General features: G+C 43.4%; 4 protein-coding genes across 10 annotated transcripts; 3 read left to right on the top strand and 1 right to left on the bottom strand.

Moving 5' to 3' along the window:
* The first annotated feature begins 64,034 nt into the window (after nt 1-64,034).
* LOC138802928 (homeobox protein CHOX-CAD-like) lies at nt 64,035-71,229 on the top strand. Its single transcript, XM_069986694.1, has 3 exons — nt 64,035-64,482; nt 69,664-69,809; nt 70,249-71,229. Exons 1-3 carry the CDS (start codon nt 64,035-64,037, stop codon nt 70,486-70,488), a joined length of 834 nt encoding a protein of 277 aa, XP_069842795.1. The 3' UTR covers nt 70,489-71,229.
* A 29,023-nt stretch (nt 71,230-100,252) lies between these two features.
* On the top strand, nt 100,253-119,363 carry LOC138802852 (cysteine-rich hydrophobic domain-containing protein 2-like). Of its 3 annotated transcripts, XM_069986558.1 has the most exons (8): nt 100,253-100,438; nt 103,382-103,436; nt 107,640-107,795; nt 109,612-109,668; nt 109,748-109,807; nt 111,959-113,024; nt 115,471-118,343; nt 118,975-119,363. In XM_069986558.1, exons 1-6 carry the CDS (start codon nt 100,263-100,265, stop codon nt 112,007-112,009), a joined length of 555 nt encoding a protein of 184 aa, XP_069842659.1. In that variant the 5' UTR covers nt 100,253-100,262; the 3' UTR covers nt 112,010-113,024; nt 115,471-118,343; nt 118,975-119,363. The 3 variants fall into 3 exon arrangements, with proteins under 3 accessions (XP_069842659.1, XP_069842658.1, XP_069842660.1); XM_069986557.1 differs by having other exon boundaries at nt 115,471-119,363; XM_069986559.1 differs by lacking the exon at nt 109,612-109,668 and having other exon boundaries at nt 115,471-119,363.
* Nucleotides 119,364-122,929: 3,566 nt separating this feature from the next.
* LOC138802583 (pre-mRNA 3'-end-processing factor FIP1-like) lies at nt 122,930-152,848 on the top strand. 4 transcript variants are annotated; one of them, XM_069986049.1, is made up of 16 exons: nt 122,930-123,099; nt 132,710-132,758; nt 134,019-134,091; nt 135,534-135,631; nt 136,133-136,179; nt 136,922-137,032; nt 137,255-137,385; nt 141,283-141,395; nt 144,725-144,830; nt 145,626-145,809; nt 146,089-146,146; nt 146,239-146,294; nt 146,849-147,014; nt 148,003-148,164; nt 150,870-151,015; nt 152,226-152,848. In XM_069986049.1, exons 1-16 carry the CDS (start codon nt 123,000-123,002, stop codon nt 152,228-152,230), a joined length of 1,605 nt encoding a protein of 534 aa, XP_069842150.1. In that variant the 5' UTR covers nt 122,930-122,999; the 3' UTR covers nt 152,231-152,848. The 4 variants fall into 4 exon arrangements, with proteins under 4 accessions (XP_069842150.1, XP_069842152.1, XP_069842151.1 ...); XM_069986051.1 differs by lacking the exon at nt 122,930-123,099 and adding an exon at nt 126,612-126,637; XM_069986050.1 differs by lacking the exon at nt 122,930-123,099 and adding an exon at nt 128,112-128,195.
* A 3,331-nt stretch (nt 152,849-156,179) lies between these two features.
* On the bottom strand, nt 156,180-224,340 carry LOC138802846 (ligand of Numb protein X 2-like). Of its 2 annotated transcripts, none has more exons than XM_069986546.1 (10): nt 224,273-224,340; nt 188,884-189,335; nt 181,806-181,999; nt 181,514-181,710; nt 173,129-173,503; nt 171,033-171,209; nt 168,310-168,484; nt 161,876-162,110; nt 160,612-160,770; nt 156,180-157,935 (listed from the first exon to the last, which is right to left on the bottom strand). In XM_069986546.1, exons 2-10 carry the CDS (start codon nt 189,264-189,266, stop codon nt 157,800-157,802), a joined length of 2,031 nt encoding a protein of 676 aa, XP_069842647.1. In that variant the 5' UTR covers nt 189,267-189,335; nt 224,273-224,340; the 3' UTR covers nt 156,180-157,799. The 2 variants fall into 2 exon arrangements, with proteins under 2 accessions (XP_069842647.1, XP_069842649.1); XM_069986548.1 differs by lacking the exon at nt 224,273-224,340 and adding an exon at nt 206,496-206,518.
* Nucleotides 224,341-288,358: the final 64,018 nt, after the last annotated feature.

Here is a 288,358-nt window from a genome sequence, read left to right as displayed (position 1 = left end):
CAGCCCCCCTACAGGAATCCCTGCAGTAGTCCAAGAGAGAGAGAACCCAGGGAAGCGCCAGAGAGTCCCCCTGTACCTGCAGAAGCCCTTGTGCCCACCTGTGACCGTGACGAGATCCAGCCATCCTGCAGGTATAGCACACTCTCACTCTGAAGCCCTCAGTGCATCCCCTCACAGAGGAGCTCAGCGCCACACTCAGGAGAGACTACTACCACCATCATCCTCTCATTCCCCTCACTCTCTTCCAAGTACCCCGGCTCGCTGCAAAAGGACAACTCCGGCCAAAATCTTTTTTAACATGTTATTTCATAAGCAATTATGGAAAATGCACATGCTATTTCCCTGAATTTAGTACATCAAGCAGGCTTCAAATTCTCTAAAAAAAAAATGCGATGTCACGACCTGGTCTATACCTGAAGGGTCCAGCATGGCATTACATGTAAACTATGATAACAGGGCCCTTCCTGCTGCACGGCCAGGAGCGGTAGTGCAATCATCCCTCCCCCATCCAAGGCGGCCCGTTTACACCTAAGCCAGCAGCCCTGTCCCGTGCAATGGGGTGAACGCTCCTTACCTACCATCCTCTATCGCCACCCCTGCCACCTCTCTCCCACTGCAGTAATGATGACCTGATCACAATGACACTGCACATACGCAGTACAGCACAGAATTGGACTCGCTGTACTGCGCATGTGCAGCATGATGAAAATTCTGGCGCGTTACTGCAAGGGAAGGCGCACCTCTGGATGATGTCACGGCTCTGCTGCTGTTTGATTAACGCCCCTCACGCCCAGACTGTTGTGATTACATTGCAGGACTGCCCAGGGGGCAGTGAATACTTGCAAACAGCCCACCGCCCAGCTGACTAGTTGGGGTAATTTACATACAGCTTTGCAAATTTACTTTGCAGGGACACAGGGGAAACTAACGTGTATGGAAAGTGTCCTCAGTGATGTATCACATTTTCCTAGATAAATAGACATTTTTTTATTTGATTGGTTCCCTTTAAAGGGGTTGGCCACCCATAAAAGAATATTTTCAACTGTTTAATAAATCAATATATATATGTAAGAAAGACTATTTTACCATCTTTCTGAGGACTTTCATTCTTTTCTTCTGCCTTTGATGCATACTGCCTGCTCTTTTGTCCTCAGTCCTATAGCAGACTTCCTGTTCCTGTGTACAAGACACTAGCAAGTAATTCAGCCAACTCTAAGGGCCCTATTCCAGATTATCGTTAAATCGTTCGAATCTAAACGATAATCGTTCGTTTAAATAGCAGTTAACAATTAACGACTGAACGAGAAATCATTGATCGTTTAATAAGACCTGGACCTATTTTTATCTTTGCTCGTTCGCAAATTGTTCACATTGAAAAAGATGTCGTTCGGTCGTTCGCAGTAGTGACACCTCTAGTGATGGTGTCCTTCAATGCTACCAAACATGGGTGACTGCTCCAAGATGGCGCCGACTTCTCTATATATGTATAGTGACTGCCATATTCATGTCTGGTTACTTTTACCTCTAGTGACAATGTCTTCCAATGCTACTGCACATGCGTGACTACTCCAAAATGGCGTCGGCTTCTCTATTCATATGTAGGGGTTGCCATATTCTTGTAGTCTGGTTACTTTTACCTCTAGTGACAATGTCTTCCAATGCTACTAAACATGTGTGACTACTCCAAGATGGCGCCGACTTCTCTATATATGTATAGTGACTGCCATATTCATGTCTGGTTACTTTTACCTTTAGTGACAATGCCTTCCAATGCTACTGCACATGCGTGACTACTCCAAAATGGCGTCGGCTTCTCTATTCATATGTAGGGGTTGCCATATTCTTGTAGTCTGGTTACTTTTACCTCTAGTGACAATGTCTTCCAATGCTACTAAACATGTGTGACTACTCCAAGATGGCGCCGACTTCTCTATATATGTATAGTGACTGCCATAATTATGTCTGGTTACCTTTACCTCTAGTGACAATGTCTTCCAATGCTACTGCACATGCGTGACTACTCCAAAATGGTGCCGGCTTCTCAGTCGCTTTTATATTCATATATGTGGCTGCCATAATCTTGAAGCCCATACACTTCTGCCTCTAGTGGCAGCTTCTTGATGCTACTGCACATGTGCAGCTCTTCCAAGATGGCGCCGGACATGTTTGAGATGTTTGATTCTCCTGCACATGGTATGATATTTTTTCAATCTAATCTGTAATTGCTTTCACATGTTGTATAGGTATATATACTATGCCCCTCACTCTACTGCCCACATCCCTGAGGAAGCTGCTAGACGGCGGAACGTGTGGGGTGGGTTCTTATCCCATCTGGCTCTCATTCTGTTGGACTGTATATGGTGATCTTTTCCAATTTTCTTTTTTTCCTATGCTCCATTATTTGTGGTTATATTTTGTTTTACTGGGTCTCTGTCTAGGTAGAGATGTTGGATTTTTGTTATTGTACATACGGTCCAGAGTCAGAGTGGTAGATTAGCCCTGGCTGGAACACCAGCAGGACTTATGGTGACATTTTAGTGTTTTTAATGTAGAGCAGTATTTGGGGTGTTGTCTCTCTCATTTTACTACTCCTGTACATTCATATATTTATGTGGTACTTTGTATCCATGTCAGTGTTATAATAAAGATTTTTGTGATGTGCTACCATTTTTTGTGCATATGCTTTTTTTTCTTTTGAGAGGATGATGTACTACTTATATGCATTGGTTTAGCATTCCATGATTTTTAGTGGTGCCCACTAGCTTTATATATATATAACAAACGCAATAGCGACGACAAGACGACCGCAAGAACGATCATAAGTAACGATTATCGTTCCATGTAAATGGGTGAACGATTTCAGGTCTTTCGCAATGGCGGTTGTTTGGATCTTTTACTGATCCAAAGTGGTAAAGGTCAAGAAAGTTCTGGTTTAAAAGCTCTAGTAAAATGAAACCTGATCTGATTGGTTTTTATGGGCAAGATTGATAATCCTGGACCAATGGGTCAACTCCTGACTAAGGGCCAGTTCACAATAAGCAAGATCTGCGGAATCCCGCCGTGCTCAGTGTGCTGCTGTAAGTGAATGAGAAGGCGCGCGTTCATCCGCTGCCGCCGCTCTCCGCTTTAAAGAACTAACATGTTAGTTCTTTGAGCGGAGAGGAGAGGGAACGGACGAGCGAGTGCCCTCTCCATTCACTTACAGCAGCACACTGAGCAGACGGGATTCCGCGGCGGAAATCTCCGCTGTGGAATTCTGACGATCTTGCTCAGTGTGAACTGGCCCTAAAGGTACCCATGGTCCCAGGGGCTGATTTAAATATGTGTATAGGAGAACTCTGTGGGCACAGGGATGGGTAAGTATAGCTTCTTTTTTAGCCCTGGATTTGTATATTATGTATAGTTCTCCTTTAAATAATCATTATTACTCTAGAAACTTACTGAAGGTGTCTGAATTGACTGACAGACAAGTGGTGGCCTTTATAGCTGATCCTTGTGAGAGATATATTTCAGGGGTCACTTGTGTTGGAATACAAGGCGTATCACAGGCTAACTGCTAATGCAGCTCTAATTGTTCTTGACATGTTTCAGCTTTGTGTCATAACTTATTAAATGTGTTTTTCTGCTTCTTTTCAGTCGGAAATCACTGGGAATGGCTCATCAGAACTGAAGCTGGAAAACACGTCCAGGAACGCTATTCATGCTGCAATGGTTTCATGTACGGTAGACAAAATACATGCTGAATTCTGGGTAATCAATAAGTATGCAACTTCGGTACACACTTTGTCAGTGAATAAGTACTTGTAGCCGGAGAAAACTCTTGACTAAGGTTCACCGCTATTTTATTCTAAGGAGCAATGGAGACAAATAACTTGAGGATATATTTCAGGATGCAGAGAGCCTTCTAGATTAAACCAGAACAAGAATCTCCGTTTAGCCTCAAGATGTTTGCCCCTTTTTGTTTTAAGTATTAAACCACAATTCTATGAAACTTAGAAAAGGGGTAACCATGACTATGGAAAGTGGTCTCTTATTCATTACATCTTAGTGCGCCATATTTTTTTTTTTTCTTTTCAGTCCTACGTTTGAGATGGGACAATAGAAAAGAACAAGATACACAAAATTCACGAAAGTGAAAACGATGTCAAGACATGATTAGTGGTCCATGTGTTCAGTGTGAAACAAAGAGCAAAATGAAACTAATCTGTGAATAATTAGAAATGAGTCTAAGCTGTCTGTGCCTGTGATCTAATGCTTTTATAACCTTATGAACGGTGGTTTGGATGCTTAACCTCTTAAGGTCACAGCCAATTTTTTGTGGGATCAATTGTACTTTGAGGGACATTTATTAAGGCTGGCATACACCGGTCTTAAGTTAGGCCCCGTTGCCATTCACCCGACAGATTTACTGAGAGGCTCTTAACTTAATCCAGCAGGACCGGAGCAGGTGTAGATTTCTGCCTTAATTTACACCTGTTACTAAGAGTAAATCATGGTAAATCAGGCCTTGACTCCTTCTTGCCTTGCCGCCTTGCCCATCAGGCGGCGGGCTGTATACCATAGAAAAGGCTCAAAATAGATGATTTGAGTAAAAATCTGAGCCTTTTCTGTGGTGTACACACAAGGCAGCAGACACCCACTGTGTATGGAGTGGGCCCAGCTCATCCTGATCCATACACCCCTTTCCCTGCCAAGCTCATTAATTAACATGGGGTAGTTAGTCTTAAAGGGGGTTAAACAAGAGGTTCAACAAGAAAGGGAGCTGGATGGGCCACTGGCAAAAACTGTCCAAAATGTATCACTGTATTTTATGTACACCTTCACTCTTTATGTACATGTTTTTATGGATCTGAAATTGCTGTGTACATCTGCCTATCCTGCAGTCTCTCCTCCCTAGGGTGAACCGGTGTAAGAGCTGTGAGACATTGAAGGGGTTAATCCTGGATGGTCGCTATGTTTCACCTATTACATCTACTCGGACTGAGGGAAGTTCATGTCTAACTATCTGAGACATGGAAAAACCAGGAATGTGTTGTGATTAGGGATGGTCCGGACCGAGTTTGGTTCGGGTTCATACGAACCCGAATTCTCGGTAATGATTCCCGCTGTCTGCCCGCTCCGTGCAGTGGGCGGATCCAGCGGGAGGACCGCCTGGAAAACTGGGATACAGCCATAGCCATAGGCTGTATCCCAGTTTTCCATGCGGTCCTCCCGCTGTATCCGCCTACCCCACGGAGTGGGCAGACAGCCGGAATCTGATGCAGAGTGTTCGGGTTCATACGAACCCGAACTTTGGAGGGTTCGGACCATCCCTAGTTGTGATCTCCAGCAAAAGTAGTTGCTGGGGATGTATTGATAAAGTGTGTTTGGGCCTGGTTTTTAGGAATGGATGGCAGGCTTGGTAGTGGGGCTGTCCATTCCACTTCCTCCACTCCAGATATTGTTTGGCATCAGACGCCACAGGTGCTGAGTCTGGATCATCAGCAGCTTCATAAAGTTTTGCAGAGCCATGGACAGAGTGAGGCTGGGTGCAGCTGAGTGTGCTGGAAGGCTGCAGCCTCAGGAGAAACCATACACCTGACCAAGGTAAAACACTGGCCTGTATATAATAGGTTATGTTCGTGCGACTGCAGCTAGTCGTTGTGTATAGACAGGGCCGTCTTCTGTTAGTCTTAGTCCGTCTTAGTGCTGGACAAGCAGAGTTTATTTTGTGTTATGCCTAAAGCCAAGGCTGTTTATTTGTTTTCTTGTATTGGATAATAAACGCAGGCAAAGCCTGTACTTGGACTTCATTCGTTTGAGCCTGTTGACTGCTGTTCACACTGCAATCCTGAACTCTACTGAGCAAATCTTTCCACAGAGCATACATCTCTAGGCCTTTGGAGTGAAAACCCTTAATTCTTTTTTGTTTCTGTGTTCCCTAATAGTTTTTATGTATTGCAGCGGATGTTTCTAAGGTGCATGCCTCCTTCCTCTGAGCAGAGGCGTCTCTGGGTGTTTGGATGTGGGACTTCAGCCTTGAGCCAGTTATTTTATATACCGTTGTGAGTTTGAATAAATGAAAAACTTTTATGAAGACATCAAACTGTGAGCACAGCCTCATGGTTGTAGAGGTTGTGGAAAAGTGGAAACAAGTCACACAATTTATTCTTTCCATACTATTGTTAAAGTGATACAGTCACCCTCTTACTGCATGAGGACTTCTCTACAAAGCTTTAAAGCCTAAATTCTGCAGTTTTCATACCTTACTTTATAATCGATTTCTTGGTGCTTGGTCCTGTAAAAAAGGCTTTTTATCATTGGTGGTTTGTGCTACGTGGGTGGGGCTTCACACCTGCAGTACCACTTAGCCCTGCCCACATCAGCACTGTCATCGACGTCTAGGCCCCGCCTCCTCAGTGGCCATTGGAATGGACCGACCTAGAGGGGTGGGGCCTCGACTTCCAGGCTGGCCCTTTTCAATGGCGGACGAGGGTGCGGAGCCTAGATTACAATGACATCACGGGGGGCGGGCCCATGGTGCCGTTGTGGGCACAATCCACCAAGGATAAAAAGCATTTTTCACTGGACCAAGCACCAAGAAATCTATAATATAGTAAGGTATGAAAACTGCAGAATTTAGGGTTTACAGCTGTGTAGAGAAGTCCTCATACAGAAAGGGGGTTACAGTAACACTTTAAATAAGTGCCTAGGAGACTGAATATGATGGTGTTTTTTGTACTGATATGCCACAGGAGTGCTGGTTTTAGTTAAATTATTCAAAATAATTCTGCAATAAAGAAAGTGTGGAATCCCAGTCCTGTTCTATGAGAAACCATATGGAGTGAACAAAAGTGTTAAACAATTCTGAATATATTTTAGATTGTTTAAAGTAGCCTCCTTTTGCTTTGATGATAGCCTTTCACTCTCTTGGCATTCACTCAATTATCTTTATAAAGTAGTTACCTGAAATGGTTTTCAGTTTACAGGTATGTCTTGTCACAAGTTAAAGGGACTAGAGATGAGCGAACCGAACCAGAGCGTTTGGTATTTGATTAGCTGGGGCTGCTGAACTTGGATAAAGCTCTAAGGTTGTCTGGAAAACATGGATACAGCCAATGACTATATCCATGTTTTCCAGATAGCCTTAGGGCTTTATCCAACTTCAGCAGCCACCGCTAATCAAATGCTAAAAGTTCGGGTCGACTAGAGCATGCTCGAGGTTCGCTCATCTCTAAAAGGGACATGTCATCTGAGACACTGATGGTATATCCACAGGAGAGATGTGCAGCAGGCAGTGGATTATTTTTTTTGACCTGTTGAAAGGGGTTGGCCACCTATGCTGAACGCCAACCTGTCCATAAATTGGCTAGGCATGGATGATCATATGACCATACCCCTCCCTCTGTGTCCTCCACTGAGCCTGTATATGTCTATAGAGGACAAAGAGGAAAGGGCATGGACACGTGAGTACATGCAGTGATTACACTAAGGCAGGTGTTGGTGAAGATCATCCTGGCTGGTACTGCACGTGTGCGCCCACATCCCAATTCACCATAGCCGCACTCTCCATTGTGTAACCTGTCAAGCTTGTGCGGCCATAATTCAAAAAATAGCGCCCACACCAAACTGATATCAGTTTTACTTGTGGCTGCTAGGGATCCTATATAGAGCCCTGCAGTGCTTGCCAGAGGTAGCCTGACTACCATTAGGTACCGAGATGAGATCCTCAGAGCCCTTGTGAGACCATATGCTGGTGCGGTTGGCCCTGGGTTCCTCCTAATTCAGGACAATGCTAGATCTCATGTGGCTGGAGTGTGTCAGCAGTTTCTGCAAGATTAAGGCATTGAAGCTATAGACTGGCCCTTCTGTTCCTCAGACCTGAATCCGATTGAGCACAGCTGGGACATCATGTCTCGCTCCATCCACCAACATCACATTGCACCAGAGACTGTCCAGGAGTTGGCGGATGCTTTTGTCCAGGTCTGAGAGGAGATCCCTCAGGAGACCATCCGTAACCTCATCAGGAGCATGCCCAGGCATTGCAGGGAGGTCATACAGGCACATAGAGGCCACACACAATACTCAGCCTCATTTTCACTTGTTTTAAGGACATTACATCAAATTGGATGAGCCTGGACTGTGTTTTTCCACTTTAATTTTGTGTGACTCCAAATGCAGGCCTCCAATGGTTAATAAATTTGACTTCTATTGATGATTTTTGTGTGATTTTTGTTGTCACATATACACTGTATATCTCTGTGCATCTACATTATAACTACATATACACCAGCCCCAGAACACTGCTTTTAGAGTGGTGGTCAAGTAACCTACATAACAAGCTATCAACAACAGGAGGAAAAAAAGAGCAGCACAAGGAGAAAAGTTTGGTAAATGAATAAATATACTTACTTTGAGCCTTGCAATTTTTATTATGTTAGTTGAGATGGGAATAGCCATTTAAATGGCCCAGATTTATAAGAGCTTTTTATTTGCATATGTTAGGAATATGACTTTGCACCCCTTGGTCTGTGACGGGCAACCGAGAAAGTGCAGAGTTTTGTCTGTGTTTTTTGCATCTGTCTGTCTGAATTGTGTCTTTGCCAGTAAGACTTCTGGCAGTGCAGGGGTTACTGTACTGCTGGATCTGCTCAGCTGAGCTTGGTACTGGGATCAAGGCTGGTCCAATAAGCCAGCGGACCCAGTCTCTGTGTAAATAGCAACAGGCTCCTCACTTTCCTGCTGACTATTAGAGTTTACTCGCCTGCTCATTGCCCTGTCGCTTCTCTCTCTGCTCTGTATTCCTGACCTTTATCGACATCCTCGACTTTGCTTATTGCCGCTAGCCCAGACCTCTTGCTAATGACCCTGTCTATTCTCCTGCTTACTGTTTTGTACTACGCCACCCGACTGTTTCTGACCTGGTTTGTCTGGCATCTCTTATTGTGTTTGTTTGTCTGTCAGTGTTCTGTGTTCCACATATAGAGAGTAGGGAACGTCTTTGTGGTTGTCTGCAGTCGCCTAGGACTGTCTTGTGGCAAGTAGGCAGGGATAGTGGGCCAGGTCAGCTTAGGGCTCACTGTCCGTGTGACAGAGAAGCTGAAAAGAATGATGTATCACTTATATTGTTCTGTGCATCTGATTCAGCAATATCCTCCTGAATAACATGGACCATAAGTAGTCCTCTCCATTATGTGCATGAGCCCAGTAGTCCTCATTATTCATGAGAAGCATAAAGCAGATGTGGGGGGAGGGGTGTGGCAACAATCCCATTCTCCTGCATATTAGGAGAGCGGCTGAACAAAATTATGTAGGTAACACACCAATCTGTGCATGATTTATATCACTAATTTATGCTGCCCTCATAAAAGGCAGCATAAACCTAGTGACAGACTCTCTTTAAAATAACTTGCCCCCTATCCACAGGATAGGGGACAGGTAAGAGTTAGGGGGGGGGGGGGCTCTGATCTCCATAGTCCCCACTGATCTCCAAAACAGCCCCCTTGCTTTTTTGTTATGAACATATGTGCCGTACTCTATTTATTCCTATGGAGCCGCCATAAAGACCCGAGTACAACACTCGGCTGTTTCTGGCGACTCTATAGGAATGAATAGAGCCACAGGTCACGTGCCATACCTGTGGCTGTATTCATAAAAAAGGATCAAAGGGGCCATTCTGGAGATCAGTGGGGGGTAGGGAGGTCAGACTCCATCTTTTACTTGTCCCCTATGCTGTGGATAGGGGGTAAGTTACTTAAAGGTGGACAACCTCTTTAATGTACGGAATTCAGAGCCAAATTTGAGAGGTGGGTACAATCTAGTCAAAGGCAAACCTCTGTGAGCTAAATCTCAGCAGCAGAAATCTCTCCTGTCCTTATAGTCAAAGGGGGAGATTTATGAAAGGGTGTAAATATACACCTGGTGTAAACTGCCCACAGCAACCAATCACAGCTCGCCTTATATTTTACCAGAGCTGCAAGCTGAGCTGTGATTGGTTGCTGTGGGCAGTTTACACCAGATGTATATTTACACCCTTTCATAAATCTCCCCCAAAGTCTTACAGCTATTTATTGTGAAGTGACTGCCCCACCCTTCTGCTGCACCAAAAATTGCATGTCAAGCTAAAAAAATCTATATTGTATTGTTGTGTGGAATGTCCTGTCTTACAGGATGAGAGTAGTAACAGAGACAAGAATGTAGCTTTACTTTCTTTATTGACGGTACTCAGAATAAAGATCATTACATGGTCTCGGTGAGACGTGACAGTCAGCATGTAACTATGATTTTGCCAATAAGGAAGTAAAAATCTTAAAAACAGTTCCAGCACACCTACATCTGAGAAGTGGTGCTTGTAAGCCTCCGCAGGCAAATGAGATATAAAACTGTGGTCAGCATTTTCTGAACATTCATCGTGAATAATAATCAAGTTTTATACAAACAGTCACAACCACCAGCTGCAATTACAAGATATAGCATGCAGCATCATGCTTCACCCAGGTATCTCTTGTGATTTCAGGAGTTCATTAAAAAAAATAATTATTCTAATTCTACTTAGAGCACATCTTGCATGACAAATGTCACTAGGGGCTGGAGCTATGTAATATGGGTGAAAATATATGACCTAGCTTCCTTGGCAACAAGTCCCCAGAGCAGTTCCTAGCCCCTTGGCAATGAGCATAAGACCCCCAGAGGATGACCTAGCCCCCTTGTGTGGGCGTACATGTATAATTACTAGGGGGCTCGTATCAGGAGAAGCCTATCTATTCGCTAAAGAGCAGCTGTGACTTCACAGCAATACAGCCTATTCATCCACTAGAGCATCCAGGAGAAGTCCAGGAAAATTTTTTATTAAGGTATTGTCCCCAAAAGTTATACAAATCCCCAATATACACTTATTACGGGAAATGCTTATAAAGTGCTTTTTTCTCTGCACTTACTACTGCATCAAGGCTTCACTTCCTGGATAAAATGGTGATGTCACGACCCGACTCCCAGAGCTGTCGTGTGATTACAATGGCCCTTTTTTGACTCTTATAGCGTTTCTATTTCTTCACGTACGCGGCTGTTTGGGGTGTAATTTTTTTACACCATGATCTTTAGTTTTTATTTATACCATATGTGTGGAGATGAGACATAATGGATAATTTTTTATTATTTTATTTAAAAAAATGTAATAATCAATCCTGGTGTTTTTTAACAGCTTTTTTTATGCTGTTCACCGTGAGGGAACAATATTGATTTTTATGTGTTTTATTTATAAAATGGGAAAGGGGGGTGATTTAAACTTTTATTGGGGGAGGGGCTATGGTGTTTTTTTTTTTTACTTTTAATTTTTTTTTTTAACACATTTTATGTCCCCTCAGGGGACTTTAACATTTTTACATTGGATTTTTAACACTGATCATTGCTATCTGTGCAGGCTCTATACAGCGATCGCTGATCTGACTTCCAGGAGGAAGGTAACGATTTTAACCCCCGGCAGTCACGCTGCGGGGGTCCCAATCGGTCAGTGACCGGAGCACAGCTCCTGCCACTGATGTAAGTGCCATGACACTGAGGGGGTTAATGGCAGGCGGGCGCACGATCGCGGCGGCTCGTCATTAACAGTGAGGTCCTGGCTGCGTATAGCAGCCGGCCCCCACAAGCTTTGAAGTGAGCTCAGCTCCTGAGCTCACTTCAAAGCACCGATGGACTACATGCCCTATGGATACGGCATGGGTCATTAAGTGACAGGATTCCATGCCGTACCCTTACAGCATGGGTCCTTAAGAGGTTAAAGGGAATCTGTCGCTAGGTTTATGCTGCCTTATATGAGGGCAGCATAAACCAGTGACAGAAATTCTGAACAGATCAGTGTATTACTTACATCATTTTGTTCAGCCATTCTCCTAATATGAAGAAAAACAGGATTCTTGCTACACCCCCCACCCACCAGCTGCTAATTGACAGGTGACTGCCTATACACAGCATTGATAGATAACTGCCACTCAGCAGCTAGTGGGTGGAGTTTTTTCCTTCTCATGAATAATGAGGACTACTAGGCTCATGCACATAATGGAGAGGACTACTTATGGTCCATGTTATTTAGGAGGATATCTCTGCAGGAGCTGCACAGAACAATGTAAGTGATACATCATTCTATGTAAGTGATACAGATGTAGCCACTTTCAACTTGATCCCTGACGCAATAAACTTTTCTTTTAATGCGTTAGGATGTTGGTACAGCAATTTCGTTAAAAATGATCTAACTGTAATTCAAGACATGGCCAGTAGGTGGCAGTATAACAGCTATAATGAATTACAATGGGATTTCACTCAGACAAATCCCTAATGCCGCGAAATACCTCCCAGTGCGGTCTGACTCTACCGCTCACTCTAACGGTTTATATTTCATCAAAAGAGCAAATTTTTCGTTGTAATCATGTTGTTTTTAGTTTACAATAGCCAGGCTGAAACTAAACGTGCTGTTTTAAGTAAATATATAGTTAATACATTTCCTGCTGCAGGACATTTTTTTTTTTTTTTATTTAATTTTTATTCACATTTAAAAGTAATATAACAACATATCACACAAATCCCCCCCCACCATCCCCTCCCACCCAAGGGCATGGCGGTGAAATACCAATAAAAGGACGGTAAAGAAAAAGAGAATCATAAACTAAAATCCCCTTCCAATTCCCCCAAACTCTTCCATACCGGCGGGAAGCCTTGATTGAGGAGCGCGATGCTATGCGCTCATAGCTTTTAACTTTCTCAACTAGGTTTACCCATTCTTTCAGGTGTGGCGTACTAACATCAATCCAGTGTCTGACAATCAAGACTCTTGCACAGCCAAAGACCTTCAATAATAGGGTACCATTCTCACCATCATCATTTATTCCCCCCAACACAACTTCCACAGCCGTAAGTTGAAGGGTTCTTTTAAAACATTTTCCCATATACGCTATCACATCCCTCCAGAACTCTCTTATCTTCAGGCAGTCCCATACCAAATGTACCATATCTGCCCTTTCCATCCCACATTTTTTACAACATATAGTGTCTCCCCTAAGCCTTGACAAAGATCTCGGCGTATAGTAAAGCCAATAAATCCACTTAAAAAAAATTATCCTATGTGACATGCAAATGGATCCCCTACTCCTAACGCACAATTTCCAAGTGTCATCAGAGAATTGTCCCAACGCATATTCCCATCTCCCTCTTGCTCTGTCTATCTGCGGAGTCTTGGCCTCTAGAATCAATAGTCTATATAGTCTGGACAAAAATTTCCGTTTATCCCCACCCTCTAGACACTCTAGCACCTCATGTGAACTAACTTCTACTTTACTTTTATCCTTCATTGTGTTAAACGCATGTGCGATTTGCATATACTGGTATTTATGGTGATCTTTAAGTGCATATTGACCCTTTAGAACTTCAAAAGCCACAAGTTTCCCTTCATTAAATAATTGTCCAACCCGTGTAACCCCCCTTAGTTCCCAAAATTTCGCAATTTCCTCATTAAAGAACTCTTTAAACTCTATATTCCCCCAAATTGGTGTATATGTCAAACTACCTTCGATTCCACATATTTTTTTGACCCTATTCCAAATTTTTAAAAAAAGAACTGTGAAAGGAAAAGAACCCATTCTCTCCTCAATAACCCTCCCCACTTCTAATAACTCAAACATATTTCTACCTGACCCAATCTGACTAACTATATAGTTTAGAACGGGGGCGGAGGTCCCCCTCGCCAGCCTCCGGGCTCCAGAAGCAATGAAGTAGAGACCGAAGTCTGGCAAGGACAGAACCCCCCCCCCCCCCCCCCGCCCTCTTGCCCAGTCAGCACCTGATATTTTATTCTAACCCTCTTCCTTCCCCAGAGCAATTTATTCAAAAGGGCCTCAATCCTCCTAAACCACAAGTCCGGAATCCATCCTGGGGATGACTGAATAAAATATAAAATCTGTGGGAGTAGGATCATTTTAATCATTGCGGCTTTATCGGCCATTGAGAGAGGTAACTTAAGCCAGATATCTATTTTCCGTTCAACTTTCTTCAATAATGGTCTAAGGTTCAAGTCCACATATTTCCCTACATCTGCGGAGATCTTAATACCAAGGTACTCTATGACCTCAACCTGTGCCAAACGCAAATCCCCCCGCCCCATCCCCTCCGCCCCCGATACTATGGGGAGAACTGCGGATTTAGACCAATTTATTTTCAAACCCGCCATTTGTCCAAACTCAGAAATAGATTTAACTATATTGGGTATACTCACCATAGGATTTTTAAGAAACAACAATATGTCGTCCGCATAGAGTAAGATTTTGTCTTTATCTCCCTCAATCCCAAATCCTTCTATATTATGGTCTGATCTAATTTTTTCTGCTAGGGGTTCAATATATAAATCATACAGGAATGGGGAAAGGGGGCACCCTTGCCGAGTACCACGAGTTAATTCAAATTTCTCGGTTTCCCCATCATTTACCATAACTCTGGCCATTGGACTTGAGTATAGTAGTTTCACCCAGTCCACAAACTTAGGACCCAATCCAAAGGCTTCTAGTGCCTTCCAGAGGAAGCCCCACTCCACCCTATCAAAGGCTTTCATAGCATCCAAGGACAGGATGGAGTGGGGCGCCTCTGTTCCAATCTGAATATTTGCATATGCTCTCTCGATGTTATCAAAGATAATGCGGCCTGGGATGAACCCGACCTGATCCCTCCCCACCAAATCCGGTATCACCCTGGCCAATCTCCCCGCCAATACCTTTGCAATGATCTTAAAAATCAGTATTCAGAAGGGAGATTGGCCTATAGGACTCCACCAACCTCGGGTCCTTATCCTTTTTAAGTATGAGGACAATATTAGCCTCCCTCATAGAGCACGGCAATACCCCCCCCCCCCCCCCCCCGGCAGGATTCATTGAACACATCTAATAATTTGGGTAGGAGGGAGTCGCCGTATTCCCTATAGAAGTCAAAGGGGAGGCCATCTGAACCCGGAGTCGAAGATCTCGGGCAGTTTGCCAACGGCATCCTAAGGTCCTCTATCTCTATTGGCTGATTTAAGGCAGTCTGTTGTTCTTGTGAGAGGGATGGCAGGCAGATACCCTCAAAAAAGGAGTCAACGCATTCGTCCCCCACCCCTCCTTCAGATGCATAAAGAGAGGAGTAGAAATCCACTATCACCCTCTCTATCCCATCTTTATCCTGGACCAGTTTCCCCTGTGTGTCCAGAATTACAGAAATACGATTTTTCTCCCTTTGGGCTTTCAATATACCCGCCAATAATTTCCCCGGTTTCCCCGACTCTACAAATCTTCTCTGGTCCCTAAAAACATTTTATGCTGCGCCTTTTCCCTCAGGAAACTGGCGTATTGATCCTGCAATTGCTGTAGGGTGTCAATATTATATCCCGAATCCTCCCCCAAATTCCTCTCCGCCTCCCTAATGGACTCCCTTAGTCCCTCTTCCTGGGCTCTGAAAGATTTCTTTTTAACAGAGATTTCTTTCAAAAGGATCCCCCTCAAAAAGGCCTTCAACCCATCCCACACATAATGAATGTGAGCAGTACCTTTATTAATCTTCCAAAAATACTCAGTCTCCTCTATTATATACTCTTTATTATTCATTATGGTGAACCAGTGTGGGTTGAGACGAAAACCTCTTCTAGGTTGGAGTGTACCTTGAGTATAGTCTATTTTTACGATCATGGGGGAATGGTCAGATATAGAGCGAGCCTCATAAACCATTCTCCTAACTGACCCCAGCGCCAAATCATTACAAAAAAAGAGGTCTATACGGGAGGCGGATTTATGATATGTGTTAAAACACGAAAAGGCCACTTTTTCCCCGTATAAGACCCTCCACACGTCAGACCATCCCATTTCCTGAAAAAATCTGGACAAAGGAGTAGATGCCCCCCTAGCTCCAGATCTCCCTCCGCTCCTGTCCAGCCCTGGGTTCATCACACAATTGAAGTCGCCACAGGCAACTAAGGGAAGGTGCTCCTTACCCTGTGTAAAGCAAACCAGATCTACCAAAGGCTGGAGAGAGAAAGGGGGAGGGACATATATAAAAGCAAGTATCATCTCTATTGAAAAAAACACACTGGAGAAAAATATATCTTCCCCTATTATCACATTTGCATTCTATAATCTTGAATGGGATCTGGTTGTGTACTAAAATCAAAACTCCCGAAGAAAAATTCGAGAAACTAGCATGAACATCAACCACACTCCATTTCTTTTTTAGTCTATCTATTGTCTCAATAGTACAATGAGTCTCCAAGAGACAGACTATGGCTGGCAAATGCTGTTGTATAATATAAAAAATCGCGATCCTTTTCAGTCGATCTCCCGTCCCTCTGACATTCCAACAGAAGATGTTAAAGCTCATTCAAAAAAAAAAAAAAAAAAAAAAGCAAAACGAAAAGGATAAAGAAGGAGAAAAAAAGAAACAAAACAGATACAAAACAAAAAAACACCTGGAAATTCTCCGCCATGCCAAAATCCCACCCTCAAACACCCTCTCCCATTCCCTCCCCCCACCCCTCCCCCCTCCATGGCCCTCAGATGAAGACATACATCAGCCATCCAAGCGACCCCTCCACCTAGTCGCATAACTCGCCCCCCTCCCCCCCCCCCCAAGAGCCCCCCCCCCCCCCCTCGGAACCGAACATAATACAAGCCCCAGATTACTCATCCCTCAGTGAGCCAAAAGTACATTAACCATATCCTTGTTACAGTCTCTCAGAATCCAACCACTCTGCTGCCTCCTGCGCATTAGAGAAAAACCTCACAGATTCCTTATAGACCACTCGCAGTCTAGCGGGAAACAGCAGGGAGAAGGGGATCCTGGCAGCGAAAAGTCTCCTCTTCACCTCTCTATAGGACATTCTTTTGATTTGTGTCTCTCTGGCAAAATCTGGAAATACGGCTATCTTAGAACCATTAAAGAGAATGACCTCTTTTTGCCTTGCCATTTTTAGTATCATATCCCGATCCCTGGAGCACATGATCTTAATTAACATAGTCCTTGGCCGAGAACCAGGTGGTGGCTTCTTCCCAGGGACTCTGTGAGCCCTCTCTATGGAAAAAAATGGTGATAGGTCCTGTAATCCAAATGTATCCACAATCCATTTATGACTAAATTTAACAGGATCGCCCTCTTCCACCCCCTCTGGCAGTCCCACGACACGAATATTAGATCGTCTTGAGCGATCCTCCAGATCATTCACTTTTGCCTGAGTGGCCACCAATTGTCCATCCATTTCCTTAACCTTGCCCCTAAGCTCATTCAAAGATTTTTCAATTGAGGGAACAGATTTTTCCATAGCGGCTGTTCTATCACGGATTTTGTTCACCTCATCTCTAATAATCATTATTTATGAAGACATCGTGCCCACTTAGGTAGAGAGATCTGAAAGAGATTTATTGCAATTCTGTACCTCTTTAAGTATGGTAAGCAACATATTAGGATCTTGAGCCACCCCCTCCTCCTCCAAGCCCTGCTCGGTCAGTAAGAGTGTAGAACGAGGGTCAGCAGCCTTTGTACGCCCCTTCTCCGGAGAGGGGGTTCTTAAATTTGAGGAATTCCCCAGTGAAGCTGGTGATTTTAGGTAACTGTCCAATCTTTGGCCCTTTGGGAGGTCTTTTGGGGAGGCTGCCACAGGGGGTTTTTTAGATGTATTTTTCAAGGGCATCCTGAACAACTTTACACAGACCGGATCTTATCAAACAGTATAGCCGTGCCGCTCGATCCCACTGCGCCAATTTACAACTGGAAAATCAGGAAATCCACTCTAAACTGCTGGAAGTAAAAAAGGGAGAGAAAAAAAAAAAAAGAAGAAAACAGGGCCCCAGTTACAGATAGTGCATTATGGCCCCTTGAACTTACAAATAACATCCGAGCCGAGTGGTTAACCATATCACTTCCAAAAAGTGCTGCCCATTTATGGCATATGTTCATTTGCAGCTGCTAATAGATCATCTCTCCCCCTTATAATCTAGTCTGGATCTTCTGTGGCAATTTTCAACAAAGGAGGCATCGCTGATTTCACCTACTCAATTTTCTGGCTAACTAGAATTGAAACCAACACAGTACAGTACAGTTGCAGAGCACGTTGTAGCCCTTTTCCCCTGCAGGTAGCATCTTTCATCTGGCTTTCAACTTTAGCTCAGCTCATTTCAAACGCCAGCAGCAATTCAGGCCAAGAGGAGGCTCACTACCAGCCAAGGACCGCGTGTAATCCAAGGGCCTCACATCACGTATCCCCCACCCACCACCACAACAACCAAACCCCCCCCCCCCCCCGCACACCCCGCCGACCCCCACCACCCCACCCCGAAGAAAACGGGGGGGGGGGGGGGGAACCCCGGGAGGAGCGAGGGGGAGGGCAAAGCAGGGGTGGGGGGGAAAGACACCGGGCCATCTCCAGAATGCTCTGCAGATGTACATACGCATGGCTCAAACAGTTCAGGAGAAGGCTTCAGTAGCCCAAGTGCATTCTTACTGAGTCCTGTAGATCGCTATTTTCCACTGAAGCCGGGGGACGTTACCACCTTCTCCACCGGTCCCGGAAGAACGCCAGACCCTTGTAGTCCGCCGGCTTTAATTATCCCCTGGCTGAATCTCCAAGGCCGCAGGTGCAGACGCGAGCAGGCACGGCACCGATCCCGTCTGCTGCTTCGGGAGACGAGGAGCCGATAACCCAGGAGCGGGACATGCAGGACGCCATTTCGGCGTGGGGAGAGGCAGGGCTCCAGCGGGAGGAGGAGGTAGGCGGGGCAAGCGCGTCTACGTCATGACGCTACGACTCCCGTATTGATCTGGTATTCTTGCTGCTGCAGTACATTTATTAACAATATATCTACTTAAAACTGCATTTTTTCCATTTCAGCCTGGCTATTGTAAACGAAAAATAACATGATTAGAACGAAAATTTACTGTTTTAATGAAATATAAACTATTACAGGGTCGTGACAGGGGTGGAATGTGGACCGGGAGATGTGGCAGTCCCGGCGTCCAGGGCCACCAAGTAGAAGCAGCAGCGGCAGCCGGTGGACGCCGGGGCTGCCACATCTCCCGGTCCACATTTCACCCCTGTCACAGCCCGAGGCGGGGGAGCCCCGCGCACCACGACTCATCACCAGCCGGTTCAGCTGGCAGCTGTCCGGACCCCTCTCACGTCGGAATTGGACCCTCCCGCCCCGATTGTATCCCCAATGTTTAATCTACCCCCTCGCCTGCTCTGTGCCCCCATCGCCTGCTCTGTGCCCCCATCGCCTCCTCTCTCCTCAGATGGCTACATCTGTACATCATCAATTACAAAGAGAGATTTATCTGACAGATTTTTGAAGCCAAAGCCAGGAATGGATTTGAGAAGAGGATAAATCTCAGTCTTTCCTTTATGACCTGTTCCCTGTTAATAGCCTGTTCCTGGTTTTGGCTGCAAAAATCTGTCAGATAACTGTTGGTGTAATAGGGCTCTTAGGACTTACTGACTGAGTCTCTTTAACGAGAATACAGCCAATACATTCACTACAGTGAAGAACAGTGGTGACAATACTGAAATTGCAGCCTATCCAAAATTGGACAATTAAAAAAAAAAAAAGCCATAGTTGGAATGAGCTGCAATTCTGAAAGTAATCACTAGAGGGTAGCAAATGCCAAGAAAACAACACATGGGCACAGCCTTTCATATTTCCCTACCAATAAAAAGACCCTTTTAACCAATTTTTTTTTATTACTGAAATCCCATGTCTGTTTCATGTACCGCATTCATAGTGGATTTTACACTGCAAGTTTCTCACTGTGAAATCCACTGTGATACTGACTACTATCAAAGTCTGTGGCAAAAAAATGACAGATCATGCTTATCTGTGCGCAATCCCCAATGCCTTCCGGCAGTGTCTCAGTCTGCTGCGAGAATGGAGTGCCTGCAATAGAAATCAGTATTGCAGCGGATTTTACTGAACATCTATACAAAGCTAAAAAAAGCTATGTCAAAAAGACATCATAGCACACCAGGAAGATTAGTATACCAATAAAAGTACTTTATTACAGCAGGTACAATATTACAAATGAATGATTTCAAGGCTAAAAACATTTTTAAAAAAGCAACATGGAGGTTCCCGGGATGGTACCACCCGCAATAACACCCCTACATAAATATATCATTCACCCTGTACAAGTAAAGTGCTAGTGCAATCTCCACCAAGCGAAATACAAAACCTGGACCATATAAATCAATACAGGATACAAAAACCGTGATGATATATATTATATTGCAAAGAGAAAATTTCTGTGCTATAAAGCAATAAAGTATCTAACAAAAAAATGATCAAGTATCACCACAAATAATAAGGCAAAAGGATGAAGATGGGGTGTCATGGAAGAGAGCCCCGCGCGTTCCATCCACCCAACCGGACTTCCTCAGGGTTAATGTATGCAGGTTGGGACTGTTATTTATACATAAATATAATGAGAGAATATGAACAACATGAATTGAAATGAATGTCATCTGCCACAGTATACGCCAGCATCCCGTTCTCATCAGGATGCCAACGTGAAGGACACACACATGAGGGAGAATGGGGACATGCCTATAGGGTAGACATGGCAAGTAATAGGGAAACCACAAGTCTCAGCATGTCATGGTGGAATAATGTAACAGGGCCAGAGCATTATATTACTGTAATGGGTGTTAAGAGCCCCCACCCCCACAGTGAGGAAAACACTGCAAGAAAATCCACACTAGTTTTCTACAGTATGGACAGTCTTGAGTCCCTCTGTGTGCAGGTGTAGTGTCCCAGTACAGGTGTGCCACTAAGTTTTGTATTCCACCTGTATAAAGGTAATTCTGTCAGGTGTCACACTCTGGGATGATAGGTGCCTTCCTACACTATCACCACTTGGTGTCCCACTCTCCCCTATCTTGTGCACAGCTGAAGGTAAAAGGGTTAACTTGTGTGTTTGCTATGTTCTGTGTTAGCCAATCACTGGTGCAGGTATCAGCACATCATCCACCTATTATACTTCTTCCTTTTCCCCTTTCTAGCATGTTCCCCATCAATGGGACAATAGACCCAGTCACCCCTATATAAGCTAGTTATTTTCTGGTGGGAGGGTCTATTTTCCAGTCAACAGACGTGAAGGAGACACAGAGAGAGAGAGTTCCTGCTGCAGTCTTCAGCCAGGCATGGCTTATGCCAGGGCCCTGGGTCTTTTGTCTTCTGTAGTGGAGCTGGTCTGAGACAAAGAGGCACAGTTTTTCAGAGACTATGAGAAAACTACTATGCAGTGCAGTGGGGAGAGAATTTCTTAACCTCCTGCTGAATTATTTTCTGGGACAGTTTGTGGAGGAGCCGACTAGAAGTGATGCCTTGTTGGATCTGGTTATTTCTAACAACGCTGAGCTGGTTGGGTATGTCACTGTCCGTGAACACCTGGGTAATAGTGACCACAATATAGTGACTTTTAGCTTAAAGTGTAGAAAACAGAAACATGTTGGGAGGGCAAAAACATTTAATTTTAAAAGGGCCAATTTTCCTGGGTTAAGGGCTGAACTTCAGGGCATAGACTGGGAGCGGCTGCTGTCACATATTAATACAGCTAATAAATGGGAAATCTTCAAATCCACATTAAATAACTGTACTGCTGCATTTATTCCTATGGGTAACAAATATAAACGGTTAAAATTAAATCCTTCATGGCTTACAACCGAGGTTAGAAAGGCTATAAATGACAAAAAAGGGGCATTCAAAAATACAAATCAGAGGGGTCAGATGTAGTCTTTAAACATTATAAAGAGCTTAATAAAATATGTATGGATTACACCCCAGAGTTCTTAGGGAACTCAGTTCTGTAATTTCTTTACCCTTGTACAAAATATTTCGTCATTTTTTTTGGAGACTAGTATTGTGCCAAGGAAAACCTGGTGGAAATCTTCCTTTTAAAAGGGTTGTCCAGGCTTAGAAAAACATGGCTGCTTTCTTACAGAAACAGCACCACTCTTATACTCAGGTTGGGTAGGGGTTTTGCAGATCAGTTCCATTGACATGAATAAAGCCTAACTGTAATACCACACCTAAGGGTGCCTTTACACCAGTGGGTGACTGGTCGGGGTGATCAGGGATGGGGGTCCCAGCTAGGGGTTCCTGTACAGTAAGTGGCTGAGTGTCTGCAGCTTTTTCCCGTCATTTCAATGTAATTTTCCATCACGTTTGGCTATATCCAAATGCAATTAATAAAAATGCATATTATTTTAACTGTGATTTGGGAAAATTGCTGCAAAAATGTGGTAAAAATGCAATGTGTGAACAAGGCCTACAGATTTCAGATCTCCATAAAATACCCCAGCTGTGATTATAGATCAAATAACTCGCAAAAACACCTTTTTTACCCAAGGTGGTAGGAATGAAACCTTCATATTACTCTAAAATACTAAAAAAAAAAACATCAAAACTGTATGTAATGTGAACAGACACTAACCACATATGAGTATTATCTCCAGACTCTACCAGCCAGGCAGGGGATTAGATCTTCAGGGATCTTACTAGGAAGTGCTGTGATAAGACCCCCCCCCCCCCCCTCTTTTATCACAGAGGCTTCATGGGAAATGTAGGCAGCATTAGAAAATCATTTCATTGTTGAAATAGGAATCAGTATGGCTGAAAGATGACAAAAAAGCTCTGTACAGAAGAATGGAGGTGCATAACGTACATGTAAGTGATACTGTGCATAATACAATCTGTTATTGATTGACAAGTCAATTGTATTCTTAATTGAATGGCAATAAGCAGCATTATAATGATATATTACTGGCCTTAAATAAATAAATGATCACAGTGACTCTGATCTCAGCCTTGGGTAGACCCCCAAACCTGAGAACAGTCCACCATTGTCCTGAATAACAAGATTAAACCTAAGCTGTTAAATCTTTGTGCTACTGTACTGACATGGTTGTGTCAGGACAGTAACTTGAAGAGTTAACTCTTTCAGAGCTTACAGCATCAGGCTAGGCTCACACTACGTAAATGTACAGCCGTTGTTGCCATCGGCAACAACGGCCGTACTTTGTGCAGTGTGTAACATAGCCTATCTTCTATGGGATCCCGGCTGGAGTGTATACACGTCGTATACGCTCCAGACAGAATCCCGTGCTGCGCTGCAAATAACTGACATGTCAGTGTTCTGCGGCCGCAATTCAATAAATTGCGGCCGTAGGAAACCCTGTCAGTTCACACAATGAAGCGAGGGGCTCCGGCCGCTTTCTTCATTATGTGCTGTGGGAGGTTTTGATGAGCCCACATCAGAACCCTGCGGCCAGAAAGATCACCCGGCCGTTACTTAAGTACTGGCCGGGATGATCCGGGCAGAGACCGGCCGTTCCGTGACCTGGCTGGGGTCACGGAACGGCCGGTTGTTCACGTTGTGGGAACATAGCCTCATCATGAATAATGATGCTGTGATTTCCCAGTTCCAGTCTGTAGCACATGGTCCGTGCATGGTGAGGATAATTGTAGTAGACTACCAGGACCATTAGCAATTAGCATAATATTGTACCCCAGGACAAGTATTATTCACTCAAGAGAATAAAACACAGTAATAAATGCCGGTATCACAGCAATAGCAACCAAAAGAGAAATGTGCAGAAGTCATTATTTCCAGGACTGATGTTTATTTGGATCAAGATCAGGGTCCTGGTGGCAGGCAGGGTTCAGGGTGGTCAGAAGGTCTCTCTGTGGCATTGTTGGCAGGCCGGCATGGTGTTACAATTTGGTGTAACAGCACAGCCTCATACGGGCCCTTCTCTTCAGTTTTATTTTCTGGTTTGTCCTCTTTCTTCTCTTGAACCAGGAGCGGATTTTTATTGCTCTTGATCCCTTTTTCCCGGTGACCTCCTCCTGCCTGGTTGCCCATGGCTCACAGTCAAATCTGTTTGTGATGTCTTCTATAAGGCTCTCATCCTCCTCCATCTTCTTATGCTGGACTGTGGTAATCTCTGTATTTTTGGAGGGTTTAATGATGTTCATCTCCTCCTCTGATGTTAAACACAAGCCCATCCTCACGTTCTTTCTTCACTGCTGGAACCTCTGTAATGTAAAAGAGAAGACATCAGAATCATCCTGTGTTATGAGCCTCCACCTGCTGCCCCATACCACCATGAACAGCACCCAGTATAACACTAACAGAAGGTTAAGAGTGGGGACCCTCCATTGTCCTATTCTTTCTAATCAACTGGTTTCAGATAGTTATATAGATTTATAATTTACTTCTATTTAGAAATATCCAGTCTTACATTACTTATCAGCTGCTGTATGTCCTGCAAAGAGTGGTGACTTCTTTCCAGTCTGACACAGTGCTCTCTGCTGCCACCTCTGTCCATGTCAGAAACTGTGCAGAGCAGAAGAGGTTTTCTATGGGGATTTGCTGCTGCTCTGGACAGTTCCTGACATGGACAGAGGTGGCAGCAGAGAGCACTGTGTCACACTGCAAATACACTATTTGACATACAGCAGCTGATAAGTACTGGAAGCCTGGAGATTATTTTAGGAGACATAATTTACAAATCTGTATAACTTTCTGAAGCCGGTTGATTTAATAGATGAAGAAATTGCCAGAGTACACCTTTAAGACACATCCTCCTCCTTTAAGATATAGTAATTATTACCTGTTTTATGGACAACCACTTCTTTTAATTCTGTAGTTTCCAGGATCTGGTGACGACAATGGCGAAACCAATATAAAGCACTGTGAAAAAAAGTAAAGTCCTTAGATAAACTTATATAGATGACACAATTCATTTACTTATTCATTATCAGCCTTCCCCTTATTATCTGTATATAGCTTGGCTGCAATAATTACTGCACCCCCTATAGTTCTGGTAGAAAACTACAGCTCTGTTACCTAGATAATAGCACCGAATCTATATTAAAGGGGTTTTCTGGCAATTTTTTTTTCTTTTGAATCAACTGGTGTCATAAAGTTATATAGATTTGTAATTTACTTTTATTTAACAACCAGTACCATGTCAGACTGGAAAGAATACACCACTTTCTGCAGAACATACAGCAGCTGATAAGTACTGGAAGACTACAGATTATTAAATAGAAGTTCATTACAAATCTATAGAACTTTCTGACACCAGTTGATCTAAAATAATTTTTTTAAAAATTGCAGGAGTTCCCCTTTAAGCTGAATTACTAAAAATTCATATATTTTTTTCCTTTCCCATCCCCATCAAGACTTAGGCTGCATTCCCACGTTCCGTGATCCTGACAGATCACGGACGTGGAATGCATGTACCGGAGTCCCCCCGCGCCCGGACAGCATCTGTAATTAGATGGTTGGAGCGGGGGAGACTGTATTCATAAGCGCCGCGCTGTAGTAACAGCACCGCACGGCTGATTCATTACAGCGCGGCACTTATGAATACAGTCTCCCCCGCTCCCAGCATCTAATTGCAGATGCTGTCCGGGCGCGGGGGGACTCCGGTACATGCATTCCACGTCCGTGATCCGTCAGGATCACGGAACGTGGGAATGCAGCCTTAATGTCTGGCTTTGTAGCAGAGATCCCATAACCAGGGCCGTATTTGCCACTAGCAAATAGGAAACAGAAAAAAACGCAAGGCAGAGCGCCTCATAGCATGACACTGTGTGTACAGGGGGCAATCGGGTTAAGACAGGAACGTATAGGTTTAAGCTCACCTGGTGTGGTTGTGATAAGCCACAACCACTATGAAGCACATCAATGAAAAGGTAGAATGAGCGCTGCATGGGACTCTCAACCGCAGACTCTGAGGTGTGCGTTACAAATTGCAAAATCCAAGAAAAAAGGAGATCCTGTCCACGCGCAGACCATATGTAGAATAGCTAATTTATTGATACATATATATCCATAGGTAACGCGTTTCGAGAGTACATTGCTCTCTTTATCAAACCTCCAGGATAATTAAAACAATACACAAAAAGGAGGTCCATATATACCCCAACACATATACAAGGCCTGCCCACATTCATATCAAAATGGAAGTCCAAATCTAATCAAATAGTGCTATCTAATCATAGTTCAATCAAATAGCATCGCAGTATTACATTTAACACAGCTATAACATCTAGTATATAGCATAACTCAGGATCCATATGATCTTACCATGCGCTCTCTCATGGCGTCTCTCCGGATCTCCGCGTCGGTCTACGACCTTCGCGCATGCGTACTTTGATCCTAAGTTCCTAGGCAACCGGAGACGCTACAGGTCCTGTGTGTGATGGTCGGAGGAGAGGAGGGGAGGCATTGTTAACCCCTATCATTCTCCTCCTATATTAACACCATACTAGGTCTATATAGAGATGTATTCCTATTATATAATGGTCTAAAAAATACTAAAAGTAATACCAGCGGTGCTGCAATGGATGTGTATTTATATACGCGCACACGCTAGTAGATACTATATCGATATAAATTACTAAGTAAATAAATCAATATATATCTAAGCATAAATATAAATATATAAATATAAATAGGAATATATGAAAATGCCTATGCATATCTGGCTAAAATTCTAATTCATAATACCACTATAAAAAAAGTCATAAAAGTGAGGTAACTTAATTCTCTACATTCTCGCCTAATTTTATATGTTGCTCTCAATAGCCTCATTCAATCCCCAGGGTATAAGTGACGAGATCTTATAGTAATTTATATCGATATAGTATCTACTAGCGTGTGCGCGTATATAAATACACATCCATTGCAGCACCGCTGGTATTACTTTTAGTATTTTTTAGACCATTATATAATAGGAATACATCTCTATATAGACCTAGTATGGTGTTAATATAGGAGGAGAATGATAGGGGTTAACAATGCCTCCCCTCCTCTCCTCCGACCATCACACACAGGACCTGTAGCGTCTCCGGTTGCCTAGGAACTTAGGATCAAAGTACGCATGCGCGAAGGTCCTAGACCGACGCGGAGATCCGGAGAGACGCCATGAGAGAGCGCATGGTAAGATCATATGGATCCTGAGTTATGCTATATACTAGATGTTATAGCTGTGTTATATGTAATACTGCGATGCTATTTGATTGAAGTATGATTAGATAGCACTATTTGATTAGATTTGGACATGAATGTGGGCAGGCCTTGTATATGTGTTGGGGTATATATGGACGATCGTATTTGCCACTAGGCACCCGTGGTCCGGTGCCTAGGGCGGCGCCCTGCGGGGGGTGGCACCCGCAGGGAACACATTTTTTAAATTTTATTTATTATTTATTTTTTATTTTTTTTACCCCCTCTGCCGCCCACCGGTACCTAGTCCGCGCCCTGGGGGGTTGGGGGGGGGTTGAGGATTGATCGCAGGGGTCGGATCTGGGGTGCAGCTGCTTCCGGCACAGACACAGGCCGGAAGCTTACAGCTGCAGCCCCGCGGCTCCGGACTTCTCCCCATGCTCGGCGATGACGTCATATGTGAGCGCCGCCGAGCAGGGAGGAAGTCCGGGACCGCTGGGCTGCAGCTTCCAGCTTCCAGCCTGTGTCTGTGCCGGAGGCAGCTGCACCCCGGCCCCGAAGCTGCATTGTGGTGTGCCAGTCCAGCCTAGCCCAGCCTGCCTCTGCTTCCCCCCTGCCCCCCAGCCTCTCTTCCTGCACCCTTACTGCTCCCCCTGCCCCCCCAGCTTCTCCATTGCCCTCCTACTGCCCCCAGCTACTTCCCTGCCCCAAGCTACTCCCCCTGCCCCCCAGCTTCTCCTCTGCTTTCCCAGCAGCTCTCCTTGCCCTCCTGCTGCTCCCCTGCACCCTCAAGCTTCCCCCCTGCCCCCATACTGCCCCCAGCTACTCACCTGCCCCCAAGCTGCTCCCCTACTGCTCCCCCTGCCCCCCAGCTTCTCCTGTTGTCCCCCAGCGGCTCCCCTTGCCCCCTGCTGCTCCCCTGCACCCCCAGCTTCTTCCCTGCACCCGCAGCTTCTCCCCTGCACCCCCAGCTTCTCCCCCTGCAACTCCAGCTTCTCCCCCTGCAACCCCAGCCTCTCCCCCTGCACCCCCAGCTTCTCCCTTGCCCCCCAGCTGCTCGCCCTGCCCCCAGCTTCTCCCCTGTCACTCTAGCTGCTCCCCCCCTGTCACCCCAGCTGCCCCCCATCTTCTCCCCCTGCCACCCTAGCTGCCCCCCTGCCCCCTATCTGTTCTCCCTGCCTCCTATCTGTTCTCCCTGCCTGTCACCCCTTCTGCCCCCATCTTATGCCCCGTCACCCCAGCTGCCCCCCATCTTCTCCCCTGCCACCCTAGATGCCCCACCCTGCTGCTTCCCTCCCCCCATGTGCTCCCCCTGTCCCCCTATATTCTCCCCTGCCCCCCATACGGCCCCCAGCTACTCACCTGCCCCCAAGCTGCTCCCCTACTGCTCCCCCTGCCCCCCAGCTTCTCCTGTTCTCCCCCAGCGGCTCCCCTTGCCCCCTGCTTCTCCCCTGCTCCCCCAGCTTCTTCCCCTGCAACCCCAGCTTCTCCCCCTGCAACCCCAGCCTCTCCCCCTGCACCCCCAGCTTCTCCCCTGCACCCCCAGCTTCTCCCCTGCACCCCCAGCTTCTCCCTTGCCCCCCAGCTGCTCGCCCTGCCCCCAGCTTCTCCCCTGTCACTCTAGCTGCTCCCCCCTGTCACCCCAGCTGCCCCCCATCTTCTCCCCCTGCCACCCTAGCTGCCCCCCTGCCCCCTATCTGTTCTCCCTGCCTGTCACCCCAGCTGCCCCCCATCTTCTCCCCTGCCACCCTAGATGCCCCTCCCTGCTGCTTCCCCCATCTTCTCCCTCTGCCCCCCATCTTATTCCCTGCCACTCCAGCTGCTCTTTCTGTCCCCCTGCCCCCCCATCTTCTCCCTCTGCCCCACAGCTTCTCCCACTGCCCCTGTCACCCAAGCTGCTCCCTCTGCCCCCCAGCTGCTCCTTCTGCCCCTCAGCTGCTCCCCAACTTCTCCCCCTGCCCCAGCTTCTCCCCTAACACCCCCAGCTGCTTCCCCTGCCTCCCCAGATTCTCCCCCTGCCACCCGTAGCTGCTCCCCCTCCCACCCCTAGCTGCTCCCCCTGTCCCTGTGACCTCAGCTGCTCCCCCTGTCACCCCCAGCTGCCTCCTTTCCCCAGTCACCCCCAGTTGCCCCTCTGCAGACAAGTTATGGTCGGAGAAGTCTTCATGATGGCTGCGCCAGATGGAAAAGAAAGCAACAAGTGAGCAACGACAATTGGAGAAGACGTCACCTGTGAGTCATTAGTAACTGCACTGTAATCACTTCTATAGTGTGCAGAGCCTGTGTACCGTTGGGATCTAAATGGGTCAGTGTATTGTTTACGGTAGTGTACTGACACAGCCCCGCAGTCACTACAGTAGACTAGCGCAAACTTTTAACCTAGAACCCAATTACAACTCTCAGCATATCCTGAGGGCTGCAGACTGTCAGTACATGCTGGGAGTTGTAGTGCCTGCAGCTGTTGTAGTTGGGTCCTATACATTGGATGCTTTGTGGGAGATCAGAATACATAGATCTGTGGGGGCTCAGTGTAGGGAAGTGACCCTAGAACATCACTAATAGGAGATGGAACAAAAACATCTCCCCCTATCCCCTATTAGTGCTGTTCTGGGGTCACTTCCCTGCACTGAGCCCCCACAGATCTATGTATTCTTATATGTCACAAAGCATCCAGTGTATAATGCACCTAGGACCAAACTACAACAGCTGCAGGCACTACAACTCCCAGCATGTACTGACAGTCTGCAACCCTCAGGATATGCTGGGAGTTGTAGTACAGTGTAGACAGATGTATTGCTGGACCTTCAGGGCTGTTGGTTGTCACCCACAGATTGCAGCCACCAGGAGACTCTGCACACAGTGATTTATTAAATCCACTCAGAAACTACAACTCACAGCATACCCTCCATTTATAAATGGAGTGTATTCTGAGAGTTTTAGTTCGAAAATGTTGTTCACAAGAGATTTGTCACAGATACAGAATAATCCAGGATAGGACGGGTCCAGCATGTCGTGTCTCACTGGTTCTATATTGGTGGGCCCAAAGAATCATTTTCTCTGGTGGGCCCCAGGTATCCCGGTCTGACACTGGACAGAAGTGGTCCCTGAACTAAGACGTTCTCAGCCTCCTTCCTTCCTCCATCACGTCTGTTTGATGGGAACAGCAGGCATCAAGCAGAGCGGCACCCAAGTGCCAGGGTATATATCATGCATGAAACCTGCCAGTGTCGGGAAGAGAGGAGGGGGCGCCTCAGCATGCAAAGTGCCTAGGGCAGCATGAACTCTAAATACAGGCCTGCCCATAACCTCAGAGCAGTCTGTAGTAAGAGAATATAAGCAGCAGGAACTTACCAGAAGATGATGAAAAGTAAAGTCAGAAGTAAAGCAGCTAGCAGTCCGATAAGGACTCCGTCTGTTCATAAAAAAAAAAGACAGATATTATGGATTATTATTATTATTATTATTATTATTATTATTATTATTATTATTATTATTATTATTATTATTATTTTTGTATAAAAACTTAATTGTGGAAGTGACTACTCACTGTTATGGCCGCTAGTCTGTTGGGTGGGATTCCCTGAGGTTACTGTCCAGAAACCCAGACATTAAATACATAAATGTAATTTGTATTTAGAAGAATAAAGTTCATCCAGTAAGAAGCCATTACCTGATGTCTCCGTGACCATCTCTTTACCATAAGACATTGAACATTGTAGTAGTAGTAGCAGATAAATGCTGAGGAGCTCCATCCTCTACAATAGCAGAATCTGGAGTGACTCCGGTGCAGCCCAGACACATAGAACACTTCACCTAGCAGTGTGATGTCATAGAGCACTGCACATTCCATTGTGATGTCATCAATCATCAGAGCCACATAGTGGGAAGGATGAGCAGTGTATGTAGGGAGGAGATTGTTTTCCATCTACACAGCAGTATGATGGATTTTTCTTAATATCATAAAACTAAACCATCCACAATGTTACTAACACTTCAGCATAATAAACAGTCATGTTGAGGAGATTTTCTCTGTGCGGCCAATTGTATTTGTAATAACCTTCATTGCAATAAATGTATTCTGTTTCACCATACCTAGCTATGTATATTGGGTGCCCATGTAATTCTATGATGAAACAGAATATGTTAAATATTTTGTGTACATATCATCCACTTATACCAGAGTGTTGGGAGAAATATATTTAGTGACAAGTGTTACTTATAGTTCCCTTATTTCTGAAGGTGAAATCAATACATGTAGTTCACCAATTGCATTGTATATATGTATAATGCATAGACAACTTGCTAGAATTCCACATAGTTAGTGGTGGCCCAGGATTGAGATACATTATTTTCAGCGCAGCAATGACATGTTGTACCTTTATATCCTAGATTACATATGTTTTTTGTATTTTTGCAACACTTAGGGGGAGATTTATCAAACTGGTGTAAAAATAAAATTGTCTTAGTTGCCCCTAGCAACCAATCAGATTCCACCTTTCATTTTCCAAAGGACCTGTGATGAATGAAAGGTGGAATCTGATTGGTTGCTAGGGGCGACTAAGACAATTCTATTTTACACCAGTTTGATAAATCTCCCCCTTAGTATTTCTCTGTCCTAAAAGGTTGAACTAGAATACTTTGTGCTATGTTGATGAAGAGAGTTGGGATAGAAGTAGATAATACAATTTATACTACAAATCTTATCATCACTGGTATAAATACACAATATTTGATTTGCCCGTATTTAGATTAGCCCTGGGATCCAGCGCTTTGATAGCGTTCGGATGATGGATTGATTTCAGGGCTTTACAAGACCTTAACCCTATAATGGGCGCCGTAATCCTCCAGTGTGAACATGCATCGGCCGATCTGTATGTATTTTCGGAGATTTTGTTTTATGTCCAGGTAGATGAGAGTATAAATATGCATGATTTATTATATACTTGATTTATTATTTATTTGATCTAATTACTTGACTTATCATTTATTTATATATTTAGATTAGTGTCTGTAGTCCGTAGATGAGGTCCTATATGTAACCTCTTGTTTTAGGTCTAGGTAGATGAGAGTATAAATATGCATGATCTATTATTTATTTGGTTCCAATGGTGGTGCGCCAAGAGCCGGGATTCAGGTACGGGCATCCTACCAAAGCGGTCTCAAGATGCGCAGTGCGCATGTCCGTATGCGTTCCACGCGGCGGATGTGCGTTCCAGCGCTGAGTGCCGGAAGCGGAAATGATGCGATACCCGCACGACCCGGCGCTTGGCGCCGACGTCATCAGCGGCACCATATAAATAATGGGGTTAGACGGGGGTTAAGCTACACCCTCCTGAGGAAGCAAACCAATGCGAAACGTCGTTGAGGGGCAGATACACAGCAACAGACATGGGTGAGTGTTTAGGATCATATGATTCCAATTTACTTTGGGGTTAGTTAGCCGGTACTATTAGTCCCAGCGTGGATGACGGTGACAATATTTATACTAGCCTATGTATAGGGAGTTTGTAGAATATATAGCACTACCCTAGATGTTATAAGAATAAGAATCTCTACAATTTTACCTGTTTGCTTGTACACTGCCATCTGCTGGTCTATTCTATTATTGCAAATCTTTTTTGTGTGTTGTTATTTTATAATAAAGTATTCGGTTTTAAAATGTAAACTAGCCTCAATATGGTTCTTTTTTGTATAAAATAAATTATAAAGGTGTTGATGTTAAAAGGTAGACTGGATATAACCTGTGTTGAGACAGGGGTAATTTGGTGACTTCTTTATTATCCAGGTGGAATTAGTGGTATAATTTTCTGAGATGCAGTAGTGTATTTAGGGTCGTCTGTCCTAAATAAAATGTCCTTTATTGTAAGTACATTGCCACATTTGCACAGCCAGTCTTGGTGCGTGTCTGGTATAACGGGATGTCTGCTTCTATTTGCTGCATTTGTAATTGCGATATCTGTGGCTGCGGACCTGCAGACCACTCATATTGTGATACTATTGGCGTAGTCCTATACTCAAATGAGGTGACACATGTGCTGGGATTCCGTTTGTGTTTTGAGCATAGTATCGAATCTGAGTTGCGCATGCGCTGATATGTTGCTGGGCTCCATTAGCGATGTGTGCCTGTGCTCCTATGAGAAAGTATGTACGAATTGGCTGCACATGCTTGGAACGCTTGCTGCCCGCTGCCGACGCCATCTTGGCAGCCTTCACACATACACACGCTCTTTACTAGGCCACACAGGTGCTACCTATGTATTTATAAAGATATATATAGGGTCACTCATCCTCTCTCTCAACCCCTGACAAAGCTCCAGTAGGCAACATGTAGGGTGTGCATGGACTTCCACAGCCCCAATCCTACCCCCTCCAGGCCATAGTAATACTGTGTTTTCATGTTGTTTTGTTAAAGTGATTGTTTCACTTAGTTAGCACTTTGGAGTATATTGTATGGTTCTTGATTTACACAGCTCTATAGCACTTTTTGTATTGGTATTCTCCATGCTGCTATATTGACTTCACATGATTTGGTTATTAGGGGAACATTAAGAGTTAGTACATATTGGTGTTGTGGGTCCTTGGAAATCTATGTATCAGGTAGTTCCTTATGCGGGGATTTTTTAAATGTTTTTAACTTGATATAAGATTTGTGTTTGTTTCTCATGTAACAATAAAGACTTTTTGATAAAAAATTATCTTTTGGTGTGATTTATTTGGTGACATACCTGTGTTTTTTTTTTTTTTTTAGGTAAATAAATTGTGTCATTTGTGAGTTTTATCTGGCCTCAGAAAGTTATACAGATTTGTAAATTACTTCTCCTAAAATAATCACCAGTCTTCCAGTACTTATCAGATGCTGTATGTCCTGCAGGAAATGGTGTATTCTTTTCAGAAGGTTCACGAGGTTCCACTTCTGGATTCAACTACAACAAGAGAAATCCCTGACCAGGAGCCAGAAGAGAAAGGAAAGTGCAGACATGTGATCCTGTGGTTAGAAAGGAGGAGGAAAAAAAGACCAAAATCCAGGAAATAAAACCCAAAAAGATCAGGAAGTCATTGTGGATCTGCTGTTACTGAGGGTACCCGCTGGCCATGGGCCCAGCCTTACCTAGCCTTGTCAGGATAGAAGAAAGATCTCTTTCTAAATAAAACCTATTATAGAGTTTCTTCTAATCACTTGTAATTGATTTCTGCAAGTTGTTTGAAATGACACCTTTACTTTTAGCTGCGATGAAAATACCCCTTAACGGGTGCATTCACACCTACAGGATCCACAGCAGATCTGCAACAGATCCACAGCAGATTTGATGGTGCAGATGTGATGCTGTGTTCAGTTATTTAAATGAAATCTGCTGCGGATCTGCTGCAGATCCGCAGCAGAAAATCAGCTGCGGATCAGGTAAGTGTGAACGTACCCTAAGGGTACAAACACACGCAGCAGATCTGCAGCAGACTTGGAGGTTCAGATTTGATGCTGTGTTCAGTTATTTAGATCTAATCTGCTGCGTATCTGCTGCGTATCGCAGCAGTAAATAAGCAGCGTATACGGTGTGTGTGTTTGTACCCTCAGGCTGGGTTCACACTACGTATATTTCAGTCAGTATTGTGGTCCTCATATTGCAACCAAAACCAGGAGTGGATTAAAAACACAGAAAGGCTATGATCACACAATGTTGAAATTGAGTGGATGGCCGCCATTTAATGGCAAATATTTGCTGTTATTTTAGAACAACGTCTATTATATTGAAATAATGGCAGTAATTTACTGTTATATGGCGGCCATCCACTCAATTTCACCATTGTGTGAACAGAGCCTTTCTGTGTTTTTAATCCACTCCTGGTTTTGGTTGCAATATGAGGACCACAATACTGACTGAAATATACATAGTGTGAACCCAGCCTTAGGGTGCGTTCACACCTACAGGATCCGCAGCAGATTTGATGGTGCAAATTTGATGCTGTGTTCAGTTATTTAAATGAAATCTGCTGCGGATCCGCTGCGGATCCGCAGCAGAAAGTAAGCGGCGGATCCGGTAAGTGTGAACGTACCCTTAAACTAAAAATTAATACTTTGTTGAAGTACCCTTTGAAATGATGACAGCATTCAGTGGGACTCGGCCTGGCACATCTAGACTTTCTTTGCCCACACTTCCTTGCAATAGGGCTCTAAATCAGTCATATTGCGATGGCCTCTCCTGTGTGCAGCCCTATTCAAGTAAATTCCGTTCTGGGTTGTGGCTGGGCTGTTTGGTCTCCTGCTGATCTTTGATGTTGGGGTATGCTTTAGGTAGTTGTACTGAAAGGTGACATTCATCTTAAGCTTTATAGCAGAGGCCTGAAGGTTTTATGACTGATATTTGGAACTATTCACAATTCCCTCCACCTTGAGTGAAGACTGCAGAAAAACTGCCTCAAAGCATAACGCAGCCTCCGCCATGCTTCACTGGGGTATTCTTTTGTTGATGTTTTCGATTATGTCATCAGAGGTGTCAACGATAGTGTCATCATTGATGTCAACGATGATGTCATTAGTTGCATTATTGAAGATGTTATCGTTGACTTTGATCATATAACTGATTTTGCTGATTTTCATCAGTGATGTCATCTATGCTGTCAATGATGATGTTGTCAATGATGTCATCATTGATGTTGACTAAGATTTCGTCAATAATGTCATCAGTGATGTTGTTGTTAATGTCTTTAATTATGTGGTTGATGATGTCATCAGTGATGTCGTTGTGGATGATTTCTTCAGTGATTTCGTTGATGATGTCGTCAATGATGCCATCAATAATGTCATCAGTGACGTTGTCTGTGATATCAATGATTTAGTTGATAATGTCATCAGTGATGTCGTAGATGTCATCAATTATGTCGTCAATGATGTCATAAGTGATATCGTCGATTATGTAATTGGTGATGTCGTCAATGATATCATCACTATTGTTGATAATGTTGTTGATGATGTTATCAGTAATGGCGTTAGTTGTCAATGTTTCCATTGGTGATGTCAATTATGTCATCAGTGATGTTGATGATGTTGTTGACGTCAGCAGTGATGTTGTGGATGATGTCGATGATGTTGTCAATTATATCATCGATGATGTCTTCAGTGATGCCGTCATTGATGTCACCAGTGATGTCTGTGATGATGTCAGCGCAGGTAAAATCAATATCAATGTTGTTTCAGTAATTTCCCATGACTCATCTCTTCTAATTTGCATATTAGACGCGCAGAAGAGCTGGCGGCACGATCTCCGCGGTGGGACCAGCATTGGTAGCGGAGCCTGCAGGAGGGGATAAGTATGGGGGTCTCCATCGAAGTTCGGGTGGATTCTGCCCCGAGTGCGGGGGTGGCAGTTTCCCTTTAATTTCATTTACACAGCAAAGTTTTAAAAAGCTATTTCCAATGTTGTTGGATTGAGTTATTTTGGCCACTAGATGGTGCCAATCTGCAACATATAACCCAACCTCGGAGGCAAGATTTTTGAGATTTATGATTTCTTTTAATTGGTATTACATCTAATATATAATATCATTGGCTTTATGTAAGTGTCCCAAAAAAATTTATTGCTGAAACTTTTTATTCTTTTAATGACAAATTTGTTTCCAAGTGGCGAAGTAGGCTAAGTTCCCAATGCGTAATGTCGGAAGAAGGCAGCCATCTTGTAACATAGATGGCTGCTAATAATGATCATGAGATCATTATTAGCAGCCGTCTATTTAACATTGGTATAATCGTCAATTATGTCATCAGTGATGTCATCGATTATGTCATCAATGATTTCATCACTGATTTAGTTGATGATGTCTATTATGTCATCAGTGATGTAGTCGATTATGTTGTTGGTGATGTCATCAGTGACATCATTGATGATGTCATCAGTGGTGTAAGCGACGTCGGTGTCAGCGTCGTTCCAGTAATTTCCTTTGGACATCGGACTCTTCTCTTCTAATTTGCACAGATGCTCTGTGGTGCGAGTGGGACCGGCAGGCGGAGATAAGTATGGGGGCTCTAGCGGGGTTAAATGGGTTTTGCCCTAAGTGCAGGGGTGACAGGTTCCTTTTTAATTTCATTTACACAGCAAAGTCTCTAAAAGTATTTTCCAATGTTGTTGGAAAATATTTAATTTGGCCACTAGATGGTGCCATTCTACAAAATATAACCCAACCCTTGCGGCAAGATTACAATTGGATGGTTTTCAAGATTTATATCAATATCTAATATCAAACAATAATTTGTTTCCAAATGACAAAGTGGGCTATGTTCCCACAAGCGTAATATTATCGTCTAAAGGCAGCTGTCATAGCTCACAATCATTATTAGCGGCTGTCTATTTAACGAGACGGCCACCTTCAGCCGATATTATTACGCTTGTGGGAACATACCCATATAGAGATGAGTATAACTCAAGCATGCTCGAATTCAATTGTTCAGCATTTGAATACTGGTGGCTGAAAAATTAGGATGCAGCCTTAGGGAGTCCTGGAAAACACAGATCAGTCTTTTGAGTGGGTTTAAACCACAGAGGCTGTGCAAATCTTTGCATTATTATTTTGCCCTGTCAGTTCCACTCCTGCTTTAAAAAAAGACTGATGGAAATACTATGTGTGAACATAACCCAACTCCCTAGGGCTGCCTCCAACTTCTTCAGCCACTGGTATTCAAATGTCAAACCATCAGACTCGAGCATGTTTGAGCTGCGCTCATCTTCCGGAATCTATATCAATAGTTTATTTCCCCTTGAGTTTAGTATCATACTAATAATTCTTAAAGTGTTATAGCCTGGCCATAACCTAGTAATATAAATGCGCTGAAATGACAAAACAAGAGTACTTTACAGCTGACCAATTACAAAAAATTAAATATAAAACATATACAAAGAAACCAATGAAACTACACTGGATGTCTCATGTATTATTTCTAGCTTTAGCGGGAAAGCCTGTGCTCTGGGAACAGAAAGGAATGTAAAGGAAGTACAAAAGAAAAGAAGGGTCAAAGGTTGCACAATTGGGGTCTATATAAAGGCATAAATCACTTGTTTCAGTCTGGAAGGGGTGAATTAGAGTGATCACAGTTATATTTGGTATGAAGGAACCTCACACCTCCTATCAGCCTGTATAAGCAGTCACAATCTAGTGTATTAGACTGTTATTTAACCCCTTTATGTTGTGTCATTGGATTAGGCCTTGTGAGGCAAGTCTCCGGTTATCTATTGACTCTACAAAAATATTTTTCTGAAATTGGTTGAACACATATTATAAATAATAATAGTGATGAGGGTACAGTCATATATGGTATTTGCTTCAGAAAGTCCACATAGTTTATAGTCTAAGAAAAGCAAATGAGCTCAAAGCACATTCACATGAACCATGTTTGCTGTGGATTTCACACAACAGATTTAGGCTATGTTCACACATAGTATTTCCGTCAGTCTTTTTTCAACCAAAATCAGGAATGTAAGGGTATGTGCACACTACGGAATCCCGGTGGATCACCCGCTGCAGATTCCGCAGCTTGCGGCCGGGTGCATCTCCGCTGCTCCCATAAACTTCATTCTATGGTTTGCCAGATTTCACCATCCGCCTGCAAACATGTTTATTTCTTTCTTTCTTTATTTTTATAAAATGGTAAACTTTAATTGTGGAATGGAATTTTTTATTAATTAACCTCTTGAAGACGTATGCCGTAAGGGTACGTCATATGTCCGCAAGAGGAGTTCAGAGGGGCGCTGCGCCGCGACCCTGCTCTGAACTGCCGCGGTCCCGTGCTGCAGATAGTTGTCAGGATCGCTGCAGTTCAGAGCAGGGTTGCGGCGCTATTGCCGCTCCCAATAATTAAGAGCGTTAGATGCAGCTGTCAAACATGACAGCTGCATCTAACTGTCAACCAAACAAAAAATTGCAAGACTAGTAAATGAATAAAGCATATATTTCTTTATTTAAATCAATAATAAATTACATAATTATCACCATGAGCTAAAAAGATACACAGAAGTACAAAACTGGAGAGGGGAATGGATGTCAGTGGGGTATATGTGACTAAGGATAAATAATATAAGTAAACAATCTAAAGGGGAACACCCCGTGTAAAGCACAGCTATATATGTATAGATTAGATGACCTCCTGTACGTGCAGGGCCAACACACAGGGCAGAAAAAACAAGTCTATATAGTGGAACAAAGTAAACCCACACATTTTCCCAGCAAATAATAAGTACAAGCCCAAATTTAAACAGAAGGAATGAAAAATGAAAAAGCCAAACGCAGAAAGGAAGGGGGTGAGCACTAGCTACCACACTGACATCTTACCACCCTCCAGCACAGACAGCCCGACGTACGTTTTGCTCACTTCATCAGGATTTTATTGCATTGGTCTGCAGCAGGCCAAAGCAATAGAGAACCAATCCATGAGATTCTGTGTAATACAGCTACACTGATCACTATGGGAGATCAGTCTAGTTGTATCAGAAGTCCCCTAGGGGGGCTTATAATTACTGTAAAAGTGAAAAAAAAGTAAAAAGCCCCCTCCCCTAATAAAAGTTAGAATCGCCAACCTTTTCCCATTTTATAAATAAAAATAAATAGATAAACATGTTTGGCATCGCCGCGTGCGTAACTGCGTGACCTATTAATTTATCACATTCCTGATCTCTCACAGTAAATGGAGTAAGCACAAAGACCCGCCAAAGTGCAAAAATTGTGCATTTTTGGTCGCATCAAATCCAGAAAAATTGTAATGAAAAGCGATCAAAAAGTCGCATATATGCAATCAAGGTACCGTTAGAAAGAACACATCATGGCGCAAAAAATGACACCTCAATCAGCCCCATAAACCAAAGGATAAAAGCATGGGAATATGGAAATTTTAAGGAATGTTTTTTTTTTCTGTAAAAGGTTTTATTTTTTTAAAAAGCCATCAAATAATATAAAAGTTATGCAATATGCATATCCATTAATTGTATCGACTTGAGGAACATATATAACATGTCAGTTTTTCCCTAGGATGAAAGGCGTAAAAACTAAGCGCCCCCCCCCCCCCTCCAAAGAAAAAGAATAGCTTTTTTCTTTCAATTAACTTTTTTTCTGGTTTCGCAGCATACTTAGTACATAAGTATAAGTATAAGTACAAAAATAAGGGCTCATGTGGGTTTCTAGGTGAAAAAAGGCAAATGCTATGGCCTTTTAAACACAAGGAGGAAAAAACGAAAACGCAAAAATGAAAATTGGCTCCGTCCTTAAGAGGTTAAACTTTTATTTTCTGTAATTTTTTATCCCCCTGGGTGACTTCTATGTTAACTACACTGATCTCTCAAAGATCAATGCAGTACACATGTACTACATTTATCTATGAAATCAGTGCTCGACTACTATGGGCTGCTGGAGCCCATAACAATCAAGTGTTGAGCTGGAATGAGCCTTAATGCGGCACTGAGGCCCAGTCCAGGCAGAAGCAGGGATTGTCCTTCTGTGTTCGCATCATGGGGAGACAATCTCGCCACTAGACACTCGGGAAGACTTCTTTATAGCAATTTAAATGCAGCTGTCAATTTTGCAATTATTTTGCTCCTACATTGTTCACTTTGCAATAATACTGATGTTATCTTTATTCTGTAGGTTAGTACAATAATGGTCCTATTACACCAACAAATTTTTTCAGCCAAAGCCAGGAATGCATTTGTAAAGAGGAGAAATCCAGTCTTTATAACCTGTTCTCTGTTTATAGTCCATTCCTGGATTTGGCTGCAAAAATCTGTCAGGTAATCTGTCAGATATCTGTTGGTATAATAGGGTCTCAAGGGCCCGTTCACACTAAGCAATAGGCAAAGAATTGAAGAGCAAAGATTTCTGCTTGAAATTCCTTGTCTATTCAGCTCTGACAGAATAGGAGCAGAATTCAAACTAAATTCAAGCAGAACTCTGACTTCTATAAGATTCCTCTAGCGGAATCCACCCAAACAGATCCACAAGGAACATTCAGGGTGCGTTCACACGTACAGTATTTGCAGCAGATCTGCAGCAGATTTGATGGCGCAGATTTGAATCTTCAGCAGATTTGATGGCCCAGAATTGATTTGCTTTGAATCTGCAGCTTCAAATCTGCACCATCAAATCTGCTGCAGATCCTGTATGTGTGAACGCACCCTCAGTGTGGAAATTTCGCAGTGTGAACAGCAGAGCGGAAATCCAATTGAACACAAAGAGACATTGCTCTATTCAAATTTTACACCTGAAATTCCTTGACTATTACTCAGTGTGAACGGGCCCTTAAAGTGATAGCCAATTTATATAATATTTAATCTATTTTAAAAAAAAATAAAAAATAAAAAAACATGGTTTTCAATTGCCATGTTCTAACTTCTATAACTTTGTCATCTTTTTCTATAACCTTTCTATAACCCATCTATGGACAAGTATGGTGGCTTATTTTTTGCACTGTGATTAGAGATGAGCGAACCGGGTTCGGGTTCGAGTCCATCCGATTAGCAGTGGCTGCTGAAATTGGATAAAGCTCTAAGGTTGTCTGGAAAACATGGATACAGCCAATGACTATATCCATGTTTTCCACATAGCCTTAGGGCTTTATCCAAGTTCAGCAGCCACCGCTAATCAAATGCTGAAAGTTCGGGTTCGGCTGGACTCGAGCATGCTCAAGGTTCGCTCATCTCTAACTGTAATCTGTAGTGCTTTTATCAGCATCAGACTGGGGTGGTTGGGACATTTTGTTTGCTTTATCCCATTTTATCTGATAGATGATATGACCAAAAATTAGCAATTCTGGCATTTGGTATTAATTTTCGTTTTCAGCGAACATCGTGCAGGGTCAGGGGGTTATTTTAGCATGTTTTTCTGTGTGATCGCATTTTTGAAAAATGAAAAATGATAAAGGGGCGTGATTTAACCCCTTAAGGACACAGTGGATTTTAAACTTTTAAGACTAGGCCAATTTAAATTTTTGCATTTTCGCTCTTTCCTTCTCGCCTTCTAAGAGCCATAAGGCTTTGATTTTATCACTGACAGGGCTGGTTGGGGCATTTTTAAAATATTATTCTGATAGCAGCCAGGTCCTCACTCTCCTGAGCTCGCTTTATACTTCTATACTATGGGGATGCATACATTTACAACCGATTGCGTTAAAGCCAAGACTGCAAGGGCATAAATGTAAGCCCTCGGTCATTAAGGATTTAAACTTTTCAACTTTTATTACAAAAGTTTTTTTTGTACCTTTGAAACTTTTTCTCACATTTTAAGTGTCCTAGTCTGTGTCCTGGGCCGGCTCCAGCGCTGTAATCACGCCCCTCTGGGCGCCTGTAAAAAGCGCCGCATGGTGACGTCATTAGGGGGGGCTGGCATTGCACGTTGGCCCGGCCGATGTCTTTACTAAGCTGCGCATGCGCAGTACTGTGCGTGAAGCCACTGCTGTACTACGCCACGCAGGCGCAGCACCGTAGCGTCTTCTCCGGCTGCACTACGCATGCGCAGCTTAGTAAAGACGTCGGCCAGGCCGACGTGCAATGCCGGCCCCCCTAATGACGTCACCATGCGGCGCTTTCTACACACGCCCAGAGGGGCGTGATTACAGCGCTGGAGCCGGCCCAGGACACGGACTACTTCAAGAAGACACCCGCCCACCGTGACTACTTGAAGAAGCCGCCCGGCCACCGTGACTACTTACATGGTAATTTGCATAGAGCCCGGGAGACTAATAAACTAACTTTGCGGGCTCTATGTACAGGGGACGAAGGGGACAGGGGGATGGTTAGGAAGCGTGCTGGCTGATCTCCCAGCAGGTTTCCTTAGCTTTATAGCCAATTTTTACGTGATTGGTTCCCTTTTAAGTCCCCCAGTCCCCCTAGAAGACTATAGTAAGCAATCATTAGATTGCTTATACAGATCAATGGTATGCTTCTGCTGGACTGCCCTCCCATCCAGTCAGTGACTGGGGTGGGATGCTGCTCCAGTCACTGATTGGATGAGCGGGATGTCCATCATCTGGGACAAGCATTCCCAAAATCCCCCATCCCCCCCCTACCCAGTCATGGTGTCATCAAACCTCAGGGAATAATGCCTTCCAGCGGGGGTCCCAGGGCCAGTCACGTGACAAATTGTGGGCACAGGTAGATGTAAGCAAGGCTTGCTTGTTATTTTCTCCCCTGCCTCTGTTTCCTGTCACATTTTTTAATTGGCCAAACTTCTCCTTTAAATGACAAGACGAGCGACATGTGTGGACAGTTCTGCTGTGTCATACCTGCTATCTTTCTAAATGCCTGTAATGTGGATGATTTACTTGAAGATTACCTTGTTGACATGTAAGGCAGTTCATTATTGGGTTCATAGTGATCGGAAGGGAGGTTATCCACATGGACTTTCACCTGGCCTTGATTTCCTGCTAATCTGCAGACACTTAGCTACCAGAGGAAGACTATTATTTATCTGCAATGCCAAGGGATGTGAGAGCGTGCTGAGGGTATGATCACACACATTGGCGTTTAATCCCATTAAGGCAGTAAGGATGACTGCACGGCAATTAGATGATTAATTACTGCAATTAAATGATGCATTCACGTTAAATTTTCATTGCATTACTGCATGAAAGAACACAGCCTGATGCTGTGTTTACATGGAATGGAACGGCACAATAACGATCAAACAATAATCGTACTTGTTAACGCTGCGAATGATCAAGCGACGAGCGAGAAATCGTTCATTTTGATCTTTCAACAAGTTCTCAAATCGTCGTTGATCGTTCGCAAAAAATTCACAGATCGTTCCGTGTGAACAGTCGTTCGCCGATTTAACCAATGTGTAAGATAGGCTTAAGCGATTGCAAAACGAATTTCCGTACGATATATCGTACCGTCTAAACGCTGATAGTTATGAAAAAAATTGTTACTCCGACATCGTTAACCCCTTGCCGCATATGGACGTACCTGCACGTCCAAATCTGCAGCCTGTTCCTGCAGATGGATGTGCCGGTACATCCTTGGGATGACAGGGGCGCAGGAGCCGTGCTCCTGTCATCCCCAGCGGGACCCGGCGGTCAGTGATAGCCAGGCACCCGCCGCAACTGCCAAGATCCGGGCCGAGCCCGGATCTCTGCGTTTAACCCCTTAGTGACCTAATGGGCCAGCGCCACAGTGCCTTTCATCTCCCCCCATCAGACCCCAGATCTGCCCCCCTAGTAGGCTGGTCACTAACCCTCTCCCTCCCCCGGCGGCCATCAGATCCAAGATGGCCGCCGCCATCACTGTGAACAGACTGTCTGTCTACAGCGATGGAAAATAAATAATCAAAGCCCCATGCTCTCTGCCACCGGAGGTAGCAGAGAGCATGGGGCAGTGATTGGGGACCCCCCTGTGGGTACAAGCGATCAGCGGTATATACTATATACCACTGATCGCTTGTACCATATGCTGATCAGGACTTTTTATCTCCTGTCACCATAAATGATTGGTGACAGGGGATAAAAAGTGATAGTGTCCCCCCCCCCCCCAGTCACCCCTCACCCCTTCCCATTATACTCACCTGATCCTGGGAGGTGTTTCCTTCTCGGCGTCCATGATGCTTCTGAAGTGCACATGCGCTCCAACTCTGAAAATTTAAAGTGACAGAGACCAATTTGGTCTCTGTCACTGAACTATGATTACTGTGATAGAAAATATCACAGTAATCATAGTAATATAGTGAAAATTAATGTGTAAAGTAAAAAAAAGTGACAAACATACAAAAGGATAAAACACACACTTTTTATTATAGTAATAATTGCAGTTTACTCCCAAATTACCCCTAACCCCCCAGATTACCCGTAACCACCGCAGGTTGCCCGTAACCACCCCAGGTTGTCCGTAATCACGCCAGATTGCACGTAACACCCCAGATTGCCCGTAACCACCGCACATTGCCTCTAACCACCGCACATTGCTTCTAACCACCGCACGTTGCCAGTGACCCCCTCCAGATTGTCCATAATCACCCCAGATTGCCTGTAACCACCCCAAATTACATGTACCCACCCCAGATTACCTATAAGCACTTCAGTTTATCCATAACAATCCCAGATTGTCTGTAATCCCCCCAGGTTGCCCGTAACCGCCCCAGGTTGCCCGTAATCATGTCAGGTTGCCCGTGACCACCCCATGTTGACCGTATCCAACCTAGATTACCTGTCAGGTAGGGTACTGGGAAACAAAAGACAAGTGCAATCCTGCAACTCGCACCCACCCCAGCTTTCCCTACCTGCTTGCCTCAGACAGTACTAGGGACACTGCGGACAACTTGTCGACGTTCCTTACACTGACGCAAGTGAGACACAGGACGAGACAAGACAAACAACACAAAGGAGAATAGTCAGGAAAGCTAAGTCGGCAACAACCGGGCAACTACAGTACAAAATCAAAATAGTCCAAAAAGAATAGTCGAAGTCTAAAAGTCAGAAGTCAGGAAAACAGGATAAACAGGTAAGAGGAATGCTAGCTCAAGATACACTAGGGTTACTAGGCTCTTTCTCAGGCAGTGGACTGAGGCCTAGGGCTGGATTATATAGTGGATAGGAAACTAGGTGCTGACAGCTAACTGGCCAGGTCAGCTGTCAATCAGAACACAGACAGAAACAATCAGTGAGTTAGCCACAGCAAGGAAGGTGCAGGGAAAAATGAAAAACATGGACCGGATCACAGAAGATACAAACAAAGAACGCAACAAAACCAGGAACGGACTAAGGTAAAAAAGCGTTGCAGTGCACAAACAGCAGGCTGGCTGCTAAGGACGCCGTCGGCGCGCCCTTAGCAACCGGCCCTGCCCGTAACCAGGGACTCCATCGCCAGAGGCAGGGGTTGAGCGTGCGGCTCGGTTCCTGACATTACCAGTAACCACCCCAGGTTGTCCGTATCCACCCCAGATTACCCGTAACCACCCCAGGTTGCCTGTAACCACCTCCAGATTACCGGAACCACCCCAGACTGTCCGTAACCACCCCACATTACCTGTAATCTAATTTTTTTTTTATTTTAGTAACTGCGCTATTCTTATAACTATTACTAGCTGCGGTTTTGCTCCAGCAAATTGGCACTCCTTCCCTTCTGAGCCCTGCTGTGTGCCCATACAGTGGTTTATGCCCACTAAAATAACATATTATTGGAAAAATTCGAGTTTTTCATTTTTTACTGGCCAATTTTGAATACTTTCCTCTAATACCTGTGGGGTCAAAATGCTCACCACACCCCAAAATGAATTCTCTGAGGGGTGCATTTTCCAAAATGGGGTGACTTATGGCGAGATTTTACTCCGCTGGCACTACAGGGGCTCTGCAAACGCACCTGGTGCTCAGAAACTTCCTCAGCAAAATCTGCATTGGAAAGGCTAATTGGCGCTCCCTTCCTTCTGAGCCCGGCTGTGTGCCCATGCAGCGGTTTATACCCACATATGGGGTACCGTTGCACTCAAGAGAATCTGCGTTACAAATTTAGGGGTACTTTTTTTTCTTGTTCCTTGTGAAATTGAGAAATTTCAAACTAAACGAACATATTATTGGAAAAATTTGAGTTTTTCATTTTTACTGTCTAATTTTGAATACTTTCCTCTAATACCTGTGGGGTCAAAATGCTCACTACACCCCAAGACGTATTCTTTGAGGGGTGTACTTTGCAAAATGGGGTGACTTATGTTTTTTTTTCTCTCTGCTGACACTACAGGGGCTCTGCAAACGCACCTGGCGCTCAGAAACTTCTTCAGCAAAATCTGCATTGGAAAAGCTAATTGCCGCTCCTTCCCTTCTGAGCCCCGCTGTGTGCCCAAAAAGTGGTTTACGCCCACATATGGGGTACCGTTGTACTCAAGAGAACCTGTGTTACAAATTTTGGGGTGCTTTTTCTCTCATGTTCCTTTTGAAAATGAGAAACTTTAATCTAAACGTATACATTATTGTAAAATTTTAATTTTCCATTTTTTTTACGGCCTAAGGCTATGTTCACACGTTGTATGAGACCGGCCGTTCCATGACCCCGGCCGCTCGCTTCACTGTGTGAACTGACAGGTCTTTCTGCGGCCGTAATTCACTGAATTCCGGCTGCAGAAAACTGACCTGTCAGTTATTTGCGGGGTTGCACAGATCCCGGCCGGAGCGTATACGATGTGTGTACGCTCCGGCCAGGATCCCATTGCTTAATCCGCTGAGCAAAAACTACGGCCGTTGTTGCCATCGGCAACAATGGCCGTAGTTTTACGTAGTGTGAACATAGCCTAATGGTGAATACTTACCTCCAGCCCCTGTAGAGTTAAAATGCTCATTATACCCCAAGATTAATTCTTTAAGGTGTGTAGTGTCCAAAATGGGGTCACTTATGGGGGTTTCCAGTATACAAGCCTTCTAAATCAACTTAAAAAAGAACTGGTCCCTAAAAAAAAAATCAGTTTTGGAAATTTTCACAAAAATGTGATAATTTGCTGATAAATTTCTAAGCCTTGTAACACCCTAAAAAAGTAAAATATGTTTATGAAATGAAGCCAGAATAAAGAGAACATATCGGTAATGTGACTTAGTAACTAATTTATGTGATACAACTTTCTTTTTTTAGAAGCAGAGAATTTCAAATTTCATAAAATGCTATTTTTTTTAATTTTTCATGATATTTTGATGTTTTTCACAAAAAACACACAAAGTAGTGGCCAAATTTTGCCACTAATATAAAGTGCCATATGTGACGAAAAAAACAATCTTATAATCGCTAGCATACGTTAAAGCATCACTGAGCTATAAGCGCATAAAGTGAGACAGGTCAGATTTTTAAAAATGAGCCTGGTCATTAAAGGGGTTATCCAGTGCTACAAAAACATGGCCACTTTTCCCCCTACTGTTGTCTCCAGTTCAGGTGCGGTTTGCAATTAAGCTCCATTTACTTCAATGGAACTGAGTTTCAAAACCCCACCCAAACTGGAGACAACAGTAGGGGGAAAGTGGCCATGTTTTTGTAGCGCTGGATAACCCCTAAGCCCAAATAGGCTTAGTCTTGAAGGGGTTAAACTTACGATCGGGCAAATTATCGTTCCATGTAAACGTAGCATAACACGCTTTAAGGTTAAGTAAAAACTACCTTTTGATAAGGCATTTACGACAGTGAACTGGTTACCCTGAGTAATTATGTGATATGCTATAAGCTATCTTTATAGTATGACACTTTATCAGGTTTGTTTATAAAATCAGGATGCATGGAACAATCAACTACTGACCGGAGACATGTACACGTGTAATTGTATCCGTCTCCTGAAAGATATTGCTATCACTTAAAATTAATAAAAGCCATAAAATGTCATCTCTCAACAGGAAATGTCATGTGCAGTATGCCAAAAGACAAATGTTCTAATTGTGCGAAGTCCAGTTCTGCAGGGTCAAAAGTAGTAGATACTTGGAACAGACTTCCAGGAGATGGGGTAAATCTAAAGTAAAGTAAATTTAAAGGTGTATTCCTAGATCAAACCAGGACCACAGGCTAGGGGAAAAGTAAGAGATAGTTTGTCGATCTCCATATTGGTCTGCAAAACAAAGAATGGCCTCAAACTCATTGCCAGACTCATAAAGCATGATAATCTGTCTGAGTCCTGTAACCCACCCATTCCCTTAATGACCTTGGTAAGCTCCTCTGCACCCGCTCCAGTTCAGCAGTGTCCTTCTTATATACTGTCCTTACACAGGAGAATGAATCTGTAGTTATACTATACTGTCCTTACATAGGAGAGAGGACCTGTCTCCATACTATGCTGTCCTTACAGACGCATCCCAAAACACGGAAATAGCCCAATATCCCTCCTGGGACCAATGGCGGATTATAATGTGGGCGGTTTGGGCGGCCGCCCGGGGCCCAAGGCTCCGGGGGGGCCCGCGCCGCCCACATTAAGATCTTGCATAGCAGCGCCAGCAGCACATCACTTTCGGGGCCCAATGGGCCCCCGAGTGATGTTCTGCTGTGGCACGCTGTCGTCGGAGTCCGCCGCGGCACCGCCCCCTCTCTCCTTGCCGTCTTTGCGGTGCCCGTACTTCTCTCCTGGCGGCGTGATGACTTCACATCCTGCGCGCCGCCAAGCAGAGAAGTTCGGGCACCGCGGGGCTGCACTGTGAGCTTCCGGCCTGCTCTCTCTGCCGGAAGCTCACCCTGGCTCCCTGCCGCCCGAATATACCCCCTGCCACCCGGCTGTACCCCTTGCCCCTTAGCTGCTCTCCATGCCGCCCCATCTTCTCCCCCTGCTGCTACCCCCATCATCTTCTCCCCCTGCTGCTACCCCCATCATCTTCTCCCCCTGCTGCTACCCCCATCATCTTCTCCCCCTGCTGCTACCCCCATCATCTTCTCCCCCTGCTGATACCCCCATCATCTTCTCCCCCTGCTGCTACCCCATCATCTTCTCTCCCTGCTGATACCCCCATCATCTTCTCTCCCTGCTGATACCCCCATCATCTTCTCCCCCTGCTGCCACCCCCATCATCTTCTCCCCCTGCTGCCACCCCCATCATCTTCTCCCCCTGCTGCTACCCCCATCATCTTCTCCCCCTGCTGCCACCCCCATCATCTTCTCCCCCTGCTGCTACCCCCATCATCTTCTCCCCCTTCTGCCACCCCCATCATCTTCTCCCCCTGCTGATACCCCCATCATCTTCTCCCCCTGCTGATACCCCCATCATCTTCTCCCCCTGCTGCTACCCCATCATCTTCTCCCCCTGCTGATACCCCCATCATCTTCTCCCTCTGCTGCTACCCCCATCATCTTCTCCCCCTGCTGATACCCCCATCATCTTCTCCCCCTGCTGCTACCCCCATCATCTTCTCCCCCTGCTGCTACCCCCATCATCTTCTCCCCCTGCTGATACCCCCATTATCTCCCCCTGCTGCCACCCCCATCATCTTCTCCCCCTGCTGCTACCCCCCATCATCTCCCCCTGCTGCCACCCCCATCATCTTCTCCCCCTGCTGCTACCCCCATCATCTTCTCCCCCTGCTGATACCCCCATCATCTCCTCCTGCTGCCACCCCCATCATATTCTCCCCCTGCTGCCACCCCCATCATCTTCTCCCCCTGCTGATACCCCCATCATCTTCTCCCCCTGCTGATACCCCCATCATCTTCTCCCCCTGCTGCCACCCCCATCATCTTCTCCCCCTGCTGCCACCCCCATCATCTTCTCCCCCTGCTGCTACCCCCATCATCTTCTCCCCCTGCTGCTACCCCCATCATCTTCTCCCCCTGCTGCTACCCCCATCATCTTCTCCCCCTGCTGCTACCCCCATCATCTTTTCCCCCTGCTGCTAACCCCATCATCTTCTCCCCCTGCTGCCACCCCCATCATCTACTCCCCCTGCTGCCACCCCCATCATCTTCTCCCCCTGCTGCCACCCCCATCATCTTCTACTCCTGCTGCTACCCCATCATCTTCTCCCCCTGCTGCCACCCCATCATCTTCTCCCCCTGCTGCCACCCACATCATCTTCTCCCCCTGCTGATACCCCCATTATCTCCCCCTGCTGCCACCCCATCATCTTCTCCCCCTGCTGCTACCCCCATCATCTTCTCCCCCTGCTGATACCCCCATCATCTTCTCCCCCTGCTGCTACCCCCATCATCTTCTCCCCCTGCTGCCACCCACATCATCTTCTCCCCCTGCTGATACCCCCATTATCTCCCCCTGCTGCCACCCCCATCATCTTCTCCCCTGCTGCTACCCCCATCATCTCCCCCTGCTGCCACCCCCATCATCTTCTCCCCCTGCTGCCACCCCCATCATCTTCTACTCCTGCTGCTACCCCCATCATCTTCTCCCCCTGCTGCCACCCCCATAATCTTCTCCCCCTGCTGCCACCCCCATCATCTTCTCCCCCTGCTGATACCCCCATCATCTTCTCCCCCTGCTGCCACCCCCATCATCTTCTCCCCCTGCTGCTACCCCCATCATCTTCTCCCCCTGCTGCTACCCTCATCATCTTCTCTCCCTGCTGCTACCCCCATCATCTTCTCCCCCTGCTGCTAACCCCATCATCTTCTCCCCCTGCTGCCACCCCCATCATCTTCTCCCCCTGCTGCCACCCCCATCATCTTCTCCCCCTGCTGCCACCCCCATCATCTTCTCCCCCTGCTGCCACCCCCATCATCTTCTCCCCCTGCTGCCACCCCATCATCTTCTCCCCCTGCTGCCACCCCCATCATCTTCTCCCCCTGCTGCCACCCCCATCATCTTCTCCCCCTGCTGCTACCCTTCATCATCTGCTGCCACCCCCATCATCTTCTCCCCCTGCTGCTACCCTTCATCATCTTCTCCCCCTGCTGCTACCCTTCATCATCTTCTCCTCCTGCTGCCACCCCCATCATCTTCTCCCCCTGCTGCTACCCCCATCATCTTTTCCCCCTGCTGCTACCCTTCATCATCTTCTCCTCCTGCTGCTACCCTTCATCATCTTCTCCTCCCGCTGCCACCCCCATCATCTTTTCCCCCTGCTGCTACCCCCATCATCTTCTCCCCCTGCTGCTACCCCCATCATGTTCACCCCCTGCTGCTTCCCTGCCTTCCCAGCTTCCCCCCCCCCCCCCTCCCCGGCCTCATTTGCCCCAGCTTCTCCCCCTGTCGCCCCAGCTGCCTCCCTTCCCCAGTCACCCCCAGCTCCCCGCCTGCAGTTGAGTTGGGGCCGGAGAAGTCTTCATGATGCTGCGCCAAATAGAGAGGAAAGGAAAAAGTGAGCGACGGCAATCGGAGAAGACGTCACCTGTGAGTCATTAGTAACTGCACTGTAATCACTTATAGGCTGGGTTCACACACAGTATATTTCAGTCAGTATTGTGGTCCTCATAGCAACCAAAACCAGGAGTGGATAGAAAACACAGAAAGGCTCTGTTCACACAATGTTGTAATTGAGTGGATGGCCGCCATTTAATGGCAAATATTTGCTGTTATTTTAAAACAATGGCTGTTATATTGAAATAATGGACGTTATTTACTGTTATATGACGGCCATCCACTCAATTACAACATTGTGTCAACAGATCCTTTCTGTGTTTTCCATCCACTCCTGGTTTTGGTTGCTATGAGGACCTGACATGAGGACCAAATACTGCCTGAAATATACATAGTGTGAACCCAGCCCTATAGTGTGCAGAGCCTGTGTACCATTGGGGTCTAAATGGGTCAGTGTTTTGTTTGCGGTAGTGTACTGACACAGCCCCGGGGTCACTACAGTACACTAGCGAAAACTTTTAAACTAGAACCCAACTACAACTGCAGGCACTACAACTCCCAGCATATTATGAGGGCTGCAGACTGTCAGTACATGCTGGGAGTTGTAGTGCATGTAGCTGTTGTAGTTTGGTCCTAGGTGCATTATACACTGGATTCTTTGTGGCATATAAGAATACATAGATCTGTGGGGGCTCAGTGCAGGGAAGTGACCCCAGAACATCACTAATAGGGGATAGAACAAAAACATCCCCCCTATCCCCTATTAGTGATGTTCTGGGGTCACTTCTATATACTGATCCCCCTCAGACCTCTGTATTCTTATATACCCCACACAGCCTGCTGGGGTGGCTGGGGGGGGGGGGCCCAGGTTGGGTGGACAGCCCGGGGCCCAGGGTACATTTAATCCGCCACTGCCTGGGACAGAAACCCATCCCTATACCTTTTCCTGTACTGCCCAGCAGTTGCTTGGTTGTGTGTCCCTGGAAAAGCTGAGTGACAACCAAAATGGCTAGTTTTACACAGTTGTGCGTTTAGGGCAAATGTATATTTGCAGCAACAAGTTACAACTACAATACTGTCATCTAGTGGCTGTAAAATAGATAACACATACAGATTAGATCTTATTAGACTACTTTCCCAACCTGCAGCCATCTAGCTGTTTGTGCAGGGTTGGGAATGTCACACTACCAGAACTTTGACTTCCATAGTGATGAATGTGTCATCAGAAAATTACCTATTGTTAAAATCTAGTTTTTATATTTAACATGTTATTTAAGAAGCCTTGGTGATGCGTTTTTAATTTCCTTTTTTTATCTGTATTATAAAATACTCATGAAATCTTGTAGCTTTAATTTTGGCCATTAGGCTTTAAACTAACTATCCCATTTACACTATAAGGCTATGTTCACATGTCGTATGAGACCAGCCGTTCCGTGACCCCACTGGTTGGCTGGGCAGCAGAGCAGGACCCCGGGACCCCGTGCAGCCAGAGCCAGGTAATGTATGGAGACAGCGGTGCTAGAGCGGTGCGGGAGCTGAAGGGGTTAAGGGGGCGGCTGCATTACATACACGCAGCGGTCTTTCAGACCACTGCTTGTATGTAGTGATAGGGGCCTTTCAGGACCTCGGCTCGTAGCAGAAACTCGCAGGGAGTTTTCTGCTGCGAGTCGGTATGTGTGAAGGCACCCATAATGGCAAATATTTGCTGTTATTTTAAAACAACAGCCGTTGTATTGAAATAATGGCAGTTATTTACCGTAATATATGGCGGCCATCCACTCAATTTCAACAGTGTGTGAACATAGCCTTTCTGTGTTTTTAATCCACTCCTTGTTTTGGTTGCTATGAGGACCTGACATGAGGACCAAATACTGCCTGAAATATACTGTGTGTGAACCCAGCCTGAGGGTATAAACACACTGGGCGGATCTGCAATGGATTTCTCGTTGCGAATTCGCAGCAAGACCCATCCACATCCTGCTGTGAGTATGCTGTGGGATGCACATCCTGCTGTGAGTATGTCCGCAGCCCGCCTTGTTAACCCCCCGGCTGCCGGAGCCAATACATCACCTGGTCCCCGCTTCGACTTGCTTCAGTGCTCCCGGTGTCTTCCTGTCCTGCTCAGCCAGTCAGTGTGCTGTGGCAGGCCAGCGTACTGATTGGCCAAGCGGGACCTGCCGGGAACCCCCGAAGCAAGCCGGAGCGGGGACCAAATGATGTATACGCTCCGGCGGCGGGGGGTTAACGTGGAAGGTTGCGGATATGGATATCCCGCCGCGGATCCGCAAAACCCGCCGCGGATCCTCCCAGTGTGATTGTACCCGTAGGCCATGTTCACATGGCGTAAGAGACCGGCCGTTCAGATTATATTTACCGCCGCTGTATTCGGATGCCGGCGCATCCGTGCGCGCCTACATCCTAATTCCCTGCTGCTCACAATGGAATGCTCCATTGTGTGAACTGACAGGGTTTTCTGCGGCCACTATTCATTGAATAGCGGCCGCAGAAAACTGACATGTCAGTTTCTTGCGGCGCCGCTAGGGATCCCGACGGGAGTGTATACTATGGGGGACATGTATCATCTGGTGTACGGATGATTTTCGGCGGAAAGTGGCGATTTGCGCATTATTTTATTTGCAAATGGCCGATTTGCGAATAAAATATTTGCAAATCGGCACTTTCCGATTTGCGAATAAATATTTGCAAATCGGCACTTTCCGCCGAGTACGCTGGAGGGCGGGGAGGGGGTGTGAAGGGGGCAGAACGGAGGGCGCGGACTCAGAGTCCGCACGATTCACCATCCGTTCCGCCAAAAGATACGCCGAAAACCTACTCCAGTCCTCAGCTGGCTTAGGTTTTCGGCGGTGCGCACCAGAGCACACGGGATTTATGTAGAGGCAGTCCGCCTCTACATAAATCCCCGTAGCGCCAGAGATGCGGGGACATTTATAAGTCAGGCGTAAAAAACGCCAGACTTAATAAATGTCCCCCTATGTGTATACACTCTGGCCGGGATTCCCTCAGCGGCAGCACTTCGTAAATACCGTAGTAATCACGTCCGTGATCAACAAATGCCGTGATCACTACGGTACTTGTGTAATGTGTACATAGCCTAAGGGTATGTTCACAACAGGTGGAATTCCACAGCGGGGCCTGCCTTAGTGTGTTGATGGGATGGCTCCGCTTTTGTCGCTCCCCGCTCAAAGAATTGACATGTCAATGCCATCCCCATTGACACACCGAGGCAGGCGGGATTCCTCTGCGGGATTCTACCTGTTTTACTAAGATTTTCAGCTGTCTGAGGCCACAAATCAGTGCTGATCAGCAGGATCAGCACTTGTTTGCAGTGGTTTCAGATGGCAAGATGAATCGAGCAGTCGGGCCACACGAATGATCAGTATATCTTTTTTGTGGCTGATCGCTGTCACTTTTATATAAGCCAATTCTCAGCCACAGGAGCTTCACTTACAATCAGGCCTTTAGCTGAGACTTCCTGTTCTGTACAGATCATTCCCCAGCAGTGCCCTCCTTATCATCGCTGACAGGAGCACAGCATCAAGTGACACCAGTATATAGATAACAGAGGTTCACACAACAGTTGTTGTAGACAACTGAGCTTCCCTCTCCTGTTTAATGAGCCCACTGAGCATTCTCACAAATGTTTCCTATACAATAAGATGTCGGGAGATGTTCATGAGGTCTAACATAAAGTATGCTACTAAATGCTGTTAAACAACTTAGGCAAGACTGCAGTCCCCTTAATAATTTAAAACAAATTAAATAGAATATTTAATATTCTAATATAAAATATATAGAAAATAGAAACATTACAAAAAAATAAATCTGTAAAAACAAATCTAGGCAATACATTCTATTTAAAAGGTGATGTTAGTGAGAAAAAAATACACAATATACCAATGAATTTTTTTTATAGAAATAAAAGCATCCACAACCCCCCTGTTACTGCAGAGATGGCTTCAGGAGCTTCAGCAGCAGCTGCGGTCAGCGGGAAACTCGGGGCAGGAAACAGGGAGAGCCTGGACAGGTAAGTATTATTTTTATTATTTTCTTTACACTTTACTTAGCCTTCAACAACCTATCACTATTACACACTTTGTGTAATTTGGCCCTGTGGGCTGGGTACTCTGCACCAGACCTATGAAGCAGAAAAGTTCAGCTTTGCTCTGGAGCTCATGACATACTTCCTCACCTGACTCATACCATATCAGTACCTCATGAGCCGGGCACTAGAGTATAGTTTTTTTTACAATGTGTGAGCAGGGCCCTCATTCCTCATGTTTGTCTTGGTGGTTACATGTGTATCTCTGTATCACCTGATTTTGTCTATGTATGCACAACAGTTAAGTTCTGCAGAATATGTATAAATACAATTATATAGAATCATATAAATACAATTATATAAAATTATTAATATTTTTATTATGGTGGCTTTTCAGCCATATGCTAATTAATGATCATTAAAGCGAATGTATAATCAGGTACATAGCTGCTTTTTTTTACCTTAACCCCTAGGCGACCTAGGACGTACCGGTATGTCCTGGAAGTCTGTCTCTAGACGACCCTGGACGTACCGATACGTCCTGAGCTATGAAGCGCGCTTCGGAGCGGAGCACGCTTCATAGCAGATGGGGGCGGCTGCAATCAGCAGCCGGGACCTCCCCGGTAATGACACGCTGCAGCGATCGCGCTGCCGCGTGTCATCAACCCCTTAAACGCCACGATCGCGGCGCGCCCGCGGCGTTTAAGTGTTAGTGACAGGAGGAGTCCCCTGTCACTTGCCGATCGGGACACCCGCACCGCAGGTCTCTCACATTCCTCCTTGCGGTCCGATCGGCGATCTGCTGCACTGAGCCTGCACAGGCAGGCTCAATGAGCAGATCGCCGATAACACTGATCAATGCTATGCCTATGGCATAGCAATCATCAGTGTAGAAATCCAAGTACTGTATGTACAAGTCCCCCAAAGGGACTTAAAATGTATGAAAAAAAAAAAGTTAAAAACACCAACACACAACCCCAAAACCCCTCCCCCAATAAAAGTTTAAATCACCCCCCATTTCCCATTATACAAATAAAACATATAAAAATAAATAAATAAATAAACATATAATATACCGTAGCGTGCGTAATTGTCCGATCTATTAAACTATAACAAGCGTCATTGCGAACGGCAAACGGCGTACACGAATAGAGGGAAAAAAGTGCGTGGATTACCGATTTTATGTTACATTATATATAAAAAATAATAAAAAGTGATCAAAACGTCTGATCTTCACAAATATGGTATTATTAAAAACTAGAGATCATGGCGGAAAAAATGACACCCCATACAGCCCCATAGGTAAAAAAAATAAAACCGTTATAAGCATCACAATAGGCCCATTTTATTAATATTTAATTGCCATTAAAATTTCATTTCACTGGGTGAAAAATGTTAAATACTTGAGACGGAGTTTGTCTGATCATTCTCCACTAATGGTGGAACTGAACACGGGTGGATCACATGAAGGGCGTAGCTTTAAAATTAATCCTCACTGGTTGAAGTTGTTGACAAATATTGAGAATATTTCACAAGAGATTAAAGTATTATGGGATATAAATTGGGGCACAGCATCCCCTCAAATTGTGTGGGACACTATTAAGGCTTCTATTAGAGGGTTGTATTTGGGTAATATTCACAGGCGAAAAAAGGAATTTATATTGGAGGAGAAGGGGTTAAGAGATAGGATAGAGGGAGTAGAAAAGGAACTAGTAAAATCACCAACTGTAGAAATACAAGAGAAATTATTAGAGTGTCAGGGTAAGTTGGACAGGTATTTAATAAACAAGGCTAAAGAACAGTTAGCCTTTATGGGGGAGAAAAGGTATCGTGGTTCTGGTTTACCTAATAAAGGGCTTATGGCCTAGATAAAAAATCAGGCAGATAAGAAAAGGATTGAGGCTATTAAAACGAAGAAGGGACAAGTATCAAATCAACAATCGAACATTTTGGAGGAGTTTAAAGATTTTTTTGCAAAGCTATACACTTCTGAATTTAATAGTACATATTCAGAGTTGGAGGCTTTTTTTGACAGCTTGAAGGTACCAAGGATAACGGACGAACAGAGAGAAATGCTTGATGCTCCGATAACATTGGAGGAATTGTCATGGGCTGTGGATAACTCTAAGGAAAGTTCTGCACCAGGGGGTGATGGTATCCCGTTAGGAGTATATAAAGCCCATAGAGAGATTTTATTGCCATCCCTGTTGGAGGTGTTGCAGAGTTCATTGTTGTTGGGGCATCTTCCAGAGTCTATGTACCAGGCAGTTATTATTATGTTACATAAAAAAGGGAAAGATGAGCGATTGGTGGAGTCATATAGGCCAATTTCCCTCATAAATGTAGATATCAAGTTGTTTGCCAAAATATTAGCAAAAAGGTTGAGTATAGTGGTTGGGGACATAGTACATGAGGACCAGAATGGGTTCATACCAGGGCGTATGGGGAAATATAACATCAGGAGAGTGTGGGAGAATATTCAGCTGTCTGGGGAGGGGGATCCTATTCCATCCTGTCATTGGATGCTGCAAAGGCGTTCGACAGGGTGGAGTGGGATTACCTATGGGAAACGTTAAGACAGTTTGGGATTGGCGATACTTTTGCAAAAATGGTTAAGTTAATGTATGTTAGGGCCAGTGCTTGTGTTTCTGTTAATGGGATGAGTTCGACACCCTTTCTCCTTGGTAGGGGTACACGTCAGGGGTGCCCCCTCTCCCCTTTGCTCTTCGCCCTCTGTATTGAGCCATTGGCTATTAAGTTGAGATCTGACCCAAGTATTATAGGTTTTGGGGCGAAGGGCGAAGGGGACAGGGTGTCACTCTATGCGGATGATCTTCTGCTTTTTTTGAAAGATCCGGTAGTGGCTGTGCCTCGGGTTAGGGAGGTGATAGGGGAAATGGGTAGGCTATCTGGCTTATCTATTAATTGGGAAAAATCTGTTTTATTGCCATTAAACAATAGACAGGGCTTGCACTTCCCTCCTTTGAAAACACTTGAAATAGGTGAGAGCTTCAAGTATTTGGGAGTGCAGATTTCTAAGAATGTGGTTGAATTTGAGAAGTTAAATATGGATCCGGTAGTGAAAGAACTGGAGCGTAAAGTGGAAGTTTGGCAGAAGTTACACCTAAATCGGGTAGATAGAATTACATTACTTAAGAGTGTTGTCTTTCCAAAGATATTGTTTTTTTGGGGGGTGTCTCCATGCTGGTTAAGTACGCAATATCTTAAGAAAATTAGAGTGATCTTTAATTTTTTGATTTGGGGATGAAAAAGACCGCGCATGAGAATAGAACTACTGTGTGCCCCTAGGGAAGGGGGTGGATTTGGGTTACCAGATGTGTCTTTATATGTGCTGGCTTCACAATTGTTCTGGTTGGCCAATCCAAATCAGAGTAAATTCTTTGCGCATATTGGTAAAAGATATGACTTGCAATGTATGGATATATTCCAGAAGTTGAAAGAGGGAGTATTAAGTGAAGGGAACTGGAAAAGATGGACCTTGGTGAAGGCAGCTAAGAAATCCTGGGATATCTTAAAGAAGTTATTGAGAATAGAAGGAATGTGTGGATTTGCTCCATTGTGGGATAACCCAGTGTTGGGGACAGTGGAGGTTGGTGGTATGAATAGAACCCTGTATGTTCAGGGCCTTCAATGCTTAAGTGATGTTCTATACGTAAATAGGAGTATTAAAAACTGGGCCACTATAAGATCCGAGTTTGATATTTCTGACAAAGCCTGGTTGGAATATGTAAAACTGTCAGCAGTGATTAGATCCAGGATAAACTTAGTAACAGGCAAGAGCTTAGTACCAAATTCTTTTATTGAGAAACTTAGGAGTAAAGATATAAAGAAAAAGAAAAAATTGATTTCTATATTTTATAGGTATTTGATAAACGAGAAGGAATATGAATTTAAAAGCCAACAGAAATGGCAAGAAGAAATGGGCAGCTCTTGTCAGTTAAATTGGAAGATTATATATAGAAAATTAAAAAGGTTGCAATTTCAGGAAGTCATCAGATGGTGCAGTATAATATTACGCATCGTTTGTATTATACCCCGGTGTTCCTGGCAAAAATTAAGAGATGGAGTGGGGATAGATTCGATGCGATTCCTGGAGTCTTGGGAGCTAGGGTGTGGGGTTTAATTGTGTATTAATTTTGTGATCTGTGGGTCGGTCTGGGGGACCCCCTTCTTGGGGATTTTGTCGGATGTTGGGTACAATTATAGCTTATCGTGATTTAGTGGACGGGTGAGGAACTGTTGAGCTCATTGAGAGGTTTCGAGAGGGTGCAATTGGACTGGTTCGTTTACGTTGGGCCCTATTGGGGAGTTGTGACCTTTTCTCTCTTATTTAAATGTACTTTATTATATTTATATATAGGTTTTTTTTTTATTTGTTTATTTTTTGTACAAGGACGATCAGTGGGGTGTCTTATAAGGTCTGAAGTCTCCTTAGGGGGGGGGGACAGAAGCCAATGGACAATCCTTACTAAGTTATTTACATAAATACGCGAACTCACTGTTTAAAAGGGGTCCAGGGGAGTAGTAATGGCTTAAAGGGTAACTAGACAGATCCTGGGTGCTATGCGAAACCCTGGCCTCAGGGACGTGTCCAACAGATGAGACGCGAGGCGGTAACAGCTGGATACTAGAGGTTCATTGTTGTTGAGCTTTGCAATCTCTGTGGAATTTAAGTAACATAAAATGGATTATGGAAATATGGGTTTTGTATTTGTTTTTATTTTCTTTTTTGTTTGTTTGTTTCTGTTCTGTTAAATATTATTTACTCATTACAGATTGGGTCCTCTTTTCCCGGTAGTTTGGATCTCCGTGTCTCGACTGGTCGGTTGGCCATCTTGGGGTTTACGTGGGTTTGCAGTTCGTCGCCGTTGTATAGCTATAGATTAAGGTTTAAGGCCTTTTGGATGTCTTGTAGATATGGATGGGGTCTACCCACATTGGCCCACAGTATACTTAAATGTCTTATATGAAGGGATCTGGGTAGACATATTCTGAGGTGTTAAGTACTTATAGACATCACCCCTGCTCTGATACAATATCTCTTTGACTCCTTTGATAGATTTGTTAATTTCTATTGTGGGTTTTCCTTCAAAGAGTTTTGTTTGAAATATGTTTTTATATTTGGTATTGTAATTATTCTGCTTTAAAAAAAAGTAATAAAAATAAATAAATAAAAAAATTTTCATTAAAAAAAATATATAACATTAGAAAATTTGTGTAAACCTGCATATGGTTGTGTTCGGACTGACCTATAGAGTAATAGTATCATGTCGCTTTTACCATATAGTGCATTACGTAGACACAGGAAGCCCCCAAACGTTACCATATTGCATTCTTTTTTACGATTTCACCAGTTTATATCTTCATAAATAATATATTTGGAATTCCATCATACATGTTATAGTAAAATGAAAGACGCCATTACAAAGTACAACTATTCCTGTAACAAATAAGACATTACATGGCCTTGTAGATAGAAAACTGAAAGTGCTAGAGCTCTTAGAAGGGGGGGGGGAGGAAAAAACGAAAGCGCAAAGATCAAAATTTGCGCGGTCCACTGGGTCATTTTGGGCCTGGTCTTCAAAGGGTTAATTGATCGGTTACGGTGCCTGGACGCCATTTGGGCAGTTTTTTTCGTTTCTTTTAAACGCTACCCATTTCCTGCCCTCAGCTGTGGTCTTTTCCCGAGGGCCAGCCCGCCACCACCCAGGGTTGCCCCCAGTGCTCAAGCACTAAGTGCGGGCAGCATTTCAAAAAAAGGACAGGCGCCGATTGATTAAGGTGGAAAAAAAACAGCAATGTACGATGGTACATTTGCTTTAATGTTAATTATGATGATATTGCAACAAACACATTTTTTTTTAACACAAAAACGTAATCTCATATTCTCTTAGTAACATTTAAGGAACCAATGTATTTTATTTTTATTTTGAAAAAGCCATTTTGTGTGAAACGTAGACTGGGTATGGTAGGGGTAGTCTATGTTGAGCAGATTGTTACTTGTTAAGTGTTCAGGACCTTTTATGTACCAGGTTTGGCAGGTAACTTTTTCACCTAATCGCTCACTGAGGACTGCAATTAAGGGTATGTTCACACCTCGTTTTCGGTCCTATGTCGGGCTGCATGTCAGGAATCAGTGAAAAAAGGATGCGGACATGCAGCCCGACGTGTGGCCGAAGGCCACATTGACTTAAATGAGCAGGACGGAGTCATTATGTGACTGTGTTCTGCTCATTTGCGGGACGTACACGGCTTTTGTGCAGGACTCAAATGCGTAGTCAACCACGCTTTTGACTCCTGCACAAAAGCCGTGTACGTCCCACAAATGAGCAGAACACAGTCACATAATGACTCCGTCCTGCTCATTTAAGTCAATGTGGCCATCATGTGGTGGTCGGCCGCACGTCGGGCTGCACGTCTGCATCCTTTTTTCACTGATTCCTGACGTGCAGCCCGACGTGGGACCGAAAACGAGGTGTGAACATACCCTTACAGGTCTATTATGGACATATGCTTAACAATATATGATGAGTTTTTTGCATGAGTGCACAGTGATTTGTTTCTAGGTACACTGTGTGCCTTGGTTCCAAATAAAGGATTTTTTAGGCTGGGTTTACATATGTCAGATGCATGCGTTTACATTTTTAGGGAAAAACTGACCACAACTGATGTAACAACTGATGCTAAAAAGGCGTCAGATGTCATCAGGTTTTCTATCCTTTTTTCAATAAAAACCATCAATTGGCATCAGATGCAATCAGTTGCCATAAGTTTGTTACATCAGTTGTGATCAGTTATTTCTTTACATACAGGGGCTATCTATTTTTCAGGGGGCAACAGTAGAGGAGTAGATGGCCCCCTGTGAGGTGTACCCCTAAAGTAGATGGTCTACTTTAGGGGTACACCTCACAGGGGGCCATCTACTATAGGGTTAGCTGCTACAGGCAGCATCATAGCAGGTGATTTACTATAGGGGGAGGGGGTGACAACTCGGATCAGAGCCCTCTACTGGGGGCAGCAGGACCCTATAGAATGTGCCCCTCCTGCCAGAGGCCACTGTGCTGCAGGGCTGGAGTCACAGGGGTTAATCGGGGGGCTGGGGACACCCTTACATTAAAGTCCATAGACTTCATGACCGGACTGGCGGTGCGTCAGGACGCTGCAAGATCAGTTCTGCCGCACCGCCGATGCGGCGGGCACTAATTGCACGCCGCATGTTTTGAACTGTCCCATTGAAAACAATTGGTTCAGTTCAAAGATGCGTTTCCCTCCAGCGCTTTTCTCCTGCACCGGAGGGAAATGCCGTTGCACCGCCAGATATATGTAAACCCGGCCTTACTTCTTGCCACACTGAAGTGCCACATGCTATTCTGCTTCTTAACCCTTAAAGTTTTTTTCCTTGTCATCAGGCTACTATTTTTAATGTGATTTTCTTAGATTATTTTTTTTTTATTTGTGACTTTTACGTGTTTTATATGATGTGATTCAATAAAAAAAATTTTTTTATGTTTTCCTATATGTCTTTGGCCATTTTTGGTACAGTTTTAGTTTGGTGTGTTTGGACGTGGGAGTTTTACTGTAATTTATTTTGGGTTACTTTTGGTTTCATTATTTTTATATTATTATTATTATTATTATTATTATTTCTACAAGTGTGCCATACACCTGGGACAAAAATGGCCATATAAAAGGTAGCCCACCAATCTTCTGTTAGTCTGATCATGCCACTTACTGAGAGAATACAACTCGGTTGACTTTCCAAGATCATAAGAGTTCCAGATATTCTACTTTTTAGTAATGCTGGTTATATGAGATAGTGTCTTCTAATATGTAGTCTAGCATTTCCAATGTCCCAAGATGGAAAATCACACAATTAAGAAAACAATACAAAACTGCTTAGACCATTATGGGGTGAAGCAAAAGAGTGAACAGGGGTCAGGACATGTGGGAAAGTTTATATAAAGGCTCCGGATAAAAAGGAAGCACTGAAAGTAGCAACAAGGTGATGATACTAGGATATCCAGCCTTTCATTTGAATGCAAATGTATTTGGGGGCAGGCAGTTATCTGTGACATCAGACAGGGCCTTAGTAAACTCTTACAGCCAGCACCTGGTCACACCATTGTTAGTCATGTGTAGGGAAGAGACTCCAGGGCTTGCAGGGGTCATTTCTAGATAGAGCTAAGAAGTGAGAGAAGCAGGGGTCATTCTAGGAGTCCTTCAGCTAATGATGACAATGGTAGGACTGGTCCAGCTATGAATATTACATGTGGCCATCATCCTGGGTGTAAAGACGTTACCATGTATCCACTTTCTGTAAGATCAGCGAATAGTATTAACAACCATGCAGGACAAAATTATGGGACCAGTCAACCATATTTCAATTATGTGGCATATCACCATGTGCCAGCAATGGATAACCAGGCACAATCTTGTGGAGTTTGGGGATCTCAGTATGGATCACCTCGGGAAGACTGGAATAATTACTCTGCATCACCATCCAACACCAGTACCATACAGCCATCTGACTTATCACCAAGCCAATATCCTTACAGTTCTCCTGGTTATAATTCTCCACATCCTTCTGGAATCCCTGGGATTTTACCTTCAGCAGAGGGAAACCATACTGCTACAATTTCTCCTGGTAGCCAAAGCCAAAATTCTTACGAATGGATGAGAAAAACTGTGCAATCTACATCTACAGGTATGAAATATCTGTGTGTATGTGTGTACTATATATATATATATATATATATATATATATATATATATATATATATATATTTATTTTTATTTTTTTTATTTATTCATATTTTTTTCATTTAATTACATGTACTTTTTGCTATTTGGAAATCATGCATTAATACTTACTAAATTCATTTTTTTTAAATCATACTTTCCAACAGTTCTAATGTTCTGCTTTTCTGTAGGAAGATTTAGTTGTCAGGATATGGGTATGACTAGGTTCACACTGAATTTTTGATTTCCGTTTAAGGGAAATAAGTGGTAAGCCATGTTTTTGTGACTGCTAAAAAACTGCATCCTTTTTTCCATGAGTTTTCTTTTCTATAAAACGGACAGCAAAAATGCAGTGTAAACCTAGCCTAAAATAGACTACATTATTCTGGCATTGAGTATTAACACGGAAAACCATAAATTTCATGTTAATTCCAAATGATAAGCTGTAGAATACAGTTATTTGCCATTAAATGGCGGCCATCCACTAAATTTCAGCAGTGTGTGAACATAGCCTTTCCGTGTTTTCAATCCACTCCTGGTTTTGGTTGCAAAATACTGAGCAACATACTGAGCGTGTGTGTGAACATAGCCTGAAGCTTCATAAATCACACCTTGGCAGTGGGTTACTGACATTACACAAGTAAATATTGTACAAAAACCCATTAACACAAGTCAGGGAAATGGTAGTAAAATGCTATGTTTATTGGAGGGTGCATAATAAATCTCTAAAAACTGTCAATCTAATATGTCTTAGCAACTACTTGCTAGTTTAGAGGAGCCTTTTTACCATCCACATGTGATCGCATTTTACGGGTCAATCCAATATATATTAGTTTAGTTTACTATGATCACTTAGTAACTCATAACCAATCATCTCACCAGTGTATGTGTCTTATAATTCTATATAGACTGATTACAGCAAAACTACAGAATTTCTGTGCAAATATCTACTGTCTGTAGCCACATTTAGAACTGACCCCTATCAAAGACAGTATGTTTGACTCACTAAACATATGTCAGGATATAAAGCCAGTTCTTCTGCATATGTGTAAAATCCCTCTCAGAGATGCATAATATACAGGGCATGTTGTGGTTTGCAACTAATTAACAAATTAGCCCTATTGTACATAGAACATTTTTCTGCCATGTGTGAATGGGTTTTACAACAGCAAATTGACTAACGCTATTTTATACTATACTGGTCCAGAATTCACACTGAAAAGCTACAGGAAATCCACCATGTCTGAATGTGGCTGTAAAATAAATTATGAATCTAGTCCTTGTAATTGACTGGCCTAAGGCTTATTCATACAAAGTAACATTACCAGGAATCTGGTCATCTCTCTATATTCAAATGGAGGGAATTTTATGACAGTTTTTCGTTCAAATTGGATTTAATGGGAACTCCAGCTTTCTTTCTGACAAGACGGCACGTTGAACAGGCAGATACTGTATATTATGTTATGACGTATAATGTGAGGTATTACTTTAAAAGCCAATAAATAAAATGGAAAGTAAATGGGCAAACTACTAAGATCCATATTATTTTATAGGGTATGGAACTTGTGCTGGACCAGAGAGCAGACGGAAAGGCTGCCTCTTCTTTACATGCTAATGACAGGGTTTTGTAAACTCATTGTGAGGTTACTTTGTCCATGGTTAAAACCACTATCTGTCATATTGAGGTAGCAAGCCTTTTTTTCACACTTCTTCCCCTTTCTGCTTTGAAATGCAATTTTGTCTTCCCATATCCTCCTTTCTCCTGAGGTTATACTGCCGGAAAGGGCGCGGATTTTCACAGCAAATAAAAGACACCACAGGCTTTTATTACCCCTGGAAGACTTTTATGGTAGTGGATTATACAAAGGCATTGATTGACATACAGTAGATCTATCTATCTATCTATCTATCTATTTTTGGTGCATATTCTCATTGTTCCCCTTATTTTGTACTATTTCTGAACACATTTAATAGCTTCCCAGCATCCTATGCTACATATAGTTAAATACAGCTGGCAAAGTCATAAAGTTGGGGGTTGAGCATGGGAAGAACTGGACGTAAATACATTGGCCGTTACTCTACAATGGGCACTGCTATTCAATAGTGCACCAAACGTCTTTTTCTTTTTTTGTGAATGATACAAAGGGAAAGTTTGTGAAGGTGCAATCAATAAACATGGAGTAAATGGGCATTCTGTAGCAATAGTGTGTACAGGAAGAAAGCAATAAAAACTGTAGCTGCATTGACTTTACCTGCCAATACTGGGAAATTTGTTTTAATAACAGATATATGGTAAATATACTTTAGAGCTGTTAATTGAAGATACTGGTTTGGTAACAAATTTGATTCATGTTATTGGTTTGACTCATTATTTCTACTGTATTAAGTAGGGATGGTCCGAACCTGCCGAGGTTCGGGTTCGTATGAACCCGAACGCTCGGCAGCAGATTCCCGCTGTCTGCCCGCTCCGTGGAGTGGGCGGATACAGCGGGAGGAACGCCTGGAAAACTGGGATACAGCCTATGGCTATGGCTGTATTCCAGTTTTCCAGGCGGTGCTCCCACTGGATCCGCCCGCTCCACGGAGCGGGCAGACAGCGGGAATCATTACCGAGGGTTCGGGTTCGTACGAAGCCGAACCGAACTCGGTTCGGACCATCCCTAGTATTAAGCCTATAGTCTTATAATGCCATCTTTTTTCATTAAAGAGAAAATTTTTTCATTAAAGAAGACAACTACTTACCATCTGTAGTATTAGGGCATGTAGAGACGCAAGAGGGTAGCCCCTGGATTTGGAGAGGCACTGCAGAAAGAAACAAACCATTACTATCTATGACAAGTTACAGATGTGTTATAAACCATCGGCAAGCAATAACAACTGATGTCACAAGACGTGGCCAATCTAGACAACATCTTTAAAGTCAATGGATGGTTCACTGGTAAAAATATTTAATATTTATGTTTTACCAGCAAATTCATTTACCAACAGTCTATTAGTTATTTGGACTGTGGGACATTAGTTAGTGTTAGACTATTGATAAAGACAATGGGGGAGATTTATCAAAGGGTGTAAAATTTAGACTGGTGCAAACTGGCCACAGCAACCAATTACAGCTCAGCTTCCAGCTCTGGGGAAAAGAAAGAGGAGCTGTGATTGGTTGCTGTGGGTAGTTTGCACCAGTCTAAATTTTACACCCTTTGATAAATCCCCCCAATGACTCAGAAATGACTAAGAAATTATACTTGGGTAAAATAGCTGTCAGCCAAACATAGTCGCCCCCCCCCCCCCCCTTAGTACAGTTAGGCCCTGTTCACACTTCTGTACTGCTGCCCATGGCCCTGGAACTGTGGCTAGGGACCGCACTATGGATGTTCATTTGTAGCTGCACAGACCCATTCAAAGGTGAATGGTGATCTGTTCTGCAACTGCCATCCGTAATGGGGCCTGCCAGCATTTCTTGCAGCATGGACCCATAAAACCTACAGGCATGTGAATGTGTCTGTAGTCTGTCCACAATTGGACAAATGTGTGAACATACCTTTAGATAGAATCTTTTTTTTTTCTATGTGTATGAGAGCCTGAATTGTCCAGCCCCAGCAAAGATTTCTCAATTGGCTCACAGTAACATAAGACAAAAAAAAAAGTCATACTTACCTGTCCCGATCCCCCACAGTTGCCTTCCTGACGCTTCTGGTCCACTGCTATCTCCTATGGGCTCCCTGGATGATCTAAAGATCATCTAGCGAGACCCTCCTGGAGATCCCCGTGGCCCCCACACACTTAGGGTGGTATTACACGGAACGATAATCGGCCGAATTGGCCCGATTCGGCCGATTATCGCTCCGTGTAATAAATGCAACGATCAGCCGATGACAACGATCATCGGCTGATCGTTGATAAAGTTTAGAACCTATTTTCGTCGGGCGCCGACCGCGCACCGCTGCGTGTAATAGCGGTGCGTGGCCGGCGACTAACGATATACATTACCCATCCACGTTCCAGGGCTGCTCCTGCCGTCCGCTTCTCCCTGCGTCCCGCGCGCGCTCTAGCGTCACAGAGGCCTGTCAGCTGATAGGCCGCTCAGCCAATCACAGGCCGCGGCGGTCCCGGCCTGTGATTGGCTGAGCGGCCTACCAGCTGACAGGCTGCTGTGACGCTAGAGAGCGCGCGGGACCCCCGGGAGAAGCGGACGCAGGAGCAGCCCTGGAACGTGGATGGGTAATGTATGCCAGTTTAGCAAGGGCTGCAAGGACATCGGTAACGATGTCCTTGCAGCTCTTGTCAAACGATTATCGGGCCGTGTAATAGGTCCAGTAAACGAGCAACGATCTAGCAGATCGCTGCTCGTTTACAGGTATTATCGGGCCCTGCTCGGCCCATGTAATACCACCCTTACCCACCCTGACAGGTCAGCACTTGCTTGCACCTCCAAATTGGCCCGTGTAATAGGCTTTTAGCTGGAACCAAGAAATCAGCGTTTGGTATCTTTATTTGCATTTGGTGTAGAGATAAAGGTTGTGAATTATCTGATGATGGCTGTGGCCACCTTCAGGTATAGTTCACTTTTTTCTTACTGTACTTTCCCTAACATGAAAGGGAGTCTGACCGCTAGTTTACAGCTGTAGCTTGTCAGAAACGATAAGATCACCTTGTAGCTCCTTTGTCTGCTATCTGCTTAAAATTAGCACCTCAATAGCATTTAGAGAACCAATTTAGGACATCTTTGTTCCTCTGTATGATCCCAAGCTAACTTCAAAGAAAATTTGTAAGGATCAAAGGCAATAGCACACTTAGGCTGTGTTGTATTTGTTTGTTATCTTCACAGTTGTGTTTTGCTTTTGTTTCTTTGCTTTTTTTCCCCTTAAGTTGTTCACATCCTGTCTTAGTAATGTACAACTTACCTGGAGGCAAGTCCCATCCAAGGCTTACTGCTTCCTTACATGCAATGCAGTAGACACCATGCATACAAATCTATTTGCTTTACTGTAGACGGCATCAAGCTGACAATCTGGTTTTACTACTTTTCATTCTTGAAATACCCTGCATAGATAAATATTCACATATTTTCTGGATGCGGCTTAGTTTATGTAAGATTTTTAGATTGTTAGAATATTAATTGATGATTTTGAATTTCATCTCTTTGTAGGAAAGACAAGAACCAAAGAAAAATATCGGGTTGTTTACACTGATCATCAGAGACTGGAGCTTGAGAAAGAGTTTCACTACAGTAGATATATCACGATCAGACGGAAAACGGAACTGGCTGCTAGCTTAAGCCTTTCTGAGAGACAGGTAAATACTTATGAAGTGTTCTATGAATTATCCTATAATTTTTAAGTGATGCAGTGACTACCTGTAATCTGTGCAGGAACCTGGCACTATTCTTGCAGCGCCACCAAAGGGGAAACAAAGAATTACACTGTACTACCCAAAATCAATTAATTGTCTGTGTAATGCCTGGACTTATTGGGCCCCCAAGAGAGATGATCTTTATAGCTCCACATTGACACAACAATTCTATACCATGCTCTTTAATATATTCAACCCCCTGAAGATTTAGATCACTAGAATACATATTGGGAACAATTGCATATTCAACTGAAACACCAATACAGATCTATATCTCTATGTATGCCAGAGAGGTTTATATTGTTTACTTATGAGCAATTAGTTCTTGTTGTTAAAACATTTAGTCCTTTAATGATATTGTTTTTTCTTATGACTCTTCCAGATAAAAATCTGGTTCCAGAACCGCAGAGCCAAGGAGAGGAAACTCTACAAAAAGAAGATGAATAAGTTTGATGGAACAGGCTCTTTGCAAAGTGATTCAAGTTCAGCCAGTCCCAACCCTCTTTGTGACTCTTTGCAACATACAGAAATGCCAAGCTCTTTGTATCAACCACCACAACTTGCACACAACTTGAACAATGGCCTACAGCCCAACAACATAATACAGCAAGTCACTGTATGAATAAATTGAACTTGCACAGCCTCTGGCAACCATCTAGGACTAAGACTTTAGTGGTTCTATTGAGTATTGTCCTGATCTATCATGGAAGCTGCTAACCCACCATTCTTACGTAGTCCCTTAGGTGGACACTGACCAGATAGGAAGAGGATAGCAAGCAGTCCAAAAAAAACACACTTACATGCAAATGGAGGACTGTTATATGGAAGGAACTGTTTATGTTTTACCCCAAAGCACCAAAATGGCCAAAGACTTTCTATAACTTTCCCTGAGTTGGAAATAGTTTGTAAAATGCCATTAAACAAGCTGAAAAGGTACATACACTGGTACAACTATAACTACTACGTTTGGCAAACATGCTATAGCGGATGTCCTAACTTTACTGAAAACATATAAGAAACAGATTACTTATCTCAGGGAGACCAGCCAAAGATAACGCTGCCGGTTAAAGCGCTCAATGCAGGGAAATCCTAGGTGCATTGCGCCTTGGGAAACATGACTTTGCAAAAAAAAATGTAAAACATGAGTCGCAAAACATGAAAACACTGCATATCATAACTTTATTGCCAACATGTTGTGTTGGATAATACAAAACGATCTATATTTTAATATAGGTCAAGTGTGCCAAAGCAAAACCTAAAATTATTATGAAAATATCTGCTTTAATGTTGTGTTCCACAGGTCTAAGTAATCCAGTCTATGTTCTTCTAGAGATCCCAGCAATGGGAATGGAGGACTATTTACATGAACAAACAATGGATGTTGTTATTTCTCTCAAATGTTTGTTGTGTTAATGAAGTCCTCATAATTATTAAAGTTAATTTCATGTGCCAGCTTGTTAAACTGAATTCATAAATAAAAATGAAATCTAATAGATGTGGCCTTAACAAGGTATGACCACAGTGGATAGAAATGGTGAACGGGAAACCTATGGTGTTTCCCAAGGTTAAAGGGGTTATGCAGCGCTACAAAATCATGGCCACTTTCTTCCAGAGACAGCACCGCTCTTGTCTCAAGTTGGGGTGGGGTTTGCCACTTAGTTCCATTGAAGTGAATGGAGCTTTATTGCAAACCACACCTGACCTGGAGACAAGAGTCGTGTTGTCTTTGGAAGCAAGTGACCATGTTTTTGTGGCGCTGGATAACCCCTTTTAACTATAGTGGCAAATCCACACCAAATCTTGCGTATTTTGGTGCAGATTGTGGAGTTGCCCCTGTCAATTTTAGGGCAGAATCTGAAAAGATAAAAAAAGGGCTTGATGCGCTAAAAATCTGCAACAATATATTATATTTAAACCTTAGGGTATAATCACACTAATTCAGGCAGAATCCCACCTGTCTGAGTGTGTCATAAGGTGTGTCTCGCCTGTCTCAGGTGACATGTCACTTCCTCGAGTGGAGAGCAGCGGCAGCAGAGGAGCGCACGCTCCCCCATAGACGGGCTATGACACACTGAGACAGGTGGGATTCCGCAGCGGAAAGTTCCGCCATGGAATTCCGCCTGAATTCCTCAGTGTGAACACACCCTTACTGCACATTGTTACTTGACTGAGGCTGCCCACTAGACTCCTAAACCAAGAACAAGCAGGGATTCAAATAAATAACTACAAGTATACAGAATTATTTCATCCAAAACTACTCTATACATTAATCTGACCAGCATCTTCTGCTGGGACGCATTTTCAAGGTGACAGATTTGCTTTTATTAATGGAGAAGAAAACTCTATTGCCCAGATTTATCAAAGTATGTAAAATAGCAAAGCTGTGTTTGGTTACTTGGTTAACACCAGTGTTACACACTTTCAGGCTATGTTCACACTCAGTATCTTGCTTAATATTTTGGTCAGTGTTTTTTCAACCAAAACCAGGAGTGGGTTGAAAACATAGATACTGCAGATCTTTCCATTATAGTATTTCTCTGTTGGTACTTACAGAAACACTGGCCAAAATACTATGGGGGAGATTCATCAAACTGGTGTAAAGTAGAATTGTCTTAGTTGCCCCTAGCAACCAATCAGATTCCACCTTTCATTTTTCAAAGAATCTGTGAGAAGTGAAAGGTGGAATCTGATTGGTTGCTAGGGGCAACTAAGACAATTCTACTTTACACCATGATTGATAAATCTCCCCCTATGTGTGAACATAGTAAATCTAAGGCTGTATTCACTGTTTCTGCTCTGTGAAACGCAGATGACACAGACAGTGTTCCACGCATGGCATGAAGTATCAATATCATGCCAAGAGCAGGGAAACAGTTTGAATCCCTACAGCACTGTAATGATCTTTTATACATTGAGGCTATGTTCACACTACATAAAACTACGGCCGTAGAACTACTGATGCGGGCGCGCTCTGACGCAGCCGGAAAGATCACCCGGCCGGTACTTAAGTACCGGCCGAGATGATCCGGCCGGAAACCGGCCGTTCCGTGACCCGGCCGGGGTCACAAAATGGCCGGTCTCTTACGTAATGTGAACATAGCCTAATGGTGCGTTTACACAGAGAGATTTATCTGACAGATTTTTAAAGCCAAAGCCAGGAACAGACTATGAACAGGGAACAGGTCATAAAGGAAAGATTGAGATATGTCCTCTTTCCAAATCCATTCCTGGCTTTGGCTTCCAAAATCTGTCAGATAAATCTCTCTGTGTAAACGCACCATTAGAAGCAATAACCATTCTGATGACTGAAACTGAATAAATGGCTTTATCTCCTAAAAGACAATAGGATCAAAGAGATTGTAACCTGTCTAACCACTTTTTTGGACAAAGTCACAGTGTCCAGCCTAAGCAGGTTGCGACTGAAATTAGTATCTGATCTATTAATCTGATAGACTGTTTTATAAATTTAAAAAAAAGGAGGGTGGCGGGCGGTCAGACATGCTGAATGCTCAGAGAACACTTTAAAGGGGTAGTCTTGTCTTTTAAACAGCTTTATATATTGCTGCCCTTAAAAAGAACATAATAAATATCCTATTCTTATGTCACCATTACCCGCCCAAGGGTCCTCCTTTGACATTTTTGGGTCCTCTATGGGGGTTACATATCCGCAATGGAATTTTCATTCCACTGCGGATATGTAACCCGGCCCCTTTAACCCCCTGCCGCCCGCAGCCCCTGGCCCGGAGCATACATTACCTGCACAGTGCCGCCCGCAGCCCCCGGCCTGAAGCATATATTACCTGCACAGCGCCGCAGCGCCAAGCAGGTAACCTATGCTCCGGGCCGGGGGCTGCGGGCGGCGGGGTGGTTAAAAGGGCCGGTTTACATATGCGCAGTGGAATGAAAATTCCGTTGTGGATTTGTAACCAGATACACCTTCACACAGGGCCGGCGTTAGGGGGGGGCAAACTTTCATTAGTGGAGCAGGAAGCAGAGCAGCACAAGCAGCTCCCCTGCTCCACTAATGAACAAAGGAGCTAAACTGTGAGGACCGCAGAAGAAGAGGGAGAAGATGGACCACCCCTCCTGCAGGGCTGACTGTGCTCTAGAGAAGAGGAGGAACGGCAAGCCCAGGTAAAGAAAAGGACGTGGGGGGGGGTGTTTGGGGGGTAGAGGGTCATGGAGGCTGGGGGCGGGACTTGCGACCAAGGGGCGTGGCTTACTGTTGCGGGTGGGCGGAGCCTCCGGGGTCTTTATAAAATAGTAACCCCCTCCCCATATACCTAGCAAACAGTATACAGGAAGAAGGCAGGGGATCTTGTGTGATGCAGTCCCCCCTTCCACCATATGCTGTTCAGGGCCCTCCTCTCTCTGTATCTATGGGCACCAGGCCCTGAGCAGTACGCAGTACATGATGGAGGTGGGTCCTAAATCACACAGGATCCCCTCCCCCATTCAGGGCCTAGTGAACAGTATATGGGGAGGGGATTCTGTATGATACAGTACCCCCATATCTTCTCCTTGTTCTACTACTACCCCCAATACTGCTCTACTACTACCCCCAATACTACCCCTAATACACTACTATCCACAATACTGCTCTACTACTACCCCCAATACTACTCCGAATACTGCTCTACTACTACCCCCAATACTGCTCTACTACTACCCCCAATACTGCTCTACTACTATTACCCACAATACTGCTCTACTACTACCCCCCATACTGCTCTACTACTACCCCAAATACTACTCCTAATACTGCTCTACTCAGTGGCGGAACTACCGCCGTAGCAGCGGTAGCGGCCACTACGGGGCCCCGCCATATCGGGGGCCCGTGGCGCGGGCCCCTGGAGCTCACATAGCCTGTAGCACCCGGCGGCCGAGCTACAGCTGTTTGGGGTCCAGGTGACAGGCTCGGAGTGGCTTGGCGTACGCCGGGGGCCGGGCAAAGTACTTCCGGCGCAGGCGCACTCTAACAAGCGCTCCTGTGTACAGGCTATGGGCGGATGCTGAGCTCACTGGTACCTGTGCTGCCGGGGATGCTGCCCCCCCCCTTGCCACCGTATTGCCGTCCCAGCAGCACAGGTACCAGTGAGCTCAGCGTCCGCTCCCAGCCTGCACTTCTGGCACAGGAGCGCTTATTAGAGATGCACCCTGCGCCGGAAGTACTTGCCCCGGCAGACTCTGAGCCACTCTGAGCCCGTCACCGGTGCTGCCGGGAATCCCCAGGACACCCCCCGGGAGAAGAGGAGAAGACAGCCGACGGGGGAGTTAGGTGAGTTTATTTTTTATCTGCTTTGCAAAGGGGGATAATACAGGGTGGGGCCATCTATGGGGGATAATACAGGGTGGGGCCATCTATGGGGGATATACAGGGGGGACATCTATGGGGGATATACAGGGGGCCAGCTATGGGGGATAATACAGGGTGGGGTCATCTATTGGGGATATACAGGGGGCCCATCTATGGGGGATATACAGGGGGGACATCTATGGGGGATATACAGGGGGCCATCTATGGGGGATAATACAGGGTGGGGTCATCTATGGGGGATATACAGGGGGCCCATCTATGTGGGATATACAGGGGGCCCATCTATGGGGGATAATACAGGGTGGGGTCATCTATGGGGGATATACAGGGGGCCCATCTATGGGGGATATACAGGGGGGCCATATATGGGGGATATACAGGGGGGCCATATATGGGGGATAATACAGGGGACCATCTATGGGGGATATACAGGGGGACATCTATGGGGGATATACAGGGGGCCCATCTATGGGGGATATACAGGGGGCCATCTATGGGGGATATACAGGGGGCCATCTATGGGGGATATACAGGGGGACATCTATGGGGGATATACAGGGGGGACATCTATGGGGGATATACAGGGGAAGCATCTATTGGGAATATACAGGGGACCATCTATGGGGGATATACAGGGGGACATCTATGGGGGATATACAGGGGGCCCATCTATGGGGGATATACAGGGGCCATCTATGGGGGATATACAGGGGGCCATCTATGGGGGATGTACAGGGGGACATCTATGGGGGATATACAGGGGGGCCATCTATGGGGGATATACAGGGGAAGCATCTATTGGGGATATACAGGGGACATCTATGGGGGATATACAGGGGAAGCATCTATTGGGAATATACAGGGAGTCATCTATGGGGGATATACAGGGGGGGACATCTATGGGGGATATACAGGGGGGACATCTATGGGGGATATACAGGGGAAGCATCTATTGGGAATATACAGGGGGCCATCTATGGGGGATATACAGGGGGCCATCTATGGGGGATATACAGGGGGGACATCTATAGGGGATATACAGGGGAAGCATCTATTGGGAATATACAGGGGGCCATCTATGGGGGATATACAGGGGGGACATCTATAGGGGATATACAGGGGAAGCATCTATTGGGAATATACAGGGGGCCATCTATGGGGGATATACAGGGGGGACATCTATTGGGAATATACAGGGGGGCCATCGATGGGGGATATACAGGGGGCCATCTATGGGGGATATACAGGGGAAGCATCTATTGGCAATATACAGGGGGCCATCTATGGGGGATATACAGGGGGGCCATCTATGGGGGATATACAGGGGGAGCATCTATTGGGGATATACAGGGGACATCTATGGGGATATACAGGGGAAGCATCTATTGGGAATATACAGGGGGCCATCTATGGGGGATAAACAGGGGGCCATCTATGGGGGATATACAGGGGAAGCATCTATTGGGAATATACAGGGGGCCATCTATGGGGGATATACAGGGGGGACATCTATGGGGGATATACAGGGGGAGCATCTATTGGGGATATACAGGGGACATCTATGGGGGATATACAGGGGAAGCATCTATTGGGAATATACAGGGGGCCATCTATGGGGGATATACAGGGGGGGACATCTATGGGGATATACGGGGGGACATCTATGGGGGATATACAGGAGGGACATCTATGGGGGATGTACAGGGGAAGCATCTATTGAGAATATACAGGGGGCCATTTATGGGGATATACAGGGGAAGCATCTATTGGGAATATACAGGGGGCCATCTATGGGGGATATACAGGGGGGACATCTATGGGGGATATACAGGGGGCCATCTATGGGGGTTATACAGGGGGCATCTATGGGGGATAATACAGGGGGGCCATCTATGGGGGATATACAGGGGGCCATCTATGGGGGATAATACAGGGGGGCCAATCTATGGGGGATTATACAGGGAGGTATATATAGGGGGATAATACAGGGGGCCATCTATAGGGGATATACAGGGGGGACATTTATGGGGGATATACAGGGGGCCATCTATGGGGGTTATACAGGGGGCATCTATGGGGGATAATACAGGGGGCCATCTATGGGGGATATAAAGGGGGCCATCTATGGGGGATAATACAGGGGGGCCAATCTATGGTGGATTATACAGGGAGGTATATATAGGGGGATAATACAGGGGGCCATCTATAGGGGAAACCATAAGGGGGCATTTATAAGGGGACCAAATGAGAGGGCATCTATAGGGGGACAACATGGGGGACCATCTATAAGGGGGATGGACAACACGGGGGGTAATTTATAAGGGGCCAACAAGGGTGGCATCAGTAAGGGGGAATACACAGAGGGGCATATACTATAAGGGGATCACATAGTGTCAGGGCTATCCACTAAACAAGGGTGTAAAGGGGCCAATACAGATGTGCAGTGTGTATAGAGATAAGGATGGTGCCAGAGTGAGGAGCCTAATATGTTTCTCTGACAGATTCTGTGGATTCATGGCTCGGAGAAGTTCTAATGGCCCAGGAAGGATGAAGAAGAAAAGGAAAAGGAAACAACTCCGATCAGAGAAGACATCCCCTGTGAGTCGCTTAATATAACTGTACTGTTATTTATATGGTGTACAGAACCTGTGTAGAGCTGAGTGTGTTGATGGCGTAGTGGTCGATTGAGGGGGTGGGAGCCCCAATCAAAAGTTTGCTATGGGGCCCAGCCATTTCTAGTTACGCCCCTGGCTCTACTACTACCCCCAATACTGCTCTACTACTATCCCCAATACTACTCCTAATACTGCTCTACTACTACCCCCAATACTGCTCTTCTACTACCCCAATACTGCTCTACTACTATCTCCAATACTACTCCTAATACTGCTCTACTACTACCCCCAATACTGCTCTACTACTACCCCCAATACTACTCCTAGTACTGCTTTACTACTTCCCCAATACTGCTCTACTACTACCCCAATACTGCTCTACTACTACCCCCAACACTACTCCTAATACTGCTCTACTACTACCCCCAATACTGCTCTACTACTACCCCCAACACTACTCCTAATACTGCTCTACTACTACCCCCAATACTGCTCTCACTACAATTGCTACTATTACCCCCACTCCTGATACTACTACTCCCAAAACTGCTACTCCCCTTATCTACTACTACACCCCTCATCTTCTATGCTTTTCCTGTTACTACACCCCTTATCCACTATGCCTATACTACTACAATCTGCTGAGGGGGTAACTATCAGGGGAGATGTTATGTGCTGGGGGGGGGGGGGGTAACAATCAGGGGAGATGCTATCTGCTGGGGAGGTAATTATCTGGGGAGATGCTAACTGCTGGGGGGCAACTATCAGGGGAGATGCTCTGTGCTGGGGAGGTAACTATGAGGGGAAATGCTATGTGCTGGGGGGGGGCTAGCTAACAGGTGTATAACCTACAATGAGATGCCTCCTATATTGGTGGATACTACATACTGGGTGGTGGAGGTAACTACCAGTAGAATTACCTACAGAGGGATACCGACTATATGTACTATGGAGGCACAGAGGGACCTACCTACAATATGGGGCACAGAGGGGTATTATTTAAGGTCACAGAAGATCACCCCACCTCGAGCAGCACGCCAACCGCTGGAAAAAAAAGTAAAGTGTATGGGGACCTTAAATTGCTGCTTCAATGTTTTAGCATTTGGGGCCCCACCTTCAACTTTGCCCAGGGCCACATTTTGTCTAAAACCGGCCCTGCCTTCACACTATATGGATTTGCAGCAGATTTAGCTGCAAACTCGTAGAGTGAAATCTGCTGCGAATCTAGTACGTGTGACTGTACCCTAAAAGTAAGATAGACAGATGCAGTGGCGTAGCTACCATAAAAGCAGGGAAGGCGACTGCTACAGGGTTCGTGCAGTAAAGGGGCCCGGGAAAGCCTACTCTACCTTCATGGTATGTCACTGACATCAAGCCCTCCTTCAAGGGCCAGGAGAGGGAGTGGGACCCACCACTGTACTGTTCAGCCCGCTCACTATAGTGCAGGGTGAGCAGGCTGAACAAAGAGGAACAGGGGAGCAGGTGTATATGTGTGTGTGTGTATATGTCAGTATATGTATGTATGTATGTATCTATCTGTAACAGTGACGTATATGTGTGTTTGTGTATGTCAGCAGTGTCTTAAGTGACTCTCAAAGTTGTTCTGCAGCAGCTTTTACTATTGCTGGGCACTTATAAGAGAACCCACCACTATAAGGAAATGCGTCCCAGCTTAAGCCCCTATTTCACGGGTCGTATAGAGGAGCAAACGAGCGCTCTCAGCGCTCGTTTGCTCCTTGTTCCCCGCTCGCTGCGGCCGCCATTCAACGCAGCAGCAGAGAGCGGGTGAGTGCGGGAGGGGCTCCAGGGAGCTCCGGGGGGGGGCTCCTATTCAACAGAGCGACGGCAGCAGATCGTTGCTGTATCAGTCGCATGTTCTTCAACATGTTGAAAAACAAGCGACTGCAACGATCAGCCGACATGAACGATGTCGGCTGATAGTTGCACTCTATTCCACGGGACGATTATCGTCCGTAGCGCCGATATTGGCCGAATACGGACAATAATCGTTCCGTGGAATAGGGCCTTTATACTGTCTCGCATTCCAACAATCTGGTGACTGACAGATCTGTTTATAAAAATGCTCTGCAGCAAATATTATTTCTGGTTCAATACATCTAATTACACTTGGTAGATGATTTCCCTGTGTACGGTCTATTCATGGTGTATATATCTGCACTGGTGTAATCACATTTCAGTGTACAGTATATGGCTATGTTCACACAATGTCAAAAATAGAGAAAAGGCGGCTGCTTTTGCTATTTAAAAAAAGTCCAATATTACCACAATTTCACTGTCCGCAATGCAAAGCAAACTCAAAGGAAAGACAGACATCCAATGCACACAATTTATTGAATAATAGACGTTATCACTGCAGACATTAACATAATGATCATAAAAAATATTTTTAGACATTTTTTAATAGTTGTTCACACACAGTTTTTCTTTTGTCACCGTTCTTTCTCTGTTTTTACTATTAAATTCAATGAACTTTTCAATTCAGACACATCCAAAGGCCAATTAGTAACCCCAAACTAGAATAATGTACCAACACCAGTCATTGCACAAAGGGAAGGCCAGACAGCTAAATGACGTCCATTAATTTAGACTCAATATGACAGACGTCATTTTAAATGGAGCAGAAAAAACATTGTGTGAACATAGCCTATATGTGTATGTCAGTGGTGTATCTGTATAAATGTTAATGGTGCCTCTGTGTGTGCATATATGTGTGTCATTGTGTATGTTGGCCATGTTTGGTGGGGTAGGGTACAGGATCCATGGACCCCATACAGAGGCTAATCCTCTAAGTAGATAAAAATCCTTCATGGACAGGAAGTGCTGATGGGAGGAAGCACCTGAAGAGAGCTCCGGGACCAGCCAAAGACACGGGGATAGTAAGCCGAGATGTCAGCCCAGCTGAGAACAAACAAGAAGGAGAAGACTGATGAAGCTTCCAGGATCGCAGCGAGAGCCGGCCTGAAAGAATCCAACAAGCAGAAGAGGAGAGAAGACAAAAAAGAGCCCAGCAGCGCCGCTCGTACAGAGACCGCGGCCATCTTGGAGGAGGCAGCGAGAGCTCCGACACCCGGAAGTGGCCCGCCGCTGAGATCCACAGCCCCGCCGAGCGTCGGACACGTAAGCGATCCTTCAGGCAGACCCCGATCTCCCCAACTAGCCCTGCAATCAGCCCCAAAACACAAAGGAGGCGGCAGGGCAGATTGCATTGCGGCGGACCGGGCGGCCATCTTGGAGGTGGAAGAGCGGGACCCGATACCCGGAAGTGGCCCGCAGCAGCATTCCACAGCTCCACAGAACCTCCAAATCGTGAGCGATCCCTCAGTGAGGTCTCGGTCTCCCCCAGCAGCCTTGCAGACAACCCCTAAATCCAAAGGGGACAGCAGGGCAGATTGTATTGGAGCGGGCCGGGCGGCCATATTGGAGGGGGCAGAGCGGCACACAGGCATAGGAAGCAGCCAGCAGCAGGAGCCAGCAGGCAAATACCTTACAGGAGCCTGCACAGATACAGTGCAAGTCCCACCAAAGCACCCATTCCCAATAGATCACCAGACCACACACTCATTAAAAGGTGACACTACCTTTAAGAATATTAATATGAATAGTGTGAGTACATCAAAGGGTGATCTATCATTGCCAGGTCCTGATAGTGAATATGCACAGATCGCAGATCACAAAGCTTTACATTCAAGCTCACAGAGTTTGGTTGAACACCATGTCCAGCCAGTTACAGCAATGCCCCAGGATTTTAGATATGGACAGAAGCTGAAACACAACCCAGTGCATTCCTCACTTAGATTTGATGATGTATCACAGCCAGCCACCCGTAATAAACAGCAACCACAAATGCATACACAAGGGTCCTTTGACCTAATAAATCCCTCAGGTCATGACACTTACTGTCATCACACAGATCATTTCTCCCATCCATCGGATATCAGTTATGCTACCATGGTCAGAGAGGGAAGACAAACAGGCTCAGATCATAAAATCAGTATCACCCTTCGCCAGACCTCCGGCCACTCACAGACCTCCCACCAAACCCATCTACCTTACTCTGAATACCAGGGTACTGATCATCTGAAACCAGTTCAACAAAAGAGGCTGTCGAGAGAATTTGAGAATGAAGAGGGCTCATCCACACCCAATGATTCTGACACTGAAGAGGAACCACCGATTAAGAAGACCCTTAATAAAACTCCGAAGAAAAGGGATCTTAATAAAACCATTCATCCTAATTACTATAGTTCTTCAGACGAATCCTACTCCGCCTCTACCCAGACAGCTATACATAACCAGGCATTTGTCAACAAAGAAGACCCTCTTTCCAAAGAGAACGCTATTAGAACCCTACAGGGCCACCCCGAATTACAGGCTCTACTGGCTTTGATTCCTACGAAACAAGATTTACATGCCTTAGCGCAAGACATGAAAATGCTCTGGCGAAAAGATCTCTCAGAAGTGCAAGAGAAAATCACCGTCCTGGAGAAAAAAGCAAACTCAACAGAAAGTAAACAACAAAAGCAAGATTCCCAAATACAAGAATTACTTTGCACGACTCAGGCTCTCCAAACGTCTCAGAAAATGCTAACATTGCGATTGGATGATGTTGAAAATCGCAATAGGCGAAACAACGTCAGAATAAGAGGCCTACCAGAGGAGGTAAAATCAGTTGATCTGAATAGAGTACTGATATCAATATTTAATAGAATCCTAGATCGGCCAGCTGATTCCCACATTGAATTAGATAGAGCCCACAGAGCTCTAAAACCTAGAGGAAGTGATCCAAGGAGACCACGTGATGTTATTTGCAGGGTCCACTTCTACACGCTGAAGGAAGAAATCATGAAGAAATCTAAAACATTGAATGACATAGAGTTCAACGGCAACAGAATCCAAATCTTCGCAGACCTCTCCCTGTTGACACTACGTCAAAGAACAACCCTAAAACCACTAACTCAAGCCCTGCAAGAAAGAAACTTGCAATACAAGTGGGGGTTCCCATTCTCCTTGACGGTCAGAGCCACCAACGGTTTAGTAACTCTCCGAGAACCGAAAGACATCCCTGGATTTTTGAAAGCCCTCAATCTTCCTAGCCTGAACCTACACGAGTGGGTAGAACTGCATCATACTATGGTTCTCCCGCCCCCGACGTACATCACGCAAGGAAGAAACGTCCGTGAACCCAACTCTTCTAGCAACATGCAAGGGAGATACAATCAAGACCCCAACCCATCGAGCAGCATGCAGGACGCACCGCCACTACCCCAGAGGCAGAAGAGGAAATGATTTCTCAATATACTACAAGTTTCTCTTTTTCTTCCCTGACTGAGCAGCTGATACAGTTATTGATGTTGTTACGAATTTCAATATATTAACACTTCTCTCATTCTACATTGATTAGTTCTAAAAAGTGGTTCAAGCAATTAATAATATGCTTAGGATACTTTTAGCTCACCTCGTCTTTATTATATATTAGTAAGGTGGCTACTTAGTTTTGTTTAGCTGTCAATTTAGGTCGACCCAAAACTTATCTTATTTGGAAACTATCAGATCCAGTCCCCATAGTCACTACATTATATCATCCTTATAACTGGATCAAGTAGTATTGCCTATCCTAATTATAGTAAGTAGACGTTTCCATACAGCCCGATTATCCCTCCTGGGAGCTTCTCATTCTCTCAGATATTACCAAGTTAAAGACAACATCAATTAAGGTCTCTGACTATTCAGAGATAGTTTCCTAATAGAAACCTATCCCCTACACATTGATTAACAGTAGAGACACATACAGGCCTATACTCCATGGTACTATAACAAACCGTTGACACTTCTGTTCATAGACCCAATAGGAACTCTTGTCCTGCAAGACTTAGTGACTTGTTCACAGTTAGTTAAGTGCGTGCATAACACGCTATTTCTTTTTCTTAGAAATTTGTTATTCTTATTGTTGATTGTTATATAATTTCTCTATTTTTTCTCCTTTCCCCACGTTTACCTGACTCTTCACCCCCCCCACCCCGGGATACTTCAGTCATCAGAGGGACCTTGACGCCGCAGAGTCCTAACTACAGACAAGTGCTTCCACTCAAGTAAGTACCTATTACACCGACACAACATGACTGATCTTACTCTCTGCTCGTTGAATGTCAACGGCTTCAACGTACCAGAGAAAAGGTCGAACATACTACATACATTACACAAACAAAGAGCAAAAGTCCTTCTCATACAGGAAACTCACTTCAAGTCTGACAAAACCCCCGACCTCTCAAAAAATAGGTACTATCCGACTTGGTTCCACTCCACTTGTCAGGATAAAAAAATAAAAGGGGTGTCAATTGCATTTCACAAATCCCTTCCCATCACTGTCCTAGATAAAAAAATCGATGTAGATAGCAGATACATCTTCTTAACATGTGTAATAGATGGAGTAACACTTACACTTGCAAACATTTACGCACCCAACTCAGAACAATTACCCTTCATAGTGAAAACACTAAAAGAGCTTCATGAATTCGCCAAAGGACACATAATTTTAGGCGGAGATTTTAATATGCCACTTAACCCTCTCCTTGATACCTCGTCCGGAAAATCATATATCGCGTTCAAAAAAATCAGATTACTACAAAAAACTCTGAGGGAGCTCAAGCTCTTTGATACGTGGAGGATCTTCAACCCAAACATGAAAGACTATACTCATTACTCGGCACCAACGAATAGCTACAGCAGAATTGATATGATCCTCTCCTCTCATGGTGCTCTTAGCTCCCTCAGGAACTCCCACATTGGTAATATTATTCTGACCGATCATGCCCCTGTCTATTCAACCTTTAGCTTCACAGCTAGGAATCCCCATACAAACACTTGGAGATTAAATGAATCATTATTGGATGATTCGATTTGTGTCTCTGCTTTGAAAGACACCGTAGACTTATTCATTAAGACCCATAAAAAAGACCCAACCGCCCCCACAATTAAATGGGAAGCTCTAAAAGCCACAGTGAGGGGGACTCTTATCTCTCAGGGCTCTAGAATCAAAAAAGATAGGACAAGACAAATAAATTCACTCATCGAAAAAATTCAGATCCTGGAAACCTCTCATAAGAGAACATTATTGGAAAGTACATTGCTTGATCTTACTGCCTCCAGAACCAAACTCAAAGATCTTCTCTTTAAACAATATCAAAGAACAGTACAAATTTGTGGAAAAAACTTCTACATCTGGGGCAATAAGCCTAGTAAGATACTTGCCAATGCCCTGAAATCCAAAAGAACACTACTCACGATTCCTTCTATCAAAACATCAAACGGTTCCTTGTCCTATAATTCGGAAGTGATCGCAGACACTTTTCAAAAATATTACACTGATTTATATCAACTTCCAGTCCCTATTAAACATAATTCGCCATCATTCCCCCCATGTAATCTAGATCAATATATAGAGAAAACTAAGCTACCCATCATAAACGAGGAAACTAAACAACATTTAGAAGAAAATTTTACCGCTGAGGAACTAAAAAATATTATCAAAGAACTACCAAATGGGAAAAGCCCGGGCCCAGATGGGTACACTACCAAATTTTATAAACAATATGCAGACTTGATCGCCCCCTTACTAGCAGAATCCTTTAATTTCGCCTCGGAGTTAAATCCATTCCCCCCTGCATTCCTCGATGCATTTATCACAGTCATCCCTAAGGAGGGTAAAGATCACAATATTTGCGCAAATTATAGGCCGATATCTTTACTCAATATCGACACAAAAATATATGCAAAAGCTATAGCCAAAAAGCTAGCCCCTCTTCTTGAATCCCTGGTCCACCCAGATCAAGTAGGCTTCGTTCCTTGTAGGGAAGCAAAAGACAACACATTAAGAGCCTTCACCCTGGCTAGATATATCCACAATTCCAAGAAAAGATCTCTTCTCCTCTCTCTCGACGCCGAAAAGGCATTCGATCGGGTGGACTGGAGATTCATAGAAGCCACATTGCGCCAAATAGGTTTAGGTCCTAAGATTCTCTCCAAGATAATGTCCCTATATACCCTTCCCAGCGCAAAAATCAAAATCAACGGTATCACATCTAACAAATTGGCCATTAGAAATGGAACCAGACAGGGCTGTCCTTTATCCCCGCTGATATTCGCCCTGTGTATGGAACACCTTCTGGTAGCCATCAGAAACAATCCAGACATAACTGGCATCACAGTAGGAACTAGGGAACATCTTTGCTCTGCCTATGCGGATGATCTCCTGCTCTTCCTCACAAAGCCACATATATCACTTCCATCACTAATGGCCACAATAAAAGAATTTGCCCACTTCAGCAACTACAAACTGAACATAACCAAATGTGAGGCATGGGGAATTAATTTCTCGGAAAAGGAACTAAAAGACCTTAAAAACAACTTCCAGTTCAATTGGCGTAACAACTCGCTAAACTATTTAGGTACACGTATCACTATTTCGGATAAAGACATTATAGAAGAAAATTTTGCCCCCCTCTTGAAAAAAATTAAAGAGGACCTACATGGTTGGGAGGAGAAGAGTTTTTCTTGGACAGGAAGAATCAACATAATAAAAATGAATGTCTTACCGAGACTTCTATACCTCTTCCAAGCAGTACCAGCAGTATTACAACAAAATTACCTGACCAAGATAGACTCTCTCCTCTGCAAATTCATCTGGTCCAATAAACCCTCCCGCCTAAAAACTACCGTACTTACTAGACCCAAATCTGAGGGCGGATTAGCGCTCCCCAGTATAAAACACTACTACTTCGCTACAATTCTAGGCAGGGTCTTAGAAGCCTTCCATCTGAGACACAAAAAAATTTGGATTAGTTTAGAAGCATCGGTCACAAATTTTGATCCAAAAGCCATACTCTGGACCCCTAGAGAGATCCTGAAGGATATTGTATCCCTACCACAATCCCCAATCAGTGCTTCTATCTTGTCACTGACTAAATCTCACTCCAAAGACCTTCTTGACTTATTTAAACCTGAAGGACCCTTAATCCCATTAGGAAAAAACCCACGATTTACACCAGCCTTTCACTCCGATTTTTTCATGGGTATCCCTACAGATGAGGGAATCACCTTTAGAGATGTCATGGAGGGAGGCGACGCACGACCGCTGAATAAAATGCCATTTGACTCTAATAGAAACATAATCTCACATATAAAAGACTCCAAACAACACCAACAGCTTTCCGACTTCATTCACAGACAGAACTCAATTCTTCAACTATCTAGGAAACTCCTACCTTTTGAGCAGCTATGTTCCTCAACAAAACAAATCAGTAAAACCGTATCAAAAATTTACACGATACTCTTAGCTAACCAAGATGACGCACGTCCTGATTATTTCCAAAAATGGGAAAAGGACTTAAACGTTATCTTTACTGAAGAAGAAGTTTCAAAAGCTCTTTATGTTACACATAAAACTTCCGTTTCTTGTAATATTCAAGAGAGGAATTATAAAGTCCTATCGAGATGGTACTTAGTACCAACTAAGCTAAAAACTTTATTTCCTAAATACAGTGATGATTGCTGGAGATGCGGTAAAGATAAAGGGAACATGTTGCACATTTGGTGGAGTTGCCCCACTCTACGTCCTTTCTGGGATAACGTCCTGGACATAATCAACAAAATAGTCGACTTCCCAATTAACAACTCCCCGGAACATGCATTGCTGCTGATGATTCCAGTCCCAGTACACCATTGTAAGAACTCTCTGATAGGGTTCCTGTTGGTGGCGGCAAAAGCTATTATAGCAAGGCTCTGGAAAACTTCCACTATGCCTTCAATTACGAAGTGGATGGAGGAAGTAGATAACTATTATAGGCTAGAGGAACTGGTATTTGAAGACAGGAATGCAAGTAACAAAACATTTTATGCAAAGTGGTCACCATGGCTTAAATTCAGAGAACACACCTTGCTAACAGACACACTCCCCAACCCAGAAACTTAAACTGACCTAACAACTTCAGGTACATCAGAATTCGGAACACTTGAGGGCTCTGTGGCGCCAACAATCACTCCTTCTAGGTAAGATTATCTTATCAGCCGATTTGTTCTTTATTGCATCTCTTGTATGAACATGTTATACCCTCTTGTTTATTTAGCCATAATAAAGTATCCATCTCCCTATTCCTTCCCCTATCCCCCTCCTTTCCTGTTATTTCCCCCACATTTTGTTGACTTATTATATGCGTCAAGAATAGTCGATATTCTATTCATATATTGTTAATCTTTTTCCTTTAATAAAAACTAAATTTGTTAGAAAAAAAAAAAAAAAAAAAAAAAAAATCCTTCATATGTGAGTCTCACTTACATGGAACACGTGCAAGACACCCCTTTAATTGCATGATAACCATAACATGTCAGCTGCTGTATGATAAGATTGTAAAAAATGCCATTGCAACTAAAAGGTTAATGAAGCAGTGGTTTGGACTGTGTGTGGACTCTGTAATATGTCCAAAGGTTAGAAAGTAAGAAGACTAGGGATATGATTTATGATTCCCAAGATCTTCTTTATGATAGTTAAGAGCAACAAACTCTGTGACTTTTTACCTTGAGGCTATGTTCACACATCGTACTTTTTATGAAAAAAACGGCTGTTGTTTTTAATTAAACCAACGACCATTCTTTTCATAAAATAATGATTTGCACTGAAATCAATGCAAGCAACGGCTTGTTTCACACAGTGTATTAAACATGGCTGTTGTTTGGATATGGCTGTCGAAATGATGTTCATGTCTTTTATTTCCGGCCATTGTCCATAGACTTCAATGCAATTTTTTATTTAAAACAACGGCCGCTGTTTTGAGTGCCAAGTAACGGCCATTGTTTATACATAGTAGGAAAACAGACTTAAAGGAGAAGTCCGGACAAAATTATTTTTTGATATGTTATTACTTATGGAAAGTTAGACAAATTTCTAATGTACATTAATTATGGGAAATGCACATATAGGGCTATTTCCCTTAATGTAGTAGATTATGGAGTGTTAGAATTCTCTCAGATACAGTGACGTCACGATCCAGGGTGTAATTCCTATGGAGTGTCCAGCAGAGGGAGCTCTATAATATGAGCAGGTGATGGGAGTAGTAGCTGTGTTATCCCTATCCCATGCTTGCCGCCGCTGATGCCGCCGGTTGCAGGGGGAGCCGCTCATCACAGTGCAGTGCAGCCATCATGCCCCCTTTGCTCCCCCCTCCTCCTCCTTCCGGGATCCGGGCAAACTTTCCCCTATCCCATGGGAAGCTTGTTTCTCGCTTACAAGCGTTTTCTCAAGGCATTCTCAATGCCTTGAGAAAGCGCTTGCAAGCGAGAAATGTGCATGAGCAAGAAGTGAGATCCTCTCAGATGTTTCTGCGTTGTACTGTCTGATAGGAAAAAAAAAGCAGGAATCTTTTTAAGGTGATGTGCCGTTCGCTAATTTCTTCTGTATGTAAAATAAAAATAATACAAGTTGCATATCGTTGTAATTGCACTGACTTGAGGAACATATAATACATGTCGGTTTTACCATAGAACAAACGGCGTAAATATGGAACATGAAATATTGTGTGTTTTTTTTTTCAATTTAACGGCGCAAATAATTTTTTCCGGTGTCTTAGCACATTTTATGAAAAATTTAGTTTGTAGTTGCAAAGTACAATTGGTGTCGGAAAAAATCAGGGCTCACGTCTGTCGGTGAAAAATTGCAAGCGCTATGGTCTTTTAAACACGAGGAGGAAAACTTTTTTTTTAAATAAAGTTAGTTTTATTGATTTTATTTGGAAAAAAATATTACATAAATATAAACAACACTATAGAAAGTAAAATTTGGCTAAAAAAAAAACACATAAAAGTGCCAAGTATTATTTTCAGGAAATTGCTGTGTGTAGGGTCCATTTACACAGAAAGATTATCTGACAGATTATCTGCCAAAGATTTGATGCCAAAGCCAGGAATGGTTTAAAAAAAAGAGGAGAAATCTCAGGGTTTCCTTTATGACCCAATCTCTGTTTATAGTCTGTTTCTGGCTTTGGCTTCAAATCTTTGGCAGATAATCTGTCAGATAATCTTTCTGTGTAAATTGACCCTAAAACCAAACCAGCCCCCTCTTACCCACTGGGTCTCACTACACTTTTTAAAATTGATACATTAGATGTAAAAAGTGTCCAAAACATGTAATAATAATAATAATAATACTACTACTACTACTACTACTAATAATAATAATACTATAATAAACACAATGTCTACGTACTGCCCTTGTTTGGTGTATTCCCCCAATCTTTCCCCTATGGATATGAACACTCATTCTGCTCTACTGGAAAAAAAATCTATTTGTGGATAATGTGTCCATGTGTCCATGTGTCCATGTTGCTTTTACTGCAGACCAGGCAGGTTTCACACTGTAAAACCAATTCTAGTACATGGTGACATAGGGCCTTTAGCCATGAGTGTGCTCAGAATGTTTTAAGCAACAGTGGAAAGAAATGCAGTTTTATTGAGGCAGCTTAATGCTTTACCCATTGCTTCTACCCTGCTATAAATTTAATTGCTTTAAGGGTGGAGACTTCAGATGGACTGCTGGGAAAAGGAAGCCCCATAACCTACAGCAAGGTGGAGTTGGTTGCAGGCTTCTTTTTTCATTCCAATGCTAATGGAATTTCAAAGGAGGTGGCTGCAACTTCTACATCAGGAAAGACAACTTGTAAGCTTGGAACTTCACCACCACAAGTGACCGACTGATACTTGGGAGAAACAACAGAAAAATAAGCAAGGAAAAGAGAAAATGAAGAAAATCTGTGATCTGGAATAATAATACCCTAAGGTTTACAAGAGAACAACATAAGAACAATGTATGTTAGTTACTTTGTGGACCAAGAGAACAGCATGTATCCTGAGTGCAGGAAATACACAAATGGCAGTATAGCGGCGCAAAACTTTTCCGTAAATCCCCACTACTCAAATTATATGGGGTACCATAATGTACATAGCGTTGACAATTATGGACATCCATCAAACCTATGGGAAAACAATTATGGTATGGCAGTAGAAGAATACAGTTATCATGGGCCTGGAATCTCAGGGACAAGTTCTCCGGTAATATCTGGATTGTCTAATGGACAAACAAGTCATGACTATAGGGACTATTCTGGATCTGGGGAAGTGCCTGTTACAGGACGGAATATTCATACATCACCCAGTAACCCTAATGAATGGGCAAAGGAAACAAGGCACACAACTCCTTCAGGTAAGTCCTGTATATATGATGGAATCATTGTATCATTATTCTCAGTTATTATTTAATAGTGTGAAATATAGACCTGGTGTAAACTGCCCACAGCAACCAATCACAGCTCCTCTTCCATTTTACCAGAGCTGAGCTGTGACTGGTTGCTGTGGGCAGCTTACACCAGTCTATATTTTACACCCTTTGATAAATCTCTCCCAATATGTACCAATTCATGTTATCAGAATGTCAGCACAATGTCACACAGTGTGGTACTAGATATAGAGGGAAATAGTACTAAGAGATTATGCAACATGTAGCTGAAAGGAAAGAACAAGCATTGAACCAGAATATAAGGTCCCAATTCGACCAATGGCAACCCCCCCCCCCCCCCAAAAAAAAAAAAAAAAAACAATACAATACATATGTACACTGTAAAATACAGATATTAGTCCTTAATACCTCTTAATACCTCTGTAATACATATATACAGTATTCAATATGTGTGTATTAACATCTACAAGAGAATATACAACACAGCAATAAAAGCCTAAAATTATATATATATATATATAATATATATATATATATATATATATATATGAGAAAATAATACATGGTAAACCAATCCGTCTTCAATGTACTTTAAGACCGACTGTGTTCCTACAACCTCTTTTTAGGATATTAGAGATGAGTGAACAGGGTTCGAGTTCTAGTCGATCAGAACCCGAACGTTCGGTATTTAATTAGCTGGGGCTGATGAAGTTGGATAAAGCTCTAAGGTTGTCTGGAAAACATGGATACAGTCAATGACTATATCCATGATTTTCACATAGCCTTTATCCAAGTTCAGCAGCCACCGCTAATCCAATGCAGAAAGTTCGGGTTCGGATGGACTCAAGGTTCGCTCATGTCTATAGGTTATACAATGGCCGTTATTTTATAATGGTATCATGATCATTATTAAGGGCCGTCATTACCTAACAACTGCTGTTTTTTTGCCTAAAAAAGTCGTTGTGGGAGCATAGGCCACATGTAAACCCACTTTAAGGCAAAGGTTGCATTCACACGTTCTGTGTTCCGCACAGAACAAGGATGTGGAATGCCTGTAACGGATTTTACCTTCATCCGGGCAGAATCCATTTTAGGATACTGGGAGCGGGGGAACTGTACAGATATGTGCCGCGCTGTAATGACAGCGCCGTGCAGCTGATCCATTACAGTGTGGCGCATATCTGTACAGTTCCTCCGCTCCCAGCATCTTATCACAGATGTTGCCCGGGTGGGGGGAGAAGTCCGTTACAGGCATTCCACGTCCGTGTTCTGTAGTGGATTGTCAGGGTGAAAATTGGCACCAGACATAAAGTGCAAATCAAAGGCGTTTTAGCATGCCTATAATGGCAATATCCACACTTCAGCATGTTAATAATTGATAGTTTACAGCATATTTTCAGGGTGTAAATCCATTGTTGGGTGTAAATTTGTTATTGATATTAGAATAAAAAAATTCAGTTAACCCAAAAGAGGCTTTTCCATATTAGTGAGGAAGCAAGCAGAAGACTGCCTCTACATAAATCCCATGCGCGCCGATGCGCACGGCAGAAAACCTACGCCAGCTGGGAGCGTATCTTTAACAGAAAATAATAATGAAGCGTGCGGACTCTGGCGTACCCAGCGTAAAGTGCCGATTTGAGCATATTTTATTCGCAAAACGGCCATTTGCGAATAAAATCACTTGCAAAAGGGCAGTTTACACCAAAAAAATTAAATTCGTCCCCCTAAGATGTTATGGAGTTTAACCCCCAAAAGGCTGAAAGTTCAATTCTTTCAGCCTTTTTTGTTTCTAGACCCTCTTACATGGGGTGATTATCAGCCTAAATGGGTTATTTAGCATTAGAAAAAGCACAGCTCCATTTTTTTTCTTCAAAAAGTCAGCTCAATTCACTTCAATGGAACAGGGCTGCACAACTACACCCACACTGAGGACAGGAGTAGGAGTGGTGCTTTTTCTGGAAGGAAGTAATCATGTTTTTCTATGCCTGGACAATCCCTTTAATAGGCCAATTATTGCCTCATGTATAATGGTGTGTTTAAACAGAGAGATTTATCTGACAGATTTTTGAAGCCAAAACCAGGAATGGATTTGAAAAGAGGAGAAATCTTAGGTCGTGTTCTTTATTTATGGTCTGTTCCTGGCTTTGTCTTCAAAAATATGTCCGATAAATGTCTCTGTGTAAACACACCATTAAACACAGAGATGAGGACTACTAACCATAAAATTAATTAACAAATAAGAAGCACATAGTTCACATAATAAAACTCATCAAGTATACACACACAACATATATTTAAAGCCGTAAGGGGGATATTGATTACAAGTACGGACTTACCTCTCCCCGTGCCCGCGGTGAACGGCAGGACCAGCCTCAAGACCCCTGCTAGGCTCCGGGATCTCCAGCGCTGACTCTTCACAACCCAGCTGATGGACTGTCCGATCAGCCAGTGGCCAGTCCATCAGCCGGAACAGGCATTTCAACCCCTCCCCCCCCCCCCCCCCCCCCGAGTCGTGACGTCATCACAACTCAGGGGGAAAATACCTTCTGGCTGGGGTCCCGAGGCCGGTCCTGCTGCTCACCGCGGGCATGGGGAGAGGTAAGTCGTACTTGTAGTCAATTTCCCCCCTGCCCCTTCTGTCTGCCAGATTTTATAAATCACTGGAATTCTCCTTTATTATATGTATATTTAAAGGGGTACTCTTTCAAATCAACTGGTGTCAGAAAGTTATATAGATTTGTAATTTAAATCTTCCATCTTCCAATACTTATCAACTGCTGTATGTCCGGCATGAAGTGGGGTTTTCACGGTGCTCTTTGCTACCACCTCTGTCCATGTCAGGAACTTTCCAGAGCAGGAGAGGTTTTCTATGGGGATTTGCAACTGTTTTGGACAGTTTCTGACATGGACAGTAATTTACAAATCTATATAAGTTTCTGACACCAGTTAATTTGATTTTTTTTTTTTTTCACCTCCTTAAATAACCAAAATAGAATTACAAACAGTTTTAGGATTTTTGCAATTTCATAGACTGTAGGTGTTGAGATAAGATCTATCACACCAGTGAACATTTGTTCAGCCAGCAGCTATCTTCATCAGCTTTCCTATAAACATATAATAAACTTTAGACACTGTAAAGGCCGTATTCCACGGCCCGACTCTGAGGAGCAAAGGAGCGCTGTCAATGCTCATTTGCCCCTCGTTCCCCGCTTACTGCTGCCACTATTCCACGCGGCAGCAGCAAGCGGGTTAGTCCGGGGGAAGCTGTGGGGGGGCTGCCTGGGTAATCGCTGATCGTCCGGGCAGCCCATGGGATATAGCGGCGGTCTGCTGCCGCCACTCCTATTCCGCCGAGTGACGGCAGCAGATTGCTGCTATATAAGTCGTTTGTCTTTCAACATGTTGACAAACGACTTCAACAATCAGCTGACATGAACGATGTGGTTGCCCCCTATTCCACCGGACGATTATTGGCCGTAACGGCAGATATCTGCCAAATACGGCCAGTAATCGTTCCGTAGAATAGGGCCTTAAGACTGTAGAACACCTGGCAAAGCATCAGAGCAGAGTAAAATCTTCGGTCATTTGGAAGTGAATCTTATGCCCATGTCCATCTTTACCCTAATTCCGAAGCCTGTATATGTCTGTGACAAGGTTTGTTACCGCCTTATGCCTCTGATTACTGCTGCTATATACGCCAAGCTGATGGTAGACACATGTATAATTACATAGATTGATTATGCTGAAGTTTAACCTATGGTGTTACTCCAGAGAGTTAAACAACCCTTATGAAGCATTTGCCAATTGCCGCATATGAGGGGGAAATATCTGATTTATATATTATATGCATAATATACATCTGACATTCAACTACACTGTCTAATACAGTTGAGACTGCAGACTCTTGGTATATGCCAAGTGGCTAAGTGATAGAAGCTAGCAGAAACTAACACGCTTATATATATTCTACAGTATAATTGTGATCGGTATTGTCTTTAGCTACAGTAGAAGTCTACTGCAGGGCTGCTGGGGGAAGGGAATAGGAAGTCCCCTGGCCCTCATATGCTCTTACCTAATAGTTGTTTTGCTTGTCTATTGAATCTGTAAAATGTAACACTTGCTGCTCCAATGTGCTGCATCTAAGCAGTTATTAGCTGACAAATGAGGTTTACACATAGTTATGAGAGGTAGAAGAGCAACAGTAACTTTACTGCAACAATGAAACGTATGTTTAGCAACTGTAACCTAAATGGCTGCAAAACACAAGGAAAGTGATACATGTCACCTAATAAAAAAGGTTTATTGTATCCATCCTACAGTGTGTATATTAGGGTCTAGTCTGCTTTATTCTTGACAGGTTTGCTTTATTCTTTCATTGGTACCTCGGGAATATGTACTATATGGGATTGCCTATTATATAGGTATTTAAACTGCATATATAATACAAGAGATGTAGGGCTTAAAGATGTTAAATTGGTCACTAAACAATATCCATTGCTCCCTTCTCTGCATAGTAAGGACAAAGGAGAAATATAGAGTGGTCTACACGGATCATCAGAGATTACAGCTTGAGAAGGAATTTCTCTCCAATAAATATATCACTATTCGAAAAAAGTCTGAAATTGCATCGACTCTGGGTTTGTCTGACAGGCAGGTACGCTGCTTACTAAGTCTTTTGCTACTGTTAATTCCCCAATGACTAGTAAAACTATGCTAAGTGTATTGTTCATTATACAGCACCCATAGCTTACTACAGGCAATAGTGTACCTTTGTGTATGTCTGACTTTTAATGGAGGTACAAAGTTCATATGCGCTCCACCAAAAAACAAGGGGGGGGGGGGATTTATCAAAGGGGGTAAAATATCCACTGCTGCAAACTGCCCACAGCAACCAATCACAGCTCAGCTTTCATTTTACCAGTGTTAAAAGCTGAGCTGTGATTGGTTGCCTTTGGGCAGTTTACACTAGAATATATTTTAGCCCCTTTGATAAATCTGGGCCAAAGAGTCTCCCTCCATCGTATACTTTAATAATTTTAAAGTATTCCTATGAAGGTACCTGCTTATGGGTCCACAATACAGACCTGCTGTACAGGGTCCATGAAAGCTTCTTGTACTTTGTAAACAGGGTCATGTGGCTTTGAAATGTGCATGAGGCATAAGACTAAACTGGGCTTATATGTCTCAGCTGTGATGACAGTGATCTGCATATTTCCTATGCAATTCTGCCCTTTTGTATGGAAGTAATCATAAATCTTTAAAGGGGTATTCTAAGTTAAAACACTTTTAGGGAGGCATTTATTAAGTCCGGCGTTTTTTACGCCGGACGTAAAAATGCTCCGGCGCTACGGAGATTTATGTAGAGGCGGACTGCCTCTACATAAATCCCGTGTGCGCCGTTGCGCACCGCCGAAAACCTACGCTAGCTGAGGACTGGAGTAGGTTTTCGGCGTACATTTTGGCGGAACGGATGATAAATCGCGCGGACTCTGAGTCCGCGCCCTCCGTTCCGCCCACTCTCCGCCCCTTTCCGCCCCCTGGCGTACTCGGCGGAAAGTGCCGATTTGCGAATATTTTATTCGCAAATCCGCCATTTTTGCTTAAAAAAAGACGCAAATCGGCACTTTCCGCCGAAAATCATCCATTCGCCGGATGATACATGTGGCCCTTAGGGTAGCTTCACACGTACCAGATCACAACCGATTTAAATCCGCTGTAATTCCTGTGATTTTGTGTGGGTTTACATACTCACAGCAGAATGAAAAATCTGCTGCTGCTAGTATATAAACCCATAGAAAATCAAGGAACACAGGAATCGCAGTGGATTTGCTGCGAGTATGTAAAGCCTTGTCCCACTTAACTGGGCCCTGCCTGGGTAATACATTACCAGGCCGCGCTTCTGCTTACTGCTCAGGCCCCCCTACAATCTGACACTTATCTCTTGCTCTATGGATAGAGGAGAAAGTCGCAACTCGAGCAAGCTAGATTCCGATCGTTCTGCATTTAATTACCGGTGGCTGAAGAAGTTGGATACAGCCTGAGAAAACGTGGATACAGCCACAGGCTGTATGCATTTTTTTTCCAGGGCTCCCTAGGGCTGCATCCAACTTCTTCAGCCATCGGAGTTCAAATGCCGAACGATCAAACTCGAGCATTTTCTATTAAATAGCGCTTCTAGGAACATTCATTTAGCCGATAATTGGCCTATTTAAAAGGGTCCCAAATGTTTTAGCTCAGAACACCCCCAATACAGTTCCATCTTTATCTGAATGAGCTATGTATGTTTAAATTACAAAACCGCAAAAAAAACTGTATAATGTAGTTTAACATGTTACTATATGTTTATTTTAACCAATGCAGGTAAAAATCTGGTTTCAGAACCGACGAGCCAAGGAAAGGAAACTTATCAAGAAAATAGGACAGCTCGATGGCAATGTGTATTCTGCACGGAGTGACTCTGGATCTGTCAGTCCAGCAGATATGACTGCTATATTATATCCCCAGTCACAGGCAATGGTTAGGCTACAGTCAGTGGACAATATGCCACAGATTCCAGGATCAAATTAACTGTAATAAAAAAAAAAAAAAAAAAAAGGCACAAGCAAACAAGCCAAGCAGCGGACCATAGAACAGTGACTGGTGGAGGCAGCATAAAGGCTGTATACATTAAAGATGACTTAAAATGGACACAAAGATAGAGGCCACTTAAGCGGACATGTCTTGTGAGACTGGCAAGAAACAATGCTAGGTGAATAAAAAATTAAGTGCAAAGAAAAATAGACTACCCAAAATAATGTTTATTTCCTGTGAATGTGCCATGAACAGTGTTTCCATATAGCTATGAGCTCTGGCCTAAGGGGGCATTTACACGTCCGCAAATTTGCGGAGTGGGAAGGGATATAATGGTTTCGTTTCCTGCACACATCATGCCGGCAGCGGGGGAATTCTTTGAATCGCTGCAGCACTGTAGTGAGAGAGCTGCTGCAATCCAAAGAGTTTCCCCGCTGCTGGTATGATATTGGCACATCATACCGGACGGGGAACGAATCTATTATATTCCTTCCCCGTTTGTAAGGTCTGCAACTTGTGGACGTGTGAATGCCATCTAATATATAGGCAGCGTTTACTAGGAAAATAAAAATGATAGGCAAAGACTACAGATGGCAAGCTATGATGACATAGATGATGGCCTAGATTCAGTTTTATTTTTTTGTCTTCTGCCATTCACAGAGTACATTTTATACATATTTTATACATATTTATCATACACTGAACTCAGGGTCTGCACTTTTTTTTGTTAAAAAAAAAAAAAAGCTTATTCAATAAAATTGAAAAATTGTTCAACTCTGTAATAGCATATGTGTTGGCCCTAATAGTATGGATGCATTATACAGTGTAATTTCTGTCTACAGACCTAGCAGAATAAAAGTAAGAGGTGGTTTTCTAATATTTTCTATATTTCTTTATTCATAGTAGCAGAGCCAAACAAAATTGTTTTCATGTTATTCTAATACCTAAACAGGTGCATAGTAAGACCAAACTAAGTACAGAGAGTTTCAAGGAAGCCACTTGCTGATGTGGTAAAGTCAGGGGGGAGCAAGGGGGGCAGCTGCCCCAGGTGCAAGGCTAGGGGGGGGGGGGCCAGTCTTGCTGCACACACCCGCCCCCTCTGCTCTGCCCTGCCTGTTCTTCATCAGCTAGTGCTGTTGTTACAGGTAAGGCAGGAGCAGGGCCGAGGCACTTGGGGAAGGGGGGTGATATGGAGTAACTGCTCCAGACTGCGGTACCTGTCACACATGACTAGAGATGGTCGAACATCTGAAAATCTTAGGTTCCATCGAACTCGAACATTTTTGAGCGTGCAGCATTTGATTCCTGGTCCGTGGGGAAGGAGGAATTCTGGGATACAGCCTATTACCCCCTCGCATATAACATTAAAATATCCTGGCGACAGCATTCCAGTGATGTCACACGAGCGCGGACGTCAGGAGAGTGCGGCCTCTTGTGACCGTAGGAAGCCCTTGTCTGCTCCTCACACAACAGCCTCCAAGATTTCTACTAAGCTTCATAAAAGACCACTGACTTGGCCCATCTAGTCTGTCCTTTTAGTATTCCTGGTTACAATATACCAGGCTCTCACTAGGCTACAACCTACAATAAGGCTGCTGCCACCTCCCTGCACTGTGACCAGCTGCTCCCTCCAGGCCCAGATCACACTGAACAAAAATTCCGTGGCGGAGAGCGTTCCCTCTCATTTACTCACTGCACTGAACCCGGTGGGAGCTCTCCGTTACGGAATTCCGCAGTTTTTGCTCGGTGTGAACTGGGCCATAGATTGTGAGGCCTCATGCATACTGTATATATGACTGCACGGCTGTGTCAGTACAGTTCTAAAAAGATTTTTTTTTGAGTTCCTGGCATCATAATAATACACAATGCCAGGAGTTCTAATAATCCCTTCTGCTGCACACTGTCCATATACATTGGGGGAGATTTATCAAACATGGTGTAATGTAAAACTGGCTCAGTTGCCCTCACAGACTCTTTGGAAAATGAAAGGTGGAATCTGGTTGCTAGGGGCGACTGAGCCAGTTTCACATGACACAGTTTGATAAATCTCCGCCATAGTGTGTGCGTGGACGCGGCAATAAGCCCTTGCAGGTAGGGTCCGCTCTCCCTATGTACCAGTCTGTTACTTTATGTGGTTTGTAACCAGGGACGCTTTAAAAATAAATAGAACATAAGTAACAAGGAGACTCCGTTCAGACCATTGAAATGAATGGCACCTGCTGTTGTACACCACTGTATAGTTTTGCACATATCACATGCGTTCAATGTTATTTTTCTGTTGTTGCAAGCAATGGAGAGAAGCGTATGAGAAGGCCCTTCTCCCCACCTGTGTGTGACAGCAGGGACAGTCAGCTTTTCTATAGGATCCTTTAAAGGGACCGATTCGACTTCTGAAAATCAAATTATAAACAATAAACTTCCCATAAAAAAACGTTTAAATGTGTAAACAAGCGGCGCTCCCGCCGTGTGAACACAACCCTGGTCCCGTCCGATTCATCCCTTCAGCCTCCTCTCCCTCAGCGCCAGCCCCGCCCCCTGGCTGTCTAGGGTCACGTGACGAAGCCGCACTCCCAGCTCCGTGTTGTGGTGACGTCATGAGCGTCTTGCTACCCAACATGGCGGACTTTGATACCATTTACGAGTTAGACGAGGAAGAGGAGGAGGAGGGCGAGGACCGGGAAACGGGCACTGGCCGGGTGGTGGACGAGGAGCACCTAATCAGATACGCGCCGGATCCTGTGGTGGTCAGGGGAGCCGGACACATTACCGTGTAAGAGACGGAGGGAGCTGGAGTCTGCGGGAGGCTCAGTGTGTGTGCAGCGGCCTGGGTGTAAGCACTCGTCTGCTCTGGTCCCCTGCCACATATCGTAGCGGTACCGCCTGCATGCTGCTGCTGCGTGAGAACAGTGTGCGGCTCCAGTCATAACAGAGCTGGCCTGTACTCTGACCTCTGACCTATGCCCTGTGTGCCCTGACCTGACCCAGTCTGTGTGTAACGGGGAGAGGGGCTGATTAGACTGCCGCCACATTGGTTCTCATATAGCCCTATCACTGGGTATGCCAGCCTATGTGTCTCCAAGTACAATGCCCATCCTGCCCTTTATAGGGTAATTACTCTTCACTATATAATGGGGGAAGCAGATGAAGGGTCTTAAAACAGCTGACCAATTGGAAAGCTGTTGCCCATAGCAACCGATAACAGATTTTTATATATATTATTATTTTATTTTTTTTTTTCAGCATATGGCAGCTCCTCAGTGATAGGTTTCTATGGCCAACACTGTTTTCCTGTCAGAAACCCTGGGGGAGATTTATCAAACATGGCATGAAGTGAAACCGGCTCAGTTGCCCCTAGTAACCAATCAGATTCCACCTTTCATTCCTCACAGACTCTTTGGAAAATGACAGGCGGAATCTGATTGGTTGCTAGGGGCAACTGAGCCAGTGTCACTTTACACCATGTTTGATAAATCCCCCTTGTTTGGGGCTTCTTCCATCCTGTGGCTGGAGATGACACAACGCTACACGTATATTATTACGGCTGCACTTTTATTATAACCTGTGTTAACAAGGTGATTACATAGAGATCTGTCAGTAGCCTTAGGAAGTGACTGGGTGTATATATCAGGGTGACACATGTAATCTAAAACTTTTGGCTCACCACTACTCCACTTAATTGTCCCATCCAGCACCCCTAGTTTTTCCACGGGGAAGAACCTATAAATGTTTTCGCCCCAAAAAAAAACTGGTGTAAAAAAAAATTAAAAAATTTGCACGATGTAGAAAAAAAATGGAAGAATCATAAAATTTTGCACAAGAAAATAATTGCTCAAAGGTTTGCCTTTTTTTAATTGATTACCGCCACCCCATGTGGTCTGAACTACTGGTGCAAACTGTTTGCATATAATACTCTGTGAGGAGCCTTAGAATAGTGGCCGGACCGCTAGGACCCCCATACGTGTGCTTCCCAATACTGTTGACCATATAGTGTTCTCGGTAGTACTGCTTCCATAATGACAAACTATAGGCAATGCCACTCACCGCTGACTGTGACATGTCTAGGAGAGAAGACATTTCATGAATTGACTTGACACAAAAAAGTGTTTTCTTGTGCAAAATGCAAAAAACCCACATGTCTGGTATTTCCACAGTCATACCAGCCCGTACAAGGTAATATGCCATCTATATACAATCAAGGCTCACAGAAATGTTTCTTGTCCCCAAAAATTGATCACAGCGGGTCTCATCAGATCAGACGATATAGGCGGGGAAAGATTGCGTAGTCCGTCAGTATTCTCAATGGAAGTCTATGAGAATATATTGACGGAATGAGCGGCTGAATGGGGAGTGGATCACACTGCCACAATCTCTCCCTGGCTATATCTTCTGATCAGAGCGGGTCTCAGCAGTGAGTTATTTTTAGTGACAGTTTCTTTATAAAATTTTCAAGGAGAGTAGAACAATGTGTAAAGATGCTTCAGAGTTTTTCATACAGAACAATTTACTGAAACAAAGCTTTTTTTTTTTTTTTTTTGTAGCACGGATTGCAGCCCCGTACACACACATGAATGTCCAAATGGGGCCATAAGTGTCCCCTAGATGTGGGTACCAGCTTTGGAACCTGCATTGTCAAATCGATGACTCCCCGCCCCCTTTGTAACTCCCAATAAAGGGGTAGTTCTATCGGAGCTTGTTATAATTGCCCATAAGAGAGGGGATAACTAGCTGATCAATGGGGACTGATTGCCGGGACCCCCACTGATCACGAGATTGAGGATGTACTTGTTCAGAGGTGGGATCTGCATTTAGAGATTACTCTAGATCTGCCATAAATACACCAGATGGGTATACACCTATTAATTGCATTTTGATTGCATTTTATTGGCTGTCAGTTCATATTCCAAGAAACCCTACATAAGTACAGTATTTTGCATTGTGCAGATTTTGAGTTACAGCCTCAATTGCTAAAGCTCAGAGCTGAGCTCACAATTCTATTTTATTTTAAATGATCACCTTCTCCTAAAGCTTGGCTGATGGCCTATAATGTAGTACCCTCTGCTGCCTTGTATTCTCCGAGAGCTCAACTATATCAGATTACTGTACTGTGCATTCCCAAAACGCTGGCAGATTTCCTGATCTTCTATGTGCATAGGTCACTGATCTGGATGTGACTAGAATATAAGGCGACTGTCACTCAGGATCTTTATGCAAACTCTTTGATTTACATACTTCATAGTCACTCAGCTCTTTATGGTCATGATATGAGTGTAAACTAGTTAGTTATTGTGTGCTTCCTGCCTCCAAACATTCAAGATCCCTTTACTGGTATCTACTGGGTGGCTGTTACGGTATAAATGAGCAGCACAGTCATGGGCTAAACACTAGTTTGTAAGGGATGGAATAATCCAGTTGCTCCTACCAGTGGTCAGATATGTAGACAGTGTCTGGTCACAAAGCCATTGACTAGATGGAGCAGTCTGAAGACACAGGAAGGGGTATATGTTTTACAGTAAGGTGTATTATCACTAGATGTGCTGTGTGACAGCTTCAGTTCTTACTAAACCAGAAGTCCTGCATCAAGTCAACAACTTTCTATTTTCCAGTTTATTAATACGTTGCTTGTTACATTGAAGACTCTCATACTCCTTTATACCTTTTAACTAATGCTAAACTTTAACCGGTCAAAACTTCTGTATCTTCCTTCTTCTTGTAGATTTGGGTTAAGCAACAAGTTTGATGCAGAATTCCCCTCTATCTTAACAGGAAAGGTAAGCTTGTCCATGTGAATGTTTATATTGGTTTGTGCTTAGTTGATAGATGTTTTCTTTATTGCCAGGAACATGCAATATATTGCACAAGAGAAGACTTTTATCAGCCCTGCTTTGTAACATTTTTGTATAGTATTACGGTGGCTAAACCCCCTTTGATTTTGACAGGACTCAATCATCACCTATGGTGTCCTTTTTTGTCAGGAGAGAACAGAGAATTGCCTCTCACTATTCACAACACATGCATGTTGAGCTGAGTGAGCATGTCTATAGTAGTAATGATCATCATCCTTATATAGCAGTAGTATGTTATGCAGTGCTTTACAAATGAGCTTACCATCTATGCAGAGATATGGATGTTTTGTATGATGTTCCACCAGTCTTTTTTTAAAACAATGTAGCAAACATAAAGACTCGTACAGTATAGGAAGGAGTTGCACTCAGTGATTAGGATCCAAGTGGAAAAGGCCGTTGATGATATCAACAATAATCCACTGAGTTATTGAGAATAAAGACAAGGGGGGAGATTTATGAAAGTGTGTAAAGATACACCTGGTGTAAACTGCCCACAGCAACCAATTACAGCTTTCTACTCTGGTGGAATAAAAGAGGAGCTGTAATTGGTTGCTGTGGGCAGTTTACATCAGGTGTATATTTACACACTTTCATAAATCTCCCCCAAGATGTTTTTAATGCAGGTGCTCTTGTGCATAATTTATTATTAACAAGGGTAATCGCAGACAGAGCATCCAAAATTTCGGTGGTGACACCTTTATCTAGGAGTCTGTGTGGCAGAAGGTAACGGTAGATGCAGGAGTAGATGTGTTGGCAAGACAGGGCCTGCCTGGAGCAACCTAGCCTTACTAGACTGTGCACTCCACGGACCGCCACCCGGTCCTGCCATCCGGTTTCTTATCCCTCCGGAGTCACTGTGGGCTACCTAGCCAAATCCAGATCTGCATCTCCAGACAGGCACTGTCTTGCCAACCTATCTACCCCTGCATCTACCATTACCTTCTGCCAAGCAAACATAAAGACTCCCATACACTTTAGTTGGCTGAACCCACCTCTGTGTAATGTGTATGGTAGCCTCCCAACTTTATCTGAGAAGAATCGGACATGTTAAAGGGGTTATCCAGCGCTACAAAAACATGGCCACTTTTCCCCCTACTGTTGTCTCCAGTTCAGATGGAGTTTGCAATTAAGCTCCATTTACTTCAATGGAACTGAGTTTCAAAACCCCACCCAAACTGGAGACAACAATAGAGGGAAAGTGGCAATGTTTTTGTAGCACTGGATAACCCCTTTAAGTTTTAGCTCCTTTTGTTTTCCCTGGAAAAAAGCTTTCTGCCCTCTCCCCATTGAAAACATTAATGTTCAGCCAAGGCATTGGAACAAATAGTTCTTAGTCGAACGAAAGCTCAGCCAATGGCTATTGAAGTCATATGGCCATCTTAAAACCGCAAGTACAGGAATAAAGTGTATTAGAGTAAGTAGGGTATCATGGATGCAGATTAGCTCATTCAGCGAGGCGAATCGAGGCGAGGCGAATCAACTACTTTATTTTGCAGTTTGTTATATATTTTTGCACCCAGCTGCTTGGTTAGGGTAGGTTCATTTGGGGCAGAATCCGCTCTGATCTTAATATGTATTCTGCCTAATTCAACATGAATTCTTCTGGGAATGTGACTTCCAGAGAATTTCTAAACAGGGAGAAAATTGTCCTGACTTGCCCCTGTGTCATAGGCATAGGGGCATAGGCTGTGGTTCCACACATATGTACTGAATGCATTCCAAATGTTGTGGACCCCACGCCCCTGGTTTTCAGACAACATCGCACAACTATTAGGGGAGAAATGGGTTTCCAAATTGTTCCGAACACTTGTGGTAACACAGCCTTAAGATCACCTTTCTGTAAATATGTTTGACATGAAAATATGCATAGGGTTATAGTGTTGGAAATGCATAGACTACAGCACTTTCTAATGTAGAAAAAAACATGTTATACACCAATCTGTTGCTACCTGTTCTTAGTATGTCTTGTGATCAAGCTGTATGAATACTGCCACCACAACCCAGCAGTACCCCGGCTGCTTGTCTACTGCACCTTCCTATTAGGAGAGAAACAGTAATGAATGCTAATACTGGGCAGTATACTTTTTTAGGGAGGTGTCATTGGATCCTTTTGCAGTTTTCTCCTTGCATAGGCCACCAGCTGGTGTAGGGAGTCTAATGGTACTTTTACACGGTGCGATAATTCGCCCGATCGCACGATTAACGATTTTGAATGAACAATTTTTTTTTTTTATAATGATCAGCGTTTATACGGAACGTTTTGCGATTGTTTAAGCCGAGATAGGCTTAAACACATAGGTGAAATCACTGAAAGAATGTTTACACGGAACGATCTGCGAATTTTTTGCGAACGATCAACGATGATTTAAGAACATGTTGAAAGATCAAACTGAACGATTTTTTGCTGGTCGTTTGATCGTTCGCTGCGTTTACACATACGATTATCGTTCGAATTCGACCGTTATCGTGCAGAAACGAACAATCAATCGTCCCGTGTAAAAGTACCATAAGACGGCCAGTCTCTGCTCCCTTCCTTTTTGAGGAGACTAAATTTGCATGCCTATACAGAGCAACAGAGCTCTACCTGCAAATGTTTAGCTTCATGGCCTGTATATTTTTAAGGTGATGTTGGATTGGGTGCCTAGGCCTTAGGGAAAGACACAGCAGTTTCCTGTTCTAATACCTTCAACAATAACTTATTGTACTGAGAGATAAGCTTGCAGTTCAGAAGTCATAAAGTTCCCTGGTGTTGTCAGCTGAGATGCAGGTGATTGATAGGGTCATAATAGCCACTCTTTGCTTTTCTGAGGCTAGATGAAGCCTGCTGGGTTTTGCTTAGTTTTTCTGTGTTTGCTGCCCTGGTTGTATCCTGTCATAAAATATTATGGCCCCCTTTTAACAGTGTTTAAAAAAAGAAGATGCCTGAAGTAACTAATGCTGCGTTTCATTGTAGACAAGTAAAACCAGAACGAAACCCTTTATCTTCTACTTAACAAAGATGAGGAAAAAAAAGTAGAAACCTTACACTCTATTAATAGACCCTGTGGATTTTTCTCTTACTCCAGTGTCTTATTCTCAGAAGTTTGGCTTGACTCCCTAAGGCTGGGTTCACACTACGTTTTTGCAATACGTTTTTTTTTTCTTCAGTTTTTTTTGCAAAAAACGGAAGTAAAAAAAAAGGATGCATGTGTGTGCATCTGTTTTGATCCATTTTTCCATTGAATTCCATTATAAAAGAAAAGCATCAAAACGGATCCTTTTTTTTTAACATACCAAAGTTTTGTGTCCGTTAAAAAAAAAACAGATCAGTTTTTTCCAAAAAACGGATGAAAAAAAAATGGATTGCAAAGACCTAGTGTGAACCCAGCCTAAGTGAAAGAGTTGTATGCGATTTATTACATTTATTTCACCAAATTGGTTCTTTTGACTGGCTGAAACCTATTCACTTGTACAAGACTTAAAATCTTGCATGGCAGTTGTGGATGGCATATGGGAAAAGAAGCCTGAAATATCATCTATTCTCCATATAAATTTCTTTTTGTTCTTTAGGCTATGTTCGCACACAGTATTTTTGCTCAGTATTTTGGTCAGTATTTTGCGACCAAAACCAGGAGTGGATGGAAAACACAGGCTATTTTCCCACACTGAAATTGAGTGGATGGCTGCAAATAGCAAATAATTACCGTTATTTTAAAACAACGACTGTTTGCCCTTAAATGACGACCATCTACTAAATTTCAACAATGTATGAACATAGCCTTTCTGTGCTTTCAGTCCACTCCTGGTTTTAGTTGCAAAATACTGACCAAAATACTTGTCTTTGCAAAGACAAACGACTTAGATAGCAGCAATCTGCTGTCGCCATGCCGCGGAGCAGGAGTGGCGGCAGCAGACAGCTGCTATGTTCTATAGGCTGCCCGGACGATCCAGCAATCCCCTGGGCAGCCCCCTCTGCACTCACCCGCACTAAAAAATTTTTTGCTTAGAGTTGAAGCATGCATGAATTGTTATAGAAGCCAGATATAGATATTTGCAAAGTTTCTGCCTGTATGACCTACAAAAAAGTGCTATTTGATGTACCATGGATCTCTAGTTATACATTGATGAGAATGGTGTTTATAACTGCAGGTTGCCCCTGAAGAGTTTAAAATCAGTATGGGACGTGTGAATACGTGCTTGAGGAAGAATCTCCCTCTTAATGTGAAGTGGCTGCTATGTGGCTGTATTTGCTGCTGTTGTACATTAGGCTTAAGTTTGTGGCCTGTTATATGCCTGAACAAAAGGGTAAGTAGTGAACACTTTTGGTTAAACACCATTCTGTTTAATAGAAAGAAATGTGCTCTGCATTGTATTTTCTGGTATCTGTCAGAGCTAAGAAGCTTCTGTCATTTCTAAGTAGTTGCAGAAAGTAGCTTTTTACTGTTAAAGGGATATTGCCATCTCAACTTACATAGTTAAACTTGTAGGTCTCTTCAAGGTGCATATTTTTGCAAATACAATCATTAAAGGGGTTATCCAGCGCTACAAAAACATGGCCACTTTCTTCCAGAGACAGCGCCTCTCTTGTCTCCAGCTGGGGCGGAGTTTTGCTGCTCAGTTCCATTAAAGTGAATGGAGCTTAATTGCAAACCGCACCTGAACTGGAGACAAGTCGTGTTGTCTCAGAAAGAAAGTGGCCATGTTTTTGTAGCACTGGATAACCCCTTTAGGGTGCGTTCACACCTACAGGATCCGCAGCAGATTTGATGCTGTGGTCAGTTATTTAAATTAAATCTGCTGCGGATCCGCAGCAGAAAATACGCTGATACCGATAAGTGTGAACGTCCCCTTAAGCAATCTTGCCTCCTCCTTCCCATTGTGAATAGCTTGTTATCTAGGTTACCTTCTGCCATACGGCTCTAAAAACAATAGTGCGGCTGGTGTATATATAGCTGTAGCTCTTTAATGACCAGGGTAATTTTCGTTTTTGCGCTTTCATTTTTTCCTCCTTGTGTTTAAAAGGCCATAGCACTTGCATTTTTCACCTGTAGACCCACATGATCCCTTGTTTTTTTTACTCCAATTGTACTTTGCAATGACAGAATTCATTTTTTATTATAATATATGCTGTGAAACTGGGGATAAAATTATTAGTGTGGTGGAATTGAAGAAAACATTTTGGGTTACAGTGTTCACCCTATAGTAAAACTGGCATATTATATATGTTCATCAAGTCAGTACGATTACAACAATATGTAACTTACTTTATCTGACGGCTTGTAAACCCCTGTAAAAAAAAAAACAAAAACTAAATGTTACTAAAATTGCTCTATTACCAATCTTATAACGCTTTTATTCTTGGGTCTACGTGAGGTGTCATTTTTGGCGCCATAATCTGTACCTATTGCCTTCATTGCATAGATGCAACTTTTGATCACTTTTTATTACAATTTTTCTGTATTTAATATGACTAAAAATCAGCAATTTTGTGCTTAGGGGGTGATTAAAATTTTTTTATTAGGGGAGGGGTTTTTTTTATTAATGAAAAAAAAAATATTTTTTCATTACATTGTAATTTGAATACCCCCAGTAGACTTCTAATTCAACTACACTGATTTCTCAGTGTAGATATCTATACAGTACATATCTACTGCATAGATCCATGAGATAAGGGGGGAATTGATCCCACCACTAGACCACCATGGATGCGGGAACCATTTAAATGCAGCCTTGACAGCTGCATTTGAACAGTTAATTAGCCAGGAGCAGTCATGAGCGAGCCGTGCAGTTCAGAGCGGGATCATGGCGCGACCCCCCTCTGAAGTCACCCACCAGACCCAGAACGTACTGGAGATAGTATACATAGGTGTGTGTATGTATACAGTACATATACGCTATACGTGTATTATATGCAACAATTGGAGGAAAAGAGCAGAATATCAGGAAAAGGAGGCAAGTACTTTAATTGAAACTGTATGCAAAAATATTTACCCTGATGAGCCCTACATCTTATAACGTTATTAGCTGAGAATGGAACACCCCTTTAAGAGCTCCCAGATGTAGAAATGCAGGAGAATTTATTTCTTTTTTTTATCAATAGTTTTTTGTTGTGCTTTGCTAGACAAGAAGATCCATTCATAAATTGTTGGACTGGGAAAACAACCGATTATATCATAAAGTAAGTGATCAATGGAAAATGTAAATGGCGAAATTAAATGAAACCAGCACTAATATTGGTATTTGTTTATCTCTTATAGCTCGGCTTGCACTGGAAATTGAGTCGAAGGAAATGTGAATCAAACAATATGATGGAATATGTGAGTATTACCTTACAGGCCTGTAGAAATAAATTGCGATCTTCATCTCCTCTATTAAAACTTTCAACACCATGGCCCAAATTTATCAAAGGGTGTAAAATAGACACTGGTGTAAACTACCGCTAGCAACCAATCACGGCTCAGCTTTCATTTTACCAGAGCTGAAAGCTGAGCTGTGATTGGTTGCTGTGGGCAGTGTATACACAAATGTCAATTTTATACCTTTTGTTAAATCTAAACCGTGATCTAAGAGCGTATCTTTCAGTGCTGAGACACTGGATGTGATGAGAAAACTAGTAAATAGTTGAAAGGCTGAAGGTAATATCGGTTAACATCTGCCTGATTCCTCTAATACACATGAACACTTTATTGAGTAGGTTAAGATCTTTTTCCCTTACAATGAGGCTAGAATGATTATAAACTTAGTTCAAGAGAAGTGCAGGGTTTAAGACAAACAGCTGACAGTATATGGGCAGCTTTATGGACTACACAATGAACAATTGCTACTTTTACAGTGGTAATTGCAGACTGACTCAGCTTGTTTTACATAGGGCCAGAAAAACTGTCTAGTTAACAGGGTAGTACGGATTGCTGTGCCTGAGCTGTTCTCCTATAAATAAGTAAAGAGGCAAAACATTTCTAGGAGATCCCCCAACATTTGTTTGGCAGAGCCAGAGATCAGCTGGGATGTTGGCTATTGGGCTTTAGAAAGTGCAAAGTTTTTTTTAAAGTTTTGACCGAGCAGTTGCTCAGCTGTAGGAGATCTAGGAGATAAGCGAATCAATCATCTAAACAAAGCAAAATGCTTCGTTTGATTAGCCCTCCGCTCATGAAGCCGCCACCCTTTCAGCACTGCTCTGCTCTCTGTCGCTCCACCCCGGGTGCTAGGGAAAAGCTGGATCCAATCCTGGGAAACTGGGAGAATTGGATCCAGCTTTTCCCAGCATTTTGGGAGGAGCAGTAGGGAGCGGAGCAGCGCTGAAAGGCCGCCAACTTGATGAGTGGAGCGCTGATCAAACAAAGGACATAATATTGTTGCTGTATTTCGTTAAAGGAGAGGTCCAGCGAAAATTTTTTATTAAAGTATTGTATTGCCCCCCAAAAATGTTACAAATCCCCAATATACACTTCTTACGGGAAATGCTTATAAAGTGCTTTTTTCCTGCACTTACTACTGCATCAAGGCTTCACTTCTGGATAAAATGGTGATGTCACGACCCGACTCCCAGAGCTGTGCGGGCTGTGGCTGCTGGAGAGGAGGATGGCAGAGAGATGCTCAGTGTCCCTCTAGTGCCCTGTGTCCCTCTGCCATCATCCTCTCCAGCAGCCACAGCCCGCACAGCTCTGGGAGTCGGGTTGTGACATCACCATTTCATTCAGGAAGTGAAGCCTTGATGCAGTAGTAAGTGCAGGGAAAGAAGTACTTTATGTGTGCATTTCCCGTAATGTATATTGGTGTATATTGGTAATTTGTATAACTTTTGCGGAGCCACACAATAATTTAAAGTGTCACTGTCGTGAATTTTTTTTTTGCAGAAATCAATAGTCCAGGCGATTTTAAGAAACTTTGTAATTGGGTTTATTATCCGAAAAATGCATTTTTATCATGAAAAAGCAGTTTGAAGCTCTCCCCCCTGTCTTCATTGTTCTCCTATGGAGAGAGCTAAAGAAAAGACCAAAACAGGACAACAAAGAGTTAATCTACAAATCCCTCACTCCTTATCTGTTCTGACCATCACCAGTGACCTGTCTGAGCTCGGATTACAGCTGTCACCCAGCTCCGTGCCTGTAATCCTCTGTTATCTGCTTTCTGCTGCCGGCTAACTCCCTCCTTCCTCCTCCCCCCTCCCCTCTCCCTAGAGCAGACTGGGTACGTCTCCTGCAACAAGTCACAATTTTCAGATTTTTCAGAGTGGATGAAAAAGAGGAAGGAGGGGGGGACCTGGGAAAAGGCTTTTTACATGCAGATAATGGCAGATTTGGCTAATAAACCCAATTACAAAGTTTCTTAAAATCGCCTGGACTATTGATTTCTGCAAAAAAAAAAAATACGACAGTGACTCTTTAACAAAGAAATTTGCTGGATTTTTTTAAAAATTTTCTTTCATAGCAGCCATTCTTCTGCTGATGTTGTATACCTTTCTTTTTCAGGTCATATTAATAGAATTTTTACCAAAGTATCCTATCTTTCGACCGGACTGAAGAAAGCCTGCCCCCAGTTCATTTCATGTTTTTGTTACCTGTCATTCCTACCCTTAGTGCCTTTTTAATGGTTTTGGAAAGGAAAGATATACTGTACATCTGTTGTGTTTTAAAAACACAAATAGGGGTCTTTTGTATAGTTGTATGGTAACCTAATAGAGTGGTATTTTTATTATCTCTAGAAAAGAAGAAAATTTGCACACTTATTATTTTTTTATGTTAAGGGAAGCTTTCTGTGTTGCACTTCATTTTACCCCGTGCAGTGAAAACTTGTCAAGCAGCTTGTCACTGTAGCCACCTCACACTGGCAGGGGTTGCGTATATATGTGTGTGTTTACAGATAATGTATATATGTTTATAAACATCCCTGTATATAGTTGAAATTAGGGGTGTACATTAGTGCTGCTTTAAATCTAGCTTGTTGCCTTACTGTTCCTACATCATATTGATTTACTAGTTCTTACCCAGCCCATGGTTTCAATGCATTTCCATTAGAAAACTGCTGCAAGATTGAACCTGTTAGAAATGACACGTTATTCTTCACCTATCGTAGTTAGTCATTCCACATAACCGACTAATACTTGCAGTCATAAATTTCAAGGATTTGTTATAAAGGATTAGCCTTCATGCATATTGGGACGGATCTATCTATACAAGCTATAATTTCTTATATTCTAAGTGATTTAAATTGTCAGTATGTCAAAATGAAGTATACAGATATATAAATATATATACTACAAGCCGCAGCAGATTATTTAACCAAAAACTGTAAATATTGCCTTTTTCAGAACTGCAAGTATTATACCTATGTTTACAGAATGTAATATAGCTATTACAATGTTGCCAATGATCCTGTATCATTTAGAAATGTACACGCAGGCTCACTTGATTGTATCAGCCATTTCTCTCTTATGTTGACAGGAACCATGTTTTGTATTGCGTTGTGCTAGTGGTCTCTTGTCTCCAGGGGCTAACCATCCATTTTTGAAGAAGCCATATCCAATGGTCGTAGGAAGTAAGAATTGAGCTGACTTGCACTTTTAATTATGTGTGTTATTGGACAGATTTCTTGTATACTCTGTAAATGTCTTCTAGAACCTACTTTTGATGGCTAAAGCATGAACGTCAAGGCTAAAGAAATCAACAGTAATAACTGAATACATCTGGTGACCTCCTTAGGGCCCTATTACATGGGACGATTATCGTGCGAAAAATCTTTGAATTTAAACGATCATTGTTCTGTGTAATTGCAGGCAACGATCGAAAAATCGTTTGTATATCGTTGATTTAGATCTGAACGCTGTTCGCTGTAATTCCACATTCGTTCGCTCAAGTTCCGCATTTTTTCACTAATCGTTCAGTGTAATAGCACATTGTTCATTGTTTTTCTGGGATCAGAAGGAATAAAGGATCATAGTAACGATCGTAATAACGATCATAGTAATGATTATCGTTCTGTGTAATATGGTGGACGATTTCAGGTTAACGATAATCAATCTCGTTTGCGATCGTTTATCGTTAATAGTTAAAAATCGCTCAGTGTATTAGGACCCTTAGGCACCTAAGAATCATGTTTCAGTGTTAGGCTGCATTCACACATTCCGTGTTCCGCACGGAACGGGGACGTGGAATGCCTGTAACGGACTTCTTCCCCCTCCCGGGCAGCATCTGTGATAACATGCTGGGAGCAGGGGAACTGTACAGATATGCACCACACTATATTGACAGAGCCGTGCGGCTGATTCATTACAGCGTGGCGCATATCTGTACAGTTCCTCCGCTTCCAGCATCTTACCCCAGATGCTGCCCAGGCGGGGGGAGAAATCAGTTACAGGCATTCCACGTCCGTGTTCCGTACAGAACGTGTGAATGCAGCCTTAGGGATAATACGTGTGTATTCACATCCAGCAAAAAGTTCTTATATTGCAAGTCCCTTTCATGACCCTGATAGGTTTGTGTCTGCAGCATTTAAATGGATTTCTGCAGGCCCTAAGTGAAAGTGGAGGTACATTTTTTCCCCTCCTCTTTGACAGCTTATGTGGTATTTCTTTGGTTGATGTTCTGGAAGTTTTTGATTGTTGATGGGGAACATGCCTGTCTACAGCAGCAGATTATTGATTAAAAAAAAAATTAAAGGCTTATACTTAGCTTCCATCTGGGGTACGTATTGATATATGTGCCATGAGCTTTGCTGGTACGCATGGCAACAAACATTATGTAAAATTATTCTGTGTTTAAAAATTAAAGACTGTAGTAAGGAAGTAGGAAAACATATGGTTTTTTGATCCTTGTTCTAAATAAGTCCTTGATATATACCTCACCTCAAGTTTAAGTCCAAATTAAAGGGGTGTTCCGAGTTACAAGAATGTATGCCTTATCCACAGGATAACAGGGATTCTGACTGACACCCCACAATCTCAAGATCAGAACTAATCAGCGACATGATTATGTACATTGCTGCTCAATTTATTAACTATGGAGCTGCTAAAGATAATCTGGCGGGGTACTCTGCTATCTCTGACAGCTCCATGGACAGTGGCTGGACCCACTATGATCTGACACTATTTCCCCATCTGGCCCTCCTGTGGTTAGAGGATTGATTCTTTTAACTTAAAATATTTTTAAAGGGGAACTCCGGCGCTAACTTTTTTTTTTTCTAATCTGGCACAACATGACAAAGTTACATAACTTTGTCAAGCCATGCTATTACCTATTTTGCCTGCATAGACCTTTTTTCAACCCCTAACCCTCTGCCAGAAGTTCAGTAGTTCCTACCTTTTTCCCAGCGCATCAACCAATTTGTTGGCCATTTTGATGACTATTTTGTGACAATGCGTCACATAATGTATTTAAAGCTTGAGGCTGTCCTTGCAAACGTCCCATCTGCTATTATTGGCCGAGCAAGTGATGAAGCACCTGACGTGGCCTACGCGATATGATCGGAGTTGTAGGACTTCAACAGTCCATGCCGCTGCTGAAACGGGAAGCAATGAAGATTCCTACAGCAGGACCAACACTGTCCAGCCAGCAGTATGGGCGCAATTAGACCTCCAGTCGGAGGTTTTTTTTTGTTTGTTTTTTTTTTTGGAGGGGGTGCCTGAGTTCAAGTCTCCATTCTGCATACCTCTTTTAGAAAGCATTTTCCTTAAAGTACGAAAAATGCTTCTAAACATTTTTAAAGAATACTTCAGGTATAAGTGATTTGGTTATCCCTAATGCAGGAATAATCCTCTGGGGGAAATACATTAAAACAGTGAAAAGCAAAACTAACAGGTTTTACTGTGATTGGTTGCTGTCAGCAAAAGCAGACAGTTTTCACAGTTATTCCCCCCTGTATATCTTTATTTTTTTGCCAAGATTATTTTCCAGTAATCTACTCATTAACCTTATTTTGATTAATATTGTAGATATTGCAGTGCCCATGTGACTTGGCACTAAGTTTTTGTTTTTTTCCTCTCTAGATTTCCATGTATTATCTATGGGAAGCTGGCTGCCATTATTTGTAACAATAACCTGTGGATATTGGCCACAGGATAGACCAGAGTAATGGTTCTGAAAGGCCTGAATTTGCATTGTGTTCTTTATTTTATTTAACATGTACATCTGGATTATTGAACCATGACATTTCAATTATTTCTGTTTTCGAAAGCCAAATAAGCAATGCTTTCAATTGTGCCAATAAAATAAGCAAGAGAAAATGACATTGTGCCAGTAAAATAGTATATCCAAAATCCTGATTCCGATGTCCTCTAAACCAGTGCTTCTCGATTCCAGTCCTCATGGCCACCAACAGGTCATGTTTTGAGGATATCCCTTCAAAGAATACCTGTGATAATACCTGATGCACGGAGTATAATTATATCACCTGTGAGATGCTAATGCTGCGTTTACATTGCGATCATTGTTCGAATTTTCACGATAACGATAGCATTTGAGCAATAAGTGTCTCGTGTAAACACAGCGAGCGATCAAGTGATGAGCAAGAAATCGTTCATTGTGATCTTTCAACGTGTTCTCAAAACGCTGTTGGCCGTGCACTGAAAATTCGCAGATCGCGTCTTTCACAGATTCACCCTATGTGTGAGGTGGGCTTAAGCGATCTTAAAACTATTTTTCTAATGATTTATCTCTCCTAAGCGCTGATCGCTATAAAAATAAAATCGTTGCTTCAAAATTAAGTGGTGATTGGCGAATTATCACTTCGTGTAAATGGACCATACGGAAATCCTCAAAACATGACCTGTTGGTGGGCCATGAGTACTGGAATTGAGAAGCACTGCTCTAAACTGACCTTAATAACCCCTAAATATAAGTATATTCTGGCTGTCCTAGTAGTCCTTCATAGTGCCATGTAACATGAAGCCAATTGTTCTCATTTAGCAGATTTGTTGCAAAAAAAATCCTGATCTTTAAGATGTGTTCCATGCAGCGACAAGCTAATTCTGCAGCAGGGGATTTCTGTAAGCCCTGTTCACATGATTGGGGAAAGTCAAAGTTCTGGCATGCATGAATTTACCATAAAGTGTTTTTTTTGTTTTTTTTAAATGACAGAAACGAACTATTAACATTTTAATGCCATATGCAGAATTTATTTGTGCTTTTAGAAAATGTATCTTCAATGTTCAGCAATGGCCGAGAGAAAAATCATCCCGTTGTAGTTTGTACCCCCCTTTTAGACAGGCATTTTTAAAACTGTCGCATATGAACATGCTTGTCTGTTTGGGCAAGAAATAAAGCAATACTTTCTCTATCCATGATGTATGAACCACTAAACTGAATGTATGAAAATGTACGTAACCAATCCCCTTTATTTGTTCTTTTTTATGCCTAATAGAATAGCAACTGTATATAGACATTTAAGTCTTAATAGCAAATTGAGTGTCTATTAAGGTAATGTATAGTATAAACTATGGAAATATTTGCTGCTGTTAATAAATCTTCATTCTGAGTTATTCAGAACATTTATAGGTGATCTTATTTCTATATACACTACAGAAGCACAGTAGCCCTGAGTAAAATTCTACACTGTTGCTCTACCGATAAATCAGATCTAGCCAGTTGTCACTTTTATCATGCTAAGTGCCTGTTAGGAGACGTCCAGACTTATGAGGGGGAAAAGCTGGAGATTTTTCTATATATGCATGTGTTGTGTGATGTTTGCAGTTAAAAGAGTTTTAAAAAAAAAATATATCACAGCAGCTTGAAAGTCTGCAACTTGCCAGAAAGTGTACTGCGCTTTCTCCTATACTCAGATGTTTTTGGCCCCGTTCACATAGAGCAAAAATTGGTGAGCTTTCCGCCATGGAATCCTGCCGCGCTCAGTGTCCTGCTTTGAGTGAATGAGAGGGTGCGTGCACGTCCGCTTCCTCCCCTCTCCTCTCTAAGAAGTGGCATGTCACTTCGGCGGAAGCGGACGCGCGCACACACCCTCATTTACTCAAAGCAGGACACTGAGCATGGAGAAGAGTTCTGCTGCAGATTTTCAGTGCAGAATCATCTGAGCATGGCCTTCGGGCTTTTTTACACCGCAAAGTTCATTCAGCCGATAATTGGCCCATGTAAAAGCATTGACGACTGGCCAAAAAGTGGGAAACGACGACTTCGGCTGACCGCATCTTTTGTGCAGGGGTAAACAGGTGATTGCTGCCGATAACAATGAATGTTAGTGGTGCTGTTTGTGTGTGCACACGGCCCCATGTCGGCCTGTGTAAAAAGTTGTGAGCTGTTAGTATTTGACAGATTAGGAAATCTAGCTAGCATTGTTAGCCCACTGACTGTCCCAAACCATTTTTCAAGGTCAGTAGCTGGGTCTAAACGTGGCTGTGAATTTCTGTTCTGGATTTCATACAAATTTATGGCAATTCCATAAACATTCCACACCAAAATCTGCATGTTCCATGCAGATACGTTATGGATTTACCATGGAATTCAAACCTGCATCATGCCTTTAAACGTCTGGACATGGCCTTAGTTAGCTGCTGTTTGCTTTACCATATTTTACTTATACAAGCATCTAAAGGTTAGAGAGAAGGCATTAGGGAGAGGTAACATTTGGTATGATATCCAATACTCTCCATCTTAATTGCTTCTATTCTCAGTATTTGTGTCTCAAAGTAGGATTGGCCATTGTAATAACTTTTGATATGTCAAAAGCGGATATCACACTGGGTCTCCTTCCAAAGACCTGCTGCATTTGTAAATATTAGACTCTGGCAGTCCCTCCCTAATCCTGATAGCAGGGGTTGGGCTCTGTAGACTTACAATAAAGCCCGACTCCTTCCATCAGATGGATTACGCAGCCAGGGAGTGAAGTTGTTACAAATGCCAATAACGCGTAAGCTTGCTGGAGATGTTTTATGTTTTATACATTATTTTGTAACTGTACACTACGCTGTAATTTTTGCTGCAAACTATATTTGCATTTTATTCTTTTCCGAAATGTCCAAATGATATATAACCAGGCAACAAAAGTGTTTAACTTTTTGAAGGTTTCTTTTGCCCTTTGTATTCAACCATTTATTGTGTCCAGCATCTGGCTGTCCTTCAGATTGCTGACACCATCTTTAGCTGGCATTATATTGACTTCACATAGGGCATGGTTGCAGCACTTCTGATACAAATTTTCATGTAGATTTAATACATAGGTTGTAAAATAGTATTAAAAAAAGAACATGCACTTAAATGGTAAAAAAAAACCTGTAGCAGAAACCAGAAAATATGCACACATTATAACACCAATGTGATTTATTATTGGGTTTGTTTGATGCAGTCATGAACACTATGCTATTATAGACCTGAGTCCATTCTGCTTTGTCAAACTTTTCCATGAAGGCAAAATCAAAACTGATATTTTATAACCATTTTCTTAAACTTTTTTTTTTTTAAAGCTGTGTTTCAAAAGTCCACTATTTTACACTCTGAAATGCTCATGTCTGGTTACGTTAAAGACTTTTTTTTTTCTGTAGATTACATTATCAGTGTATATGTGTATCATCTACCCATTCACAATACAGCGGACCGTCAGTTACTTCATAGTATCAGTATTAGCAGCAATCATGGAAGTTTGACATGGCAGGAGGAATCTGTTGGACTTTGAGGAGAAAAGACTTGTCAATATATTGCATCTGGAAACAGCTTCTTTTGTCATTGGAACTCACACCGTGACATAACCTGAGCCTCTTTGTTACCAGCCGCGGGATAAACAAATGAAAAGACTGAATAACAGATGTGCCAAAATATATCTACAACTGTATCTAGGAGTGGAATATAAACCCAAGATGTCTGATTTTGGATTTGTTGGTCAAATGAACTGCATTTCATCCAGTAAAATAAAAGTTAACTAATTCATATTTTATCCTGGGTCTTGTTTTTATCATTACTACTATTATTATTATTATTATTATTATTATTATTATTATTATTATTAAGTACCATTAGTTCCACTAAGGGGCAGAGGATGGTAGAATTCTGAAGAGATTTGATTTCAGGTTGTTTTCAAAGGTTTCGAAGGTGGGTGGCGTTGGAATTTGGTATCCCTCAGCAGATTCCCGTTTGAAGATTTGCCTGTCCCATAGGCTCTGGCAGATGCCACTGTGCATGTTAATTCTTTTTTGGGAGATCGGCGGAATCTGCCTGACTAGAATGGAACCTATGGGACGGGCAAATCTTTAAGCGGGGGGGGGGGGGGGGGGGCGAACGGCAGAATCCACTGGAGGTTAACCGTGTGTGAACGCACCCAAACTGCTGATTGGTGGGGTTGCCAAGAGTTCGACCCATGCCAATGTAATATTGATGGTCTAACGATTCTGGCCAACCCATTAACTGATCATGTACCTGTACATCAAGGTGACCTTAAGTAGGGGAGGGCTGAGGAGATGAGCCCTCTATACCTGAAGGATGTTGGCTGCTGTTAATAGTTGGCTATTTAACCCTAGATGCAGTTGGAATAAAGTTGTTTTTTTTTAAATAACCACCAAAAATAAAAATTTAAATCATCCCTATTTATAAATATATATTTTTTTTATGATAGTGAACAGTGTATATAGCCTCTAGATACAATTCTGTGATTATAGCAGAAAGCAGTGTACAAGTGCTGTACACATCTGGCAAGATTTTAAAAAAATTTTTTTTATCCTTCCTGGACACCCAGTGTATCTATGTGACTAATTTTGAGTCAAATGATTCCAGGCATTTAGATGCCTATAAAGGACAGACTCCTAACCGAGCACAATGGTGAGTAAGTGCTGTATACGTCTGCTAAGGTTGATGCTTTTACAAAAGCTTCCCACTCATGCAATGTAGTTATTTGCCAAATTTAGGACCAAACTGTTCAGACATTTGGATGCCTGTACAGGGCAGGCTGTGATAATGACTGATAACAGAACAATAGTTTGCAAAAGCTGTATACATTTGGCAAGGTGAGGATCTTTTTGAAAACCTTCCCAGGTGCCCAACATACATAGGTGCCATATTTGGAGTCAAATGGTCCAGGTGTTGTAACAATGGCTGATAACCGAGAACAATGGTGAGCGTGTGTCATATGTCTGGCATGGTTAGGACTTATAGAAAAAAAAAAAACATAGCCTGAAATATTTGTTTTTTAAACAAGTATGTGCCAGCTCGGCCAATCAGCTGTAGTGGTGTCTTGACCAATGATTGGGCACTTCCTTGCATCAAGACTGAGATTAGGAATAGAGATGAGCGCTCAAGTCTGATTGTTCATCATTTAATTACTGGTGGCTGAAGAAGTTGGTTGCAGCCCTAAGGAGTCTACCAGCGGCTGCCGTTATACTGTTAATAACGGGGATCGCCGGTGCGGGGACGGGCCCCACACTCTGCCCCAGCACCTTAGCTACCTCCAGTAGCTGAGAGGAGGGAGCTGCAGGCCTTACTGGCGCCAATTTTTTTGCATCGCCGTAAAATGCTAAAGGCAGCAGAATAGAGGCCATTAGTGGCCATATCGGTGGTCACTAAGGGGTTAAACTTACTCTATTCAGTGTACAGTAAAATAACATGTATTCTCTGGGTCACTATGGTTACGGCGATACAAAATTTGTATAGGATTTTTTTTTTTTTTTAACTATTACCACTTTGGCACAATAGAAACTATTGTCCCAACAAAAACCTTCAAAAACTCATAGCGTTTTTATCTTTTGTGTGACAAAGCTGGTTTTGGGCCCTTTTTTGCAGTAAGATGTGCAGTTTTTATTGATACCAAGCTTCACACACACACACACACACACACACTGGTACCTTGGTTTAAGAGTAACTTGGATTAAGAGCGTTTTGGTTTAAGAGCTCAGTTTTTTTTTCAAAATTGTGACTTGGTTTAAGAGCATTGCTTTGGTGTAAGACAGAGGTCTCAAATTCACAGCCCTCCAGCTGTTGCTAAACTACAATTCCCATCATGCCTGGACAGCCAAAGCTTTAGCTTTGGCTGTCCAGGCATGATGGGAATTGTAGTTTGGCAACAGCTGGAGGGCCACGAGTTTGAGACCCATGGTGTAAGAGCTCCCTGTGCTGGGTGGGAGGGGGAGTGGAGGAGGGGCATGGTCTGCACAGGGTGGTCTACAGCCCTGTACTCCGACCATGGAAGTCTTCCTCACCTATCAAATCATAGCAGATCCACTTCAGGCTGGGGCTTACATCAGTGGACCGGACTGTGGAGGTAATCTCTCCATAGCTGTAACCCCTCTCTCCCCAGACAGAGTGCTCCATGTATGTGCCCACATCTGCCCTGCTCATTCCTCCATGCCCCCTGCAGTCTCTGTCAGTCCTTGTGTTTCCCATCCTCTCCATTACTGTACAGTAACTTATAATATCACATATTCTGCTGTTTCTGAATGTTTGTTTCATTTGTTTTACATGTTATTCAGAATAATCATTATTTCTGGGGTGTGGAACCAATTGTCTGCATATCAGTGATTTCTTATGGGAAAATTTGCTTTGGTATAAGAGTGGATTTGGATTACAAGCGCCGCCCCGTAACGAATTATGCTCCTAATCCAAGGCACCACTGTATATGATTTTTGATCTTTTATGACGTATTTCTTAAAGCCGATTTTTGGTGCTGTTATATTTTTTTACAGCGTGAGTCGTGCAATATAATATCGTTTTATAGATTGGGTCGTTACGGACATGGCAATAGCAAATATGTATAGGTTTTGTGTTTTTAAAATGGTTTTTTTTGTAATTTATGTAATGGTTTATTGTATGCAGGTAATGTAATGCTTTTTTATTATTGGGGGGTGTTTTGATTATTATTATTTTTTTTTTTTCCTTTTACACTAGTGTATTACTAAACAAGTGATCTTTGATCACTGATACAATACACTGCCCTACTATGGTATATGTCAGCATCATGCTGATAGTCAATCTGCACACCCATCCTCTCCCAGTTTCTCAGGACAGGATCCAGCTTTTCCCAGCCCCCAGGGAGAAGATTACAGGGATAACAAAGCTATTATGGTAAGGTCATCTCTCCTTACAATGTATGAGGGGTGGGGTTGCCCACCACAGCAGCCCTGCAGATGCCCAGGATGCAGCCAGGGAGACTGGGAGCCCCAGTATACAGCTGCCACCATCATATATGCAACTCTGTGTACAGATACAGTCACATGGGGGAAGAATGATACATGTGGCGCAATCCATCCCCCGCTGATCTCCATGACGCAGAGCACGCACCTGCAATCCTAGAAATAAAGAGGATCCCGCGGAAAGCAGCTCATGGCCCATTACTGGCTTTTGTAGGAGATCGGGCAGCTAGGTAGAAGCCTGCGTTTACCACAAGTTTCCATCACAACAAGGTAGAATAGGCAGCTGATGCATAACATGACGCCGATTGGGAAGCGCTATTAGCAGGAGGTGTGGGTGTAGCCTGCGGCGCTAGGACCTGGCGGGACAGAGCAGGCGGTGGGGCCCCTGGAGATGGATGCACCTGGCGCTCTGCTCCGTTGCCTCCGTACCGCTCCACTAGCTGCACTGCTCCGCTATGAGCACGGCGGGGCCCGGGAGCCCTCCGCCGGTACGGGAGTCGGCACCCTGCGAGGACAGCGAGGGTCTGGAGGAGGAGCTGTGGCTGTACGGGGCAGGTAGGTGCTGTGCCAGGTGTGCGTCCTGTATATGGGAGATAGCAGCTGTGCACCTGCCTCACACTGCATGGAGGGGAGGATCCGGATCTCTCCCATTGTCCGCCCCCACACTCCCCTCACTCTGTCCTCAGGTAACCTATTCTTAAAGGGATCGTCCCACAGGATAGGTGATATGTGCGACCAATGGGACCGCCACTACACATAACAGTGGGGGTCCTGACTACCCTGTATGACTGCATGGGCACCATCTCTCCATTCACTAGTAGTGGTAGTGCCAGATATAGTGAATTACTGGCAACCCACATTGTCCAGATTGGTGGAGACCCAAGTGACCAGGCCCCTGGCATGATACAGGTATAGAGATGTTTATGGGGAAATCCCTTTACTAGAAATCAGGGAATTTATTCCTACAGCCTGCACGTGTACATGGTGTCTATCCTTAGAGTAATACGAACTAATGGAAGACTATAGATATGTTAAATGGACACTTGACACTTGGTTGGGGTTTAAACAATCAGCTCCATACGTACAAGAATGACAGCAGATTTGATGCTGTTTCATCATTTAGCCACCACATATCTGCAGCATAAAGTCTGTGACCTCAAATAGGCAGCAGATCCTGTACAGGGGAATAAACCCTTATCCATAGAAAGTTATCCAGGAGAAATCCGTAGTTTGCATATACCCTAAGAATGGAGTCCATAGCTTTGTAATACTTCAGATATGGTGCTGCTGTTATATTGCAGGGATATTGTCACTTCCCACTCTTTGTGGTTTTCCGCACCATCCACAAGCTTGGTGGTGTGTAAGACTTGTTTGTGTCTTTTTGCTCTAAAATCACTTCATTTCACCAGTGGACTGTCTCAGCCAGGAGAGGGGGCCTAACTGCCGTGAAGCCCCAATGAAGTGAAGCAACAGCATCACAAATAAGCCATTCTTACCTGTCCACACTTACCTGACTTCCTCCAGAGCTGTCTCAGCGTCCCCCGCTCAATGACTGCACAGTAATTGGCTGAGCATGTTGTCACTAAGCAGAAGGGGCGGGAGATGGCATCAGGGGAACAGGGACAGGTAAGAATGGCTTCTTAATTTTTTTTTATGTAACAGCAGCACTGTATCTAAGTTTTACAATGCCATGGCACTCCATTCTTACTGTGGAATAAAAATCCACTGCGAGAATGGAGTGCCATAGACTATAATGGTAATCAGACTTGCAGCGGACTTCACAAAAAAACTCACAGCATGACATCTGATGTGGTAAGTGTGAATGTACCCTTTAACAGACAGGAATGTGGTAGGTTCTTATATACTGAGCCAGTCATGTCAGCTGTGAACACCATATGCCCCTTCCCATTAATATACACCCCTATGGGATGTCACCCTGGTACTGTGCTATTACTCATGCTGTGTTATTAAAAGAAGCATTTATCTACTTATTGCCCAGTAGGTAACAGACTAGGCATCATGTCTCTGCTATTCCCTTAGTGTTTGCATCCAAATAAACAGGAATTCCCTTTAGGAAGACTTATCCTAGAAAATAATTAATCCCCGATCCCTTATTAACCCCCCCCAGGAGATTGCGGACAGCAGCTTTAAGTAGAGTTAATTTTACCGGTGCCATCCTTTCCTAGTGTTTCTTCTTATACAGCCCCAGCCTCCCTATTTTTACACTGAAATAACCTATTTATCCGTTTTTGGCATCCTCCGCAATATAGTTTTGGCGTTTAACCCCTTAATGAGTTCTGCTACTACTTTCCCTTAAATTTCTAACACACCATCTTTCTTGTCAGTTGTGTGATGAAGAGAATGTCTACCAAAAAACGTAACCAGATATAAGAGTAGTTGCTACCTGTGTTGTTTATATGTGGCTTCTCAGCAGCTTGGAAAAAATATGGCTGCAATTTTTATCACTTTGATGAAAAAATAAATGAATAAAAATGGCTGGAATCTGGAGAGAACACTGAAAGCCTGGCCTCTGTGTGGTCCCATAATGTGTCTGGTTGACCCCCGTAATGGACGCTTGTCTGGTAGAAACCTATCACCCTCTCTCTCATTGGCTATGTCTTTTACTAGGGAGGAATCAGGAGATGTAACTTAAATTTTTAGTTTATTCTCCAGGACTGACATATACACTTTACCAGTGTTATGCAGGTTACGAGATAAAGCCCATGAGGGGTGGTCTTTATTTCCTAAGGGTCCGTTTACATTACTCGATCTCCGGCTGTGCATGTCTGCGAACGAGCGCCAATCACTGAGACCAGCACTCCATTGCAGTTGCCTTTGGAAGGCACAATTAATCGAGCGGCCAGGCCGCATGAATGATTCCTGTCCCTTTATTTGTGTGGCCATTTAAATGTATTGCTATAGGCCACACATCCCCTGTTTACACAGATGTACGGCTGACAGTGATAGATTTTGAAGTAGCGCAAAAGATGCGATCAGCCGAGGCTGTGGGTATTTGCCGCTCCTCAGGTGATCGCTGCCACTTTTACACAGCAGATTATCGGAAAGGGGCATTGCTAGAAACTCTCCTTTTGGCTGATAATCTGCCTTGACTTGCTTAAAACTTCTTCTTTCCATGTGATGCTCCAGCGTGGAGATAGACGCTTTAGAATTACACATCTTGATTCATAAGAAGCTCTACCATTCACTGCCATTACTGCAGGGCCGTAGCTAGGGGGGGGCCAGGGGGGCAGCTGCCCCGGGCGCCGAGACTAGAGGGGGCGCCATCACAGGGAGCAGAGAGAGGATGGCAGTGGATGAGGCAGCCTGGAAGCCTCCTGCCCTCTGTCAGTGTGGGGAGACAGGGGACGATTTTTACTTAAAGGGGTAGTGCGGCGGTAAACAATTATTCACAGAATAACACACATTACAAAGTTATACAACTTTGTAATGTATGTTATGTCTGTGAATGGCCCCCTTCCCCGTGTCCCGCCACCCCCACCCGTGTACCCGGAAGTGTGGTGCGCTATACATACCTGTCACGTGCTGACTCGTCTCCGATCTTCAGTCTGCGATGTCGTCTTCGGACGGCCCAGCCGAATCCGTCTGAGCGTCCTGAGTGCCGGCCGCCCTCTTCAGCGCCATCGGCTGCTCAGCTGCGATTGGCTGAGCATAACTGTGCTCAGCCAGTCGCGGCTGAGCATCTGATGACGCTGAAGAGGGCGGCTGGCACTCAGGACGGTCGGAGGGTTTGTGACAGGTATGTATAGTGCACCCCACTTCCGGGTACACGGGTGGGGGTGGGGGGGACACGGGGAAGGTGGCCATTCACAGACATAACATACATTACAAAGTTGTATAACTTTGTAATGTGTGTTATTCTGTGAATAATTGTTTACCGCCGCACTACCCCTTTAATCAAAAGAGGTATTTCCCATACTGTATTGTCTCCTGGCTGATGATTAGCTATAATTTGCGCAAAATCGCGGCGCTTGGAGACAGTACAGCAAAGTTACAGGACCTTTACATGTGACTATGATGTCACCGCAGGTCCTGTATGTACACTGCACAATGGAGGAGGAGAAAGAAGATACAGGTGTGTGGGAAGGGGAGGTGGAGAGGGGGGGACAGGAGGGTACAGGGTGACACTTGTCTGGGATGGAAGGGGGGGGGGAGGAAGACACACAAGAGAGTTGGGGTCCAATGTCTATTTAGGGGTCTCTTTTGGTTGTACATTATTCTATACTTAACCCCTTAATAACTGCCCTATCCAAATATATATATCACATTTATATAAACCTTACCTACTATCTGCAGGGCTAGGGAAGCTTAGCTCTCCAGCTGTTGCAGAACTACAACTCCCATCATGTCTGGACAGCCAAAGTTTTAGCTTTGACTGTCCATGTATGATGGGAGTTGTAGTTTTGCAACAGCTGGAGAGCTAAGGTTCCCTACACCGATCTATAAAGCATCTGTATACCGTGACCATGATACAAGAGTTACTTTTTAAAATTATTTCTATATTGAATTTGGTGATGGAATACCTTACTGGAGGTATTGCTGCTGCTGTTGTCTCCTCTGCTGAGTAGAGTTGATGAAACCGCAGGAAATCCTCGGTTCTATAGAACTCGAACATTCACAGACCTGCCGCATTAGATTGCTGATGCCTTCCTGGTCCGTGGGGAAGGAGTAGAGTGCCCAGGTACCAATTGGAATTCCTATTACCTAGGCTGAATTTCAGAATTCCAGTACCCGGGCAGTCTCCTCCTTCCCCACGGACCGGGAAGGCATTGGGAATCTAATGCAGCAGGTTCGTGAGTGTTCGAGTTCAATCGAACCTAGGATTTCCCGAAGTTTGATCAACTCTACACTGAGCGTACCTGTGCATTAGGAGACGGCACCATTGGATCACATTACACTGGGTGTCACACTGGAGATAGATCAGGAAGCTTCGCCTCATAATTCACAGGTACAGACAGCAGGGAGCAGAGACAACGGCGCCTCCTCAGGTACAGACAGCAGGGAGTGGAGGCAACGGCGCCTCCGTTAAGGTATTCAAAAACCAAATTTTAGTTTGGGAACATTCCAGGTACACAGTAAATATGACATTGTGTATCCCATATTGTGAACACCACACTAGTGCTGCCAGTAGAGCTGACCGAATCGCTCATCTAAACTTCATTAAGGCGTATCACTTGGCGTATCCGCAGCGAGTTTTCCGCTGCGTATCCCGGCCCTATACTTTCAATGGCAGACAAACACGCAGCAGGTTGCTTTGGCGGTTCTTGGCACGTCCCGTGTTTGTACCCTAAAAAAAAAAAATATATATATATATCTATATCATAAAAATCAAAGTCTGTCCTTCTGTCTGTCTGTCTGTCCTTCTGTCTGTCTGTCTGTCTGTCCTTCTGTCTGTCTGTCTGTCTGTCCTTCTGTCTGTCTGTCTGTCCTTCTGTCTGTCCTTCTGTCTGTCTGTCCTCTATAGACTTCCAAACGCCTGAACCGTTTGACCCCAAATTTGGCACACAGATACATTGGGTGCCCGGGAAGGTTATTGCGAAGGTCCCGTCCCCGCCAGATGTACAGGAGGGGAGAGGGAGGGGAAAGAGCGCCTCATAGAGATGAATGGGAAAATCTCCTCACTGCAAACACAGGTGATATAATTAGCTGCAGCAGACACGGCAGTTGGAGCCTTAGCAACCAATAGGATTACTGCTTTCATTTTCACAGGGAGCAATGGTTGCTAGGGAAGCTGCCTCACAACATCCACAGTAATAACTGGTAGATCCCCTACTCCATCTATACAGGACATGTATATACAGGACCCCCTGCTCCATCTATACAGTACATGTATATACAGGACCCCCTACTCCATCTATACAGTACATGTATATACAGGACCCCCTACTCAATCTATACAGTACATGTATATACAGGACCCCCTACTCAATCTATACAGTACATGTATATACAGGACCCCCTACTCCATCTATACAGTACATGTATATACAGGACCCCCTACTCAATCTATACAGTACATGTATATACAGGACCCCCTACTCAATCTATACAGTACATGTATATACAGGACCCCCTACTCCATCTATACAGTACATGTATATACAGGACCCCCTACTCCATCCATACAGTACATGTATATACAGGACCCCCTACTCCATCTATACAGTACATGTATATACAGGACCCCCTACTCCATCTATACAGTACAGTGGTAGCTCGGTTTTCGAACATAATTGGTTCTGGAAGGCTGTTCCATAACCGAGCAGTTCAAAAACCGAGCTGTAAGTTCCCATAGGGAACAATGTAAATGTGATTAATTGGTTTTTACACTCCGTGGGTCAGGTACAGAGCACCCGGCCCACAGAGTGCAAAAACACTTCACACCCCCCGCAACAGTGAGAGGCGGGAGCGGGCAGCTATTTAAACTTGCCGCCGTGCTCCTGCTCCAATCAGCTGCGGGGGACACCCTGTAAAGAAGTGGGGAATCCCATCATAATGAGGGAATCCCCACTTCTTTACAGGGTGTCCCCCGCAGCTGAGAGGAGCAGGAGCACGGCGGCAAGTTTAAATAGCCGCCCGCTCCTGACTCTCACTGCGGGGACAGGCTGTAAAGAAGCCGTCTCCCAGCGCTGTCCTCCTGTCTCTCCCCACCAGCCCCTCCGCCCCCCCCGCCGGCCCGGAGCGCTGTACACCCCTATAGACTGCGGCGCGCCCGCAGCCCCGCTCACCAGCTTCTTGCTCCCGCTGCTCCCCGCTGCCTCTGCAGGGTAAGAGAGAGTCTGCAGAGGCAGCGGGAGCAAGAAGCTGGTGAGCGGGGCTGCGGGCGCAACAGCACGGGCGCGCCGCAGTCTATAGGGGTGTACAGCGCTCCGGGCCGGCGGGGGGGGCGGAGGGGCTGGTGGGGAGAGACAGGAGGACAGCGCTGGGAGACGGCTTCTTTACAGCCTGTCCCCGCAGTGAGAGTCAGGAGCGGGCGGCTATTTAAACTTGCCGCCGTGCTCCTGCTCCTCTCAGCTGCGGGGGACACCCTGTAAAGAAGTGGGGATTCCCTCATTATGATGGGATTCTCCACTTCTTTACAGGGTGTCCCCCGCAGCTGATTGGAGCAGGAGCACGGCGGCAAGTTTAAATAGCCGCCCGCTCCTGCCTCTCAGTGTTCCGAACACCTCTAACTGTCAGCTGAACATCAGTTCAGCTGACAGTTATCCCCCTGGTTTTGTTCGGATACCGAGCAAAACTTCAGGGGGAAATTTAGTTCGAAAACCGAATTGTTCGAACTCCGAGGTGTTCGGAAACCGAGGTTTTACTGTACATGTATATACAGGACCCCCTACTCCATCTATACAGTACATGTATATACAGGACCCCCTACTCCATCTATACAGTACAGGTATATACAGGACCCCCTACTCCATCTATACAGTACAGGTATATACAGGACCCCCTACTCCATCTATACAGTACAGGTATATACAGGGCCCCCTACTCCATCTATACAGTACATGTATATACAGGGCCCCCTACTCCATCTATACAGTACATGTATATACAGGGCCCCCTACTCCATCTATACAGTACATGTATATACAGGGCCCCCTACTCCATCTATACAGTACATGTATATACAGGACCCCCTACTCCATCTATACAGTACATGTATGTACAGGACCCCCTACTCCATCTATACAGTACATGTATATACAGGACCCCCTACTCCATCTATACAGTATATATATATATATATATATATATATATATATATATATATATATATACAGGACCCCCTACTCCATCTATACAGTACATGTATATACAGGACCCCCTACTCCATCTATACAGTACAGGTATATACAGGGCTTCCTACTCCATCTATACAGTACATGTATATACAGGACCCCCTACTCCATCTATACAGTACATGTATATACAGGACCCCCCCTACTCCATCTATACAGTATATATATATATATATATACACAGGACCCCCTACTCAATCTATACAGTACATGTATATACAGGACCCCCTACTCCATCTATACAGTACATGTATATACAGGACCCCCTACTCCATCTATACAGTACATGTATATACAGGGCCCCCTACTCCATCTATACAGTACATGTATATAGAGGACCCCCTACTCCATCTATACAGTACATGTATACAGGACCCCCTACTCAAACTATACAGTACATGTATATACAGGAGCCCCTACTCCATCCATACAGTACATGTATATACAGGTCACAACAGGTATACCAAACTGTGACTGGGTAACACTGCCACACCAGACCTGACCAATACCGCCATACTGTGACTGGATAACACTGTCATACCAGACCTGACCAATACCGCCATACTGTGACTGGATAACACTGTCATATAAGACCTGACCAATACCGCCATACTGTGACTGGATAACACTGCCACACCAGACCTGACCAATACCGCCATACTGTGAATGGATAACACTGTCATACCAGACCTGACCAATACCGCCATACTGTGACTGGATAACACTGCCATACCAAACCTGACCAATACCGGCAAACTGTGACTGGGTAACACCGCCACACCAGTCCTGACCAATACCACCATACTGTGACTGGATAACACCATCATATCAGACCTGACCAATAGTGCCATACTGTGACTGGATAACACTGCTATACCAGACCTGACCAATACCGCCATACTGTGACTGGATAACACCCCCATACCAGACATGACCAATACCGACACACTGTGACTGAATAACACTGCCATACGGGTAAATACAACCCTGCAGGTATACAGGACACTACAGGTATACAGGACCCCAAAACTATACACTACAAGTGCACGGGACCTCCACAAAACTATATACCACAGGTATACAGGACCCCAAACTTTACACTACAGGTATACAGGACCTCCAACTATATACCAGGACCTCCAACTATATACCACCAACTATATACTTCAGGTATACAGGACCTCCACCAACTATATACTACAGATATACAGGACCCCAAACTATACACTACAGGTATACAGAACCCCAAAACTATACACTACAGGTATACAGGAACTCCACCAACTATATACTACAGGTATATAGGACCCCAAACTATACACTACAGGTATACAGGACCTCAAAACCATACACTACAGGTATACAGGACCTACACCAACTCTATAATACAGGTATACAGCACCTTTACCAACTCTATACTACAAGTATACAGGACCCCAAATATACTACAGGTATACAGAAACTCCACCAGCTATATACTACTGTTATATAGGACCCCAAACTATACACTACAGGTATACAGGACCTCCACCAACTCTATACTATAGTTATACAGGACCCTCAAACTATTTACTACAGGTATACAGGACCCCCGAACTATATACTACAGGTATACAAGACCTCCACCAATTATACACTACAGGTATCCAGGACCCTTAAACTATAAACTACAGGTATATAAGACCTCCACCAACTATACATTACAGGTATACAGCACCAACTATATACTACAGGTATACAGGACCCCCAAACTATACAGTACAGGTATACAGGACCTTCAACAACTGTACACTGCAGGTATACAGGACCTCCCTCAACTATACTCTATAGGTATACAGCCCCCCCAACTATGCACTACAGATATGCGAGACCCCTAAAAACTATACATTGTGGGTATACAGAACCCCTCCAACTATGCACTACAGGTATACACTAATTCCACTGATTAACAATGAACAATGAACTGATGAAACAATGCCTTTAGCTTGGCCTCCTGGGCACCTTAGAACAAATCTAATTAACACACTGACACTTTATACCCGGGCAGCGCCGGGTACATTTTCTAGTATATATATATATATATATATATATTATATATATATGACACATGGGCCCCCCTGTGCTTACTGCACATACGGTGTGTGTGTGTGTGGGGGGGGCGCCAAATTGAATCTTTTCCCCGGGTGCAGGAGAGCCTAGCTACACCTCTGCTTTACTGTAGTGAGCAGAAAGATTCTTACGTGTCCATTTTAAAGCCCCACAATGCTGCTTAGGAGTGTGGCTGTCCAGTTCACACAACGACTGCCATCAGGTTTTAACTGTGCAGAAGATAACTATGTTTCTGTTTTCAGATTCCCCGACTCCCAACCATGATGATGAGGAGACAGGATCAACGTCTGGGTAATTTGTCCAAAACATTACTGCTTTAATTTATTGCTTATTCTTCTAATGTCAGCACTGCACAGAATATCCTTCTCCCATCCCATTCTGAGAATACACGTGCAAAACATATACAGTGATTGCCATCTATTCAGTATATAATCCAGAGTTAAACCTTATGGTCCTTTTACACGGAGCGATTATTGTTCAAATTTTCTTGATTACGATCGCATTTGAGCGATAATCGGCTTGTGTAAACACAGCTAATGATGAAGCGATCAGCAATAAATCTTTCATCGTGATCTTTCAACATCTCAAATCATGTCTGGTCGCTCGCTGGTAATCCGCAGATTCATCCTAATGTGTGACATGGCCTTAAGTGACCTTAAAACGATTGTAATAGTGATTTATTTTTTTTAATAATTTAGCCCTTTGAACGCAGATCGTTGTAAAAACAAAACCGTTGCATCAAAATCATAAGATGAATTATCGCTCCACGTGGAAGGACCATTAGGCTGTGTTTCCACATGTGCAATCATAATGCATTCTGAACACTGTGGAAACCATGTCTCTGTTGCTCCCCCAATAGCCGTGCAATGTTGCTCATAATGCCGGGAATATTGCGCAGCTATTTGATAAACTAGGGTGTCAATTCCATTGAATACATATGTGGAAATCAAGCCAAAGTTTTTAGGTGTGACGGTTTGCATTATAGTTACAAGTGCCCCGGATGTTTTACTAATCCAAAGTTAAAATAGCTATTTTAGCACTTTGTCTCCTGGTCCGGTATTTTACATTACTCAATCTTCGGAGAGTCTTTCATATACCTTTTACTGGCGACAGCTTTGGACATCTTTTGTATAAAGTCCGGCAGGGGTAAAAAATCACTACAGGCAGGGGTGGGGGGAAAATAAAAAAAAAAGACACTCTGCTTACCGCTCCCAGTGCCTGCGCTTTGCTGCATCACCTCCCGGAACCCTGCTGGCTGTCATCTTCTCCTCAGTTCTGTCACAACCCAGGTTCCACGTCACAGACCGGTGGGTTTTAGCCCGCTCAGCTAATCAGTGACTGCAGTGGTGTCCCGTCCCAGTCACTGACTAGCTGAGAGGGGCATCTGTCAGCCTTGTTGTGACATAGCCGGTGGGGAGCTCAGAAGACAGCGGGCAGGGTCCAGTAGCGGGACACGGCTCTTTCAGATAAAAGGTCCCTTAGACTTTATTTATTGCTAATAGGACAATAACAATTTTTTAACATACATTTATTTTATTTTTAATTTTGTAGGCATACTAAGTCATGTGATACACTACAAGATATATCTAGTGGGAGCATGGAGCCCAAGGATGAATCTCTGCAGGTACTTTTGATGATCTTTCAGTGGCTTTCTTTAGTGCCACTAGCTGTCACTTTCAGCTTGTGCTGTGTACACTGGGCTAGGTGTACTGTCATCACCACATGCAGATTGATGTTGTAGGAGTAATCTCTGTGTGTCATACTCACCTGCTTTTATCCCCTGCAGTTACCACTTCAATGGCCTCTGGTCCCTCCTGCTCTGATCCAGATTGTTAAATCAGTTGGGCTGTGTTTCCCCAGTTCTCTCCCAATAGACACATTATGTTGTTGGGTTATCGGTAAAATCGTGCAGCTGTTGGGGCGATTGGGGATATGGTTTCCATGGCACTTGGATTGTGGTCTGATCGCAAAAGTGGAAACACAGCCATAGGGCCCTATTACACTGAGCAATAATCAGGCCAATTATCGCTCTGTGTAATGGAGACAATGATCAGCTGATGAAACGATCTGATTGTTTCTTTAGGTCCAGACCTAAAATCGTCGGGTTCACATCGCTCTGTGTAATAGCGCAGCCAACGACTAAGGATTAATTAAACTGTTAATACGTTACCTCTCCACGCTTCTGGTCTTCTCTTACCCTTTGCTTCCTTCCCGGCAGTCCCAGCCAGTGATTGGCTGAGCAGCCTCTCAGCTTAGACAGGCTACTGTAAAGCGGCAGCCGCGGCGCTGGGAGTGCAAGCAGAGGGCGGGAGGAGACTGAGAGTGTGGAGAGGTAATGCATAACAGTTTAAGGCAGGGGCTGCACAAACATAAGAACATTGCTAACGATGTCTGTGCAGCCCTTGCTAAACGTTTATTGAGTCGTTTAATAGGCTTAGTAAAGGGGCGCTAATCTAGTAGATCGCGTTCATTTATATTATTGATCGGGCTGTCTAATAGGACCCTTAGAAACCCTTGCCAAAAGCAATAGAGGGAAGGCTGGTCGATACATTAGTGTGTGGAAAAAAATATTGTATTTAAAAAAAAAAAAAATTTATTGGGTTTCAACACATTCATACCTTATTTAGTAAAATATACCCTTATTTGTTCCGTACAATGATGGCTAATATTAAAAAAGAAAACTATACCCAAAAATAGTACTAATAAAAACTGCAAGCCACTATGCAGGTGGACTGATATGGCTATGTAGATGGAAAAAGAACTTAAGGAGGGTAAGGATGAAAGATTTAAGACAGGTTAAAAACTGCAAGCCACTGTGCAGGTAGACTGTGAGGAGATTTCTTATAGTAACCATTCTCTTGTGCATGCATCTGTTTTCTGTTTTCTCTGCTACTAGTTAATATAATGACACAACATCAGACCTATCAGACGCCTTATGTAATAAAGCAGATCCTTTATTTGACCTAGTGGAGTGACTCTACTGGAATACTATCCTACATAATGTCGGACAGATTTCTTTCCCCATTCTCTTGAAAATGTACTGACCAAATCTAAATTTTGACATAGATCACACAGAGCTGCAGTGATGAAGATGAAAGCGACACAGATAGTGATGATGTGAGGGTTACGATTGGCGACATCCGAACAGGAGCTCCATCTTGCATGTAGGTATATACGGTATGATTTCCACTTGATCAGAGTGGGAAAGTGGAGGCTTACTTTTCCATCACCATAGTACTTCTATCCCTGAGTCATCATTGACAGCAAAAATAAGGATGCAAGGATACATGGAAGATACACGGTGTGCAGGAAATACATCAGAAATCCAGGATATGTGCTACCTCAGAATGTCTTAAGTGTGTGAATTCGACTGAAATCTGAAGACATGATTTTACGATGCTGAACAAGGCTTATTAATCATAATATAACAATATTTTATTACTGTTTTATTATTATATCCCCCCCTCCCTCAAACTTCCATTTGGGACGTCTTATGCCGATTTAAAATGTAGTTGCCAACCTTTCAACCCACTTCGGCTTTCCTATATCCTAAAGTTAAATCCTGTATTTGGAATGTCATCTTAAAAGGGATTCATAGAGGGATAATATTACTTTGGATCTGAATTACTGTATTATATGTATATTTTATTTTTTTTCCTTCTTAGGGGACCCACTGGAAATGGGAAAGGAGGTAGAGGCTATGGAGCAGCTGGTAATTTTTTTGTTCTCTATACCTTACTAAACTTTTTAGCTTTATTGATGCAATTGAAATCATTCATTTTATTTAAAATACCTAATTATTCTACTTTTGGGTTGCAATCTACATAACGTATTTATGTAGACTTTATTTTGGGTATGGGAGGGAGACAGCCAATATGGCGGTACTGCTTGTTACTTTAGTAAAGTGTTCAACTGTTGGGAAATATGAAAATTCCAATTTCTATGAAAAATAAGACTTGATTCACAGACCAAGAGTTAATGCCAAACGTCTGCTTTTCTAACCTATACCCTGGTGTAGTGTAAGCTATTAGTAATTATAACATTGTTGTTTTGCACACTTTTATACAACGTATGGCTGGTCTGTGATTTGTTACGTTTTAGCAAAAAAGTAGTGTGTGTCTTTCTATCTCAAAACACTGCAAATTGTTTCTTTAGTGCTGTATAGCAATATAAGCCATAATGCTTATATAAAGAAAAGGAATCACTTTGTTAGCTCGGTAACCTGCTTATCAGCCTGCTGCTTTTTAGGTCCAAGACTCTCCACCCCGGGTGCCTGGAAAAGCTGGATCCAGTCCTGGGAAACTTCTACCAGGACAGGATGCAGCTTTTCCATGCACCCAGGGTGGAGCAGCACAGACTTTAAAGGCAGCAGGCTAATAAGCAGATTGCTGAGCTAACAAAGTGATTCCCTTCGTTTGTACTTTAATTTTGCTCATCTCTACTTTTCATTACAGGTAAACTGCCACCAAAAGGTATAGATTTTTCTGCTCCTGGTTGTATCAATGGCCTTCCTGTCCTAGAGGTGGATCTGGATTCTTTTGAAGAAAAACCATGGAGGAAACCAGGTATAACGTGAAATTGTAAAAGTGCACTAAAATCTTTTACTGCTGTACATACTCGTACTTACCTCACTACACACTGCTCACACCTATTTGTGTGGAATGAATGACAAATGATGAAAACTGAAACAAGTGAATATATGGATGAAAAGTGTGAATTACCCCAAGAATGTAAGAAGACTGGCCCTATAATGTATGTGGTTGTGTATTCCATCTGTATCCTTCTAGGTGCTGATCTTTCTGACTACTTCAACTATGGGTTTAATGAAGCAACTTGGAAAGTGTATTGTGAGAAGCAGCGGAGGCTGCAGCTGGGACTGGACAACACTTACCCACACAGCAAGGAGAACAAAATAACTGTAAAGTAAACCCTCACCCGGCATATGGAGTCTTGGCAATCAGATAAATGTTAAGCTCTAGAATGTTCTGTCTCCGGTATTATGTTTACCTGGTCATACTCTTAATCAGGGTGTATCTATATATCAGTCAATGTATATAATGGTATCAGGAAGTTAAGCATCCCATAGAAGTGTGCATGCAACCTTACTGTTTTTCTCAATTGTTTTGGTCATATGAAAGGTTCAAAATAAGATATCTATTTAATAGGATTTCTTCTCCTTTGCTGTATATAACAAGTTGGATTCTGTTCACTCTGCCATCATGGCTTCTATTACAAAAGAAGCCATGATGGCAATGCTGGATCCACAGAACGACGGACACAAACTGTGTCAGGTGGAGTCTATTGGTGGGGAAAAATAGTATGCTGTACATTTTTTCCGTTGGATGTGATGGGCCTACCGATGAAGGCATACAAAGAAGCCTTTGATGGTACTTTGGCCAGAGCCATAGGCTCACATGGGTGGTGTGCATTTAGAAATCTGTGCCCTGTGCATCTACTTCTGGCTCTGTGTCCTTTTCCAACCTGTGGGAGAGAATGTGGTAAACTCCCCAGTTTGTTCTCTTGATCTGTAGTGGTCTGAACACTAAGGCGGGTATTATCGGGCACAGTCTGATTACCGAATGCAGTCATTCCCTGGTGTCTAGTGGGGAGGATAGCTCCTCCGGGACATTGTCCCGGAGGAGCGATCCACACATCTTACCCCTTCCGGGGTCAACGCCGTAATGGCGTTGATCCCGGCTCGGCACTCGATTGCTTCCGGCTACAGCAGCCGGAAGCAATCTATGTGCCTATCTCATGGATCTGTGCTGCATATCTATGCAGCACAGATCTCAATGAGAAATCTGTGCACTTTTTTTCTGGTTTGCAGTGTACTTTATGAAAAAATTCAGCCTGTCATTGTAAAGTACAATTAGTGGCGCAAAAAATAAGGGCTCATGTGGGTCTCTAGGTGGAAAAATGCAAGTGCTATAGCCTTTTAAGCACAAGGAGGAAAAAACGAAAACGCAAAAATTGAAATTGGCCGGGTCCTCTAACGGTTAAAGAGTCACTGTCGTGGTGGTGTTGGTGTTGTTGTTTTGTTGTTGTTGTTGTTGTTGTTGTTGTTTTTTTTATTATTTATTTATTTATTTATTTTATTTTTTATTTTTTTGCAAAAATCAATAGTCCAGGTGATTTTAATAAACTTTGTAATTGGGTTTATTAGGCAAATATGCCATTATCTGCATTCAAAAAGCCTTTTCCCAGGCCAACCCCCACCCCTCCCTCCTCTTTTCCATTCACTGCAAAATATCAGGAAATTGTGACATGTTGCATCAGGCACAACCCTGTCTGTTCTATAGGGAGGGGAGGGAGGAGGGAGTTAGTCGAGAGCAGAGAACAAAGGATTACACAACAGGAGGTGGGTGACAGCGGTACTCAGAGGTCTGAGAGGTCAGTGCTGACTGTCAGAGGAGGTAGCCGGGTGATTAACTGTAGATTAAATCTTTGTTGTCCTGTTTTGGTGCCTCATCCACCCCTCCTCTCTCCATAAGCAAGCCATGAAGACAGGGGGGGAGAGCTTCAAACTGTTTTTTTCATGATAAAAATGCATTTTTCGGCTAATAAACCCAATTACAAAGTTTCTTAAAATCGCCTGGACTATTGATTCCTGAAAAAAAAAAAAATTAAACGACAGTGACACTTTAAGGATTGGCACTCCATCAGTTTTTTCCGGAAAAACCCTTTAACATTTCTTATGAAGATTATCTGTATATCCATATTGCAGCAGATTTCACACTGCAAGTTTTGACATGAAATTTGCTGTGACTCCGACTAGCATTAAAGTTTATAGCACCTCATTCTCACAGTAGATTTTCATTCCATTGTGAGAATGGAGTCCATAGCAGTGAAAAAGTGAATATATAGTGCTGCTGAGATGTTAAATAAAAAAGAAGCTATACCTACCTGTCCTTGCTCCCCCAACACCCTGCTGACACACCTCCAGGTCCCCCGTTCACTGACAGCAATGTGACAACACAGTGATTAGCTGAGTGGGTAGTCTGTGAGCGGGGGAAATGCATCAGGAGGGCACCAGAGGAGCACAGATAGGTGGGCATGGCTTCTTTTCTTTTAATTATTTAATGTGTCAGCAGCACAATATATTCACTTTTAGGCTGGGTTCACACTATGTATATTTGAGGCTGTATTTGGTCCTCATGTCAGGTCCTCATAGCAACCAAAACCAGGAGTGGATTGAAAACACAGAAAGGATCTGTTCACATAATGTTGTAATTGAGTGGATGGCCGCCATATAACTGTAAATAACTTCCATTATTTCAATACAACAGCCGTTGTTTTAAAATAACAGCAAATATTTGCCATTAAATGACGGCCATCCACTCAATTACAACATTATGTGAACATAGCCTTTCTGTGTTTTCAATCCACTCCTGGTTTTGGTTGCTATACAGCCTCAAAAATACAGCCTCAAATATACATAGTGTGAACCCAGCCTTACACTGCGATGGGCTCCATTCTCACAGTGGAATGAAAATATGTTGCGAGATTAAAATGTAATAGACTTTAATGCTAGTCAGAATTGCTGCAGATTTCATGGACATAACAGCCGAAAATGGCCGCTCAGCATACACGTTACTATACTGTGCTATGCTGAGTAGCCATTTCAGCACAGCTTTATTTTGTATTCTGCTCTTGAAAAAACAAACGTTTTTGCTCTGGTTACTATTTTGATAAATTTAAAGCCAATCTTAAAACCACTTCAGCTTTTATTCCCCATAATTTCTTTGAAGGGGTTATCCAGTGCTACAATAACATGGCCACTTTTCCCCCTCTTTTGTCTCCAGATTGGGTGTGGTTTCAAACTCCGTTCCATTGAAGTAAATGGAGCTCAAAGCGACTCTGTACCCACAATCTGACCCCCCCCCCCCCCCCCCCAAAAAAAAAAAAAAAAATTGTACCTTCAGATAGCTGCTTTTAATCCAAGATCTGTCCTGGGGTCTGTTCAGCAGGTGATGCAGTTATTGTCATAAAAAATTAATTTTAAAATTGCAGCCCGTGCCCTACCGGCGTATCTGTGCCCTAACTTTGCACTACCCCCTCCGCCCCTCCTCCCCACCCTCTTTATCATTAGGAATGCCACTGGAACATTTACTTCTGTTTGAACATGGCACAGGTGTCTTAATGATCCAGCCCATGTGCTGTGGTAACACAGGGGGGTAATAGGAAGCAATCTGCCTGGAGCATTCCTAATGACGAGGAGGGCGGGGAGGAGGAGGGAAGGAGGGGTGGTGCAAAGTTAGGGCACAGATACGCACATAGGGCACGGGGCTGCAATTTTAAAAGTAATGTTTTATGACAATAACTGCATCACCTGCCAAACGGACCCCAGGACAGATCTTGGATTAAAAGCAGCTATCCGAAGGTACAAGCGGTTTGGGGGGTCAGATTAAGGGTACAGAGTCGCTTTAATTACAAACCACTTCTAAACTGGAGACAAGAGGGAAAAGTGGTCATGTTTTTGTAGCACAGGATAACCCCTTCAATCCACTTCTGGCTTTGCCCAATAAACCATTAATGCATTACAGCATTTCTCCAAAAATGGTGTGTATGAAACCATCCCCCATACTATGTTGTATGAACAAAAAAGCATGCTTTGTGTAACACCTGACAAACACATCCGAATTTTAGCCAGAAATCAGTAGGGAAATTCACACACTAAAAACAGAGCTTTTTCAGCACGTTGTTGTGAAAGTATACCAACATGTGATGTACAATATCCTTAGATTATAGCCTCATGTAAATAGCCATGTTTTATGAGAAAAAATAAAATGCTGTCTCTTTTGTGTTTTACAAATAGGTGCAACAAGGCAGAACGGGATATGCTAGTAAAGGAGGGGAAAATCTGTTTACCCATAGCGACATGAATATTATTGAGGAAGGAAACTCTGCAGCAGAGGCCTTACAAAATGGGTAAAATATGTTGTTGTAGATGTACAAAATGTATTTAAATTTATGTTCTGGAATTGATGCCCACTGTTAAGTGCCAGCAATATATGCTGAGAGAGACTCACGATTCTGTTGTTCGTATTCATTATATATCTTATATATATTATTTGGCATTATCCTGTCCATATTATCAATCCAAGTACAGTGGTCCCTCAGCATACAATATTAATTGGTTCCAGGACGACCATTGTATGTTAAAACCATTGTATGTTGAGACCAAAATTCTATGGAAAACTGTCCCAGGTAAAGAGCAGCACAGGACATGTAGTATCACACTATACTCAGAGAATCACTAGACAGCCAACCAGTGCATGCATTTCAGTATTACTGGGGTTTTACTAGTAAAATGGCCACTTTCATTGGTTGATCATCTAGTTATTCACATGTGCTACAGATCCTGACTGTCTATAGCATTGTATGTTGTATGTTGAGTCTGGTCTCAAGTTACTATGGTCCAGAAAGGACCATTTGTATGTTGAAAATATTGTATCCTGAGGCCATTTTAAGTTGAGGGATCACTGTATTAGAAAACAGGGTTATGTGTGCACCTTTACCTTAGTGAGTCAGCATTACTTTCCACCTGCCGTGTGCCGTTTCGATCTTGCGCATAAGTAAGAGGGCACTTGCCCTTAAAATGTTGCCTGACAGGTGGAAAGGAATGCCAGCTTAGCTTCTAAGGTTAAAGTGTCACTGTCATTATAACTTTCAAAATCTAAATCAACAGTAGATGTGAAATAAAGCAAGATTACAATATACATTCATTATTTATTTTATGCATTTATTTATTGCTGTTATCATTCATATGTAAAACAAAACTATACTTACCAGATATCCAGGTCTAATCTCCTTAAGGCAGATTTTTAAACTTGGAAAAAAGAGACTAAACATAGGATCTCTGCCCAGTACAGAGTGCCACGGCTCAATATGTCTGTCAGTCACATGACTGCCTTCTCTCTGTGAGCGCTCGGTTGACCTGGGAAACACTGGACTTCCTGTTTTCTCAAAAAACAGAAAAGTATCAGAAAACAGGAAGTGCTGTGTTTTCCATGATAACTAAAAAATAAATAATAAATGTAAATTGCAAACTTGCTTTATATAACATCTACTGTTGATTTATATTTTGAAAGTTATAACGACAAGGACACTTTAAGGTGCGTACAGCCCTGTTTTCTAATACATGAATTGATAATATACACTCACCGGCCACTTTATTAGGTACACCTGTCCAACTGCACATTACCACTTAATTTCTAATTAGCCAATCACATGGCGGCAACTCAGTGCATTTAGGCATGTAGACATGGTCAAGACAATCTCCTGCAGTTCAAACCGAGCATCAGTATGGGGAAGAAAGGTGATTTGAGCGCCTTTTGAACGTGGCATGGTTGTTGATGCCAGAAGGGCTGGCCTGAGTATTTCAGAAACTGCTGATCTACTGGGATTTTCACGCACAACCATCTCTAGGGTTTACAGAGAATGGTCCGAAAAAGAAAAAACATCCAGTGAGCGGCAGTTCTGTGGGCGGAAATGCCTTGTTGATGCCAGAGGTCAGAGGAGAATGGGCAGACTGGTTCGAGCTGATAGAAAGGCAACAGTGACTCAAATAGCCAACCGTTACAACCAAGGTAGGCAGAAGAGCATCTCTAAACGCACAGTACGTCGAACTTTGAGGCAGATGGGCTACAGCAGCAGAAGACCACACCGGGTGCCACTCCTTTCAGCTAAGAACAGGAAACTGAGGCTACAATTTGCACAAGCTCATCGAAATTGGACCGTAGAAGATTGGAAAAACGTTGCCTGGTCTGATGAGTCTCGATTTCTGCTGCGACATTCAGATGGTAGGGTCAGAATTTGTCGTCAACAACATGAAAACAAGGCAGAATGGATCCATGCATCAACGGTTCAGGCTGGTGGTGGTGGTGTCATGGTGTGGGGAATATTTTTTTGGCACTCTTTGGGCCCCTTGGTACCAATTGAGCATCGTTGCAACGCCACAGCCTACCTGAGTATTGTTGCTGACCATGTCCATCTTTTTATGACCACAATGTACCCAACATCTGATGGCTACTTTCAGCAGGATAATGCGCCATGTCATAAAGCTAGAATCATCTCAGACTGGTTTCTTGAACATGACAATGAGTTCACTGTACTCAAATGGCCTCCACAGTCACCAGATCTCAATCCAATAGAGCATCTTTGGGATGTGGTGGAACGGGAGATTTGCATCATGGATGTGCAGCCGACAAATCTGCGGCAACTGTGTGATGCCATCATTTCAATATGGACCAAAATCTCTGAGGAATGCTTCCAGCACCTTGTTGAATCTATGCCACTAAAGCCCGTATTCCACGGGTCGTTGGAGGAGCAAACGAGCGCTGTCAGCGCTCGTTTGCTCCTCGTTCGCCGCTCGCTGCCGCCGCTATTCAACGCGGCTGCAGCGAGCGGGTGAGTGCGGGAGGGGGCGGCGGGATCGCTAGATCGTCCGGGCAGCCCATAGGATACAGCAGCATCTGCTGCCGATGCTCCTATTCAACGGAGCGACGGCAGCAGATCGCTGCTATATCAGTCGCTTGTTTTTCAACATGTTGGAAAACAAGCGACTGCAACGATCAGCCGACATGAACGATGTCGGCTGATCGTTGCACTCTATTCCACGGAACGATTATCGTCCGTAGCGGTCGATATCGTCCGAAAACGCACGATAATCGTTCCGTGGAATAGGGCCATAAGAATTGAGGCAGTTCTGAAGGCAAAAGGGGGTCCAACCCGTTACTAGCATGGTGTACCTAATAAAGTGGTCGGTGAGTGTAGATGGAGTAATGCCAAATGACTGACAGTTTCCATATATTACTGTGCATATAGGATGGCTGTTAATCAGTGGTGAGAGTGCAGGGGAAACCATCAGACTCCTGCACTGCAGCTCTTGGATCGTACTGCAACAAAAAGTGTAAGGGTCTATTCACACGTCAGTATATTTTTCCAATCCGCAAATTTCAGTCAGTATACAATCCGCAAATTCAGTCCGTATTGCATCCGTATTGCATCCGTATTGCTTCAGTAAAATACAGACCCCATAGAGTTGTATTGGATGTGTCAGTTACTGTCCGTACTAGGGTCTGTCCTTTTTTTTTGCGGAACGGATTGCAGCCCAGTACACAACACGGATGTGTGTATAGGTCCATTGAAATACATTGGTCCTATATTATTGCGGATCCGCAATTAAGGACATGAACAGGACGTATGAATAGAGCCTAAGATACGATATCTGAGAGGTGTTTATGCTTTTCTGTTAGGAAGCAAGCTAAGGCAATTGATGTAATTGGTGGGGAGATCTGCAGTATCACCCGAGTAGAAGGCAGGAGATGGGACATTCAAGATTCAGATGACCTTCCTATGCAGGTAAGGAAGGCTTCTGTATCTAGGGCAGCAGTGGACATGTAAATATAGGTATATTCTGTTCTGGTACATGGCTTTGTTTAAAACTTGTTAGCAAAAATTTTCAGTATGTGCTCATTTTTGCCCCCTGACGTGATTTAAATGTCACATGATGCAAAGCACGCAGATATTTTCATCACATGATATGTATTTTAAGCCCTTACAGAAGATAACTTCTAAGTCTAGTCATTTGGCCAAGGCATGGTTGTCTTATTGTATGTTTCAATATAAAATCAGCATATACTACTGTGTTTCTCCAAAAATAAGTCCTACCCTGAAAATAAGCCTTAGCTTGATTTTGCAGTTTTTGGAGTGGGCTGCAAATATAAGCCCTACTCCAAAAATAAGCTCTAGTTACAGTCAGCGCCTCCACTGCTAGGCGGAGTTGTGCATACTGTAGCTCCCAAACATCTTGGACCAATGCCCCTCTACCTCCTCCCATGGCAGAGCAAATTCTGCTAACACTCTTCCAAGTCCCACCTCCTGAATCCGCAAATATATTCACTCATCTTTAACTGGTCTAGGTAATGGTACATTGTTACCTCCAGACAAAAAAAAAAGCCACTCCGCGGAGAACAAGACAGGAATTGCGGAGGACTCACAGGGCAAAAACCTTATTTTCTGCAGTAAAAAATAAGACCTGCCCTGAAAACAAGCCCCAGCCTTTTTTGTTGGGGGAGGAAAATAATATGACCTTGTCTTATTTTCAGAAAAACATGGTAGATCCATTATTCATTTCTAACAAATCTTTTTCTGAAGGTGGTTGATAGTCTGGAATACAAACCTCATCCAGTCATGCAACATCAGCAACCTCCTCCACCTCTTCTCCCTCCACCATCCATTGTCCATAATCCTCCACCATTCAATGGACTTCCTCCACCTCCCCTTTTCTTCCAGCGTCCTCCTCCAACTAACCAAGTTCCACCGGCCTTGCACCCACCAGGTAATTGTATGCACAGGATGGATAGATATAGAGATCAGTTCGAAAGCCTTAAAGGAGGAAAAAACAGCTCTATGTACTACATAGAACCTACTGACAAATTATATTCTTTTTGGATGTTATGTTTTATAGTCTGATCTGCTAGTCTCTGTAACACCACTAGTCTTCATTGCATGCCACCACAAATACCAGTAAAGTAACTTTATTTAAAGGTTTTATGCAACAACCAGGTTTGCATTGTACATATGATAAGAATAACATCTCACTGTTTTGTTGCTCTAGCAATGTTACCTCCACCACTTCTTCCTCCACCTGCTGTACACATTCCACCTCCCAGCGGGTAAGACTGTCATCTTGTAAGTAAATTGGCTTAGTGTATGCTAAATCCATTTTCTTTAATAAAGATGTGACTTTTTTTTTTTTTTTTTCAAGACCCCCTGTCACATACAACAGCAGACCACCTCCACGTCAAATATACTTCTCAAATGGTGAGTTATACATTTTAATGTGGTTGGATTCAGCAAATAAGAAATCTCTAGGGTTACTACCAACTACAAAAATAGGTATTTGCTTACTCTCTTGTTTAAAATTTTCAGTTTTTTGTTTTTTTTTTGGTCACAACACAACAGTCTGTAAGATTCTGCAATGCAATAAACTGAATTGGGGTGAAAATTCCAGAGAGGGGGAACACGAGAATTCTTGTATAACGGGGCAATCAGAGTGGTGTACAGAAGGATGTAATTTCCTGGTTGGGAAATACTTGTGAACCCGAGAAGATGAGCATTTTTAGTCTGTTTGTCGATGACTGGTAATAAGATTACAAACCGGAATGTTTTTGGAAGTTCGCCCATCACTATAGGTGACCACTAAGAAGCGTGTTGCATTAATTTAACCGGAACGCTTTCAGTACTTGTACTAGCATTATGAGAGGGTCAGATGCAGAAAATGTTTTTGGAGTTGAATATCGCAAGAAGTCATGAGTGAGTGTGTGTGTGTGAGGTACAAGTGTGGGGGTTGTCAATGTTTGTCTCCATCATTGCAGGGCCAGGGGGCATGAACTATCCTGCTGTCTCCACTGCGCAAACTTCTTGGGTAACCACTCTAGACAAAGGTACGAGCAGTCCAGGAAGAAATGAGTGGACACCAAGAAGACGGCAAGAACGAGAGATGGATAAAATAAGAAGCCAGAATTTCAATAGCTTCAAGCAGTGAGTTTCCTTAGACCTTAAAAGGGTTATTCAGCAAAAATCTTTTTCTTTCAAATCAACTGGTGTCAGAAGTAAATTACAAATCTATATAACTTTGTATTAAAAAAAAATCTTAAGTCTTCCCATACTTATTAGCTGCTGTTTGTCCTGCAGGAAATGTTTTATTTTCAGTCTTACACAGTGCTCTCTGCTGACATCACTGGCCGAGACAGGAACTCTATCTCTTTTGTCTATGAATCCCAATGAAAAACCTCTCCTGCTCTGGACAGTTCCTGTTTCAGCCAGTGATGTCAGCAGAGAGCACTGTATCAGGCTGAAAATAAAACATTTCCTGCAGGACATACAGCAGCTAATAAGTATGGGAAGACTTGAGATGTTTTAATAGAAGTAAATTACAAACCTATACAACTTTCTGACACCAGTTGATTTAAAAAAAAAAAAAAGATTTTTGCTGGAAAACCCCTTTTAATAGTGACTAGTTGAAAAAAAAGAACAAAGATGGAGGTTGCTCACATTCCTGTGGATGAGCTTGCAGAAATCCATGTGCTTGCTTCAGAAAAAAGACCGTTCAGATCTAGGAAACTGATTTTAAGAAAACAACAAAAATAAATTCTGCAGTAGACACACCAGATTTTTCAATCGGTGTAAAACAAAAACGTGTGTAATTCAGCCACAGTAATCAATCACAGCTTGGCTTTCCTTTTACCAGATATTGACATGAGAGCTGAGCTGTGATTGTTGTTATGGATAGTTTAGTCCAGTTTGTTTTACACATTTTGCTAAATCTGGGTCTATAAGTCTAGTGTTGGTCTTACAGTCTTCTCCTGCACAATTCATTTGCTGCACTATACAGGGTACTGCTGGGGCTACCAGCCCATCTAGTATTTACCTATAATGCCAGATGGCAGCCCAGCCCTGCATTTGAGATAGGGTGGGCCATTAAATGCTTTGTATAGCTGATTGTAAATGTGTTTGTTGACTTTGTCAGGGACAGTGAACGGCTCATAAATTACAACCGTGTAAGAAGCTATGATTATGAGCGCAAGTATCAGAGAAGTCGTGAGCACAGCTGGGAGAAAGAAGAGAAATTCTATGGGGAGCATCGACATAGAGACAAGGAGGAGAGCAGCAAGCATAAATCTTCCCGGAGGTATGTTTCTCTCCCAGTTGTCAGTGTTGTCACACCCACTCTATTTTTGATACAAACTGTAAAACTTCAGTAAGATTAAAGGGCAACTCTGGCCAAAAGTATTTTATGATATGTTATTACTTATGAAATCTAATTTCATAATGCACTTTATGTGCATTTCCCATAATTAGTGTATATTTCCCTCAATTTAGTAGATCAGGCAGACTTCAATTTTTCTAAAAACCAGTGACGTCACGAACCAGAGCAGGGCTGGGTGTAATTCCTATGAAGCGTCCAGCAGGGGCGCAGTGTATGGAGAAATTCCACAGTAAGAACAACGATCACAAGTGCCAGCAGCCCCATCCACGGCACATAGGATGGGGCTGCTGGCACTTGTGGTGCAGCTGCCCCCGTGCCAGCAGCCCCCAAGTGAACACCCCCACCACCTAAAGACCCCCAAACTACCCCTAACACAAGTGCCAGCAGCCCCTTCCACGCCGTCTAGGACGGGGCTGCCCCCTCTCTCTCCCCTCCCCCACCACTCCACAGGACAGTAGACCCCAGACCAGCCGCCCACCCCCCCTAAAACCCCCAAACTTCCTTTTTCAGGAGTGCCAGCAGCCCCCGTCCACGACTCCCCCGGTGCCCGCCGATCTGCACACAGCCGTGAACGGGGCTGCTGGCACTTGTGATAGGGGTAGTTTGGGGGTCTTTAGGTGGTGGGGGTGTTCACGTGGGGGCTGCTGGCACGGGGACAGCTGCACCACAAGTGCCAGCAGCCCCATCCTATGTCCCGTGGATGGGGCTGCTGGCACTTGTGATAGTTATTCTTACTATGGAATTTCTCCATACACTGCGCCCCTGTTGGACGCTTCATAGGAATTACACCCAGCCCTGCTCTGGTTCGGTTCGTGACGTCACTGGTGTTTAGAAAAATTGAAGTCTGCCTGATCTACTAAATTGAGGGAAATAGCACTTTGTGCATTTCCCATAATTAGTGTATATTAAAAATGTGTTTAACTTTCCATAAGTAATAACATATCTATCAAAAAATACTTTTTGCCGGACTTCTCCTTTAATTCAAATTAAAAAGGGAGCAAAATATGGAAACAAAAACACATTAATATGATCTAGTCTTCATAGGGTTACAGGCAACTAGTCCTTGTGCCTGCAGCCCATTAGCCTACATTATGAAATTTGCCTATCCTGCTCGTGCATGAAGAGCCATTGACAGCATCTGCTATCACACTGACATCTTGTCACGAATCCTCGTATCGCTGAAATGAAGGGAGGAGACATACATGCTGCTGCTCTGCAATGCTATTTGGCATGATATTCTGCTGATAGAGCCTTAAATCACTTATCTGTATTTCATACATGCCCCATAGTAAAATAATAATAAATTAAGGCTGGGTTCACACTGCATTTTTGTCTACATTTTACTAATTCAGCTACAGCACATATCAGTTTGTTCAATCTCACTCTTTTGTGTGGAAAAAAAAATATAATGTAGAGCAAGGTAAATACTTTGTCTCCCACTGAGATCAGACTCCTCCAGGGACAATGCACTAGCCCTGGAGCCATCTGTGATCTGAGAGAAAGATGTATAAGCATTCTTACCAGCTCCCAAAACCCTGACTATAGAGGACATAGTCAGCCTGGCCGCCATGCGGAGAGTGGCTGGTAACCTAGGTAATGAGCAGTATTTAGTAGTGCAGAGTGAAGGCCCACCAGCAAAAGTAAGCAATTAAGCATTTGCAAAATTGCTTACTTTTGCATTTTTTTTAAATTGGCAGATGTTGGTTTTAAATTAAAAAATTGTATTTTTAATAAAAACTATTAAAACAAAAAAATGAGAGTACCCCTTTTAGTGTTATGACTTAAAATAAAATAACCCCCCCCCCCCCCAGTCTTGAAAAGTACTCCCCTCAAGGAATTTATGAACATCCTGGGGAACATTTACTATTGTTGCACACAGGTTTGCCCCTTCTCCCTGGCGTACCCCTTCCGTATTCCCTGCTCGCCCGATGGGTGGGTAGGGGTCAAGGCAAAGAGGAGGCGTGGCCTCTTTCTGTTCCTAATTTTTATTTATTTTTTTCCAGGGTTTACACCTGCTCAAGAGCAGGTGTAGATTTCTGCACCCACCGTATGGCAGACACAGGTCAGGCTGGATTTAGGCATGTGCCTTAGTGAATGAGATGGGCCAATTGGGGGCAGGGCCTAAGATTTAAGTCTTCATAAATGTCACCTTTAGACCCTATTCAGGCTTCTCTGGTCGCAGAAATCCTATATATGTTAATGTAAACTCATAGATGTGCACACTGCAGAGCTCAGTGGCTTTACTGAGGAGATATAAGTCAAAATATGACCTATTGTTTTTTATGACCACTGCACAGAACATGAATGCAACAGTTCCATTGTGCAGGAAGGTAGGGGAGAGTAGGTGAGCTTTCATGGAGTGTCTGGGGTGTGATGTGTTATCTGCCTCCAGCATTTTAATCGAGGTGTTACCTTTCATGGTATTTCTGTCTGTGATAATAAGACTGCTGTGAGACAAAAGGCAGGCACAGAGCAGTGTCTGCCTATTGTCTGTATGTGAAAACTGCAATATAGATGGCAAAATGAAAAAGTGCCAAAAATATTTTAGGGAAACATGGTTAACAGAAAAACTATAAAGCTTTAAACAATAGTCCATTATCTGCTGTTGCTGTTGGACTGAATTTCAGGAAGCAAGAGAGTGAGGAACGCGAATCACATCGCAGACATAAGCGCAAGAAGACCAAGAGGTCCAAAGAGAAGAGTGTTGATGACGACCCACCTACAAGGTCAAATCGGCATGACCTCGGAGAGAAAGCCACTTCCTCAAGGCTAGGTAGTATCTAAGAAAGTAAAGCTAGAAAACCTTTAATCATTGTAAAATCCTAGAAAGATGATGGGGCGTTCCCTAATGCAATTCTGCCTTTATAGTTAGTGGTTGTCCAGGCTTAGAAAAAACATTGTTGTTTCCTTCTATAAACTGCAACATTCTTGTCCTTATTTTGGACGTGGTTTTGCAACTGTGTTCCATTGAAGTGAATAGAGCTGAATTGTAATACCACGCACAAGCTGAGGGTAGCGGTGGTAAGAAAGTACCCATGCTTTTTCTAATCTTGGATAACATGCTGGCCTGTCCATTTTAAACCCACGTTTCTACATATGGACATGCCAGCATGTCCTCAGATGAAACAGTCACAGAAGCTGCTGAGATCCTGGTAGTTAACCCTATAGATGCTGCGGTCAGTGTGACTGCAGCATATATAAGAACATCTGTAGTTATTTGCTATTTACGGTATTTCCAGCCAGTGTGCCTGTATATTGCTACCTATCTATGAACCTTTAGGGCACATGTTTCAAACTCAGGCCCTCCAGCTGTTACAGCACTACAGTTCCCATCATTCCTGGACAGCTAAAGCTTTGGCTGTCCAGGCATGATGGGAACTGTAGTTTGGCAACAGCTGGAGGGCCTGAGTTTGACACCCCTGCTTTAGGGTATGGAGAATGATGGAGAAACCATGTCTATTTCCATGCTAAAATCCTTGCAGTCACTCTAGAAAATCTTTTCTGCTGAAATTAATAGGACGTGGGTCTCCAAACTTCTACCCTCCAGCTCTTGCAAAACCACAATTCCCATCATGCCCGCACAGCTAAAGCTTTGGATTTGGCTGTCCAGGCATGATGGGAAATGTAGTATTGCAACAGCTGAAGGGCCGTAGTTTGGAGACTCGTGCTATAGGAGCTTCAGGGGTGGTCTCCTGCGCTTGCCACAGATCAGGGACTAATAACATTGTGCATCACACAGGCAAAACATTCACATGCACAAACAGTGCACTAGCAATGTCAGGGGCCAACTGTGAAGCTGAAGTCAATGGGAGTCGGATTTTCTGCAGTGAGGCTGCATATCATTAACAGTAATTTTGTGAACGTAACCTTGAGGAGGTTTTGTATGCTGTTATCTCCCATGTTGGGAGGTATATTTGCTAAATGCCTTGTTAATAATGGTAATTTTATCAACCAGTTATATTGCTTTGCCTTTTTCTTTCTAGATTAGGCAAGAATATGAAAGGAGAAAGCTTCAAGACATGCTGGGACCTGTAGTTTCACTACGCCTGGAAGCCTCAGTCATGCTCTGCACTAGTATGGTTTACTGTATATGTGGGGCTGTTTACAGAGAGGGTGGGAAAAACAAAATTGTTTACACTGTTGTCCTCCACCATGTGTCTTAGCATTGGGGACTGTAAGGCCACATCTTGTATCCACTATCCATTTCATACTGGTAATCGCATTTGCCTCACCTAAACTATTTCTCTGAACACATTTTTTGCACATAACACATAGCCTGTGCCACCTCCTCCTACAAATCAGCCTGCCAGTGCCAGCTGGAAAGTACTTTTATGTTTTATTATTCCCTTTTTATTCAGTTAAAAATATTTATATGTATGTATGTAATGACACTTGTGCCTTATTAGACCTTCCAATAATGTAACCAAGAGTTTTGTGTAGAAGTGTATTTCACCCAGTTTTTCTAAGAAGAATATAATTTATAACAAGAACTAAAGGTGTTTCAGTTGTTTACTTTAATCCATTTCATTTGGCTAACATCTGGCATATGGCATCTATACCTATGTGGTATCCCACCACGGGTGTTACTGGTCTATACACCCCTCGCAAAAGCCTGTACTTCAAGTGAAGAGGTAATGAAGTCATACCTAAGCTTTACCACTAAATGTCGCTACTATTTGTATACGCACTTGAATATTGCACAGCTGTAGTGAACAAGGGGTTATTGTATGTTTGTCATCTGCGCACCAATAAGAGCTCTTTTCTGTACTCCACCTATCTCTATTCAACTTTCTTTTTTTACACTCTCCTCTCCACCACTCACAGGAGGTATTTACACACCCTGTAGGAAGTTGTCACATGGGGAGAGGAAGTACACACCCACACTTAGTCCAGTCTAGTCGGGAAGTCCAGTCTAGTCGGGAGTGTGGAAGTGGACAGACGTATGGGAGGTACAAAGACTCTTTTCTTCTTCAAAGCAACCCTTGTCCACTCCTGAGTTGTTTAGCACTGCATAATAAGGATTAGTCAGAGATCACCCCAACCCACGCCATTGAACGTCTCTAGCAGTACAGAGCAGTATCCTGAAAAAAGAGGAACTGATCAAACTGAACAGAGCAAAGTTGCTACAAGCCTACGTACTCTATCTTGCAGTGCAGGTGTAACCAGGTAATCTTGGCCACCTTGCTCAACTCAGGTAACAAGGTCTGGGGCTTGTGGCATCCTAGGAGGAATTGTCACCCGACAATGTAGGGCAGCAGGTGGTACAGCAACAACAAAGGTCGAAACACTGGCACAAGTAGTCTCCTACTTTCAAGTATTCTTCAGTAATCTACTTCTTCTAAAGTTCCAGCAGAGCACACTTCTACCCTGAGTTTGGACTCTCAGCACAAACTCCTCTCTCCTACTCTAAACTCACTCTACCTCTCAGCACACAACCAAATCAGCACAGCTTCTGCTCCAAAAGCTCTTAACACAGATTGTGTCTAGTCAAGTCAGAAGTCTATTATCAGCGACTGTATTTAGTACTCCTAAAGTAAGGAAGATTTTATTTATGGTAACAGTGACTATTGTTCCAGCACCTACACAGTTATTACACCATCCTTGGGTCATCTCCCCTTTCTGTGGGTGGCGGTACCGATAGTCCGGGTGTGTCACAGCTCCACTCCGGACCACCGTGATAAGTACCCAAGGCACCCCCTCACAGTCCAGCAGGTTACCCACCACAGGGGAAAGAGTATAGCCAGTCTTAAAATAAAGCAGGTATGCCCCCATACCTGTGTGCCGCACTGGCATCACAACAACCTACCATCCGGCTGATCTATAATCCAACAAACCACCACACCAACACCATCTGGCAAGTGACTGGTCGACCATAGGGCACCACAGCTACAATTGCTTTATACTCTCAATCTGCCTGTAACGTCAGATAGTTGCTTTCATTCTAAGATCTGTCTTGGGGTCTGTTCGGTAGTTAATGCAGTTATTGTCCAAAAAAAACAACTTATAAACTTGCCCCTGGAAGGATTTCTCCTAATCGTCACTCTGAACACTGCACAGGTGCTGGATCATTAAGGCGCAAGTGCAGTGTTTAGACAAATGATGAATAGGAGAAATTGTTCTAGGGGCATTCCCAATGATGGAGAGGCGTTGCAGGCTTAGTACATGGGTACTCTAGGCCACGCCAATTTGACACAGGGCTGCAAGTTTAAAAGTTGTTTTTTAGAACAATAACTGCATCCTCTGCCGAAGAGATCTTTGATTAGAAGCAGTTATGCGAAATGTGTGTGTTTTTTTTTTTGTTTTTTTGGGGGAAGGGAGGGGGGGGATTGGTGTTACAGAGTCGTTTTAAGAACTCTGGCCAAATGTAAAAATCCAGAGCAGGCAGTGCCTGGTGGGAACATAAGTAATTATACTTGCATGTCCCTGTAGCAACAGGGTTTTTGTGTTTTTTTACTAGTATATGCATTAAAAATTCCATACGTGCAGGACGGTCTTAGGACTGTTGTGGCGTTCCACCTGGAAGCTCCAGATCTACTGTTCTCCACCTGCAGTTCACTCATTTGACAAGATGATTAGCCTTGCGGAGCGCCATTGTGCAATGTTTTAGGGAGAAACTCTACTTTTGTCACACTTTTGACAAATGTACCCCTGGAACTTTGCAGGACGCATTACACTAACTGTTTAACAAAATTGAAGGAGAATTTTTTTCTTCTCTAGAGATGCTGGAAGTTATGGAAAAAAAAACCCAAAAACCCTGGTTCTCTTTGAGTAGGAACCCTTTCCATTTCCAAAGAGTTTTCACTATTAACTGTTTCATGCTGCTCAAAGCAGGGGCAGGATGCCACGACACTGGCATCGGAGTGTTCAAGAGCAAACCATAGAGAAATCAAGACTCAGGTAAGTAGTCATAGGAGATGACCCTTGATGCTGCCAGTCTTGAGTGGCAAGTTTCTTCCTAGACCTTCTGAGAGACAATGGCTAGCAAAGTGGGGAGCAATCGCTAGGAACCTCCTCAGTGACTAGTTTCCTAGATTCTTTTCTTTTTAAAGCTCTATTCAAAAGTACAAAAATATAATGTTACAAGCATTATAAGGGTACACAGAAATGGGTAGGCAAATGTTCACTAACAGCAAGTAAGGCATTTATAACCTAGATGTAACTATAAATGTAAACCTTAGTTATTTAGGTGTTGTTATAAATGCTAATATCAAGCCAGTTGTACGTTTGTGTTTTAACTTTAAAATTTTATTTGGGGGGGGGGGGGGATGGGTGGTAGTGGTGGGCAGACATGCAAGAGACAATAAGGATGTGCTGTGCAATGTGCTGGCAGTTTCAGAATGTAGCCCAGGGGGACCATATCTTTGTAAAGACCTGGTGGCACTTCTGCTCCTAATAGGCCAGATCCTCCAACTGATACAGCTGGGCCACCTTTTGGATCCATTGTTCTTGGAGAGACCCATCTTAAGGGGGCTTATGAGTAATTGAGATGTTTGAGGAATATTGGAGGGTAGGATCTGAAGGACTTCCGGGTACATAAGATGGTTTGTTTTGTAATTGTATTAATACGAAAGTGTGTGTGTGTGAGTACTTTTCCAGAAATTAATACCTTTGCCCCCCCCCCCCCCCCCCCCCCCCCCCCCCCCCCTCAGCAGCAGCCACCTATACCCAGTTATTGCCATGTCCAATGAAAACACTGACCAGGAGGTGGGTTGTGCATTTCTGCAGACTTTGATAAGTTGCTTCACAAGATGCATCTGAGATTGCCTGCGAGTAACCAGGTCTGACCTGCTAATAAATAAAACCATGATGGAAAAACCTTTTATCTTCTTTGCCTATGTTCCACAGTCCACTTTTAGAACAGGAATAACCTCAATGGAGGTACCTAAACGTGTCAGACCAAAGTCGAAAATAAGACCTCTATACAGTGATAGAACGTATTGTAGCTTTTGTAGTCAAACTTTATTTCACAATTAAAAAACAAAAACTGTTTTCCTGAGTTGAATTGTGAATCAGGACCAGTATTTTTTTTTTTTATGAAGGATTCACACATGCCAGGTTTTGCCATAGTTTGCCCAAAATTATGAAAAACTCCTGAATTCTTGCACAAAACTTTAGTAAAAAACCAAAACCTGACCTGTGTAAATACCCCCTTAACATTCAGTAAATAATTAACAATTTGCTGAGCTTTACTGTGTTTGCATTTTCTCCTTATGCCTTATTCACACGTCATGTAAAGTTGTCCATACATTGATTTATACAGTACGTTTTAACTTTTCCGTAATCCGTTCCGAAAAAAAACATCCTAGTGCTGATTGTGATTGCGATACAGATTACCGATAGAAGTCTATGGGATCCGTATTTTTCCACAGACCTCACGGATGTCACATCCGTGACGTCTAAAAAAAAAAACCCAAAAAAACTGAATCTACGCAAACTAGTACTGTTCATATTTTAGTGAAACAGATGCAATTATAAACGCAAATACGGATCACAGAGAATAAAAAATATCAGGTTTTGCAGCCCAGAAAATCACTGAACGTGTGAATGAGGCCTTTGGCTTGCAGCTACCTGAACAGATCTGTACCATTATAAAGCAGTCTGCTCAGATCACAAGAGATCACAACCCCTGCTGCTTCAGGAGACTGGTTAAGATTCATATGCTACCAGAATCATTCATGTAATGATACCACACCATGTCATTATAAATGGCCTAATATACAATCACTGCATCTTTCTAAGATGGCGCAGGGATGTCTAACATGTGGCACGGCAGGTTGTTACTACTGATCATGGCTTTAACTGCCTGCAGAGCAAAGGCAGGCATCCCTGACCATTATTATGGGTCCATTATTAGGTTGTTAAAGAGGCACTAACGTGGCAGGGCATTTTATTTAACAATTATGTATCCACCATTCGTACTCCATAGCTTCTTTGAAAGCCGCCATTAACCTATGGTGGTCAGACACTTGAACCCCTGACTGTTTAACTACCTCACTGCCTTTGTGAAATGTCTATCATTTAATTTACCACTACTTTTATATACAGTTGAAGTACAGAAGTGAACTCTTACATAGATTAATTAAGGAGAAGTTGACCGTGGTCCATTTCTCCAGAAATTCAGTGGAAATGGATGCTACCAGGTCACACTGTGGCATACTTTACTAGGTAAAGTACCCATTTGTGATAGGACCTCTTTAAAAGAAAAGCAATAATTTAGTATTTCATTATAATAGTCAATGATTACAGGGAAAAAAAGTAATGTCAGGTATTAGGTGGTTTAGTGGAAGTGCAAAATCATCTTGAGATGTCAAATCCCAAAAAATACTAGAGTATCACTGCTTTGACTTGATCAATGTATTTCATCACTGCACTGATCACTTCTGAACAACCAGGATTATGGGGGCTCTGAGTTTATGGTACAAATATCTACATTTTATAGCTGGAAAAACATGATACAAACATGACACACAAAAGAAAACAAATAAAAGGCAAAAAGAATCCAGCTGAAAGTTGTGCAAAAGGCTCGAAGATTTAAAAAAAAAAAAAAAAAAAAAAAATCACACCAGACTTCCAGGCCAGGAGACGACAGTCAGGGTGACTCTGTTCTTCTGCTCTTTTAACATGGGGATCAGCTCTGCATTGCTCATGCCAATAGCAGAAACTCCATTTACTTCAACTATTTCATCCCCGCACCTAGAGAAAAACACTCAAGTATTAATTCCCATAATGCAGAATGTCTGCCTTACAATGCATTGCTACAAAAGAATTCTAGTAATTGAATGGGTTATACTGGATTATAAAAACATGGCCACATTCTTCCAGAAACAGCACCTCTCCTGTCCTCCATTTGGGTGTGGTTTTCGCAGCTCAGTTCTATTAAAGTGAATTGAGTATAATTACTTTACATTACCCTGTCAGCACCGCTGTGGCAATCCTGGTCTTTTTTCAAATGCTGCCTATTTCCAGCACTTGGCGTAGTTTTCCTCTTGTGAACCCACCCAACTCTATGCACAGGAGGAGGGCTCAGGCGCCCCTAGTGTAAAGATATCCCCTCCCTTCTGTGACGCACCTCCATTAGAATAAAGACGAGTGGATATAATTTCACCGCAGAGGCGCACGCCAGTGCATAGTCGGGCCGATGCACAAGAAAACGACGCAGATCATGGGAACCAGGCAGAATTTTGAAATAAGGACAACGCCGAAATTGCTGAGCTGACAGGGTAATGTAAGAAAAAAAAAATGCTCTACCTGATTTTTTTCCTTGTATTCCGTACAAAAAAACAAAACATTTTGACATGTTCCACTGAATGCTATATTATGAAGATATTCTTCCCAAGAGACACTAATTCTAGGCAACAATGACCCCGTAATGCTATGCTGTACAGAGCCACAGGAACTCCTTATGGTCCAATTGTGTTCATGAAGCTTAAAGTCTGTCACCCCAAAAAACTTTTGATACGTCAAAAGTTTTTATTGGTCAAGGTCTAAGCACCCTATTACATGGAGCAATAATTGTTTGAATCAGGACAATTTGGCCAATTACCGCTTAATAGAGTCCATTTATGCTACGTTTACATGAAACGATAATTCGCCCGATGGTACGATTAACGATGCCGGAGTAACGTTTTTTTTTACATAACGATCAGCGTTTAGACAGTACGATATATCGTACGGAAAAATTGTTTTGCGATCGTTTTAAGATCGCCCGCCCGCAGCCCATCCCCCGCTCATCCACAGCCTGGCCACACATCCTACAGCCCCCCCCCCCCCCGCCGGCTCGATCGCCACCCCCGCCGCTCTAAAGGGGAGCACTGATTGGCTGAAGAGGAGCTGTTTGAAATTCCCGGCTCCCCTCTTCAGCCAATCAATGCACTGAAGAGGGGAGCCGGGAATTTCAAACACCCGCTACGCCGAGCAGGTAAGGTAGCCCCCGCCGCCCCGGCCACGAGCATATCTGAGCCGCGGGGGTGCTGATCGGCCAGCGGAGGTGACAATCGAGCCGGCGCAGGGGGCTGTACGATGCATGGCCGGGCGGGGGGCCGGGCTGCAGGCGGCCGGACTTTTGCGACGACCGTTTATACGGAACGATCTGTGAATTTTTTGCGAACAATCAACGACGATTTGAGAACTTGTTGAAAGATCAACGTGAACGATTTCTCGTTCGTCGTTTGATCGTTCGCTGTGTTTACACGTATGATTATCGTTCGAATTTGCACGATAATTGTTCCATGTAAACGCAGCATTACACAGAAAGTTTATCTGACAGATTATCTGCCAAAGATTTTAAGCCAAAGCTAGAAACAGTCTATAAACAGAGATCAGGTCATAAAGGAAAGAAAACCTCTTTACAAATCCATTCCTGGCTTTGGCTTCAAATCTTTTGCAGATAATCTTTCTGTGTAAATGGACCCTAATGGTGCGTTTACACAGGCAGATTTATCTGACAAATTTTGGAAGCCAAAGCCAGACATGGATTTGAAAAGAAGAGAAATCTCAGGCTTTCCTTTATGACCTGTTCCCTGTTTATGGTCTGTTCCTGGCTTTGGCTTAAAAAATCTGCCTGTGTAAATGCACCATTAGAGAGAACAATCAGCTGATGAAACGATCATCAGCTGATTGTTTCTTTAGGTTCTGACCTAAAATCATCAGGTGTCGCGCATAATAACAATGTGCGCTGACTGTAGTATAATATAATAAAGTATTAGCTCACCTTACCCCGTTCCCTGGAGGCATTCCCGGTATCTGCAGCTCTGCGTTCTCTGCACTGACAGCTCGCCAGCCGCTCAGCCTAGCCAATCAGAGCTCGTTTACAGTTTATGATCGGGTCATCTAATAGGACCCTAAGTGTTTAGACCCTGACCAGTCAATAGAATAAGCAGGGAGAAAAGTCGTGTGACACAGAGCCAGGAGAGGAATGCACTGTGAGCGCAGCTTCTCCCGGGCACGGTCTTACAATTGGTTGCAGTCTGAACACTGAGACTGAGAGCAATCAAAATTTTTGACGTTAAAAGTTTTTTTTGTTGACAGTGCCTCTTTAAGGTGAACCTTTCAGCTGCTTATGCTGTTAGGTCAGGGAAACTCATGGTACCTTTCATATATCTATCTGTGCTTCCAGAATTTAGAAAATGTTTTTTTCACTCTCCAGTGCAAAGTGTCAAAGAGTAATTACCAAGCCCCAAAATGCCTCCTCGCCCCACCCCCCTCACATCCCTGCCCCTATTTGACTGACAGTCAGGGCTCGTGCACAAACACACACAATGAATTTTGAGTTCACTGTACATGTCATGGCTCTTAACTTTGCACCTATCAGCCCTACATGAACCTAGTGTTTTCTTTGTAATCACATGGTGTAAAGCAAACGTGACCTACTTTAACCGTCCATCAAAAAACGCCGGAGTAGCAGGCACTATAGTTTTGATGAAGAAGGGTTGATTCCCTTTAGTCTCTTCATAACCACCAACAATGCTGAACCCCCAGCTTTCAAAAGTACTCTTCCGTAATGAAATGTGCCGACACCAGTGCAGGGAGCTGTAAAATAACAGAAAAACATCATTACACTAAATGCAAACATCACCCTAAAACAATAAGCTTTATGGTGCGTTCACACCTACAGGATCTGCAGCTGATTTTCTGCAGCAGATTTCATTTAAATAACTGAACACAGCATCAAATCTGCTGCAGATCCTGTAGGTGTGAACGCACCCTTAGAAACATTCCAACAAATGCAAATAGATACTGTGGCAATAGGAGCAATAAAGGCATAGAATATCTGACAAGAACGTTTCCCAGCATATAGTTAAAAACATACAAAACCCTAAAGGGCAAGAATGACACCAAACAAATGGTGTGGTTCTATATGGATAACTTTTCCCTGTCACATGATGTGCACCAACTGGTTAGGCTGGATTAACATTACATTTCAGCCATCCACCGGTGGTATAAATTTCTGTACTTTCCCTTTAAAGGGCCAGTTCACACTGAGAAATCAGCGCTAATTCCTCACTGAAAATTCAGCCCAAAAATATAATGCATAGCCAAATTCCATTAAGTTCAATCGAAATTTGCGCTCTGCAGTTCACACAGCGGAATTTCTGCACAGAATTTTTCATGGCGGATCTGCTTTCCCATTAAAATAAATGAATCCCATTGAAATGAATTGAGCAGTGAGTTTCTGCTCTGAAATTTTCTCAGTGTGGCTTCCGCTCGGAATTGGTGAAAAAAAAAAAAAAAAGGCCCTTAGAAGACAAGAAAAAGTATATATTTTGGTGGAGATTTATCAAAGTGGTGTAAAGTAGAATTGGCTCAGTTGCCCCTAGCAACCAATCAGATTCCACCTTTTATTTTCTAAAGAGTTGGTGAAGAAATAAAGGTGGAATCTGATTGGTTGCTAGGGGCAACTGAGCCAATTCTACTTTACACCACTTTGATAAATCTCCCCTTTGCGTGTAATTTTGTTCACCACCTTTAAACACACACAAAATGCAAAACAACTGTATGACAATAATATGATGTAAACCTTGCCTTTACACAGGACAACCTTCATTTCTATCACACCAAGCTGGTATATCTAGCCTCCACTATAGACAGAATGTCTGCTGCTGTGGAAAGAAACACATCCTTATATACTACTTACTTAGGAAGACTAAACCAGTGGATCCAGAGAGGAGACCATATTCCGCCAGGGTCTCTTGTGACTTCACCACCTCCTCCTCCTCCTTCTGTGCTCTCCCCATGCCTCTCCACAGCTACTAATTCCAGGGTTTTTAGGACCACGGTGTGTGACGCAGCATTTGACTTTAGTGCTGACACTGCATCCAAATAACTCAGAGAAGTCAAGTCAACCCCATTAATGCTGAGGAGCACATCACCTGTAAAGGGGACAAGCATCGTTTCACACTTGAACACTGTAGGAAATCACATTTCATTTACTATTACACCACATCAATTTACTAGGTGTCTATCACAGCACTTCTTAACCTCTGAAACAGGGATTTACAGGTTACAGGGATTGGCATAAAGAAGAAACACCATTATCAGTGCAGTCTTTTTGGTTAGAACGGGGAAAACACCCGCAATGGCATGCAGCTCGGAGACATCATGTGCACTGAGTATTTTCATCAAGAAGAAATACAGGTGCTGCATGGTAGTATGTGTGCATTGATGAGGTCCCAGCATCTGACCAACATGGACTGGCTACCATGCTATATTACTGCTGCCCTTTGTTGCATTGCTACAGGCAGGGGCGCCGCAATGATGAGGCGACCTGAATCGTCTGCCTCAGGCGGCGCCACCAGCTATCTTCATGGGGGCGGCATTCAGTGGCAGATTATAATATGAGCGGTTCGGGCGGCCGCCCACATTATAATCCGCCACTGACTGTACCCAGGGCCGCTTTAACCAGAGGGCACATGGTGCACGTGCACCGGGCCCACTGGTTAAAGGGGCCCCCCCGAGCAGGCCGGCCGTTGCTATGTGCGACCAGTGCGGTCGCACAGGGCTCCGGCCACCAGCCTGTCATGGGGGAGCGCCATGGATGGGTAATCTACTTACCCCTCCATGGCGCCCCCTGCAGGGCCCCCCCGTCCGCCGCTGCCCCCGTCCGCTGCTGCTGCAGCGCTGAAGCGCCGCAGCAGCAGCGACACTGACAGAGAGAGAGCCATTGGCTCCCTCCCTGTCAGTCACTCACTCTTGTGGCCGCACTTCCTGCGGTCACAAGAGGCCGCACTCTCCCTCTAGCGCCCGACGTCACTGGAGCGTCGGCGCGAGGGTAAGGGGAGTGCAGCCTCTTGTGACCGCAGGAAGTGCGGCCACAGGAGGGAAGAGAAGAGGAATGCGTGGACCTAGGTGAGTAACAGTGTTTGTTTTTTTCAATGTTATATGGGAGGGGGAGCTATATACTATTGGGGAGCACAGGGGGCTATATACTATTGGGGAGCACAGGGGGCTATATACTATGGGAGAGAACAGGGGGCTATATACTATGGGGGAGAACAGGGGGCTATATACTATTGGGGAGCACAGGGGGGCTATATACTATGGGGGAGAACGGGGGCTATATACTATTGGGGAGCACAGGGGGGCTATATACTATGGGGGAGAACGGGGGCTATATACTATTGGGGAGCACAGGGGGGCTATATACTATGGGGGAGAACGGGGGCTATATACTATTGGGGAGCACAGGGGGCTATATACTATGGGGGAGCACAGGGGGCTATATACTATGGGGGAGCACAGGGGAGCTATATACTATGGGGGAGCACAGGGGGCTATACACTATGGGGGAGCACAGGGGAGCTATATACTATTGGGGAGCACAGGGGAGCTATATACTATTGGGAAGCACAGGGGGCTATATACTATTGGGGAGCACAGGGGAGCTATATACTATGGGGGAGCACAGGGGAGCTATATACTTTGGGGAGCACAGGGGGCTATATACTATGGGGGAGCACAGGGGGCTATATACTATGGGGGAGCACAGGGGGCTATATACTATGGGGGAGCACAGGGGAGCTATATACTATGGGGGAGCACAGGGGGCTATACACTATGGGGGAGAACGGGGGGCTATATACTATTGGGGAGCACAGGGGGCTATATACTATGGGGGAGCACAGGGGGCTATATACTATGGGGGAGCACAGGGGAGCTATACACTATGGGGGAGCACAGGGGGCTATACACTATGGGGGAGCACAGGGGAGCTATATACTATTGGGGAGCACAGGGGAGCTATATACTATTGGGAAGCACAGGGGGCTATATACTATTGGGGAGCACAGGGGAGCTATATACTATGGGGGAGCACAGGGGAGCTATATACTTTGGGGGAGCACAGGGGGCTATATACTATGGGGGAGCACAGGGGAGCTATATACTATGGGGGAGCACAGGGGAGCTATATACTATGGGGAGCACAGGGGGCTATATACTACTGGGGAGCACAGGGGGCTATATACTATGGGGGAGCACAGGGGGCTATATACTATGGGGGAGCACAGGGGGTTATATACTATTGGGGAGCACAGGTTAGCTATATACTATTGGGGAGCACAGGGGCTATATACTATTGGGGAGCACAGGGGAGCTATATACTATTGGGGAGCACAGGGGTCTATATACTATGGGGGAGAGCACAGGGGGCTATATATTATGGAGAGCACAGGGGGGCTATATACTATTGAGGGGGAGCACAGGGGGGCTATATACTATTGGGGGAGAGCACAGGGGGGCTATATACTATTGTGGGAGAGCACAGGGGGGCTATATACTATTGGGGGAGAGCACAGGGGGCTATATACTATTGTGGGAGAGCACAGGGGGGCTATATACTATTGTGGGAGAGCACAGGGGGGCTATATACTATTGTGGGAGAGCATAGGGGGGCTATATACTATTGGGGGAGAGCACAGGGGGGCTATATACTATTGTGGGTGAGCACAGGGGGCTATATACTACTGGGGAGAGTGCACAGGGGGGCTATATACTAATGGGGGAGCGCACAGGAGGGCTGTATATAACTGGAGGAGCACATGAGGGTCTATATACTACAGGGACACCTTAAAACTATGGAGGCACAGAGGGGTGTAACTATGTAGGGGTACAGAGGGGTGTAACTACTGTATAGGGGTATAAGGGACCTAACTACTGGATGTGTTGGAGCCTAAAATATTTGTCTGGCAGATTCTGGAGAGAAGATTCACAGCCAGGAGAAGACTTCAAGGTGGCCCACGCTGGATGGAGAGAAAAAGAAAAGGTGACAGACTCTGATCGGAGAAGACGCCTCCGGTGAGTCACTGGATGTAACTTCACTCTGTTATAGGCTTGTACTGATAGGGGTCATGGTATGGCGGTATTATGTAATGGTATCATTGGTGATATCTTTCTGTTTTGTTTAGTGCAGTTTTTATGTAATATGTAATCACTGAATGGTGGAAATAGTGTTATAAGGTAACTACTGTATGTATTGGGGCTCTTGATACAGTGTGGGGGCAAATTCAGTACATTATACAATGTGCAGAAAGGTAAGGGGGGGGCCCACTCTTGAGGGCTGTGCACTGGGCCCACCAATGTATTAAAACGGCCCTGATTGTACCATGTACTGGAGCCCCCCCGCCCCCGGGCAGTATCTGTAATGAGATGCTGTGAGCGGGGGAGACTGTATTCATAAGCGCCGCGCTGTACTAAATCAGCCGCGCGGTGCTGATACTACAGCGCGGCGCTTATGAATACAGTCCCCCCCGCTCACAGCATCTCATTACAGATACTTCCCGGGGGCTGGGGGGCTCCAGTACATGCATTCCACGTCCGTGATCCGTCAGGATCACGGAACGTGGGAGTGCAGCCTTAGTCCCCCGGCTGATGTGCGGCTGCCCGGGTTGTCCCGTCCTGTCCCCGGCAGCGCGCGCATCAGAGAGCTCCCCGTGCGCCGGAAGTCACAGGCACAGGCGCACGGGGAGCTCTGTGATGCGCGCGCTGCCGGGGACAGGACGGGACACCCCGGGCAGCCGCACATCAGCCGGGACCAGACCAGAGAGGCTCGACGGGGGAACGGAGGGCAGGTGAGTTGTGTGCTGTTTTTTGTTTTTGTTTTATCTGCTGTGCAGGGGGGGGGGGAGAGGGGGACCATCTATAAGGTAGGGGGGGGAAGGGGGCCATCTATAAGGGAGGGGGGAAAGAGGGGGACGATCTATAAGGGAGGGGGGAAAGAGGGGGACGATCTATAAGGGGGGGGACCATCTATAAGGGAGGGGGAGAGGGAAGAGGGGGACCATCTATAGGGGGGGGGCCATCTATAAGGGAGGGGGGAAAGAGGGGGACCATCTATAAGGGGGGGGCCATCTATAAGGGAGGGGGGAAAGAGGGGGACCATCTATAAGGGGGGGACCATCTATAAGGGAGGGGCGGGAGGGGGACCGTCTATAAGGGGGGGGAAGAGGGGGACCATGTATAAGGGGGAGAGGGGGACCATCTATAAGGGAGGGGGAAAGAGGGGGACCATCTATAAGGGGGCATCTATAAGGGAGGGGGGAGAGGGGGACCATGTATAAGGGGGGGAGGGGGACCATCTATAAGGGAAAGGGGACCATCTATAAGGGAGGGGGAGAGAGGGAAGAGGGGGACCATCTATAAGGGGGGGAAAGAGGGGGACCATCTATAAGGGGGGGGGAGAGGGGGACCATCTATAAGGGGGGGAGAGAGGGAAGAGGGGGACCAACTATAAGGGGGGGGGGAGAGGGGGACCATCTATAAGGGGGGAAGAGGGGGACCATCTATAAGGGAGGGGAAAGAGGGGGACCATCTATAAGGGAGGGGGGAGAGGGGGACCATCTATAAGGGAGGGGGGAGAGGGGGACCATCTATAAGGGGGGGAGAGGGGGACCATCTATAAGGGAGAGGGGACCATCTATAAGGGGAGGAAGAGGGGGACCATCTATAAGGGGGGAAGAGGGGGACCATCTATAAGGGGGGAAGAGGGGGACCATCTCCTAAAAGATCAGCACCCTCCTCTCCTGACATCCTCTGTGCTGCTGGGACTTCTCCTATAGGATTAGCACCCTCCTCTCCTGACATCCTCTGTGCTGCTGGGACTTCTCCTATAGGATTAGCACCCTCCTCTCCTGACATCCTCTGTGCTGCTGGGACCTCTCCTATAGGATTAGCACCCTCATCTCCTGACATCCTCTGTGCTGCTGGGACCTCTCCTATAGGATTAGCCCCCTCCTCTCGTGACATCCTCTGTGCTGCTGGGACCTCTCCTATAAAGTCAGCCTCCTCCTCTCCTGACATCCTCTGTGCAGCAAGGGACCAAACAATATGTTTATTGGGGACAGCAGTGGGGGGGGGGGGGGGGGGGGGGGCAGTAGTGGATTATAATGTGGGCGGATTGACGGGGGGGGGGGGCGTCATTCTATAGTTCGCCTCGGGCAGCAGAGAGGCTAGAATCACCCCTGGCTACAGGCCCTATATGCAAATGGGGGGGGGGGCAATTTTCATGTATTTTCATGTACCCAAAACATATGTAACATATTCTTAACCCCTAATAAGCTTTTTACAGTGTTTATTAAAGGACCCTATGCCAGAGCACTGTGATTGTACAGCACACTTCTGTATTTCCTTCATCGGTGTCCTGTGCAGAGAGTAGTGAGTGTCCAGCTGCTCTGATTGACGGCAGCTTAGTTATGCCTATGAAGCCTCTAACCTGCTGATACCTTCCCATAGTGCACAGGATATTGAGGATGAAGGTAACTCTCTTACATTAATCCTCAGTGCCGTTTTTGGCAAATTTTTCCATTTTTTTAATTTGCAAATGTGGTGGTTTGGTGCACTGGGGTAAGTTTTAAAGCCCTTCAGCGCCGAGAAACTCTGCCTTGGAACCTATGGTTATCACCACAGGATCCCTAGCACTGAATCCTCCAGTACCTCCCGTCCAAAACCCTTTGGCCTGGGACCTGACGCCGTACAGATTTTGGCTCCTAAGTGTCATACATGTGTTCATAGATGTTGTGCTCTTAGTACAACTTCTCCGTGTGAGTCAAACTAAGCTCACCTTCTCCTACATTGATTGCCTGTATGTTACCCTATGGTGTGCCCTTGTTTTATGTTCATCTTAGCCTATCCATTACTACAAATAAAGGGAAGATTTCCTAAAAACGGCAATGAGGATCAAGCTAAGAAAGTTACCTTCATCTTCAGCACCGTGTGCACTATAAGATGTTAAGAGCAGGTTAGAGACTAACCTGCTGTGAGTTTTCTTTATAAACGGGTGCTATTACAAAATTACAAGTAGCTGGCAAAAAAAAAAAAAAAAACCCTCATAAGTTTTGTCAAAGGAACATTAGGACATTTATGGCTCTTTGAATGAGATGTTCAAAAGTAGAGATGGCTCTAGGGATCTAATCCATTTGTATTTCTATAATTTTTTTTCATGGAGTAATGTATGAATGTATGATCACATACATAGAAAGGAAAATGTTTATTTAATAAACTCAACCCCGTCATTTAAGTTAGGGGCCCTAAACAATCCACAAACGCATTATGCAATCTACAAAGAAAGCAAGTTACCTTTCTTTATTCTGCCGTCTCTGAATAGACACCCAACTGGCTGAACACTGGAAACATAGATGGGAAGTTTGTTTTTATGATCTCGTCCTCCTCCTATGGTAATCCCCAGAGATTCTCTTGGCTCTTTCTTCAGAGTGACTGTTTTCTCAGTTGCTAAATTTGCCTGAGGCTGGTCCTATATTTAATGCAAAGAACAAAACCCCACCTAAGTTGTGGTTGTACAATGCACAGCCTTTAACGCAGCCTTTAACTCTAAATACTGAATAGGCTTTATAGTAAATTAAAAAAACATTGCTGACTAATAAAGCACATTTACCTGGACATCATAGTAGAACTGCCCTTTAAATGCCTTGAAGTCAACCATAGATCTTTGTCAGAAGGTCCTAATAAAGTTGCAGCCTAAAGGAGTTCTCCAAACATGGCTACTACTTTTCCAAAAATGGCTCCTCGCCTGTCCCTAGATTGTTTGTGAAGTTACATTTCAGCTCCATTCACTATAACTAGGGTGCAAACCCACACCAAAATTAAGGACAAGAGTGCTGCCAATTCTGGAAGAAAGTGAGTACGATCTGTGGTAGTTGGTTACCGGTGGCTGAAGTAGTTGGATGCAGCCCTAAGGCTGCCTGGAAAACATAGATAAAGCCATAGGCCGTATCCATGTTTTCCCAGACTCTGTAGTAACACCAAGTTCTTCAGCCAATGGTATTCAAATGCTGTACAATCAGATTAAAGCATGCTCAAGTTGAGCTCATGTTTAGTGGTCATGTTTTTTGTAAGCTGTAACATCTATCCTTTTCTTATCCGGCATAACCCTTTTAAATGGCTTATAAAAAAAAACATGGTCGCTTTTTTCCAGAAAAAGCATTTCTTCTGGACTCAGTTTGTCCTATTATTAGCTAGGAAGTCTCCTGAAAAGCTCCTACTAAAACAAAGGGTTTAGGTGGAGCCCTAGCCGTGGGCCACTTTCACATGACAGTATTTTTCTTGGTATTTCCCCACACAAGAGGCTCAAATAGTTTCCATGATGATATTTCTTTGTTTATGTTCCGCTCCTGGCTGTAACTATGAGCTAACAAGACAGAAGACCCAAATACTATTGTCTTAAAGAAGTTATACTCAATATGTAAAATGTATCATTTGTGGAGTTTATAGCGCTTTTTGTATATCTTAAAATTAGGGATGGTCGTATGACGTATGAACCCGAACGCTCGGCATCGGATTCCCGCTGTCTGCCCGCTCCGTGCAGCTGGCGGATACAGCGGGAGGACCGCCTGGAAAACTGGGATACAGCCTATGGCTGTATTCCAGTTTTCCAGGCGTTCCTCCCGCTGGATCCACCCTCTCCACGGAGAGGGCAGACAGCGGGAATCATTGCGGAGGGTTCGGGTTCGTACGAACCCCATCCAAATCAGGTTCGGACCATCCCTACTTAAAATGCCTGATTTTAGTTCTCATGTGCAACAAATTTATTAAATTATCACACACTGCTAAAAAAGTTTTTTTGCAACAAAGTATATGTGTGCAAACTAGAAAATATATGTGACAGGGTGAGGCTATGTTCTCACTATGTACTAACAATGGCCATTCTTCCGCTGTTTAACGCCAAACCATGACTGTTGTTGTAATGCTACGGCCAGAATTAACGATCATGAACATTAATTCCGGATGTGGTTTTACACCACTGATTGTTTGCGATCATCTGTACGTTGTGTGAACATAGCCTAAGGGCCTTATTAGATCGCCCGATGCCTCCTGTAAGCAAATGCCAATCAGCTAGATCAGCGCTTGCTTACCAAGCCTATTACACGGCTCAATAATAATTTTGCAAGGGCTGCATGAACATTGTTAGTGACGTCCTTGCAGCCGTTGCCCTTAAACTGTATACATTACCTGTCTATGGTCCAGGTGTTCTTTTGCCCTCTGTCACTGCCCGGAGCCGCTGCTGTACTGTGTACATTACCTGTCACAGTCCTGGCATTCCTCTGCCTTCTGCTCGCTTCCTGCAGCCACTGTAGCTTAAGTGTGGGTCTCTGAACTGACAGGCCGCTCAGCCAATCAATGGCCAAAACAGCCACGGCCAGTGATTAGCTGAGCGGCCTGTCAGTTCAGAGGCCCGCTCTGAAGCTACAGTGGCAGCTCCGGAAAGCAAGCTGAGAGCAGAAGAGTGCCAGTACTGTGGAAGGTAATGTATACAGTTTATTATTTTCATTACACAGTCATCAGCTGTCAGGCATGCATCACTATTACACATAGCGATGCGCGGTTGCTGGCCGATGATTTTAGGTTAGGACCAAAAGACACGATCATCGAACATGATCATTGTCATTAACCGATTGTTGTCTCTATTACATGGAATGTAAAGGAGCCGAATCAGCTAATTATCATTCCCTGTAATGGGCCCTTAGTCTGCTTCAAGGTAAGGGCAACTTGCACATAAGTTTGCCTGTTTTTTTATTCTTTTTTTTAAAGGAATGCTAAAATATACTGTACATAAAAAAGAAGCCCTGTAAAGAGCACTCGTGCGGAGGGTACTCATGACATGACAAAGTAGTGACAATTTCATGCCTGACTTCAACTGTAAAGTTTCTCCCCATTATCTTAAATTTCCAGTTTAGCAAAGATCTCGAAGGTTTGTTTTATTTCCAGTCACCTCCAGTCCAGTAAAATGTGGCATCTCAGCCACTGGTCCTACAGTGGCAAACCATTTGGAAATAGTAACTCACCCTTTGTGTGGTCTTCCTTCTACATGGTTGTAGACTTGGTCTCTTGCGTGCACGGACAGGACTTTCCCCATTGCTACTGCTACTGCTGCTTCCAGATGAAGATACGTCATCATTGACGTCCATGGGCTGCACTGTACTTTGTCTAAGGACCACAAAGTTAACCCGAGCCTCACTCATCTACAAGAGGACAGGCAAAACAATATCATTTTGAAGTTCTGTATACAAGATAAGCAGTACAGATTAAACTTTTATATGCAGAGCACTGTAAATATAAGTTGTTTTGTAATATACTGTATTAATGGTGCAATGCAAGGCAATGATTGAATATCATTTCAACTTTGTTATATAAATTTTATTGAAACAAAAAGTATAGTTGTTTCTTTATAAATATATTTCTGTTAAGTGTCAGCAGTAAGGGGCGATACGGGCCCTCTGCTGCCAACAATGTTTGTGTCGGGAATGGTGTAGAAGCGCTCGATTAGAGCAGAGGTCTAGGTACTGCACGGCTGCAGTTCCTGACACAAACATTGGTGGCAGCAGAGGGGCTGTGTCACCCTTTATTGCTAACACTCAAAAGAAGTATATTTATGGTTCAAAATATTTTTATTAACGTTTTGTGCATAATAATATAAATAATATAACAGTGAAACATTGGTTACATAACAGCATAGCCCCTGTACAAAAAGCATAACAACAAAAACAAATAGCAATAGTGATCCACATGAAAAAAGAGTATGAATGCAAATTAGGTAGTAAATGCAGACCATAATATAACTCTAATGTATATACTATCAATGGCCTTAAAAAGTGACCCCTAAGTAGAGGGTAATGCGTGTCCCCCGGACAAGCGATATCTGCTAACCACTTGTCCATTCCTGGTGAGGACTGAAAAAGATCCAGACCCTCCACCTGGTGGTAAATTTCTCTGTATTGTTGTGTTCCTCGGCCCTGAGCTTGTCCATCCTCATCAAGGAATTAAAGGCTTCCGTCCACGTAAGCCTAGAAGGAGGAGGGGATGACTTCCATAACCTGGGAATTATTTGTTGAGTGGCTAGGAGGATGAAGCCTAGCAGGCCCTTCTTTATTTTAGACAATGAATAGAATTTCTAGGAGAGACATCTCTGGTGTAATGACTATTTGTGTTGAAGTGAACGCGTTATACGACATCTTAGCTCCCTTCTACAACAATACAGTGGGCGGACAGGTCCACCAAATGTGAAGAATTGACCCCACCTCATTTAAACACCTCCAACAGATATTTGATACAAAGGGAAACATTTTGTGAAGGTGTTCAGGTGTAATGTGCCATTGTGTTAAGACCTTATAGTTAGGTTCCTGTATTCTACTGGCCACTGTCAGCTAATAGGTTAACATGAAGGCCTTCAACAACCCCTGATTTGTAGAATAAAGGTAAAATGCCTCAAGAATGAATACAGCTCACTGCACAGGTGTATTCAGTGCTCTATTCATTGTGTAAGGAGCTCAACAAAGTTCAGAAGCCTCCTTGACAATGAATGGACAGTTGGCCGCGTATACACAGTGTGCGCCATTTAAGGCCACATTCACATGTCCATAGTGCAGGCCGCACTATGAATGTGCATCAGTATGGCTCCGTGAAGCACAAAGCACTACATTGGCACTGCGATCCGGACTGCAAATCCCAGTCCGCGTTAAAACAGGTCTTTTTTATTTTGTGGCACGGATCGCGGCCCCGTACACACGTACGGAAATTGTGAAAGGGACCATTGAATAACATTGGTCCTAAGTTCTGTCCGCAATTGTGGACAGAACTACGGACGTGTGAATAAGGCCAAATTCCAGGACATGTTACCTCCAATTTATGGGTCAGTGGAGGTCCAAGTGCTTAGACCCCCACTGAGCAGCATGTTGTGGACAGGGAATAACACGGTGAGATTGAATTTAGAATTCCCTAATAGGGTACATGGAAATGGATTTTGTAAACAGAAGAAGCTTCAAAGCTGTAAAAGGTCAAACATGAGAAACCTTGCCAGTTACTGCCATTATTACAGCTTGCATTGCACTTTCTGTTCACGGGAATTTAAATGAGGGTCTTGTGACAATGTGAAATGTATTACCTGGATTATCTGTGCAGCTGTCTCGGGAGTCCCATGTCGGAGATCATGACCATTAATGGATAAGACCTTATCATTACACTTTAGTCTTCCATCTTTTGCAGCCAGGCCACCATCTAATAAATCCAGAACAAAAACACCCGGCTCCTCTGTCTTTCTAACCAGCTTGATCCCTAGAGGTTCTGACCGATCCCGCTTCAATAGAGTAACTTGGATCACTTCTTTGCAGGCACTAGGTGTGGTCGTCCCCTCTGCTCTTTGAGACCTTTGTGAGAAACCTTTCTCTTGCAGGACAGTGAGGTATACGACTGAAGAAGGCTGCCTGAGCAAGGTAATCGCTTGGCTGTGGGACACATTGCTGATGTTCATTCCATTAATCTAAAAAATTCAACATAGGCATTTAATATTATTAGCTACACACAGATACGAATAAAACACCTCCCCCAAGATTCTAGTGCTAACCACTGAACTATTTTCTACATTTTTTTTACATGTTCATTTAAAGTGCACCCCCACCCAAAATCTGAGCATTTAGGTAGGAAATAATTATTTACAATTTTCCCCTCCATTGAAGAAGGTGATCCAGAACAAGTTATTTTGGGGTCAATATGCAGGTGCATGTGCATAGAGCCCTTTGACTCTCCCAATAGATGTTGGAAAAGAGAAAAATTGCGTATGATGCACTTCAATGCCTGGTGTCTGCTACCAGGTAGTGTCTGGAAGCAGTATTTTCTCCAATACCCACTCAAAAGAATATGCGCACAGTTGACCAAGCATGCATGCGTTTTGGGAAATTAGAAGAGCTAGTTGTTGCAAAAACATGATGTGGGACAATGAGGCCGATTTACTAAGATTGTCTGGTTTTCAAAAACTCTACACCTCAGGGTTTTAGTTTCACAAACCAACAGATTTATTAATCTGTTGCCCTTAGTAAATCTGGCAGTTTTTTACATGAGAAATCTAAGACCCGACCACCCCGCCACACTAGAAGTGACTGATTTTTTGGAATGGGAACCTGTCAAAAAAATTTAATAAATATGTTGGTTAAGGTGTATTTTAAGGGTACAAACCCACTTGCCGGATCCGCAGCGAGTCCTCTCGCTGCGGATCTAGGCCCTATTCTTTCAATGGCAGACAAAATCGCAGCAGGGATGTACATCCCTGTTGCGAGTTTGTCGCCAGCCCGCCCCGTTAATCCCCCGGCCGCCGGAGCATATACTTGGCTTGCTTCGGCGGTTCCCGGTGTCTTCAGCAAGCCGGACCCGGGATCAGGTAAAGTATATGCTTGCTCCAGCCGTCCACCCACAGCCCCGGCCGCCTGATCAAGCAACGAACGAGAAATCGTTCATCGTGGTCTTTCAACCAGGGCTGTGGAGTCGGTATCCAAATCCTGAATTTTATCAGGACCGACTCCAACTCAGACTCCTTCTCCTTCATAAATGGCCAGTCAGTCAGACACTAGGGGAGTTATTTATCACACTGGCTCAGTAGCTTCTCCCTAATGTCCTACATGATCCTGGGGCGACTTCTGAGGGAATAAGGAAAGATATAAAGCAGCTTCTCCTGTGTGTGCAATGGATGCAGCCAGTCTCCAGCCTCCATGTCCCGAACAACTCACAACTAGACTAGATGGAGCAGGTGGTCTTTTCCTGCTGGCAATCTTCTATGTATAATAATAGTAATAATAAATAATAATAATACTATTAATAAATGTTTCTAACTAATATTCACCATACACTAAGAAACACTACTAACAATGCCAGATCCCTGTAATAAAGAGGTCAGCCATAGTGATATACAGGGGGTCACACATAGTGATATAGAGGGGTCACTGTGGGGGCACGCCAAAGAGCGCACACAGCCTGCTGGAGCCAAAGCATACACACACAGCCTGCTGCAGCCGTAGCGCGCGCACACACACAGGCTGCTGCAGCCATAGCACACATACACACAGCCTGCTGCAGCCATAGCACACATACACACAGCCTGCTGCAGCCATAGCACACATACACAGCCTGCTGCAGCCATATCTCACATACACACATCCTGCTGCAGCCATAGCTCACACACACACAGCCTGCTGCAGCCATAGCATACACACACACACACAGCCTGCTGCAGCCATAGCACATATACACAGCCTGCTTCAGCCATAGCACACATACAGACAGCCTGCTGCAGCCATAGCACACATACACACAGCCTGCTGCAGCCATAGCACACATACACACAGCCTGCTGCAGCCATAGCACACATACACACAGCCTGCTGCAGCCATAGCACACATACACACAGCCTGCTGCAGCCATAGCACACATACACACAGCCTGCTGCAGCCATAGCACACATACACACAGCCTGCTGCAGCCATAGCACACATACACACAGCCTGCTGCAGCCATAGCACACATACACACAGCCTGCTGCAGCCATATCTCACACACACACACAGCCTGCTGCAGCCATAGCATACACACACACACACACACAGCCTGCTGCAGCCATAGCACATATACACAGCCTGCTGCAGCCATAGCACACATACACACAGCCTGCTGCAGCCATAGCACACATACACACAGCCTGCTGCAGCCATAGCACACATACACACAGCCTGCTGCAGCCATAGCACACATACACACAGCCTGCTGCAGCCATAGCACACATACACAAAGCCTGCTGCAGCCATAGCGCGTGCACACACACACACACACACACACACACACAGCCTGCTGCAGCTATAGCACATACACACACAGCTGCAGCCATAGAACAATGAAGAAAAACACACAATCTTCTCCCAGAGAGAAAACACCACATTGAGGACAGAGGTGACTGCTACACTACTTATGTCTTCTCCTCCTCCTCTATATTACACAGGATATCTTCATATTACACTGCTGCTCATATACAGTCATCCAGCATTCAGGGAGAGAACAGCACAGATCTCCTCCCCCTCCCCCCCCCCCCCCCCCCCCCCCCACACACACACACAATGGACTCTTCCAGCTCAGAAACAAACTGCCAAATAGTGACCGACAACTTTTCCCCGACCACAGTGTCTTATTAGAATGTTGCTCATAAAATCTATTGATGAGCAAAACTTATAAAATTCATATCAAAACTCAATTCTAAATTTTTAAAAGATTTTTTTAAAGCTGGAGTCGGAGTCGGTACATTTTTTCCGACTCGAACTCCAAAAGTGTGTTTACATCAGCCTAAATATATAAAACAAAAATAACAGTTACAATTTCTTACTCAATCAGCCTGGAATTACACCAACATACTGTGCTGGTGCCAAGCTCATAGCTCTGTTTCTCCATCATTAAACCACTATGTATGTTAATATAGTCAAATCTATGCCATGTACACACCGTAGTGTGTTTACTTGTCCTAGTGCCTGTATACGTGCATATATCATGAAGCAACTGTCCTTGAGAGGCACCTTACATCATAAGTGATTAGTGAAATATACAATTATGCCTTGCTGGAGGAATGAATCTCATTACTGGTAATTGACACATCTCAAACCTCACCTCAATAAGGCCTAAGGGGGTTTTTGTTGTTACACCCATCCCATAAATGGAGTTGCTGAACAATGTGGACTCAGTTATAAGCCATGCGAATGTGTCTTGTGCCTAATGATTTAATAGGGAACTGTCAGGTAAAGTGACTACTTGTGTGGAATTGTGTAAACCTTATAACAGTCTTATAATATCTTGAGAGCTGCAGACTACCCTGCAAAGCATTCTGGGATGCACATTAAATTGAGTTCTCTATAAAAGGACTGTAGTATACAACAAACCCGCCTTAAAGGCTTTCTCCACCTTGACAAACATTGTTTAGCTTCAGTTCATATGAAAGAAAAAAGTGGAAAAAAAATCCCTTAGCACTTCTGTTCAAACAAGTATTCTGCCTATTTATTGATAAAAGGTCATCCCTGATTAAGTTACTACTGCTTTTAACGTCTACTCTTATTTACATCTCATAGAGTTTCAAGTGAAGGGTGGTTGTGCAGATATAAGCTTCAAGTGGACCTTGTCCAGTACATTGCACAGCTTCCATACCTACCTGCTGTATATGCACCAGGAGGCTGCATGTGCTTTATAGTCATATCCTGCAGTCCTGTATAACACTGATTTCCTTTCTACTTTTGAGGCTTCATTTGGAGCCTTCATTGACAAGTCCCTCATTTTTTATAGCACAGTTCAATTCTTTCTGACAAAATTATGGACACCATGGCAAAATCGTTTTAAGTAAATGGGGTCCACCAAGCTGCCCTGATGGATCCAGCTCAAAGTCATTTTTTTTACCATTCTGCTCTTAGGGTCCTTGCACACTGAGGAAATCACGTGGATAACTTGCTGCCGCTCGCCCCCCCCCCCCCCCCCGCACTCCCGCTTGAGTATTAGCCCGTTGATAGACTCCATTCTATGGTGGGGTGAATTCCACCGTCCACCGAACCATAGAATAGGGCCTACGGGACCGGTGGAACGTCAAACGGAGCGCAGGGGGACGAGCGACAGAATCCGCGGCAAGTTATCTCTGCATGATTTTCTCAGTGTGCAAGGGCCATTATGATGAAACTAAAAAGTGATGATGCAAACTGAGCCTGGTGAGGGTGGGTAGAAACTCAGAAGTGGAATATGAACAAAAGCCACTTGGAAAGACGCTAGCCACAGAGTTGTACTACTTGTACTTCTCAGGGTACAGCTATACATATCTCGTACAGGGCCTGAGGGAGCAAAACATGACACAGGGCTCATTATTTGATGCTCTTTACATTTTCTGTTTATTCTGTTATGTCTAAAGTGTTCCTTTAATCCCTTAAAGTGATACTGTCACCCATGTTTGTATGGGTGACAGTCACAGCTGCACTCACAGCAACACATTGCAGATATACCTTTATTAGTGGTGTCTATCTTCTTTTATCTGAAAAAGTGCTTTAAATGTCGGTGCTACCCGGGTGACAGTATCACTGAGCCCCCTCTCCCCGCTTGGTTAGGCACCTGCTTCGCTAGGATCGGTCCCACCCCCTGTGCAACACCATAAGGGGGAACGTGGATTACAGCGCCAGACCGAGACAGGGAGAGGGGGCTCAATGGCAGAAAAGCCCCATTTTGATTACGCTGTTGTTCCAGTGGCACAGACACTTAAATGCTTTTTTTTTTTTTTTTTTTTACCTAAAAGACGACACACACACCACTAAAAAAGAACACATACCACTAATAAAAGACCAGTGGGTTTTGGCTTTGAGCAGGCAATTTTCTTTTCTTTTTTTTTTTTTTTTTTTTTGTTCTTGCCTTCTAAAAGCCTTAACTCTTTTATTTAATCATTTTTGTTTTTGTATTTTTTTTTGTTTTTAATTTTATTATTTTTTTAATTGTACTTTTAAAACAACTCCTTTCACTCCATCATAAAATGTACAATGAAATAAAATATATATTTATTGTTTCTGGGGTAAAATTGAAATTTAAGCAGTTAATGGGGTACATCAGCATGATCACTGATACCTGTTCACTGATACCTGTCATTATATTTTTTTTAAATATGTTTATTTGAATTTTTTCATATTCTTTTTAAAACAAAATACAACAACAACAAACAAAAACAAAAGAACCAGCAGTTTACCAAACACTTCATTGTCCCATGGGCAACAAACAAAAAAATGTACATTTGCCACATCCAATATTTTCAGACATCTGCCTCTGCTTGAACTGTTAATATGTAATTTAAGAACTCATTGGTCCCTTACGACACTCTCATCTGCCCCTTCAGATTTAAATAGCATTGCTACCCCCCTAACGAATAGTACATAGAAACCAAAGACACATGTCAGTCCCCTTCAATTCCTGCCCTATTTCTAGTGATGGCTGGCGGAAGACGGAGAGATCCCAACGTCCCTGCTAAATCACTCTGGCAGTACCAGTCAGTACATGGAAAAGGAAATACTATATCTCTTATTTCCTGATAATGTGATTCCAGGAAAGACTTCCATCTCTTAAAAAACTTCTTTGTACCTAATTTCTTATGCTTCTCCGCATGGAGCCTATCCACTCCAAAAAGTAGTTTTAGTTGGGATATTACCATGGATATCTCTGGTATTTTCTTCGTCAGCCATACCTGAAACAAGGATCTTAGAGCTACATGTAAGGGCCCTATTCCACCGGACGATTATCGTTCAGATTATTGTTAAATCGTTCGAATCTAAACGATAATCGTTCGGTTGAAATGCAGTTGATTAACGACCGAACGAGAAATTGTTGACCGCTTTATAAGACCTCGACCTATTTTTATCGTTGCTCGTTCGCAAAATGTTCGCAAATCGTTCGCATTGAATAAGACATCGTTTGGTCGTTTGCAATAGATACGAACGCAATAGCGAATAAATAGCGAAGAAAAAACTATATCGCAATTACGATCATAAATAACAATTATTGTTCCATGGAAATGAGTGAACGTTTTCAGGTCTTTCGCAAACGATAATCGTCCGGTGGAATAGGGCCCTTATGGTGGTTTTACACGGAGCGATAATTCGCCCGATCGCACGATTAACGAATTTGAATGAACGATTTTTTTTTAATAACGATCAGCGTTTAGACGGAACGTATCGTATCGTACGGAAAAATCGTTTTGCGATCGCTTAAGCCTATCTCATACATAGGTGAAATCGTTGAAAGACTGTTTACATGAAACAATCTGCAAATTTTTTGCGAACGATCAACAACGATTTGAGAAGTTGTTGAAAGATCAAAATTAACGATTTCTCGCTCGTCGCTTGATCGTTCGCTGCGTTTACACGTACAATTATCGTTCAAATTCGACCGTTATTGTGCAAATTCGAACGATAAATCGTTCCGTGTAAAACCACCATAACACTATGTGGACCATTTCGGGGATAGCAATTACATCCTCCTCTTCAGAAGGTCTCAATTGATGGAAAAAGAACGCCTGTGGGGTGTCTGGTATTTGTATCTTCCAATGGTCCTGAATATAGGTAGAGACTGATTGCCAATATATTTCCTGTCATTATTTTTTTTTTATTATAATTTTGATTCAACATGTTGAAAGACAATGTTCAGCCAACATTGTCCTTGCCTGCTGATCGTTGACTTTTAACATGATCTATTACACCAATCAATTATCAGCTGAGCGGCCGGTAATTGGCCAAGTACGGCTGATAATCACTTGGTGTAATAGGGCCTTTACTCGCTCCCCCCACAACTGCACAAGTATCACAGAGCCCAGCCCAGTCTCAGCCACTGATTAGCCAAGAAGGCAATTCCACTGGATGACCCTGAATTTTATTTATTTTTTTTTGGGGGGGTGCAACTGAGGTGAGGAAGGCAAGTATGGTATCTGTTTCTTTTCACCACCTGCCTGAACATAATTCTTTATAAAAGTTATTCCCTAAAATACCCCTTCAAAATGTACTATCCAGGCTTTTGCAATCCAGTTCCATTGAAGTGAATGGAACTTCAGTCCAAAACACCACCCAAACTGGAGACAAGAGTCATGCCATTTTTTGAGGAAAGCGGCCATGTTTTTCTAATTCTGGATAGCACCTTTATTTAATCCTTAATATCCCCATTATATTATAATTTGCTATAAAGAGGGCAAATGACAAACCGACACCCGACCTAAGATAAAATAATATTGTTGGTGGTTTCTATAAGAATACTAAAAAAATAACTGCTAAAAATACACCAATAACTGTTTATGTGAAAGAGTAAATTTTTACTGGTTGTGTAATCTCAAAAACACATTAATGTTTGCAAGCACAGCCATGAGTCTGTAAAATATTTAACTGATTTCCACAAGATATACATTACATGCACCAGTGCCTGGTACAAAAGTTACGGAAACAGATGTCAATTCACTGGTAAACCCTGCAACCTCTAAGTACACCACACAAAGATGTCCATTCTCTCCCTAAAATCACAAAGACACCTCACATACAGGTGTGTGGCGAGAGCGACACAACTATAACCTCATGGTAATCATGTTGTAAGATTCTGGATAGAATGGGGTTTCACTCGATCATGTGGTGAACTTCCTCCTGGTGAGCAATCCTCCTGGCCAATATGCTGATGATACATATGGGCAAATACAAATAAGTTTTCATCCCACATGACAGTACTGTGGCAGATCCTGTTGGGTGAGCCAGGTCAATAGTCCCATTAGTTTTTCTCCAACTTTGATATTTGATATAGAGAGAACTAAAGCCGACCATCTTACATATGTGAAGGGGCCCTCACAATTGAACATTAACTGAAAACTACAGACATAAGAAAAGAAAAATGTGTTTGGGTATTGAATATCGTTGCCAAACCCAAACATTCTTACAAATCCGCTCAACACTAACCAAGAGTATTTGGTAGAACATACCTCCAGAATGTGGTCTCCCGGCATAAGCCTACCATCCGATGTAACCAAAGAATCTTTAAGCACTTCCTGAATTACAATATTGCCCAGAGGGGTGTCTCTGCCGCCTACAATTCGCATGCCCAGCTCCTCTTCAGGGTCCTCACGATGTATCTCTACCGTACTTGTCTCTGCTACTAGACTGGCCCTGTGAGGCTGATCTTTAAATCGAGGAGAAAAATTTTATTATTTTTTTAATGGAATCTTTAAATGAAATGTATGACTGTTCTGAAGGCTCACACTATTCTGCACTTACCATCATCGTGTTCATCAAATGCTGGATTGACCAGGCCTGGCTCAGATGTACCCAGAGACACCACGGCAGCCATTGAGGATTCTGCAAGAACACTGGCAATGCCACTTGGCTGGGCGGCATCAGCCTCATTGGAGTCCTTGATAGGTGTGGTCTTTTTCTCTTTTTCTGCTCTGTATTTTCTGAAGCCTGTACATCTGATATGTAATAAATATATATGTTATCAAATTAAATATTATAAACTTGTGTCATACTACTATGTGGAAGAAAAATAAAAAGGTGCAATAGAAAACCTCTACTTTATGTTCCCATTATACAGCTGTAAAAACATTGTATGCTGCAATAATACTGTTTCCTGGCATGCAGCACTAATGATATTGGCAGGGAAGATTTATACAGCATGCAATGCCATGTACCCTGTTACAGTATTGGATAATACCAGTTGTCCTGGTGTTTGTTTTTTTGTAGTAGTTCCTATGTGGGACAATATGTATATGTCATATATCAGTGACATCCTTTCTGGTTAAACAAACAATGCACATCATATTAGCAGCCATGTGGAACTAAAAGATTTTGTTGCCCCTAACCCCAAGGATAATAAAAAAAAAGGTCTATATCTTTTGGGGGGAAAAAACGTCAGACTTTGTATGTTTTCTAATCTGCCACAATCGTCCCTAGTAGGACAAATATTAAATTATATATATTTCTGTATCACATAGGTTTTCTATAATGTTCTGAATGCTCATCGTATAGGAGGTTAATCTGTAAGCCTGTGGTATTCCTTAGTTAGATACAAGCCACAAGTTCAGTATATAAGTTATTAGGTAAGAATTCTGTTTCCAAGTTAGCAGTCTTCAGGTCAACAACAAGCGTCACAGTGAGAACATTGGGACTCTGAAGCCGTGTAATATTTACAGAGCGTTCCTAGGCCTGGACTGTGTAATCATTTACCAAGGACCTGGCTTATACCATGCACCCTTGTCCTCCTAAGTAACACTAACTCAATATAAGGGAATACTAGCTTCCTACATTTGACTTTGTATCTATAGATTCCACCAAAGTCCAGCTTAAACATACTGTGTTTTAAATGTTCACAGTAGAATAAAGCCTTATTCACATTCAAATATATGTTCAAAAACAGACTGGATATAGTCACTAGTGAACTACATTTGAACCGTAAAAGGGAATATGTCAGGTTCCTATCAGGTACAGAGCTGAGATACAGGCAGATAGGTGTGGCACCTTTTAATTTTAAAAATTTGCAAATGGCCATCAACAAACACAAAGGCATCATATGTTTTAATATGTTTTATCTGCTTCACAGGGGCGGCTATATTATATGGGAACTGCTGCACAGGGTGACATATGTTATATGGGGGCTGCCACATAGGGGAGCCTATACAATATAGGGACTGCTACATAAAGGGGGCCTAAGCTATGTGGGGACTGCTACACTACACTATATGGAGGCACAGGTGGGGGCTAGTTTATCACAATGCTTTCCTTATATGTTAGACTATTGATTATGGAAAGCGCTGTACCAGCTGAGACCCTAATCCATAGCAGAGGATAACAATGAGAAACTTTCTTTTGTTTTACATTAATATGGAATTATATAAATATATTGTGCCCAACTTCTTACAATTCTACCAAATACACTGATGACATCTGACACTATATGCAGTAAGGTCGTTTCCCACACAGTGCTAACCAGTTTTTGGTGGTGTTTTTACTAAAATGCAGCAAGCTACAGGTATGACGTTTATTTATGCTATTTATCCTATAAACCTACATCGTGCATGTCGGCTGATCGTTGCCTTTTAACATTATTATTACACAATGGATTAAATAGAGCCTTTACAGATGTGTGGCAGATCCTGACAAGGATTAGCCAAATATATTTTAGTGGGGCTTATCCTCAACACTTCTGTCCTAAAGAAGTGACAAGTAACTTCTTTACACATCAGATTTTTACCACATGTAAATTGTTTATAAGGCTAGGGCTAGCTTCATACTGCATTTTTGCATAAATAATAAATTACTTTTGTTTTTACAATGTAAATTAATGGAAAATATATTCTTTAGGATGGCATACAACTGCATCTGTTTTGGCATACTTTTTTTTCCCCTTTAAGCGCATACAATAAATGGACAGCAAAAACACAAAGTAGACCTAGCCTAAAGGCCCTATACCTATACGGAACAATTATCGGGTGTATTAGGCCGATATCAGCCGTTACGGCCGATAATCGCCCCGTGGAATAGACGGCAACGATTAGCCAGCATTGTTAATGTCGGCTGATCGTTGAAGTCGTTTGCCTTTCAGCCATGTTGAAAAAGAAACGTCTGATAGCAGCGATCTGCTGCCGTCGCTCCGTGGAATAGGAGCGGCCGCAGACCGCTGCTATCCTCTATGGGCTGCGCGGACGATCTAGCGATCACCCGGGCAGCTCCCCCGCAGCTCCTCGCGGCTCCTCCCCCACTCAACCGCTTGCTGCCGCCGCGTGTAATACCGGTGGCAGCGAGCGGGGAATGAGGAGCAAATGAGCGCTGCCAGGGCTGATTTGCTCCTCACAGTTGGCCCGTTGAATAGGGCCTTAATGTAAATGGGGTTGTGGAAACCAGATTCAAACTTAGCCTGTTATCAGGGCTGATGCAGATTTAGGCAAAGAATCTGTGCCAAATACAACAGCCTTATGTCGGTAAAACACAAGTGACAGCTCACTATGATGCTGTCTGTTCAGGTCATTTAAATTGGGATTTTCTGCATTCCAAAAAACTGCCATGTGTGAAACCAGCATGAGAGCTATTTAACTATTAAAATCAGATGTAACAGGATGCAAAAATAATGCAGGTTCCTTTTGTCTGTCCTGTTAAACGGGTACTTCGGAAACTAAACAAAAAAATGTTTTTTGCTAGTAGATTGCTTTAATTAAATTATATAACTTTTTAATATAACTTTATAAAAAAATGCATTAGTTATTTATGTACAAACTTCCGTTGACTGGCAGCAGTAAGGAGCAACATGGCCCTCTCTGCTGCCACCAATGTTTGTGTCAGAAACTGCCCCTTAGGTCCCGGATCCCCTGCTCTATACTAGAGCTGGCATATAGCACTATACAAAACAGGGTCCCCTTACCCCTGTGTACTTATATAGAGTACCCGGGGAAAGGCTGTGTCCAGCAGCCTCTGCACAGTGAGTGATCATTGTGCTAGAAACAGACCAAGCAGTGACAGCAAGCACAGCTCCTTCTGTAGAGACCACTGCACACAGCAATCGTGCCAGACAGCCCCCCCCCCCCCCCCCCCCCCGGGGACTGTATATAAGACTATACAGTAAACGGGGGGGGGCGCAAGAACGGGACCCTGCTCTGTATATCGCTGTGTGGTGGAAGGCTAGAATAGAGCAGGGGATTGAAAACTGACGCACTTCCCGACACAAACTTTGGTGACAGCAGAGGGAGCCATGTCAACCCTTACTGCTGCCAGTTAGTGAAAATAAATTACACACAAAAAAAACTATACTTTTTAAAATGAAGTTATATTACAAAGTAATTAAAGCAATGTATTTGAAACAAATGTTTAATCTCAGTGTACCCATTTAGGAACATGATTCGGATGGATCAAATAAAGTCTGTGTGTCAGAAGTCAGTGGCAACAGGATAGACATTATGTTGCATCCTGTTTACATTGTTAAACAAAACAAACAGGATGCAAAAATGTGATGTATTATATTTATGTGATAACAGCCATAGATTGTATTCACCCATCCTGTTTTTTGCAGTGTCAACCACACTGCAGCAAAATAAATTTGAAAAACACTAACATATACTGAATCACACATATCCCAAATTGACCCCACGTTACTGATCTCCATACTGTCTGACCGTGACCACTCTCTACCCAATTAAAGGAGAAGTCTGGCGATTTATAAAATCAGGCAGCTGGCAAGAGCAGGGGAAATGAATTACAAGTAAGGACTCACCTCTCCCTGTGCCCGCGGTGAACAGCAGGACCAGCCTCAGGACCCCTGGCGCTGACATGTCATGACCCGGCTGATGGAACGGCTGCTCAGCCAGTCAGTGACTGGGGCAGGACGCCGCTCTGGTCACTGAATGGCTGAGCGGCCAGTCCGGTAACCGGGACAGGCACTCCAGCGGGGGCCCTGAGGCCGGTCCCGCTGCGCACTGCGGGCACGGGGAGAGGTAAGTACGTACCTGTAATGAATTTCCCCCCTGCTGGCTTGCCCTATTTTATAAATCGCCATACTTCACCTTTATGTGAAACTTAATGTCTATATGTGATCTACATTCACCACATGATCAGTATTAGTGAGGATGTGATACTCTGATGTGCTGTATTATACTGAACATGAAGGTAAGACATGTAACTTTGATCAAGAGATATGTTAAAGGGAAACTATCAGCAGGTTAGACGAATCTAACCTGCTGATCTCTCTCTATTGCACAGGAGACGCCAAGGATAAAAACGAATGTCTCTTACCTCTATCCTCTGTGCCTTTCCCGTGTAATTAGTAGCTAATCCGTCAGTTTGCCGCACTGGGGGTGATCCTGCCCACCCCACTCCATTGATTTTCATTTCTAGAGGTGGGTCTGCCGGGGGCGGATCGGTGCTCTGGGGGCTGTAGCCCCACTTCCAATGCTCCAAACCACCAGATTAGCATGAGGATGTACCTACCGACTGCATGGGAACAGCGCTGAGGATAAAGATAAAAGACTCACCTTCATTCTCAGCACTCTGGAAGCTATCAGAATGTTAGATTCATTACCTTTAAAGTGTCACTCTCGTTATAACTTTAAAAATCTAAATCAAGAGTAGATGTGATATATAGCAAGTTTTCCATTTACATTCATTATTTTTTTTTTTTAGTTGTCATGGAAAACACAGCACTTCCTGTTTTCTGAACAGGAAAAAGTCAGGAAACAGGAAGTCCTGTGTATCCCAGGCCATCTGTGCACTCACAGAGAGAATGCAGTCATGTGATTGATGGCCACATTGAGCTGTGACTCTGTACTGTCTGTACTGGCCAGAATTCCTGTGTTTAGTCTGTTTATTTCAAACAGCCCAAGTCAGAAAATCTGCCTTCAGGAGATTGGACCTGGATTTCTGGTAAGTTCAGCTTTGTTTTACAACATGATAACAACATCATGAATGTGAATTGCAAACTTGCTTCATTTCACATCTACTGTTGATTTTGAAAGTTGTAACAACATTGACCCTTTAAGCAGTGGCGGTCTTTGGCACCAAGCAACCCAAGCGATCGCTTGGGGCCCCCAACATCCAGGGGGCCCCCACGCCCCGCTCTTATGCTCAAGACCGCTGGACAGGGCCGCTGCCCCGCTCGCTGCTGCCATCTGAACTGTAACTATGAGCACTCGTAATGTGCGCTCATAGTTACATGCAGCAGCTATGACAGGGCGGGAGACATTGGCTCCCTTCCTGTCAGTCACTCTTGTGGCCGCAGGAAGGGTTTTCCCTGCGGTTACAAGTGGCAGCTTTGTCCTTGTGGTGCCGGCACTCCAGTGACATCACTGGAGCATCGGCGCCAGGACAAGGGGAGTGCGGCCTCTTGTGATCGCAGGGAAAACCCTTCCTGCGGCCACAAGAGTGAAGAGAAGAGGAGACGCCCGGACCCAGGTGAGTATAAGAGTTTGTTTTATTGTGTTATATACTATATGGGAGGGGGAGCACACAGGGGTCTGCTTAACTAGGGGAGCGCACATCGGGGGTCTATATAAATGGGGGAGCACACAAGGGGGGCTATATAACAGGGGGAGCACACAGGGGGGCTATAGACTACTGGGGCTTCACAGAGGGGTCTATATACTACTGGGGGCAGCACACAGGGGTTCTATATACTACTTGGGGCAGCAGAATGGGGTCTATATACAAATTGGAGAGCACACAGGAGGTCTATATCCAAGTGGGAGAGCACACAGGGGGGCTATATACTACTGGGGGAGCACACAGGGGTCTATATACTACTGGCGGGGCACACAGGGGTCTATATACTACTAGGGGAACATACAGGGGGTCTATATACTACTTGTGAGGCACACAGGTGGTCTATATATAACTGGGAGAGCACACAGGGGTCTGTATACAACTGGGGCAGCACACAAAAGGTCTATATAATACTGGTGGGGCACACAAGGGGTCTATATACTACTGGGGGAACCACACAGGGGGTTTATATACTACTGGAGGAGCACACAGGAGTCTATATCAAAGTGGGGGAGCACACAGGAGGTCTATATCCAAGTGGGGGAGCACACAGGGGAGCTAAATACCCCTGAGGGAGCACACAGGGGGCCTATATACTAGTGGGGGAGCACACAGGGGGTATTTACAACTGGGGGCAGCACACAGGAGGTCTATATACTTCTGGGGGAGCACAAGGGGGGCTATATAAAACTGGGAGAACACACAGGGGTCTATATACTACTGGGGGAAGCAAACAAGGGGTATATACTACTGGGGGCAGGACACAAGGGGTATATACTATTGGGGGAAGCACACAAGGAGTATATTTTACTGGCGGTAGCGCACAAGGGGTATATACTACTGGGGACAACACACAGCGGTCTATTGTTTTGGAATGCAGGTCGAGGGGGGGGGCCCAGACATAACTTTGCTTGGGGCCCCAGAAATGCCAAGACCGCCCCTGCCTTTAAGCACTTCTTGTGCTGCCAGTGTACAGTATACAACAGTATAGGAACACTTTCTTACTATTGAAACTGCACATGCCCTACTCACAGCTCAAAGATAGTAACTATGAGCAGTGCAAAGGCATGCTGGGATATGTCACCTCCTGGAAAATGCTTTTATTCTTTCAGTTTGAACATAGTTGTCAAACACATCATGGTAAAAATGTTACACAAGCATTCAGATAAATAGGGGGGAACAGTTACTCTCTGGATGCAAATATTCAGCTTTACATAAGCTCCACAAAAAATGTCCTAGAAGATGTAGTGTTGTTCAGAAGCTGTGCAGAGATAGCCCCAGCTATAGAGGAAAGACACGTTTTGGTAGAATTACAATCACATACTATCCGGTATACCTGTTGCGTAGGTGGGGCTCCAGCTCACATCGCTGCATCACTTGTTTGCAGTCAAGCAGGAAGGGACAGGTGACACTCAACTTATCGAGCAAATTTCTCACCAAAAGGCTGGATTTGTGACAGTCCTGAAAAGACAATTTTTTGCGGTCCATAGGACAAAAATCCTTCTCATGTAGAAAATTCTTTAGGCACTTGTAGCAGTAGGTGTGACCACATGGAGTGTCCATAGGTTGGAGCAATGGCTGCAGACAGATGTGGCACACCAGCTCATCGTCCACTTCATCTTGGAAGTTGTAGATGTGGTTTTCTGAGGACACGTGAGGCTGTCCGCAGTCACGGCAAAGCTCAAGGGCTGTGCAGGTTACATCCAAAGGGTCCGCCATGGCCAAGACCTTTCTTCAGCAAACAATGTGCTGCCAGGCTTACAGTCCAAGTGTCTACAACATGGTTCTCTAGGGAATAAAAATAGTGGTTATAGACAAAAGAAAGCAATGGTTAATACAATAGCTAAACAACAGACTTGCAGCGAACTGGTAAGGAACCAGTACTAATGTCACATACTAAGAACAAAGGCAAGTCACATGGAAATCCTAGCAATAGTTTCTCTTCTAGTTGCTGAATCACTTTGCAGATCCAGAGGCAGCCAGCAGCGACAGAATCAGCATTGCCAACCAATGAGATCTACAAAGTTATCTCTAGCAATTGTACTGTACAGGAGGCGATAGAAAAAAAAAAAAGGAAAAAAAAAAACTTCACCTAACCCCAGCATACATAACGTCAGGTTATCACGCTCTCACACACATCTAGGCACTGAAACCCAATCCAGCAGCTCTGTCCAGATCATAATGCAATTTACTTGATGTGTGAGCCTCCTGCTGCATTGCTAGTGCTGTATGTGAAGCAGCAGAATGAGGGAGGTAACAGATAATCTGCAATATGCTAAATACCTGCATGCTCCAGTGTTCAGACTATAAAGGCTGGTCCTCTGGTTGACATAACCAGGAACATGCCGTGACACACACACATAATGGGACAGGCCTGGCTGCTGGGCACTGACCACAGGCTAGTCACACAGGTCAGCAAGGCTTTGTGTTCTGTTACCAGTCAAGGAATCTATTGTGTAAGAAATATTGCAGCACAAGAACAAACAGAGGAAACCTAGCAGTAGGTGTGTCACAGCCGGCCTGCTCGTACCATTCCCCAGACTACTAACACAGGGGTAATATGACGTAGGCCTGTAGCACAAGCCTATCAATACCAGCCCCCGCACATTATTACTATAGATGCTGTGTATGGCACATAGAGAAACCTCTTCTCAGGGGGTGTTCCCTGTATAATATACAGTGCACGTTCACTCTCCCTGACATACAGCCTTTAGTTTATCTTTTAGCCATAGTCACAAATGACATTTTCTGATGCATCTTTTTTTTTTAATGTCTTGGAAATTGGGTGCGTTTATACCGGTTTATATTGTTGTTTTACAACACTGCGGCAATATCTACATACGTTAAATGGAGAGTTAAAAGGGAAAATTTGCATATACCGTATTTGCTGTGGATATCAAATATCCACAATCATGTAAATAAATGACTAAACACAGCAAAAAATCTGCAACAAATGCAGTATGCATGAAGGCACCCTTTTATTTTACAATTTTTTTTACTTCTCTGTGGAAAGCGATTTTAGGGCCTTAAACAGAAAAGCAATAAAATTAATGTGTGGCATCTGATCTAGCCAGTGTGCCACTAGAAAGTGGCGTTCTTATTATAGATAATAAAAATGACAATATATCAGGGAAGCCTCCTAACATTTGTGTTCCTGCAATACAGACAGAGGAACAGCTGCTCTGCATCATTACAGCAGAACAGCACTATGTGCACAGAGCTGAGCAGTATACAGTATATTGATGAGAAGCCTTCATTCATTACTATTCAATAGCACATGAGCTGTTTCTTTTTTTAGCACAGAGTAAGTGCCAGAGGACTAGGTGACATATTTTACACTCCCCCACATCAGTAAAGGAAGCCAGAACAATAAGGAAGGATTCACACTAAAGGAGGACCTGTAGCCAACTCAAACAAAACTGAGGTTATGAAATGTTATTACTATTTAATAGCTTAGGATGCCCCGATAACACATGTTACAGTGTCTTGGGATGCCTCACTGTTCCTCACATATGTGGGTTTATAATTTATCTGACAATTCAGATGCTAATCAGATGGATGTGAACTTAAAGTGTCATTGTGGTCATAACATTCACAATGTAAATCAACAGGGGATGTAATATGAAGCAGGTTTGCGATTTACATTTATTTTTAGTTATTATGCTTTAAAATAATGTTAGGCTTAGGCTGCATTCACACATTCCATGTTCCACGCGGAACACGGGGGTGGGGTGGGGATTCCACGACAGGCTTTCCACGTCCTTGTCGTCCTAGAAACACAGAATGTGGGAATAAAGATTTACTTGAAATCCCGGTCCAGTTTTCTGAAGACAGCTTTTTGGTTTTGTCCTCTTTGAGAAAAAAAAAAAAAAAAAAAAAAAAAGAGACCAAATGCAGGAAGTCCCGGCCAGTTCAGAGTGTCACGGCTCAATGTATCCATTAGTCAAATGACCCTTTTTTGTGAGCGTGCAGATGTTTGGGACTTCCTGAGTTTAGTTCCTATTTTTGTAAAGGCCCTATTACACGAAACGATTACGTTACAGCCGATAATTGTCTCGTCTAATAGAAGACAACAATCAGCCAACATGCACGATCACTGTCTTTCAACATGTTAAAAACGTAACGATAGCAGTGATCTGCTGCCGTCGCCCCGTGTAAAAGGAGCATCGGCAAAAAACGGCTCTTACCCGCTCACTGTTGATGCGTGTAATAGCGCCAGCAGCAAGCGGGGAATGAGGAGCAATGGAGCGCTGACCTGACAGTTTGGCGCTAGTTTGCTCCTCTGCATTGTCCCGTGTAATAGAGGCTTAAGTATAGCTTTTTTTATAAAGCATGATAACTAAAAAAAAAAAAATTATATATATATATATATATATATATATATTACTGTAATTAATCTAGGGAGCAGCATTTCATGCTGGGCGGTACAGTTACTGAGGTCCCATGCCCAGCAAGTTCAGGGAATTGACCCTTTCTGATAAAGAGGACTTTGCATGAAACTTGCTGGGAGTCTGATGGTTGCTGTGGCAACTGTACCACCCAGTGTTAATGGTGTCTCCCCTCACCAATCTTTGCATAATGGGTGGGAGAAAAAATCTGAATGTACACTTTAATTTTAATAAGGAGAGTGATTATACAGTCAGGAAGTGTTAATATTAACTTTGGGGGGCATGTATATAATAACAGCATGACAGCATACACAGGTTAGTGAAAGAAAGGAAAGCAGGTACAAGTCTGTCTGCAGGGGAGAGTCAAAGGCTGTGTACCAGTACAGAGAGAAAATGAAGCTCACACAGCAGGCTGTAAAAGAGAAACAAAGCTACATTTTAAAAATCAGGAAAATATTTTTTTAAACAAGGCAAGAAAAAAAGTAAACATATAAAATAATCCATAAAATGTGTACTCTGTATAACTTCTATTGTATTCTTTGAGTGACTCCCTATGTAATAGCTCAGAGCTGCAATTACATGTTTGATGGTTGCCACTTAACATACTTGGTGACAGACACATCCCTGATACTTTACCTGTGCTCCTAAAGTGTAGTAACCTCTATAATATACACATTCTGAAATTCTGCATGGATTCCACCCAAAATCCAACAAAAACCTGTATCCTATTTACGTTAATGAGGTTTCTCCAACCCCATTCACCCCCTGACCATTTTCCAAGCTAGTGGTACCGCTGAATACATATCTATGAAAGCATTTAGAAAATACCCATGTGGTCTGTATCTGTGTTTTTATCTTTATATAAAAACAACTTTATTAAGGCCGTGAATATTGTCAAAAAGGTGAGGCTTATAATTTCCTCTTCCCTAGCACTGCTACGCTACACTATGCTGTATTCCTTTGTGTAGTCAGCGAATTGATGTACACTGAGTTCGGCACAGTGAGTTGTAATGGTGCAAAGGCCCACAAAACCATAGGCTCCACCTCTTTGACAATATTTACAGCCCAAATAAAGTTGTTGTTTTTTTCTTTTAATTTAAAACAGACACAGGCAACATAGGTACGTTATGCATGTTTTCACTGATATCTATCCTGCAGTGCCGCTAGAGGGAAAATGGCAGAGCCAGACTCACAGCTAAAACTCCAACTCGTTTCAGCTGTGATCCGCAGCCTTAATCATGGCCAGGATTAAGACTACATATCACAGCTGAAACGCGCTGAGTTCTGTTGGTGGTGATAATGCACTGTGCACAATGTTGGTGTGCAGAATAAAGCTACCTTTATGACTGCACTTTTATCAACTTCATTTCTTGGTCTGTTATGAAAAGATAGAAGTTAGGCTACGTTCACATCAGCGTTTGACCATCCGGCACCATTCCGTCTACCTTTTCCGTTTTGGAGTAAGCAAAACGGAAACTGTTGGATCCGTTAAAATCCCCATAGACTCCCATGATATATTAGTGTGCTCCGTTTGCATGCAATCCGTTCAAGATCAGTTTTTTTAAACGGAAGAAAAAATTTACATTGTAGTCAATGAGGACGGATCTAAAACAAAAGGTATTTCCGTTCACATCCGTTTTTTCCATCCGTTTTTGCACTGAGCATGCGCAGAAGCAGCAAGAAATCAAAGAAGAAAAATAAACGGATAGAAAAACGGATGCAGACTGATGCAAACTGATGTACAAAAGTCCGTTTTTTTTTTAAGCCAAAATACAAACGGACCATTTAAAAAAGAGGAACATTTTGCAATCAGTTTGCATCAGTTTATGCTCATCCGTTTAATTAATATAGACGGATCCGTTAGAAACAAAGAAAAACGCTAGTGTGGCTGAGCCCTTACACTAAAATAAAATGTAAACCACAGATAGAGATCGCATTTTCTACCAGTGGTTAGCACATTCCAATAACCATCATGAACCATATATAAAGTGTTTAACAGATTAACTAAAAAAAAAATGTATTCCACAGGATGCTGGCCTGTTCAGCAACAATATGTAAGTAATATTAGCATACCTCCCAACCGTCCCGGATTCCGCGGGACAGTCCCGTTTTCGCGGTTCTGTCCCGCAGTCCCGGAACGGCCCCCCCGTGTCCCGCATTATATGTGGCCCGACCAAAAAAACAATAAACCAGTAACCCACCGGTCCCAGCAGCTCCTCTCCCGGCAGAGCGCGCACTCTCGTCATCCTCCGGGGCGGGCAGCGGGGTACAGAGACACTGACTGTGCCGGAAGTGACCTGCAGCCTCTCATGAATTACTTCCGGCACAGTCAGTGACTGTATACCCCGCTGCCCGCCCCGGAGGATGACGGGAGTGCGCGCTCTGCCGGGAGAGGAGCTGCTGGGACCGGCGGACAGGTGAGTTACTGGTTTATTGTTTTTTTGGTCGGGCCACACAAATGGAGGCATTGGCTACTATGTGAGGCACTATATGGAGGGATTGGCTACTATGTGGGGCACTATATGGGGGGATTGGCTACTATGTGGGGCACTATATGGGGGATTGGCTACTATGTGGGGCACTATATGGGGCTGTGGCTATTATGTGGGGCACTATATGGGGGGCATTGGCTACTATGTGGGCACTATATGGGGGCATTGGCTACTATGTGGGCACTATATGGGGGCATTGGCTACTATGTGGGCACTATATGGGGCAGTGGCTATTATGTGGGGCACTATATGGGGGGCATTGGCTACTATGTGGGGCACTATATGGGGGCATTGGCTACTATGTGGGCACTATATGGGGCATTGGCTATTATGTGGGGCACTATATGGGGGGCATTGGCTACTATGTGGGGCACTATATGGGGGCATTGGCTACTATGTGGGGCACTGGCTACTATGTGGGGCACTATATGGGGATTGGCTACTATGTGGGGCACTATATGGGGGCAATGGTTACTATGTGGGGCACTATATGGGGGCATTGGCTACTATGTGGGGCACTATATGGGGATTGGCTACTATGTGGGGCACTATATGGGGGCATTGGCTACTATGTGGGGCACTATATGGGGGATTGGCTACTATGTGGGGCACTATATGGGGGAATTGGCTACTAAGTGGGGCATATGTGGGGGCATTGGCTACTATGTGGGGCACTATATGGGGGCATTGGACACTGGGGCATATATGGGGGGATTGGCTACTATGTGGGGCACTCTATGGGGGATTGGCTACTATGTGGGGCACTCTATGGGGGATTGGCTACTATGTGGGGCACTATATGAGGGCATTGGCTACTATGTGGGGCATATATGGGGGCATTGGCTACTATGTGGGGCACTATATGGGGGCATTGGACACTATGTGGGGCATATATGGGGGTATTGGCTACTATGTGGGGCACTATATGGGGGCATTGGACACTATGTGGGGCATATATGGGGGTATTGGCTACTATGTGGGGCACTATATGGGGGATTGGCTACTATGTGGGGCACTGTATGGGGGCATTGGCTACTATGTGGGGCATTATATAGGGGGCATTGGCTACTATGTGGGGCACTATATGGGGGCATTGGCTACTATGTGGGCACTATATGGGGGATTGGCTACTATGTGGGGCACTATATGGGGCATTGGCTACTATGTGGGGCACTATATGGGGGCATTGGCTACTATGTGGGGCACTATATGGGGGATTGGCTACTATGTGGGGCACTATATGGGGGCATTGGCTACTAAGTGGGGCATATATGGGGGCATTGGCTACTATGTGGGGCACTATATGGGGGCATTGGACACTGGGGCATATATGGGGGGATTGGCTACTATGTGGGGCACTATATAGGGCATTGGCTACTATGTGGGGCACTATATGGGGGCATTGGCTACTATGTGGGGCATATATGGGGGCATTGGCTACTATGTGGGGCACTATATGGGGGCATTGGACACTATGTGGGGCATATATGGGGGTATTGGCTACTATGTGGGGCACTATATGGGGAATTGGCTACTATGTGGGGCACTATATGGGGGCATTGGCTACTAAGTGGGGCATATATGGGGGCATTGGCTACTATGTGGGCACTATATGGGGCATTGGATACTATGTGGGGCATATATGGGGGGATTGGCTACTATGTGGGGCACTATATGGGGATTGACTACTATGTGGGGCACAATATGGGGATTGGCTACTATGTGGGGCACTATATGGGGGATTGGCTACTATATGGGGCACTATATGGGGGATTGGCTACTATGTGGGGCACTATATGGGGGCATTGGATACTATGTGGGGGATTGGATACTATGTGGGGCACTATATGGGGGCATAGGCTACTATGTGAGGCACTATATGGGGCATTGGATACTATGTGGGGCACTATATGGGGGCATTGGATACTATGTGGGGCACTATGTGGGGGATTGGATACTATATAGGGCACTATTCAGTCAGCAGCATATGGTGACTGTAGGGGAGTGGCTAGGGAGGGTTGCTATGGGGGCGTGGCTATGGAGGGTCGCTATGGGGGCATGGCTATGGGGGCGTGGCGCACATGTCCCTCTTTGCTCTTTGCAAAAGTTGGGAGGTATGTATTAGTATAAACTGGCATTCTATTCCAGTGTCTGTATTTACTGTATACTGATACCTTACTGACAGTGCAGGCCTTCAACCCTCGCTCATAAGGCTAACAGTGCAGCACCTATACCTAGCAATTATCAGGCTTAATAACTGGTCCACTACTTGTGTTACTCCGGTTACAGTAAGTCTTGTATGTTGTTGGGATATGATGGAAGTTGTAGTTTCCAAGCTGCTGGAAACCACTGCTTTGTACAGACTCAAACATTTATGTAGCGAATGGAAGTTATAAAAAAAAAAAAAAAAAAAAAAACACTATGGGGGAGGGATTTATCATAATTTTACATATGATGTAAAAAAAAAAAAAAAAGGTCGCAAAAATATGTAACTTTTTAAAAAAAAATCTGGAAAGTCTCCAGCGAAAAGCTACTGTGCCGGATAGGTGTTTTTTCTCTCACCGGTGGCCATAGAAAGTTAACTTCTTTAAAGCAACCTTGTACCCACAATCTGACCCCCCAAACCACTTGTACCTTCGGATAGCTGCTTTTAATCCAAGATCCGTCCTGTGGTCCGTTCGGCAGGTGATGCAGTTATCATCCTAAAAGAATACTTTTAAACTTGAAGCCTTGTGCCAAACGGGAGTATCTGTGCCCTCACTTTGCACCACCCCTCCGTCCCTCCTCCCCACCCTCCTCATCATTAGGAATGCTCCAGGCAGATTGCCTCCTATTCCCCACCTGTGGCGGCTCGGCACATGGGCTGGATCGTTGAGGACCTGTGCAATGTTCAGCATGGAGAAAAGGTTTCAGTGGCATTCCTAATGATGAAGAGGGTGGGGAGGAGGGACAGAGAGGTTGTGCAAAGTTAGGGCACAGATACTCCCGTTTGGCACGGGGCTTCAAGTTTAAAAGTATTTTTTTAGGATAATAACTGCATCACCTGCCGAACTGACCACAGGACAGATTACTTTTATTCCACTATATGAATGCTCTACTGGTTTCAGCTCCTCTCCAAAATAATAACATCTCTGTAGACCTTTAGGTTATATAAGCACATCCTCCTCTTATCCTCACGCTGCCCTATTATATTTGCTGAAGGTTACTGCTTTCTATAGTCAGACTGCTGCTTGTAATTGATGCCCGACCTGAGAGAGTATAAAGAATGAGCTGGTGAAGAAATTGTTAGTCTTTTCTTTAATCTATTTCGTATATTGTCGGCAGTGTCTTAAATATATGTAGATTGTAAAGTGTCTATATTCGTCTTCAGTAAAGGCTAGAAGGCTTTCTTCCACAACCTAGCAGTGACTATAAGTAACCTGGATTAGAGATTACTGATGATTTAAAATGCACTTTCCGTTCTCAGCAGCCTACAAGACCGACAAGAAACCAAGCCCTGTGCATACTAAATAATGAGGCCTGCAATGAATATAAATGATAGCAGACACAATATAATAATGGTAAAGACAGAAAAAGAAAGCAGACGATAATTCCATGTAATTTCCATTACTTCATAGTGACTCACCTGGAGGGTTACCTGTAGTTGTGTACTAAACACAGCCAGACTCACATGACTAAGAACCACTCACTCCTACTAAATACCAGCTCATTGGCTGCTCCTCACGGCTAACAATCACAAGAACAGGCTTAAACGACTTGAAATAATAGATGCTAAACATCTGCCATGAACAGAAATATACCATACAGAACACTGCTTAGTTATCCACATGACTCTAATAGTAGAGGGGTAATAAGTGGGTAAGATTAACAATAGCGCTTCTTTATGCAGCGTGTCAGCAAGATGACTGGTAAGGGATACTGCTCACAGCGACATTTACACAAGGCATGCAAGCTATAACATGCCATCTCCAGGCAATAATGATGCTCTCCTCTGACTGCCAGGAGCATATTGATGGAAATGGTAATTATAACCTTGTCTATGAGGAACCAGCTAAGAGTATACGCAGGTTATTCTTCCAGAAAGCGATTGGTTGCGGAAATTAGGAGCAGATGGTCCGCAATTCTGGGTAATCTACCAGAGGCAAAATTGGCAAAGCAAAAAGGTACTGAAACAAGGATGCATATAGGCCTTTTATTTGTGCATCTGGTGGCAGGATATTCGTTTAAAGGAGAAGTCCAGCAACATTTTTTATTAAGGTATTGTATTGTCCCCCAAAAGTTATACAAATATACACTTATTACGGGAAATGCACATAAAGTGTTTTTTTCCCTGCACTTACTACTGCATCAAGGCTTCACTTTCTGGATAAAATGGTGATGTCACGACCTGACTCCCAGAGCTGTGCGGGCTGTGGCTGCTGGAGAGGATGATGGCAGGGGGACACTGAGGGACACAGGGCACAGGAGGGACACTGAGCATCCCTCTGCCATCATCCTCTCCAGCAGCCACAGCCCGCACAGCTCTGGGAGTCGGGACATCACCATTTTATCCAGGAAGTGAAGCCTTGATGCAGTAGTAAGAGCAGGGGGAAAAGCACTTTATATGCATTTCCCGTAATAAGTGTGTGATTTGTATAACTTTTGGGGGACAATACAATACCTTAATAAAAATTTTCGCTGGACTTCTCCTTTAAATGTTCACCAAGACAAGACTATCAAATCGATTGCCATCATGTTATAGAACGGGAGAACGGGAGGAGCTGAGTAGATTGTGAAATAACTTTGTGGGAAAAGATTCAGTATACCTTATAACATGTTGATTTCCTGCTTATTGTTCTCTGCTTATTCTGTGTTAAGGAGTCCAGTGGGCGGTGTCACTCAATGGACCGGACTCCTTAGCATGGAAACATCAGAGATTTCAATCAATAAATTACAAGTTAAATTAAAATAAATCAGTCTACTCAGCTCCTCCTGCTCTATAAAACAATGCTGATAGCTTAGGTAGCATTTTCATAGTGACGGGTTCATTTTAAGAGAGAAGACTCAAAAATGTAGGAGTCACATTTCATAGTAATCCTGCCTGTGATGATAATAAGGAGAATGCTGTGATGTCTCTGTCTATTATTAAACTCGGTGGTCAGAGTAAAAACTGCAACATATTAATTTTTTACGTAGTAACGCGTAAATTTAAAAAAATTAGAAGAAAAAAATTTAACTTAAAAACTAGGTTTAACATAAAACTAGGTATTAACAGGTAATTTTCTCATGACGCACTCCCTTTAAGGCCTTGTGGGCATTTATAGGATATTTTGAAGAAACAAGCCATAATTGAAGTGTTATAGTGAGTGCAGGTATTGAGGCAGGTAGGGGGTTGTGTCTCAACAGCCATTATAGAGCCAATAATCTCCTCAATTTAACATTCCAGACATTGTATAAAGTTGTATTTATGACCGCTAGAGAAGACTAGGGCAGCTACAGTGTAAATCGTTCTTTAAGTAACTTAAAGGGACAGTGTCACATTTTTGGAAATTTTTTAATGAAAAGTAATAAGATCAAATAAGTGTGTTGGATTTTTTTTTTTTTTTTTTAACTTAGTGTTTGATTATTTTTAATAAAATTTACTCCTGCACAGGGGGCTGCCATGTTTATAGTGTCTGTGTGTGACGTCATTTCACTGCACACACACAGACGCTATACGGCACCTCCAGATCATTAGAGTGAACCGACGGAGTCCGTCTGGTTCACTTACATTGAGGTTCCGTCGCTGTGTACTGCGCATGCGCATAGACATGCGCAGTACACAGCTGAAGTACATGGGGTGGGTGGCGGCACCATTTTCTTGAAGTCCCGGCACGGGCGGCACGGGAACCAGGGAGGAGAGAGAGACAGGAGATCTGTGTGTGCAGCGCTCTCTCTGCACCACCCCCCACCCCCCGCCGGAGTGGGAGAAAGTAAATAAACTTGTGCTTTGGGTGTATCGGGACACTGCTATCACCCAGCAATGTCCCGGCACCAGTCACCGCAGCTCTCTCCTTTCCCCCAGCAGCATGCTGCGGGGGGATGGAGAGAGTCAGGCTGATCGCTGGAGGAGCAGGGCACAGTAGCGTCCCCCCTGCTGCATGCTGTCCCCCCTGCGGCTGCCGGACCCGGGTGCGGCAGCATCGTGATGGGGGTGACAGAGGAGGTGAGGAGATGAGGGGGTGGATTTAACATCGGGGATCTAATCGGCGCAGAATAATCCTATTCAGACCTGAGAGGGATCCGGGCAGCTGTCAGAGAACCAGGCCGGCGAGGAGTCGGGGTGCGCGCTCCGGGCTGTAACAGAATGCAGACTGGGAGATGGGGCAGCCCCGGCATCCAGGGCCACCAGGTGGAAACAGCGGCGGCGGCCGATGGATGCCGGGGCTGCCCCATCTTCCGGTTTGCATTCCACTCCTGTCACAGCCCGGAGCGCGCACCCCGACTCCTCGCCGGCCTGGTTCTCTGACAGCTGCCCGGATCCCTCTCAGGTCTGAATAGGATTATTCTGCGCCGATTAGATCCCCGATGTTAAATCCACCCCCTCATCTCCTCACCTCCAATGTCACCCCCATCATCCCCTCCTCTGTCACCCCCATCATCCCCTCCTCTGTCACCCCCATCATCCCCTCCTCTGTCACCCCCATCATCCCCTCCTCTGTCACCCCCATCATCCCCTCCTCTGTCACCCCCATCATCCCCTCCTCTGTCACCCCCATCATCCCCTCACCTCCTCTGTCACTCCCATCATCCCCTCCTTTCACACATGTCATCCCCTCACCTCCTCTGTCACCCCCATCATCCCCTCCTCTGTCACCCCCATCAACCCCTCCTCTGTCACCCCCATCATCTTCTCCTCTCACCCCCATCATCTTCTCCTCTCACCCCCATCATCCCCTCACCTCCTCTGTCACTCCCATCATCCCCTCCTGTCACACATGTCATCCCCTCACCTCCTCTGTCACCCCCATCATCTTCTCCTCTCACCCCCATCATCTTCTCCTCTCTCCCCTTCACCTACTCTCACCCCTTCACCTACTCTCACCCCCACCACCTCCTGTAACTGTTATAATAATAATAATAATGCTTTTATTTGTATAGCGCACACAGATTCCGCAGCACTTTACATCGTTTTTGTTTTGGTTTTTTTTGCCAATTATTGCTCCCTGTCCCCTTTAGGGCTCACAATTCACCTATCTGTATGTTTTGGGTGTGGGAGGAAACCCACGCAAACACGGAGAGACACGGAGAGTGCTAACCACTTGAGCCACCGTGCTGCCCTGTTCTGGGGGAAACCAGCCTGCCTCTACCGTGCCTTCTCCCTGTGCCCCCCACTTTTCCCCGCCCCCTGTCACCCCAGCCTCTCTGCCCCCTGTCACCCCAGCCTCTCTGCCCCCTGTCACCCCAGCCTCTCCCTCCCATCACCCCAGCCTCTACCCCCTGTCTCTATATCCCGCCTACCTGTGAAATGTGTGACACAGCGGACACCAGCGAACACTAGCCTGTAAATAAATATATATTTATATATTATATGTGTGTATATATATATATATATACACACACATATACAGGCTAGTGTTCGCTGGTGTCTGCAGTGTCACACATTGCACAGGTAGGCTAGATAGATAGATAGATAGATAGATAGATAGATAGATAGATAGATAGATAGATAGATAGATAGATAGATAGATAGATAGATAGATATGTAGACAGACACACAGGAGAGTACAGGCTATTGTTCTCTGGTGTCCTCAGTGTCACATGCTTCTTCTAGCTGTACTGCTGTGCAGACAACAACAAAATGGCGATGCCCAACAGTACACATAATATCACCTTTCCCCTCTTTGTTCTTTTGTGAAAAGAGGGGGGAGGTGATGATGTCACAGCAGCTGAGCAGGGACTGCCTCTTTTTTTTCAGCATCCCTTTTTCAGGCTGCTTTTACCAGCAGTTTCCTGCTGGAGCTCCCCCTGGTGGCCATCACTGGGAAAAATGAAAAATTCGATTGTTAATTTTTCATATTTACTGACATGTTAAAAAAATTAAAAACACATATAAATTAATAAAAAAAATAACAAATTCAGTTTTAACACTTTCAAAAATTTTTTTTACTTGGCGACACATTCCCTTTAAGTACATAACTGCAGCAATTCAGGGCTATGTTACTATGTTAAATATTATGACTACTGACAGAACAATATGAGGAAAAGGCCAATTTACTAAATCACTTAAAATGCAAAACATATACTATTACCTGGAGACCTAATCCTAGAAACTACAATACACACTCACAGCCAGTATTGCTGCGTTTACACGAAATGATAATTCGCCCGATCATACGATGAATGATTTCGAAGTAACAATTTTTTTTATAACGATCAGCGTTTAGACGGATCGATATATCATACGGAAAAATCATTTTGCGATCGTTTTGTGATCGCTTAAGCCTATCTCTCACATAGGTTAAATCGGTGAACGATTGTTTACACAGAACGATCTGCGAATTTTTTGCGAATGACCAACGACGATTTGAGAACATGTTCAAAGATCAAAATGAACGGTTTCTCGCTCGTCGCTTGATCGTTTGCTGCATTTACACGTACGATTATCGTACAAATTCGATCGTTATCGTGCAAATTCGCACAATAATCGTTCTGTGTAAACGCAGCATAGGCCAATTCCATCAGTGGGTTCTGGGAATCAGGGCTGGGAAAGGGAGTAAGACATTTTCCATATTTAGACTTCATTACTGGCTTCTCACCACCTATAAAAGTAAATATTCACCAAGCTGGCTCCAACTTCTCAGCCCCTCTGGGAATATAGCGTCCATGAAGCTGCCATCTTTCATTCAGAAAGCAACTTATGCTACAATAGCCACCACAATGACTAAAAAAGTAAAGTTTTTTTTTCCAACTAGAAAAGCTACATCATGTGGGAAGTGCCAGTCCAAAGCAAGAATCCTTTATATAAACACGTTGTGAATAGGCTTCAGACTTCATCCAAAAAAATCCACAAGTAAAACCCGCAGTGTGTAAGTCTGCATCCAGTGCTACGAATGTGAACTCCATTGCAGATATAACGGTCCAGATTTTTATGTTGTGCTCGAAGACTAAAAGAAAAAAGTGGGTACTAAAACTTGCTGATTACATGCTGTGAATTTCCTTGGGTGAACATACCCAAATATTCATTAACCCATTCTTTACTGCCACATGTAAAAATTTGTTAACATGCAGCTTGTCTTATGTAAACTTGTGTGAACTGTGATTTAGCTGCCTTAGGCCAAGTAAATAACATTTGTGGATACCTTGTCCGTAAAAAGCAGTGTTCAGCAAATTTAGCACAAGTTCACAAGGGTCAGATTTGTTACTTAAAGCATTACTGTTATTTGTAGTAACTTTTGACATTATCAGACATGTCAAAAGTTACTACAAATGCCACTAATGTTTTAAAATTTTAGGTAATTTGCTGAAAAGTCTGCAACAAAACATATGAGTCAGATTTGTGAGATTGTCTCCATTGTTTTCAATACTGAAGTCAAAAGCTGCAATAAAATCTGCAGCATATAGAGGGGATTTGTTCAGATGGTTGAGCATACAGAAGATGGTCACCACTGTGGCCAGTGATTGGCTGAGTAGGCATTTCCTGTGTACTGACACTGGGTACCAGGAAGGGGAGATCACTGAGGACCCAGGCAGTGTCGGAATAGTTACAGCAGGGAATCACTAAGCTTATTTTATTCTTTTTTTTTTTTTTTTTTACAGTTTTTAATCCAGCTAGGAAACCTTTACCTGCCTGTATTATGTTACAAAACTAACTTTTTTTTTCTTGTTTTACGTGCCAGGGTTTTTTTTTTTAACAGGACATTAAACAATACTGCAGAAGGATATTACTTACCTTGGAAACAAAGAAGTTCTCATTTAAAAGTGTTAAAAAAAGAAACCCAGACAATGCCAAGAGCCAAGAGGGATAATCAAGAATGTAAGGGAAGCAGAGAAGGCATCAAATTATGGGGACACATTGTAGTCTGTATGGCTATCCACTCATCCAACATGACTTTTACTGCCTTTTGTTTTCAACATAAAAATATAAAGCGATATGCATGAAGTTATAAAAGATCTTTGGCAATTTACGAGTCACATGCCCACTGCCATACTGATTTGTTAGCGGCACAATTCCATGTAGGGATGAACTGTTAATGAAAATCACTGACAAAAGTTGTTAACATTTTTTCTATGCACAATGCCACAGTCATGTACCCAGGGAGGAAATATTATCACCCTTCTGTAACAAGGTACAGAGGGGAGACTAGTATAGCAATCGCTCAGAATCTCAATAATAAGTAGATTTTTAGTCATTTAGTGCTAGTCAGAAACCCCCTTAAAGGGGTACTCCAGTGAAAAAAATATATATTTTAAAGCAACTCTGTACCCACAATCTGAACCCCCCCCAAACAGATTGTACCATCAGATAGCTTTGTTTAATCCAAGATCTGTCCTGGGGTCCGTTCGGCAGGTGATGCAGTTATTGTCCTAAAAAACTACTTTTAAACTTGCAGCCCTGTGTCAATATTTAGTTATAGGGTAGAAGGATTGGTCAGACTTGGCTTAGGGCTTCGTGGTCATAATGTTGGTGTTTCAGGTAAAGTTCAACAACTGAGAAAGAACAGATCTCTTTTTTTTTTTTTCTTTTGTCTTTTTTTGGGCAGCTCCGTCCCAGGACGGGGGGGATGGGGGGGATTGGGGTAGAAATTGTGTATACTGATGTAATTAGGGCTGCATCCCTATTTTTTGGGAATTTTTTAAGATTGTGAATAATAATAAAAAATAAATAAAAAACTTGCAGTCCTGTGTCAAATTGGCATGGCCTAGAGTGTGTGTGTGTGCCCTAGGCTTGGACCGCCTCTATGTCCCTCCTCTCCGTCCTTCTCATCATTAGGACTGCCCTGGGCAGAATTTTTCCTATTCATCACTTGTGTGAACACTGCACATGTATTGGATGGTTAAGGCTTATGTGCAGTGTTCAGGCAAATGATGAATAGGAATAATCCTGCCCAGAGCATTCCTAGTGATGAGGAGGGCAGGGAGGAGGGACGGAGAGGCGGTGCAAGGGTTGGGCACACACACTCTAGGCCACGCCAATTTGACACAGGGCTGCAAACTTAAAAGTTGTCTTTTTTAGGACAATAACTATCACCTACCGAACAGACCCTAGGAAAGATCTTGGATTAAAAGCAGCTAACGGTACAAGCTTTAAATGAACTGATGTCAAAAAGTACCAGAGATTTGTAATTTACTTCTGTTAAAAATATCTCCAGTCTTCCAGTACTTATCAGCTCCTGTATGTCCTGCAGGAAACTACATATTCTTTTAAATGTGACACAGTGCTCTCTGCTGCCACTTCTGTCCGTGACAGGAACTGTCCAGAGCAGCAAATGCTCATAGAAAACCTCTGCTGCTCTGGACAGTTCCTGTCTTGGACAGATATGGCAGCAGAGAGCACTGTGTCAGACTGGAAAGAATATGCCACTTCGTGCAGGAGAAGTAGAAAGTAACAGAAGTAAATTACAAATCTCTGGCAATTGATTTGAAAGATTTTTTTTGTTGGAGTACCCCTTAAACTGGAGAATCATTTAGCAAATGTGTTAGCGTCTGTCTGCTATACCCTGTCTAGACAAATAACCTGCCAGTTAAAGCTGGTCTCTTAAGGAAACATTTTGGGACACAGCTTAGAATGTTGTCTGTGCAAACAAGCAAGCTGGCAATTGTAAGCTGACTATCCCCACTTTGAGTCAAGCCGCTGTACTATACACAGACTGTCTGGTCACTTCTAGCTGGATGACATCATTAGATATTTCATGCATCTGGCACAATTCTGCCCTATAGTTCTTACCAGCACCAGTCTTTGGATCTTTCACACAATACTTATCTACATTAATCACACAACTCTACTACTTTGTATTGAGTATACCATACTCCCAGATGTAGCAGAGCCAGGCTTAACTACTTACAGGATTGCGCTGTAATCTTACAAATAAAAAGACATAAGTACATACCCCAGGTCCACAGTTCTCTTCTGTCACTTCCTTACAGTCATTTAGACTAGCAATCTCCTTCTTTTTGCAGAGGTTTAATACTCTGGCTGCTAATAGGTGAGTAAGCAGCTGAGAAAACTCCTGCCTGCCAAAACTCTCCAGTCTCCTGTGACATGCCAGGAATGTCCATCTTATTAATGGGCAGGGAGGAGTTGTGTAGGGGGAGTAGTAGGGAACCAAGGAGGCACACAGATCTTTCCTGAAAAGCAGCTAGCATCTTACACTAAGCTCTTTATATACAGTACATAGGGCATTCTCCAGCATTCACCAATATCAGGCTATGTACATTAGAAACCTGTGGCACATTTACAGCTCAGGCTGGTAATGTGTTAACCCTGTATGTCAAATCCTGCTTCGTTGTATAGCGTGTTAACGCAGTAAATAGAGGGAATGATAGAACAAGAAGACGTAACTACAATATAATGATGGGACCACAGAAAAACTAGTTGTGTGATTGGGGCAGAGGAGGTTCTGGTACGGGTGAATAGCCTACTAATATAAGAACTAGAGGTCTAGTATCTGAAACATCACCATCTTTTAGATAGATACACTACCGTTCAAAAGTTTGGGGTCACATTGAAATGTCCTTATTTTTGAAGGAAAAGCACTGTACTTTTCAATGAAGATAACTTTAAACTAGTCCTAACTTTAACCCTTAGAGGACCCGGGCAATTTAAATTTTTGCATTTTCATTTTTTTCTCCTTCTGTTTAAAAGGCCATGGCACTTGCATTTTTTCGCCTAAAAACCCACATGAGCCCTTGTTTTTTGCGCCACTAATTGTACTTTGCAACGAAACCAGAAAAAAATTCAAAGTGTGGTGAAATTGAAAAAAAAAAAAAAAAAAACGCATTTTTTTTTATTTGGGGGGTTTTGTGTTTTTACGCCGTTCGCCCTGGGGTAAAACTGACTTGTTATATATGTTCCTCAAGTCGTTACAATTAAAACGATATATAACATGTATAACTTTTATTGTATCTGATGGCCTGTAAAAAATTCAAACCATTGTTAACAAATATATGTCACTTAAAATCACTCCATTCCCAGGCTTACAGCGCTTTTATCCTTTGGTCTATGGGGCTGTGTCAGGTGTCATTTTTTGCGCCATGATGTGTTCTTTCTATCGGTACCTTGATTGCCCATATGCGACTTTTTGATCGCTTTTTATTACAATTTTTCTGGATTTGATGCAACCAAAAAATTGGCAATTTTGCACTTTGGGATTTTTTTGCGCTTACGCCATTTACCGTGAGAGATCAGGAATGTGATTAATTAATATTTTGGGCAATTACGCACTCAGCGATACCAAATAGGTTTATTTATTTATTTGGTTTTTTTTATTTATAACATGGGAAAAGGGGGGTGATTATGACTTTTATTAGGGGAGGGGGCTTTTTACTTATAACATCACTTTTATTTTTACTTTTACACTTATACTAGAAGCCCCCCTGGGGGACTTCTAGTATATGCACTCAGATCTCTCATTGAGATCTTTGCTGTATAGTTATACAGCAAAGATCAATGAGATCGGCACTCGTTTGCTTTCGGCTGCTGCAGCTGAAAACAAACGAGTGCAGAGCCGGGGACGGCGCCATCTTGGAGAGATCCCCGGTCGGCATCAGGCACAGAGATCGCTCCTCCGGGACAACGTCCCAGAGGAGCGATCTCACCCACTAGACACCAGGGAAGTGCTGCAGCCGGTAATCGGAGGCAGCTGTCATCTTTGACAGCTGCCTCCGATTACCTGATTAGTGGGCACGGCGATCACACCATTCCCACTAATAGCCGCGATCCCGGGCTACATGCAGCACCCGGGATCGCGGCGGTTCAGAACGCTGGGAGGCAGCCCTGGACGTACGGGTACGTCCAGGGTCGCCTAAGGGTTAAAGAAATACACTCTATACATTGCTTATGTGGTAAATGACTATTCTAGCTGCAAATGTCTGGTTTTTGGTGCAATATCTACATAGGTGTATAGAATCCATTGCCAGCAACTATCACTCCAGTGTTCTAATGGTACAATGTGTTTGCTCATTGGCTCAGAAGGCTAATTGATGATTAGAAAACCCTTGTGCAATCATGTTCACACATCTAAAAACAGTCTAGCTCGTTACAGAAGCTACAAAACTGACCTTCCTTTGAGCAGATTGTGTTTCTGGAGCATCACATTTGTGGGGTCAATTAAACGCTCAAAATGGCCAGAAAAAGAGAACTTTCATCTGAAACTCGACAGTCTATTCTTGTTCTTAGAAATGGAGGCTATTCCATGAGAGAAATTGCTAAGAAATTGAAGATTTCCCACAACGGTGTGTACTACTCCCTTCAGAGGATAGCACAAACAGGCTCTAACCAGAGTAGAAAAAGAAGTGGGAGGCCGTGTTGCACAACTAAGCAAGAAGATAAGCACATTAAAGTCTCTAGTTTGAGAAACAGACGCCTCACAGGTCCCCAACTGGCATCTTCATTATATAGTACCCGCAAAACACCAGTGTCAACATCTACAGTGAAGAGGCGGCTGCGGGATTTTGGGCTTCAGGGCAGAGTGGCAAAGTAAAAGCCTTATCTGAGACTGGCCAATAAAAGAAAAAGATTAAGATGGGCAACACAGACATTGGACAGATGAAGACTGGAAAAAAGTGTTGTGGACTGATGAATCCAAGGTTGAGGTGTTTGGATCACAAAGAAGAACATTTGTGAGACGCAGAACAAATGAAAAGATGCTGGAAGAATGCCAGACGCCATCTGTTAAGCATGGTGGAGGTAATGTGATTGTCTGGGGTAGCTTTGGTGCTGGTAAGGTGGGAGATTTGTACAGGGTAAAAGGGATTCTGAATAAGGAAGGCTATCACTCAATTTTGCAACGCCATGCCATACCCAGTGGACAGCGCTTGATTGGAGCCAATTTCATCCTACAACAGGACAATGACCCTAAACACACCTCCAAATTGTGCAAGAACTATTTACAGCAGAAGCAGGCAGATGGTATTCTATCGGTAATGGAGTGGCCAGCGCAGTCACCAGATCTGAACCCCATTGAGCTGTTGTGGGAGCAGCTTGACCGTATGGTACGCCAGAAGTGCCCATCCATCCAATCCAACTTGTAGGAGCTTCTTCTAGAAGCGTGGGGTGCAATTTCTCCAGCTTACCTCAACAGAATAACAGCTAGAATGCCAAAGGTGTGCAATGCTGTAATTGCTGCAAAAGGTGGATTCTTTGGCGAAAGCAAAGTTTGATGTAAAAACAATGTTATTTCAAATACAAATCATTATTTCTAACCTTGTCAATGTCTTGACTCTATTTTCTATTCATTTCACAATTTATGAATAAGTGTGACTTTTCATGGAAAACACAAAATTGTTTGGGTGACCCCAAACATTTGAACGGTAGTGTATATGTGATCATCTGAGAAATGTGAACTTAATAAGCAATAAATAAGCATTCAAAACCAGATAACTAGAATATACAGTATATTTTATTACACAAAGAAGAATAAGCTAAGAATGGAGGTGGAGTTAGTATGAGCTAGCCTGCCTGAGGCCAGAACTGTCTACCACCTGAATGCAGACAATAGGGATTCCCCTGGAGAGAATCACCTGGAGATGTGTGCAGAGGAAGAAATGTCAGCCAGTTATATCCCAGCCTGGTGACTCTGGTGATGACGATGCACTACATGTACTTTGGCCAAAAATCATTTATGTCATTGGATTTGATCACAAATGTTCAATTGGCTCCTGCAGCTTCCATGTAGCTGTATGACTACATTGTAAACTTTGTCAAGTAAAAAAAAAAAAAACTTTTTTAAAAAGGAGAAATAACATGAAAGTTAAAAAAAAAAAAAAAAAAAAAAGCAGGGTGGAAGGGTGCGGGAACACAATAAACAAAGTCTACTTAATTATCCTTGTGCCCTGTAGCTCCAATCCAGCTGTAACATCACGTACCCAGCTGAATGATTGCCCGCCAAAAAGTGAGTAATGGTGGTTTTACACGGAACAATTTATCATTCGAATTTACACGATAACAATCAAATTCGAACGATAATCGTACGTGTAAACGCAGCGAATGATCAAGCGAAGAGCGAAAAATCGTTCATTTTGATCTTTCAACATATTCTCAAATCATCGTTATCGTTCCGTGTAAACATTCTTTCAACGATTTCACCTATGTGTGAGACAGGCTTAAGCGATCGCATAACGATTTTTCCATACGATGTATCATTCCGTCTAAACGCTGATCGTTATAAAAAAACATTGTTCATTCAAAATCATTAATCGTGCGATCGGGCAAATTATCGCTCCATGTAAGACCACCATAACACAATCACTCAGCTGGGTATGTGATGTACCCAGTTTACAGACAGAAATTTTAGCAGGTGGCTGTCAGCGGGACCCAAGAACAGCACTACGGAGGCATGGGGACTGGTAAGTATACATTGTTTATTATGTTCCTGCACCCCTCCCCCCTCTTTTATTCAGTTTTTTTTTTACTTTCACAGGACTTCTCTGTTAAAGGTGTCCATAGCCTTTACACCAGTACAGTTCTCTCATGTGTACAGTATGTGCTGTTTACTCAACTCCCAGCACAGTCAATGGGAGTTTCAGAAATTGCCAGCGCTACTGACTACCTCTGACAGCGACAATCAGGCAGAAGTGGTGGATCGTAAAGAGCTTGTTCACATTTGCATTTGATTTAAAGCAACTCTGTACCCACAATCTGACCAAGATCTGTCCTGGGGTCCGTTCGGCAGGGGATGCAGTTATTCTCATAAAAACAACTTTTAATCCGGCAGAGCTGTGTCTAACGGCCGGGGCTTACATTAGTATATGCATTAGGCTGGCACACCCTCTCTGTCCTTCCTCCCCGCCCTCCTCATCATTAGGAATGCTCCAGGCAGATTGCTTCCTATTCCCCACCTGTGTGTATAATGAACATGGGCTGGATTGTTAATACACCTGTGCAAAGCTCAAACAGCAGTAAATGTTCCTGGAGCATTCCTAATGACGAGGAGGGTGGGGAGGAAGGACATAGAGGTGGTGCCAGCCTAATTCATATACAAATGTAAGTCCCGGCCGTTAGACACAGTGCTGGAGGATTAAAAGTTGTTTTTATGACAATAACTGCATCCCCTGCTGAACGGACCCCAGGACAGATCTTGGAGTAAAAGCAGCTATCCGAAGGAACAAGTGGTTTGGGGGGGACAGATTGTGGGTACAGAGTCGCTTTAAGGCTAGGAATGCTCATTGCTGATCACTGTATAAGGACCAGCAAACAACTGACAAACAAAAACGATTATTCATTAGCTGATCGCAAATTTTATGCAGCCTATAAAATCATTGTTAGTTGGTCTCACATATTTCCATGCACATAGGTATGTATGGTCGACTACAATGAAATTAAAGGACCGCACAAATGATCCAGCTATTGTTCTCATGGGCTGTGTGCATGAGTTATTGAGCCATGGAAAGAATCTGCAGAGGAGCGTTGATGCCGCCGATAAGCACTTGTTTGCAGCCTCAGGACAGGCCCTGTTAAGATGTCCTTAGGCCTTTCCATTGTTCTGTTCTGCTCCATCCTAGAAACAGAATAACCAAAGTGACAGATCTGTCAAATGACAGAAACATGCCAGCAAACAGACCTCATCACTTATAGTGGGGCTCATTAGGTTTCAGTCAAGGTGTCTGGAATTTTACTGGACAAAATAACTCTGTATGCCGTGTCAAGGATCTTGGCGGAAATCAGTGATGGGGACCTTTGCATACAGGTATGAACAGGGCTTTACATGCCCTGATTTATTTGTAATAAAATATAGAAGCTTTTTATTTTGCCATAAACTAAAGATTTCATATCAGTATGATCAGTATCCTGCTATCACTAAGAAATGTTCAGACTAAACTGTACGTGCCTAGCCTGCCATCACAAAGCTGGAGGCCCCCCATGTACAAAATGTTAAAAGCTTTTCATCATAAAGTTTAGTTCCATGCAATGTCTATATTAAATACAAGCAAGCACTGCTTTCTGTTGTCTCCCTTGCAGTACACATTCTTTCGGCTACATTTATCAGATTATCATCCAAGGAGAACATTCCCTCTGGCTGTAAATGAAGGTACCTTTCCTGCAAATTTATTACTCAGTTTGTAACATGAAGTTAGGCTTGGTTCACACTGCGTTTTTGCAATCTGTTCGTGTCCGTTTTTAATTGGTTACTTTTAACAGACAGGAAAACGTAGTAAACACTACGTTTGTTTCCGTTAAAAAAACGCAGTTGTTTTGATCTGTTTTTTTTTTTTATATATAATGGAAGAACGGATCCAAACTGATGACACACAATTGCATCCGTTTTTTTAATCAGTTTTTTTCCATAAAATGTGTACGTTAAACGGATTGCAAAAACGCAATGTGAACCCAGCTTAAGCTTTTTGCGATCCTGTGACTGTATGTAATGGGTTGTTTTATTCACATTATATACAAATTAGTGCAGTTGTGTTAGGTGTTTTTTATTGCTCTCCCACACATCACATTCTCCTAGAGTCATAAACATATCTCAATGTTCACTGGTTATCTATTAGATGTTGCAGGTTAATGGCTAAACTAAGAAATCTACAATGCTTTATGCACCAAACTCTAGTAAAAGGACATACAAGAATTTTTGGCAAATGATAACATCTTAAAAGAACACGTTCTAATTAGGGATGATCCGAACCCGGCGAGGTTAGGGTTCGTATCCGAACGCTCTGCATCGGATTACCGCTGTCTGCCCGCTCCGTGCAGCGGGCGGATACAGCGGGAGGACCGCCTGGAAAACTGGGATACAGCCTATGGCTATGACAGCGGTAATCATTGCGGATGGTTCGGGTTTGTACGAACTCCGTACGAATTCGGTTCGGACCATCCCTAGTTCTAATACATGAGCAGGACAGGAAGGCAACATTTAGGGTACAAACCCACTTGGCGGGTCTGCAGCGAGTCTCCATGCTGCGTTTTTGCAGCGAGACTCGCTGCAGATCCCGGCCCTATACTTTTAATGGCAGACAAACACGCAGCAGGGATGTACATCCCTGCTGCGAGTTTGTCTGCAGCCCGCCCCATTAACCCCCCGGCCGCCGGAGCTGATACTTCACCTGATCCCGGCTCCGGCGGTTCCCGATGTCTTCAGCAAGCCGGAGCGGGGACCAGGTGAGGTATATGCTCCAGCCAGCCGCCCGCAGCCCCGGCCGCCCGATCGCCCCCCCGCAGCCCCGGCCGCCCGATCGCACGCCCCCCCCCCCCGCAGCTCCAATCGCACACACGCCCCCCCCGCAGCCCCGATCGCACACACGCCCCCCCCACAGCCCCAGCCGCTCGATCGCCCTCCCCCGCAGCCCCTGCCGCTCGATCGCCCCCCCCCCCGCAGCCCGGCCGCCCGATCGCCCCCCCGCAGCCGCGATCGCACACACGCCCCCCCGCAGCCCCGATCGCACACACGCCCCCCCGCAGCCCCGATCGCACACACGCCCCCCCGCAGCCCCGATCGCACACACGCCCATTGCGATCGGTGCTGCGGGGGGGCGTGCGATCGGGCGGCCGGGACTGCGGGGGGGGCGATCGGGCGGCCGGGGCTGCGGGGGGGCGTGTGTGCGATCGGGGCTGCGGGGGGGCGTGTGTGCGATCGGGGCTGCGGGGGGGCGTGTGTGCGATCGGGGATGCGGGGGGGCGTGTGTGCGATCGGGCGGCCGGGGCTGCGGGGGGGCGATCGGGCGGCCGGGGCTGCGGGCGGCTGGCTGGAGCATATACTTCACCTGGTCCCCGCTCCGGCTTGCTGAAGACATCGGGAACCGCCGGAGCCGGGATCAGGTGAAGTATCAGCTCCGGCGGCCTGGGGGTTAATGGGGTGGGCTGCAGACAAACTCGCAGCAGGGATGTACATCCCTGCTGCGTGTTTGTCTGCCATTAAAAGTATAGGGCCGGGATCTGCAGCGAGTCTCGCTGCAAAAACGCAGCATGGAGACTCGCTGCAGATCCGGCAAGTGGGTTTGTAACCTAAGGCTACGTTCACACAGAGTAAAAGGGGCGGATTACGCGAGGAAATATTTGCGCCTGAAATCAACTGACGCTGAATTCCGAGCAGACTATAAGCAGAATGTAAGGGCAGGTTCACACTACGGAATTCTCGCGGACAATGTCCGCGGAATTCCGCTGTCTGTCCGCCCGCACATCTGGGCGTTTTTCCGCCGGCTCCATAGACACCATTCTATGGGCCGGCATATTCCGCTATACGCTGAAAGAAGTGTCATGTCACTTCTTTCAGCGGATCGCGGAATACGCCGGCCCATAGAATGGTGTCTATGGAGCCGGCGGAAAAGCGCGTGCCCGTGCGGGCGGACAGCTGACGGAATTCCGCGGACATTGTCCGCGAGAATTCCGTAGTGTGAACCCGCCCTAAGCAGAATCCCTGCGTATTCCGCTAGGAAAGTGTTCAGCTCGTAATCAGCTCTTGACAAATTCAGCGCGGAATACTCGAGGAATCCGCGCTGAATCCGCATGCATTCAGCGCTGAAATTCAGCGAGTATTTGGCAAGTAAACTAGACTATATCAGAATATATACTAGAATCCTCCTCCCCCCCTTTTTTCCCCATTTCCGCGCTAATTCAGCGCGTAATTTCCGCTTGTATTACGCTTGTATTCTGCGCTGAATACGTGCGTATTCCGTGCTGAAACAGAAAATCAGAGCCCCATTGGTTTGTATAGGCTTCCACTAGCGGAAGAATGAACATGTTCATTCTTCTGGCGGAAAGCGGATTAGTTCAGTGCGGAAATTCCACCGTGTGAACTGCAGAGCAGAATTTCCATTCAACACAATGGAAATTAGCTCTGCACCTATTTTAACAGCTGAAATTTCAGCGCTGATTCAGCGCAGAAATTCGGCTGCTTTTGCTCTGTGTGAACAAGCCCTTACTTACAAAACTGAAATCGTTGCTATTGGAAAGGTCAGGTACTTGCTTGTCTATTACACTTATAAAGACTTCCTTGTATTACAAATGCTGACACCAACAAAGCTACAGTAAGCATTCCAGCCACAGGAAATTCTAACTCCTAGCAGTTCAAAGCCGACCATGTGAAGAGTAACGTAACCCAGCAGCGGGAATAAAGTCCTCAGTGTGCACAGCACAAAGCTGCCTATTCACTTTGCTGCTATGTGTATGTAGTGACCTGTTCCTCTCCCCTCTGGTAAGCCGCCTTTTCTCAGCTTCCTAAAGACTTTAAAGCCTGCAGAGGTCTGCTCTACTATAGTGCAAGTAGCTCCAAGAAGAGAGGCAAGCAACTACGAGAAGAGGTGGAAAGTATTCTGCAATGGACCATAAAACCAGATTACGTTACTACTAGTGATAAACAAACATGTTCGTAAATGTTCGTATGTTTGCATGAACATGACGCTAATTGTTCGTGTTCACAAACAATACGTTCGATGATCACAATGGTTATAATGATCATTTTCTAACATATTAAAACCGGGGAACATACACAACTGCGTAATGTATGCTTTGCCTCTGGTAATCTGTACACATGTGCGTAGCTCTAGAACCGTAAGCAATCTGTACACAAATGAAATGCGTAGGCAACTGCACAATTTAATTTGCACCTGATAATCTGTACGCATGTACGTAGACTGAAACGTATGCTTCTACTGTGTTCGTTATTTGTTTGGTGAAGACAAACCGTTCACAAAATCGGGATGTCCGCTCATCACTAGTTACTACCTTGTTTTCTCTTCTCATTGAACAGATTTGCTACCAATAAACAAGCCAAAACCTCTCTCTATCCCCATGCACTCAGCATATTTTTGCACACACTGGGTCGGTAGCATAAGCATAGCAATAATGTGTCCCCACAACATTATATGAGCAGAGCCCTCATCTCTCATCTCAGTAAATGGTATGTAATTCGGTAACATCAGATTGTCTATGTGCTCTCACAATTGTAAGGATTTGTTTGCTCCATATAAATTATCATTATCATTATTATTATTACATGTACTAGTAACCACAGCAGCAGTAATAACATATGGTGACACGTCATGGCTGGAGGACAGGTGTATAAGAACTACCAAGGAATAGTTACCATGGCAACGCTAGGGGAAGTAATTGTAGTGGGGGGTTTCGTTGTAGCGGGGGTTGATTATATTGACTCTATGAGTAGGTAATCCAGAACACATTGGTTTCGCTATGGATTTTGACTTCACTGCCACATATCCGCATATCCATAAGAGATTTTTCAGACCTGAAGTATTGATTCTCCTACGTCACCCTTAAATTTGTCAGACAAGGTCCTCATGGGATTAAAAGGATAGTGTAAATGCCTGACTTCCACAGAACGCCTGCCCAGCACCTGTTCTTATATACTCACATACATAACAGTCCTTAAAATAACACAAGAAAATATTTTAATAACACATAAGATAACCATCAATTTAGATTGATATGTAGCAGTTATGCAAGACTATAGAGCTCACTGCCAACCATAGCTCTAATGTATACTCCTAACTCCCTATAGCTTTCATTTCCAAATATTAAGTAAAAGCTAATTATTCTCATATTTAAACACAGAGGTAAGCTTATAAAAAGGTAATGGAAAACAGTAGTCATCCATCATATTGCAAACTAGATATTAGTAATAAATCTCTTAGGTGGGGCGTTCATCATGACAGGTATGCTTTAAAGGGGTTGTCCAGGGAGAAAATTACAGCTCCGCAGTGCTCACTTCCTGGGAATTCTTCAGAGACGTGGAGGGTGCAGGTGTATATCCTGATCACTGTGTACGGGATGTCCTATAGCTGCACAATGTCACTGTAGCCAAATACTGACCACAGGGATGTGGGTTTATCAGGCTCAAACCCCTGCCGCAGCCTCGCAAATCTACTCCAGCTCTGAGCCAGTGAAAATATTGTGACTATTGCATGATCTGCACCAGGCACATAGCATAATGACTTCCCTCCTGTATTTGGAATTGAGATTGTGAGGCCATTGGGGCTGATATGATGACAGTCTCTGTACAGTGCTGAATAATATGGAGTTGCTATAAAAGTATATTGATCATACACTGACAAGTATGTGGCACTATAGAATACAACACAGTTCAAATACAAAAGTGGGTGATAAGATCTAAACCCTTCTATAAAACTGCAGTAATACTTATGTCTGCTAAACAGGGACTGTGTAATACCAACTTTAATTAATGAATAGGATAAACCATAAGAATAAAGGTATATGGACATGGTGGACAATGGTGTGCAAAAGAGCACAATTGTTTCCGCTATGCAGCAGTGTGTGAATCCATGAGGTTTTTTTCACAGTTTTATAGCACCACTTTGTGATTACACCCTAAATGTAAGACATTTAATTAAGACCAATTAATAAAGATGCTGAGAAACATTATAACATGGCATTGGATCTTATGAAGTCAGCGCTTCTTGGAAGAAGAAAAGGAAAGTCACAATTCGGAGAATGACTAGGATAAGATGAGTGATTTACGATCTGTGCGATACAAATCCATGAATGCCTGCACACAACCTGCGTGTTAGGACAGTTTATTTTCCCCTGGAAATGAAAATGTTTGGAGGACACACCAAATACGCATTATTGGACAGAAGACAAATTAAAAATAGTTCCATGCACTACGCCCCAGCAGCAAATGCTTACAAAAGATATAGAAGATACATGGACTCAGCTTTTCCATGCTGGGTACTGTACACACGCTGAGAAACTTATCACAGAGGTATAAACAATGCACATAATCCAATAATTGCTAAGTGCCAGCTCTAAATCTGTCAGCATTAGCCTGATGAAGATAAAAGGATACTACATTTATGGGAACCCATGCCAAGCTCTCTCCAGGGTAAGTCACTACGAGCAAGAAAAGGAACAACCTTGGCCTCTGGTTTATACACAACAAAGAGACTGATAAATATTGGCCCCAACCTATCAGGTTTTGCTTTAAAATTGAACATCTGAGACCTAATTGGTTGTTTTAAGCAGCCGTGTAATTTTTTGTGGCATTAAATTTGTCCAGCCATACTGCCAGCAGTGATCACCAATAGAGAAATATTAGACTTCTTGAATTCATTGAAATCAATTTAAATGATGCAGTAACGGACACCTTTTTGCTTTTTTGGACGTTTTGTAAACATAGCCTAAGGGTGTGTTCACGCGTACAGGATCGGCAGAAGATTTGATGCCACAGATATCAATGCAACTAAATTACTGAACACAGTATCAAATCCTCACCATCAAATCTGGTGCGGATCCTGTGCGTGTGAACGCACCTTTAGGGCCTATTTACACTATGGACTCAGACATGTCACTTCTTTCGGCGGATTTATGGAATACGCCGGCCCATAGAATGGCTTCTATAGAGCCAGCGGAATTCCGCTGACATTATCCGTGAAAATTCCTCAGTATGAACCCACCCTTAAAACTGAATGGAAGGGCTTGCTGCCTCCGCTCTCCATGCCTCTCTCCACGGAACTTCGGCACTGATTCCATTGTGTGCACAGGCCCATACGGTAGCTTCACACGTACAGGATCCACAGCAGATTTGATGATGCAGATCCGCAACAGATTCAACAAAATAACTGAACACAGCATCAAATCTGCTGTGGATCCTCTACGTGTGAACGCACCCTTAAAAGAACTTGCCTTTTTCTCACAATCATTACAGGAATCTGTGCTTAGCAGAGCACGTCTCTAAGAACTGTCAAACAAGCTCTGCTCACTCCCCTAAATACAAGGCTTTACAGTCAGATTCCTGCACTTTGCCTTACTTCCCTCACTGTAATAACTGGAGCACTCAAGACGTTTGTCAGAGACTAGAAGCATCTGCTCTGTGTTCATGTGAAGGAGGAGATATTTCAGGGCAGATTCATTGCAGAATTGGTGAGGAATATTTGGGAGTAGAATGTTTTTAAATCAACTGGTGACAGAAAGTTATATAGATTTGTAAATCCGTAACTGCTGGATATTTTGTACCAATAAACAATTTGATCCTGTTACAACTCTATACAACCTCGGAGCTATATGGCATCTTAATACAGCTCCCATACTGTCTCTGATGTCATAAAAGAGATTTTCCTATTGGATTCTGCACTTTTTCCCATAGGGCCCTATTACATGGAGCAATAACTGGTCGAATGGGCCAGATTATCACTCCTGTAATAGAGACAATGATCAGCCAATGAAACATTCAATATCTTTAGGTCCAGCACCCGGCTTACCCGGGCAAGTGCTGGGGCCCACTCCTGCCATTACTTACTTAATCATTGGGGAGGGAGAGCTGCCAGGAGGAGATGTCCAGTCTCTGCATTGCATTAAATTGGTGTTTTTTTAAACACCAATACAATGCAATGTTCTCTAACCTGTGACTTTCTAATTGCTAAAAAAAACTACAACTCCAATCATACATTGCTGGCAGGACATGATGGGAGTTGTAGTTTGATAATAACTGAAGAGACACTTGGATTTGTGGGGCAGTTCATTAGTCCAGTGTTCTCTAACGTGATTTTCCAGTTACTACAAAGCTACAACTCCCATCATTCGTTATTGGCAGGGCATAATGGGAGTTATAGTTTTGCAGTAGCTGAAAGGCCACTATTTGGGAAACAAAGATGTAGGAGAACAGTTTATTTACTCCAGTGTTCTCCAACATGTGACTCACTCTCCAGTTCTGCAAAACTACAACTTCCATCATCCACTGCTGGCAGGACATAATGGGAGTTGTATTTTGACAACACCTGAAGAGTCACTGGTTGGAAAAACAATTTAGGTGGACAGTGGCCCAATTTATCTACGGGGCTTTGTCACACTTTAATAATGGGGCATTGGCCCACTCCTGGCACTGTGTGAAAAGACAAGGCGTTCAGCCGTTTACCAGAACAGTGCCACGGCGCCAGGAGCGGGCTGAAGCTAGCAGGACATGAAGGAGCATGGAGAGGTATGTTAAAGTTTATTTTTTTACAAGGGCTGCACAGACATCACTAACAATGTCCGTGCAGCCCTTGCTGCCCGATTATCGTGAGAAAGTCATCAGGCAGTGTAATAGGGCCCTTACTGTGCCTTTCCAGCTATTGCATAAGGATACGCTGTACAGATTTTGACACTACAAGTATGAAGTAGCAACGAGTAGTATGAGCAAGTATGAGTAGAGTGGCCTCCGGGCTCTCCTCCAAATGCAGTTGTGGCAAAGAAGGGTTGAACGTGTTCAAATTTAACATCTGAGCCTTTTTCACTCAGAGGAAATAACCTGCAGCCAGTAGTGGTGTGCATACAATTTGAGTATGGCAGTGGCCTATCTTCCATAAAACGAAATGGTCAGGTGTGGATATACAGTATGTCCTATCTATGTATAGTATCAAAAAGCACATGGCACTCAATGGAAAAAAATCTAAAGTAAGCAATGGCTCCTGCCCCAGGTTCCGTAGATGCACCAATATAAATGAGAAAGCAGCATGTCCAAAATTACTTGTTAGTGATTTATTTGCTCATGGAAAAAGCAGAAAAACAGCATTTGTTTTCCTTGAGCAAATAAATCAAATAATACATTATTTTGGACGTACCACTTCCTTCTTTGCACCTATCTATCCCCTAAGCAACATTTATCTATCCCCTAAGCAACATCTGTCAGGAGAGAGTAAGGGCCCTATTCCACCGGACGATTATCGTTCAGATTATCGTTAAATCGTTCGAATCTAAACGATAATCCTTCGGTTGAAATGTAGTTAATGATGAACGACCGAACGAGAAATCGTTGATCACTTTATAAGACCTGGACCTTTTTTTATCGTTGCTTGTTCGCAAAACGTTCGCATTGAATAAGACATCGTTCGGTCGTTCACAATAGATACGAACGCAATAGCGAATAAATAGGGAAGAAAAAACAATTGCAATTACGATCATAAGTAACGATTATCGTTCCATGGAAATGAGTGAACGTTTTCAGGTCTTTCGCAATAGCGGTCGTTTGAGATCATTAATTGTTAACGATTATGAAAACGATAATCGTCCGGTGGAATAGGGCCCTAAGAAAGAATCCATACACATTAAATCAGTGCTTCTCAATTCCAGGCCTCATGGCCACCAACAGGTCATGTTTTGAGGATATCCCATACAAAGATCACCTGTGAGAATACCTGATGCACTGAGTATAACTATATCACCTGTGAAACACTAAGAAAATCCTCAAAACATGACCTATTGATGAGGCCTGAGGACTAGAACCTAGAAGCACTGCATTAGATTATGGGTGTCCAACTGTGGCCCTCCAGCTTTGTCAAAGCTTTGGCTATCCAGGCATGATGGGAATTGTAGTTTTTCAAAGCCGGAGGACTGCCAGTTTGACATCCCTGCATTAGATCAGGTATGGGGAACCTTCGGCCCTCCAGCTGTTGCAAAGCTACAATTCCTATAACGCCTGGACAGCCAAAGCTAAAGGGCTGCACGGAAGGGCTGCTGTTCAGGCATATAGAAATTGTAGCTTTGCAACAGCTGGAGGGCCGAAGGTTCCCCATCCCTGAATTAGATGGTCAGCTGATCCCTCTGAAAACAGTGAATTTGGCCAACTTTTTACTAATGTGTTTGGGGGGCCTTCGTTCACTTTTCCCTACTGATTACTCATTCATGCTTGTACAAAGCAAGCAGATATATTGGCTCGATATTGGCTAAATAAGTATTTGGCTATTGACACTGTATAGGCTCCTTTACACTGGGTTTACACCTAGTTCCCCGACAAGTATCATGTGGCAATATAGATGTCAAAAAAGTTATTTTCACCACATATGCACCACAGTTCACACTGTGAATTCCTTTGCATATTGTTTTAGACGCACCTTTCAAATATGCTGGAATAAAACACAGGTCACTTATTCTGAGTGTATTTCTCAGAGATGCAGGGCGCAGATGAGGGTAAGTGGCATCCATGATGAGATAAGAAGTTCCGCAGCACTTTACAAAGTTTTGTGAACATATCTTAACAGCATCACAGCGCTGTACCCAATGCCGTGGCACCAGTCATACTGGAAGTATCTCTAATAGAAATAATAGAAAGGTCAGCAGCAGGCATTTTAGAAAACTCCTGGAAGAAGAATCCTTTTTATAACAGGTACGATGCTGGGGTGTGGCAGGCGCAGTCCAGAGGGATATATTTAGCACATACATGTGACTTTCACTACAGTGCCCTACACGTGTTACACAACAAACCAAGAGTGATTAAAAAAAAAAAAAAAAAAAAAAAAAAAAAAAAAGGGATTTAAAAAAAAGTCACAAAGTCAAAAAACAAGTTGTCAAAAGTGATTGATTTATAGCATTAAATAACAAAATAGAAAAAAATACTTCTGGAGCGGGGAGGTACTTGTCCACAAACCCAAAAAATACATACAAAATAAAAAACAGATACACTTACACTTGGTGAGTGCTGTATCCCCACCACTCACTGTTGTATAATAGCCAGCAATAGTTCAAAATGATTTTAGCCGGGATCGCTACACCCTCCGGACACCTCCAACAGCTCCGGCACAGGTAAATGGAAAAAAGCAAGAAGCAAAGAAAAATGGGGAGCAATCTCTTTACAAACAAACAGTACTGTACAGTTGGTTTGTAAAGAGATCGCTCCCTATTTTTCTTTGCTTCTTGCTTTTTTCCATATGATTTATAGCATTGACATAGACACAATCAGACTGTGGGATGGGAACAATCAATGTATCTAGTCTACCATCACATCAGACAGTGGTCAGCAACCTGTGGCTCTTGCAAAATGACACATCCCAGCTAGAGATGAGCGAACTGGGTTCGGGTTCGAGTCGATCCGAACCCGATCGATCGGCATTTGATTAGTGGCGGCTGCTGAACTTGGATAAAGCTCTAAGGTTGTCTGGAAAACATGGAGACAGCCAATGACTAAATCCATGATTTCCACATAGCCTTAGGGCTTTATACAAGTTCAGCAGCCACCACTAATCAAATGCCGATCGATCGGGTTCGGATCAACTCGAGCATGCTCCGTGGTTCGCTCATCTCTAATCCCAGCATATCTCCCAGCCAAAGGCTGTGCAGGCATGTTGGGGGTTGCAGTTTTGTGATTGCTGGGCAGCCACAAGTTACAGTCCTATGATCTTCATTACTGAACTGAGTATGTTGTTGTTGTTGTTGTTGTTGTTGTTGCTGTCTAGGCATGCTGGGGGTTGTAGTCTTGCAACAGCTGGAGAGCCGCAGGTTGCCGACCATTTATCTTGATCATTGAGTTGTAGGAAGTTAAAGTTTTGCAATAACACAGTTTGGAAATCACTGGACTATATACATAAACCTATGGGTGCCATAACAATATAGGGGTGCTCAGGTCTATACAGGACAGAGAAATATCACATAATGATTGTACTAAAAAGTTACTAAGACAGGCAATATGTCACATGTACAAAACAGTCTGAGCAAGAACATAACAGGACATGTAACAGCCACTGCAGTACATGGGCGAACACCTGAGGCTTAATATGCGCCATTCTCTCAGATAAGCCCGTATTCCAGGGGGCACTACACATCACAGCCTGTCCGCATGACAACACCCAGACACAACCTGTGGTAAACAAACAAGGATTCCAGTCCAGCTCCTTCCTGGAGTATGCAGATATATAGTACAAGAGGGACACAGGACAAACCACCCTGCCCTCCCAGCCTGGGGTCCTCAGCACCATTGTATATAATAGTAATATTGTTACAGGGACTCACCTGGAGCGACAGCTGCTGCAGCCGGAAAGTTCCGAGAGCCTCACCTGGGTGGAGAGGGAAGTGACTCATACACCGGGGGAGGGGCAGTAACCTGACACAGGAGAGCTCAGCTATGGAGAAGACAGTGGCACATGGCGTCCTCTCTCCTCACCTGTCTACTACACACAGGGACTGGCTGGCAAATTGTACCTGGGGAGAAAACACACAGCACTGGCCCATGAGTAGTGGATTTGATGTTGAGGATTTTTGGTATTTATTTTAATTGATTAAATCAGATGCGCAATGGATTTAGCATGTGTGAATGTGCTCTTTAAGGGGTTATCCAGCGCTACAAAAACACAGCCACTTTCTTTCAGAGACAGCCCCACTCTTGTCTCCAGTTTGGGTGGGGTTTTGTAACTCAGTTCCATTAAAATGAATGGAGCTTTACTGCAAACCACACCTGAACTGGAGACAAGGGTGCTGCTGTTTCTGGAAGAAAGTGTCCATGTTTTTGTAGCGCTGGATAACCCCTTTAAAGGGAATCTGTGAGGTCTATACCAGGTACAGGACTACAGATCCCAGAAGACAGGTGCTGGGGTGATATAAATGACTGCACCTTTAGTGCTGCTGATCACTGCTTTAATATATGGGTCCTTTTACACAGACAGATTATCTGACAGATTTTTGAAGCCAAAGCCAGGAACAGACTATAAACAGGGAACAGGTCATAAAGGAAAGACTGAGATTTTTCCTATTTTCAAAGCCATTCCTGACTTTGGCTTTGAAAATCTGTCTGTTAAATCTCTGTGTAAAAAGACCCTAATTAGAGATGAGCAAACCGGGTTCGAGTCGATCCGAACCCGAACATTCAGTATTTGATTAGCTGGGGCTGCTGAACTTGGATAAAGCTCTAAGGTTGTCTGGAAAACATGGATACAGCCAATGACTATATCCATGTTTTCCACATAGCCTTAGGGCTTTATCCAACTTCAGCAGCCACCGCTAATCAAATGCCAAATGTTCTGATCGACTCGAGCATGCTTGAGGTTCGCTCATCTCTAACCCTAATGCTGCGTTTACACGGAACGATTATCGTTCGAATTTGCACAATAACATTTGAATTTGAACGATAATTGTACGTGTAAATGCAGCGAACAAACGATGAGCGAGAAATCGTTGATTTTGATCTTACATGTTCTTAAATTGTCGTTCGCTAAAAATTCGCAGATTGTTCTGTGTAAACAGTCGTTCACCGATGTAACCTATGTGCGAGATAGGCTTAAGTGATCGCAAAACGATTTTTCCATAAGATATATCGTTCCGTCTAAACGCTGATCGTTATTAAAAAAAAAAAATCGTTACTTCGAAATCGTTAATCGGACGATCGGGAGCTAAGCCACAGCAGTGCCACATTTCCCTGCCCCTTTCTTCTCTGACTCATTGATATACTGTCGCACTGACACTTCAGCTGGTCATTAAGCTTTAAAAATGGCAACTAATGGTCCAGTCGCTTATATCTCCCCGGCATCTGTCTGCCAGGAGCTGCAGCTTTGTGCCTGATAAGGGGCTGAAAGATTCCCTTTAAAGATTTTATCCAGGATTCAAATAGCATGGCGGTTCCCCCCTCCCCCCCCAAAAAAATAAAAACAGCGCCACTCTCCTCTTCAGTTTGTGTGTGGTATTGCAGCTCAGTTCCATTGAAGTGAATGGAGCCAAGTTGTAATACCACACACAACCTAAGGGCAGGGATGGTGCTGTTAAAAAAATTACTGTTTTCTAATCCTGGATAGCCACTTTAACCCCTTAAGGACAGGACAGAAACAAATTGTATGAATATGACCTGTGTCACTTTATTCATTAATAACTTCGGGATGCTTTTACCTATCCGGCTGATTCTGAGACTGCTTTCTCGTGACATATGGTACTTCACATTTCTGGTAAATTGGAGTCGATACTTATAACAAATCTTTATGAAAAAAAGCTAAATAACGTGAAAATTGTGAAAAATTGCATTTTTCCAACTTTGAAACTTTTCTGCTTATACAGAAAATGGTTATGCCACATGAATTATATATTAAATAGCATAAGCAACATGTCTACTTTATATTGGCGGCATTTATTAAACTATCTTTCATTTTTTTTTTAGACAATAGGAAGCTTAAAACATTAGCAGATATTTTCCAAATTTTCTGTAAAATTTCAAAATCAGATATTTTTAGGGACCTGTTCAGGTTTAGGCTGGGTTCACACTACGTATATTTCAGTCAGTATTGTGGTCCTCATATTGCAACCAAAACCAGTAGTGGCATAAAAACACAGAAAGGATCTGTTCACACAATGTTGAAATTGAGTGGATGGCCGCCATATAACAGTAAATAACTGCCATTATTTCAATATAACAGCCGTTGTTTTAAAATAACAGCAAATATTTGCCATTAACTGACGGCCATCCACTCAATTACAACATTATGTCAACAGATCCTTTCTGTGTTTTCAATCCACTCCTGGTTTTGGTTGCAATATGAGGACCACAATACTGACTGAAATGTACGTAGTGTGAACCCAGCCTTGAGCTACGTTCACACTACGTATATTTCAGTCAGTATATTTCAGTCAGTATATGTATATTTCAGTCAGTATTGCAACCAAAATCAGGAGTGGATTAAAAACACAGAAAGGATCTGTTCACACAATGTTGAAATTGAGTGGATGGCCGTCATTTAATGGCAAATATTTGCTGTTATTTTAAAACAACGGCTGTTATATTGAAATAATGGCAGTTATTTACTGTTATATGGCGGCCATCCACTCAATTTCAACATTGTGTGAACAGATCCTTTCTGTGTTTTTAATCCACTCCTGGTTTTGGTTGCAATACTGACTGAAATATACTGACTGAAATATACGTAGTGTGAACACAGCCTGAAAGTGTATTTGAGGGGACTGTATGTTAAAAAGTCCTACAAAGCACCCCATTTCAGAAACTGCACCCCCCACACTCTGCAAAAGCACATCCAGAAAGTTTTTTAACCCTTCAGGGGAGTCACAGAAATAAAAGCTACGTGTATAAGAAATTTGAAAATTTTAATTTTCTGTGCAGAGATTTTATTGTAATCCAATATTTTACATAATTATAAACCCATTACCAGAAAAATGCACCCGAATATTCATTGCCCTGTTTCTGCAGTTTATAGAAATACCCCATATGTGGCCCTATTGGCCACCACAAGCCTCAGAGCGCCTAGTGAATTTCAATGCCTCCGTTATATTTGGTAATTTTTGACCGTAACACTTCAGGTTGGCAGAGGCTCTGGGGTGCCAAAACATAAAAAACACCACTAAAGGGACACCATTTAGAGAACTACACCCCTCAAGGAATGTAACAAGGGGTGCGGTGAGCATCTGGACCCCACAGGTGCTTCACAGATCTTCAGAACAATGTGGCTTAAAAAAAGGAAAAATTTAATTTTTACACTAAAACGTTGTTCTAGCCTTCAATTTTTACAAGGGGATAAAAGAAAAAAAAACACCAAACGTGTAGCGCAGTTTCTCCCGAGTACGGAAATACCCCACATGTGGACATAAAGTGCCAAGCGGGCGCAGGACGAGCCTCCAAAGGAAAGGAGAGCCAACTGACCTTTGAAAGCTGAATTTTACTGGAATGGATTTCAAGGGTCATGTCGCATTTACAGAGCCCTCGTGCTGCCAAAACACTGGAAACCCCCCACAAGTGACCCCATTCTGGAAACTACACCCCTCAAGGAATCCAACAAGGGGTGCAGTGAGCAAATGGACCCCACTGGTGACGGGCACAAATGTGGAACAATGTGACGTGAAAGAAAAAAATTTCATTTTTTCACTTTCACAGCACAAATGTGCCCATCATCAAGGGGTCCATATGCTCACTGCACCCCTTCTTAAATTCGTTGAGGGGTGTAGCTTCCAGAATGGGGTCACTTGTGGGGAGTTTCCAGTGTTTTGGCAGCACGAGGGCTCTGTAAATGCGACATGGCGTTCATCCATTCTGGCCAAATCCAACCTCCAAAATCCAAATGGCGCTCCTTCACTTCGGAGGCTTGCCCACTGCTTGTCCACATGTGGGGTATTTACGGACTCAAGGGAAATTGCTCTCTTTTAACCCCTTGTGAAAATGAAAAATGTAAGGCTAAACCAACATTATAGTGTAAAAAATTTAATATTTCATTTTCACGCCACATTGTTCCACATTTGTGCCTGTCACCAGTGGGGTCCATATGCTCACTACACCCCTTGTTACATTCCCTGAGGGGTGTAGTTTCCATAATGGGGTCACTTGTTTCAACTGTCTTGGCAACAAAGAGGCCTTTTAAATGCAACAAGGCCCTCGAAATCCATTCCAGCCAAATCCAGCTTCCAAAAACAAAATGGCACTCCTTCCCTTTGGAGGCTTACCCTGCATCCGCATGGTGCTTTATGTCTACATGTGGGGTAATTTCGTACCCTTTGTGAAAATAAAAAAAAAAACAAGACAAGCTCAATGATTTAGTGTAAAAATTAAACATTTTTTTACACTAATGTTGGTCTAGCTTTGATTTTTTTTCCACAAGGGGTTAAAAAAGAAAATGAACGCAAAACGTGTAGGGTAACTTCCTCTGAGTACGAAAATACCCCACATAATGGACATAATGTGCCATATGGGCACTGGGCAAACCACCAAAGGGACAGAGCACCATTTAGAGGCTGGAATGGAGGATGGAGGCCATCTCGCAATTACAAAGGACAGTAGAAACCCCCCACAAGTGACCCCATTCTGGAAACTACACCCCATAAGGAATCTAACAAGGTGTACAGTGAGCATATGGACCCCACTGGTGACGGGCTAATATGTAGAACAAATGCCGCAAAAACAAAAAATACAATTATTTTGTATATCCCCCCATGCCCCCTTTGTTAAATTCCTTATGAGGTGTAGTTTCCAGAATGGGGTCACTTGTGGGGGGTTTCTACTGTCCTGGCACCACAGAGGCTTTGTAATTGCATCACGGCAAGTCTCTAATGGGAATGGCGGCCATACCTATTTAGCTGGGGAAAAGGGACAATTTTAATTTATTTGTTGGTATTAAGCCAATTATTAGTTTATAAGGTTGAAAAGGACAGGTGTCCATCAAATTCAACCTGTGTTGATCAAGAGGAAGGCAAGAAACCCTCGTGAGGCAGACGACAGTAGCCTCATCACAAGGAAAAAAATCCTTCCTGATTCCATAATGGCAATCAGAATAATCCCTGGATCAACGTGACCCCTGAAATAGGAATAAGGGAGAGAATTTAAATAATGTAGAACTCCAATGACGCATGGTACGCCTTGAAGCGATCCTTTATGCAGAGGCCGGGGTGATCAGGACAGGTGTCACACTGGAAAATGGTGTCCTTCCTGATCCCCCGGTTACGCCTTACTCTGCACTTCTTCTGGGGTCTCCCGTTCTCCAGTATGGGAAATGTTGCCCTGGTGCCCTGGTGCGATACGGGGTCCTTCGTATCCAGAAGCGCTGGGTCCACTCCATGGCTGCTAAATATTAGGGCTTTATTACTGCTGATATTTTCGGATCGTGCCGCAAGCTACAGTAGCTCGGGCAGCAAGGGACCGGAAGAGGGGATGCTGGTATAAAAGTTATCCCCGTACAGGTGGTGGTAACCTTTATCCTGCAGTGGGAAGATCAGTTCCCAAACGATCTTCCCACTAACTTGGGGGGGGCATCTGGGGGCTGGATTCGGGTGTCCCTTCTTTCATACACTCTAAGGGTACGTGCACACTGAGGAATGGCAAAGGATAACCCTTTGTGCATTCCGCAGCTGGCACTCGCCGACGGACTGATGCAGACGCGTGTCTCCGCCCTTGTCATAGACTCCATTCTATGCACGGGCAGATTCTGCCCTCTGTCCAAAGTTCTTTGGACGAACGACGGAATCCGCCCGTGCATAGAATGGAGTCTATGACACGGGCGGAGACACACCAGCTGCGGAATGCACAAAGGGTTATCCTTCGCCATTCCGCAGTGTGCACATACCCTAAATCTGTAAGTGTACCCTGAGGTACTCTCACAGAGTTTGTAGAATTTCACGCCATAAAGTCATCTCTTATTAGGATGGGACTGGCAGAAAAGATGTGTCTGGGGGGCAGCATACGCTACGCTACCCCCAGACACATCACTGGATGATAATGATGAGGATCAATAGAGGAAAATAGGATCCCCCCATTAATCCTCACTGGCTGTTTCGGTGTCAGAGGCAATAATAGCGTATGCCTCCGCTGCCGAAAACACCCTGGGGGCCATCTTTATACGGGGATTGGTATATGGGATATGTAAATGTGTAATGTAGTGTAGTGTAAAAATTTCATGTAGTGTGTGTAATGGAGAGTTTTTAACGTTTTTTATGTTTTTTTAAACGTTTTTTTTTAAAAAAAGAAAAGAAAAACCAAAACTTTTTTAACTTAAAGCAACTGATCAGTGTATAATATACACTGATCAGCCGCTAGGGGGCAGTAGAGTGAAGCTGCGGAAGATTTCCGAAGATAAACGATGGAAGAGCCGAAGATTTCCGAAGTTAGATGTTAGAAGTTAAACGCAGAGAAGAGGATGCCGCGGGACCGTCAATCTTCGCTCTGGACACCAGGATCAGGTGAGTATAGTGCACTACACTACACACACACACACACCTGTTCTGCACCCGGGGCCACACTTTTTTAACTCTTTGATCGCAGTGATTGGCTGGCCGGTACTGGCCGGCCTATCACGGCGATGACGGGGGTGACACCGGCGGCATCTTTTCCCGGACACTAATCGCGATTGGCGCTGTCTCGGACAGCACCAATCCCCATTGCTTTCTGAGTCGCCAGGTCACCGATCAGCTGCTATCGGCTGATCTGAATTGATCAGCCTATAGCAGCGATGATCGGCACGGGGGGGGGTTAACCTCCCCCCGTGCCGGCGATCAGAGATGGCCTGCTATACATTATAGCAGGCCATCTTTCCCGATTGCTGTGTGTGTACACACAGCAATTAGGGAAACATCGGGCGTAAATGTACGGACGTTTGCATTAAAGCCCACCCTGCGGGGGCGTACATTTACGCCCGATGTCGTTAAGGGGTTAATTTGAAATTATTGTTATTAGATCATACATATATGTGTAATCCAACATACATGACAGCTACCTCATATCTCTCTCATCTATCTCTTTATGACTCTTATAACTCAGGAAATACAATACAATATAATACAGTCACACAATGACGACTACCATCTTCACCTCACAATGATTGGATAATACCACTCTACTATTATATAAATACATATATATACTTCCTAAGCCAATGATGGCTAACCTTGACACTCCAGCTGTTGTAAAACTACAATTCCCATGATACCTGGGCAGCCAAAGCCATATCTTTGGTTGTTCAGGCATGATGGGAATTGTAGTTTTGCAACAGCTGGAGTGTCAAGGTTAGCCATCACTGTCTTAAGCAGTGCCCATATAGAGGTAGATGCAGCTGTACACAGCTCTACAGACCTTATAAAAGATAGTAGTGCAGTTATATCCAGTGACTCACAGGGGGCATTTTCTCTGCATGAATCGAAAGTATTGTTTTTGCAAATCAAAGCTGTTTGATTTTACTTTTCTTCTTTATCTGACTCCGTACCCCTATATAAGCAGTTAGGGCATATATATTCAAGCAAATAGTAGTCAGACCACTTTTTGCTCCTATGTAGTAGTTAGACCTCATTGTTTCACTATATGGTAGTTAGGTCCCTCTGTGTCCTCTCATAGTAGACAGGTCACCTCTGTGCCCCCATATATTATTAGGCACCCCCTGTGCTTCTACACAGTATAAGCCCTCTCTGTGTCTCTATATAGTAGTCAACCTCTCCTTCCGTGCATCCATATACAGGGCTCCAGATGGCGACCAAAATGGTCGCCAATGCGACTAATATTTTGCAAATGGCGCCCAGATTTATTAATCTGGGCGCCATTTGCGACTGGCCCCGGCGGCGGCGCGCTGTCTCTTTAAGTCCGGTCCCCGGCTGATGCGCGGCTGCCGGGGGTGTCCCGTCCTATCCCCGGCAGCGCGGCGCGTCAGTGAGCTGCCTGGGGCCCTGACTTCCGGCACAGGAAGCGCGCGTCAGAGACGCTTCCTGTGTCAGAAGTCACAGCCCCGGCGTACAGGGAGCTCACTGACGCGCCGCGCTGCCGGGGATAGGACGGGACACCCCCGGCAGCCGCGCATCAGCCGGGGACCGGACTTAAAGAGACAGCGCGCCGCCGCCGGGGACAGCGCCTGAAGAAGAAGAGGATCGCCGGGGGAGCGGGTTGTCAGGTGAGTTTGTGTGTTTATTTTTTTTAAATACTGCTTAGCATAGAGGAAAGGGGGGGGGGCATCTATAATGGGGGGAAGAGAAGGGGGGGCATCTATAATGGGGGGAAGAGAAGGGGGGGCATCTATAATGGGGGGAGAAGAGGGGCCATGTTCAAGGGGGGGAGAGGGGGCTAGCTATAAGGGGAGGGGGCATCTATAATGGGGGGGAAGAGGGGGCATCTATAATGGGGGGGGGGGGAGAGGGGGCATCTATAATGGGGGGGGGGGAGAGGGGGCATCTATAATGGGGGGGGGGAGAGGGGGCATCTATAATGGGGGGGAGAAGGGGGCATCTATAATGGGGGGGAGAAGGGGGCATCTATAATGGGGGGGAGAAGGGGGCATCTATAATGGGGGGGGAGAGGGGGCATCTATAATGGGGGGGGAGAGGGGGCATCTATAATGGGGGGGAGAGGGGGCATCTATAATGGGGGGGGAGAGGGGGCATCTATAATGGGGGGGGGAGAGGGGGCATCTATAATGGGGGGGAGAGGGGGCATCTATAATGGGGGTAGAGGGGGTCATCTATAAGGGGAGGGGGCCATCTATAAGTGTAGGGCAAACTGGCTGCAGACACTGGGAGATAGATATATGCACAATTATTATTATCAGGGCCCCTCAGGTGTCTGTATTGTAGGGGGTCACTTGCATTAGTCACTAGGTGAGAGATATATCTATTTATATACACATCTTGTGGGGGGTCACTATGGCTGCAGTCAGAAGTCTAGCTCAGTATGTATAGACTGTTGCAAGCTTTTAAAGGGAACCTGTCACCCCCGGTGCCGGGGTGACAGGCTCCCAACCCCCCGTTAGAGCCCCCTATACTCACCTCATCGCGCCGGGTCCCGCTTCTGGAGGTGGTCAGGTCACGGAGATCTCAGCCGCTGCAGCCCGGCGCGCACACTGAGAGATGAGTCCAACGCTCATAGAGAATGACGGATCGCTGGACTCTCCCGTCATTCTCTGAGCGTTGGACTCATCTCTCAGCGCACGCCGGGCTGCAGCGGCTGAGATCTCCGTGACCCGACCATCTTCAGAAGCGGGATCCGGCGCAATGAGGTGAGTATAGGGGGGCTCTAACGGGGGGTTGGGAGCCTGTCACCCTGGCACGGGGGTCAACAGGTTCCCTTTAAGTTCAAGTTCAGAAGAGTAAGCCTCATTAAAAGCTGAAGTACTGAGTCAGACTGTATATGGTTGTCAGACTGTATATGGTTGTCAGACTGTATATGGTTGTCAGGTTGCAAGTTTCCATGTTGAACATTTTCAAACTAAGAAAAGAGAGAATCTAAAGGAGGAGGAGGCTGCCGTGGCCTCTGCACACAGTAAGTCCCATGTAACATAACATTAATTTTACATGGTTTAAAATGTTGGCGACCAAATATTCTATTTGGCGCCTAAATTTTTCAGGTTAGGAGCCAATGGCTCCTAGGTAAATTTTTTAGTCTGGAGCCCTGCATATAGTAGTAAGGCCTCTATGTGCCCCCATATAGTGGTTAGATCCCTTCTGTGCATCAATGCAGTTAGCCCACCCAGTAAGTAGTGTGCCATGTGTAGCTAACTCCTTTCTAGTTTGTTCCCCTAATAATTAGCACCCCTCCCCCAGTAATTGTACTCCCCACATAGGTAATTATCCTGTAGTAATCCCTGTAGAGAGCCCCCACTTGTAAACAATCTCCCTGTAGTAAGCACTCCCTGTTGGCAGTTTTCCTGTAAATAATGACCTAGTAGTAAGCCTGTAGGTGATCCCCCTTCTGTAATAAATTCCTTTGTAGATAAGCCCCTTTCCATGTAGGTAACCTCACTGTAGGTATTCCCCATTGCAGTAAGCCCCCTCCCCTGTACATAATCCCCCCCCCCCCCCCTTAGTACCCCCCTTCCCATACTAAACCACTTTCCCTGTAGGTAATTCTTCCATGTAGGTTATCCTCCTGTAGTAATCTAAATCACCACCACCACAAGGGAATCTTGCAGGTCACAGACAGAATTGCCTTCTAGAGGGTCATATGTAGAATGTTTGCTGCACATTTTCCACTTAGATGTGTACTATGTGGAATAATAACCTTTTGTTTGTTTCTTTGTTCAAGTTTTGCAGCGGTCACATGCATGTTTGTTCCAGCTTTTTTATATATATATATATATATATATATATATATATATATATATATATATATATATATACATTTGTTCACATAAAGACTAAAAGGGACTGGCAAAAGATGTACAACTTATAACAAGATACTAAACAAAAATGAATATAGTACACAACCAAAAACAGAACAAATTGTATACTATTAGGCTATGTTCCCACACAGTATGTTCATTAACTGTTGAAATTTAGTGGATTGTCGTCATCTAATGGCAAATAATTGCCATTATTTTAAGACAACAGACGTTGTTTTGAAATAACGTCCGTTATTTGCCATTAAATGGCGGCCATCCACTGAATTTCAACAGTGTATGAACATAGCCTTTCGGTGTTTACAATCTACTCCTGGTTTTGCTTGCAAAATACTGAGCAAAATTACTGTGTGGGAACAAAGCCTTGATCTGTACTTTAAAACCGGAGTGTGAATGAGCGCTATGGTCTCCCTACCTTGCTCAAATAACCTGAATGACTATTAGGTTTATACTTTACAAATAAAACAACGTTCAGTAGGAAAAATGGCCAGCGATAGTGGCGGCGATACTGTGCTGGTGCAAAGTCCAGATTAAAAATGCTGGCTGTAGTGCCAAGATGCTTATTTCTTACATGGATCGATACCAAATTGCAGGTGCAACCAGATAAAGTGGAAAGGTGTTTAAGCCTTTAGATAAGGACTAGATTGTCCATCTACAGCTTGAAGAATGGCATCACTCACAAGGGCAATAGTATATCTATGATGTCTGCCAAATGGTAGAAAGGCAGGGGAAAATGACTTCTATCTATAACACTGATCGCAGGACTTCAAGGTAGACTAAGGGTTCTATTCCACAGGCCAACCAGGGCCCGATCAATAATGTAACTGAGCGCCGATCTGCTAGATCGGCGCTTGTTTACTGGGCCTATTCCATGGCCCGATAATCGTTTAGCGAGGGCTGCAGGGACGTTGTTTCCGATGTCCTTGTAGCCCTTGTTAAACACCATACATTACCTATCCAGGCTGCAGGTCTTCTCCTGCGCTCCTCTTCCTCCTGGTCCCGCCCACAGCAGCAGCTGCAGAGTGGCCTGTCTGAGCTGACAGACCGCGCGGCCAATTACTAGCCGCATCGATCTTGGCCAGTGATTGGCTGAGTGGCCTGTCAGCTAACAGGCCACACTGAAACTGCTGCTGTGCGCGGGAGCGGGAGGAAGAGGAGCGCAGGAGAAGACCTGCAGCCTGGATAGGTAATGTATTGTGCTGCTGAAATCGTCGGTCGCCGGCCACGCATCGCTATTCCACGCAGCAATGTGTGGTGGGTGTCTGATGATTTTAGGTTTCAAGCTAAATAAACGATCAGCCGATGACACGATCATCGGCTGATCGTTGTCTCTATTCTGCGATTATCAGTCTGTGAAATAGACCCCTTAGGCTTGCATTCACACATTCCGGGAAGTTGTCCGTGTTCATGTATCCGTGCGCATGGACAATTTTACAGCCCATTGCTTTCTATTGGGCTATTCAGATGTTCCATGATTTCACGGATCCGTGATCCATTCCGTTTAAAAATAGGACATGTCATAATTCGGAACGGAAGCACGGAACGGATTCCCCATAGAAATCAATGAGATCTGTTTTTTTCACGGATGTACATGGATGTGACATGTATCTATAGTCAATTAACATATATATGCATTGCTTATGAGACTTTTCTGTTGTGAATATGTCCTAACCTACCAAAAATATCTCTATATCTTATCTTTACTGTGATTTGACAGTTGGGGGTAACTGTAGTCACCTCAGGATTTTTAGATTTGGAGCACAGAAGACCTGTGGCTTCTCCTAACATGCCAGTTCTAGTAAATACTTGTATTCCCAGCTTTGTGTTGTTCCGTAAGAATGGTATGTACAATTGCATAAATCAATGAAAAAAAAAAGCTGGAGTCACCCTTAAAGTGAATGTTCCATCCGTACATTTACTTTAAGCTTTGCACATGGATAGCACGGGGAAGCCTTTCTTTTGAACTGCAGCCCGCATCCACGTATGTCGCCATTCAGTTCCTGCACTGGCCCGGGCTGAAGCATTAGAGTTGGGCCGGCCCCCAATGGGAGGAAACACCCTCTCCTCTATAACGCTGCTTCATTAGAATAAATGGAGCTGCATCATAGATTGGCGGTGGTTTCCTCCCACTGGGGGCGGGCCCGTCCGCCTCCAGTGCTTCACCACCGTCCAGTGCTTGGGAATAGAACAGCGCCATTCTCAGGAACCGGGTTGCGCCCTTGTTCTATCTACATGAGAAAACTTAACCATTAGTACATTCGCTTTCAGGCTTTGATCACATATAGTATTTCCGTCAGTCTTTTGGTCAATTTTTTCAACCAAAATTAGGAATGGAACTGGCAGGGTAAAATTATAATGGAAACGTTTGCACAACTTCATACCTCCCAACTTTTGCAAAGAGCAAAGAGGGAAATGTGCGCCGCGGTCCCCATAGCCACGCCCCCATAGCGACCCTCCATAGCCACTCCCCTACACTCACCACATGCTGCTGACTGAATAGTGCCCTATACAGTATCCAATCCCCCACATAGTGCCCCACATAGTATCCAATCCCCCATTATAGTGCCCCACATATTATCCAATACCCCACATAGTGCCCCACATAGTAGCCAATCCCCCATTATAGTGCCCCACATAGTATCCAATCCCCCATTATAGTGCCCCACATAGTATCCAATCCCCCATTATAGTGCCACACATAGTATCCAATCCCCCACCTAGTGCCCCACATAGTAGCCAATCCCCCATATAGTGCCCAACATAGTAGCCAATCCCCCATATAGTGCCCAACATAGTAGCCAATCCCCCATATAGTGCCCCACATAGTATCCAATCCCCCATATAGTGCCCCACATAGTAGCCAATCCCCCATATAGTGCCCAACATAGCAGCCAATGCCCCCATATAGTGCCCCACATAGCAGCCAATGCCCCCATATAGTGCCCCACATAGTAGCCAATCCTCCATATAGTGCCCACATAGCAGCCAATCCCCCATATAGTGCCCCACATAGTAGCCAATCCCCCATATAGTGCCCCACATAGCAGCCAATGCCCCCATATAGTGCCCTACATAGTAGCCAATCCCTCCATATAGTGCCCCATATAGTAGCCAATCCCCCATATAGTGCCCACATAGTAGCCAATCCCCCATATAGTGCCCCACATAGCAGCCAATCCCCCATATAGTCATATTATCCAATCCCCCATATAGTGCCCATATAGTAGCCAATCCCCCATATAGTGCCCACATAGTAGCCAATCCCCCATATAGTGCCCCACATAGCAGCCAATCCCCCCTTTGTGTGGCCCGACCAGAAAAACAATAAACCAGTAACTCACCTGTCCGCCGGTCCCAGCAGCTCCTCTCCCGGCAGAGCGCGCACTCCCGCCATCCTCCAGGGCGGACAGCGGGGTATACTGACACTGACTGTGCTGGAAGTGACCTGCAGCCTCTATATGAATTACTTCCGGTACAATCAGTGTCAGTATACCCCGCTGCCCGCCCAGGAGGATGGCGGGAGTGCGCACTCTGCCGGGAGAGGAGCTGCTGGGACCGGTGGACAGGTGAGTTACTGGTTTATTGTTTTTCTGGTTGGCCCACATATAATGAGGGACACGGGGGGCCGTTCCGGGACCGCGGGACAGCACCCTGAAAATGGTACTGTCCCGCGGAATCCGGGACAGTTGGGAGGTATGCAACTTTCGTTTCCCCAATCCTGGTTTTGCTTGGAAAAAGACTAAACAAAAGACTGACAAAAATACTATATGTGAACACAGCCTAAGGCTGGGTTCACACTAAGTATATTTGAGGCTGTATTTTTGAGGCTGTATAGCAACCAAAACAAGGAGTGGATTGAAAGCACAGAAAGGCTCTGTTCACATAATCTTGTATTTGAGTGGATGTCCGTCATTTAATCGCAAATATTTGCTGTTATCTTAAAACAACGGCTGTTGTATTGAAATAATGGCAGTTATTTACCGTTATATGGCGGCCATCCACTCAATTTCAACATTATGTGGACGGAGCCTTTCTGTGTTTTTAATCCACTCCTGGTTTTGGTTGCTATGAGGACCTGACATGAGGACCAAATACAGCCTGAAATATACTGTGTGTGAACCCAGCCTTAAGTTGTGAAGAATCAATCAAGGGACTCACACCTAAGTGAAGGGATAACCTGTTTGGATAAGCTATAGCATTCAATGCCATAGGACTTATGTAATTTCTCCTCCTGCCTTTATCGTGTACATGCTTGTCAATATTAGGGAGAAAACATTGCACAATATAGAAACTGGGCAGCGTTGCTCTCAGTTGTAAAGGAAAATCCGGCCTTCTATTACAGTCACGTTATAGACAGTTTGATCTGTGCCACTTTCCATAAGAACATTAAATATGTAGCAATGGCAATATTAAAAGGCGCCACAGCAATCGTATTGTGTCGTCCTGATATAGAACATAATACTGGTTGCCATAGAAACACTCAAAATGTAAACAAAGCAGTGGACATTCCGCATTGGAAGCCATAAAACAAGGTGATTTATGGATTATAGATTCTACTGTTTCTGAATGTGATGTCTACTATCTACCAATGTTTTACTAAACTGACTAAAATAGAGACACTATTGTGTGTATAGAAGTGGAGGGGGCAGCTCAGAAAGAACCTGTCACAATCCATTGTGAGTGCCATGAACTAAAACAGAGCTTCCCCTTTCAGGTGCATTTTGTGTTAGTATATAAAGGATAGATGAAACGGTCCAATGGGCTTCCATCTGCATGGAAGGATTAGAGGTAAGGGCTGGAAGATGGAAGGTTAACATGGGGCCTTGAGATTAGGTTTTGTATTGCAGACCAGCATTGGGAGGGGAGCCTAGTGCTCATCTGTGTTCTTCAAAAATAATAACAGAATACCTGTCATTTAAATTAACTTTTGACATGTCATCAGGTGTTTAATAGGTTATTGATCAAAGCTGATCACTGCTGAGACCCACTGGGATCATGTGATATAGTCAGGGAGAGAGAACGGTAGCAGTGTGATCCACTCCCCATCTCCACATGTCCATTATTAATCAATTAATAATGAGTAATTCAAGTCTATGAGGCTACACAAGCTCCATTATTGGCTGATCGCTCACTTTAGACATGTCAAGAAATAATCCACTGTCAGCCACACACCCTTCCATGTAATAAGAGATGTGCAGCTGATTAAAGGAAAGGGCTGCATGAACATTGATGTTTGTGCAGCCCTGCATCCGCGATTATTGAAAAGTGTGATAGGCTCTGCAAGCAAGTTAGCAGATTGGCGCTCACTTATACTGCGGGTTTGACCATGTAATATAGCCTTTAAAGCTGTGATGTTTTAAAAGTACAAAGAAAGCTCTTCCCTAATACAAGTTTAAATCACCCCCCTTTTCTGATTTTTTTTTTATGTAAACATAAAAACACAAAAACACGTTTGGTATCGCTGTATGCGGGTGACTACTATAGAGAAGTATCAGTTTTTCCTTTTGTATCCACGACTGGCTTTGGCTTAAAAAACCTTATCTACACAGCACGTGTGATCCCTGCCTGTCAGTCAATCCCAGGGATTGACTGACAGGCTGAGAAGGAGACCTGGCGCTCCTTGTTCTTAGTAATGGTAGGGACAGCAGAGGGTGGCTCTTCTCTTAACTTAGCTTGTGAATGAGTCAGACCACAAATGTATTCATTTAAAAATTAAGTTGACCATCTCATTACAGCCTAATTACATATATCTATTGTTACAACTGAATTCTATATATAGAACCATAAACAATGAAACTGAGAGAAGACACAGGCCTGTTAATGTCGTCCTATGATTCTGTCATCTTAATAAAGAGGTAGACTAACACCCCTATAAGTATATCTTCTACAAAAAAAGGACACTAATGTAATCAATATTCGTAATCTTTAATAATTAATTCAATAAAATACATGATTAACAGTATAAAAAGCCAATAACCATGCACAAAAGACCAATTGATACACAGGGTAAGAGAAATGATGTTTGCACAAGAACACGTAAAAACTATTGCACAGTAATCTGTACAAAATCACAGTGCATTGCACAATCATTCCCTATGTATATTATATTACACAAAGCCACTTGGCCAACTATGGAAACAGAACTAGACAGAATCATATATAGGTCATAATACTTGTGGTCTGAGGTGTGTGCACACTCTCCTCCAACGCACGTTTCTAGGTACCTCCTAGAAAAAACTTTGTGTAAAACGTGCACACACCTCAGACCACAGGTGCTATGACCTCTATGCGATTCTGTCTCCTTCTGTTTCCATAGTTGGCCAAGTGACTTTGTGTAATATAATATACATAGGAGATTGTGCAATGCACTGTGATTTTGTACAGATTACTGTGCAATAGTTTTTACGTGTTCTTGTGCAAACATCATTTCACTTACCCTGTGTATCGATTGGTCTCATGTGCATGGCTATTGGCTTTTTATACTGTTAATCATGTATTTTATTGAATTAATTAATAAAGATTACGCATAATGATTACATTAGTGTCCTTTTTTGTAAAGATATATTCTGTTGGCTGAGGGACAGGTCTTTTTGTGGTTAGTGTAGTAGTACATTAACACCCCTATAAGGTGGATGCCAAGAAACACCATCCTAGCGAAAATATTCCTTCCCAACTCCAAATACGGCAATCAGGATCAACTCCCACATCAACTTTTTAAAGTTTACCATTGAAAGGGAACCAATAAGCAGCCGTCCAGGGAGCCCTGTTTGTTCCCTTTCAGTGATTCATTATTCTCTCTTCTCTCTATGTTTTTTTTTTTACAGGGTAATTAAAGAGGCTAGCCCAACTCCAAAAGTTATCCCTTATCCAAAGGATAGGGGACATCTGTCTGATCTTAGGGGTTTGAGCTGCGGTCACTGTGGACTGACCATGGGCCGGATTAAAAATGTAACTATCATTTAAACAAACTTCTGACGTGTCATATTGATATGTTAAAAATTTGTATTGGTCGCGCCCTGCCCCTTCTTCTCTGCTAGAAACAGCTATTATAAGCAGGCTACAGAATTATAATGGAAGCCTATTGAACCTCCGGCAATTCTGTATACCATAGTCTCCCTTTATAACATACACCGCTTGTATTCTTCTCTGCGATACGCAGAGAAATAGGGGCAGAGCGTGCACTCCTGTGGGCACTACTATACGAGACCGTACATCTAGTCGTGGGGATCGTGAGTGGCTCTGTGTGAGCCTGGTTTTATTACTGCACTGGTTGTCCATTGTGACACTTTTTACCTGATTAAACTGTGTATGTTTTTGACACCACAGGGTGAAGTATGAATTTTTCAGTGCTATTCCACTATTTATATTTTATTGTCCAGAGTAACATGCTGGATTAGTGGTAGTTTTGACCCCATTTATTTGCTTGCTGCTGTTTGGTCTCCTGATGATCCCAGAGGGGAGAAACGCGTAGAGACCGGGTGGCAGATAGGTGCCACCACTTACTGTGCAAGATATATATACTTGTTGGTAGGGGTATGACGTGTCATCTCACGATTTGTGAAACACACTATGAATTTTTGGTTTAGTGCCATCTGTATCTAATTGATTGACCTATATGGTAATTATTCATTGTTGACCACGTTTTTAATGCATATCTAATAAAATTTATTACGTTTTAGATCTACATGTTTTCAGTGATAGTGTGTCTTTTTATACATGTAGTACACTCTTGTCCACCAAATATACAGGTGGAATTGTCAGTGATTTTTGTGGGCATCTGCCTCTTCGTTCCAGCAATCGGCAGGGGTCTCAGAACCTGGACCCCACTAATACAAACTTCTGACATGTTACCATTACATGTCAGGAGTTTGTTTTAATGCTAGTTACATGTAAAAGTAACTATAATGGCTGGACTTGGCCACTGCCACACACATATAAATAAATATATATATATATATATATATATATATATATATATATATATATATATAAATGTGTGTGTGTGTGTGTGTACTTTTAAACGTAAAAATATCACAGTGAGAGTAAAAGAAAACATGATTAAACATTGATTTAACCTCCTTAGATTCACTAATGCACATGGACAAGCGTTTAGCTGTTCCAGAAAGAAAAGAAAAACTGCAATGTTATTAACATTTAACATCTGCACCAAGCATGAAGTGTACATGAATACCTGACCACTGATCTCTGGTGGTCTTTGGACTGGAAAGCTTGCTTATTTTTGTATGCTCTTGTAACCACCATACCACATGCTGACTGATGTACTTCTGTAGTTTAAAGGAAGTGGCAATTTTAGGACACCATGAGTAAGTGACGAAGTGATCACTGGTAACGTGCAGTGTTTTACACTATTAGGACTGTGATTTTAAGACAAGGACTGTGTGTGGTGATTGATGGAAAGCCCATGTATTATTCTAATCAAATATTTTTATTGGGATTCAAACACTTAAAGCCGATTGTAACAGAATGGTCAACCAAATGCTATCACCCTTGTTTAATACTGGGGTGAAATGTATCCTTTAAACTTACAAAATTCTTTTTTGTGTACTATCTTGTAACATGTCAATAGCTGTCCTCCATTGTGTAATCTAGTAGTGTATTACTAGTTTATTGTCAGACTCGCTGCTCCTGTACATTAGTGAGTGGTGATGCATACATATACATTGCTGTTCACTTTACATTTGCAGCGAATGTACAGCAGTGTACAATTCATGCACTCATGTACTATGTACCCAGCCGTTTTGGTCTATGCACAGCATGCCCTAACAATTTTGTGCCTAGGCTACATCAAATGCTACATCACTAAGGGGAACCAAAGCATACCTGGTCTTCTCTTTGATCAGATACAAACCTCGGACCCCAGTGCCACTAGATAGTGTGAACTACTGAGCCACCATGCTGTACACAAAATATCATTTTTGACATTTGCCACTCAGTTCCTCAGTCTTACCTCTATACCAAATTCTTGCAACTTTTCAGCTTTGTGAGAACAAGTATTTATCAGTAAATGATGATGTCCTGCTTCTCACTCAGGTTACAACCATGAAAAAGACAAGGCATCTTGTCATGTATTGTAATATGAATCAAACAATATGCTGAAGGATCTGGTGCCAGACTGGCTATAAAGTGTTCTCTTTAAAGGGGTAGTACGGTGTTCAACATTTTTTCACTAAATAACACACATTACAAAGTTATACAACTTTGTAATGTGTGTTATTTTAGTGAATGGCCCCCTTCCCTGTGTTCCCCCCACCCCGGACAGAGGGCTGGAGCAGTCCAGTCGACCTCCTAAAAATGACGTGTTCGACCCAAGATGGCGGTCGGGGTCGACAGTGATTCGGTGAGTATACGGCATTACACTTCCTGGTTTGGGGTGTTATGAACGCACCTCAAGAGTGCTGTCATATTGACTGTCTGCTTCAAATTACAAGTTATAAGTTTATAGTGCGCACTGAGAATCAAACACCCTGACACATTGATGGTTAAGGTGGATCTCCTTCAAAGACGGCAGCCAGTTTATATACCCTGGGGGCGTGTATACTTCTACTAAGGCTCGTGTCAGGACTTCATTGGCTGAGGTACAAAAGGAGTTAGTTACGTAGCACTAATGTAAGCAGTAAGGAATTTAAATATCCCTACTTGTTTAGAAGGTCAGCGCCATATTGTGGCTTCACAAAATATACAAAATACTTAAAGTGACTGTACCACCAGGCCCAGGCTTAGGCACTGGACGTGGGCCAACCCACTGATCACGCGGCTGCCAGCCATTAACCCCTTAAATGCCGCGATCGCGCCGCGACCGCAGCGTTTAAGTATAAGTGACCGGAGCATCTCTGGTCACTTAGCGATCGGGACTCCCGCAGCGTATCAGCATCTTCTCCTTACCTCCGTGCAGTCCCCGGATCGGTCATCTGATTCAGCCTGCCACAGGCAGGCTGAATCAGAAGATCACAGATAACACTGATCCCTGCAATGCTATGGCATAGCAGGGATCAGTGTTACTGATCTAATGTACAGTATGTTTGTGATAGTTCCCTAAGGGGACTATGAGGCTGCGTTCACACTACGTATATTTCAGTCAGTATATTTCAGTCAGTATTGCAACCAAAACCATTGAATGGATGGCCGCCATATAACAGTAAATAACTGCCATTATTTCAATATAACAGCCGTTGTTCTAAAATACCCGCAAATATTTGCCATTAAATGGCAGCCATCCACTCAATTTCAACATTGTGTGAACAGATCCTTTCTGTGTTTTTAATCCACTCCTGGTTTTGGTTGCAATACTGACTGCAATATACTGACTGAAATATACGTAGTGTGAACGCAGCCTGGAAGTGTAAAAAAAAATATATATATATTTTTTACAAAATGCCCTAAAGCCCCTCCCCCAATAAAAGTGTAAATCACCACCCCTTCCCATATCATACATTAAACACATAAAAATTAATAAAGTTAATTGACATATTATATACCGTAGCGTGCTTAATCGCCTGATCTATTAAAATAAAACAATACTATTCCTGCACGATGAACGGCGTGAACAAAAAGCGGTAAAAAAACGCAGAGATTGCTTTTTTTTAAATGACCTTTTATGTATAAAAATTTATAAAAAGCGATCAATACGTTTGATCTAGAAAAAACTTTTATTAATAAAAACTAGAGATCATGACGCAAAAAATGACACCCCATACGACCCCGTAGGTGAAAAAATAAAAGCTTGAAAGGCTTGTCCGTTGTTATACAAGCCGAAACGCGTTGCCTCAATAAACCGCTACTTTGTATCACTATCCCACTGGTTGGATGTTGAATCTTGATACATCTGCGCCACGACACTCAAGGAGCACTTTGGAGGTTGGGGTCGGTCCTTTGACTCCCCTCAGAACTCTTGTTGGATCTACCCGCTGACAATTGGGTCAGTTGGAATACTCCGAGTGACATCGGCTGCGGTGTATATTGTGAGCCTTCAATAGTGTTGTGCCTATACTAGCTAAACACCAAAAGGTGAGTGCATTTGCACACACATTTTTAAGATATTATTTGCCTGAGTGATATTGCACCAGAAGGCGCTTTTTCCTTCCTTCTTTCTTCTAAAAAATAAAAGCGCTATAGGAGTTACAATAGGGCCATTTTAAATATGCCTATTTGCAAAAAAAAAAAAATGTTTTACTGCTAATAAAAATGGTAAAATGGTAGAAAACCTAGTAAACCTGCATATCGCTGTGTTCAGACCGACCTATAGAATAAAGGAAAAATGGCAGTTTTACCGTAAAGTGCACTACGTAAACATGGAACCCCCCCAAAATTTGTGGAATCGCATTCTTTGACCCAAATTCACCCCATAAATGATATTTTGGGGGTTCAGTCATTCATTTTATGGCTGATTGAAAGTTGCCATTACAAAGTAAACCTACTCCTGAAAAAAACAAGCCCCCACATGGCCCTGTAGGTGGAAAAATGAAAGAGTTATGGGTCTTAGAAGGTGAGGAGGAAAAAACTAAAAAGCAAAAGTGACAATTGGCTGGTCCTTAAAGGGGTAGTGCGGCGGTAAACAATTATTCACAGAATAACACACATTACAAAGTTATACAACTTTGTAATGTATGTTATGTCTGTGAATGGCCCCCTTACCCGTAAGTGTGGTGCGCTATACATACCTGTCACGTGCCGACTCGTCTCCGATCTTCAGTCTTCGATGTCGTCTTCGGACGGCCCGGCCGAATCCCTCCGAGCGTCCTGAGTGCCGGCCACCCTCTTCAGCGTCATCAGATGCTCAGCCGCGATTGGCTGAGCACAGTTATGCTCAGCCAATCGCGGCTGAGCAGCCGATGATGCTGAAGAGGGCGGCCGGCACTCAGGACGCTCGGAGGGATTCGGCCGGGCCGTCCGAAGACGACATCGCAGACTGAAGATCGGAGACGAGTCGGCATGTGACAGGTATGTATAGCGCACCACACTTCCGGGTACACGGGTGGGGGTGGTGGGACACGGGGAAGGGGGCCATTCACAGACATAACATACATTACAAAGTTGTATAACTTTGTAATGTGTGTTATTCTGTGAATAATTGTTTACCGCCGCACTACCCCTTTAAGGCCATTTCAGGCTCTGTCCTTAAGGGGTTAAAGGAAAGAATCTAACCTGCTGATATGCCCCTATAGCTCATGGGCAATGAGGATCCACACCAATCCGCACTGGCCAGCTCCGTTATTGCCGTTATCCGTTATTGCCGATTTAATTGACTGCAATGTAATGCATTGAAGTCAATGGAATGATGGACATACAATGCACACAGCGCATAAAATAACGGACGTTATCTGCACGGACGTCAAAATAGTGATCATGTCAATTATTTTCAGGAACCTGTTGCAAACAGCGGCCGTTATTTTTTTATTGTTTACACACAGTTTCTTTTTTATCGTCCTTTCTCCGTTTTTACTATTAAATTCAATGGACTTTTCAATTAAAGACACACCCAAAGTCTAATCAGTAACCCCAATCTAGTATAATGTACCAACAGCTAATAATGTACTGATGGGCCATCAGGGAAAAAAGGTACTTCCATCTAGCCATTAAGGTGATATATATCTGTTATAAAAGACATCTTCCCGCCAAAGAAATACCTTCTTTGTTCCATCTTCAGCAGGGGACTGACTGATATCTCTCTATGAGCTCACCATCAGAACTGGATTTAGAGAAATTCAGAGAAAGGATCAGGGCATAGAGCCCATTCACGTCTACACCAGTGCCTGGATGTTTAAGACACATCACACCTTAATCTGTGTGTGTATGCTCTATAGTGTTGGTGCAACTGTTAGATTACAATACAGAAAGTGTCACCCAACTTTCCCAGTTGCCTAAATGCAAATATTACCTATACAAGAGGGTTTTTTCCTGACAGTCTCGGCAAATGGGCAAATGGATTCCAAGTCTTGTGGAGCTATAAACACTCGCTTTATAGATAGCGTTAGCCGGTGTACGTGTTACCTAGCTCCCCTGGATTCCTGAAATGCTAATCTGCCTAAACTAAGGGGGATTTACCTAGGTAGATGTAATGTTCAGCCATCTATATTACTCCTCCATGTGGTTTGTTAACCAGCTCTCCTGGCGCCCTGAAACAAGATAGATTTAGGATTTTGCAGCTTTACACAAATGGTAGGATTGTTAGCTACAGCTTCTCAGGGATTCTTTCTTACCTTTTCCTGGCTAGCTCAATAACAAATCTGACTAGTTATTCTAAGACAGGGGTGTCAAACTCAAAACCTCAGTGGGCCAAAATTAAAAACTTGGACTAAGTCGTGGGCCGACCATGATATTTATTGAAAAATCGTGTATAATTGACAGGGATGTTTCCTTCTTGTCAGATATTACTGTTATTAATATAAAACATGTGTCCAGTTAACCCCCCCAGCATCCCCCATGTGTCCAGTTAACCCCCTCCCAGCATCCCCCATGTGTCCAGTTAACCCCCTCCCAGCATCCCCCATGTGTCCAGTTAACCCCCCCAGCATCCCCCATGTGTCTAGTTAACCCCCCAGCATCCCCCATGTGTCCAGTTACCCCCCCCAGCATCCCCCATGTGTCCAGTTACCCCCCCCCCAGCATCCCCCATGTGTCCAGTTACCCCCCCAGCATCCCCCATGTGTCTAGTTAACCCCCCCAGCATCCCCCATGTGTCCAGTTACCCCCCCAGCATCCCCCATGTGTCCAGTTAACTCCCCCAGCATTCTAAGATATGAAAATCAGGGACCTGGACAGATCGGGAAGGCTGGGTAAGACCTGGATCAGCGATGAAGGATAAATCGACCTGGAATGCATTAGTGATATGCTGTGTGTTCTATCATTAAAGGACAGCTCCCGCAGGACCCCCCCCCCCCCCAAAAAAAAACAAACAAACAAAAAAAAAACAACACAGACGCACACAGACACCATAGTCACCATCCCTCCGGTGACGATCGCCACTTGATTCGCCCGCTGTCCGCCTTTCCGTCACCGCCGTCCAGCGATGTCTCTCACTTCCGGGTCCAGGGGATGGAAAAGGCTGCCAGTGCGCTTGCGCACCGGCAGCCTTTTCATTGGCTGAAGCGCATCACATGGCTTCCAGCAAGCTCAGCCAATCAGGGCTGAGCAAGCTGGAAGCCATGTGATGCGCTCCAGCCAATGAAAAGGCTGCTGGTGCGCATGTGCACCAGCAGCCTTTTCTATCTCATTCACTTTCCATGAAGACGCCGAGGAGGAAGAAGACCCGGACCGCCCCCCCCCCAACTCTGACGTCGTCTCAAGATGGTGCCCGGGAGAAGAGGACGTCACCAATAGTGCAAGTTCTCCCACTTAAAAAGATGAGAGGCGTCTGGAATTTACATCATATGTAGACCTCAACTATGAGAGACAAAATGAGAAAACAAATCCCAAAAACCACATTGTCTGATTTTGTAAGAATTTATTTGCAAATTATGGTGGAAAATAAGTATTTGGTCACCTACAAACAACTCACCTACCAGGAAAAGACTTCAAGGTGGCCCAGGCTGGATGGAGAGAAAAAGAAAAGGTGACAGACTCTGATCGGAGAAGACGCCCCCAGTGAGTCACTGGATGTAACTGCACTCTGTTATAGGGTTGTAGTGTTAGGGGTCATGATGTGGCGGTATTATGTAATGGTATCATTGGTGATATCTTTCTGTTTTGTTCAGTGCAGTTTTTATGTAATATGTAATCACTGTATGGTGGAAATAGTGTTATAAGGTAACTACTGTATGTATTGGGGCTCTTGATACAGTGTGGGGGCAAATTCAGTACATTATACAATGTGCCGAAAGGGAAGGGGGGGCCCACTCTTGAGGGCTGTGCACTGGGCCCACCAATGTATTAAAACGGCCCTGCATAGGGATAGAGGACCCTGCCTACAAGGGCTTACAATCTACAAGATTCACAGTGAAGTTTAACTGTATGATTACAGCAATACCCAATTTATACAGTTTTGTTACATATTATTACTTTTAGAAAATGTATTACATTTAATCAATTGTAATGTAATCAATTATCATCTCAAATGAAAGCGGTGATCATTAACAGCTACTTGGATGATACTAATATGAGATTCTTCAGATGCAGCTTTTTCTAATCAAGGTCCATTGTGTTGCTGAGACTCACATTCTGTTTTTATTGGTGACCTCCCATGTCTCTCAATGAGTACAAAAAAGTACAGTGTGAACACAGCCTAAAGATTCATTATATGTGTTTAATACATCTATTAATCAAAAACACATTCTCACAAAATAATATTATTGCATCAACCACACATACACACTCATTGCTTTGGTTCAGCAAAGCTCATTTTACTTTTACAATCAGTCGCCGAACAATGGGCTTTTGCTACAAACTGAATAAAAGCAAGACTGCCACCTTGTGGTAATGACAAGTTATTTCATATAGCTAGAAAAGAAACATTCGTTTTTGTTTTTGTTTTTTTTTAAAGAAAAAAAAAACAAAAACTTTCCAGCATTGGAATTATTTAGAGTTTTCAAACATTTAAATTTGCCATTTATTTTTTTCCACGTTTTAGAACAATATACTGTATATCAGTAATGTGTATACTGGTTTGCAATAAATACAAATTGATTATATTTTTAAGGTTTACTGAATAGGACATTATCCTAATGGTGAAGTTTTTTATCCTAAGGATGAAGTATTAATGGATCTGATTACAGGAATGGAAAATCGAAATGTGAATAAGGGAAGGGCTACAACTCACATGACCACATGAATCTTTTTGTTTGTTTTGTCTGCAACTCATTATGGCTGTAATTTGGCTTTAAAAAATATACAAATAGTCAAATTACAAATAGAAGTCGCAGGATGCATACAACTTGTATTGAAGCTGCCCTAACCTAAAATGCAAGGTTAGGGTATGTTCACCAGAGATGAGCGAACCGTCGGACCAAAAGGCATCTTCGCTCAATTACAGTGCCTGGGATGCCTGCGATCCCGGGAGCGTAGTTGCGCTCCCGGGAATCTGCGGGCAGGATCTTCCAGGGAATTCAAGATACATTCCCTTGATTTCCCTGGATCCAACTACGCTCCCGGGATCGCAGACATCGCACTGGAGTGAGCGGCTTTCCGACTGAAAGTCTGAAAGTTCCGCTCATCTCTAATGTTCACACAAACAGTATTTTTATTCAGTATTTTGGTCAGTATTGTTCAACCAAAACCAGGAGTGGATGGTCGTCATTTAATGGCAAATAATTGCCTTTATTTTAAAACTTTTTGAAATTTTTGAAATAATGACTGTGACGGTTACAAAATACTGACCAAATTACAGAATAAAAATACTGTGTGGGAACATGCTAAATGCTAAAATAGTTGATTGAACAAACAGAACATATCAAGATCCTTGACTGGGGGGAGGGGGTCCTTACATATATTTTTACAGTACAGTAGTCCAGGTAAGTGTGTGAATACTTATGATAATACATTACTGATCACACCTTCACAGCTACCTGAGGTTAAATAATCCGTTGTACTAACATGACTTTGATGATAATGAGTTGCAAAGTAGATGCTAATGTGGTGCTGTGATCTCACCTCCACTGGTAATGGTGGAGCTAGGAATTAGCTCTGCTTTATGAAGGTGAAAGAGCACATTAACTGTATTAATGTAACAACATCTAATCCTATTACGTTTACACTCACTAATGACAAGCCAATGTAATGCTCTTATGAGCCATGGAGTGCTGTAAAAGCCAAAACAGTATAAGAGCTACAGTACACCAAAACTGCATTGTATGAACAAATTCGAGCCTCGTTCTTCTGAAAGACATACAGCCTTTAAGACTTCTGAAAAAACATACAGCCTTTAAGACTTCCAACATACATAGGGTACTGAGGTGATTACTTTTTCCTCTTACTTAAAGTTTCTGTATATTGCAGCATTGTACACAGATAGCCATCAGTCAATAAGGGTCACATTATAAGAGCCCATGCCCACAGCCATATTAGACTTACAGTTTTTTTGGAGTGTATTTAGACTGTATTTACACCTCTAGTTCATTTTATGTTCACATGACAATTTTTCATTAGTATTTTTAATAACATCCATCATTTCATGTTTTTGGACGCCTGTCATTACATTGACGGCTGTTGGTACATTATTCTACTTCAGGTGGACTGATTGGCCTTTCGATGTGTCTTTAATTGAAAAGTCAATTGCATTTAATAGTAAATCCAGTGGAAGGACGATGATAAAAGAACAACTAAAAAATAATGTCCGCGAACATTAATTAATGAACATTAATGAATTCCATTGACTTCAATGCATTATATTGAGGTCAATTAAAATGCGGTAATAATTGACATCATTTTAAAAAGAAAAGACGGATGCATTTTATCTTTCATTTACTTAGTGTGAACATAGTCCATGTCTGTTTTTCCCCACTGAATTGCATTGACTTCAATAGAAAAAATGGCTTATAATGTAGTTTAGAATTGTTTTGTACATAAATCTTTAAATAAACATGAAACTAGCAAGCTCTAATTGCTACAAAAAGAACAAGAAAGCTGAGCATAGTGCTCTACAATAACAACTTTGAAGCTCATTTTGCTTGTAAGGGGAAATACACTGAGTGAAAATAAACCTGAGGCTCTGTTTTGTACATAGCCATAATAAGACTCCCATTGGACTGTGTATACACAAAACTACTCTTATTGTTTACAGGACATACAGAGGGTGTGCAGCTCAGTATTCAGGATCTCAACAGCCTTCGTATACTGCTATACAGCCTCTGTGTATTCGGCCAGTTTTCATAGGAAGCCAATTAAGGCCGGGTTCACACTGCGTTTTTGCAGTCTGTTTAATGTATCCCTTCTTAAGTGGTTACTTTTAACATAAATGTTTTCAACCACGTTTTTGTGTACACCGCAAAAAAGAAGTCAATGGAATAACAGATCCAAACGGATTGCACAAAATTGTATCAGTTTTTTCATCCGGATTTTCCCCTCATACAATATGGTTTTGGAGTGTGGGAGGAAATTGGAATACCCAGAGGAAACCTATGCTAGAGCATACAGTCTTCATGATACAGATGTTTTCCTCGGCCACATTCAAACCTAGGATCCTGGTAATGATAACCACTGAACCAGTGTCCCGTCCGATTGTTTTCCTGTGCAGGATAAAAATTAACCTGACTGAACCCACTTGGCAAGTTATATGTATCAGTACAGGTAGTATATATAGTTTATAGAAATATATTTATTTCTGAGTCCATCCATGTTACCCATTTGGGCACATCTAAATGAACTTGGGCTGAGAGGGTGAGGAGAGGTTGATATAACATGCTCCGGTATTTATTATGCTACTCTGACCCTGTAGCCGGTTTCCGGCCTGCAGTTGTCAATGAGTGGCTGAGCTGGGACACTGCCTCTTGACAGATACCCCTCAAAGTAAGGGATTTCTGATGAAAAACATTCAGGGCAGTTACCTACATTGTGTTGAGTAACCTCACCCCATGCACCCAGTTAATGATTTTTATATTTAGTATGTAATTTAATCACACCAATCCATAGCACCAAACAAGTACATTTCAAGTGCCACATAAGACTTTACAGCATAGTAATAGTCTTTTGGGGGGGTTTCATCACTTTTGACTGCAGTTTTTTGGCCAGTTATATGTATCAGTACAGATAGTATATATAGTTTATATAAATATATTTATTTCTGAGTCCATCCATGTTACCCATTTTGGCACATCTAAATGAACTTGGGCTGAGAGGGTGAGGAGCGGTTGATATAACATGCTCCGGTATTTATTATGCTACTCTGACCCTGTAGCCAGTTTCCGGCCTGCAGTTGTCAATGAGTGGCTGAGCTGGGACACTGCCTCTTGACAGATACCCCTCAAAGTAGGGGATTTCTGATGAAAAACATTCAGGGCAGTTACCTACATTGTGTTGAGTAACCTCACCCCATGCACCCAGTTAATGGTTTTTATATTTAGTATATAATTTGATCACACCAATTCATAGCACCAAACAAGTACATTTCAAGTGCCAGAAAAGGCTTTACAGCATAGTAATAGTCTTTTGACTGCAAGAATAATTCAAAAAGACTCTGATGATTCCTCAGCCACATTCCTATAGACCTGTTCTCATTGATAAATGCATGATTCAATATACTATAAATAATATAGTATAATAATATAATAAAAATATAATAAAATACTAACTCTCGGGCTCCCTGATATCATTTATTTCTGTGTAAACATGTTGTCATATTTAGTTCTTTACTGTACTTTTTAGCTGGAATCCCCACAAATCATGGCTCGTGCCCTTTTTCCAAGCTGTTCAGCACTGAAGACAAGCTGATCATTAATAACACTAGATTTGCCTTAGTTAACTGGAACTGCTCTCCTGGGCTTTCATATGAAGCAGTGTGACATTGTGTAATAAGTTTTACCATGCAATCCATTAGCACATAAAATGCTCCTTCAGTGTTTAATTGCTGACTGGCTGTTAATGGACGCCGGCCTTCTGTGCTTGTCCTGTCCCCAGATGAGCTGCCCGGGTGTCATGTTTTATCATTACTACTGGAAGTCATAAAATTCCACAGCAAATCCCAGCGGGCAGTGGAATGGCACAAACACATCTGCCCTTGTTAACAAGCCGACTGTATGCAGGAGAAGACAAGGCTCTAGGTTACACTTTTATTGGTCACATTAAATTTATGTGCAAACAATTAAAGGATTGTATAACCCACATGAACACATTATCACTCTGGACATTATTTTCATTGCACTTGTTTGTAAAATACCAGTCTACAGGTCACAAGTGCAGAAAAGTCAGTGGATCACTGTAACCTGCTCTTATTGTGTTATTTGTACTGATATATAGCCATTTCACACATTATTCTTTTGTCTTTTATTTTCCTTTTAATTAACATAAAAGGTGTGAAGTCTTTTTGCCATAATTGTCAATGTGCTGTAAACCCCAATAGTTTGGCAGTGGTTCATTGTAGCAGACTGTGCAATGTACAAGTCAGATGGAGTCTAAAACCTCTGGCCTCTGTTAAATTGGGGGCTGGATTAGTTTGGTGTATGTGCTTTATTGTACATATGCTGAACATACATAAAAAAACAACAAATTATGAATAAAGCTTTATGGAGGTATCAGTGCAGAACACATCGCCTCTACTGTACATAACTCATTTGTACTTTTCAGTACTATCACTATACCTTTAGCACGCTGCCATTAAATCTACATCTAACTCCATGAAAAACAACAAATTACAAGAATTTCCACTGAACCGCCACAACTGAAGTGTGCGTTATTCAGGATGAATTTGGTTTTTAGGTAAGAGGTAATAGTAGTTTCAGTGCCTTGACAAATCCTAGATGAGACTATATGAATACAGAGCTTAGAAGTCATTTGTAGAAGTTATAATTATTATTATAAACAATTTTGTGATTTTTTTTTTTAGTTTTTTTGTTAGTTTTTTCTGCTCAATACAAAGGTGGGGAGTAGACTGATATTACATTAAAGAGTTACTATCATTTCACTTTTGACAGGTGATAGAGACACGTAATAGAGACACATGAAATGTTTTGAGTCTGGACTGGTGTACTCGTAGGCCAGTCTTAAATTAAGTCCTTTTCCACGGAGCAACTGCAGCAGATCGTTGCTATCCTGGTTGTTTGTCTTTCAACATGTTGAAAGGCAAATGACAGCAACAAATAGCCAACATCATTCATGTCTGCTGATCGCTGTCTTCTATTACACTAGACAATTATCGTCCATAACGGCCGATATTGGCCAAATACAGCCGATAATCATTTAGTGTAATAGGGCCTTAAGTTTTAGTCTGTTTTACGCCAGGTGTAAACCTTAATAAATCAGACGCGGCAGAAGTGAGTACTACTTTGACAATAACTCTTTCTTCTTTAATGTACCCTTTTTTTTTTTTAAATAACTATTTATTCACAATGAGCCAATGGGCAGCAGCAGAATCTGCACAGGAAAAGGGGCCATTACAGAGTGACGTTGATTTATGGGTCCTGTTCATGCTTTTTGGTGAAAGCCTAAATCACGCTTTCAAGTTTAGGCTGTTTTCACACAACGGGATTTTTTCGACCCTCATTGCTAAAGGCCATCAAAAAGACATCCGATATTTGCTATTAATGGCCGTCTCTAATGATTATGATCAATAAAGACGGCCGCCATTGGCAATGATTGCTGTAAACTCAAGTAGTGGGAACTAAGCCTAAAAGAAACCCAAGTAATCAATGTTCTACCCCAGTCAGTAAATAACTGGGTCATGGTATGTGGGTCTCTACTTATTGTAATAGTCTATATTCCATCCTTTCTGAATAATGGCTGATAACAGAACAATAATTTTCTATATTTATATGAAACATTGGGGGAAATTTATCAAACTGGTGTAAAATAGAATTATCTTATTTGCCCCTAGCAACCAATCAGATTCCATTTTTCATTCAACACAGGTCCTTTGGAAAATGAAAGGTGGAATCTGGTTGGTTGCTAGGGGCAACTAAGACAATTCTATTTTACACCAGTTTGATAAATCTTCCCCATTGCCTTTAAAAGTCTCGCCGTATTAAATTATTGCTACAGTCAATTAACCTAAGAAAGATTTGTATAACCAAGATATAGTCCAACCTTTGGGTTTTTGCCGATCTATTAGACACAATTATTTTACGACAACTGTAGTTTATCTATTACCTTCCATATCACACATTGCTGCATCCATGGCCTGCTTTATGGATTGCTTATCACCAACATATCTGACTCTTTTATGATGGATTTTATTATGTAGCATAGAAGACACCTGAAGAAAGTGTTAAGAATATGCTAGTGTGGACATAGGGTGGTATTACACGAAGCGATTATCGTTCGAATAATCGTTCAATCGGTCGTATTTGAACGATTATCTTTAAGTGTAATAGTAGACAACGATTAAACGACGAACGATTGGTCGTTGGTCGTTTAATAGGTTTTGGATCTATTTTTATCGTTTGTCTTTTACACATCGTTCGCACATCGTTCGTTTGAATAAGATGTCGTTAGCCGTTCCCTGTTCATTCGCAAATTGAAAGGGGAGTGTTCTTGAATTTTGTTGCTCCAATATAACCGATAATCTTTCCGTGTAGTAAAACGAACGATTATTAGGCAACCGCTATTGCGATCGTTGGAGATCGTTTATCGTTAATCGTTAATTGAAAAAAATCGCTTTGTGTAATACCACCCATAGCCTGCCTCTGTATGCCTTTACCTCAGAATACTACTTCAAGGGGCGTGCTGCTTGATCTATGCAATTTGGATGTTTTCAGTTTGTTTTTCAAACAGGGTTTTGTGGATTTATCTGTCTTTAATTGTGATACTTTGTATAGCTAGCAGTTAGTCCCCACAGAGATCAAAGCGAAAGCACATCAGATAAAGGACTGGAAAGTCCAGTCACTTTCAGAATACAGCCATCCACTTGCACAAAGATACATGATTACCCAGCCAGACAGGCAGCCACCTCATCTGTGGTACACTCCCTCCTCTTCCTCTGTCCCTCCTTAAACTATCACCCCATTCACACTTTCATTTGGATTTCAAAAGATGTCTTCTTCTCCATGTTGTGATGTTAATGGCACCTCCCAGTGTCCTGCTGTCATAAAAGGCCAGGGGTAGAAAAAAAACTTTGGGAACAGAAAGAAGCAGTCTTGTCGGCTGCTGGAAGGTGAGAGGCATCACAAAACAAGAAAACCTTTGTCCTTAGGATAAGGGGCAAATTTATTGGCCTTCCACAAACAAACAGGAAGTGACACCAATTCTGCTTTTGTGTTGCATATGAATAGCGACCCACCTGCCCCATCTTCTGTGGGGCAGCCTTTCTGGCTCATGCCTTGCTGCAGTACATAATGCCGCATAGAAGATCCAATGCAAATACCTAATCCTATAGCTCATAGGTGTTGTTTATAGTATAAACTGACTAATTGTAATAAGAAGAGATGACAGATCACTAAATACATCCATCAGCGTAGTAGCCACACTTTAAGCCAAATATATAACACATCATGGGAGAGAGGAGTAACATATAGTGTCTTCAATTTATGGATTTTCTTTTGAGTAAATTGCATTATTCTTATACTTTTCATAATGCAGTATCTACAGAATGTGGGTGGAGAAGGCAAGTTATTACTGTCAGGCAGATATTTCAGCTACATTCATTGCCAAAGAGATGTTTTCAACAAAAAAACAGTTTAAAGAAATTTTTTTTATAATCAATCGCTCTGGATCTGGCTATAGAGACTGCTGGCAATGACTCAGCCAATATAGTATGTCATGGCAGCCATGTAAGGTATAGAAGTGTTCCAACTACTTTTCACCATCTCCGTTTTCTGACTAGCGCAGGGTGACGGATCTCAAGTGGGTGACCTCTCCTTTTTTTATATCCCTTTCCCTTAATAATGAATATAGACAGGGGTTCCCCTAATAGATCAGTTGTGGCTATGTCAGTGCTGAGCTCGGCAATATTCGGAAACCCCATAAAAAAATGGCCACACTGACCGTACACTTGTAGTAAGCTCCATTCATTCAGGGGACAATTTTCCTCTATTCTTGTGATTGGTGGGGGTTCTAGCAGTTGTACTCCCACCAATCAGCTTGTTATCCCCTATCCTATGGATAGAAGATAACTTTTAGATATGGGAATACCCCTTTAACTGTCTCCTCCAATAATTTTTTGCAAAATAATGACAATAAATATTTATTTGTATAGCGCCAACAGATTTCGCAGTGCTTGCATAAATAATTATATAAAATCATTATATCTATCACTATGTAGTTATTCAAGACACTACAAAATCCTATTTTTTTTAAAAAAGCGCTGCAAATAAATATTATTATTATTATCCTATTTCACCTGTATGACAATGTGCAATAAACCTCAATTTAATGAATTTGTATGTAAATACATATCTAGGAGCAGTTTATTGTTCATTTCTGTTTTTAAATGTACTTGTGATACAGTGTCTATTCCTGGTTGCTGGACGGTCTTACCCTGGTATCTATTTTGTTACTTGCTTTCGCCTGTGATTGTATATCTATGGGATGTGATAATTTTGTATAGGTTTTGTTATTATCCCTAAAAAAAAAGTGCAAAGAAAATGAGTCCAACAATATGTAGCTGATATTATACAGCAAGGAACCTTGTGACCAGAACACTTTGTGGAGCAGATTTCCCAAGCACTGTACATTTGGGGAGAAACCTAGTTGGTTTCTATGTAATTGTGGGAAGAATAGTTTTCTTTAGAGCCTCTTTAATACATTTCCTTTATGGGATGACACAGGACTTTTCCCTATGGAAGTGTTTATTCTGTCACCTTTAAGTGAATCTCCCATGAGTTTACTAGAAGACACAGAACAATGAATGTAAACACAATATACTCAGGTGTCAACTACTCCTAAATTCCAAGAACAGGCTGAGGTTGTCAGTGTGTATCGCCCTTTATACAGATCTTTGTTTTATTTTTTTGTAGATAATTTTCTAATAATTTGGCAAGCCGACCATTGCCTTATGACTCAGTGGTTCACCAGGATCTCAGCTGTAAACCCATTTATATAAAACATCACTTCAAACTAGCTACAAAGATTTGTCATTGCTATTCTTGTGCAATTCGTTTTACAAAGACATGGAAATAAATGAATCATAAAGATATTAGCTGGTGTAAATTGGCCTTTATTTTGCTCAATGACCAAACTGAACATTTTACCAGTCAGATCATTGTACCTGTCTATTCATGCAGTTGGAATATTATTCCTCGCAATAAACATATTGACAGGTTAATTATGGCATTGACCCTTTTATATATGTCCCCATTGGTGACAGGACCTAGTAGCATTCCTTGTACAATGCTGTAGGACATTTTGGGTCTATAACCTTAACCCCTTGCTTCTTCAGCCTATTTTTCAAATCTGACCTGTCTCTCTTTATGTAGTTATAACTCTGCAGTGCTTTCAACTATCGCGGTTATTCTGAGATTGTTTTTTCGTGACATTTTCCTCTTTAGGTTTGTGGTATACTTTGGTTGATACACTCAGTAGTTTTTTGTAAAAAAAAACAACAACACATTTGCGCAAAATTTTGAAAAATGTATGTTTCTTTATCATCAAAACTCTCTTTTCCTAAGAAAGATAGTCATGCCACATGAACTAATTATTACTGCAACATCTACAACATGTCTACCTTATGGTGACGTCATTTGGTGAATGTCCTTTTACTTGTTAGGATGTTAGAGGGCTTCGAAATTTTGCAGCGATTATTCAAATTTTCAGGAAAATTTCTAATTCTGATTTCATTAGGGACCAGTTCTCAAGTGGATTTGTGGGGCCTGTATGTTAGTTATCCCCATAAATCCCTCCACTGTAAAAACTGCACCCCATAAAGTATTCAAAGTAACATTTCAAAAGTTTATTAACCCTTTAGGTGTTTTGCAGGAAATTTAACATTTTCATTTTTTTGGCAGATATTCCATTTTAATCCATTTTTTTCCTCTTACACAGCAAATACTAACTGAGAAATACCACTCACTCTTTATTCCCCTTATTTCAATGTTTCTAGAAATCCCCCATATGTGACCACAGTGCGTCACCTGACTCAACCACAGGCCACAGACATGACAGAGGCCTGGGGAATTTTGGGGCCTCTAAGGGACACAGGGCACTGGAGGGACACTGAGCATCCCTCTGCCATCATCCTCTGCAGCAGCCACAGCCCTCATAGCTCTGGAAGTCGGGTCGTGACATCACCATTTTATCCAGGAAGTGAAGCCTTGATGCAATAGTAAGTGCAGGAAAAAAAGCACTTTATAAGCACTTCCCGTAACAAGTGTATATAGGTAATTTGTATAACTTTTGAGGGGCAATACAATACTTTAAAAAAAAGTTTTGCTGGACTTCCTCTTTAAGCATTGACTTGCAAGAATGCCATCGCCAATTTGTGTCACGTGAAAGCATGTTGTCTTCTTTCTGGAGGAGATCTGCTGTACTTTCCATATTCACTATAATTATTTATGATATTACATTATGCAAGAGCATGTCCACTAGTGCAGTGATACTGAAACATGAGTTGCATATTTTTAAAAAATTTAGGAAATTTTCTAGAATATGAAAACCTTGACAACTAGGAGGCCTCGGGAGTAATGTTAAACTCTTATCTGATTTGTGTTTGTGCTATTAAGACAGATTACAAGCAGCAGGTCAACAAACACAACATGGCAGACTGCCTTGAAGTCCACTCTCTGTGTGGTCACCATTACATGATGGTCCTTCTAAGTGCTTCAGAGGACTAAGCTGTAATACCTCTGGGGATCAATGTTTACAGAAGAAACAAACATCCTTATCTTTGAGCACATGCGCACTGCAATATTCATTTAGGCTTTGCGTATTGACTGCACTTGTGGGCTTGTGGTCAGGAACCATCATTTCTAATACTTACCGTGAATTATACTGATAAAATATAAAGGAAAAATTCTAAGGTGCAACTAACTTTCTTGTTTTTCATCAACATACTTTCCTGTTCTCTCCATTTCACCTTGGAAAAAAAAGATATGCATAAATATGGATTTGATAAAGGGCTTCACACCTTTTTTAAAGGGAAAAATTGTTCATCATTGATCAGCACCGATGCCTGGTGCCCCAGCTGATCAAAGGATCTGTTGGGCCCAGATCTACATAATAAATGGGGCAAGTAGCAGTTGGTTCCGATAACTGCATAGTAGCTTTGCCTTGTTACTTCAGCTCAGCTTCCATTTACTTGGATATAAATGTAGCTTTCCAATTGGCTTTTTAGCTACCATGAAAAGAAAAGCACCTGTGCTCGACAGGAGTTTCTTGTGCAAGAACAGAAGACGTCCCAAATTTTTGACACACAGAAAAATATTTGGCCGTATGGACAAGTATTTGCACAGTCAATAATTATGACTAATGGCCAAAACTGGTAAATACTTAGGCATATAATAACCCACTGCATCAGAAATGTGAATTTATCTTAAACAAAAACTGTTAAGCCCACAATTTACATAACGTACATGTGGACACTTTTTGTAAATCTGCCCTAATATGTCCTGAAGATATAAAAGTGAGGATTTTTATCAGCACTTACAGCACTTGGCAGTATAAAAGAAAAAAGTGTCATCTAGCTTCAATCAGGCCCACCATGTATGAGAAAAGTGCTTTTTCAAGGTCATAGAGAAAAAACATTGTTAGAGAGTAATCCACTTCAAAGACAAGCTTCTACCATTGCAATGGATGCCTGCATTGGCCCCCTGCCAGTCTTTAGTTTTCTAGGTGTCTGCAGTGCAGCCAGCCGGGCCTGGGGGTGGATAATTATACTGGCTGTAGCAGTTCTGATGACTGTTTTAACCTTCTCGGACCAGTCATGACCTTGTGACGACCCAAGAGAGGAAACAGGCTTTTATGCTTTACAATTGAGGAAGAGGTGCCACCCATTGAATTCAATATACCCTGATGTGAATAACAATTCAACCTGGGAGCATTGTAGGGTCCCTACTCTCCCAGACACAGGACAGACTTGACCATTTAAGTCAACAAAATGACTCTTCTATAGTTACCAACACAAACATAAATTACAGCTGAGAACATAAAAAATCAAACTATAATCATCAATGAAAAAACTCACAGAATAACAAAGAAGTTCTACCAAAAACACTTCTTGATGTTTCCTCTTTAAGGAAATTGTTCAATCTATAGGGCTAGATCAGATAAACATTAGCTTAACCAATTTCAACAGAACCAGCCAACCATTTAATGTGTATGGGGGCAGAGCCAAGTGTTCATCTGTGTGGGGGGGATTGGGAGAGAAAACGGTTGGCAAGAAGAACGTTTAGCCAGCTATCTTGGCTTTGGTCATGATATGGCTCCACTCTTATTCTGCTTTATTAAATGAAATAAGGTAATAAGCATTTACTTAGGCCCAGATTCTTATTGCTTTTCAGAAACCCCACACTATAAAAAAAACATTAAACCATGTACAGCAGCTAACACATTTATGGAAGTGTGCCAGGTTAATAATAAAGAGGCCCTTCAAAAAGCTGATTGGTGGTGAAATCAGGAATCCAGACCCCACATTGATTGGTGCCCTATCATAAATATAGGCTATTGGTGTTGTAGGCACGAAAAAAAAACCTTTAAGTATGGTGCTTCAATCTATCGGGCTTGATCAGACACACATTAGCTGAACCAATTTCAACAGGACCAGCCAACCATTTAATGTGTATGGGGGCAGAGCCAAGTGTTCATCTGTGTGGGGGGATTGGGAGAGAAAACAGTTGGCCAGAAGAACGTTTAGCCAGCTATCTTGGCTTTGGTCATATTATGGCTCCGCTCTTATTCTGCCTCATTAAATGAAATAAGGTAATAAGCAGTTACTTAGGCCCAGATTCTTATTGCTTTTGAGAACCCGAACCCTCGGAAATGATTCCCGCTGTCTGCCCGCACCGTGCAGCGGGTGGATACAGCGGGAGGACCGCCTGGAAAACTGGGATACAACCATAACCATAGGCTGTATCCCAGTTTTCTAGGCGGTCCTCCCGCTGTATCCACCCGCTGCACGGAGCGGGCAGACAGCGGGAATCTGATTCCGAGCGTTTCATATGAACCCGAACCTCTGCAGATTCGGACCATCCCTAGTAGGGGTGCTCATGTGATTGCTTAAGCCTCCCATTACAGCTCCATATATTCTGTAGTTGCTGTACCTGGTGTTACAGCTCACCCGATCCACTTTAATGGCATGAACTGCAATACCATGTACAGCAGCTAACACATTTATGGAAGTGTGCCTGGTTAATAATAAAGAGGCCCTTCAAAAATCTGATTGGTGGTGAAATCAGGAGTCAGACCCCACATTGATTGCCGCCCTATCATAAGTATAGGCTATCAGTGTTGAAGGCACGAAAAAAACCCTTTAAGTATGGTGCCTATAACAAAAAACAGAACACCACTAAGGGGACCAAATGCAGTCAGTGCCTGTTGTTCTACTGGGACAAGGAGGAAGGCTGGCGGACACCTTTAAACCACATAAGGATCTGGCTGGAAAAAAAATCTTGTTGGAAGCCCATTTCCTCAACAGAGGCACTATGTATAAATTATGTATAAAAGAATGAAAAAAAGATATTAAAGACAATATGTTCAATTATCCCGCAGAAAGCCCTGTGTCTTTAGACAATCCATAGACTTAACAGCTCAAGAAATCTCACGGCTCTAGAAACACATTGTAATAAAGATGATATCCGTCACCGGGAGGAAACAATGTGACATTTTTATGACGTTAGGTTGTATCCTGTCCGCCATTGTCTGATTCCGTTCTGTTCTCTTCCCATCTGTACGCTCTATCATTAACTGTAAATCCCAATAATGAAGGAGGAACTTTATTGCCCCTTGTTTTCAAATCTGCCCCAGGTCAATGCAGTCAGGAAATGTATAGTAGGAATTTAGACTGATACCCATATGTCACACAGTATGTCATAGAGCAGATCAAAGGGTTAACCTATTCAGTGCCAGCAGAGGTGATCTTTTATGACTATCTCTGTAAAAGTGGATGCCTTTTGTCGACAATACCATTTAGCTAAAAGAAACAAAATTGTCTTTGTGTTACTCAACAGGCTATTGTTGTATACTCCAATCTTTATAGGGAAAGTAATAAAAACTTCATAAATAAAATAATATTGGCATATTATGTTAATCTATACAAAAAGAGGAAAGATCTTTATTTTATACAAATATATGGTAGAAAGTAAGACTGGCCTTACATATACTAGCACTGAGTTGCTCTAACCACAGCAGTGAAATGTTACAGCTGGTTCTTAACATATTCTATTCATGTAATCTGGCAGGTAGGGATCTGCAATGCATGTTGTATTAAATTAACCAGCACCATGTTGTTTTCCTGGCACTTGTACGCTATTTAGTCTATTAATCCAAAGTCCAAATAATTGTATACAAATTATACTTCCAGCATTATGATCACAGTTTATCCATAGATGCAATGGCAAGAAAAGCACAAAAAAGTATGCTGCAAAACTATTTTCCTGACAAGTTTAGATATCAGGCTCACATGCCTAGGTAGTAGTGAATCTAGCAGCAACATCATAACTAGAGTATTTAAATCTGCCAAAAAGTTCAAACATGTAAAAAAAAATGTGGTCTCTAAAGGCCATATTACATGGCACGATAATAAGGAACAAGTGAGTGCTGATCTGTCAGGTCAGCGCTAACTTCCCCCTCGGTCCCCTCTTGATGCCTGTGTTATTACATGAATATACAATATGCAAACTGGTGCTTAACCGCACTGTGTGACTTAGTACCGAACCAAGCCGCTAAACTTGGTATGTACTCCAGCAAATATCCAAACACCACAGGACGGAACAACTTGTACTTGCAAAAACTTTCTTCTTTATGGTATCAAAATCAAAACATTTAACATAACTTCTAGAAAAAGTACAAAATATGTCACCACAGTGCTGAAGACGAGTAGGCACTGGTCTTCACACCGCGGCTGCTGTGTTCTTCAGATCCCTGTCCTCAGATGCTCTCATCCTCTGGGAGAACAGATGAGGTAGATGTGTACGCTACGCTTCTGGGAGGCTGACAAAGGGAAACCTCCCCAAAACATAGCGTACAGATGTAGCCTGGTACGTATCTACGCCATCTGCTTCTCCCGGAGAGTGACAGCATCTGAGGACAGGGATCTGAAGAGCAACGGGGCCGTGGTGTGAAGACCAGCGCCTACTCATCCTCAGCACAGTGGTCACATATTTTGTACTCTTTCTGGATGTTATGTTTTATATGTATTGCTTTTGATACTAATACTAGAAAGTTTTTGCAACTACAAGTTGTTCCATCCCACAGTGTTTGGATATTTGCTGTGTTATTACATGCACAGACAGCGAGAGGGGCCACAGGGAGCAGCAGGAGGGGCAGACCACCATTGACTTTAATGAGCTGCCCGAGTGATCTGAGGATCGTTCGGGCTGCCCATTAGATTCAGCGATGACCATCGCTGACATGATTGCCATATTTCCACATGTTTCAAAGTGACCAATGACCTGGTAACTGCTAAAGCCTCACCATAATACTCTGTGCTTGGCCCTCTTCTGCATCTCCTCTTACCTCATCCCCTCACTGTTGGTGTCCCCAAGGCTCCATCCTTGGGCCTCTTCTCTTCTCTATCTATACTTTTAGCCATCTCTACCACTTTTATGGTGATGACACTCAGATCTACCCCTCTAGTCCAGATGTCAACACTCTGCTATCCAGGATTCCAGAATGTCTAACTTCTATATCTTCCTTCTTATCCTCCTTTCTAAAACTTAACATGGACAAAATAGAACTAATCATCTTCCCCCCATCCCACTTTACCGCTCCATCTAATCTGTCATTTAAAATCAATGGCTGCACTCTATCTCCCGTCCCCCAAGTCCGCTGCCTTACGGTCACCTTTGACTTCTTTCAAACCACACAGTCAGACCTTGACCACCTCCTGCTGCCTCCACCACAAAAACTTTCCAAATCTGTTCTTTTCTCATTCCTGACTCCACAAAACTGCTGGTACATTCATTATTTCCCGCTTGAACTACTGCAACATCCTCCTCTCTGGCCTTCCATCTAACACCCTTGCTCCCCTCCAGTATATCCTTAACTCTGCTGTCTAAGTAATCTACCTTTCCCTTAAAGGGGTTATCCAGCGCTACAAAAACATGGCCACTTTCCTCCAGAGACAGCCCCACTCTTGTCTCCAGCTTGGGCAGGGTTTTGTTGCTCAGTTCCATTGAAGTGAATGGAGCTTAATTGCAAAGCGTACCTGAACTGGAGTCATGTTTTCCCTGAAAGAAAGTGGCCATGTTTTTGTAGCACTGGGTAAACCCTTTAACTCTGACTCCTCCCTCTGCCAATCCCTTCACTTGGCCATTGCCCAATAAATTAATTTTAAATTGTTGGCCATGACATAGAAGGCCAACTACAACTTGTCACCTTTATATATCTCTAACCTGATTTCCTGCTACCATCCCTCACACACCCTTCAATCCTCCAACGACCTCTGTTTGTGCTCCCCCCTTGTTCGTACCTCCCACAACCGCATCAAAGATATTGCACGAGCCTCCCCAATACTCTGGAACTCACTACTTTGACACATCCGTCTCTCATCCACCATAAAGACCTTTAAAAGTAACTTGAAAAACCATCTCTTTAACATAGGCTACAACCAATAAAAATTGTTCATCATCACACTTTGACTGGCTGCAATTTACCTTCTGTCTCCTTCCCCTTACCTAGCAGACTGTAAGCCCTCAGGGGCAGGGTCTTCCAGCCCCATGTACCAGTCTGCCATTTATCATGTAGCGTGTTTTAATTATAGTGCTTGAAAAGCACTATATTGTAATCCGTATTCTTCTTCTTCTTCTTCTTCTTCCAGCCATTTTTCTGCGCGTAATACAGCCCGAACCGCTTTGCGCACAGACTCCGTTCAAACTGCGTTTCGAAGCCCTCGGCGGTGTGTGGTGTGTTATCTATTTTTCGTTTCGATCGGATTTGTCGCTTTTAAGAAATTTACGTTTAAAGACCCCGAATTTCCCATAGAAAATAATGGCCCATTGCAAATAATGGCCACACTCTAACTGCTGACAGCCAATCACAGCACATATGCAAATAGCTGAAATATAGCAGCCAATAGGAACTCTAAGGTCTCGTCATGCATTGTATCACACCATCCACAGTCACATGTCCACTATTAGCCAATAGAAGATGTAATATATGGAAGGTCCTTAACGATTTTGTCCCTCTGACATGAGTAAGATTGTCATGGTAACCGAGCAATGATCTTTACCATTATAAGTAGCAGAGGTCAGTCAGTAAAATAGCAGAGCTGAGGCAGGCGTGTAGCAGGGACGGTACACAAGCCGCTCTTAAAGACACGGTACCCAAGCCGCTCTTAAAGGGACGGTACCCAAGCCGCTCTTAAAGGGACGGTAGACAAGCCGCTCTTAAAGAGACGGTACGCAGGCCACTCTTAAAAGGGATGGTACCCAAGCCGCTCTTAAAGGGACGGTACCCAAGCCGCTCTTAAAGGGACGGTACCCAAGCCACTCTTAAAGGGACGGTACCCAAGCTGCTCTTAAAGGGATGGTTCCCAAGCCGATCTTAAAGGGACGGTACCCAAGCCGCTCTTAAAGGGGCGGTACCCTAGCAGCTCTTAAAGGGGCGGTACCCAAGCCGCTGTGTAAGAGGAATTAAATAAGTCGCTCTTACAGGGACAGTACCCAAGTCGCTCTTAAAAGGACGGGACCCAGGTCGCTCTTAAAGGGATCCAAGTCGCTCTTAAAGGGATCCATGTAGCTTTTAAAGGGACGGGACCCAAGTCACTCTTAAAGGGACCCAAGTTACTCTTAAAGGTATGGGACCCAAGTCACTCTTATAGGGACGGGACCCATGTCGCTCTTAAAGGAATGGGATCCAACTTTCTCTTAAATGGAAGTCACTGGTAAAGGGGCGCTCTTTTCAAGCACTATGTATTTTCCTGGAAATGCAAATCTAGTTTTCTAATGTTCTGTTTGTCACCACCTATCGTTTGAATATCACTCTGGAATTAAGTGTGCTTTAAAAATAAATAATAGCATGTTGTAAGACCACGAGCAGCCAGCACATGCGCTATAACACCAAAAAATTATTGTCCGAAACAGATGGTAATTGGCCAAGTACGCACGATTATCGTTTGACGTAATAGGGCCTTACAGCTTTGTTTAGATCAAACTCTTGACATATGCTTGCCATGTTCATTGGAAAAAAGGGTTAAATTCCTATCACACAGAGAGATTATCTGCCAAATCAGGCTTATCATCTGTTCACTATCTTTCAACATGTCAAAAAATCTGCCTTTGGCTGCACATCTCCCTGTGTATAAGAAATGAGCAGCTGATAGCTGAATAAGGGAAAAGGCTGCATAATTATCCAACCATGTAATGGGCTCGGTAAGCAGCGCTGATAGCTTACCTCGCAGGTCGTCAATGTAATACGGCTTATACATGCCAAGTGTATTCTTAGACCTCTGTCAGCCCATTGGAGGTCAAAAAGAGTGTCCTTATGTTCTCTGTCTCGCAGGTGTACAAACTCATACAGTGGGATATGTTGATGGCTTCTGTCAAAGGTGAATGTCAGGAGCTTTTCTCAGCATGTGAAAAAGAATCCATTAAAGGGGTTGTATGCATTTAAAAAAATATATATATATACATATACTGGGGGGTAGTGTGAAAATTAAAAGGTTATACGCACCTACCTCGCACCTTACTTATTCCCTGCGGCTCCAACACTGCTCGTCACTGATTCTTCTTGGTTTCAGTGGCACATCACTAGTGGGGCAGTTATTGCTGAGATAATGTGTAGATACCAGGAGCATCAGAGTAGCAGCTGAGGGGAACTTGAGGTAGGTGAGTATCTTTTTTATTTTTACACCTGAATTAACAACAACCAATGAATAAAAATGGGAAATTCATATTTGCTGGAATTTAAAATTTTGAAAATTTTCAGCAAAGGTCACATTTATAGCAGCTAGGACATAACTATAGGGCAAGCAGGCACTGTAAGTGTCTTGAGTGCTGTCAGAGGATTTGCCAAGAAGTTACTGGCCAGTGTTTCTACCATTCACCCAGGTCTTATTTTACTCACATTTATACAAAGCTATAGGACCCTGTTAAGCATTCTATTCCTCTGTATTTATAGCATTTTTTCTTGTATCACTCATTTCTAAAAATACTCTCAATATTCTTAGTTTTAGTTTTTAGTATGTTGTAGAAGATTTAATATACACTTCTCAAACAAAAAACAACAACTCTTTAAATAAGTTCTCATCTATGGATTGGGTCTGACAAGAGAAGTCTGGAGATTTCATGAGTCATCTGAGGTGTCACTTTCTATTTTCACTTGCACTCTTAGAAGTTGGGCTATGGAGTTTGATCCTACTTGCAGTGTCCTGCTGTTGTGGTGCCTTGTTTGATGCAGTATCATGTGAGGCATCAACGTGTCATAAACCCCAGGTCCCGCACACTGGGGAGGCCTGAAGGAGACATTGAGGTTGTTAAGGTGACAATAGTTTCTTATCAGTGGAGTCATCACACAGACAGGAAACAACATGCCATAGCATGGTTAAAATAACTTAAATTCAAGATCCAGAATTAGTTTAGAGACATGACCCAGCTAGTTGTAAAACACCATTAACGGAAAACAGTTGTGTGCCAGGGAAATATCCTTAGGAAAATAATGTAAGAATGTCTGAAAATCCCATAGAGATCAAACGTTAGGGCTCCAGTAACACCAGCTGCTCAGGAAAAATGTTATAAGAAAGTGGGAAATTCACTCCAAACTTTAGCACAGTGACAGAGGGGCTGGAGGGGTTATGTATTCGTAGACACCAATGATTCCCAGACTGAAGACCCCAGAGTTTATCAGTTATTTCAATGGTATTGTGTCTAGGTAGCCCTCCGAGGGTTTAGGTGCTCCAAACCCAACAGCACCAACAGACCCTATGTTTTGGAAATAGGGGTAATCTAAGTGCAAAAAATCCTCTAAATAGAACTTTCTACAATATGTGGATTTCACCTCTAAAGGGGTTGTCCAACCAACAACATTTACCCCCCAAGCTCTATGATCAGAAGTCTGGTTGATGGCATGGCCAGCAGTCATGAGAATCACTCAAGGTCTCCATGGTTGTGAATGATGGGGGTCCCAGCCAGGGTTAGCTCCAGGTTTTTGCGGTCCCTTGTGCAACAGAGCCTCATCCATCCACTATGCACCCATCATCCACACACTATGCACAATCACTTGACACACCACTAATATACACAAACACATATTACTGACACAGACATTACTTACAGACATTACTGACTGACGGACACTACTGACACAGAAAATTACTGACTGACACACATTAATGACCGACTAACACACATTACTTACTGACTGACACACATTAATGACTGACACACACAGCCCTTACAGCTCAGTCTTCTCCCTCTTCCTCTCTGTTGGGCTGATCTCTACACTGTAAGGTTGAGGACCTTTAGGTCATGTGATCAGGTCCTTCACCCTTTTCTCTCTCTGTGCAGGTCCTGCTCCGTCTCCTGTGTCTTCTGATGTTTAACCCCTTACCCGGTACTACAGTGAGCAGCCTGAACATCAGAACACCGGGTCCCTCTCTGGGCCTGCGTAAGCCCTGTGCTGACGGCGGCCCTGGTCCCAGCAGTCAGCGCTCCAGTGAATCAATACATCATATTTTTAACTCCTTTAAGGTTACCACATAAGTTATAGAAACATTTATTTGTAATCCACACACATGAATGTGTCATCTTCTTCATTGGATGTAGAGATGAATAGATTGAAGTTTCTTCATTCCTTGTGCGTAAACTACACCATAAGTGGGAGGTTGTTGTGCTTTGGGTCCACTTGGGAATTTAAGAGCACTATTGTATAGTAAGGTCTGTTATTATACTCTATATACTGTAATTGACCTTAGTGGCTGCTTCGGTGGCAGTCCTCTGTTTAGACTTGCCTTGGTGTGGAATAGCTCTGTTATTTTGTCAGAAACTAGGACTACTGGTTTTCTGAAGAGTCAATCTTTTATCACTCAGTTGGCAATTATGTCCAGCTTACCTTTATATAATGACACATAGGGGGAGATTTATCAAACTGGTGTAAAGTAGAATTGGCTCAGTTGCTCCTAGCAACCAATCAGATTCCACCTTTCATTTTTCAAAGAATCTGTGAGGAATGAAAAGTGGAATCTGATTGGTTACTAGGGGCAACTAAGACAATTCTACTTTACACCAGTTTGATAAATCTCCCCCATGGTGTCTAGCAAGGAAATATGATTGATAGTGTTCGATATGTATGGGTCCATTTACACAGAAAGATTATCTGACAAAGATTTGAAGCCAAAGCAAGAAACACTATACCAGAGATCAGGTCATAAAGAAAAGCCTGAGATTTCTCTTCTTTTCAAATCCATTCCTGGCTTTGGCTTCAAATCTTTGTTAGATAATCTGTCAGATAATCTTTATGTGTAAATGGATACTATGGGGGAGATTTATCAAACTGGGGTAAAGTAGAATTGGCCCAGTTGCCTCTAGCAACCAATCAGATTCCACTTTTCTTTCTTCACAGATTCCCTGGAAAATGAAAGGTTATTATTATTATTATTATTATTATTATTGGTGGAATCTGATTGGTCGCTAGGGGCAACTGAGCCAATTCTACTTTACACCAGTTTGATAAATCTCCACCTATGAGTCTACTGGTGTTTTTTGTGGAAGATCGATGGTCCTCTGGGTGGGCAAATAAGTGTTGAAAGGAACCTTTGAAATTATCGGGTTTGGCACTGTTATTTAAACCCAAACGTTCTGGGTTTAACTCCCTGTGGCTGTAGAAGTTGAATGCCGCCCTAGAGACTCCTGGAAAACATGGATACAGCCACAGGCAGCCCTAGTGCGGTATCTAAAGCTATATGTTACCTAAATGCAAACTACAAAGCACAATTGTAGGACCCTGACAAAATAATTTCAGAACCATTATTCCATAATACATTAGGCTTTGTTACCACACAGTATTTTTTGCTCAGTATTTTTCAACCAAAACCAGGAATGGATTGAAAACGCAGAAAGGCTATGTTCACACACTTTGCCAATAAATGACGGCCATCCACTAAATTTCCGCAGTGTGGGAACATAGCCTTTCTGTGTTTTTAATTCATTCCTGGTTTTGGTTGCAAAATACTGAACAAAAATACTGTGTAGGAACATTAATGCTGCATTGTGGAGCTGACACACCATTTTAAATGCAACTTTGACTGCATTTTGACTCAAAGCAAACAGATATGACAGCGTGACAGTATGTGTGTCCATTGGATTCCGATACTCTGGTGTTAATAGGACTGTCATTGTGTGTGGCTTTCTTCTATTCCAAAGAGATGACTCCAGGGAAACCATTTCAACGTTATTGTGGACTGGTTTCTAAGATATCATTTTTAGCATTTGATCCAGTGATGACCAGTGCATTCATTTCCCATGGCAGGGTCAGTTCCTTGGGCCCAGCAGGGATCTGTCTGTGTCTTCCTGTGGCCTCCCTGTTTGTTCTGTACCTGTGTCTACTCAGCAGGGAACGCTCCTACCCCTGCTGGGACTACAACTCTACCTTCCTCTTCACATCAGCCCTGACCCTGTGGTGTGCATAACAAATCCTTCTGTTTAGAGAGGCTACTGTTTGCTAAGAGCAGCACTATCCCAGTAGATGGAAAGGGGCCAATGCTAATCGAGACTCCGATATATTGGTATCAGGCTATACAATACTGATACAGCAGGTGAATAATCAATGAAATTCTGAAATAAATGGACCAATATCTGCATGTAGATGTAAGTAATGAAAATAAGAGATATATAAGTTACTGACACAGAAAAAAGACTTTAATTGACAGTCAGGTGCCATTTTAATAATATACTGACACGTGATATTTAAAAACCAATCACAGCTCAGCTGTAATCTCTCAGAATAAATTGCAATTGGTTGCTACCTGTCTGAGACTGTGTATAGGGAGACAATCAGATTCAGGCATAGGTTCCATCAGCACCATTAAATAGATTAAAATAAAGGAGCCTGTTAATACTTTTCTTTTCACAATGCACCTAACATACACTTACAATGTGTGTCTATGTCTCTCTTATACATACTTACATGTAGACTCTCAGGTTTTAAAATCGTATACTGAGCAGCATAATTTTATTATTATTATTATTATTATTATTATTATTAATTTGCTGTATGCGGCTTTATATAATAGTGCACCAATCTATGATCTTCCAGGCGGCACCTATGAAGCCCTGCAAAACATGGATTGTGCAATAGTGTGGTACAATAGTGCCACCTCCAGGCATCAAAAGGAATTTCTGAAGGCATAGTGGGGGTTGTTCTTTGTTGTAGAACTCTATACTGGCTCAAACAGAGGAGTACCCCCTCTTATGAAGCACATAAGCCCTGGTCATATGAGAAGAGGCTGTTCAGTTGTTCTGTTAGGGAAACTCCAAATGCATTGAAAGCATTTGTTGCATTTGGCCAAATTTCTACGAGTATAGTACCAGAGCGCCATCTGGTGGCCAATTTAAAGAAAACACCAGCTCACTTTTACATGGAAATACTATGCTCTGGGTGAAACAGACAAGCCTATAATGCAGTGACTTCAATGTAGAAATTAAGGAAATAGTCCAGCCCTCCACTGCCATATCAAACCAGCTTTAAAGTTCTGCATACATAGCAAGTATCACAGGAAACAGCATGGTCCAACACATTTTGAGTAATAACCTGACCTGAACACTGTCTGATGCTGTCTAAGCCTAAGAATTAAGCATTAATGGGGTATTCCAGTGATTTTTTTCTTGAATCAGTGCCAGAAAGTAACGCAGATTTGAAAATTACTTTTATTTAAAAAAATCTCAAGCCTTTATTATTTAGACAGAAACTGTCCCCATAGAGAATCCAGGGATGCTCGACCGTGCTGAATGTTCTTTTGTATGGGGTTGACGGTAGACAGGAGGGAGAGAGAACTCGTAATTGAAGGTGAATGGCCACCTTTAGTTATGTTTGGTTACACTTTTAGGCTGCGTTCACACTACATATATTTCAGTCAGTATATGTATATTTCAGTCAGTATATTTCAGTCAATATTGCAACCAAAACCAGGAGTGGATTAAAAACACAGAAAGGATCTGTTCACACAATGTTGAAATTGAGTGGATGGCTGCCATTTAATGGCAAATATTTGCTGTTATTTTAAAACAACGGCTGTTATATTGAAATAATGGCAGTTATTTACTGTTATATGGCGGCCATCCACTCAATTTCAACATTGTGTGAACAGATCCTTTCTGTGTTTTTAATCCACTCCTGGTTTTGGTTGCAATACTGACTGAAATATACTGACTAAAATATATGTAGTGTGAACGCAGCCTTACAAGTAATGTTATATACTCCTTTCTACTTCGTCTAGAGGCAGCACAGATGGGAATCCTCCCACTTTCTCCTAGGACCGCCCACCTAAAAAAAAACCTGAAAACAGGTTAACCAATCACAACATAGCATGCATGACAAGAGAGCATCCGTCCCAACAGGACACTGTTTTTTTCTGTCCTCCTATTACGGGAGGGCAGGTGAGGTTTGTATCTCACCTGCCTGCCCACCTTTTGGGTGATTAATCTTGATTATAGACCTCCGCTATGTGAATCGTTTTGTAAGAAAAGAAAAGTTTCGCATGGAGACAATAAGAGCGGTCACAGCTCTGATTCAGTAGGAGGATTTGATGGTCTCATTAGATCTCATGGATGCGTACCTGCATATACCGATACATCCTTGGTCCAGAAGGTTTCTCAGAGTGGCGATTCAGATGGAAGAAGAAGTCCTTCATTATCAATTTCGAGCCCTTCCTTTCGGTCTTACATCATCGCCAAGAGTTTTTACAAAAGTGGCAATAGTACTGGTAGCACATCTTCGCCTACAAGGAGTGCAATTAGTGCCCTATCTAGACGATTGGCTACTCATTGCGTCATCACAAGACCTCCTACTACATCACCTCCAGCTCACTATGCGCTTGCTAGAAGATGCCGGTTTCATAATAAATTTTAAAAAGTCAGATCTCCAGCCTGCTCCGGTGAAAAGGTTTCTAGGCCTACTAGTGGATGCGACACAGATGAGACTGTTTCTTCCACCAGACAAGATCACTGTTATCCAAGACAAAGTACGTCATCTGATAAAGACTCCTTCTGTTTCTATCCGGCAGGCCATGAGGGTTCTAGGTCTTTTCACAGCAGCCATAGATGCAGTTCCGTGGGCGAAAGCACACTTAAGAGGACTTCAGAAAGAGATCCTCACAACCTGGGACAGGAGCACAACATCTTTGAACTCCCTACTCAGCATCTCACCTCAAACGAAGAAGGATCTGAGGTGGTGGTTGAAGACTCCCAATCTGACGAAAGGGAACAGTTTTCAGTTAATGGAGTCCTCAGTACTAACCACGGACGCTTCCAAGACAGGATGGGGGGCACATCTGGGGGACCTCTGGGTCCAGGGAAGATGGTCCACGTCAGAGTCACAACTCTCGTCCAATTAGTGAGAAATGAAGGCGGTACATTTGGCCCTGCTCTATTTTGCACAGATACTGAGAGGGGGATCAGTCCTGGTGCAATCAGACAACTCCGTGACGGTCTATTATATCAACAAACAGGGTGGCACCAGGAGCCCGTCCCTAGAGAGGGAGTGCAGATCGTTGATGTTGTGGGCAGAGTTGAACTTAACCAGCATAGCAGCAATTCACATCAAGGGAACGGAGAACATCCAAGCAGACCTGCTGAGCCGCAGGAGTTTGAACGCAAACGATTGGGTCCTGAAGCAGGAATACTTCAGGCAGATAACAGAGAGATGGGGGATGCCCGACTGGGACCTGATGGCAACCAGGAAGAATCGCAGGTTGGCCAAGTTCGCATCACTGAATCCAGCGGACAGACCTCATATTCTAGATGCATTCTCAGTGACCTGAAAACACAAGTTTGTCTACCTCTTTCCCCCAACAGCAATAATCGAGAGAGTGCTGAGGAAGATAATGAAGGACAGGCCAAGAGCAATACTGTTGGCACCATTCTGGCCTCGGAGACCATGGTTTCCGCTTCTTCTTCGCCTGTCCAGGGGCGAGTATTGGACATTTCCTCTCCACAGAGATCTGCTCTCGCAGAACGACCTTCTTCATCCTCATCTGGAGCACCTACACCTTACGGTTTGGATTTTGAACGGTCAAAATACAGGTTAATTAGGCTGGGTTCACACTATGTATATTTCAGTCAGTATTGTGTTCCTCATATTGCAACCAAAACCAGGAGTGGATTAAAAACACAGAAAGGCTCTGTCCACACAATGGTGAAATTGAGTGGATGGCCACCATGTAACAGTAAATAACGGCCATTATTTCAATACAACAGCCGTTGTTTTAAAATAACAGCAAATATTTGCCATTAAATGGCAGCCATCCACTCAATTTCAACATTGTGTGGACAGAGCCTTTCTGTGTTTTTAATCCACTCTTGGTTTTGGTTGCAATATGAGGATCACAATACAGACTGAAATATACGTAGTGTGAACCCAGCCTTAAAGGGTTTTCTGATAAAGTCATTGACACACTACTGGCTGCTAGGAAAGAATCCACTAATAAGTTGTATGCTAGATTGTGGAGGAAGTTTGTGACCTGGAGACAGCAGAATAACTTTACAGAAGTGTCGTTACCTGCAGTCTTACAATTCCTTCAAGACGGCTTTCAGAAGGGTTTAAAAGCAAACACTTAGTCACCCGAGTGCACATGACTGCAATCAACTCTTATACAGACGGATTATATGCGGGAAACCCTATAATAGTAAGGTTCTTCAAAGCCCTACGTAATCTGAGACCAGTGATAAAACCACCAATCTCCTCATGGGACTTACCGATGGTCTTACAGACATTATTAGATTCTCCATTTGAGCCACTGGAACAAGCAGAGCTGAAATGGCTTACTCTCAAAGAAAGTTTTCTAGTAGCCATAACATCGTCAAAAAGGCTTGGAGAGTTACAGGCTTTGTCATCTAAAGACCCATTCATAAAGTTTGTGCCAGAAGGCGTACTATTAAGAACAGTACCATCGTTTATCCCGAAGGTCGCCTCAGTGCAGAATATTAATAGAGAAATTCTTCTTCAAACATTCCTGCCTGATCCAGCTAATGAAGAGGAATCCAGACTAAAATTACTGGATGTTGGAAGAGCCTTAGCCTGCTATCTTCATAGAGTGGAAGATTTCAGAAGAGAAGAGAACCTTTTTCTCCAGTTTTCAGGAGCTAATAAGGGGAGAAAAGCCTCAAAAGACACCCTGGCTAGGTGGCTAAAGACTACTATTATAGAGGCGTACAAGATTACAGGAAAAGAGCCACCTGTCAATCTTAGAGCGCATTCGACGAGGTCAACAGCAACTACCTGGGCGGAGAGAGCGCAAGTGCCATTACTTGACATATGCAACGCAGCATCCTGGTCGTCAGCCTCGACATTCGTGAGTCACTACAGGCTTGACAAAGTTGGCAGGAGTCCAGCCTTTTGCACAGGAGTTCTAAGTGCTGCTATTTAAATTCCCTACCCTGATATTGTTTTTTTGTTAGCTAGCAAGCTCCCATCTGTGCTGCCTCTAGACGAAGTAGAAAGCAGAAATTTTAATTACTTACCGTAATTTTGCTTTCTTCGAGTCTAGAGGCAGCACATGTATACCCACCCAATAAATTTTGTTTGTTTGAGCATCATATGAGTCTATTCATTTAGACAGTGTCCTGTTGGGACAGATGCTCTCTTGTCATGCATGCTATGTTGTGATTGGTTAACCTGTGTTCAGGTTTTTTAGGTGGGCGGTCCTAGGAGAAAGTGGGAGGAACCCATTTCCCATCTGTGCTGCCTTTAGACTCGAAGAAAGCAAAATTACGGTAAGTAATTAAAATTTCTGCTATAACACCACAAGCCTGCCCAGGCTAAATCATGAATTTCTTACAAAAAGAGGGCTGCAACACTTATATAGTCCAAATACAATATTTTATTAAATGATCACAAAAAAATAGATTAAAAATGTGCACAGAACAAAGTAAAAAATTCCTCACACAGTGAGTGTGCAAGTGCCCGAAATATAACATATGTAGGCAAGGATTGAAGAGTAATAGCTGATGATATTACCTTTCACACTGTGCGTAGATCACCCCCAATGTGTGTTTCGCGTCCTGGCTTGATCACGGAGGCCAATAAAGTGCCAGAGTGCCATCTGGTGGCCAACTTATTTTAAGTGTACAAAGCTAAATTTTTGGCTAGAATGCAGCAAACGTGTTGAAGAAATCTCATGAATTTCTTATTCATCTAGGTGTAGTATGCAGAAATCCATGCACTTGCAGCTTGTGACCATACCCTTACATAACATATGATAAAACATCCACTGAATGGGGATAATCTGCATTTGAATCCAATACAAGTGCAAAAATCTATCATCTACTATGTAAAAGCTGCACTGATGGGGACAACTACTATATGGGGGAAGGCACAGAGGGGCCTACTACTATAAAGGGGATGCACAGAGGTGACCATCTGCAATATGGGGGCTAATACTATATTGGAGCTGCACAGCTGGGATATTTTCTACATAGGGTATGCACAGAGGGGCCTATTACCATATAAGGGCGGCACAGAGGGACCTAACTACTATATAGAGCCACAAGGAACCTAACTTCCTTATGTGTTGGAGCAAAGAGCCTAAAATGTTCCTCTGCCAGATTCTGGAGAGAAGATTCATAGACAGGAAGACTTAAAGTGAACAACTCTGTTTAGAGAAGATGCCCCATGTGAGCCACTATAACTGCACTCCCCTATAGGTTGTGTAGTTGAAGTAATAGTGGTCATGGTGTGGTGGTATTATGTAGTTGTATCATTGGTAATATCTGTCTGTTTTGTTCACTAGCAGTATGAAGGCAATATGTAATCATTGTATGTTTGTAATAATGATATATGGTAACTATCTATACATTGGGGCACCTAATGCTGTGTGGAGACACTTTGAGAGCATTATTCTGTTTCCTTCAAGTGGTATATGCAGGCAATAAAAATATTAGCAGTGCACTACTTACACAGTGTATAAGTGTGATTCCTTTATAAATTCTTGTCTCATGTTCTGTTAATTCTGAGATTCTGATAGCGGGGAGAGTGTGTGAGTATGTGAGTGTGTCAGTGTGTGTGTGTGTGTGGGGGGGGGGGGGGGGCACTGAAAGCAAATTCTGCACAGGGGGACATCTACCCTACAGTCATCCCCAAAAGTGAAAAGTGAATACTGCTAGACTGAAGAACTACAAGTCCAAGCATAGCCTGGCAGTAAAAGAGTACTGCAACACTCAATGGCCCAAGACACTGCATGTGATGTGAAGAAATGCACCCAGCAACATTTAGGTACCACAAAGCACAGCAGGGCCGGGACAAAGAGTAGGCAGGGGTAGGCGATGGCCTAGGGCGCCAAACAGCAGGGGGCGCCACCAGGCCGAACCCGAAAGCCGCATACGGGAGTTGATTACATCAGCCCCATGCCCGGAGATTCACAGCCTGTGAGTCTTCAGCTGCTGCTGCTGTACATAGGAGGGGGGAGGGGCGGCCTCCTGCTAAGGACACTGCTGTGGCTGAGATCCCACTCCCAGGAGGCGTCTGACCTGGTGCAGGACGGCAGCATGGGGGAATGTGCAGCATTACTCATCCCCTGCTGTACATCCGCCTGCCTGTGGGAGCTGCTAAGCTGTCGGGCCAGAGAGGAGGAGGTGAAGAATGGCAGCCTGCAGACACCACACAGCACATGGGGACCAGGAAGTGTCTGCAGCTCTGTCTGTCCTGGGCCTCTCATCTGCATTGTTGTCTTCATCACCAGCAGACCCCTCCATGACAGTCCCAGAATGGAAAGAACACACCTAGATGAGAGGTAGCTGTTGTGTGTGTGTGTGTGTGTGTGTGTATATATATATATATATATATATATATATATATATAGTACATAAATGTGTGTATCTGTGTGTGTGTGTGTGTGTGTGTGTGTGTATACATAAGTGTGTGCCTGTATACATGTATATATACTGCCTGTCTGTATACATAAATGTGTGCATGTGTAAGTGTATGTATATGCATAAATGTATGCGCATACAAAAGTCTGTATACATAAATGTGTGTGTCTGTGTGTATATACATAAACATGTCTGTATACAGTATGTAGTTTTTTCTCTATGTATATTACTGGAAGGTATGTATAAGCTCAGGTTGACACTGCTTTTTGTGTTCATGTTTCACAGTTTGAATAGAAAAGCATAGGTGACTATGCTAGTGTATATACAGTAATATAGGTGACTATGCTAGTGTATATACAGTAATATAGGTGACTGCTATTGTATATACAGTAATATAGGTGACTATGCTATTGTATATACAGTAATATAGGTGACTATGCTAGTGTATATACAGTAATATAGGTGACTATGCTAGTGTATATACAGTAATATAGGTGACTGCTATTGTATATACAGTAATATAGGTGACTATGCTAGTGTATATACAGTAATATAGGTGACTGCTATTGTATATACAGTAATATAGGTGACTATGCTATTGTATATACAGTAACATAGGTGACTATACTAGTGTATATACAGTAATATAGGTGACTATGCTATTGTATATACAGTAATAAGTGACTATGCTAGTGTATATACAGTAATATAGGCGACTATGCTATTGTATATACAGTAATATAGGTGACTATGCTATTGTATATACAGTAAAGTGACTATGCTAGTGTATATACAGTAATTTAGGTGACTATACTAGTGTATATGCAGTAACATAGGTGACTATGCTAGTGTATATACAGTAATATAGGTGACTATGCTATTGTATATACAGTAATATAGGTGACTATGCTAGTGTATATACAGTAACATATGTGACTATGCTATTGTATATACAGTAATATAGGTGACTATGCTATTGTATATACAGTAATAAGTGACTATGCTATTGTATATACAGTAAAGTGACTATGCTAGTGTATATACAGTAATATAGGTGACTATGCTAGTGTATATGCAGTAACATAGGTGACTATGCTAGTGTATATACAGTAATATAGGTGACTATGCTAGTGTATATACAGTAACATAGGTGACTATGCTAGTGTATATACAGTAATATAGGTGACTATGCTAGTGTATATACAGTAACATAGGTGACTATGCTATTGTATATACAGTAATATAGGTAACTATGCTAGTGTATATACAGTAATAAGTGACTATGCTATTGTATATACAGTAATATAGGTGACTGCTATTGTATATACAGTAATATAGGTGACTATGCTATTGTATATACAGTAATATAGGTGACTATGCTATTGTATATACAGTAATATAGGTGACTGCTAGTGTATATACAGTAATATAGGTGACTATGCTAATGTATATACAGTAATATAGGTGACTATGCTCTTGTATATAGAGTAACACCTTGGTATATGAAACACATTTCCCTCTGAAGTTTTGTTCGGTACTGGAACATTGCTTTCAGAAAATCAGGGGGGAGAACTGTCAGATTGTATTAAGGTGTTCAGACACCAAGGTTACAGGTTTTGGATACCCACTGCAAATACTACTGTATGTATTGGGGCTCATAATACAGTGTGGGGGCACTTTCAGGGCATTATACTGTCTGTGGCGCACCAGTTCTTATAACACTGGGATCGGGGGGGGGGGGGGGGGGGGGCGCCATTTGCCTTCTCTGCCTAGGGCACCAAAACTTCTTGTCCCGGCCCTGAAGCACAGCATAGCACTTAGAGCTCTCCAGTATTGCTGTGCTCCTTTATTCACAAGCTATCTAAGGTAGATGGCGCCCTGTGTGGAATTTGCAGTGCTATCAGAATGTCAGAATCAGCAGGACATGAGAACAGAATGTAAACAGGGAGTGCGCTCATATACTGTGTTTTATTGCCCACATAAATGCCTTTGAAGCAGTTGTCCAGCGAAAAACTTTATCTTTCAAATCAACTGGTGTCAGAAAGTTATATAGATTTGTAATTTACTTCTAAATACTTAAAAAAATCTCAAGTCTTCCAGTACTTATTAGCTAGTATATGTCCTGCAGGAAATGTTGCTTTATTTTCAGTCTGATACAGTGCTCTCTGCTGACATCTCTGGCCGAGACAGGAACTCTCTAGATTAGGATAGGTTTTCTATGGGGATTCATAGAAAACCGAGACAGCAGTGGCGTAGCGACCACGGTCGCTACGAAGCGAATATTGCAAAACAGCTGTCTGCTGAAGGTGTTCGGTGTCCTCGCCGTCTGCTAAAGCATGTTTTAAGAAGATTACAATAAAGACTACTGCACATATTGGTGAGTGCCCTTGCATTTTCTCTTCTCCGTAAAGTAATAAAAGTGCAGTTACATCCAGTCACTCACAGGGGATGTCTTTTCTGATCAGAGTCGTTCGGTTTTTCTTTTTCTCTCCATACAGTCTCGGCCATTTTGAAGTCTTCTCCTGGCCATGAATCCACTCTCCAGAATCTGAGAAACAGTTTAGGCTATTTGTTCCAGCACAGTTAGGTCCCCTGTGCCCCTATGTATAAAAGAACCCCCACCCCCTCTGTGCTGCTCTCAAGTGAAAAACAAAAAACAGAAGCACCTGTCACATCGCTCCCCAGCTGCATGTCTACCTTATGGAGCTTCGGTTTTCAGGAGTTATTCAGAGAGCTTCTGGCACAGGCAGCCTAATCAATATTGTCTACACTAGTAGTGCCTCTTCTCTCCTGCTTGGCTCTTCAGCATGGACAGGTGATAGCACAAGGAGCCAATGGCTACTTCTGCTATCAGACAGGGCACCCTTTTAACTATAAGCATGTCATTAGGCTTGCTTATAGCTGAAGGGGCAGTGCAGCACCCAGCGCTGGCACTTGCCCAAGATTGGTGGTTGCTGACAACCCCTTTTGGATTAATGGGGTGATGGTCGCACAGGTCGCCGACCCTAAGGCCGGTCCTGATGCTGGGATCGTCAGTATTTCAGTTTTGTAACATCCTTATCGTGTTTTGTATCTGGAAATTGTACTAGTGCTGCCCAGATGATGCTGGAGGTGATGTAATGTGGATTTTAAAGGGGTTATCTGGGTAAGAGAAACAATATTCTAAACAATCTCTCTTCCCAAAACCACCCAATGTCATTTTTTGGATGTCTAAAATCCTCTACTCTAGGTCCACTCTGACCACGCTCAGCTCCCTCTTCCCCCTTCCCTTTGTAGTCACAGGACAATTGATCTCTTCTCTGGGGGCCGGGTTAGCTATCTATCTGCATCATCTCCATGCACCTGTGCTGCTTCTATAGACTTACATGTATCCCTGAGCCTATGTTCCTGTAATATAAGATGTTTTAGTTCTATCTCTGCTTGCTGTCAGTGAATGCAGGCATATGTACCTGTCTTTGTGTCACAGCTCTGTATATTGTAAGTGTATAGATGTTCTTAGGGTTTGGATGGAACTAGAATGTTTTCATTCACAGTCAGAATGCAGAGATCTAACCTACACTCCAACCCCCAGTAAACAGATGCCCATTATGCAGCACATAGCTTCACCATGTGCGCGTCAGCTCTGCTACATCATCAGCTAGTATGGAATACATACTGGGGTGATGTGATGCAAAATCAGTGGAAAAAAAAAACACTTCTGGGTTTACTGTGCAATAGTAACGACAGCAGTGGGCAGGAAAGAAAGCTAAGGGGGCAAGTACGCAAATGGACCAACCAGGGTAATGCATGATGGGAAATGTAGTTTCTTATATTGGTTATAGATTGGCTTTTAGAAAAAACTTGTAACTCAGAAATGGCAAAAGCTAGAGAGAGAGAGGAGACAGCTCAAAATACTCAGGGGGACTTGGTAAGTAAGCTAGCATTTCACTTTTTCACTCTTAACCCTTTTAATCACTGATAAGTGAACATCAGACTTAGTAGTACCTCTGTGCTCTACTGTGCTTTTGTTCACCTGTAGCCTATCCTGGGATGTATATAAGCTTAGGGTACTATTACACGGAACGATAATCGGCCGAATTGGCCCGATTCGGCCGATTACACAGGTCAACAAAAAAAAAAAATTTACTGGTGTCCAAAATATTTTAATGATTTTGGGGTATTTTTGGGGTGCTGATTCTGAATATGCTATCAGTTTTGCCAGATTGGCTCAAGTTTTTTTTCATGTCTTGTTCATTTTTTTGAAGATTACTTTCTAAAACTAGTTAAAATAAACTAAAATCAACATTTACTTTGTAAAATTTATTGTATTCATGACAATAGCAATAAAGTTAATGCGCGTGTAGCAAATTACGTCTTTTTTTTTTTTACACATTTCACGAAAATTCTCAAAAGCTTGAGCCAATCTGGCAAAACTGATGACATATTCAGAATCAGCACCCCAAAGTTACCCTAAATTAGTTGAAATATCTTTGGCCCCAAAAATGCTGTTGACCTGTGTTATCGCTCCGTGTAATAAATGCAACGATCAGCCGATGACAACGATCATCGGCTGATCGTCGATATAGGTTAGACCCTATTTTTGTCGGGCGCCGACCGCGCACCGCTGCGTGTAATAGCGGTGCGTGGCCGGCGACTAACGATATACATTACCCATCCACGTTCCAGGGCTGCTCCTGCCGTCCGCTTCTCCCGGGGTCCCGTGCGCGCTCTAGCTTCACAGCGGCCTGTCAGCTGGTAGGCCGCTCAGCCAATCACAGGCCGGGACCGCCGCGGCCTGTGATTGGCTGAGCGGCCTATCAGCTGACAGGCCTCTGTGAAGCTAGAGCGCGCGCGGGACCCCGGGAGAAGCGGACGGCAGGAGCAGCCCTGGAACGTGGATGGGTAATGTATGCCAGTTTAGCAAGGGCTGCAAGGACATCCGTAACGATGTCCTTGCAGCTCTTGTCAAACGATTATCGGGCCGTGTAATAGGCCCAGCAAACGAGCAACGATCTAGCAGATCGCTGCTCGTTTACAGGTATTATCGGGCCCTGCTCGGCCTGTGTAATACCACCCTTAGTGTTACACATTGTATTTATTGATAGCATATCTTGGGACTTATTAGTATTATTAGTATTTCCTCATGTAGTCTGTGCTGGGACTTGTATTACTTCCACGATCCAGTCTGCATTTATTAAAGGGAAAAGCCAGGATTTCTTTTTTTTATCAATGGCCTTTTCTTCTTCTACCCAGTAAAGCACCATACAAAGGGTAGTGGCTGTACCTGGTATTGCAGCTCCTCTCAATCTCTCCAGTGGTACCATATGAGCTACAATGTCAGATGTAGAAGCTGGTAGGAAATGAAGAGGACATTAACAAGAACAATGGAACAAGAACTGGAAAACAAGTGTAACGGGTCGGCTGTGTTTAGGTTTGTTGTACCTCACTGATGTGGTGTATATTTCATTTTTAGGAAAGGCTGGGACTTAAAGTGCCTCATTACACCAGTATGGCCATTGCACATTACAACTCTATAGACATATAAACAGTTACAAAGTCAGAATATTTATGTTTAAATGCTTTTTTTACCATAACATATAACCTATGTATATTTGTTCTCCTTGTAATCGTACAATAAAAGAGAGTTTTTGTGATATTTTTGCTATTTACTGTGCAATGGAAAAGATGAGGCCACAGATTAATCAGGTTATGGCTTTATACTGGATTAACTATATTTTTCTGTAGCTGGGATTTATGTCATTTATGTGGCTGGGAAAATGTATTTAATGTCTGTGTTTTCCTTTCTAGACACTGACCTCAAATTCGGGGATTGAGAGTCCCACCGAACAGGACAGGAGTCGCAACATTAAGTAGTTAATTGCACAATGAAGTTCATTGTATACCAACATGTAATATGATAATAATAATAATAATAATAATAATAATAATAATAATAATAAAAATAGAATACCTGACTTTCAATTTATTAACTGGCGGAGGCCTCAGTGGTCTGATACAAGGTTTGGTCCTGGTGTTTGTTGTCATGATTTTTTGGTACGTTTCTGCTGTTATTCTCTGACTACAGACTACCCTGAGGTTTTCTGGTCTCTGCTACAACAGCCATACAGATAAAGCCTTACATGAAGCCTTGAGGGGGATGAAAAGGGAAAAAAATAGGAATTTTTGCAATTTACCTTAAAGGGGGTTGTCCAGTTTCAAACTTTTTTCTTCCTTTCCCAAAGTTATACATACCACCCATGTGCTTCCAGTTTCGGTCTGGACTGCCTCTACATAAATCCCGTGCACGCCGCTGCGCACCGCCGAAAACCTACGCCAGCTGAGGACTGGAGTAGGTTTTCGGCGTACATTTGGGCGGAACGGATGGTAAATCGCGCGGACTCTGAGTCCGCGCCCTACGTTCCGCCCACTACACGCCCCCTTTCCGCCCCCCCTGGCGTACTCGGCGGAAAGTGCCGATTTGCGAATATTTTATTTGCAAATCGGCTATTTGCGTATAAAAAAATACGCAAATCGGCACTTTCCGCCGAAAATCATCCGTTCGCCGGATGATACATGTGGCCCTAAGTGTATACGCTCCGGCCGGGATCCCATAGAAGAATAGGCAGTGTTCCACTCTGTACAAAGTACGGCCGTTGTTGCCGATGGCAACAACGGGCAAACTTTTACGTTGTGTGAACATAGCCTAAGGCCAGGTTCAGACTATGTAACTGTGCGGCTGTATTTGCGGCTGTAATTGTGCTGCGGTATTTTTGATGGTTCGTGTGTATGCTGGGAAGTATAGGATATGCGGCTGCACAGTGCACACTATGTATGAATCTACGGCCCGATCGTAAACGGACCCGTAAAAAATGAACAAGACCATTGTTTGCGGCTGGAAATGCGGGCGTGGATTGACAGGCGGTCCGTACGGAGTACTTCAAAAATAGCCGGCAATGATGCCGAATGCCGATGCCTCTAATAGTTAATATATTAAATTAATAAAACACATTTTCTTTGTAATAAAGTCCCTTTCGTTGGTCAATAATTTAATTCTAACGAATCCATCATTTTGCAATTAAATATACTGTTAAAATAAATAGATATATAAATAAATGTATATTTATATATATATTTATTTTTTGACAGTATATTTAATTGCACAATGATGGATTCGTTAGAATTAAATTATTGACCAACGAAACTGAATTTATTTAATCAAAAATGTGTTTTATTAATTAAATATTAATTAGTACAGGAAGCTCCATAAGCCGTTAATTCATATTGCCGGCAATAGAGCTTTCTGTACTAATCATCACTTTACTTTAATGAAAACATCAAATGTTTCTTCTAATTATGTTATCACAATAGCATTATTAGAAGAAACATTTAGAATTATATGTGCGCTCAGCTGATTGGCTGATCGGCTCAGCGCACATATAATGAGCCGGTCCGCAGTACAGTCACTTCATTGTGCTGCGGACCAGCGAAGAGGACACATCGGGGTGAGTATAGAGCTCTCCCCACCCCCTCCCCAGCACTGCACCCCTCCCAGCAAGGAAGGGGGGGTCAGTTAACCCCTTCCTTGCTGGGATGGGTGCAGTCTGACATCAGTCTGGCCCCCAAGGGGTTAAGGGGGATGCAATACATCCTCCCTTAACCCCTTGGGGGCCAGACTGTAAGCAGCGATCTGTAAAGATGCTGCATACTGTAAGGAGCACAACACCGCTCACAATGATGGGTGTTGTGCTCCTGTTTGTGTGTTTTTTGTGTGTTTCTCCCTTTTTGTTTTTCAGATATCGGTATCCTGTGGATTACGTCGGATTACGTGGACTACGTCGATGACCAGCGTTTTTTTA

The sequence above is a fragment of the Dendropsophus ebraccatus genome, chromosome 10 (genome assembly GCF_027789765.1).
Source record: "Dendropsophus ebraccatus isolate aDenEbr1 chromosome 10, aDenEbr1.pat, whole genome shotgun sequence".
NCBI classification, from domain to species: domain Eukaryota; kingdom Metazoa; phylum Chordata; class Amphibia; order Anura; family Hylidae; genus Dendropsophus; species Dendropsophus ebraccatus.
This window is presented reverse-complemented; position numbering and strand designations above follow the sequence as displayed.

Coding starts and splice junctions, on each gene's coding strand:
- LOC138802852 (XM_069986558.1), top strand. CDS start 100,263: ATGAGCGTCTTGCTACCCAACATGGCGGACTTTGATACCATTTACGAG. Junction 100,439..103,381: donor GGAGCCGGACACATTACCGT/GTAAGAGACGGA, acceptor TTCTTCTTGTAG/ATTTGGGTTAAGCAACAAGT. Junction 109,669..109,747: donor ACAACCGATTATATCATAAA/GTAAGTGATCAA, acceptor TATCTCTTATAG/CTCGGCTTGCACTGGAAATT.
- LOC138802846 (XM_069986546.1), bottom strand. CDS start 189,266: ATGGCGGACCCTTTGGATGTAACCTGCACAGCCCTTGAGCTTTGCCGT. Junction 173,504..181,513: donor CGGGAGACCACATTCTGGAG/GTATGTTCTACC, acceptor TGAATTTTTTAG/ATTAATGGAATGAACATCAG. Junction 171,210..173,128: donor CAGCTGCACAGATAATCCAG/GTAATACATTTC, acceptor GTCCTCTTGTAG/ATGAGTGAGGCTCGGGTTAA.
- LOC138802583 (XM_069986049.1), top strand. CDS start 123,000: ATGAGCACGGCGGGGCCCGGGAGCCCTCCGCCGGTACGGGAGTCGGCA. Junction 137,033..137,254: donor AAAACCATGGAGGAAACCAG/GTATAACGTGAA, acceptor GTATCCTTCTAG/GTGCTGATCTTTCTGACTAC. Junction 146,295..146,848: donor TCAAATATACTTCTCAAATG/GTGAGTTATACA, acceptor CCATCATTGCAG/GGCCAGGGGGCATGAACTAT.
- LOC138802928 (XM_069986694.1), top strand. CDS start 64,035: ATGAATATTACATGTGGCCATCATCCTGGGTGTAAAGACGTTACCATG. Junction 64,483..69,663: donor TGTGCAATCTACATCTACAG/GTATGAAATATC, acceptor ATCTCTTTGTAG/GAAAGACAAGAACCAAAGAA. Junction 69,810..70,248: donor TAAGCCTTTCTGAGAGACAG/GTAAATACTTAT, acceptor TGACTCTTCCAG/ATAAAAATCTGGTTCCAGAA.